Genomic DNA, 288,358 nt, shown 5'->3' with positions numbered 1-288,358 from the left:
CACTGAGACGTGTTAGCTAGAGTCTTTGAAGAGGCAATAAGGGTGGACAATTAGCTTAGGGAGCGAAGCATGAGGAACACCAGTCGGGACAGTACAAGTCAGAGAGCTCCAGAGCGGTCAACAGTTTCAAGAGAGAGAGAGAACTCTAGCATACAGGATAAGGGAAAGAGTGTTGACCAAGGCCAGGAGCTGGCTGAGGTGAGAATGGAGCTTGTACGATTGCAAGACCAAATGAGAAAACCTGTGCGGTCGCATGTGAAGTGTATACACTGTGGCGGTAACCACCTCCCAGCAGAGTGCCAAGATCCTAGATCTAGGCCGTGCTCGAACTGCGGTAGGTTCGATCATGATGCATTACATTGAAGACTGCCAAGGAGATTCCCATATGTGCAGTAATACAACCCTCCATACTTAGGCAACATGCCATCTAACCTCTTTGGCAGGGGAGCCCAGTTGGCGCTTCCAGCACCAAATGATGCAAGACCGGCCATTCCTAGGCTAGAGATGAACCCAATAGGCATACCTAGACCACTAGGGCCCTATGTAACCCGTCCACCGAGTGACGCTCCTATTCACTATGTGGAAGAACCTAGTGAAGAGGAGACCTACGTGAACCCATACATATCCTATGATGAGGAAGGCAATCCAGTCCTGATGGACTACCGACCAGTATCGGTGATGGCGCTAGGTAGAGGAAGAGGCAGAGGCTTTGAAGGACCAAGCCAAGATCCAATCTCATGCTGGAATTGTGGTCATCCAGGCCATATTTCATCACACTGCCCAGAAAGGGAACATGCAAACAAGGACAAAGCTGACCTTCGATGCATGGAGTGTGGAATCACACACCTATTTTCTGACTGTCCTAGATGGAAGCCATCAACTAGTTATGCCAACGTGCCCTCAGTACCCTTGGGGATGTTGCGTGTGGAGACCTTTGACAGTGAGGATACACCCATCCCACTACATGTCATGACGCGAGCATAGACAAAACAGGCAAGCATCTCATTGCCTGGGCCAAGTAACCTGGATGCAGCCTCGTTGGGAAAGAAAAGCCGGAGGAGAAGGAGAAAGAGAACAGACTCAAAGATTATCCTTAAGACTGAGAAAGCTACAACGCTAGTGACAGGAAAGAGGGTCACTAATGAAGAGGCAGAGACCTCAGCTCCTAAGACAGTAGAACTAGGGAGTTTCAAGGTAGGGGAATACCCCCACCCCAAATGACAACTCGAGGCTATAGCCAAAGTCAAGGAGTGGGTCAAGGATGCCCAAGTGTTGAGTGTTGAAATGACTTGTTTTTTGGCTGATTTTTGTTGTTTTTGAGAGCTGAATGGTTGATTTTATGAGATGATTGATTGGTTTGGAAGTGGTTTGAGAGTGTTTTGGATGATATTGATTGTGTTTTGGAAGTTCATGATGTTTATTAGTAGAGATATGAGGTTTTGTGATGTTTTGATAGGTTCTGATTGGTTCTGTATACCTTCTGTTTTGTTCTGTTTTGTTCTAATTGTCTTCTGTAAGGAGGGATGGAGTATTGATTGATGAAGATTGAGATCTTGTGAAAGCTTATTGAATGGTTTGTGAGAAGTTTGGTGCCAGAACCCCTGAGCATTGGTTAGCAATATTCCCCGCCACTTTCAAGGGCGCGGCGTTTCAATGGTATGAGAGACAAGCAGCAGGAACTTTTGGCACATGGGATGACCTGAAGTTGGCCTTCCTCACTAAATTCAGGCGTGAAGGTTTTGAAGAGCAGATGCGAGAGAAATTTATGAATTTAAGTCAGTCCTTTGGCGAAAGAGTAGAAGCTTATGTCTCATGAATGGAATCCATCCTGAAGAGATGGACTAACCATAATCTAGTTGATGGCATTCAGAAGGGGGTGTTTCTCAGAGGATTACAACCAGAAGTCCGTAAGTTTGTGGAGCTGCAAAGACCAGCCACACTGCAAGCGGCAACAGAAGGTGCAAGACTGTACAATGAAGTGGAAGCTAGATTGGCGATGAATCCAGGAAGAGGAGTCCTACCTCCTCTGATGCCAAGAATGATGTACCCACCAAATGCAGTCCCAGGGACAGTCCCCTACCCTACCAACAGATGCCCCTAGTATCACAGTACAGTGCACCAAATCCATAGTGGCCACAATCAATGCCTCAAATGATGGTTCAACCACAACAACAATGGTCCCAACCAATTTTCCCAATGCCAAATCAGCAGCAACAGTGGAACCCTACCAACTGGAGCCAACAGCAGCCAACAGTTCAAACAGGAGCTCTGAATCAGAATCAGAACAGAGACCCTTCTGCACCAGCCCAACCTGTTTATGCAATGATTACAGAGACTCCTCAAAACCCTACTGCCAGTACCTCAGGAGGAGAAAGCTTAAAGGATTATTTATCCAACTCAGTTGTAAATATCAAAAAGGAGTTGATGGATGTGATTACAGAGCAGCTACAGACGCTGAAAGTGAATACCGCTAGCATATCCAACATTGCAAGAGCAAGAAGAGATGTGATGCGGTCGAATACTTGGTGTGGTAAGTGTCACCAAGCAGGCCATTTAGCCACTGAATGTACACAAAAACCAACCATCCTTGGAGCTTTCTGTTCCTACTGTTTGTGGAAGAACCATACAGAGGATATTTGCTCTTTGAAGGAGATGCATGATAGGAGAAGGAAGGAAGAAGATGCAAGATTCAACTTGCTGGAATCCAAAATGACAACACAGGATATTGGACCCAACCTAGAGAGTTTGGTCCTAATTTCGGACCCAGAAGATTTCCATCCCAAAGTTACAGAGGAAGACAGTCTGGCGATGGTCAGAGATCGGAAGTGGAGTGTTACAGATGTGGAGAAAAGGGACACATTTCACCAAATTGTCAAAATCCCAGAAGGTCAGTGGATTACAAGCCCTTATGCAGTCGATGCAAAGGAGAAGGCCACACTGCAAAAGACTGTCCAAGCTTAGCCCCAGTGAAAAACAGTGCTACTAATAGTCCGGCCAAGGCCCAAGAGCCTACCTCCAATTTAGTGGAATTGGAAGTTGTTGCCATCACGCGTGCAAAGAAGAAGGAACCACCTATCCAGAAAGAAAACAATCCTCCTGCCAGAACAGTGACGTTCGATCTTCCACCAGAAAAATAGAACAGAACAGAGCCTGACAGTGCCATATAGAGCACTACAGTGCCACAGAGAGTTACAGAGATAGTTCCAGAGACAGGACCAGAGGTCCAGGAGATAGAAGAGGAGGAAGTGCTACAAGGGACAGAAGAAGTTCCCATGATTCCTATGTTGGAAGAAACAAGGAAAATGAAAATGGGTGTTGCCCCATTCCCTAACCAATTAGAGAAGCCGATGGATCCTATTCAGGAATACGATCTGGTCAGAGATCTAGATACCTTTAAACCAAACCTCACATTTCGACAATTATTGATGTTGTCTCCCAGTTGTCGAAAAATGTTCAAAAGTATACTGACAAGACGATGTGGCTTAAGGATTGCTCCCTCAACAGCAACAAAGTCTGACAAAGCTTCAGCGTTTGTAAAAGACGTGGATGTGGCTAACGCCTTCCTAGATCCGAGTACCCCAGAGACTGGCGTGTGGATAGAAGGCTGCTTCATTGCAAATGCAATGATTGATGGTGGTTCATCAGTGAACATTATGACGGATGTGACAATGAAGGATCTAGGCCTACAAGGTGTGCTACCCACCCAATGGCTCATCAGATTGGCGGATCAGAGCAGAATTAAGCCTTTCGGCATTCTCCCATATGTGAAGACTACAGTGGCTGGAAAAGATTATTGGCTAACCTATCTAGTAGTGAAGCCAAACTCTTATGGTACATCCTACCCTCTGTTACTGGGCAGACCATGGCTTTTTGAAGCCAGAGCAAGGACGGATTGGTTCAAAGGTACCTTGACCTTGAGTAGAGAACCCAACAAAGTGGTGCTGAAGCTATATGGTGCTAAAAAGGGACATGGATCCACCTCCTTGGAATTATCTTCTGACTCCCCTAATGAGGCTACAGATGGAACATCAGCAGACGAAGATGCTGTCAAACAGATCCTTCCCAAGAAAACAGTGGTACGTTCCTTAACAGTGGATACTGTAAGCCAACTCCTAAAAGATGCAAAGCCATTGTCAATGGGTGAATACTTCCTGCCTGAACCAGGAACGATTTTCGAAATCACTTCTGACAGTGAGATAGAAGCATGGATGTACTGCTCTCCCTGTTACATGGCCATAGCAGAGCCAGAGACAGAGGCAGAAGATGAAACAGAGAACATGTTCTTCTCTTACAGAGCTCCCACAGAGACAGAGACAGAAACAGAGACAAAAGCAGAGACAGAGACAGAGACAGAGACAGAGGCAGAGACAGAGTCAGAGACAGAGTCAGAGACAGAAGAGGATGGATATGATATGGACGAAGAAGGTTATGAAAGTGAGCCAGAAGAATCTATCCCACCTACAGAGGATACATATGAAGAAGTTCTAGAAGCATCAGAAGCAGACGAGCTCATGCTATGGGACAGAATGGTGATGGTACCATTTGGTCTGGTAAATGGATCTTCTCATATGCAAAATCTTTAAAAGAAATGGGTTAAGAAGAATAAGCCGTCTTTCAGCAGTGGCTCATGCTGCCCTCACCCATCCTTGCCAAAGAAAGATGATGATGATGCACCGTGCCAACAAGTACCAGTCCCACAAACCCAACAGGCATCAGAGGGTCCCTGTTATGTGACGTTCCTGGACGTGTCATCAGAAGACGAGTCTTCAAGCCAAGAGGTAACTAATCGTGAAACCAAACCCGAAACGGCTCTAATCCCATTCCAACATCTCAAGGAGCAAATTAAGTCTCCATCAAAAGAAGAAGTTGGTTCTAGTGGGACATCAGAAGAGGATATCACTCCCTTGAAGGAGTCGGATCTGTATCCAGAAGCAGTCCGTGGGACCTTCATCCGTGAAGTAGAAGGTGAAAGGCAGTTAACCTTTGTGGATGCAGATGGCACTGAATGCCATTTGAAGGTGGGTAGCAGTCTCCCAGAAGAGGAGTTGTCAACCTTGTATAACTGGTTGAAAGAAAATTTGGATGTGTTTGTGTGGTCCTACAAAGACCTAAAGGGGATTGATCCCACAATATGTCAGCATCATATTGACTTGGAGCCTGATGCTAAGCCAGTACGGCAACGACAGAGGCGAATGAACCCGAATTATTCCACGTTGGTAAAAGCAGAGCTGCTGAAGCTTCTGGAAGCCGAGTTCATCTATCCAGTGGCAAATAGTGAATGGGTTTCACCCATCGTAGTTGTACCCAAGAAGAATGGCAAGCTTCAAATATGTGTTGATTTCCGCAAGCTCAATTCCAAAACGAAGAAGGATCACTTTCCTATCCCTTTCATAGACCAACTGTTGGACACAGTGGCAGGACATGAGCTTTATTCCCTTCTAGATGGATTCAGCGGATACAACCAAGTCCAAATCGCAGAAGAAGACCAATCCAAAACAACCTTTATCACAGAATGGGGGACCTAGCTTACCGAATGATGCCGTTTGGGCTCTGCAATGCCCATGCTACCTTCCAGCGAGTCATGATGGCCGCATTCCAAAATCATCTGCACGACTTTATTGAGGTATATTTGGATGACTTCTGTGTCTATAGTTTGATCCGTGAACACTGGGGACACCTAGAACAATGCTTTGACCGATGCCGAGAGTATGGGATTTCCCTCAACCCCGACAAATGTATATTTGGGGTCTCTTCTGGAGTTCTGTTGGGCCACATTGTCTCTGCACAAGGGATATCAACAGACCCTGTAAAGATCGAAAAGATCGTAGCTTTGACAGCACCCACCAACCTCAAATAGCTGAGGGGATTCCTAGGCCATGTGGGTTACTACAGAAGGTTCATAGCTCATTTTGCAACAAAGGCAACCTCCTTGCACAAGCTTCTGAGGAAAGATGCAGAGTTTACTTAGATGGAAAAATATGACAAAGCCTTCAACACTCTGAAGCAGTGTCTAATTGAGGCACCCATTCTGCAACCTCCTGATTAGACAAAGGAGTTTCATGTACACACTGATGCATCCATTGAAGGCTTAGACACAGTTCTTTGCCAGAAGGGTTCCTCGAAGTTGGATCAACCCATCTATTACGCAAGCCAAAAAGTCACTGATCGGGAACGGAACTATATAGTGACCGAGCTTGAGTGCTTGGCAATGGTGTTTGCCCTAGAGAAGTTCCGCCACTACCTCCTATCTAACCACTTTAAATTTTATGTGGATCATGAGGCCCTGTCCTTCCTGATGAACAAAGCAAATGTGAAAGGACAAATGATGAGATTGCTCCTTCTATTCCAGGAGTTTGACTTTGAGGTGATTACCAAACCTGGTCGTTCCCATGTTCTGGCTGATCATCTGTCGCATATCCCACAGACTGCAGACAAGGAGCAGGATGATCCAGACCTCCCTGATGCCTCCCTCTTCCTGGTAGAAACTGTAACCCCCCTGGTATGCAGACATTGCCAATCTGCTGGCAATCCAACAGTATCCTCCTGGCATTTCTAGTCGAGAGAGGAAGAAGCTTATGCTAGAATCAGCCCCCTACACCCTGTTAGGCAGTGCATTGTACAAGAAAGGCAAAGATGAAGTGCTCCAAAGATGTGTTGCAGGAGACGAGATTGGGATTGTTCTGAAGGCTTGCCATGACGAGCCATGTGGAGGCCACTTTGCAGGAGAAGCTACAGCCAGGAAGGCTCTGCTAGCAGGATACTGGTGGCCTACCCTTCATAAGGATGCCTATGATTACTGTAAAAGATGTGATGCTTGTCAGAGAATGGAGAAACCTACCAAGACAAGTGCCATGCCACTGCAGCCTATTCTTCCTTTGAAGCCGTTTGAGAAGTGGGGCATCGACTTCGTAGGCCCGATCTATCCTCCTACCAGAAGGAAGCAGAACCGATACATCCTCGTATGTACGGATTATGTCACAAAGTGGTGTGAAGCTAAAGCCCTAAAGCGGGACAATGGTAACAGCGTGGCCCTTTTCATGTACGAGAATATCATCACCCGTTTTGGTAGTCCCTTAGAGCTGGTAAGTGACAGAGGCACTCATTTCATTAATAAATTCATGGAAGAATTGACAGAGTTGTATAAGATCCGCCATCGCAAGTCCACTCCTTATTACCCCAGAGCCAACGGCCAAGTTGAAGTCACGAATCACATCCTCTGCTCAATTCTGACAAGAACGATTGCCGCACATCGTCATGATTGGGACGATCGACTTACAGAGGCCCTCTGGGCGTACAGAACCTCCCATAAAGTAGCAACATGACAGACACCCTTCCAGCTGGTGTATGGTACAGAAGTTGTTTTTCCTGTTGAATTGGAATTACCCTCTTTGAGAGTGGCTATCAAAGAGCGTCTAGGGGACGATGATTCACTGCAACGCCATCTCCTGCACCTGGAATGTTTGGACGAAATCCGCAGGATGGCTCTACAGTGCATGGAAGCCACGCAAGCTCGACGCAAGGCTTACCATGACAGCTTCATCAAGCACAAGGAGTTCAAAGAAGAGGATTCGGTCCTAGCCTATGATTCACGATTTGGCAAGTTTCCTGGCAAGCTTCAACAATGGTGGATGGGCCCATATAAGGTACTTGCTGTCAAACCTAATGGCTCTGTCCAAGTGCAAACCGTTGATGCCTCTGATGATCCCTTCCTGATCAATGGATATCGCCTGAAGAAGTACTTCCCTCCTTGGGGATCCTGACAATCATGGTCACTTGATCCTTTCCCCCGTTGGCGTGGCACTGTACTTCTTATGATGCTACTTCTGATAGCCGTTCTTCAACCACTTCTAATGAGGTGGACGCAACCCTCTGTCCCCTCAGCCCCACCTTCCAGCTCTAATCTCTTATCCTCTATTTTCCACCAGCGGCAGTGGTGAGGTTGGTCCTGACAAATGGTATTTCGACCATTCCCTTGCTTAAATTCGAAAAAAAAAAATACATATCGGTCATGGGAGAAAAGGACTTAGGTCCCTGTCATGCCGACCTATTCTTCGAGAAAAGGTGGAAACACCCTCGGGAATAGGGGAAAACAAAGAAAAAAAAGAAGAAAAAAAAACAAGATAAGAAAAACAAATTTGTTATGGGAGAAAAGGAACCTCGTTCCAAGAAAAGGTGGCAACACCCAACAGTCCAGAAAGTGGAATCATCAATTGATATCCCCAGGATCCAATTCCGAAGCTACCTCCCTTGGTACACTGTGTCCTAGGTCTCTCTGCAGAGCGTCTAACTGTCCTCTAGTAGATGCCATGTTCCTATCCAACACAACGTTTGATTTGATGGCTACCTCCCTGGGTACGACAATTGACGACGTGATCTTCATCGACAAATAATCGAGTGACATGAGCTTTCATCCTAACCGTATGGGGACGTGAGTATGGGTCGCCCTTTGTATCTATCAACAACGAGTGAGACAGAGGGTGGGGTGAGTGACCAGTCTTTTTCCTTCAAATCAAATGAGAGGTGAGTAGTGTGAATGAAGTGTTGCACGTACGGGATGGGTCTCTCAATGCACAAAGCACAATTTGTTTCTGTGCACTGTATTATAAGGCTCCTTGGCCTTCCTTCTCGCACCGTATGCTGGCACAGGGCGGGATGCACAGTTATACCATCCAATGTGCACAAGGCATACAATCTTTGCACAAGTGACCGTGAGGATTACATCAATGGGTTTCAGGATATGGTTGCCCTCCTGTATCTATCAGCAGAGCGTGAGACAGAGGGTGAGCTGAGTGTGACTGGAATTTCTTCAATCAATTACCGAGAGGTGAGATTGAGGGACGTTACGGCACTTGGAGTAAGGTATGTTTCCGTTTCCCTATGCACCCACGGGATGGGTCTTTACCATCATCATAGGACACGTCACCCTGTTTTGTACACTGCACTGTAAGGCTCCCTTGCTTTCCTCCTTGCACTTATGCCAGATGGGTGGGACGCACTAATGCACCATCAACTGTGTACCCTGGCATACTCCTTCTGCACCATCCCCTTGTTGATTCCTAAACCGGATACGAGATATGGGTTTCAATCATTCTTCCTCGAGTGATATTAGTCCTGGGGCGAGTGACAGTTCTTTCATTCCATTTGAGTGACTGTGAGTTGAGTGCAACATCCCTCATCGTCGACAAATTTCATGTGATTCCTTCAACCAACTATCTCCCTGGGGTCTGTTGCATGGTCCCTGCCATGACGGATGTGTGATGTGAAGATGCCTTGGTACCTTTTGCAGCCGACAAAGACAGTGGAAGTGCCATCGACAATCAACCTTGATTCTCTACAATATGGGCCAAGTTTTTCTAACCCTACACCTTTTGTTTCTCAGTGACGGTCATGTTTTAAGTGTGGGGATGTTAGTGGATAGTCTGTGGCGTGGTCATAGGTCCCTGTTGCTTGGTTCACCTTATCCGTTAAGGTCTTAAGTGTGGGGACGCGTCCCTGCGCATCTACATTGCATACTCTTCTGCATATGCCTCAACCTGCTAATGCCTCTATGCCATGCCTTGTTTTTACCTTGATGGGGTACCTTCCCACCTATCGTTCATTTTCCACCCACCCTTGGGGCTGTTCCCTTGCCGTTCTCCTTCATTCCCTGATTTTAAGGTCCTGCCATGTGAACGCATCTTACATTCATCGAAGTCCAAATCTAGCCTTATAGCCATGTTCCTCCCTCTGAACTGACCATTTTTCCTTTTTACCTACTCCTGTTCCGATGCACGGTTTTCGAGTTATTAATTTTTGAAGCATTTTGCATAAATTAGCCGGTTTTCCATATGAATGCGCTTTGCTTGCTTCGAAACCGTGATCTGACATCATAGCCTTGACAACCACTTTCTCCCTAACATTTCTCCTTTTTACTCCGAGTCATTCCGATGCACAGTTTGTCCAATATTAATTTTCCGGTTTTTTAAGACTTTTTCGTGCGTCTTTTTGACATTTTTCCACGTGAACCTACCCGGTTTGCATCGGAATTCCAATTTGATTTGACAGCCGTGTCTCCTGTGCCTTCCCCTACCTTTTTCCTTTTTCCTCCATCCTCTTTCGTCTTCTGTATTTTTAATTATTAATTTTTAAATGTGTTTTTGGGCGTATTTTTGGTATTTTTTGCATGTGAACCCCTCTTATTTCCACCGGAACTGCGTTTTAACATGACAACCCTATACCCCCCCTTCCTGCGGACATTTTTCCTTCTTATTGCATGTCATTCCGGTGAACGGTTCGTCTAATATTAATTTCCGATTCCATTTTTGGGTTTATTTTTTGGGTTTTTTCCACGTGAACGCGTCTTATCTCAGTCGGAACTATGTTTTGATGTGATAGGATTGTTGGGCTTGTCTTTTTGCACATTTTTTCTTTTTCTTGCACCTCGTTCCGATGCACGGATCTTTTGATATTAATTTTTAATTACGTTTTTTGATCCGTTTTTTATGTTTTTTGCACGTGACCGTCCTTTACCCCCCGGAACCCTTGTTGCACATTTTCCCTATCTTCCCCCTGTCGTCCTGACCACTTTTTGTTTTTACGTCATTTCGTTTTGACATCTGGATTGGGAGATATTAATTTTTCTTTATTTTTCTGTGTTTTCGCGCGCCCCGTCCCGCGCGTGAACACACCCGTTTTCGATTTTACGCGTCTTAACACGCCCCGATCGCATCCGCGTGCCTCGTCCCAGCATCCGGGCGCCCTTTTAATCCCGTCACGGTAAATTTTTTTACCCCGCCCCGCGCACGTGCGTAGGACGGGGGTACGCCTCCTTCTTGGGCCATTCCCCCTAACCTACCCCCACCCTACCCCTACCCTTTCCCAAGCACCCCCAACCCCTACCCCTACCCTACCCATTGCCCCTACCCACACATAACCCTAACCCACCCTACCCCTACCCTTTCCCGGGCACCCCCAACCCCTATCCCTACCCTTTCCCGGGCACCCCCAACCCCTACCCATACCCTGCCCATTGCCCCTTTCCACCCCCACCTTTCCCTATCCCCCCTCCCCTCTCACGACCCATTCCCCCCCAATCGCCTCCCATTCTCCCTCTCCCTTCTCCCTGTCGTGCTCCTCCCCTCCCTCTCCTCCATCTTCTTCTCCCTCCCTGCCTACTCCTCTCCTCCCTCCTCTCCTTCGTGAAGCTGCTGCTCCCGCCTCTGCCGCCTGTGGCCTCCTCCCAAGCCCCTTCGTGGCCCTGCTTGGCGTCCTGCAGTCGCTGCTCCCGCCTCTGCCGTCTGAGGCGACTTGCGCCCCCGCCGGTTGCCTGCACCGCCGTGTGCCCTCTGACACCCGCCCTCGCAAGCGCCGGAGTCTACCGTCGCCAGCCCCGTCACCTCTTCGCCAGGCCGCCAGCCCCGTCACCAGTGCCCTCGCCCGCCAGTCCGCCGCCGCGACGTCCACCTTGTCCCGTCGGCGTCTGCCCTTGCTGCCACGTGGACCTGCACACCTCCCCCTTCTAAACCCCCATTCCCCCCTTCCCACACCCACTAACACACTTACCCCCCTTCTAAACCCTCATTCCCCCCCATCACCTATCTTTCCCCCACTAACACACACCCCCCCTTCTAAACCCTCATTCCCCCCCCCATCACCTACCTTTCCCCCACTAGCACACACCCCCCCCCTTCTAAACCCCCATTTCCCCCCCATTACACAACTTCCCCTCCATTCCACAAATTCCCCCCCTTTACACACCTGCACACCCCCTACCTTCTGCAAACCCTTCCCCCCCTGCAACCAAACACCTCCCACACCCCTCCGCACAAGCCCCCTTTTCCACCACATATAACCCACCGCCTATTTCTGGGTATTTTCCCAAATTTTTTAATTCAAACACCCGCAACCTTTAAACATATAAAAAAAAACAAAACCATTGAAATTTATAAAAAACAAAAAAAAAACCATTAAACACCCCTTAAAATTCTGACAAAATTCCAACAAAATCTAGCAAAATTCCTTCTATTTCTGCAACACATTGCCTTTTTTTAAAACCTATAAATTTCAAGAAAGAAAAAACTTCCAACCATTTTAAAATTCACACTTCTTTTAAACATCCTTTAAAAAAAAGTAAAAAAAAAATCATTAAAAATGCTAAAAATTTCTAAATTAATTTTCAAAAAATTCCTAACACTTCCATTAACATTTTTACTTATTTTTAGCATATTTTTCTCAGCTGTCACAATATTTCATTTCACACCTAAATTTATTAAAAATACCAAAAAAATTCTTTTTCATCAAAACACCAACTAACCATCTAGAAAAAAAAATCCAAATATTTCTGGATTGAGGAGAGCGCATTCTTTGCATTTACATATAACCACTACCAGGTATTTTCCTTTTTTTTAAATTATTTTTTTTCCAGCTACCCTAAACATCACGATTAATTTCTTTAAAAAACACCCAACAAAATGAGGAACCCTACCCACCACCATGGCATGCGCATTCGCGCTAAACGCACAATTTTTTTAAAAAAATAAAAATAAATCCGCCATTCACTTAGCACGCGCTAAGTGCGCTAAAGAGACACTTTAATATTTTTAATTAAACTGAACCAGCCGTCACAAGAGTACGCGCTGACAAAAAAATGCTCCACATCACCTTAATTTGTAATCAATGAACTTGCATTTAGAGACCCATTCTAGGTATCGAAGTCCGGGATTCGAATTAAAGCACCGCTTTCACCTAATAATTGGTAATTAAATTTATAAGAAGGAACCGCCGTTTTCTTGCTAAGGTTTATCACTTAATAAAACTTCACCCATTTCTTAATAATTTATTAAAATGAACCTTTCATTAAATTAATTCCCCCTCACTGCACTTAAATTCCCCTTTTTAACGAACCCGTTTCGTGGGATGGGTATGCGCAGTCTTTGGAGTTATTTCCATGGTCAAACACCGATTTATCAACGATGTGGTCTTGATATGTGTAGGTTGTGGTGATGTTTTGGTTCAGTTTCTTACGGTTAAGGGTACGGTGTATAGTTTTTTTTCTTTATTGCCTGATACGGGGATTTTGGGTGTTTGCATGTTGCATAGCATGAAGCTTTCGGTCGCATATGTCTAGAGGTCATGTCGAATTTTTTCTAGGCTGTGGTTTGCTTGGGGATAGTTGGTCAAGTCACGTTTTATTGTTTTGGTTGTTCTCTTACCCTTGGTTTTTTGTCTGTTGCTTTGCAGGCATTCTCCTTGATTGTCTGTGTTTGTGGTGTGTGTATAGCCATCTGAATGGCGCCTTCTCATGCTCCTCCCCCTATCCTGTATGTCCCACTAGTCAGTAGGGATTACTCTTCCCTACTCACTTTTGAGCCTCTCACGAAGGGGGGACTCGCTGCTTTTGTGGCTACCTCCTTTCCATTACTTCCAGAGGATCCATCGATGTGTGATGAGTTTTGGCCTCCTATAGCAAGAAGTCGAGACTGGTCCAGGGTATTTCTATGACTTTGACACCTCGAGGCCTAGGGAAGGCTATGTCTCTTCCCTCCAAAGGTAAACATTTTGTTACCACTCGCCAGCTTTTCTCTAATGAAGAGATTTTGAAGCTGTTACAAAAGCAGACAAGGGAATTGCTGGATGTTAAGAATGTGATCAACTCTTCAGGAGTTTCCTTTTCCATGATCACTGATCCTGTGTGGAAGATGGTCTGTCAGTTTCTCCAGGACAGGTTTATGCTTGCCAAAACGCCATCCCAGTACTTATCCAAAGAGCTTTTCACAGCTTCAAGGATGGTATTGAAAGGAGTCGCTATTGATTGGAGCACTTACCTCCTCACTAAAATGGATCAACATTTCGTCAAAGTCACCAGGGGTAATGTTACCAATGTCACTTATGGATCGTACTTGTCTGCCTTCTTGACCTACTCAGGTTTACAGAAGAGTGTGCCTCCCCCGCCTCCCTCTGATCCAGTATCTCTTCCTCCACCTTCAGATGAGTCAAACCCCATTGATATATAGAGGATGATGATTCTCTGCCTCCCCTGGTCATACAGCACAAACGCTTGAAGCGGGTAGCAGATAAAGCTCCTTCAGTTCTTCCTTCAGTGCCCATTCCTGCTACCTCTGGCAGTGATCTCCGTGGGTATCTCACATATAATAACCTGTTCAGAGCACATCAAGAAGGTTCGTTGGATATATCAGTCCCCTCACTGAACAGTCTAGTCTCGGGAGATGCAATTCCTTTCCTATGTAAAGACATTCAGAGTTCTATTGAATTATCAGTGACAGCCTGTGTTCAACAGCTGTACGCATCCTTTTATGAAGAGCTGATGCAGTCTAAGGACCAGTTGCATAAGGCAACATCCGAGTTAGCCTCTGCTAAGGATACCCTAGCAAATTTGTTTAAGCAAATGGAGCAACAAACCCAACTGGTTGCAACCCAAAGAGATGAGATATCTTCTTTGAAGATTCAATTAACCGAGGCTCAATTAGAGGTTACTAGCCTTTCAGAGGAGAAGGAGAGGATGTCTAGACAAGCACAGGAGTTCCAAACTCTCTTAGATGCCAAACTTTCAGCCTTACAGACTGCTAATGACACAGTGGAATCGCAAGCTTCCCAAATCAAGCAGTTGCAAGATCAACTGGCAAAGTCACGGTCTGTTCCTCCAAGCCCTAATGTTTCCTTGATTCCTTCTCTCTCACAGCAGGACTTGGCTGCTCTTCAGAGATAGGCTACCTTGTGTCCTCTATTCCAAGATAAAGTGAAAAGATTGCAATCCAGAATGGACTTGTTATGGTCTACATTTAAACAGTTTCAGGAATATGTTCCTCCAGACCATTCTTTCTTTGTCCACTACCAATTACAGAAGTTGGCCTTCTACATGAAGCTTTTCACGATGGATTTACCTCTTCCTGAGGATGGATGGAGTGGGGCTTGGTCTGCTGAGTTGCTAACAGAGGTGGTCAGGATGGTGTTTGAAGATTCTGTCACGACAGATACCATGTTAATGTCCTACATGTATCTACGAGGAGACTTGTTGATTCCAGATGAAGTGGATATGGCTTGGTATGTGCGAGACGTGGTTCTACAAGCTGTTTTGTATGTCAACCATTTGGAGTTGTGAATAGATGACATGTTCCAGAGTTACTCTTCCAAAGTGGCTAATTGTCCTGATAATTCCTGGCATAGCATGATTGATTCTGTGGTCCTGAATCAAAGACAGAACACAGCCCCTACCTATGCCAAGAGTACTAATCAACTGAGGGTGGATCTCTTAGCTTATCTTTCCAAACATAATCCGTTTGATTCTACCTTTTTTGATGCCTATCATAGAAGATCTATCTTAGGACCTTCTGTTCCTACACTCCTGTATTACCAACAAATGGCTCATCGATATGATCTATATTTTTCCCTTTGTCAATCTAATTCCACAACCATTTTACCCCTTCTTTTCCAACCTTCATCTTTTTCTCAAATTCCCATTTTTACATACTGCTCCTTTATTGAGGATAGAGTATTTTCCCCTTCTCCACCATGTCCTTCTCCATCCATTCATGTACCTTCCACCTTTCCTATTTATCAGTTAACACCCTTTTTAACTGATTCCCTACAAAATTCAGATACTCCTTCTTTAAACTATTTTTCCTTTTATGATTTTGCCTACCCCTTACTTCATCCACTTTTCCTTATTCCACTTCCCTCTCCTAACACTTCTATATTTCAACCACCTCAGTTGGTTAGTGACTATGACGGGTTTGATCATCAGATTTCCAGAAGAAGGGAATGGAGCTCGAATGATTCCCTTACAGGACCTCAGATAAACTGGCCAGTAATTCCAGGAGAATGGACAGCTGCCAGTCAAGCATATCAGAACTATGTTCATTTTGCTCAGCAGTATTCACAGTCTGTAGATCCTTCAGTGAGATTAACTGCTCACTTTGCTTGGTACTTGGCGTATATGCATAGGCACTCTCATAATGATTCCAAGCCTATTCCAAAGTTGTGCATGAATGTCAATGTGAGCATTGATTCCCAACAGCTGGATATATTGTATTTTCATGCCCTTTGTTTGCCTTGCAGATACCTTGTCCTGTTGGAAAGATGTGCTGTCTTCAGTTTTTTCAGAATCCTCCCAAAACATTTGTAGATGAATCCTTGTCTATGGATCATTTCCGAAATCATCAATCTTTCAAGAGGGATCATCTTCATTGATACCTTTTCCAATGTATGGTGGATGATTTTTAATGAAAATCTCTCTTTTTGGAGGAGTCATTCAGATGGTTGTATTGTATGTAGTGTTTGTGTTGTGAGTTTATTTATGTAAAAAGAACGTTGTGATTGCCTATTGAATTGGATTTCATGCGAGCTACATTTTGGAGAATTGTGGTGATGGGACCGTGGTTGGAGAGTTAAAGATGCTGATGACGAAGAAGAAGAAAACTCTTATATCCTTTACAAGTTTGTTGTGATTTCTAGTTTGCTAAGAAGTGTTAATGTATAAAGGGTTTTCCTTTCGTTGTATTTTTATATTAGATACAGGTTATAAGTTGGGGTCGTGGTTGGATGGATTGTTTTTGAAGAGATATTGAAGATCAAAGTTGAGCTTTTAGCTGAACTTGTATTCCCTTTTTCCTAGGTTGCAAGGACGCTTCCTTATTAAGTGTGGGGATATGTTGAGTGTTGAAATGACATGTTTTTTGGCTGATTTTTGTTGTTTTTGAGAGCTAAATGGTTGATTTTATGAGATGATTGATTGGTTTGGAAGTGGTTTGAGAGTGTTTTGGATGATATTGATTGTGTTTTGGAAGTTCATGATGTTTATTAGTAGAGATATGAGGTTTTGTGATGTTCTGATAGGTTCTGATTGGTTCTGTATACCTTCTGTATACCTTTTGTTTTGTTCTGTTTTGTTCTGATTTTCTTCTGTAAGGAGGGATGGAGTATTGATTGATGAAGATTGAGATCTTGTGACAGCTTATTGAATGGTTTGTGAGAAGTTTGGAATGGTTTGAGTATGAATTATGTGGTTTTGATGACCTTCTGTAACCTTCTGTAGGTCTTCTGTAGAGCTTCTATCTCTGTTCTGTTCTGTACTATAGCTATTCTGGTACTATTCTGTGACTATTCTATATGCTTCTGTATGTGTTCTGATGGATGAGAGTGTAGCTTGGGAAAGTTTTCTAGCCTTGGAAAGAGGTAAATACAAGTGCAAAAGAGCTGAAAGAAGTGAAAGAAGTAGCTGCTGAAGACTCAAGTGAAGACTGGAGTGAAGTGACAGTAGTGAGCTATGAAAGGACACTGTAGTGGCTCTGGTGACTCTTCATATCAGACATACCTCTTGGGAGGGGTATTCAGGACCTAAGAAGGATTATTGTGAGTGATTTTGAGAGATTGTAGAGAGAATATGATGTATTATTGATAGAGAGAGAGAGAGAGAGAGAGAGAGAGAGAGAGAGAGAGAGAGAGTCAGAGATAGCCAATTCTACTAAAACAGAGTGATTGTATGTGAGAGATTGAGAGAGAAGACTATGAAGATATTGAAGATGAATACTATGTGATGTATTTCCATTCAAAGATGGTGTATTCCTTTGCTTTCTTTGTTATATTGATGGATTTTGTGAAGATATTGAAGAATATGGTTGATTCTATCAAATCCGTGGGAGATCTACATGATGCTGCATGAAGATTTGTTGTGCTTGGTGTTCTTTTCTTCATTGTGATAATATAAAACATAATAAACAAGCTTGTTGATGTTACAATATAGATTTTCTTGCAAGAGAATTCCCTTTTCCTTGGTGTTCCTCTCGGGGCTCCACCAAGAACACCTTAAGGACGTAGAGCCCATATTGGAAGACCAAATTAAAGACCTCTCTAGTGTGAGTACACCCGTTTCACCATCGTGATCTTAATCGGGGAACGCACCCACACCACATGAGATGCCATAGAGGCAAGACCAGGAAGAAGCATGTCAGTAAGCTAACAAAGACATATGGCCAAAGAGTGCTAACCAAGGAGGAAGGCAACCACCCAGCAACCTTCTCACCACTTTAGTAACCACACTAGTAACCTTGAGAGCCTAGGAGATATGCTTCGGAAACACCCTTCCTTATGGCAAGAATTAAAGCACTGGGTGGAGGGAAAAGAGGAGCACACTACCGTTGACTTGCAAGAGCAGGACGCAGTCACGCAGATTCCAAGCCTAACGCTACACTCAGTTCCAAGGTCACTGCATGTCAATGCTTTCTGGGAAGGCACTGAGATGCATGCAGTCTTACCTATCTTAGCCTTGGGGGATGTAACACGAAAAGGAATCGTAGACACAGGCGCCGGTGTCAGTGTCTTGAGCCACATAGTTCTACAGGCCTCGGGAAACCCACCCATGGAAACGGCTAGGTTCAATGTCACATTGGCCAACGGAATGAAGATCGGACCATTCGGGGTCCTAAAGAGCTGGCCAGTGAAGGTCACAGGGGTGCAGTTTTTCGTGAACTTCATTGTAATGAAGGGAGTGGACTACGACATACTGTTAGGCCGACCCTGGATGAGGAACGCTCGAGTTATTGAAGATTGGGGTAACAATCTCATCTTCTTGGGGAATAGAACAGAAGCGGTAAGGATTGAGATGGATACTTGGAAGACTACCCCATCCAACCTTGATGCTATCTCAACCATGCTAAAAGGTGATGCACAAGCAAGCAAACCCTATGGGTCATTGACCAAGTACATCCCTTGCCCTGAGGACGAGCGGGATTGGATGCACGTCTTGGCAACCATTGACCTACCATTCTCAAATGACGAAGAGCTATATAGGCAAGTTGCTAAATCCCCAAGCATGCCAGCAAGGGAGCCCATCGTGCCACTTTGCATGATGGCAGGAAGCTCATGTAACCTAGGGAAACCAGTCTCATTCCATATCCCCACCAACAAGCTCGAGCTTCAAGAAATCATAGAGTACCTAACCGATAAATTGAAGGGCAATATGGCTGCCAATCTAAAACCCCTAAGTGAACTTTTGGCTAAACCTGAGTGGAAATGGACCAAAATTCACGATCTTGACCTATTATACAATTGGGTTTTAGTCACTGACGAAAAGGAGATTGGAGAGGAAAGCCTGGGGGATGACGAGCAGTTAGAGGGGCAAGACTCTAATGATGAGTACGAGGAGTACCTCTCTATTGGAGACGAGAGTGAAGAAGAGTTAGACACGGTAGAATATGACACTGAAGGGAGAACGATCGAATAGGTCAAGGCAAACTCTAGGCCTAGAAGGGAAAGGACAGGGTGGAATGAAAGGGGAGTCATGCGGATGGAGTGCGATAGATCCTGGTTGGAGCACATAGGAGCCATGGATTACGAGCAGGTAGGAGTGGCGCAACCATTGGTAGTTCTAGTGCTTAAGATGGATACACCTACTGAATTACGACCCCCTGGCGAAACTCCTTCCTCAAGCAAGGGATGTGAGTTTAACTCGGAGTCAGAAGTCAGTACAGAGAGTGATCTCGAAATACCCCAACCCTCTAAGGTCAAACGCACCAAAGGGGACTTGCTAGTCCACCTAAGGCGCAGACGGCTAAAGGAGGAGGCCAGGAAGCGAACTAAGGACTCAGAAGCAGAGAGGCAAAAGAAGCCACAGGATCCCCCCAAACGCTTCACAAATTTTAAGAAGGGTGATAGAGTGGTGATTCTGCTAGGAGCAAAGAGACAAGGGCAAACCAGTGAGCCAATTGAGGGACCCGCCAAGGTCAAGGAAGTCAACTTGGCAGGGAAAGGCGAGAAGCCTTGATCTATGTTCATTGTGCTGACGACTTGACCAAGGATGAGGAGGCCAAACTTGTTGCTCTTCTACGAGAGTATGTCGATGTGTTTGCCTAGCCTTTGGAGGAACTTAAAGGAGTCGATCCTAGGGTTGTGACCCATAATATCCCAATGGTTCCAGATGCGGTGCCAACAAAGCAACGACCTTACCCTATGAATCCCAAACACGCCTATGTAGTGAAGGAGGAAATCGATAAGCTCCTGAAGGCAGGATTTATATATGAGATTGAGCATACGGATTGGGTATCACCTATAGTGATCGTTATGAAAAAGAATGGTAAAATTTGAGTGTGCGTGAATTACAAGAAAGTTAATGCCGCTACGAAGGGGGACAACTACCCCTTACCGTATACCGAGCACATGCTGGAGAGGGTAGCAGGCAAAGAAGCCTACAGCTTCTTGGATGGCTTCCTTGGCTATAATCAAGTGTAAGTGCACCCTGATGACAAGCACAAGACTGCCTTCACCACGAAGTGGGGTGTATTCGCCTACATCATTATGCCCTTTGGGCTAATGAATGCGCCTGCGACCTTTCAACGATTAATGTGCACCATCTTCAAGGATATGCTTAGACGCGAGCTAGAGGTGTTTGTAGACGACTTATGCATACACTCTAGTTGGGCCGAACACTTAGAAAATTTGAGAGATGTCTTTGAACGGTGTTGGTTATACAACCTCTTGTTGAACCCCTTAAAGTGCCAATTCTGGGTGAAGTACGGATGTATCCTAGGGCACGTAGTGTCAAGGAACAGCATTGCCACTGACTTCTCAAAAGTCAAGGTCATTATCAACCTACCACAACCCATTAACTACAAGGGCATTCAGTGTTTCTTAGGCCATACGGGATACTATCGATGCTTTGTATTGAACTACGCATTGATTACAAGCTGCTGATCGTATGCGAGTGGACTGAGGAATGCCACTATGCATATGAAGAGTTGAAGAAGGCTCTCACCATTGCACCAATCTTACGAGCCCCAGACTAGAGCATAATGTTTCATGTACACATAGATGCCTCTAAGTTTGCTATTGGAGCTGTTCTATGCCAGCCTGGTGAGCATAACCTAGATTACCTCGTGAGTTTTGCTAGCAGCAGGCAACTCACTGATACAGAGATGAACTATTCCACTACAGAAAGTGAAGGGTTAGCCATGGTGTTTGCTGTAAAGAAATTTAGGCATTATTTGTTGGCCACCCCCTTTGTCTTTTTCGTTGACCATCAAGCCTTGCTTTATCTCGTGAACAAGCCATGCGCTACAGGTCGCATAGCTAGATGGTTACTTCTCTTGTTGGAATTCGATTTCTCTGTGGTTGTCCATAAGGAAAAGCAGCATACCCACAGGAGAAGTTATTGGACAAGGCATACCTGACAACCTATCGGACACTCATCTCTTTGGCTTGTCTAGCAAAAGAGACTTGTTTAGAGCCGATCTGACGCCATATTGGGCCGATGATATAATTCAAGTGCTAGAGAATGGTCTACCTGAGAGACCTATTGAGAAAGCCAGGCTAAGGAGACTTATCTTAAAGATACAGCCATACCAACTGATTGCCGGCCAACTCTATAGGCTATGATAAGACAGTTTGTTGGGTAGACGTGTGTGTGAGCATGAGATGCATGATGTATTGAGAGAAGCGCATGGTGGAATAGTTGGAGGACACTTTAGTGGGGATACAACAGCCCATAAGGTGCTACAATCCCAACTATGGTGGGCCACCCTATTCCGTGATGCTACTAAATTTGTAAAACACTGCGATAAGTGCCAGAGGACTAAGGTGCCTGTGCGCAAGGATAAGATGGAGTTGACCCCCATAATAGCACGACAACCCTTCGAAAAATGGGGCATTGACTTCATTGGACCTATCAAACCTGTGGCACAGTACTCCCAGGCACGCTACATCATTGTGGCAACAACTGATTACCTAACGAAGTGGGCAGAGGCAAGAGCCACTAGAAATAACAATGTTAGAACCATTATGAAGTTCTTGTGGGAGCAGGTCCTTTCACGTTTTGGTTGTCCAATTGAACTAGTAAGTGATCATAGAATGCACTTCATTAATGAAGTGATATCTCACCTGCTCTCGACCTTCCTAATCATTCATAGAAGGTCCTCGCCCTACTACCCTCAAGAAAATGGCCAAGCAGAATCCACGAATAAAATCCTAGTCAACATGCTTATGAAGGTGGTATCCACATCATGAAGTGACTGGGATAACAAATTAATGGCGGCCTTGTGGGCCTATCGTACAGCTTATAAGACAGTTGTAGGACAGACACCCTTTAGGCTGACTTATGGAATGGAGGCCATTCTACCCTTAGAGTTCTTTGTCCCTAGCTTAAGGATAGCAACCCAGGAGCGTTGAAAGAGAGGCTTGGACCAACCACTTACTGGAGTTAGAGTGTCTCACGGAGACTCGACTCTTAGCCACCCATGCTCTAATTTATGAGAATGCACAAAGAAAGATGTGGTTTGACAAGCATGTCAAACAGTGCAACTTTGATCAGGGGGATCTCGTTCTACTATACTTTGTGAAGGGTCACAAACAGAAAATGAAATTTCGAGGACTAGGACCTTTCCAAGTACATACAATTAGTAGAACAGGTAATGTTGAACTGGAGACGTTCGGAAGGTGAAGGAATAGGCTTTTTCAATGGCGATCGCATGAAAAAGTACTATCCTCCTTCCCATCCGTTGCACAAGCCACTTATGCTTGAAGCCCCCTGTCAATGTCTGCGTGGCCACTATTACTGAACTGACAGACCAAGATGAAGAAGCAGTGGCACCCACCTACCTACAAATCACGGTCACTGCAGAATGGACGTATTCTTTTGATGCCTTGATCGACGAAGGTGCCGACTATAATATTTTGACGCATGACCATTGGACACGCATTGGTCAATCTAAATTACAGCCCACAAACGCTAAACTCAACCCATTTGGAGGCAACACTTACTCACTCTTAGGAAAATGCAAAGTGGCTGTCTCTATCGAGTCTGAAAGTATACCAGTCTTCTTTTATGTGTTTCCAAACACTAAAGGGACCAGTAATAAGTCACTACTAGGTCACACTTTTAAAAAGCAGACAAACTGTAATGTGGACTATAACCTAGATCGCATCCATCTTGCTATAGGCAATGTGTGCATAGTGACTACTTTCAGCAAGGGTTATCTTGATCCTTCTACAATTGCAAAGCCACCGATAGAGACCCCTACAACCACTCCTATGAGCAAGCCTAGGGAGAAGGGCTGTGATATCTCACCCCACGCTCAAACTGCTAGAACCAAGCCCACCAAGGCCATTCACAAGGCCAAGGAGTCCACACTCATATGGATGCCAAAATGACCAGGGCCACCTCCTTGTAAACCGCATAAATGTGCTTCTAAATGCAAAAACTATCAGTCACAGCCTAAGAGGCAGCTCAGACGCTATCGATGTAGGCGCATGACCATACCGCGATGGATCCCCAAAGATCTCTTGCGAGCACAAGGATATTATGAGGGCAACCCCTGGATATGGGTGCCTAAGAGTGGACATTCAAGAGGCTCAACTCTAAGCAACCTCACTCGAGCTAGAGAGGCTTGCACATACGGAGCCCAGGCTGCAAAGCAAGCTGGACCAACACCAATTGTGATTAATGAATCCCAACACATTTACCGTCCAAAGCTAGATGCCCCAGAATTATCCAAGTCAGAGGAGTTGAGCACCCCCATGCCAGCTCAAATAGAATGCAGCACACCTCCCATGCCACTGGAGCCCCCTGCAGCATCTCAAAGTGCTTCTGAGTGCAAAGTCCCATTTGTGACACCATCAATGGAGTCACCAGTGTCCAGCCCAATTACACCATCACCACCAGCAGGTGTTAGGGCATTTGTATGAAAGACAATCTTTCCTTTCAGTGGCCAAGGATCTTGCTGAGACCTCGGGAGATGACGTAGTGACATGCATCAAGGTGTTAGATAACATCTTCACCACATTCACTAGGAGCTATGAGAGGCTTGACCTAGGACTTCTTGATGAACCCCTTGCTTCTGATGTTCGTGAGTTGCCATGCACTTGGGAAGACTACAAATTTATGACCGTCAAATTCCCTAAATTGCCACCGAATTAATCACTAATGGAGAAATCTCAAAGGAGCAAGCCATTCTCAGAAGACTAATTACCTCGTACCGCACGCCTGCTCGCTCTGCACCTGAAGAAGAACTGGAGGAGCTCATGCAGCTTGCCAGCTTTGATTCTTCGTTCTTATAACTATGGTATGTCTTGCGACTCTAATGGGAGAAAAAAGGATGCCGCATCATGACCAATGCCGAGCAAAGAAGGGCAATCTAAACAATTGAACACGACCCTACTTATGTGGCACTTCTTTTGTTTAGATTTTTGGCCATTACACGTAACATACACTTAGATGACCATGTGTTAGCCCACCCTTGCATTAACCGATTCCTTACGGAAGAGGAACTACACGTTGCTAGCCACCTCAACTCCGAGGACATCTTTCATGATGTCTTGACCTATATCACCCAAGCTTCCATACGACCATGTGAACTTGATCGTCATGCCCAACTTGAATATAACCCTAACCTCTATACTTGGCTGTTGGCCAAGTAACTCGCCCCACAAAGTCCATGTGAGTCCTCCTTCTTTCCTTGCTAATCCTAGGAACGATTCCTTTAAAACTAAAGGAAGGGGGGGGGAGTAAAGTGAGAGCCAAGTGATGTAGCAAGGTGTAGTGACGGATGAAAATGATCAACTAAATTTAAATAGGAAAGAATGCAAGGAGGAAATAGATGTTGCTTTTGAATTATTTCCAAGTTTTATACCTCTGAAGTAGCACGGAAAATTGTCTCACGCATTCTTTCTTGGGTTTTTGTTAGTAATGAGTCAATTCATAATGCTAATATTGGCATGGTGTAATGACAGGCACCTACCATGGTAGGACAAGAAAAGGGGGGTAAGCTTCCATTCACTAAGGAGGAGCTGACAAAGTATGGGATCGGTGTTGAGACACGTGGATTTAGCGAGTTCACGTTCAAACATACCCTGAATTTAGATGATGCCATCCTGGTAGAGCCGGCAGTGAAGGAGTTGGTGGATAAATGCAACCTCTGAAAGCATGTGGAAAAGGTTGGACAGGCTGTAGATTACAACATGTGTGCTGACTTTTTAAAGAGCTTTGATGAAGGTAGGAGTTGTGGCATGGTCGAAGCTCCTAAGGACTGGTGACCAGGAAAGAAGGTTGCAAGTGCCCCTTAATGCAGCTATTGTCGAGAAAGCCCTGGGGCTTGTGTCCAAGAAGGAGACTGCCCAAGAAGAGATGTATATACCATGATGGGAGTCAAAAAAGATGACATGTACACAGTGGATGGAATCAGTTTGGCTGATATTCCAGACCCTGCAACAAAGATGCAAGCTAAAATTGTCCACGCCCTTTTCTCAGGACAGAGATACAATGCTTTAATGAACAGAATCAGTGTGCCATTACTAGATAGCATCGCTGCAGGAGTTCCAGAGGAGGCTATCAAGAGTTCAGTCGTGCTCCTGACTCCAGGCGCAGCACCAGCTTGGTGGGGAGCCTCCTACTTGTACTGTACGATCTGCAAGGAAAAAGCCTACCTTGAAAGCCTCCACAATCAGATATGGCGGTGTCCTGACGGCAATCATCCATGAGGTTATCAAGGATGCTAGTGTAGATGAAGAGCAAGCTATGCATCAAAGCTCACCTCATCGCGAGGAAGAAGGCTCCAGTGAAAGGACAATAAGCGACAAAGGAGAGCCGAAGGTACCACCTACTCAAACAGCTAAACCACGGGAGCAAAAGAAGAGTGACAAGAGCCAGAAAGAGAAGAAAGAAAGACTAAGCAAAGAAGAGCGAGCCGAGATGAAGAGGGCTCAAAGAGAGTCAAGAAGGGTGGAGGACAAACGAAGGAACTCGAAAAAATTAGAGAAGAATCAAAGAGGGCAGTAGAAGAGAGGCAAAGAAGGGCAAAGGAGGGAGCCGAAGAGCTAAGAATGAAAGAACTTGCTGAATTGGCAGAGGCCACTCATAGATCTGTCGAAGAAACCCACGGGGGAGGAGAGATCGATCCTTTGAGTCCTCGCCATGAAGCTGAAGCAAGTGGCAGTGTGGAAACGGCCCTAGTAGTTGTAGGCAAGGGCAAGTCCCTGCTGCACCCCCTGCCTTCCTCCTTTGTGCCAATACCAACCGACATCACAACCACAACCACCCCGCAACCCATGCCCTCTTTAGACACGGTCCAATTGATGAATATGATGCAGCTACTTGTCAGTAAAGTGGCTGAAATCGTACCAAAAGTCGGAGCAAAAAGGCTCGCTGCCGCAAATGCCGAGTCTAGGCAAGATCCAAAACGACAGAAGCTAGAGGCATCAACCACTACAACCCCTACTCCCATGCCATCTGGTGCCGACTATGATGCTTATGTGGCTGAGCTTCTAGCACAATTGGACAATGCAAAAGAGGAAAAGAAGATAGCCCTGGTGGAGTTAGAGAAAGAAAAGGAAACTTCGGCAGCCTTAAGGCTAGAAGTTTCAAAGCAAGGATCCGACCGAAGAAGGGAAGTGAAAACTCTACAAGATCAGCCAGCTGGAAGCAAAGACCAAGGAAGCCCAAGACAATGAGAGTTGCCTAAGACAAAGGCTGGAAGATGAAGAGCAAAACCTAGTGGCAGAACAACGAAGCTTGAAGTTACTAGTGCAGCAATATGCTAACTTGCAACAGAGAATTGCCGAACTGGAAAGGTACAGACAGATAGAAGCTCAGGAGGGCGAGCCAAGTGAGCAACAAGAAGATGCCATAGCTTTCCGGCTATGGTATGAACTTGAAGAACAAGACAGATTGGAGAGGGAAATAGAGTTCCTAAAACATGAAAGGTCGGGAGTTCCCGCAGCAGAAGCACAAAGGCTGCAGAATGAGGCACAACGACTGCAAGATGCATTAGAGATTACCAAGGGAGACATAGAGGCCCTCATGGCCATGGCCTTCACCCAAAGAAGATTGCACTTCGCAGAGATCCAAAGTCACGAGCAGCTTGTGTAAGAAAAGTTAGAGCTATTTGTTGAGGCAGAAAAAAGATTCAGCATTGCAAATCATGTAAAAGAAATTGATGCAGAACAGCTGACTCAAAAATCTAGGGAAAGAAACCAACTCTAGTTCTTAACGAATGAGCAGCAGAAGCAGGTTGTGACAACCTTGGCAAGTGAGCTAGAGGAGGGAAGAAATAAGATGGACAAGAGAGCCAGTGAGTGGGAAAGAAACAATTTTGAAAGAGTTAGGGATTTAACAGAACGCTTGGCGGTGCTGAGTGCGAGAGAGTGCTTACGGAGTGTAGGGCAGAAGCTGCTGATGTACGTGCCAACACACAAAGGCAAGCCTTTCTCAGCACAGTACTACACGTCATGTAGGCGGAGGGCAATGATTCAGTGGAGAAGGTAAGAAGGAAGCTAGAACTGACCACCCGAGCACTAAAGTATGGCCTTCAAGAACGGGAGCTTCCAACAAGCACATGAATCACAAAAGAGCAGCAATTTCACTATCTACGCCGTGCCGGCCTCTCCATTGTTGAGCTTAAGGAACTTGGGTTTGAAGAGCATGAGCAGCCACCACCACCACCACAAGAGGTTCCATCAGTTGTCGAGCAGAATGTCAAAGAGGGTGTGAACTTTGAGCAGGATGTTGAAGAAGAGCAACAAAGAAGGCCCAATCTGCCTCTACCAGACCTCCCGCCTAAATAGCCCAAAGATGCCCATATGCCTGAGCACATTGTGGCAGCCAGAAGAAGAAGACAAGAACTAGCAGAGAAAGCCCAACGTAGAGCACGATCACTACCAAAACAATCCCCTGAAGAGCGTGTGCCACTACGGGGGGATCCCCACCCTATCGATTGGCCTCAGGAATTGTTCATATGGCATCAACAAGAGTTCAAGACAAGGCCGTTTGAACTTTCATTTGCTTATCCACGCTCTTTGTACCATGCTTTGCCTCTAGGTATTCTAGCCAAGATCAAGGATCTGGCTAATGATCTTGCAAACATGTGGATAGAGGAAAGAAGCCTCATAATAACCATATGGAGGCAAGAGCCTAAAGACTCTGGCAAGACAAGGTAAACAGGGTTCCCAAAACCGTCCAAGGCTACAAGGCACAACCGAAGTGGTGGAGGATTTGGGATACCAATTTTGACACCTGGACCACCTTCTCAGCTCCCTCACTGAAGAACGCAACGACCCCATCTACATGCCCTACCCCTGTAGGCATGGAGTTGACTATGATCGAAATATTCATGGGGATTTTGACTTTCCTAAGATATATAATGTTAATGCCCGGAGCCCCGAGGAATGCCTAGTCTTTAGGCTAGAGGATCTCCTCCCATCTATCAATCGCTTCCTCGCAGATTTTTCTTCTTACCCAGATCCAGCCTTCTTAACTACCTATAATTATCTTAGGCTTATCAAGTTCCTACTAATGCAGAGACCCACAACTGAGGAAGCCCACCTCCCTCCACTCTTTTTTGACATTAGCCTAGGGATAGATAATAGAGCCATGACTAGACTAATGATGAGGGCAACCCTGCTTTCCTCCTTTTGCCTAGAAATCTTAGAGGATATGAGTGATACCCGCTTCACGAGGTGCAATCATCCTTTCTTGTCATCCACACCTCTGAAGGCCGGGGCCGGTATTAAAGAATATCTACAAAGTTGTGCATTCCTATCCCAATGCTTGCGACCACCTCGTAATCCAGCTGAAGGTGATAGGCATTAGCTAGGACATCTTCCTTGTATGCAATTCTTAAAAAAAAGAGAGAGAAGAAAAAGAAAAAGAGAAAAGAAAAAAGCACGAGGGCTCACTTCACTCACTACACCTAGGGTTTACACCTAGCCCCTCCCCCACTTCACGCATAGGGCACATCAAGGGCAGGACTTCCAGACATGTCACCCTAAGTTTTGCATTGCATCTCCAACAACACACGAACTAGGTCCTCAAGTGTAGGACATTACCAAGGGCTTACCCAAGGTTAGACCCATCTCCTAGTTCCACTACACATGCACTTACACCACACCATGAGACAAACACACCCCTTAGGGAGTGCACAACTTTCTCTTGCAGGCTATGATAGTGACTCAGTGAATGGCTACCCAGCTAAAGAAGATCATCCATGACATCTGCTAATGACCAGGAATTTTTCCCTGAGTCAGAAGGGCACCACTACAACAGCTTTAGGAGCTTTTGCATACTCCGATGGTTGGATGGACCAACATGCTTGATGTAGCCGACCATCTATCTATTGATGGCTACCATGACTGAACCAAATCAAGCAGAAGGAAAACTCAGTGATGGACCCACTATTGGCATAGATTTTGGAACCTCATATTCTCCAAATATATGTTCAAACCCCTAGACATGCGGATTGCTTATTGATTAAGTGCTTTCGGATTAGCACGGGATGCACGGATACATGGTTCTCAACAGCCGATTGGTAATGAACAGGATTAGAGATGCCCATGCAAAACCTTTATTAGCCGTCGCAGAATGGGAGCTACAACTATATGAGAAATGTCGAGCATCTTCATGAAGTCTAAAGCACGCCGGAATCTCTCCCGGTCATCGTTAATCAAACTCCATCACCTCTCATTCACAATAGCACCTTTTGCTTGTGATCATCTACCCACCAGTTCCACTTAGCAACAATCCCAACTACCCGGGTACACTACTCCCTACCACAGCACCATGGGACTAGCACTCGGCTATAGGAGGGGGGTAATGTTTACCGCAGCACAAAGGAGCGGGAAAATGGAGCAGAGGAGCGGGAAAATGAAAAAATGAGATAACCAAAAGGGCACAAGACAAAGGAAGGAAAAGGTGCTCCAGATTGAAGTCAGACCCTGAAAAATTTGAATGATGACCTCTCCAAAAGGCCTCAATGTCGCCTCGAGAAAAGAAAAGAGTAAAAGCGTACCATTAATTGTGAAAGCGCTCCCAAATCCTTGTAAAAGAGTGCCAGGCTCACTCCTGTGCAAATTGTATGCACTAATTGGGAATGGGATAAGTTAGAACAGTGGGAAATAGGAAAAGAGGGCCTAGGCTAATGGCTAGGCTAATGGCCAGCCATGTAAAAAGTGGGGATGACCGCCCAAAAAGTAGGGCATGTATATAAAGTTCAAAAATGAAAGAGAAGATCATTCTTGTGTATGGCCAAAGCTTCTTCTTCTTCTTCTCTTGTTTCTTGCCTTCTTGCTTGTGCTTGAGTGAGGGATTGGGGAAGTGTGAGGGAGTGAGGGAGTGAGTGTGCGAGAGTGAGGGATCATGGAGAAGAAGCTCCCCATATTCTCTCTTCATCTTCTCTTCTTCTCTTCTCTTCTCTTTTCTTGCGCGGCTATGGAGGATGGAGCTTGACGGAGAGGGCTTGAGCTTGCCCAAGGATCATGGAGCTACCAGAGTGCAAAAGAGAGGAGGGAACTCGATCAAGCATCAAGGTAAGCTCACTACACCCATAAGGTAGGCATTGTGTGCCAGCTATGTGAGAGGTAGCCATGGCCGCTCGGCTTGAAATGCTTGATCAATAAGCGGTCCGTAGGTCTTGGGGTAGAGCTCTGTAGCTCCCCTTCACTTCTTGTGATGCCTACTCTCTACCGATGACTTTGCCCTTCAAGAGGGAGCTCTTGGGGGTCCTTGACTACTCCCCCAGCCTTGCCTTGTGACCTTGCCCAGCCCTTCTATAGGCCCCAAATCAGTTTGGACCAGCTTGGAGACCTACCAAAAAAAAATTCACTTTTTACTTCAATCCTCCCTTGGCACTCATTGGCAACTTGAAAACACTTCATTCGACACTTGGGAACACCCCTTGATGCTCGACATTAGTGGTTATCATTGGCATTGATTCGTGGACTGATTTACCTCAATCCAGGCCTGTTTTCCATAGTTCACAGGCAGCCACAAATGGTGTTACATCAACACTTTATGTATATGCTTGCTTTGGCTTGATTGCCTGAAGCTTACTTTGGCTATTTCTCAGCTTGCACAGAGTTATAGTTTGAATGTACTTGATGTCTATGGATGCTGTGTACGGATGCTACACAACCTATATGCTCATGAGGTTTTATTGATGCTTGATCTTGGATCTTCTGGCACTGGTGCTATTTTTTGCCCTTGTTGAGATTCTTTGCTTGATATTTATGGCTTTTGTGCCAGTGGAAGCATCTTAATATGCTTGATAGACATTGAGCAGGTGGTTTATGCTACTTGATATTCAGATACTTGAGACTAGGATCTTCACTTGGATGTTGCATGGTTGATATGCGGTGGTCCTCACATATGTACTTAGGCTCATTTGGACTTTGCACTCCCTAAGCATACACCTCTTTGTGTCAAGTCTTGCTAGTATTATGTGCACTTTGCCCTATTACACAGGGGTGTGCCAACTTACTTAGGATTCATTTGACATGCTTGGGTGTTTGCTCGATGTATGTATGACTATCACATGTTAATTTATGCCCGATGCTGTTTATGCTTTGACAATCAATGGTTGACTTGATGCATTCATTTTGCCTACAATTTGCTCTCATTGTACCTAGCTATAATTTATTATAGCAAGCAACTATGCATGGACTGATGTGGAATTTTCATGCTGAATCATCCTGATTTTATGTACTTTTGATGGTACTTGATGGGCAGCATCATTAGCCATTAGTTCCTGGTCATTTTGCCTTGCTTTTGGAAGTATTTTGGTTGTTTACAATAGAAAACAGCAAGCAATTTTGAGCTCTCTGCACCATTTTGGAATGCAGTATGGCATCTTCTTCCACTAACAGTGCTATCTTCAACATCATTAAGCTTGATGGTACGAATTATGCCTATTTAAAGAGCTAAGTTTGGTAGGTATTGGTGCAGAAATCTCAGATCAAGCCACTAAGGATGCATGGCGAGTAGCCTAAAACTATGACTGATGACGAATGGGATGAGCTTGATGAGTTATGCAAGTCCACCCTCATCTTATCTCTCACTGAATAGGTACATTACAATGTGGTTCGGGAAGTACAGAGTGCTTGGCAGCTTTGGAATAAAATTAAGAACCTCTATGACAAGAAAAGTCCAACAAGCCAGATGTATTGACTGAAGCAGCTTATGGACTTGCACATGAAGAAGAATATAACAACATCTGCTCATTTGAGCCAGTTCCATGCTATTCTCAAAAACTTGGCTTCACAAGGCATTACCTTTAATAATGAGGTTACTCCATTGTTTTTGCTTGGGACTCTGAGTGAGTCATGGGATGTATTCCGCACTGCCTTATATACTCCTACTACTATTTTGAACTTGCCTGATGTAGAGAGTGCTCTTCTACAAGAAGATATCAACTATAAGAACTTGGATGCCTCTCGTGTGTCACATGCTTTGACTGTTAGAGACAAACATTGGTAATGGACAAAATGACCATGGGAATGGTCATGGCAGAAACTCGCAGAAGTCTAGGTCTAAGTCGCGTGGTAAGTCACACAGCAAGTCTCGTGGAAGAAATGCTAATGTGACACGTCATCATTGCGGCAAGAAGGGTCACATATGCCCACAGTATCATGAATTGTGCAATGAGAAGCACAAAGAGAAGGGAAAGACAAAGTACAGGAAAAGTCCTCTGATCACAACATTATGCCTGCAAAATCCAGTGTGAAAATCAAGGAGATAAATGTCATGTAGATTGATGACTCTGATGGGGAGTACATAATTAAAGCTAGTTCTTGTGATGCTATACCGTTGACCAAGGTTCACTCTATGTATGCACAGTGCTCGCTTTTGGATTCTGGTGCTTCATTTCATGTTACACCTTGCCATGAGTGGTTCCATTCCTACCGCACTGTCTCTAGTTAAGTTTGCTTGGGTGATGACAGGTCACTTGCTATTGCTCGCATTGGGGATGTATGATTGCAGTTCTCTACTAGAATATTTTTCTGTAACAGGATGTACGTCATGTACTTGTGCTTACATGCAATCTTATATCTACACAACAACTTGATGATGCTAGGTTTCATATTTCATTTGGGAATTCTGGTGCACAAATCGGATGCCGTATGCATACGTAGCGAGTCCCGGAAGGTTCCCAAGAACAAAGAACTCTACTTTTTGCTCAAACACCAAGTGAAAAGACTTGCATGACATGAAGCAAGAAGACCAATTGGGTATAATCTCCCCCCATGCCTTGTGTGAGTGCTCCACAAAGCATGTATTTAATATATTATTCATCTCCAAGCTCAAAAATAGCCCAAATTTACAATTAGCACGCTTTAGCTTTTATGTTTGCTTTTGTCCAAATAAAGAATAAAGTAGTTGGGCGCTCCGAGTCGGGTTGTGCCCAAATACAATGACCAATAATAAATATTTAAATCGTGCTCCCATGCGCATACAAAATAATAAATATATGTCAAGTGCTTTAATAAATAGATGCGTCAAAATAAATATTGGGGCCACGCCTAAGACGCGCGCCCATCAAAAATGATAATTTCTTCTAAATAACTTGAATACACACTATTGCCCAGTGCTTCCTAGCACCACCGCCACCTGCTCTACACATCAACTGAAGCATTCACAATTGTTAGAAAATAATAAAATTAAACCGATAAAAGTGAATACCTAGCAGTCTTCAGCTACAAAATAAATAAATAGGTTGGAACTTTGTCATAACCTTAATTTAATACGAGTGCGCACTCTAATCTCCTAAATGTCCATTAATTTAAATATGTATTTTGCGGAAACACCCGCTATGGAATCACCCACTTGCACATTAAATTAACGAGACGCTTGAAAAGGACAGGCGTCCCCATCAACTTTTTGCACAAGGAATCCACCTTGTGTACAAGCCCCGGCAAACAAATATAATTTTATGGAACCCACCGCAAAACCTCACGGAATCCACCGTGGAATATGCCTCCTGGCATCATACCCCCGAGGTGGGATAGCAATTGTCCTCAATTGCTATTAGCTCAATGTGGAGCGAGCAGTGAGGGGTAAGACTTAGGTCACAAGTGTGTATCCATTGGGTCTCTTCAATAGGATGATTTTTAAATTTCACCAAATATCTAGAATATCTACCACCGGTTCTAGTGGTCATAAAGTTGGTATCTAGAATAGTCTTAGGTTCAAGGATTTCAGTTTCTTCTTCTAACAAAGGAGGATTTTCATAAACAAGATGGACATGTAATTGGTCTTTGAAAGGTTGTAATAAACAGATATGAAAAGTGTTGTGGATTTTCCATTGTTGGGATAGTTCTAATTTAAAGGCATTGTCATTAATTTTGTAAATGATTTTGAAAGGTCCATAAAATATAGGAGCTAACTTTACAACAGAGTGTTTCTCAACACTTTGTAGTCTTCGCTTTTCAATTTGTAACCAGACATAATCATCAACTATGAAATTCATAGCTTTTCTTTTCTTGTTTGCTTGTTTAGTATATGATTGCTAGGCTTTCACAATCATATCTTTAACTTCATCGAAAATAGTAGCATGCATGTGGGCAATGTCATCAACAAATTTAACTTTGTTTAACAATGAAGTAAGAGGTGTAAGCAATCTATATCCATAAATGATTTCAAAAGGTGCTTTTCGTGTAGCTATATGTGGTGTGTTATTGTATGCAAACTAAAGTAAATGCAAGTGTGTATCCTAGGTCTGTGGTTTTGAAATTGTGTATGCACATAAAAGATCTAAGATTGTGCTGTTTGTAGCTTCTGTTTGTTCATTTGTTTCAGGATGAAATGCAGATGAAAAATCAATCTTTGTTCCTAAGTTAGCAAACAAAGTAGTCCAAAAATTATTGCAGAATCTAGAATCGTGATAAAAAATAATAACTTTTGGTAAACCATGGCTAGTGAAAACAGTTTTCAGAAACAATTGAGCAACTTGAGATGCAGTTAATGTTTTCTTGCATGGAATGAAATATGCATGTTTGCTAAATTGATCTATAATAGTCCATATCATATCATGATTAGCTTGAGTGTTAGACAAACAAATAACAAAATTCATTGAAATATGCTCCCATGGTCTTTCAGGGATTGGTAAGGGCATTAACAAACCATACTACTTACCATGGTGTCACTTAACTCTTTGACAAATTAAACACTCAGATACAAAGTTAGAAACATCGGATTCCATTTGTGGCCAATAAAAATCTTCATCAAAGTACGTAAAGTGGAAATAATACCTTTATGGCCTTGATATGGGGGACAATGAATTTCTTGCAACACAAATGATCTAAATAGAACAATTACACATAATCTTTTCTCATAAAACATAAATCCATCAACATAAGATAATGAATCAATTGGAATCCAATTATTGGCAATTAATTTATTCCAATTAGCTTGAAAATTGGGGCCTTGATCATAGGTATTTTTCATAGGGATAAGAGAATCAAAAGATATCGCAGAGATATTATGAATAGTTGGTCTTTACTCAATGCATCGACAATAACATTTTCTTTTTCGAGTTGATATTGGATAAGTGGATGAAAACTTTGAATAAAAGCAGCCATTTAATGTTTCAGTCAGATATTTGTGGCTGACTAAGGAGATGTTTAATACTTTGTTGGTCAGTTTTAATCATGAATTCAAATTCCATTAAATAGTGTTTTCATTGACGTAAAGCTTATACTATAGCTAGCAATTCTTTATCATAGGTAGAATACTTAAGTTCAGAGGATTTAAGCTTGCAGCTGGAGTAAGCTATGGGATGGGAATCTTACATAAGGACAGCTCTTATTCCAGATCCACTAGCATTAGTGACTACTAGGAAAAATGGTCTAGTAAAGTCAGGAAGTTGCAATATAGGAGCATGAGTTAAAGCATGTTTTAGTAAATCAAAGGACTTTTGCTGATTTTCGGACCAATGATACATAATACCTTTCTTTAATAATTTTGTTAAAGATAATGCAAGCAATGAAAAATTTCTCACAAATTTTTTGTAAAAGCTAGCAAGACCTAAGAAAGAACGTAATTCATGCGCATTTTTAGGTATCGGCCAATTCAAATTTGCTTCTATCTTTTTAGAATCAACTTTAATACCTTCATATGAAACAATATGTCCTAAGTATTCAATTTGTGTTTGGAAAAATTCACTATTTTCAAGATTAGCATATAATTGATTCTATTTCAGTAATTTGAAAACCAAAGATAAATGTTCATAACACTCATTCTCATTCTTATTGAAAACCAATATGTCATCAAAGAAAACAATGACACAATGCTGATGCTTCAAAAATATGTGATTATGACTGAATGTAATTGGTGCATTAGTTAATCCAAAAGGGGTAAAAGGAATTCATAATGTCCAAATCGAGTTTTAAATGCAGTTTTGAAAATGTCAGATGTGTCCAGTCGTACTTGATGGTATCCAGATTTAAGATCTATTTTGCTAAATATTGCAGTCCCTTGTAGTTTGTCCATAAGATCATCTACCCTAGGGATCGGATATTTATTTTTGACACTGATTTTATTTAGGGCACGATAATCAATGCACATTCTATAAGTGTTTTTTTTTCTTTTTAACTAATAGGACAGGTGCACCAAATGGAGAACTACTGGGTCTAATGAGTCCTTGGGTTAACAATTCTTCAACTTGAGTTTGAATTTCTTTCTGATCAATTTGATTATGTCGATAAGGTGCTTTACATGGTGGTTGAGAACCTGGAATTAAGTCTATTTTATGATCTTCAGGACGTGTGGGTAGTAAACCAGGTGATAAGTCAACAGCAAAACAGTCTTTAAATTATAAAAGAAATTATGTGTGCCTAGGATGCATATTATTTTCCTTAACTTTAATTTCATTCACTTAGATTAATATAGGATTTGCTACCTTTTCTTAATGTTTGTTTAGTCTATGTATGACTAAGCAATGGAAAATTATCAAAAGTGTGCATACCATGCAATGTGATTTGTTTCCCATGAGAATGAATCTTCATTGAATGCGTGGAATAATCTATATCGAGATTATACTGATGACACCAATGCATTCCTAAAATAATGTCAATAGATTGCAGAGGCATAACTAGAAAATTTCTAAGTTCAACATAATTACCAAATTTAATTTCTAAGTCATGCACTTCTTGTGTTCCATTGTATCTAGTGCCTAAGAATACAGCCTTGATGTGATAATGAGTGGACAAATGAAGTCATATGTACTCCCATCATCATGTAAAATAGTCTTTTCTTTACCATGCACAAGACATTTCATCGTTAATAAAGAATGGGGATTTGGTATACATGGTAAAGTATCTGAAGTAGTGCCGTTATCGTCATCGTCTTCCGTTAAATCTAGCATTTCTTTATGGTCTTCATCTTCAGTCGCTCCCAAATAGTTGATGTGAATAGTTGGCTTTTTGGATTGACAATTCGCCGCTAGATGTCCAGGTTGATGGCATTTATAACAGATTATGGATTTGGCTTTAGACACATTATTGGTAATAGCATGAAGTTTAGGAATGTTGGGATTTGGTTGAAGAGATGGCTTAGGATTTGGATTTGTGTTTGATGGTAAAGCAGGGGGTCGTGTCCAAGATTTATGGAATGAAGATGGAAGGAAACAGTTTTGATTGAATCTTCAAAAATTAGAATTGAATTATTTTGTACCATAGTTACCATTGTTTGAGAATTATTGTGGACGCTTCTCTCATCCTCGAATTTTGTGTTCAGCATCATGGGCCAAGGAAATTGCATATTTGAGAGTCATTGGCTTGAACATGTTCACTTCCGCATAGAAGTGACCAAGTAACCCAGACATAAACTTGCGGTTATGGGTCACCTCAGGTACATCTTCGAGCGTTCGAAGTTGCAATAAAGCATTCCGAAAATGCTCAGTATATTGGGAAATAGGCTCGCGATCACTTTGTTACAAAAGATCCCACTATTTGATTGTTTTTTTGTGGAATTGGGTTGGAAGAAAATTCTTCAAAAAAATCTTTTGGAAAGTCTCCCAAGTAATAGGACAATCAATGCTTTTGCGGACAACAGTCCACCATAAGGATGCTCTGTCCACTAAATGATTAGTGGCACACTTAATTTTGTCTTTTTCAGCATACTGTTCTTCATGGAAATAATCATCAAATTGACAGATAAAAGCAAGTACTGTCTTTACATCACCTGACCCATTGAAAGTACAAAATTTAAAATTTCTTTTACTTATCTTGGTTTCTTTCCGAATAGATTGTGCTTCAAGTGTCGCATTGATCATACGTCGTATAATATCTTCGGGTTGCGGTCCATCTTGATCTGCAGTAGTTCGTTGAAGACTGGCCAATTGAGCTTGCAAAGTTTGATGTGCTCTTCGCTCCTCTTGAAGTTGCATTATAATTAAGTCCAGTTTTTGTTCCATCGTTGGTTCTGGTAGATCACATTCGGTCATAAAATCTTCCATATTTTGATCGATCATCCTGCAAAATTTCAAACAACCTTACACGCTCGAAATCCTGTTAGCGGGATGAGCGTAGCTCAAGTTCAGGATTACAAGGCTTGCTTTTATTTTTTTAATAGTGGATTTTTATGATCTTTCTTCTTCACGGCTATGGAAATTGAAGAGGATACTTCGTCCATGTAGACTGCATATAGCAATCTGTGTGCTGGAATTTGGCTCTGTCAGAGAGCAAGTGCAAATAGGGGCTTGCAGAGAGGCTGAAACGAGTTCGGAAGTGATTCAAAGAAGAGCTCAGTGTGAACTTCCTCTATGCAGGAGATTAAAGATTAAATCTTTAAGCTTTAGTGAGACTTAAAGAATTTAAGCTTTAAGTTTTAAGCTTAATATAAATCGTTTTTTCCCCAGGAGAATATCAGGACGTGTTAAGCCTTAGTGAGACTTAAAGAATTTATTGAAATTCCAAGTCTTAAGATTTTTTTTAAAATCTTAAGTATTAGGCTTAAATACTAAACTAAACTGGAATTCTCTGAGAAGAAGTAGACTTAGCAATGGAACTTCTCGGGTGGTCCTCCGCCTGTAGAGGTTGATCCTTCGTGATCCGATTGCGTAGCAGAGGGTTCTTCATTGCCAGGAACGCATTGGTATTGACGGATTGTCGCGAGACTGACTATAGAGCCCATTCGTTCCATGAGCTTCGCCTTCGCACGAGATGGTAAGCAATTGAAAGCCCACGATCTCAGCTTCGCTATGATACCATTGGTGCGCAAATCGGATGTCGTATCCATACCTAGCAAGCACCGGAAGGTCCCCAAGAACAAAGAACTCTACTTTTTGCTCAAAAACCAAGAGACAAGACTTGCATGACATGAAGCAACAAGACCAATTGGGTACAATCTTCCCCCATGCCTTGTGTGAGCGCTCAACAAAGAATGTATTTAATATATTATTCATCTCAAAGCTAAAAAATAGCCCAAATTTACAATTAGCACGCTTTAGCTTTTGTGTTTGCTTTTGTCCAAATAAAGAATAAAGCGGTTGGACGCCCCAAGAGTTAGGATGTTGTGCCCAAATACAATGACCAATAATGAATATTTAAATCATGCACCCATGCGCATATAAAATAATAAATATATATCAAGCGCTTTAATAAATAGGTGCGTTAAAATAAATATTGGTGCCACACCTCTAATATGCGCGCCCATCAAAAATGATAATTTCTTCTAAATAACTTGAATACATGCTATCGTAGTGCTTCCCAATGCCACCGCCACTTGCTCTACACATCAACTGAAGCATTTACAATCGTTAGAAAATAATAAAATTAAACCGACAAAAGTGAATACTTAGCAGTCTTCAGCTATAAAATAAATAAATAGGTTGAAACTTTGTCATAACCTTAATTTAATACGAGTGCGCACTATAAACTCATAAACGTCCATTAATTAAAATATGTATTTTGCGGAATCAACCACTTGCACATTAAATTAATGAGACGCTTGAAAAGGACAAGCGTTCCCATCAACTTTTTGCACAAGGAATCCACCTTGTGTATGAGCCCCTACAAATAAATATAATTTTATAGAATCCACCGCAAAACCTCATGGAATCCACCGTGGAATATGCCTCCTAGTATCAGATTCTGCCTGAAAGATCACCCGTGGCAGACTTGTGCTTGTTAGAGGTGCCAAGGCTAGGAGTCTCTATCCTCTTGTAGTTGATGAGTTTTTTGTTGACCATGTTTTGTCTGTCAGTTCCATCCCACATGTATCTCTTTGGCATGCCTGTTTGGGCCATATGTCCTTGAAGAAAATGAAAATGCTTTCGAGTTCGCAGTACTTACCGCCCCTTGACTATGCATGTTTTGATTCATGTGAGCATTGTCTTTATGGCCAGACAAACTAGGAATACACATAAGAAGTCTGGTAGGACACGCATGAGTGAGCCCCTACCATTGGTACATCTGGATGTCTATGTGCCCATGTCCTATCAGTATATGGGTGGTGCAAAGTATTTTGTGACGTTCATTGATGATTTTTCGCGTAAAGTTTGGGATTATCCCATTAAGCTTAAGTCAAATGTATTGCCTGTATTTCAGCGATGGCTTTCATTGGTTGAGAACCAGACTGAGCATAGACTGAAATGCCTTAGGAGTAACAATGGGGGAGAATATGTGTCACATGCGTTTGAGGAGCTATGTGACGAGAGGGGTATTAAGCATTAGTTGACCGCCCCCTATAACCCACCCCAAAATGGTTTGGTTGAGCGGATGAATAGAACCATCCAGGAGCATGTATGCAGTATGCTTAGCCATCCAAGCCCACAGAGCTTTTGGGCTGAGCCAATTAGTACAACTGTGCATGTCATCAATAGATCACCTTCTAGTGGTTTGGATTTCCAAGTTGTAGAGGAGGTATGGACAGGGAAACCTCTGTCTTATGCGCATCTACGTATCTGGATGTGAGGCATTCTGCCATGTGTCCAAGGACAAACAGAGTAAGTTGGATCCTAAGAGTGTCAAATGCATTTTCCTTGGCTATGGATATGCATGCGAGATGGGTTACCGCCTCTGGGATCCACATGCGCGGAAAGTCATCCATAGCCATGATGTAGTCTTCCATGAAGACATGATACATAGGCAGCCTGAGAAGGTGGTAGAGATACGCAGGGTTATATTCTAGGAGGAGCCATGTGCTTCTGCATAGCCAGTTGGACAGCCTGCATCAGCAGTTGATACACATGGCCAGGGTGTTGGACAGGATGCTAGACATGTAGCATTCTACCATGTGCACAAGGACAAGCGGAGTAAGTTGGATCCTAAGAATGTCAAATGCATTTTCCTTGGCTATGGAGATGCAGGCAAGATGGATTACCGCCTCTAGGATCCGCAAGTGCAGAAAGTCATCCATAGCCATGATGTAGTCTTCCATGAAGACAAGATGCATAGGCAACCTAAGAAGGTGGTAGAGATACGTAGGGTTATATTCCAAGAGGAGCCATGTACTCCTGCACATCTAGTTGGACATCTTGCAACAACAGTTAGTACACATGGCCAAGGTATTGGACAAGATGCTAGATATGTAGCAGAGCCTATCTACTAGAGCTAAACATCCACCTGATTGATTTGAGTCATCGATGCATTATGTCTTGGTTACAGATGCAGGAGAGCCTCTCACCTATGATGAGGCTATGCATAGGGGTGATAGTCACTCCTGAGAGAGGGCTATGCAGTCCGAGGTGGACTCCCTACATAAGAATATGACTTGGAATTCGGTTGCATTGCCTAACGGCAAGAAGGCTTTGCCATGCAAATGGGTGTACAAGTTGAAAAGTACCCTTGGGCACCCCAAGTCGGCTTAAAAGGCAAGACTTATTACTAAGGGTTTTAAACATGAGCATGGAGTTGACTTTGATAAAGTCTTTTCTCCTGTGGTCAAGATGACCACCCTTCACTTAGTTTTGGCCTTAGTCACATAGCTTGACTTGGACATGTATCGGATGGATGTCAAGACTACATTCTTGCATGGGGATTTACATCATGAGATTTACATGGAGCAGCCTAAGGGCTTTGCAGAACCTGGCAGGGAGCACCTAGTGTGCAAGTTGAAGAAAAGTCTTAATAACTTGAAGCAGGCACCTAGGGAGTGGTATCATAAGTTTGATGCCTTTATGCAGTCACAGGGCTACATTAGGAGTGCTATGGATCCGTGTCTTTACACGAAGAAAGCCCGTGATGGCTCATTGCTTATTTTGGTACTTTATAAGTATGATATGCTCATGATGAGCTGGATGCTCTTAAATCTGAGCTGAAGAAGAGCTTTGAGATGAAGGATTTGGGACATGCCTCTCACATTGTTGGCAAGTGCATGCACTTGAGATGTGGTCTTGAGCTTCTATCTCTAATGACAAGTAGAGACTCCAGTCCTAGTAGGCCAATCGATGTCAATAACCCTCTTGTTCACCACTAATAAACTAGGTTGTTGAACTAGTTAATCTAGAGACCGTGGACACCATATCTAGGGGACAATGAATAGAGTTGAAAACTCAAGAGGATCAATAGATGACCTTCATGCTATGATTAACACTTTCTAGCATGCTACTGACTTCGATGTCTTGAATATGACCTTGAAGCTAGAGAGTGAAAGCTTCTAGAGTTGCAAGACCAAGGCATACGCATTCTAATCGGTTGATGGACATCAACAATGACACAAGATAACATCTTCCAAACATCCAATAAAAAATGGATAGCATCCACTATGGGAGTTTGGCCTTGTCAATGCTATCAATCTATCTTTCATGGTTTCTTGTTCATGTTAATGTATTTTCTTCATTACAAACATTATAAGCAATGGTTATTGTTTATTGGCTTATATGGGTTCTTGGCGTATTTCTATGGTTCCTTGTTGTTTGTGTTATTCTATTTTGTGCCATAAGGTAACCTTCATTTTCCTAGAATACTCAAAGAAAAAGAGTAGATTATATCTATAAAGTATCCTTAAGGGCTAAGATCACAACAACCTTTTAAGGTAAACATGGGTAGTTATTATAGGGAAAAAAACATCTTGACAAGTATGAGTAAAAGTAATATACACTAGTCTAAGGTACATGTAAGCAATTAATGTACATTAAAGCACATTGGAGCATCTTAAAGGGAATAATTAACTTGTTTCTAAACAAAGTATCTTACGCCTTGGAGCCAGATTGTGAACTAAATGTCACTTGTGTACTAGCTAAGCTAAAAGTGGAACAAATGGAAAAAGAAGGCCACAAAAAGATGAAGAATGGTAAAGGAAGAAGATGGTTTCCAAAAATAATAGGTGAACTGTCACAAGCAAAAGCTAGGAAATAGCCTTAAAAAATTTTGGAAAATATTTTAGGCTTTGCTTGGAAATTTTTAAAAACTAGCATATTTATTTTTCACAAAGAAAAATATCCAAGAAATGTAAGTTGAGAGTCAAACTCTATCTTATGTACATTGTAAGAACTTATGGGCATGCTACAAAGGCCTACACACATTATAAGTGGATAGGAAAGAATAAGTACATTCTTTAATCTCAATAATGTCCCTCTAGAGGGTCTAAAAAATCCTTTAAGATGCCATATAATACAATCTCACAATTGTTTCTTTGATAGATTTCCTATTCTAAGAGAAAATATAAGCAATTTTTGTTCATTGAATAAATTCTAGGGACTACTATCAAGATCTAAGGTTACTTGAGAATTTCTTAATTCCCCTTTTCATATCACTAGCTTACATTATCAAGTGGCCCTTTTTTTCCCCTTATACACCATGTATAAAGTTAGGTTCTAGTACACAACTACTTAGAGTATATAGCTTACCATGGATGTGGTGTTTGATGGAGTTGCCTCAGATGTGGGCCTTGAAAATAGTACATGTCTCTTTGGTGTCATTACCTTTTCTCACATATTGGGTAAGATTCCCTTATTGTTTTGACAATGGCCTTGAAGGCTAAGTAGCTATGATACTTTGTATATTTATTTCTTGATAGTATGTCGATGATGATGGCATGATAATACTATAAGGTAAAAGATAATGATAGGTTGAAAGCATATGAAGGTGGTACAAGATGTAGTGTCTTTGAAACTACATTGGAAAAAGTAGTGCATGAAACTTTTACCTTTAATTTTGTGACCTTGAATTACTTATTCCTAATTGCCAAACTTTGTTATTCCTTTCTTGGTCCCTTGTGTGTATGCATGCATACACTTACCAGGTTCATCCTATCTAGAGCCACATTCAAAGTTGGAGTAGTGGAATCCGTTGATCAAATTTGTAGAGGAAATGCATATGAATCTAGTTGTACTAAAGCAAGAAGATAGTCTAATATGTGCCTTTTAACTAGTATTTTCTTGCTATTTCATGAAAGAACTAGAGATGTATGTCAATTTTTAATGTAGATACTCAAAATTATGTTTGCAAATAGGTGTGTGAGTCTAGGAGGAAAATTTAGGCAACTAGATACATTGAGTATAGTACAGGTAATCATCAATTGGCTGGAAATTCAAAGGGCCCAATAGAGCTTCCTCAAAGCATTTCTCATTTTTGCCTTGGATTGGATTCTTGGAGGACTACTTCTTTGGCTACAAATAATAGTTCTAACATGCCATTTTTGCATTCTATGATGAATTTTCAAAGCTAGCAAATAGAATGATCAAAATGATCCATGGTCTTTTACTAACAGAGACTTGGAGCTTAAGTGCAATATGCATATAGGTGCAATACACATATAAGTGAATATTGTGATGTTACTCTGGATGTTCATCACTTTCTAAGAAATTTAGTCTCATGAATAGTGAAAAAAAGAATGTATGCAAAACCATTTAAGCAATGACTTTGTGGGAAGTGAAACTTGTAGAGTCATGGTTATAGACAACATAAATGGTCACTAGAAAGTCACACAAGGAATATCGGAATATTGGGCTTCAAAAGACACAAGAAACACAAAGAATAACAACAAAATCTTGGTTGAAAGCAACCCAAGGAATGGATATTAGTGCTAAAAATGAGATATTTCAACAACTTCTCCATCATTCATAGAAAGATGGCTTTAGCATCTCGAATCTCATGATGATCTTGCAATCTTGATCTCATTCTCTAAATTTTGAAAAATTTCAACTTGTAATATTTGAAAATCATACCAATTATTATACCATAAGAGTAGCTCACTAGCATCTCTACTGAGCCAACTAGAATGCCAACTAGCTTACTAGTGGTGTCATCAAGCAATATTCATGAACCCAAACTATATATATTATCCTCTGCAATATGCTAACTAGCCCATTGGAGCATTCAAACTAGTAGTTCTATTTCGTTATTCACGATAATTATTATTTAACATAGTTATATTAATTCATGAGCATATTCACTTTATAATTTGTCGTAATCATTATACTACAGCATATCCAATAGCTATTTAATGTTATCAAAATGCTAACTAAATCTAGATTGCTAACCAATATTTTGTAGCATCATTAATATCATATCTAGTATTCCATACTCAATTTGCTAGCTAATATTTCTAGCATGCTGACAAGCATACCCAATAGAAAGATTAGTAATTCTAGTATGTTAATTGGCATCTCTAGCATGCTATGCAACATATATAGTTACTACCAAGCATACTCAACATGGTAGATAGCATATCCAATATGCCAGGAAGCCAACAAGCATATATAGTATGCTAGCTAGTATTTCCAATATGATAACTAGCTATCCAATATACTAGCTAGCATTCTAAGCATGCTAACTAGCACAACTAGTATGTGAACTAGCATATGTAGTATGCTAACTAGAATTTCTAGCATGCTAATGAGCATATCTAATTCCTATCAAGTATGCTATCAAGCATAGCCAATAGGTTATCAATTGTTTCCTAATATGTCCATAGCTAGTATGCTAAATAACAAATCTAGCATGATCCAATGTGCTAGCTACTAGTTATAGTAGGCTAACTAACTTATTCAGCATGGTACACTAGCATATATCTAATGCTATGTGGTATATCTAGTAGACTAACTAGGATTTTCAATATGATAGTTAGATTGTTTATTCAATTAAATTGCAAAATCTCTATGTTGGGAAGCTTTCTATAAACTAGAAAAATGTATTTATTGAAAATAAGGAGAAACAAAAAAAGCACAAACTTGAAATGCATTCTATTGAGGACCTAGTAATGGTACATGGACTAGTAGATGCAAAATGCTAATCAGAATTAAATTTGGAATAAGAGGGAATTCTCCTAGATACTTTTAGTTGTGTCTATTGGTCAGACTTCTTGCTCATGCTTATTGTAATGAAATCCTACTAGTATGCATATTGATGAAGACTATGAAAGGGGCATACTCTCAACTATTTGTAACATTCTTTCTTTTTAAAGACATTATAATTTAAATAATATGAATTAATATTTTTGAAGAATCTTTCTTTTTAGTAGAAATAGAAAAGAAAGAAAGTGCTAAAAATTTAGATCTACATATTACCTTGAATTATAATAGTCCCCAAAAATATATATTCTTTCTTTTTCATATGGGTAGGTTCTTTTTCATATGAGTTTGTTCATCAACAATATTCCCTCACTAGTGCATGTTTACCTAATAAAGATTGCCTATGTGAGGCATGTACACAAGATTTCTTAAGGCTTCCCCTCAAACCTAATGTTGGTGATATGGCAAACATATGATTTTCTTCTTAAGAGAAAAGTTTCCAAGTGGATTAAGACACTTCTTTTTGTGTGTTTGTGTGTGTGTGTGTTTCTCTCACTTTATGTGCAAGTTTCTTTGGAGTTTAATACCAATCAATGTTGGTAAGCACTCTTTTGCATTCTTATGAAAAGTTTGAACATCATGAGAATGATGAATAACCTTTCCTTTTGAGAAAAATTACAACTCAAGAATAACACTTAGGTAGTGGGGATACTAGCAAAACCTTTAAGAAATGCACAATGATATGCCAACAACAAGAATTGTGAAGCAATTTGTTTGTTTATGTGGCCAACAAAGAATCTTGGATAAGAAAGACATGTGGCACAAGTGGCGTGGCTAGCACCTTTACCTTTAGGCAAGGTTTTTGGCCCAAGTGCAAGTAGTCAGGGTCTCAACAAGCTTTGGGAGGTGATCAATCTCCACATTGCCAATCCAACAACAATGATAGGGGAGGGTCTCATCCTAGGGGGGAAGGAACCCATAGATGTAAAAAGAAAGTACTAAGTTTTAGTACAGTCCATGCAAAAATGCAAGCTACAATATCTATAAAAGAAAAACTATGGCTAGAAAGTTGTTACTCCTCTACAACATGCCTCTTCAAATAAATGTTGGGTATTGCCTTGTTGCAAACTACTAAGGCTGAGCTCTCCCATTTATTTGAGACTTTGAGTTATTTCTTGGTGATATTAGTACCCTTTCATGGGTGGCCATGCTTGTGGAACTATTTGTTGGAGAGAATTAAAAGCCTTGATGGGCATGAAGCTTGGTCATTGGAGGGAGGATCCAACAAATACGATTGCTAATTTGGACCAGCTCCTTATTAGTGAATGATGGGGCACTAAAAGGTATGATTCAAGGGTGCCTTTCAAGCAACAATAGGGCTACAGAAGTTGGAGATAGCAAAGCAATGTAAGACTATTCTTGTGAAAGTATTTGCATATGCAGAATTAGTAGATAAGCATAGAAGTAGGAAAAAAAAGAAAAGATTTATTACACAAGGAAATGTAGTGTTGTCAGTTTCTATAACTATAAAAGGCCAAGTTGAAGGGTTTCATCATGCATAACTATGTTGCTTGTTGGTAAGGCAATAATTGAAGGATTGTCTACTTAGATTCCCTAGTGAAATAATTGTTTTACTTGTAGATTAGAGAATTATACCTTTAAGAAGCTCAAGGAAGGGGAGTCACTTGTATGAATAGCCAAGCTAGAAGTAGACTAGTGCCATTGTTGGTTCAATGAGAGTGAGAAATCTCGACCCTTCTACCCATAGAGTATAGTCTCACATCATCTGCTAAAAGGGCGCTAAGTCATGGACCCTAGGATGGAGCCCAATTAATCCTATTCCCCCAACTCTTGGGAGACGAGCTAGCCATAGGATAGATTCATCAGGAATCTACTCTCTTGCTTCCCAGTAAGATGGGGTTTGCTTAATTTTCTAATTGTCTACCACATAAGTGCGACACATATAATCTTCTTTAATTAGATATATTAGAATAGGTTCCTTCATGTACGTTAAGAATACTAACATAAATATAAGAGAAAATAATCTTTTGAAAGCAATATTTTCACACATAAGAATCTTATACAATAACTTTGGTCTATTTGCCCATATTTTGCTCCAAAATCAATCTATGAAGAGGGTATTCTACTTGTGAACTTGAAGGGGTACTTCAAAAATTTGTACTTTTTCTTGATCGTTTATATTTTTGCTCTTTGCTTTAGCTTCTTCCTCTTTTGCTTTTGCAAGCCTCATGGCTTTGTTCACTCTCTCTTCCTCTGTCATTGTCTCTTAGCTTTCTCTCCTTCTCTCTTTCTCTATCTTAGTCTTTTCTCTTCTTCTTACCCTCTCCTTCCTGTTAGTAGCATGTTGATTCTTTTTTTCTCTTCCCTCCTTTGTCCCTCCTAGGGAAAAGAAGGAAATAGTTTTATAATGGGGAGGGTGAATATCTATTGTTGCCAGAGGGGGGGGGGGGGGGTTTGATTTTAATATGGGGGGATGCATTGGAGGAGAGTAATTAGGTCATGCCATAGAGGGAGGGGACTAAAGTCAATGTGGCCCCCTTTTTCCTCATTTGCAACGATTAGTTTTGGGGGGGGGGGGGGGGTTTAGGAGTGGGAGGATGATTATGTTTTGATGGGGAAGGAGTGTATAGCATCAAATGGTCCCCAAATCATTTGGGGGGGCCCATTAATAAGGGGGGTGGTTTTCAATCATGCCGCGGGGGGGGGGGGGGGGGGGGCATTTTCTTGCGAGCTATTTTTGCCCCCTCCTAAGTTCGACATAAGGTTAAAACATTAGAACCTTTAAGAAAAGAAAGAAAGAAAGAAATTACTTATTTAAGGCTTAGTTCATATGCTTAATAATATTTTACCTTCCAAATGAGTCATGTGGTTGAAGATTAACTGTATGGTTTATGCATTACAAGAATCACAAGGCTTAGATAATTTTCTCATTAATATCGCTTATATATTTGGTTTGCAAAAGCGTTGCGAGATTTGAGGATTCTTTTCAAAAGGATATTGATAAGAAGAAGTATATTAACATATCCAATGTGTAAATTAACTTTTAAAACTCGTACATTATATTCTCCTTCCCTTAAGGAAATCAAGATGTCCTCATCTTAAGAGAAACTTGAGGTGATATTTAAGAGAATGTACTTCTAAATCTAGGTTTCATCTATCTCTATAAAATCTTTTTATCATAGAAGATATTCACATAGAAGGGGTTTCTCTCTACTTTCCAGTATTCTCTCAGGTTGTACCTCAAGGATACCTTGACTTGATATTACAAAAATTTCCATTAGCAAGGGTATGATTAAGGTTAGAGATATAGAGTTTAAGAAGACTAACATGAAATACATTGTGAACTTTAAGATGAGGCGAATTCCAAAAGTGCCACATCAGCAACTCAAAATTATTTTTGCCCCAAAAAATATATATTTATAAAATTTTACAAAATATAGATTTCTTTTTCTCCAAAGGCAACCCAATCATATTGCAAGTTGAAATACTCATTTTCTATACATTTTTTTGCATTGAAGGGCCTCAAAATCAACTCATATTTTTTAATACCCATACATGTGATACCTAGGACCTTATAGATGTAGTTATATACCTAGTTTATGCTCCACTACCACTCCTAATTGCCACATTAGAAGCGCAGGATAATTTTGACTCCAAAAAGTGACTTTTTCCCTCCCTTCTCAAAACATGGTCTTTTCCATCTCTAGTGGTGCTTAACCATATTGTGTATGCATCAAAGCATTTTTACCCTATAGCCCTTCCAAATTAACATTATCCTATGAAAACTTAATCTACTCTATTTCCTATCTTGCTCTAATAGAACCACTTAGGGGCATAAGCAATCATAAGAGAAATGTGTATTTGTATGTTTGTGTAGATGAAGAGTATGTTATTACAAAGCCCCCTTATAGAAAGCATGGGCTAGATGCAACAATTACTTTCCAATATTGTTTAGAGGAAAAGAAAAATATTGACCTTTGGGTGGATGGTTCCTTGTATCCTAATGATCCTAGCACTAGACTAAATCCACCTTTCAATTCCAGTTCTTCGTTGCTTACATTGGTTGGGGATGGTCCAAATGGTCTGCTAGGTTATTGCAAATGCTTAGATGGAAATATCATATGCATAAATATTATCAATCAATGTTATATAACACTCATAAATCTTTGTTACAATCTTGGGGCTCTTTAAATGTGTTGCAAAAAGTCCTACAAGATCAGCAAATCAAAGTGCAGAAGCCTAAAGAAGAATTGAAGCAATATAAACACAAGGGACAAGACATGGCAACGGATACACAAAAAAATTCAACCTTGGAGGAGGAGAATGCTTCATTAAAATTGCATTTGGAGCAAATGGAGAAGGATAAGAACATTGCAGAAGCAAAGTTACAAAGGTGCAAGCAAACTCCCATGGATTATAAGGATGCAGTCGATTACTTCCAGTGCTATCACTATCCTTGAATAGTGGAGTGCAGAAAAAAGACGTGTGCAAGCATTACGATTTGTCATTTTCTATTGAATGACAATCTGAATCTACTTGATTTCCTAAAAATGTCTATTTTTTTACATGAACTTTTTTAATGATGCTGGAGGCCAAGTTGAGGGTCAACAAATGGAGCTTCTAAAGGCATTCTTAAAATGCAAGCATGTGATTGGAATCTTGAGAGACCCTCGACATCGAGGCCTCTGGCTTACTACTTTGAATGAGGTTCTTATAGATCTTCTTAATAGTGTTGGGGGTAAAGGTGCCATCTGCCATAGCTTTCACCGCCAAGCTTCTTCCTCTTGGGTTCCACTTCCCTTTCAACTGGTATCAGAGCAAAGGCATTGGAGCTTGCCCGGCATTCTCTTCAGCCTAGATTTGAAGAGCTTCAACTCGAGCTTCAATGGCAGCCATGGCGCCTTCATTTGCATGCATGTTTTGATCTCCTGCCTCCTCCCCGAGGAGCTTCCGGACCTTCATTGGCTTCTTCCCGGGCTGCATTGGAATCTGCTTGACATTGCCAAGTGCCCCCGGGGGCTGAAGAAGATCCCCCAATTCCCAAGAACAACCAGTGCAATTTTTGGCACATTTTTAGGAGGCTGGGCTGATCTTCTCCCCGGCATTTGCCTGCTCCTTCTCGGCTTCCCGACACTCTTAGCAACCTTCCTGAGCATTGCTTGACTCCCCGGCATTGGTGCTTGACTCCCGGTGATCATTTTGAGTGCTTTCCCTTCAGCCCTTTGCTGTATACACAATCCCAGGACTATCAAAACAAGGCAGCACTTGACATTTACTGTTTGGCATTGCCCGTTTGATACCTATTGATGCCCGGTGACACCCGGATGTTATGGGATGCTATGTCTATGCTTTGGGACTGATTTGGAGAAGATTTGAGCACTGTTTGAGCTTCATATAACAATAAATTGCTTGTTGTAATACAGTGGGCTGAAGCTCATTTACTTGGTGTATGCATTGGTTCATGAATACGGGGTGCTTCCTGGAGGTTTGAATGATTATACCGATGTATTTGGAGGTTGTCAAATGCTTCTTCTTGGTTCCAGAATGCTTTTGAGCTTGGATTAAGCTTTGACTTGGTCGTTCTTCACTGGCATTTGGTTTCAGTTGGCATATTTTGGACAAGTTTATGCCTATTGTCACACTGCTTGACATTTAGGCTTCTTGCATCTATGCTTTGGTCAAATATGGATGCCACTTGGTTTGCCCATGCTTGACAGTTACTTGGAGCTTCATCTTCAGATATATTTGAGCATTTTGGATCTACTGGGGTCTGTAGTGGGCTGATTTGATACGCCTATTGGGGGCAAGCACCTATCTCTGTCACAGGTTTGTTAGTTTTGTATGCATCTTGGATGGTTATGTATTGAGCTACTTGCTCTATCAGTTGTGCTTGTGCTTGGTTTCTTCTCTTACCCCGAGACCCATTACATGCATGACTTCTAAACCTATGAGATGTCTCTTGCCTAACAAGTGATTGGTTTAACAGTTCTTGGTACCTTCTTGCCCCTGGAAACTCATTGTTGGATGTATCTTGCTACCTGACAATTGCAATGACATATGTATAAGTGATTGGTTCATTTTGGGACAGTTTTACATACTACTGTTATTTATTACAACAAGCTGAAATCTGCAGATTTTGAGCACTTCTATGAGGGTAATGCTTACTATTTGATGTTATCTTGGTCATATTTGGTGGACAAGTGCTTCTCTTGGTGAAATCCACCCTTTCGACCACTTTTAGCAGTGGTTTTAGTGCATTTTCTGCTAATTACAACAACCTACAATTTTACTTTTTTATTTTGATTTGGGACAGTATGGCTCGTCATCTGAAAGATACAACTCTCTCTAACATTGCCAAGTTGGATGGTACCAACTATAGGTATTGGAAGTCCCGAATATGGTAGGTTTTGGTGCAAAAGTTGCATATTAAACCCTTACGTTTAAAGGGTGTTAAACCTGAGGATATGGATGATGATGTTTGGATGGAAGTTGATGAGCTATGTAAGTCTACCATTATTTTGTCACTCTCAGAAGAGGTCCATCATAATGTTGTTGAAGATGAAAATCAGAGTGCATGGGATTTATGGGAGAAGATTCAGGAGCTTTATGAACAGCAGAGTTCTGCGTCACAGATGTATTGGCTGAAGCAGTTAATGGACCTTTGCATGAAGGAGAGGACCTCCCTTTCATCTCATTTCAATCAGCTTCATGCTATGATGAAGAGTATGTTGTCACAGGGTATCGAGTTTAAAGACAACTTGCACTCATTGTTTCTGCTTGGCACCTTCCCTGAATCATGGAATGTCTTCCATACTACCATATGAAAGGAAAAGCTTGATGGGCTGAAAATTAAAGATGTTGAGAGTGCTTTATTAAGTGAGGAAATCAACAGGAGAAACAATGATGCTTTCCACTCTTCACATGCATTGACCGTTAGAGGTGGCAGAAAAGGCATGCATGATAATGATCATAAGGGCAGGGATTCTCAAAAGTCCAGGTCCAAATCACGTGGTTGCAGTAAGTCCCGTGGATGGAAGTCTCATCTTACCTGTCATTATTGTGGGAAAGCAAGACATATTAGGCCGTAGTGCCATAAAATGGACGATGATAAGCACAAGGAAAAGGGAAAAGAAAAAGTGCAGGAAAAGTCTTATGAGCACAGTATTGTACCTCCAAAGTCCAGTGTGAAGATAGAAGAGGTTAATGTCATGCAGGCCACTGATTTAGATGATGATTACATACTTGCAGCTTCTTCGTGTGATGCCCTATAGGCTTCTGAGATACATTCTATGTATGAGCAGTGCTGGCTCTTGGATTCGGGGGCGTCCTTTCATGTGACACCCCGTAGAGATTGGTTTCATACCTATTGTACCATGTCTGGTTCTGTGCGTCTTGGTGATGACATGTCTCTTGACATTGTGGGCATTGGAGATGTTAGGCTACAGTTTCCTTCTAACAGTTCTTTTGTTTTGCATGATGTACGCCATGTACTTGTGTTGAATCACAGCTTTATGTTAGCTGGATAGCTTGATGATGCAAGATATTTTGTGTCTTTTGGAGACTCTACATGGAAGATTACTCGTGGGCAGGCTTGTACTTGCAAGAGGTGCCAAGTCTAGCAGCCTCTATCCCTTGTATCTGGAGCTATATTGGATCATGTTTTGTCCATGGGTTCTATTCCCCATGTATCCCTTTGGCATGCTCATTTGGGGCATATGTCTCTTAAAGGAATGAAAATGTTCCGTGCTTTGCAGTATCTTCTGCCTTTTGACTCTTCGCATTTTGATTCTTACGATCATTGTTTGTATGGCAAGCAGACTAGAAATATGCATAAAAAGTCTGGTAAGAAACACATGGGTGAGCCCTTGGCTCTTGTGCACTCAAATGTATGTGGGCCCATGCTGTGTCAGTCACCTTGGTGGGGCAAAGTACTTTGTTACTTTCATAGATGATTACTCACGTAAGGTTTGGGCTTATCCCATAAAGAGAAATCGGATGTTTTAGACACATTTCAGCGTTGGCTTGCATTGGTAGAGAACCAGTCTGGGAAAAGGCTAAAATGCCTAAGGTCAAATAATGGGATAAGTATGTATCATGTGCTTTTGAGCAGTTTTGTGATGAGCGGGGCATTAAGTGTCAGTTGACTGCCCCTTACACCCCTCCCGAGAATGGTATGGCTGAATGCATGAATATGACCATTTAGGAAAGGGTCTGTAGTATGCTTAGCCAGGCTGGCTTACCGCAACACTTTTGGACTGAGGCAGTTACTATTGCAGTGCATCTCATTAACAGGTCGCCTAGTAGTGGCATTAACTTTCAGGTTGTAGAGGAGGTATGGGCAGGCAAGCCCCCCTCTTATGATCGTTTGCGCGTCTTTGGATGTGAGGCATTCTGCCATGTGCCAACGACAAACGCAATAAGATGGATCCTAAAAGTGTCAAATGCATTTTCATTGGCTATGGAGATGCAAGAGAGATGGGTTACCGTCTATGGGATCCGCAGGTGTGGAAAGTGATCCGCAGCTATGATGTCATCTTTCATGAGGAAAAAATGCATATGTAGCCTGAGAAAGTGGTTAATGTATGCAGAGTTATCTTTCAGGAGGAGCCACTTGCTCCCATTCAGCCCATTACACGACTAGCTAAACATCAGCAAAGCCTAAATTGAGGTGTTCTACTAAAGATAGACGACCTCCTGACCGTTTTGCACCCTCTATGGATTATGTACTGGTTACAGATGCAAGAGAGCCTCTCACTTATGATGAGGCTATGCGCAGGGGTGTGTCACTCTTGGGAGAGGGCTATGCAGTCTGAGCTTGACTCATTGCATAAGAATCAGACTTGGGATTTGGTTTCCTTGCCTCTCAGGGTAAGAAGGCTTTGCCATGCAAGTGGGTGTACAAGTTGAAAAGTACCCCTAGACATCCCAAGCCGGCATACAAGGCTCGATTGGTTGCTAAGGGTTTTAAGTAGGAGCATGGTGTTGACTTTGATGAAGTCTTTTTTCATGTGGTCAAGATGACCACGCTATTCTTAGTCTTGGCCTTGGTTGCACAGCTTGACCTGGACTTATACTAGATGGATGTCAAGACAGCTTTTTTACATGGGGACTTGCATAATGAGATTTACATGGAGCAACCTAAGGGCTTTGCAGACCCTGGCAGGGAACACCTAGTGTGCAAGCTAAAGAAGAGTCTATATGTCTTGAAGCAGGCACCTAGGGAGTGGTACCATAAGTTTGATGCATTCATGCAGTCAGAGGGCTACAGCCGCAGTGCTATGGATCTGTGCTTGTACACGAAGAAAGCCCGTGATAGTTCTTTACTGATTTTGGTACTCTATGTGGATGACATGCTTTTAGCAGGGACAACTCATGAGGAGCTAGATGCTCTTAAGGCTCAGCTCAAGAAGAGCTTTGAGATGAAAGATCTAGGACATGCCTCTCATATACTTGATATGCGCATTACGCACGATCGATCTCAGGGACTACTCTATCTATCACAGAGGGAGTATATTCAAAATGTCGTTGAGAGCTTCCGCATATAGGATGTTAAGCCTATTGGTTATCCATTACCTTCTCATGTGAAGGTTTCAGAGGCCGATTGTCCGCATAGATGAGCAGAGGGCTGAGATGGCCAAGATTCCCTATGCATCAACTGTGGGCAGTCTTATGTATGCCATGATAGCCACCCATCCAGACATTGCTTTTGCAGTTGGGGTTGTGGCACGTTATATGGCTACACTTGGCAACAAACATTGGGATGCCGTGAAGGGTATTATGAGGTACCTGAAGGGCATAGCAGATATGTGTCTTTGTTATGGTAGCCAGGATACAGGAGTCATGGGGTACACTGACTCTGATTATGCAGTACATGCAAATAGTAGAAAGTCCACCTCTGGCTATATGTTCATTATGCTGGAGGGGCTATCTCTTGGATGTCCAGGGCGCAGAAGTGTATGGCCCTTTCTACTACACAGGCCAAGTATATTGCAACCATAGAGACTTGCAAGGAGGCTATCTAGTTAGGTCGTTTGATTGCGGACCTTGGTATGACAGATGCTATGCCTACACTGGATTTGGATTCTATGAGTGCCATTCAGTTGGCCAAGAATCCAGTCTTCCATGCGAAGACGAAACATATTGAGGTGAGGTATCACTTCATTCGTGAGGTCGTTGAGGACAGGTCTGTTGACCTTGTCAAGATTCCGACTGAGCAGAATCCTGCAGACTTGCTCACGAAGAGCCTCACTACTGAGCGCTTTGCCTTCCTCAAGAGATTGATGGGCATTGGATGAGATGACATCTTTTTCCTCATCATGTTGTACATGTGTACATGTTGTACGGTCTTTTCTTTTTCTCTCTCTCACTGGGGCAGATTCACCTTTAAGTGGGAGGTAGAAAAATAAAGCACGTGATTTTGCCTTATCCATTTCGCCTAAGACCTGTCAGAGGAGCATGAAATATATCCATTACTGATTCAATAGGAAAGTACTTTTTTATCACCAGCAAAAAAGAAGTGGAGGGAACTAAAGCTAGAAAGATTTCTTATGAGTATGATAGCTTCGAAAGTATTTTTATTGACCTGGTTGAGTTACAATGTGCCATGACTCACTTTTGCAAGATGTAATGCTCGAAAGGTATTGACTTGTCCTAATCTAACATTATGGATTTAATATAGTACACTTTTTTCTTTTAAGTTTGTACCAACTATGATTGCCAAGTTTTGATTCAACCTTGGAGTTCGTTATCAAGCTTAACGAATGCTAAATCATAAAGGGATGCAAGTCAAAGTGGGTGGGCCTTACATTGATAAATTACACCATAACCTAAGCAAAAGATAGCATGCTTATCTAATTGGTTAATGTGCAATCAGAAAAGGAGATTTGGTAGCTAGCAGCAATGGAAGTGCCTAAGGAGACCCATAATGTTCTTTCTTGGATCTTTCAATGTACTCCATCTTTGGATAGAATTTCCAAGGAAACAAGTGGGGAGAAGCTCTACGTGGAAGGAGTCAAAGAATTCAACATTAATTGGTACTTGGGTGACGATCTCAATACTAAAGTGTATGTTCAAGGAGACCCATAATGTTCTTTCTTGGATCTTTCAATGTACTCCATCTTTGGATAGAATTTCCAAGGAAACAAGTGGGGAGAAGCTCTACGTGGAAGGAGTCAAAGAATTCAACATTAATTGGTACTTGGGTGACGATCTCAATACTAAAGTGTACGCTCAATTGTGACACTAAGGAATTAGCATAATTTCCTTGTCCATTTTGCATGAAAACAAATAATTGTTCTGAGATTGTAGATGATGTTGCATGGACAGGAGGATCACTAGCATGCAATAAAAAGGCACCACCAAATAGGTCATGTCTTGACAAGAATTGGAAAGCCGGATTTTCAATTAACATTGAGGATATTCATTTTTGCACTTTGCATTGTCTCATGTGCATATTTGACAAGTTATTGAAGTTGTATATCAATTATGTATATGCAATGAAGCCTCCCTCTAGACTTGAAGTAGCTACTAAGAAAGTTGAGGAGCTATTAAAATCATTAGGTGTACATGGAGGCAAGGTAAATATTAAAAAGGACCAGTCCTAACTTATGATGTAGCATAGAAAATATCAATGAGTGGAATGAAGGTGAAGAGATTACTAAAGCAATATGATTGGCAAGCCATCAAAGTTAAAGTGGGAGATGTGGAAAGATTTATGCAAATGCATTACTTGATTTGGAGAGATACCCTAGTTTTAAGAATGCCTCATGGCATTCTTTTGATAAGCTAGTGTGTATAATACTATAACCATCAACAACAAATCGTTCCACTCATGTTTAGTTTTATATAGTGGTCAATGATTTTACAAAGCTAGTTGTCAATGCCTCCCCCAATCAGCCTTGGAGTCTTTGAAAAGAGCTCGTGAGCAAGAAGATTCTACTAAAGAGGAAGAAGCAAGTGAGGATGTGGAAGGATGTGGAAGCTAATAACAACAAGCCAGAGAACAATTGAGGGTGATGCCTCTACGGATGAGAAAGGTGGAGATAATAATGATGAGGATAACATTGATGATAACATCAATAGGCCCCATGATAGGATAGAATGGCCAAAGGCTAGTGGATATGCAACCGAGGGGCATTCAACAAGTGGTAAGGGCCCCACCCAATGCTCGAATCTAAAAACAAAGCGAGCCCACTCCTCCTCTTTCGGTACCCCTCCTCCCTCCTCCACCAACCCTACAAAGCAATCCCCGTTTAAGTCGCAACCCCAAGCCCAATAAGCACAAGGATGGCAACCATAGTGAGGCTGAGCAAGATGTGTCCTAGGACAAAGGCTAAAGCAGAGGAAAAACTATGACCTAGTGACCCTTAGGGAGATCCGCAAGTACCAAAAGAGCACGAATCTACTGATCAAGAAAGTACCTTGGCACGCTTAGTAAAGGAAATCCTTCACTCTTATGGATATCAATTTTGCATGCAAGGGATTGCAATGGAGGCTATCCACCCACGAAGTTGCAGAAGCATACCTTATTGCCCTATTTGAGGACACATATCTTTGCACATTTCATGCTAAGCAGGTGACTATCATATAGAGAGACATGCAATTAGCTAGATGAATAATAGGGAAGAGAGATTAGAGCTACCAAGGGTTTATATTTTTAGTAACACATTGCAATGTAATGTACTTTGTGAACTTCAATATGTAATGAAAAACCTTTGCTTTTTATTTTGCCTTGAATGTCTCATATTGTATTTTTTCATGACGATGTAATGATTAAATTTGCAACGTCGATTGAAAACTCGACAATTAAGTACAATGAAAAATCGATTATTGAGCCAATGATCTAGTTAACCTTTCTGCTTTGCCAAATGATAAGTTAGCATGTGTCATACAAGTGACAAAGTATAGGAATTTTTTAAAAATTTTGTGATTTGACATGCCAATCAACTTAATTTTGGCCCAAAATGCCCAAAAATGCCATCAGAATTTGATTTGCATTGTTCAGGAAGCCTTGATGACGGTACATTGCATGAATGGGCAACTGGATGGTACGACGCATAAATGGGTAGGATGTCATTTTTGGGCATTTTGGGCCAAAACTAAACCGATTGGCTTGTCAAACCAGAAATTTTTTACTGATAAAATTTTAATTGTATTTTGTGCATTTGTCGTACTCTAAAAATATGCACATCCATATCACATTAAAATCCTTCAATCTTATCGCAGTTGAATGCTAAAAAATAAACAATATGCTTGAGAAATAGATTGTAACTAAAATATATTTGTATTAGAGTGCAAAGTACAAAGGGCTTTTCCTTTACAGGACTATGCCTAGAATCCTAAAGCTCAATAAAAGTTTCAAGCCATTTTTAGGCACTTGATTTTCTCATGGGCTTGCTTTCGTCTCTTCTTGGTCTCTAGCAACAACCCTAAATTGACGCTCTCTTGCATGTCGACTTGGTTGGCTCCTATGGCTTTCCCAATCCTGATGGCTTGCAGTATCTTTCTGCATAGACATGTACCAAATATGTGCTTCATCAACTTCTTCTTAACAAGAATGATCTTGTATGCATTCGAGGTGATAGTAGATGCACACAACACTTTTAACGGGGTGTTCAAGATAGAGAGCTAAGCTCGTCTCTAGGTGGCACGAATAATGGCTATGTTAGCAATGGAGATCCTACCAATATAGTGCCCTATGGAGGCATCCTTCTCGAATGCTCCCTAACCCTTTTGGCGACTTGCAAAATCATTGATGTCAAGTATAGCCTACATTGATATGAAATCGGCTCAAAATAGTATATATATTAAAATAAAGTGTCTAAACAAACTATTGATACACTTACTTCTTGCTCGACATCAGCGACAACCTTCGACGATTTGGTCAAGTCCACACTTGACTTGGACTCCGTTGATTGGGGGGACTCACAACTCTTCCAACGTCACATGTCTTGCCGCCAAGCTAGCCTGCATTGCCTCAAACTCTTGGGTGCCAACTGTGGCATGCTTTGCCAAGTCCATGGCATCTCCAAGAGCTATGAGTATGTCATCTATGTCTTCTATCTTTGGGTTATTGTACACAAGAGGTAGATCATCTGATTGGAGGGGAAAGTCATTGGAAATTGTTAGCATTGACAATGACTCATCCTCCCTCACTCCAAAAAAATTATCGACGTCATGGAGAAACATGAATTCTTTGTCATTAATGAAGACTTTGCTCATGCTATCTATGCGATAGTTTGCATCGATGGTAGAGGGGGCAACCGCCTACTCACCTGAGATACCACCTGAGGTGTTATCCACATCAATTATAACTCTATTTACCATAAGATTTAGAGCTTTTTCCTCTTCTATAGCCTCTATTCCTCTTTAGCATTGTCTATTGGTGAAGGCTTTGGATCAGGGACATCCTTCAATAAGCCTCCCACATGCTCTTCAACATCCACTCTATGACTGCAGGTGGGTCCTCACCTTCATTGAGAAACAAAACAAAAGTGGTAGTCCATGAGAGATAGTTAGTACCATATTGATCAAAGCCATATTCCCTAGCTTGTCGAGGAGTGAGCTGCTTGACGTAGACAAGGGTGAGATTTGCATAAAATCAACCTAGTTGCTTTTGGAATGCCTCCATGCCATTAATGTACTTCAAGAGATTGTATGGCACCCATTCCTCATTAGAATCCTGAAACGCGATGGTATATTCTCGTAAGTATGTGTTCATGTACTCAATAGGGCATTGCAAGCTTGGACTATGTCACAATACCATATTATAGTACTTGATATTGGGACAAAAGATCTTGTAAATATCAAATTTTCTGGTGAATTTCATGCCCTGAAGGAATTACATTAAGCTATTAAGAGTGTGATCCATTGTGGAAGAAGGGGTGAAGGCAAGTGCAAGAGTGTTTGGGAGAGGAGAAATGGTCAGAGAGTTGGAAAATGAAAATGAGACCGAGTGAATGGTTTTTATAGGCCATAGACCTAGAGTTTTACTTTTTAAAAATCCATTAAATTTTATTAATACAATTTTAAAAAGTAACAAAAAATCTAAAATATAGGATGCTAGAGAATCTAAAATATGTATAAAGCATTAAAAAATAAAATCCCATGATCTCTTCACTGTTAATTTCTAATATATCAATTTGTACATAGATTTTGATTTGTTGCAAAGCACTCGATAGCATATAATTCTTCTCCATTCTTTTGTCCATCTAAAAGAAAAAACATCAAATAAGATTTGAACTACTATGTCCCAACCAAAAAAAAAAAGAATTCTAATATTAAACAAGCTCACCTTTCTACCACCAATACAAAAGTTGAAGCTTTCCATATGAGTGCTTTCCATCAAAACTAGATGCTCCCATAGATTTAGGAGACTCCAACAATCGCTCACTGTGATTAACTTGATCATTCCACTTGGCATACGAATTTGAATATCAAATGCTTGTCCCACGTCATTGGTGGATTCCAAGGGAATCCATTGGCATGCTTTCTTCATCCAATGTTGGTAATAGAAGCACACGTACAATGATGAACATGCAATCAAGTAACGAAATATAACACTAGAGACCACCACTCTACATAAAAAGATGTCACCTTTGTGCACCCCATCCACCTCATTCCATCCTTCTTCAAATTTGGAATTAAGAAAGTCCTCTATTATGTTCTTACAAATGAGCATGGAGGGACATTGATGCACGTTAGTGCCTTTGAAGATATATGCAAAAACATGAATTGGTACAAACCATGAAAGACCCAATGACCTTGAAGCTCTCCCAATTCTCAACAAGCTATGAATGTCATGTATGATCTTCATATTTAATGTCTAAAGGGTCCACTCATCGAGAATGGGCCATTCCAAAGAATTGAGAAGTGGACAAGGAAGTAATTCAAGAGAACCATACAAATCAACAGATGTAGGTACTATATACATGAACTTATAGAAAAAATCTTGTGATGTAAAAGATATTGTGATGACTTTCCAATCATCATTGTCTCACCCACATCCAGATGTAGAGCTTTGTATGTCCTAGACAAGCTTCCTAAAGGCTGGTTCTCAACAAGATTCAAAGAGAAAATGTGTGGTAGGAGAGAAGAAGTAAAAACCTGAAAAACATATAAGAAGTTAAGAATATAAAAGCAGTGACTTACAATCTGAGAGGAAAACTTGCTGAGTAGTCCTAGGAGGTAGCTTCAAGTCCTTCACACTCTACACATATTGAACTGATGCAACAAGACCACCATCTCGAGCCTCCCGAAACCCAAGTACTCTGCCCTTCTAATGATTTTGTAGTACACCACGATGATGAACTCAATGAGGCTCTATTGTTGAAGGTTGCATGTAGACCCATGAATCCTTCTTGAATAATGCTCCTTCCCATTTGTTATGTTCATAATTTGTATTGTGTACATAGACAACAAATATAGAATCATAGGGTCACCTTTGTTAACATGTAGATGCCATTGGAATGGTAATGAAAGCAAGGAGGGTTATGTGGCTATGGATGTGTGAGCATAGAAAGATGAGAAATTTTGTGAAATGGAAGAAATAAAATTACAATGGAAGAAAGAGAATAAGTTGGGTGCTAGGTGACTATGGTTGGAGAATATGGGGGCTTTATGGCTATGGCTATGCTTAAAAGAAAGAGAGAGGTTGGGTGCTATGTGTCTATGGCTGGTTGGGAGAAGTTAGGGGCTATGTGACCATGGCTATGTGAGGATACAAAGATGAGAAGATTTGTGGAATGGAAGTAAGTGAATGACCATGGAAGAAGAAGAGAAGCTGGGTATTGTGTGGCTATGGTTGAGAGAAGCTGCTTAGAGGAGGATGGCTATAGTGGGTCCACCATTTTACCCTTGTCTACTTTTGATGGCTCAACAGGGGGGGATTCCAGTTATTTCTTGCCAAAGTCATCCTTTGATGATTGAGCTAATTCTTGATTGTTATCCAGTTGAGAGGGGTCCACAACATTGCCCTTGTTAGGGCACTCACGAGCAAAGTGGCCAGAAGTGTGGCAATGATAACACAAATTAGAGAACGGGGAGAAACGGATGAAGAGAAGGACTTCCAAGCCTATGGGATCATTAAGGTGAAGCACTTTAGGGGGCTCATTTCTTTGGTCCCACAAGATGCATGTATACCGCTCACTTTTGAGAAGTCCCCCATAGAGTGGCAACAAAAGAAACATACAAAAATTTTCCAAGTGAAGCAGTAATACTAGGCACCTTGTTGTCCAGTCATGGAGAAAGATAGACCATAGATATCCAAATTGGACATTCTTGTAGCATCACAACATCATGAGAAATGAGGAACTTTGTTGGGGGTAAAGGCGCCTCCGCCTAGCCACCCATGTATTACTACACTGACAGTCACCGCCACTGCACACTGCAGGTGGTGGGTGCCCGCCAGTCACTTTATTCTTGATTCTTTTAGTGACAGTTTGAATAAAGGAAGGCCCGGTCACACATTGTGACTGTTGGAGTTCCCAATTCTTATCTCTCTCTTTCTTGCTCTTGCTCCCCCGCCATAGCTCTCGCGTGCAAGCTTCGATCCTTCTCACCTTTCAACTGGTATCAGCGCTTGGCTTCCCGACTCTTGAGCTTGGCTCATGGCATTCTTAGCTTCCCATTGAGTCCCCACTCGCATTGGGTCTCCTTCCCGACAGCCATAGCTCATTCTCTTAAGCTCCCGTCACTCCCCGGCTTCCCGAGCTTCTTCCCGACGACCTATTGAGACACCATCAGGGCATTGACATTGAGGTATTGCTTCACTATTTCGGAGATTTATTTCAGTCCATAGGTCTAGGTAAACAGGGCAGCCACCATTGAAGCTTCCAACCTTCATATCTCTTTGCCACTGGTTGTGGGCTGCTAGAGGCTTGTTCCAAGGCCTCTTTGGCTCATGTTTGAGCCCTCCAACCTCTCCAGACCTGCCATGTGGACCAGCAAGAGAAGTAGCATCATCACGCAAAGATTCTGGACAGATTGCATTCAGCCACTTCAACTCCAGCTCCAGCTTGGCATTAAGCACTTTTTCGGGCTCCATTTCAGGTTTTTGGCACATGTCTTGATACTTGGCATTGATCCTTTGAGATTAGGCATTGGTTTGGTGGCTGAAAATAGTGTTTCACGACTGTTATAAACAGTCTATAGACATTTAACGCTAGTGATACATTCACAATTTATGCCTATGCTTGTTTGGGCATGACTACATAACCGGTTTGATGCTTATTGCATCTCGATTGATTGGGGGATTGAACCTACATGTCATGCTATGATTTAGGCCTGATTATGGGGCTGGAAATACACAGTTTATAACAGTAAATGCATGCTGAATACTCTTGGGCTGAAGCTATCTTTCATGCTTTGACATATGCCTATTGGTTCCAGGTGTATGTCTTGGGTTGTGCTATGATGTATTGATCATCGAGGGACAACTTCGAGCTTGTCATTGGATCCGAATGCTTTTGGAACCTTGAGCTTATTTCAGCCCGCACTTATTGACATCAGTCTATGCTTGACAGTGGTCAGTGCTTCGATAATTATATGCTCTTTAGGTACATGCTTACTCGACACCTACAGCTTGATGCATTTGTCTTGGCACAATGTACCATGTACTTGTTGAACTTTAGTGCTCTCTGAAGACTTGGCTTGGATTCTCATTTGCTATTCCGAAATTTTGTATTGGATGTCATTTTGATTGTCATAGATCTTTATTGGGATGCATGTCTTGCTCATGGATGCTACCTACAGTTGCTTTGTAGCCGTCATGCTCTTGGGATGTTATTGAGACATTGTCTTGGTTACCTGTCTTTGGTACTTTGACTTGGTTTGATTGAGTTGTTGAGCTCATTTATCCGCCTTTTGTGCCAGTGGGAGCATATTGTATGCTTGACCGACATTGAGCAGGAGGTTTATGCTATTTGAGCATTTTGCAGATACATGAGACTTTGGGATCTCTTACACTTAAATGTTGCATGGTTCATGCAGTGATATCTTGGAGTTGCTTTTGACCTGAGCTTGGGCTTTGCACTCTTGTGAGCATACACCTCTACTGGTGTCAGGTCTTGCAAGTGTTATGTATACTTTGCCCTACTGTCCAGGGGGTATGCCTACTCACTGGGACGGATGCTTTGGTGACATGTTTGGGTGTTTGCTCAGAGTCTTAATAACTATTTGGTGCTAATTTATGCTCGTTTATGGCTAGTCGTGTCTTGGTTGTCATTTATTGACTTGGTGCAGTGATTTGGTCATCAATTGACTCTCATAGTACCCTGTTGTCATTTATTATAGCAAGCATATAACTCCAAATTGACATAGATTTTTCATGTTGAAATGTTCTAAAATGATGTACTTTCATTAGTACTTGGTGGGTAGAAGCTTTGGTTACACTTTTCTCACCATTTTCTCTCGATTTTGGTGATTTTTTGGTCATTTTCTGTAGTAAACAACAAGCAGTTTTGAACTGTCTGCAGTCTTCCAGCCTGCATTGGCGAGTTTGTCCACTGATCATGCTATTTTCAACATCACTAAGCTTGATGGTACGAATTACTCTTATTGGAAGAGCCAGATTTGACAGGTGTTGGTGCGGAAATCGCAAATCAAACCATTGAGGTTCAGCGAGCAGCCGCTTGCAACTATGCCAGATTAGGAATGGTTTGAGCTTGATGAGTTATGCAAGTCCACTATTGTATTATCTCTCACTGAACAAGTTCATTACAATGTATTTGAGGAAGAACAGAGTGCATGGCAGTTGTGGGATAAAATCAAGAATCTCTATGACAAGAAAAGTCAAGCGAGTCAGATGTATTGGCTGAAGCAGCTTATGGATCTATGCATGAAGGAGAATGTGACTATGTCTACTCACTTGAGCCAGTTCCATGCTATACTCAAGAACTTGACTTCGCAGGACATCACTTTTGCAGAGGATGTCACTCCTCTTTTCTTGCTTGGTACTCTTAATGAGTCATGGGATGTATTCTGCACTGCATTATGTGCCTCTGTTGCTATCTTAAAATTATCTGATGTTGAGAGTACTCTTCTGCAGGAAGAGGTTAACCGTAAGAATTTGGATGCCTCTCGTGTGTCGCATGCTATGAATGTATACACAAGATTTCTTGATAGCCGACTGCTAAAGCCAGTACTAGTCCTTTTCAACTTTAGAGCCAAGCAAAACTAGATAGAAGCCCTTAACCACAAATTTGAATTGGACCAAGGTGGCTTTTCCTTAGTAAGTAGCATCAAACCAATGGGCAAATTCATATTCCAGTGGCGAATGGCCTAAGAAGTATTGATAAATGGTAGCATTGAGAAAGCTAGCATACCTTTGCTTAATCTTATTAAGCAAGAAAGAGAATGCTACCCTGTGAGTGTGTGCTCCTTCAACCATTTGGGCTCTGCATTTTTCATTGTTCTTCTTTTGATCCTAGCACAGAGACCTCTCAACCTACACCATGTCCACCTCATTGGCCTTCAGAGCTTACTTGTAATCCAATACTAGCATCTCTAGGTCTAGGTTCATCTCGTCTCACTAGTGCATTGTCTCTTTCCTAATGGTCCCAGTGTGCATGGCGGAGCGCCACATGTAGTGTCAGAGGCACATAAGTATGCCTCCGCCACTTTAGTTGGGAGTAAATGCATGTCAAAATGTAGTGGCGCATTAAGGGACCTCCAGTTTACTCCTTAGTTGCCCCTTTTACTTGGGTGTTCACTCATTTTCTTGATATTTACATAATGCATGATATTGTTGATCTATTTTGAGATCCAAAAGATAATGATTTAGTCTCTCTATAATGGTGTCTAATAAACAAATAATTTTTTGACTAAACATTTGATCTAAATAGGAATGATACTTTTAAAATGATACCATATCAATGTGATAAATCCAAGCCACTTTTAGTATTTTCACACTCTAATGTTACAGTAATGGTTCTCTTTACATTTCAATCATCATGAATCATCTATTACCATTTATAATAATATACATATGAACCATCTATTATCATTTACAATAAACACATTTAAGACTAAGTTCTAGGACAACATCAAACATGTGCAATCTAACATAAATTAACATAATTCTACCTCATATAATTTAATTCAAATAAAGGTAGGACCATCTTCATTACATGATGAACTTGCTTTTGTAGTGTTCTTATATGTTGTCATATTGCTTGAGCAACCCAGATTTGCATCTGCTATAAAAAGAATCTCTTTAATCCCAAAGACCGGCCCTTTGACACCAATACTAATAAAATTTATTGATATTCATATTAGGTATAAATAGAGTCTCTTGGATCTCAAACACAAGCTACCTTTGAGAGTGAAACTATTAAAATTTTCTCCCAAATTGTAATGTTTTTGCTCTATAGGAAATATTGAAGCTAGTGGTAATCATGGTGCAAAGTGTGAAGATTTCTTGGGAGAAATAGTTATAAGAATGGGGCACCTAATATAAAGATACTTGTAGTGCAATCTATTTTTTAATAGTGTTAAAGCTCAAAGAAACTATTCACATCAAAGACTTGGAATTCCATCTGGACACTCGGGTACACCATTTGCCTTGATTCAGAAACTTCTCTTCATGCTAGCCTATGAGACACACACACACACACACACACACACACACACACACTCTCTCTCTCTCTCTCTCTCTCTCTCTCTCTCTCTCTCTCTCTCTCTCTAAAATTGAAATGATCCTTTCCTCTAAAAACTTCCTCTACTTGATGATTAGTCTCATTCCAATCTTATAGATGCTTAAGTGCGTTGATGAAGATTAAAAATTCATCTTTTGGATGCCCTTGCTTTTATTCTATTTGATGATGCTCCTCTCCACTCTACTCATTTTCATTTCAATAGGATTTTTAGATTGTGAGTATTTCATTCTAATTGACTTACTCAACACTACAGTTGACACAAAATGAAGTTATAAGATTTGCCACCTCAATAAGAAAGACATTTCACATTCTCGGGGACCCACATCATAACCTCTAAAGAATTATGCAAAAAAATGTTGAACACATTAAAAAGGTTAGAATATCAGACATATAAGCAAAAGTGCATACACCATCAACCTTACAAAACTCTAAAGACTTAAAAGAGGGAAAAACATGCTCAACATAGACACAAGGTCACAATATCCATTATAGCCAACGAGATCTTTTATTGTCTAATAATAAAGTCCGCACATATTCTTAGCTTTCCATGCTTCTTGGGAAGCACCACTATTGGAAATAACCATCAATAAAACATGCGAGGGCAAGTCCATCAACTCTTGTGACTTTGTGAGAACTCATCCAATGTGCCCTTGGTGCATGCCTAGTAAAAAAAAAAAGGTTGAGTGGACACTACAAATTTGGAGGCATGAGAAAAGAGAATTGGAGATAAAAAGCAAAAAGGTCCCCATGTAAGGCTAAGAACTGCTACTAGCTCAAGAGATAGCAAGATGGTGTGTTATGCACGGTCATGAGTTTCCATTCTCACAAAGGCCTTGTGTAGTGTCACGTGCACAACGTGGTCAAGGGTTTACCTATGCGAACTCCGATATTGAATCGAGACCAAACCACATTTTGTCTCAAACGATAAAAAAGCACGACGCCGGGACCCACGTTATATAGAATCCCAACTCCCAAGGCTAGCGAGAGAGAGAGAGAGAGAGAGAGGCTCTCAGAGAGGGAGTAGAGACGGACAGAGCGCGAGAGAGGAGGGAGGAAGCTGTCGCTCTTGATTAGGCCGATTGGTTGCTATATCATCAACCGTGGCTATGGTGCGTCTTGTTCTTCACCCTGTCTCAACGATACTTTTGCGCAACCAACTGTTGTGTTATAATCATCAGCAGATTTTGCTTTTGTCTGATGCATTTGAATGAATCAAGAAATTATGCGCGATCTCTTTCCTGTGAATTAGACACACAATGAATTCTGATCTGTAGCATGGTACTTGAGCACAATAATGGACTGATTTTGCCACATGAAAGCCCATCATGATAGGGATGCGATCGGGTCTCTGCCAATTTTAATGCCCGTAACTACAATCGCACCTTATTTTTTCATTGCTTAGTCGGAGAGCTGCAATGGCACATCGATACGCAGTCATTAATATTATACATCTCAAAAAAATTTCTGTACCTCAACGAGTATGAACGTCTACACGGGGCCAATGACACATTCTTCTACGGTCCTTGTGCAAAGCTATTGTTTGGGACCCTCAGCAATTTTATTCTGTATACTGTTAAGTTTTGTTGTTTATAGAAGTTTTTGTTCGTGTTAATGCCAATGACGGAATCACAAGCAAGATATTGTTTGTGTTTGTGTATGACGGCCTATATTAATGAACGTGTAACTAGAGATGTACGGCACCTGCAGAAGATCACATGTAAGATTATTATATCATTGATGTGTGTTTTTGAAAAGCTCATTGACTTGTGGTTGTTCTAATTAAGCACAAAAACTGTTGTTTTTCTTGTTTCAAAGCCAGTAGCTTGGTATAGCAAGGTTGCTCACTCACCATCAGTAGAGTGATGGAAGAGGTAGGAGAGTGTTGGAAGAGGTAACAGAGTTTGGCTGTCCCTCTTTCTTGTGCTAACTAGTTATCCATGGTTGCTTGACATTTTGTGGATGGACTTGAGCAATCTTTGAGAGAGTCACGTCTATTGCACCTTAGAGGTGGCTCTAGAGGTAGGCTCAACTTGAAGAGGGTTGATTGTTTTGCCAATGCTCTATTTGTTAGTAAGGATTTGTCATCATTGTAGATTCAAACTTTCTCCTCTCTAGAAGAACCTGGAGGACTTTGAGGGCTCAAAAGGTACCATCTATTGCAATTAGGAGTTTGTTGGAGCAGCATCAAAAAAGATGGCACATGTTTGGATTCAAGAGGAGACACAAAAGGAGAGATTATGATTTTCTTCAGTTCTTCACGAAGAAAGTCTGAATTTTCTCTCTTCTCACCATTCTCTCTTAAGTGGAGGGACCAGCAAATAATTGAATTTGGGGCATTTTCCATCTTTTAAAGCGGGTGAATGCCAATTGATTGCCCGAATCAAGGGGTGAATCGGATTAAAAACTTGCTGGTCATTTTGAACAGCAAGGGGTGTTGGAATACTGAAAGGGATTGGGAGAATCCCATTATACATCAATTTTTTCTTTGATTAAGTTAAATAAATACCGAAAGGGGCGCCGGTTTTGGGGCCAACAGGGTGTCCAAAGTCCAAGATTATATGGTAAAGTGTGCATTTCAGTTTTGTGAATTTGTTAATTGCTGTAAATAGTGCTTAGACAGGTTATTTACCACCCTATCCGAGAAGGAAGGCTGGTTACACCTTCTCAGATCCTAGATGTGACAAAAGCCCAAAGAAGAGATGGAATTGAGGGTGGCAAGAAGAGTGCCAATGTTGATGAAGTTTGTTAACAAAGAATGCTAGCCAAAGCGCAAGATCCCCTCTCAAGATAAAGACGTGGTCAAATGGAAGGCCGTGAAAAGCCAATAGATACGGAGAGGCCTTGAATGGATCACTCTTGATGCTCTAGTGGGGAATAGATGATCCAAGCTCAGATCCAATTGTGAGACAATAACGAGGAACTATCGAAAGTGTAAATAGTGCTTAATCATGTTATTTACCACTCTATTCGAGAAGAAAGACTGGTAACACATTCTCAGATCTTAGACGTGGCAAAATGCCAAAGAAGAGATGAAACTGAGGATGGCAAGAAGAGTGCCAATGTTGATGAAGTTTGTCAACGAAGAATGCTAGCCAAAGAGCAAGACTCCCTCTCAAGATAAAGACCTGGTCAAATGGAAGGCCATGAGAAGCCAATAGATACAAAGAGGCCTTGAATGGATCACTCTTGAACTCTCTAGTGGGGAATGGATGATCCAAGCTCTGATCCAATTGTGAGACAATAGCGAGGAACTATTGAAGGTGCTATAACCTAGATAGAAACAACATAGACCAAGGGATAAGTGATAGGGGATGGTGGCTTGATGACGAAGGAAAGAGGATACTGCATGAAAGAAAGGCTCGAAGTAGATTGTAATCCTTGAAGAAGCTCCTAAAGTTTTTAGGGATCCCCCTTTGAAAAAAAAAGGGCCAAGGAATCCACAATCGTATCACCAATATTCTCCCCCTGTGAAAGGGATGGGAGGTACAAGGGAACCACCAGAGAAGATGGTAGATAGGATGGAACGTGTGGGATAGATGGTGTATAATTGGGAATGAGCAATGGAAATTTGCCTCAGAGGGTTTTCTACAATGGAAAGAGAATGGAGTATATATAGCCCCCTCTCTTGCCAATTTGTCACAAAAGCAGTTATTGTGGAAGAATCCTCAACAAAGATGGCTTGCTTGGTGAAGACAATAAGAGTCTCGAGTCTAGTAATGCCATAACTGAGAGGAGTGAAAAACCAAGTCTGGAACATGTAGGACTTCGAAATGAAGCTCAATGGATGGTCAGGCAATAATGGCAAAATGCCAATACCATGAATACGCACTGACGAAATGTCACCAAGAGTGACTATACCCTTTAATGGACAAAGATCTTGCAACAAATCTTCTCGAGGAGTCATATGACTCAATTGAAGATGGCTCACAAACTTAATGGTAATAGTTGGTGTTAGAGTAGAGATAGACAAAGGCTTTGATGGAGATCCATGCTTCACTTTCGGATAAAGGTGAGTGTATTTCTTCCAACACTTCTCTTCGGGGTGCGAGGTCTTCCCACAATGAGGACACTTGGGATATCCTCTATGCTTTCCCACAAAATCTATATTAGAGTTTGAAGATGACTTCAACTTCTTTCTTTTTCTTGTCTTTTGCTTGGCTTGTCTTGTACCTATAGATTATGCCACAAAAGCACAGCTATGTGCACAGGCTTTGCCAGAATCTGTCTATCTATAATGCACATCTTGCTCAAGCACCAATGGGACTAGCTCCTTTGAAGAGAGGTGAGAAGACTAGTGTAGAACACATCATAAGTCAGTGAAGGAAGATGTGAAAGAAGTGCCACAACTAGGTTCTCTAAAGAAATGTCATGACCAAGGAATGCAACCCCATTGTGTATCTCCTTTGTCTTGTGGGTGTGATCCGTCGTCGTAGGGGAATTGGTGGATAGAGAGTTGTTCTATAACTTCAACTTGAGAGATAGACATTGCCCAGATCTCTAGATCTAGTAGAGAGTTACCAATCTCTTTTAAACCAATAAGGCGGTGCAAATATGTCTTGCATAGAATTTGAACAACTCAAGAAGAGAAAAGAGCGGGCTTTGGTATTCAACCGATCCCATAAAACTATTGAGTCCGAGTTCGCTCCATCACAGGGAACCCTGGTAGGTCAGGGTATAGGAATTGCAACAAGATCTTGAAGGTCATAGGTGTCGAGGATGCACTAGACTCTGCAGTACCATAGGGGATGGTTCATTCCATCCAGCTTCTCGAATGTGGGTAGAGAGGGTAGGATAGGCACCTGCATAGGGGGTGCCATCTCCGCCAATCATCAGGAGCTGGAAGGCTTGGAAGGATATGAAGGGAGAGAGTGATAGGATGGTGGTTAGTCTAGATTGTCCCAGACCACGCCATCCCCTAAAGCATACATGCTGGCCATAGGTGTTCTTTAAGAAGTACTTGCTATAAAAACGAAAGAAGATGTTGCAACTGGGATGAAAAGGCAAGCAACAAGAGCTAGAAAATTAGAAAATCAAGGAGATTCTAAGGGAAAGAAGCCCAAAACGTTAGTGGGATTGGTGCCCCATGTTGTTAATGATCAGCCCAATGATGATGCTACTGAGTTATGCAGAGTATGAGGCAAAATCAGAGATTGGCATTCATTGATACTCTTTGATAATGGTGCATGAGCCAATTTCATCTCTATAGACATGGTAGCCTGTCTAGGATAAGAGAGGATGAGATGGACCCATGGGAGAAATTGGAATGGCATGTAAGGACCATGTAGATCTGGAACACTGCTCATTGGAAAGCTTCGGTTGCATACTCAAGGATATATGGACAACAAAGAGTTCTTCATTGCTCCCCTTGAGGGTTGTGATATTGCTTGGTATGCCATGGTGTCACCATATGGATTTAGTAATTGATTCACATGTACAAGAGTCCTTGTTGTATTTGCTGCTACCATTTCTAAAGTAATGAAATATCACCTTTCAGTGTACTTTGTTTTTACTAAGGATAATGCTGGTAATGATAATGTTAGGAGCATGTCAAAGTTAGACAAGGGTCACATCTCATTTTTGAAAATGTATGCTGATTGCTTCTCTCAGTCACTTCTAGGATAGCTACTGCTTGAAAGGCTTGAAGATCATGGCATAGATCTTATTCTTGGAAGTAGGCCATCTAAGAATCCACTCTACAGAATCTTCTCCTATTGGAAGTAGCCCAATAGGAGAAGATTACGAGTCAAGTGAATGAGCTACTAGAAAAAGGGTTGATTCATCCTAGCTCTTCACCATTTTGCTCTCCAGCGCTTTTGGTGTAGAAAAAGAATGGGTCATGGCGTATGTGCATTGACTATTGTGCTTTGAATAAAATCACGATAAAGAATCGATTTTCCAATTCCTCGGATTGATGATGTTATGGATATATTGTAGGGGGTAGTCATATTCAGCCATATAGATTTGAAAAGTGGGTATCATCAGATATGCATTAGATTGGAGAATGTACCTAAGACAGCTTTCAGGAGTTTGTTGTCATGCCTTTTGGACTTATGGATGTTACTGCTACTTTTAATCGGATCATGGATCACATCTTTAGGCCACATAGAGGATTTGTGGACACTTTCTTTGATGATACGATTGTCTTTTCCAAGAATGAGACAAAGCATAGAAAGCATTTAGACATTGTATTCAATGAGTTGTGTAAGCATAGTATGGCCATTAATGACAAAAAAAGTGAATTCTTTTTGTATGAAGTCTACTTTTTAGGGCATATTGTATCGGTTGATGGTATTTGTATGGACCTTGCAAAGGTTGAGGCAATACGCTCATGGCCACCTTTGAAGAATGTATATGAGATTTGTAGCTTCTTGGATCTATGTGCTAGCTACAGGAAGTATGTACGTGGTTTGTTGAAATTGCATCTCCATTGCATACTTTGCAGAATAAGAATGTGCCATTTAGATGGACAACAATAGAAATTTCAGCATTTTAAAATTTAAAGGAAAAGATGACTTGAGATCCTGTGCTTGTGCTGCCTGATCTAAAGAAGTCAATTGGTATTTAGTGTGATGCATGTGAAACAACATTGGGGTGGTTCTAATGCAGGATAAGCCGAGTTGTGGCCTATGAGAGTAGTCTTCTCCACAGTGCAGAGATAAATTTGCAGGTTTATGAGAAAGATCTATTGCTGTAAATCATGCACTGTCTACATAGAAGCATTACGTGTTAGGGGTTGATTTTACAGTGTAGATAGATCATCAGACCTTGAGTACTTTTTGATGCAGACAAAGTTGTCAGACAAACATATGAGATAGGAAAATTTTCTCTCTATGTTTCTTTTTCAAATTGTATACATTGTAAAAAGAATTTTGTGGCTAATGCATTGTCATGAAAGCCACACATTTCAGCCGCCGTCAACATGGTTTACGACACTGAGATGGATGCCATGAAGGAGCAATATGTTGTTGATTTGGACAAAGCTAATATTTATGATCAACTTTGCAATGGTGAGAGGCATGGGCACTTTGTGCTTAGAGATGACTTTTGATGATGCATGAACGATTGTGTGTCACAAAGCAGTTGAGGCCTAGAGTGATCACTGGAAGTCATGCTCATCCGTATGCATGATATAGAGGTATTGATGCCATAGTCAAAGCAGTGGAGCATTTCTTTTATTGGCCACCTTTAAGGCATGACATAGAGTAGTTTATCAGGATATATATTGTATGTCAGAAGGTAAAGTATGATAGGAAAAAGATGTGGGCTCGTTGCAGCCCTTGCCTAATCTAGGCAGTCCTTGGCAGAGCATTCCAATGGATTTTATTTTTGAGCTTCCTAGGACACCTATAGGGAATGATGGGATATGAACTGAAAATGATGTGATACGGCATATTGTTGCAACATTTGCATTTCTAAAATTCCTAGTAAAAAAGAAAATTTCGTGTATAGCATAGATGCAGTCCAATCTAGATCACGTGGCCAAGTATACGGTGGAGTGAAATGTAAACCTCAAAACCAATGGAGACTGCCATGATTGAAAATCGTGTTTGAGAATGTCCATTGCAAAAGCATTCCAAGTAGCTTTCACAAGGCATGAAGATGGAACGAGACTTGGAAGGGTCAATGCACATGTTAAAATTGCACCTAAGAAAACTGGGTCTACCTAGAGATAGACAATCATGAAGCCAGTTTCACAAGGCTGACGATGCAACGAGACATTAGGCACATAAAGGCCAACCAACCATTAAACCTTAGCTTCAAAAACAATTTCAGCCACTAGAAAGTGGCCATGGACATCATTCTTAATAAGTGACAATTGAAGTTTCTCATGCTTTACCATAAGGACTCCCGAGTAGTGCATTCCCTTACTACCAACATAAAAAAGACAGAAACTATGACAATCCAAGACACATTCCAATTGTTCTCATGCACAATATGCCACACGTCATGAAGTGATAGTTGAAATTTCTCATGCACCACCATAAGGACACCCAAGTAATGCATTCCTTTCCTACCAACATAAAAAAAACGGGACCCATGACAATCCAAAACACATTCCAAGTGTTCTTATGCAAAATGTGCCACACGTTATGTTGCTTACTACAGGAACAAATCCAAAGAACATTCCAAGTGGCAATTTGTGTAATTGAGACCAAAAAAATGAGGGATGAGGCTCCTCATGCCTTGCTTGAACTTTCTCTGCCAATACCTTAAGGATCCCATCAAGGAAATCATGCTTGGCTTGAACTTTCTCTGGCAATATCTCAAGAATCTTGACATGAGGGAAATATGCTATAACTGTAAAAGCTTTCTACCTCGGGTGAGTAGACTTCAAAGAAGAAGGGTTAATTCCATTCCTCGAGGTGAAATGAGGGTATCTACAATCCCATAGGGTGATTAGCTTGCCTTTATGATCAAAAGCGAGGTGTGTCGGTAGGTCCCCAGGACGATCAATAGTTATAGTAGCAACTCCCGCTCTCCTCAAAGGAGAGGGAGGAACATTTTGCTAGCCTCAATCGTTTCACCCTTTTTTGAACAAATCTATGTTCAAGCAAGTATTGGTTGATCATATGAGTGCATGGGTTGTTTATCCTTGTCCATAGCCCTTTGTGGATGGTTTCACCATTCTTCAACTCCTCATCTAAGATGTTTGCATCCACCTTAGGGGCAGATTCTTTATCCACTTTATCAGGACACTCAAACATAAAGTGACCCAAGTGCCCACAAGAAAAGAAATGGCTTGCAGAGGTGCCCCATTTGAGCTGAAAAAGCAATGGTTACATGCTAGAGCAGTTTATACATAGGCAATTAGGTCTCTTGCAGGCAGTGTCCCATAACATACACAAATGGTTCCGATTAGTAGCATGCAATGTAGGTGGCATGAAAAAAGTGCTGATGGCAACCATGGCATCCTTTAAGAAAGACCAATATATTATTGGGCAATCTTTAATTTCCACCGAGATGGCACATTCATATTGAAGCAGACATTGAAAATCTGCTAGAGGCCTCCAAGGCACAACATGAACTAAGCGACGGTCAAAGAAGAAGGGCAACTTTGCCAATAGAGCATCTGCATCTGAGGAGAATGCAACAACATTTCATAAAAGCCCATAGGGCCTACAAAGATTTCATCAACATAGTCTGCCTTCATCAACCAATGCAAAACTACCTTGGTATCCATATTAGTATCCATGACCTCATTCTCAACCTTGTCAGAAGTGCGCGAGAGGTTTTGGTGTACATAATCACCTAAGAGTGTGTTCACAAACTCAAGTAGGTGATCCCAATCTAACTCTTGGGATTCATAAGAAAGAATGGCCGCTTGTGCATTAGAGGGAACGGGAGTAAGTGCCGGAGTAGGAGCCTTCGAGCAATCTATAACTTCTTCCAAAGTGTGCTTGGGATGCTTGCCAAATGGCTGGTTATCAGAATGTGTGTGAGCAATCATTTCCTCTTCTTCATTAGCCTCGGAGTCCAAACCAAGAGCTGCCACCGTTTGATCAATTAATATAATATCAAGGTGTCTCTGCCTCCCTTGCTGCTGTTCTGTTGCAGAGTATATCATAGTCTCTCTCTCTCTCTCTCTCAATGGATGTGTGGAGGACTTTTTGTGGACTTGATTGTAAAGTCTCGCGTAACACAAGAATTGCCATTCACACTCGTAGAAGGTTGGCAATCTAGGTAGTGAGATAATATGAGGGATTAAATGGAAGTATTTGTCAGGCAACTTGTTCAAGAAGAACGTGACTTGATTATCGTCTGAGCCAATAGTGGCAAACTCGGCTAGTAAACACCGATATTTGGCTTGCAGGTTCAGCAAACATGCCCGTTTTATTTAATTGAGAAAGTAAATAAAGGCCTATCATATGGCACACTTGTTTTTACAACACATCTTTAAGTATCATGGTATGCTAGAGTTGATTGTCAGAAATCGAGATCCTTGGATGACCAATTTATTTTGGAAGGGGTTGTTTGAGAATATGGGTACCATATTGAAATTCTCATCATCCTTCCATTTGCAAATAGATGGTTAGTCCGAAGAAGCCAATTTCATAGTGTTGGATTTTTTGAGGAGCTATGTATTAGACTATAAAACATAGTTGGAACACTACTTGCCATTGGTTGAGCTTGCGTACAACAATACGGTGCATAGTTTCATTAGCAAAGCTCCATTTGAGGTGGTTTAGGTTGGCAAGAAGGTACCATCTATCTTGCATACTAAGGATAAGATCTTTGAGGTTGATGGCTATGTGGAAAACTTAGATGCAGCCTATGTAAAGATAAAGTATGCACTTTAAAGATCACAGGAAAAGCAAAAGAAAGTAGCTGATTGCCATAGACGTGCTTTGTAGTTTGCAGAGTCTGACTATATATTGCTGCGTTTTGAAAAGGCAAGGTTGAAAAGATGAAAGGAAGGGAGAGATTGTCTCCGAAGTTAAGTATGAGATACTATGGACCCTTTTTGGAGAACATCAATGATGTTACATATCGGTTGAAATTGCCTCCATAGTGGTGGATACACAATGCCTTTCATGTTAGTTTGTTTAGGCCTTTTTGTGGTGAATTGTGATATGCAAAGGCATTAATTAATTAACTAATGTCAATCTAAGGGTCAACTCAAGTTGGGACCACTCTAGGTTGCAAATGGCCTAGCCAATTTAATTATGGATGGGCACATTTAATTTTGGACAGTGTCGGAAGGGTTGAAATTAATTTTCAGAATTAATTAATTCTAAAAATTAATTTAATGATTAAAAATGGTTTTAAAATGGAATTAGAAGACTGTTACTTGGCAAAATTATCTATGCAAGTGAGCAGAACGTTTTTGGGATCGGTGGAGAGCCATTTAGTGTATGCAATCACCTCACTTACATGTGGATTAATTTTTAATCACATGATTAAGTAAATGTTGCACATGTGAGGTGCAACTGGGGTTAAAGTAAATTTATGAGCCCGCGACGCGAAGAAATCACAGGATGTCAAAGTCAAAAGTTGCTTTAAGTTATGTCGCACAGGTACTTGGTGGTATTTGGTGCCAGTCGTTGGTCTAGGTTATCCATTTGGCCATAAGTGTCAGTTGGTGACACTAGAGAAGTGGCGTTTAATGGTACCTAACGCCAAATTGATGGTCAAAGATGACACAGAGATACTCGGGAATGGAAGTTGCCTAGCCAATTTAATTATTGGCGAGTTAGATTATTTTTCAGGGCACCGAAATAATTATTAGATTAATTTTGAGTATTTAAAGGCTGAAAATTAATATTTAATTATGAAAAATGTTGGAAAAACATTGTCAAAAATGCCCATGCAAGAGGGAAAAACGTCTTTAGAGGTTGGAGAGAGGCATTTTTATAAATTTAGTCTACAAGCGAGAGGGATGGGAGGCTGCTGGTCTGATTTGCAGCCATTGGAGGACCTTCAATCAACAGTAGGAGAGAGCATCTACAGGCTGTTGAGGCAGGGTAGCAATAGTAAATGATTGATTTTCTTCAGTTCTTTGAACCTACATTGTTGTTGTGGCGGCAGGGTAGCAGCTGCACTTGACTGATTTTCAGTCATTCTTTGCGACAAAACTCTTAAATTTTCTCTCTACAGCTTTCTCTCTCATCTCCCAGCCATTTCATAGCCTTGCTCCGAAGATCTCAGCATTTGGACCCTTGGAGGCTGCAAATTTCTCTGCTGTAAACCCTAACTTACAGCACAAATTAGGGTTTAGCAGCAGCCTCGGGAAGCATGCCAGAAGTTGGAAGCTCCAAGACTTGGATTCAGCAGGGCTGAAGCTGTTTTTAGCCTGTTCAAGTGGAGGGACTAGCAAATAATTGAATTTGGGGCATTTTCCATCTCCATCAAAGCGGGTGGAGGCCAATTGATTGCCTGAATGAAGGGGCAAATCAATTTAAAGACTTGCTTGTGATTCATCACAACAAGGGGAGTTGGAATACCGAAAGGGATTGGGAGAATCCCATTGTAAATCAACTTCTTTTCAATAAAGCTAAAGAAATACCGAAAGGGGCGCCAATTTTGGGGCCAATCGGGTGTGCATTGTCCAAGATCAGTAGGTAAATTTGTATTTTCAGATTTGCATTTATTGTTTGTTGCTGTAATTAAGTTGTAATCAGGGATTTACCACCCTATCCGAGGAGGAAGGTTGGTTTCATGGTTCCATTATCACTCAATCCCTTGATTTGGTGGGCCAAAGGAACCTGATTGCAAGCCAAAGCTTTGTGCTAGTGCTGATTTTTACTCTCAGCTGAGAAATTACAGCAATATGTCTTCATACAGTGAGATGGACTCAAGCAATGAGGATGCCTCTCAGTATGAATGTTCGCATGGGAATGAAGGAAATGCAATGCTTGACCTTGGACAAGGCTAAGATTATGGACAGCAAGCTGAAAATGTTGTTGTTGGGCAAGATGCACGGTCTTCCGAGCATAAGGAGACTGATGACCAGCAAAGTGAAGAGGAATTTGATGACCAATTCAAGAATCGGATGAGGACATCAGCAAATCTCTTTGCTGAATTGGCAAAGGATTCTCAATTTACTCGATTTTTGAATGCTTCAAAGAAGGACAACAAAGGCAAGAAGAAGAAGATGTCTTTTACACCTTCGGGACAGCAAGATGCGCCGAAGATAATGCCAAACCCTTCATTTGAAGCTCCCAAAGATGGTAATAAAATAAAATAGTTGGTACTTATGGGGCAAGGAATGCAAATGCAAGGCCATCATGGAAGTGCCTATCCAATGGATTTTGGACAGCTAGGTGTAAATGCTATGATGGGGTAACAAGGATATTTTGTTGGAAGTACGATTTTTCATGCTATGGTTGGACAAGAATCGCATATGGGAATGTATGGCACAAATCCCTATGGTATGCAACAACCGATACATGGAGTGCGAGGCCCAATGTACTCGGGTATGGTTGGAAATATGCAAAACCTTATGTATGGCAGCATTGGCTAGATGCCTGGGTCAACAAATAGCATTTTTGGTGCTGCATTTGCACCCCCGAATGCTTATGGGGCTCAAGGAGTGAATGTTGGTAATGCAAATGCTCCGTTTGGTGTTGGTTTCGATGTAAATTCAGCAAATGCACCCTTTTTGCAGCAGCCGGTGTATGACAATTTGACCTTTGAAGGGGCAGCAAAAGACTATGATGAGGGTGGAAAAGGAGTGAAGTTTTGAGTCCTTCAGCGGTGTACAAGATAGGCTGAAAGCTTTGACTTTCATTCAGCAGTTTGATGTAGCTTATTCAAGGGGGAACTTCATGAAGTCCTCAAAGATTCGAAAGGCAGCCACTTTTTTGAAAGGGAATGCATTACAGTGGTGGTCTACTCTTTTGATGCAAGGTAGAGCATTGTCAACGTGGGTACAATTCAAGCAAATGTTTGCATCGAATTGGTTGACAAGTACCTTTGAGGTGGACATCATGATAGCTTGGAATAAGCTGGATGCTAAGGAATGTAAGAACTTGGAGCAATAATATAATAAGTTTTGGGATGCATTGCTGCTTGTTACTTCTTATCGTCCTGTACCCCTTCATGAGCAAGTGGAAAAATATATTTGTGGACTGCCCAAAGGAATCAAGGATTTTTGCATTAAATCCACCGTGTCTAGCATGTCTCAGCTTATAGAGGCTGCTGCTACAGCCGATGCTTTGCTGTGTGGAAAGGATTCGGGTTTCCTAGAGAGTGGGGAGAAGCCAAATAAAAGGTTGATTAAGGTTGAGAAAAGGGGCAGATCTGAAAATCAGCTTGAAAAGAGGTTAAAACAACAAATAAAGGGCTCAAAAACATTGGCACAACGTAGGGAATTGATGGTTGCAAATAAATGTTTTATTTGTGAATAGGAGGGTTACATTGCAAGGGACTGTCTCAATAGGCAGCAAGCTGGAAATTCAGAAAATGAGGGAGATTCTAAAGGAAAGAAGCCCAAAACATCAGTGGGATTGGTGCCCGATGTTGTTAGTGATCAGCCCAATGATGATGCTACTGAGTTGTGCAGAGCATGGGGCAAAATTAGAGATCAACATGCATTGATTTTCTTTGATAATGGTGCACGAGCCAACTTCATCTCTGTTGACATGGTCGTCCGTCTAGGCATCAGAGAGGATGAGATGGGACCCATGGGGAAAGTTGGAATGGCATGTAAAGGCCATGCAGAGCCTATCACACCGCTCATTGGAAAGCTTCGGTTGTACATACAAGGATATGTGGATAGTGAAAAGTTCTTCATTGCTCCACTTGAGGGTTGTAATGTATTGCTTGGTATGCCATGGTGCCACGGTATGCATGCAATGATTGATTCTCGTGCAAAAAAGATCACTATTCGGCATAAGGGAAAGGTACTCACACTTGATGTAAAGTTGAAAGGTGAATCTGTCCTTGTTGTATCTGCAACTGCCATTTCTAAAGTAATGAAAAATCGTCTTTCAACTAAGGATAAAGATGATAGTTGGGAACATGTCTAAGTTAGAGAAAGATCGCATGTCATTGTGAAAATGTATGTTGATTGCTTCTCTCAGTCACTTCCAGGGCCGCTTGAAAGGCCAGAAAATCATGACATAGATCTTATCCTTGGAAGTAGCCCGCCTAATAAGCCACCCTACAGAGTCAGTGCAGCAACAGGAGGAGATTATGATTCAGGTAAATGAGCTCTTAGAAAAAGCCACCCTACAGGGTCAGTGCAGCAATAGGAGATTATCCTTGGAAGTAGCCCAACAGGAGGAGATTATAAGTCAGATAAACGAGCTCTTAGAAAAAGGGTTAATTCAACCGATATCTCCTTTTTATTCTCCAGTGCTTTTGGTGCAAAAAAAGGATGGTTCATGGCGTATGTGCATTGATTATCGTGCTTTGAACAAGATCACAATAAAGAATTGCTTTCCGATTCCTTGGATCGATGATATTATGGATAGATTGCAAGGGGCAGCCATATTTAGCCGTATAGATTTGAAAAGTGGGTATCATCAGATACGCATTAGACCAGAAGATGTGTCTAAGACAACTTTTAGGACATCTTTTGGATTGTATGAGTTTCTTGTTATACCTTTTGGACTTACGAATGCTCTTCTGCCACTTTTAATCGGATGATGGATCGTATCTTCAGGCCATATAGAGGATTTGTGGGCACTTTCTTTGATGACATGATTTTCTACTCAAAGAACAAGGCGGAGCATAGAAAACACTTGGCTATTGTGTTCAATGAATTGCGTGACCATAGGCTGGTTATCAATGACAAGAAAAGTGAATTCTTCTTGCATGAAATCCACTTTTTGGGGAATATTGTATCGGCTGATGGTATTCGCATGGACCCTACAAAGATTGAAGTAATACAATCGTGGCTATCTTTGAGAAATGTGCATGAGATCCGAAGCTTCTTAGGTTTATGTTCTTACTACAGGAAGTATGTACGTAGGTTTGCTAAAATTGCATCTCCATTGCATGCCTTGTAGAAGAAGGATGTGCAATTTAGATGGACAACAATGAAAATTTCAGCATTTGAAAAGTTGAAGAAAAAGATGACTTCAGATCTTGTGCTTGTGTTGCCCGATCTAAGGAAGTCATTCATAGTTCAATGTAATGCATGTGGTAACATCATTGGGGCTATTCTTATGCAGGACGACCGAGTTGTGGCTTATGAGAGCCGAATTCTCCACGGTGTAGAAAATAATTTGCAGGTCTATGAGAAAGAGCTCTTGGCTGTAATTCATGCACCGTCTACGTGGAAACATTATTTGTTGGGGGTTGATTTTACAGTGTAGACAGGCCATCAAACTTTGAGGTACTTTCTAATGCTGACAAAGTTGACAGAGAAGCATATGAGATGGGTAAATTTTCTCTCTATGTTTCATTTTCAGATTGTACATATTGATGGAAAAAAGAATGCTGTGGTTGATGTACTGTCACGCAAGCCATAACTTTCAGCCGTCAGCATGGTTTATCACATTGAGTTGGATGCCATGAAAGAGCAATATGTTGCTGATTCGGACTTTGCTAATGTTTACGATTAGCTTTGCAATGACCAAAGGCATGAACACTTTGTGCTAAGAGATGGATTTTTGATGATGCATGGACGACTATGTGCCACAAAGCAGTTAAGACCTAGAGTTATCACTAAAAGTCATGTTTCTCCATATGCAGGACACAGAGGTATTGATGCCACGGTCAAGGCAGTGGAGCATTTCTTTTATTGGCTAGCTTTGAGGCATGATGTGGAACAGTTTGTTAAGACATGCATAGCATGCCAAAAGGTAAAGCATGATAGGCAAAATGTGCCGGGTTTATTGCAGCCCTTACCTATTCCAAATATGCCTTGGAAAAGCATTGCAATGGACTTTATTTTTGAGCTTCCTAAGACACCTACAGGGAATGATGGGATATGGACTATCATTTGTAGGTTTAGCAAACAAGCCCATTTCATTTTGGTGAGGAAGAAAATAAAGGTTGATCATATGGCGCGATTGTTTTATGGACTATCATTTGCAGGTTTAGCAAACAAGCCCATTTCATTTCGGTGAGGAAGAAAATAAAGGTTGATCATATGGCACGATTGTTTTTGCAACACATCTTTAAGTATCATGGTATGCCAGAGTCAATCATTAGTGATCGAGACCCACGGATCACCAGTTTATTTTGGAAGGGCTTATTTGAGAATATGGGTACCATGCTAAAATTCTCATCATTCTTTCATCCGTAAACAGATGATCAAAGTGAGCAAGCAAATTCCACAGTGTTAGATCTTTTGAGGTGCTATGTTTCAGACCACAAGATACAGTGGAGCAGTATTTGCCCTTGGTTGAGTTTGCTTACAACAACACAGTGCATAGTTCTACGGGTAAAGCTCCATTTGAGGTGGTTGAGGGTGACAAAAAGGTACCACCTATTTTGCACAGTGCAAACAAAGAATAAGATCTTTGAGGCTAATCGTTATGTGAAAAACTTGGATGTAGCCTATGTAAAGATAAAATATGCACTTCAGAGATAGTAAAAAAAGCAAAAGAGAACAACGATTGCCACAGACGTGCTTTGTAGTTTGCAGAGGGTGATCATGTATTGTTGCGTTTTGAAAAGGCAAGGCTGAAAAAGATGAAAGGAAGAGAAAGATTGTATTCGAAATTGAGTATGAGATACTATGGGCCCTTCCAAGTATTGGAGAAGATCAACGATGTGACATATCTGTTGAAATTACTTCATCATTGGCGGATACACAAATGCCTTTTATGTCAGTTTGTTGAGGCCTTTTTCATGGTGATGTGCTAGAGAATATGTCTGTTGAAATTCAACTTGAGGTTGAGGAGCTAGATGATATTTTGGTACTTGAGCAGATTTTGGCACATAAGGAAAGAAAAGTCAAAGGTAAAGTTTTCAGGAGATACTTGGTGAAACTTCAGATTTATTTACCAATGGATGGAAGAGGATGACTTGGTAGACCATCCTCAGTTGTTGCAGCTTTATCTAGATGCCTTTCAGTTAGAGACGACTTTAGTTCGGGCTCCATCAGGTTCAGCAAAGCAAGGGTTCGGAGTATTGCCTGATGCTCAAAGGGGAGGTAGCACTTCGCCTCCTCCAGTTATGGACAACTTTCGTATATAGTGGATCTAGATTGTATTCAGCATGCATCCAAGGTATTGTGTTGATAGTATGTTTGCCATGAGATCACTACTTAGTGTACTAGTCACTGTGAGATGTATGCAAATGAGTATGAGTTTCATCCGGGCATTGGAACTATACTTTTGCATTAGCTTATGATCAATTTAGCATGAATTTTGCCTCAATTTTGAGACAAAAATTCTATTAAGTTTCAACTCAGTTTTTGATCAGCTTGAGAACGGTTTATGGTCACTTTTTGGTTCAGTTGTGCATCAGTGTTTGCACCGATTGCTGGTCAGATTTTGCAATGAGTTTGTGATCAGTTTTGGGTCACATTTGCAGCAGTTTGTGATCAATTCTCAGATCAGCAAGTGATCAGTTTATGATCTGGTTACTCAGTTTTCAATGGTTTACATCTAGTTCCATGGAAAACAATATATGTTATGATGCCATTGATGTTTTAGCCATGGTTTATGCTTGGTTATGCTATGCTATGGTTGGTTTTGCCAGATGAGTTGAGCTCATGATAAATGGACATGTCACATGATAATCTAGCAATGTTTTTGAGATTCTTTGTGAGGATTATGTTATGTTACGTTGGCTGGTAATTTTCAGCATATGTTGGGTATATGGAATGGTTGAAAAGTAGCGCGCAATGTTGTGTTGACCATAATGCCCTATGGAAATTTCAGTGTAGTACTTTGCTTTTGATGCATTTGACAGTGTAATCGAGGACGATAGCAAGGATTTCAAGGGGGAGGGCTGTTATAAGGATATGTATTTTGAAACCTCACTTAACATGTGGATTAATTTTTAATCACATGATTAAGTAAATGTTGCACATGTGAGATGCAATTGGGATTAAAGTAAATTTATGAGCCTGGGACCGGAAGAAATCACGTGATGTCAAAGGCAAAAGTTGCTATAAGTTATGTCGCACAGGTACTTGGTGGTATTTGGTGCCAGTTGTTGGCCTAGGTCATCCATTTGGCCATAAGTGTCAGTTGATTGACACTAGAGAAGTGGCGTTTAATGGTACCTAACGCCAAATTGATGGTCAAAGATGGCGTAGAGATACTCGGGAATAGAAGTTGCCTAGCCAATTTAATTATTGACGAGTCAGATTATTTTTTAGGGCACCGAAATAATTATTAGATTAATTTTGAGTATTTAAAGGCTGAAAAATTAATATTTAATTATGGAAAATGTTGAAAAAACCATTTGGGAAGGTTGCCACTTATCAAAAATGCCCATGCAAGAGGAAAAAACGTCTTTAGAGGTTAGAGAGAGGTATTTTTATAAATTCAGCTTGCAAGCGAGAGGGATGGAGGGCTGCTAGTCTGATTTGCAGCCATTGGAGGACCTTCAATCAACAGTAGGAGAGAGCATTTACAGGCTGTTGAGGCAAGGCAGCAATAGTAAATGATTGATTTTCTTCAGTTCTTTGAACCTACATGCTATTGTGGCGGCAGGGTAGCAGCTGCACTTGACTGATTTTCAGTCATTCCTTGCGACAAAACTCTAAATTTTCTCTCTCTACAGCTTTCTCTCTCATCTCCCTGCCATTTCATAGCCTTGCTTCGAAGATCTCAGCATTTGGACCCTTGGAGGCTGAGAAATTGCAAATTTCTCTGCTGTAAACCCTAACTTACAGCAAAAACTAGGGTTTAGTAGCAGCCTCGAGAAGTGTGCTAGAAATTGGAAGCTCTAAGGCTTGGATTCAACAGGGCTGAAGCTGTTTTTAGCCTATTCAAGTGGAGGAACCAGCAAATAATTGAATTTGGGGTATTTTCCATCTCCTTCAAAGCGGGTGAAGGCCAATTGATTGCCTAAATGAAGGTGCAAATTAGATTAAAGACTTGCTGGTGATTCATCACAGCAAGGGGAGTTGGAATACTAAAAGGGATTGGGAGAATTTCATTGTAAATCAGCTTCATCTTCAATAAAGCTAAAGAAATACCGAAAGGGGCGCCAATTTTGGGGCCTATCGGGTGTGCATTATCCAAGATCAGTAAGTAAATTTGTATTTTCAGATTTGTATTTATTATTTGTTGCTGTAATTAAGTTATAATCAGGGATTTACCACCCTATCCAAGGAGGAAGGTTGGTTTCACTTCCTGTGTAGAAATCAGGATTTGTTGCAGGCAACAACCATCTAGGGCCTTGGGAGGTTGGCGATAGCAAGGAAACACCTTCTAAGGGCTTTCAATAGCATTGTTGATCAGGCATTAACATCTATGAGGGCTCAGGACAGTAGACAACTGCATTAATTGCAGAATTGATAGGCTAGCAATTAGTTGTGGGCATTTCATTGTGAGGAATCTTTGAATTCTCTCTCATCTCAGCATTCTCTCACCTTCTCTAGCTTCTGCTCAGCCATTCTCAGTAATTCTCAGCCATTTGGAGGAAATCTCAACCAAAGTTGGTGGACAGTTGCGAGAAATTTTGCTGTTAACCTTAACTTTCTATAGAAATTAGCATTTAACAGTCACCTTGGGACACCTGCCATTAGTCAAGGGCATTGTACATTGAAATCAGCACCTGCAATTCAAGGAATTTACAAGGATTTCAGATGTCAACTCATCCATCGTGAATTGGGGTAGCATTTGGCCAAGTTGGGATTCCATTTGTGCAAGTCTTGGGTGAAAATTAAGGGACAATCGGCTGGAATTTCTTGCTGATCAGTATTACAGCAAGGGGCTTTTGGATCAGGTGAGGAGATTGTGGAATCTCAACTTATACTCAATCCATTAGCAATTCAAGTCAAAGAAATACCACAAGGGGCACTAGTTTTGGGGCCAATAGGATGCCCAATGATCAAGATTGTTAGGGTAAAGTGTGCATTTCAGTTTATGTGCAATTGCTGTAATAAGTGCTTGATTAGGTTTTACCACCCTCCTTGTGAGCATGAGGCAAAATGTGGATGACCACCTAGCGGACTAAATTGGTTTGACCTAAAAACATGACGTGTTGCAAAACTAGACGCCCAAGATCTGGTGCTGAATCTCAACATGAATTGCTAGTTATTCATCAAAAGTGGCACTCCAATGTCTATTTTCCAGATGCATGAGTTGCCCTCTACAGATGACCTACTAGACGGTTGAATGCAAACGTCTCCTGGTTTTGATTTCACATTAGTACACTTGGCTCCCAACATAATTGACCAAGGTTGATTTTGAGCAAGAAAACCACCCAATAAAGTTACTTTACTTCTGAATATTTAACATGTTGGGACCCCCAAGCAGCTTCGTTGAATAAATCAGCTCAGCCTTGAATAATTGGAATGTGATTTTCAAAAGAGTTCCATTACCTTAGATACATTTATCAATATGTTCTTACTTCCAAATTAAGAGAGGTAGGTGAAATTGAACAAGGCCATGATGATGGACTGCACTATTTTGAGCCCTGCGTGATACAAAGGCCATGTGGAATATTCCAGTTTTTGCTTCAATTTCTGTAATAACCAACTTACTATACAAGGATATCATCAGTGTTTGACGGTCTAATCCTGCTGTAAAAATTTTACCTAGCCAAAATAATCTATGGCAACCACACGACTTCAAAGGTAGGAGCCTTATTTGCATGAGAGTGTGTGTATATGCGCACACACACAGCTATGTTACTAAAATTGTCAGATATTGAATTTAACTAGATGCCAGTCTGAGAGACTACTTTCTACCTTTGGTACCAGCCTTCACCATGGCTGAGTCTATCCTTGACCTCTAAAGAAGTGATAGAAGCTCAGCTCATCGGCCTACTTCTAAATAAGTATTCATACTGCATTTAGATGTTTGGGCTGCACCTACTTTTGGGTATTGATGACATGAGTGATAGTCTAACTAACAGTCCAAGTGATACATGGTGAAGTTGATGATTTTATCTTGTTTGAGGCATCAAAATGGTTATGATTGTACCAGTTATTTTTTATTCTCTTTTATTATAGATGTTTTGCTTATTCTAAGATTTTTGATGACTTGTTAGGTGTTCTGGTTTTCAGTTTGATTATGCAGTAGCAAAAGGGTTTTGTCTAGGTCATTTAATATACTATAACTCATAGGTGGATCTCTTAACGATAACCTAAAACCCTGTTGGCATCTTCTATATTTCATTAGATCTGTAGTGTCTAGAAATGTTGCATGAGAATGGTTTTATTTCTTCTAGTTGGAGGTCTTTGAACTTGCCAAATGTTTGGCACCCTTTGACATAATCATGCTCTCCAAATGTAGTTATGAATTTTAGTTCTGCTTTGAATTTGGTATGAGATATTTTACCAGTGTTGGTTTGTCCAGAATTTTATTCGAGGAGCATTGGCACCACCGTGTACGGTCACAATCGACTTTGCTGATGCTGACACTCGGCAGCAAGTACCTTTGTTAATTCTGCTGTGTTTGTAGGTTTAGTTTAATAATTCTAAGGTTCATGAAACACACTGCAGATCACTGTTCATCTTAAATTTCAAAGCTTGTGCTAACAACGTAGACAATCAGATGCCTGAAATCTGCTGACCACTTGGTTCAGTTTTTGGCACTTGCATTAAAAAAATTTAGGATTCTGCATGTTTTTACGAGGATACATACTTTTTAGCTTTGATAATGTTGCAGGTTAATGTGAGGAAGGAGAATGGACAGACGGTTGTGGTGCCTCTTTTTCACAGCCTTGAAAGTTTAGTGGGACAGGTAAACAATTGATGAAGTCATCCGAGTTTTTTCAGTTTAAGAGATGTATTGCCTTATTGCCTTACTGATTACCGATCTTCAAGAACGTTTCAAAGAGAGATTTTTAACATTGTTAAGAATGCCTTTAGAGAGCATAGTAGTGTTGTCTGAGAGCATTCTAGCACCGTTAAAGATATTTTAATTTCAAGATTTGGACAAGAGAGGTGTTAGTGGTAATGGCCATCTCATGGTTTTGAGCCCTGCACCAAGTTATTGAGGGACATTGGGAGCTTTGTTCAGTTGTGGTCCTTCAGGTCATTTTGGTCTACCTTTGTCCATTTTGTAGTACATTGTCCTTCTTTTGGGCCTGCCCATGTTGTTTGGGCCCAGGACAGGTTCTGTGCTTCTGTTTCAGGTTGTGTGAGACTTTTTGGTCACGAGCTTGTATTAGGAGAGCCCTGGCTGTGTGACTTCCTAATACACAGCTCTTATGTTCAGTTTTCTCATTCCCAGCACTCTCACTATAGTCACCCAGTGTGATGCATATAGGGGCTCTTGTTATATTGACCTTCTTCATCGCCAGTGCTGATTTTCCTTATCGCCTTCATCTTGCCTTCAGTTTTCTGTTTTCTGTTCTCGAATTTCCGCTTCTGCTTCCATTCTGACATGGTACCATCACCATGCTTCGTGGCAGCTGCTGATTTATGCGTGCTGGGTGATGCATTATCTGCAGAGTATCTGTGTTGTCAGCCTGCATCAGCCATCACTGAGCCCAGGCGGACACTACCAGCCCTGCAGCCTAGGCAATCTTAGTTTTGGATGTGGTAGTGATCATACTTACACACCTTCCTTCCAAAGGTATGATTTCTTTTGTTTGAGTTTGCTTACTACCTCAAGGGTTGTGAGACTTAAACATGGGAGGAATTGTTGAGCTAAAAATTCATTCCATACTAATTAGCTCTTTAAAATAGCCCCCAAACATGCAAATTACCAAAAGTGCCATTAAGCAGGGCATGGTTCTAGAGAATTTATGTATCCCACATGAAAAACCCTAATTTGGGAGGATCCTCCTACATCTATAAATAGATGGGCTGTTCACCATTCAGTCCTATCATTGTGTGCAGGTTTCTCACACATACGTGCAGATTTCAGCCGCCCACCAGCCACCTTCTTTCTGCTGTCCAGCCCCTGTCTACTGCAGCTCAACATCTTCTAGCTCTAGGTGCCAAGTCTACTGCTGCTGTCTGCTGCTAGGAGGTTCCACACAGCTGCTTTTTAGCTCAGCTGCCGTTGCCAGTTATTTCCTCATCTTTGACACCTTTCCTGCCTGCATTTGCATAATCTACTGTCAGGTGACAGGCTGCCAACCATCTGGGGACAGCTGGAACAGCTGCATTTTGCTGTTCTGCTGCTTTCCTGCATTATCACACCCCTTCTCTGTTGTCGCCTTGCTGTCTACAGCCTGTAGTGACCTGTTTTCAGCCTTCCTTTGCATTCCTATAGCTGTGATTGGTGGTTACAACACTCGGGATCCTTCTCCGGTGGACATCACCCTTCGATATCATTCACTACTTTGCCCTTGAGCATTTTGTACACTTACATTCATTTACTGCATTAATTCATTCACTTCAAAGTTCTCTTTTCTCTCTGTTTGTGTTGTGTTTTGAGTTTTGAGTTTGAGTTTTGCGTTTATTGTGCCATTGTTTGAGTTATTGTATTCTAGTCGTGTTCATATATTTTGTGTTACCTTTGTGCAAATCCTAGCATATCTTCACATGGTATCAAAGCTAGTGCTATTGTTGCGAGTGCAATAACTACAAATGCGGGTGATGATACAATTTGCATGGGAGTGAGCCCGCCACCTTTGACAAATAATTCAATCATAATAATGTGATGTCCATGAAGCACATAATAATAGAAGTGTCCAAATCCACCATCAAATAGATTGGACACTTATGCTTTTTGACCTTCTTTGACTTGCTTTGATCTTCTTTGACTTTAGCCTTCACAAAATAATGTTAACATAATCTCCCTCCAAGATGAGTGCGAGTCCCATGGTACTCACACCAAAAGTAGATGTGGAAGGTTGAGAATAGCCGATGAAGAAAGGGTCCTAATAAAGAGAAATAAATGCTGTTGATTAGTGTCTCCCTCCCTCCTCCCAGTTTTTCTACTACATCTAGAGTAGTTGGTAAGGCTGGCCATCTCTTTGATTAAGGAGGATATATGGCATTTGGGATGACTAGTGAACTATCTTTCTCATCGTAGTCAAGCCTAGTGTTAGGTTCATATAACCCTTTCGAGTCTTATGAATCAAAACCCTCCCTTGTTTCTTCTTTTGGTGTGTAGGATTCGGATAATTTTCAGTATGTCAATATCAATTGAGGGGGCTCTAGACGTAGATATACATCTATAGGTATACGTGGAACTGTATGTTCTATTTTTTTTGAGTATGGAGTTGACACTTCTCTATATACTTGCCTCTTGTCTCACCACGTCTCTTGAATTTTTTTCTTTTGCATTTAATAATCTAGGAGTGTACTTTACTTCTGCATCTAGCACTCTGGGAGTTGGGTCTTCCATCTTTGCTCCTAGTTCATTCTCTTTCTCTATACCCCATGTCACTTGTCCTCAGGTGAGTGTCACCTTGCACCCTGGTACATCGTTAGGGGGAATGCCACCCTTTGACATAGTGCCCCACCCACGCCTGTAAGTGAGCACATCTGTTTACCCTAGGATGGCAGTGATGGGTATCCCCCTCACTTTCCCAGGACACTACCTTGTTATCTATTGGCCTCTTAGATGCAGGGATTTTCATCCTTTGCTTATGGTGTGCCATCACATACTCCATGGTTCACTCCTGTGCAAGGATTCCCATCCTTTGCTCCACTTGTCCTTGTCCCTCCTTCATGGGCTACTCATGCGGTCACTATGCCCATGCCTAGTTAGTTCTCTCCTACTTTTGGATCCACAATGCATACTTTACATATGCATGGTGGGTGCTCTGGGATTCATTCCCAAGTATATTTCACTCCTTTACCCTATCCACCCTACCCACCTTTCCTATCCTACAACACTACCACTCTTGTTGCTACGGCCAAGAATGCCTTCACGGATAAGACTTGTTTTAATGGGTTGAGTTTCACCACTTAGTCAAACTTTATGCAACAAGTGCTTGAATCTTAGGGCCTTTGGGACCTAGTTGTTGGTCTAGAGTCTATGCTTGGATCCTCGACTAGCTCTTCTTAATCACATCTGTCAATGGAGATCTCGCAATACCATAGCCAATGTTGAGCTAATGTAGGGGTTGCTTCCTAAGTTCCACTCTTAGTTAGAGCATTTTTCCCTCACATTTGAGCATTGGAGTTATCTCATTGATTGCTATGCAGTGCAAGATTGCACTTGATGTACCTGTCTCGACTTCGAGCTTCAAGAGTTTTTCATTAAGGAAGGGGATGATTTGAAAGTCAAGTTGGTTGAATATTGGCGGTTTCTTGCTGAGTTTGCCACTACTAGCCCACCGAAGTGAGATGATGATGAGGTTACGTTCTTTTTGAATAAGCTGCTTGAAAAGTATTTCCACTTCATCCAACGTATCATCTCGTTTCCCCAATTGCCAACCTTCTATGACTTTGAATGTTAGTTCTTGCACTATGTGAGGTTGCATGATCAAGTCCACAAGAAGTCCTCCTCACCTTCTTATTCAAAGAGGGGTCTGGTTGGCTCTTCTTTGCAAGGGAAAACTAGAGGTGGCATGAACTCGTGGATTCGAAAGCAACTCAAAACAAGGGTCACATCTGTTTCTTAGGTGGAAGCAAAGAAATTAAACCTATCTGGAAGCGACTCCCTAAAAAGAGTAGGTTTTGCACACACTGCCATGAGCAAACTAATCTAGGAAGAATCACAAAATCCGAGACTAATAAAAAATACATGAGGCCATGGTAGCACAAATTCTTCCAAGTGGATATAGCAACCCATGACAATATAGAGTATGATAGATCATGGAACAAATGGTATCAAGTTCAATACCTGCTGAAAAGCTTGGAACTTGGGTTGAGGAAGAGCCTTTGTGAAGAGATTTACCAAGTTGTCTTCAGTGGGTATGTAAGACAATTCTATATCTCCATTTGACATCCACTCACGAATATAATGGTAAGGAACTTTGATATGCTTTGTGCAAGCATGGAACATTGGGTTCCGCACAATGACCAAAGCAATTTGGTTGCTAGTGTAGAGGTGTTCGATCAAGGAGATGAGTTGTCAAGTTTAATATGAAAAGTGAGGGTGCGACATTGCTAACACCTAGCAAGCTTGTAACCAAAGTAAAAACTACCACAACAATTTTGAAAATATAGAAATCAAAGCTCTAAAATCTACAAGACAATGTGTCTGCCAATGACCGGGTGTAGCTATAGCTCATCATGGCCAAAACTGGCTGACTATTGCAAAAGAATGGCGAATAATTGGCCAGCCTGCATCTGGCAAAGCATTTAGTGCTGGAAATGCTGATTGCCAGCAAATAACTAGTTGGGTTAGTGTGAATGCAGCCTCCGGTCAACTGAAAAAGAAACACATTGTGCTGGTTCTTGAATCCTAACACAGCCAGTGTGAACACACTAAAACTGACTGAGAAAGAAACACACTGAAGTGCATGCTCTAAAACGAGCTGCCTCCATTAAAATGCATGAAATGATTGACAGACAAAATGCTAGAGCTCCTAATGTACCTGTCTGACTTAGACTAAGGCTTAGAGGTAGAAGATGACTATACATCACACAAATGACTGCTAAAACAGAATAGTGCTGTTCTTCATTGATAAGGCAATTAAGGCATGTGCTCTGGCAGTGCGACTGTCCCATCGGATTTGCTCCTACCTTTGTTTGTGGAAGGTGGTGCTGGTGTTTGAGAAGCTGGCCTTGCTCAATGTCGATTATAATATTCCATAGATTCTTTGTGATAAGCACATGTTGCATACTGTAACCCCACATAAGTTGATTGGTGCCAAGGCACCAAGCATGGCCAATAAATTGTTATTGTTGCTGGCCATTGAAGGAATTCAGCAAGATATTATGCCTGAAATAAATGGAGAGAGAGAATATGAACCCTTGAGTGAGGGGTGCCGGACCATTGACAATATAACTCGCTGTCTGCTTATTGAAGTTGGATAAGATAGAAGCAGTAACTAATCTCTTGCTGATTGAAGGTAAGAGACAGAGAAACCATTGCTGAAATAATAGATTCAAATGGATATAATATTCCTTAATGTTGGCCATGAGCAATGTTGAAGTCAGTAATGGATGACTGGAATTTCCCTGAAAAGAGTGGACAGCAGCATATATAGATCAAAATTGCCCAATAATATGCCGAAGAGATGCAATTTGTCTTCAATGTTGAGGGAAATCAGCATGAACAGGCCCAAAAAGATGTCAATGCAAGCAGCCAAAGAAGATGATTTGAGCCAAAGGCCCAAATTTTGGCAGCCGGAAGGCGAAGAAGTGTGAAGATAGTGTCGGGAGGGCCGGTTTGGGTGCCGGGGAAATGAAATTGGGCAAAAGACCCAAAATTTTTTGACTCATTGAAGGTGAAATTGCAAAGAATATGAATAATTTTTATCCAAATGTTGCTTGATTTTTACTGAATGTTGAATTGAGCATCGAATGTGATGAATTCAAGCAAAATTTGCAAAAGCCCCAAACATTGTTGGGAAATTAAACAGAAATTTGAAGAATTGTTGTGAAATTTTTACCTAGATGATGCTCGATGCCATGACAAATGCCAAATTAGGCCTCAAATTAGATGATTCACCCGAAAGTGACAGAAGCCCCAAAATTTTTGGCAAAATTGGAAGTGTATGGTGAAGAACCCTAAAATCGATGATCATCAGCCACAAATTTCTGCATTTCGGTGAATGGATTCTTGAAACTTAATAGAAAGGCCAAAATTTCTTGGAAAGTGGGGCCTCGAGGAAAACCACCAATTTTACTTCAAATTGTGCTTAGGTGGAGTAGTTAGTGGGAATAGGGGTGGGCTGGTTAAGAGAAGAAAATGTTTGGGATGATACCTAGTGTTGAGGCTGATTGGGACAAAGGGTTGCTGATGTGGCAAGTCATGGCAGTGTTTGAGGTGGCAATAAGTTGACATGTATGGCGGTTGTTAGATGTGAGGCATGTGGATGTTGCAACCAAGGTGGTGGGTAGATTGCCAATGGGGATGTGAGCACGAAGAAGAAGAAGAAGAAGAAGAAGAGGAGGAAGAGGAAGAGGAAGAGGAAGAAGAAAAAGAAGAAGAAGAGGAAGATGAGGACGAGGAGCAGCAGCAGCAGCAGAAGAAGAAGGAGAAGAAGAAGAAGAAGAAGAAGAAGTAGTAGTAGTAGTAGTAGTAGTAGTAGTAGTAGTAGTAGTAGTAGTAGTAGTAGTAGTAGTAGTAGTAGTAGTAGTAGTAGTAGTAGTAGTAGTAGTAGTAGTAGTAGTAGTAGTAGTAGTAGTAGTAGTAGTAGTAGTAGTAGTAGTAGTAGTAGTAGTAGTAGTAGTAGTAGTAGTAGTAGTAGTAGTAGTAGTAGTAGTAGTAGTAGTAGTAGTAGTAGTAGTAGTAGTAGTAGTAGTAGTAGTAGTAGTAGTAGTAGTAGTAGTAGTAGTAGAAGAAGAAGAAGAAGAAGAAGAAGAAGAAGAAGAAGAAGAAGAAGAAGAAGAAGAAGAAGGGCCTATGAGACAAAGAATGACCATGTCATTTTGAATGGAGAACAACAATGAAATGAAAACGATGACTACTACAAATAATGACCATGTCATTTTGAATGGAGAACAACAATGAAATGAAAACGATGACTACTACAAATATAGGCTACAATCATGTACAAATTGATCTCTCAATGATCAATATGACTCTCTCTCTCTCTCTCTCTCTCTCTCTCTTCCCCCCAAAAAAATAAATAAATTTATATTTAGAGAGAGAGAGAGAGAGAGAGAGAGAGAGAGAGAGAGAGAGCTTTTAAGAGAGAGAGAGAGAGAGAGAGAGAGAGAGAGAGAGAGAGAGAGAGAGAGAGAGAATACACATGATAATCACAAATGAAAGTACAACGCTTGGAAGACTGCAATGAGCAATGCCAACACACTATTAACTTCAAAACATGAAATAAAGGGCATCAATATGGAGTCAATGGAATGCCCTACACGATATACATACAGAATGTCAATTGAGCAATTTTAGCAACTTGCCACATGTATGCATAACTAGCATAGGTGGTTGCAGAAACCAACCTTTCTTTTCAGAGAGGGTGGTAAAATGAAACCAGCCTTCCTTTCGTGGAGGGGTGGTAATTCCCTAATTACAACTTAGTTACAACAGTAACATTTATTACAATTGAAGAAGTTGATGTACAATGGGATTCTCTCAATCCCTTTCGGTATTCCAACTCCCCTTGCTGTCCAAAATGACCAGCAAGTCTTCAATCTGATTTGCCCTTTGATTTGGGATGTCAATTGGCCTTCATCTGCTTTGATGGATATGGAAAATGCCCCAAGTTTATTGATTTGCTGGTCCCTCTAGTTGAATTTGACAAAAAATAGCTTCAATCCTGTTGAATCCAAGTCTTCGAGCTTTCAATTTTTGGCACGCTTTTGGAGGTTGCTGTTAAACCCTAATTTTTGCTGTAGATTAGGGTTTACAGCAAAGAAATTTGAAATTTCTCAGCATTTCGTGATCACAATGCTGTAATCTTTCAAAGCAAAGCTGTAGAAAGGTTGGAGATGAGAGAGAATTCTGAGGAGAGAGAAAATTCAGAGTTTCTTCGCGAAGAATTGAAGAAAATCTGTCATTTACTGTTGCTGCCTTGTCTCAATAGCTTGTAGATGAGAACTGAAGAAAATCAGTGATTTACTATTGCTGCCCTGTCTCAACAGCTTGCAGATGCTGTCACCTAGTGTTGATTGGTCTTCTCCTGCCCTTGGCTGTCTCAGAAGGTCCTCCAATGATTGCAAATTAGACCAACAACATCTCCTCCCTCTCTCTTGCAAGTTGAATATACTAAAAATGCCTCTTTCCAGTCCCTAAAGACGTTTTTCAGTCTTGCATGGGCATTTTTGATAAGTGGCAACCTTCCCAAATGGTTTTTCTAGCATTATCCATAATTAAATATCAATTTTCAGTCTTTAAATACTGAAAATTAATCTAATAATTATTTCGATGCCTTGAAAAATAATCTAATTCCCCAATAATTAAATTAGCTAGGCAACTTCCATTCTCGAGTATCTTTGCGCCATCTTTGACCATCAATTTGGCATTAGGTACCATTAAACACTACTTCTCTAGTGTGTGCAACTGACACTTATGGCCAAATGAATGACCTAGGTCAACAATTGGCACTAGATACAACCAAGTATCTGTGCGGCATAACTTATAGCAACTTTTATCTCGGTCTGGATATGTGTTAGACACAGTTGATGCAAATTTTTGAGCAAATTTATCAGAAATTTTGGGGCTTTGATTTTTTTGAGGACATTGGCATATGTATTGCAGTCTCAGCCAATGATAGACTGTTTTGGTAAATTTGGGGCTAGAAATTTTGTGGATTTTGCTAATACAGTGTTGCTGAATATTAAATGCACCTTGGATTGCATGCATTAAAGACAATTTTGACAAAGTGCACCTGAGTGTACTAATTGCAGCAAGTTATCTGCTGAAATGTCCGGAAATTTTGAGATTTCCAGTTTGGTCCAGCTTGGACATTGCTCTTTTGCTTCTTTTGGTAATTGGTTATCATGGCAAATCAAGGAGGAGATGTCGTTACCTATGTATCCAAGGGGGATAGATTGGATGGAGACAACTACTCACTTTGGTCCTTCATGATGAAGAATGTGCTTGTGGCGAATAATCTTGGGATTATGTCAATGGAGAAGAAGTTAGGCCCAGAGTTGTGGCTCCAGCTACTCCTCCTCCAGGAGGACGTGGACAACGGGCACCTTAGCTTGCTCCACTTTAGCCACTTCTCCAAAGATCAGCATCTCAAAAAGCATGGGATATACGGGATGCACAGGCTTTGTCGCTAATAGCATTGGCAGTTCAATGGTCCATCATCCCCCATATTCGTTCAACACCTTCTTCATGAGAAGCTTGGCTAACTTTGGAGCAGATGTTTGCAAGTAAGAATGAGACTTGCATCTCTTTCTTAAAGAAAGAGCTAGAGATATTGAAAATGAATGAGGGTGATTCTATTCAGGATCACTTGAATAAAATTCAGGACTTGCGTGAGCAACTCATGAATGTTGATGGGTACTATTCACATGCACAGATGATATCTACTACATTGAACTCATTACCTCCTTTATACTTGGCTTTTCATACGGCCTTAAACCTCACCATGAGGATTGCCGCACAGTCAATCACTTTTCTTCAGTTAGTCAATTTGCTTCTAGAAGAGCAGTAAACAAGAAGACAGAAGGGCAAAGGCAACCAAGTAAAGAATGCTCCGTAAAGCTCTGGGACTTCTGGCACTTCACAAGCAAGTAAAAAACAAGGGGGCACGCAAGCCAAAAAGGGCAAATGCCATTATTGCAAGAAGCGAGGCCACTACATCACTGAGTGTAGAAAGCGCATCACCGAGGAGGAGGAGTCAAGAATGTCTGTTTCTGATGCTCCTTCCACTGCTATTAAGTCCGTGTCCTTTGTTGCAGACAGGGATTATTGCTTTTACACATGTAGTTATGACACTTCTTAGGCTGATTGAGCATTTAGCTCTACTGAGGATGCAAGCACTTGGTTTTTTGACAGTGGTGCTTCTAGGCATATTACATCTCGCAGAGATTTATTTGCTTTTGTTGGTGTAGCTCTAGTTGGCAAGTCTGTACAGTGTGCTAACAATGCATCATACCTTGTTAGAGGTATTGGGGAGATTATGCTCACAGCCATTGATGGCTCTATTCTCCGCTTACAAAATGCTTTGTTTGTGCCAGACATAAAGAAGAATTTGCTCTCTATTTTTTCTTTGGTATGTTGTGGATTGCAGGTCACATTTGATGATGACAGATGCATGGTGACAGACGAAGAACACATGACTTTGGTCTTGATTGGCACTTTATGTCATGGGTTATATGAGTTGGATGCTTTCTCAGTTGATAAATTAGCGTACTTGGCATCTACTCTTACTCGTTCTATGATATAGGTAGAGTTATGGCATGCTCGGATGGGGCACGTCAACTTTGGTAGCTTGATGCTCTTACAGCATACACAAATGCTAGATGGATTACCTCTTATGGAGAGACCTCCTGAGCACTTGTACGAAGGATGTATTTTGGGGAAAATGCATCGTTTTTTGTTTTCCCGTGATGTTGCTTTTAGAGCAACAGCCAGGTTGCAGTTAGTTCATTCGGATGTCTGTGGCCCTATGCAGACAAAGTCATTGGGAGGATGTTACTATTTTGTGACTTTTATTGATGACTTTACATGATTCTGCTGGGTCTATTCTTTGGTAGAAAAAAGTCAGAAGTGTATGATGCATTCTTGGCTTTTGTTGCACTTGTTGAGAACCAATCTTGTTGTAAAATAGAGACTCTTCGTTTGGATTGAGTGGGGGCATACATGTCCTCTATGCTGAATTCCTTTTTGAAGCAGAAGGGCATTGTCCATTAGTACCCTACTGCTTATACTCCACAGCAGAATGGGGTTGCAGAGAGGAAGAATCGGTCACTCATGGAGATGGCCAGATGTGTGCTGAAAGCAAAGAGCTTGCCATACAGTTTTTGGATGGAAGTTGTCATGTGTGCTTGCCATGTTTTGAACAGATGCCCCACCAAAGCATTAAAGAAAATTACACCTTTTGAGGCTTGGAACAGCCGGAAACCTTCTGTTGGACACTTTTGTACCTTTGGGTGTGTTGCATATGCACATATTCCACATGTACTCAGAAAAAAGTTGAATAACAAGGCTGTCAAATGCATTTTTGTGGAATATAGTAGTGAAAGCAAAGGCTACAGACTATATGATCCTGTCTCTAAAAAGGCGTTTGTAAGTAGGGATGTACTATTTGATGAAAAATCAGAATTGTCCCTTGTTGCTTTAGACATATATTAGGCTGCTTGTAATGTATTTGAAGGGCTGCTGCCCATTACATTTGGTGATTCAGCTGGAGTTTCAGCAAGTGAACTCAATGTTCATCCAGTTGCTCCTTTGGAAAATGCAGAAAATCAGCCATTGGCTGATCTGAATATTCAGCAAAGTGCTGAAACTGAAATTCAACAAGAGCTTATGCATAGTCAGGAGGCAAGAAAAATGCCTAGATGGTATTTATAGACTATGAAAGATAGTCATCTGGATGCAGCCATGGCTGGTCGTACTAGAAGGCAAGCTCGTATGCATGATATTGCACGTACCATGGAGTTTGTTATAGTAGCAAGCACAGTTGATGATGAGGAGCTTGAATGTTTCGAGGATGCACAACAGAGTGTGCATTGGATGGCAGCAATGCAAGCTGAATTGGATTCTATTACTAAGAATCAAACATGGAATTTAGTATCTTTGCCCTTTGGGAAGAAAGCCATTGGAACAAAATGGGTCTACAAGCTGAAACGGAATGCAGATGGATCCATTGACAAATATAAGGCAAGGCTTGTAGCTAAAGGCTATGCACAGAAGAAAGGCATTGACTATGAGAAGACAATTGCTCTTACTTCCCACATGACAACCATCATGTCTATGGTTGCTTTGGCTGTCCATTATGGATGGACTGTGCATCAGTTGGATATTAAAACTGCATTTTTGCATGGGGAACTTCATGAGGAAGTATATATACAGCAGCCCATTGGTTTTGCAGTTGAGAGATCGGAACACTTGGTTTGCAAGGTGAAAAAAACTTTATATGGTTTGAAACAAGCTCCTAGAGCTTGGTATGCAAAGATAGATGCTTTCTTGCTTAGCCAAGGGTTCATAAACAGCTCATCTGAGTCTATATGTAAAGAGGGGGGATCCATGCTTACATATGTGTATATGTAAAGAGGGGGGATCCATGCTGATCATTTGTCTATATGTTGATGACCTCTTGCTTACAGGGACACATGCTGATCAGATTTCAGCATTCAAACAAAATTTGCAGCAAACTTTTGACATGTCAGACTTGGGGTCTTTGCATTATTACTTGGGCATTCGGTTCATACATGATGCTAGAGGTATTGGTTTATCATAGTCAAGATACATTGGTAAACTTCTTGAGAAGTTTGGCTTACAGGATTGCAAGCCAGTCTGCACACCAATGGAACGTGGACTAAAGCTGTCATTACATGATGACAGTGATTTGTTTGATATATATACATATGCTCCAGCAGTTGGATGCCTTATTTACCTATGCAACACTAGGCTGGACATATAGTTTGCAGTTTTAGCCCTGAGCAGATATATGCATGAGCCACGCATGTCACATTGGCAAGCTATTAAGTGTGTCTTTCGTTACTTGTAGGGTACTAGATCTCTTGGATTGCTTTATGCCAAGGGGGGACCATTGCAATTACATGCTTACAGTGATTCTGATTGGGCTGGTGATTATGATTCATGTCACTCCACTAGCCACAATTATTTCTTTCTTGGATCATCTTGCATATCTTGGCTTAGTAAGAAACAATCCACTATTTTCACATCGTCATGTGAAGCTGAATACAAGGTAGCTTTCACTACCACAATTGAATGTGTATGGATTAGACGCTTGCTAGCTGATCTAGATGTATTTGTTATAGAAGTTACTCCTTTGTTCACTGACACTCAGAATGCCATTGCAATGGCATGGAACCCAGTGTTTCATGCACACACGAAACACATTGAGATACATTATCACTTTGTCAAAGAGAGGCTACATGCAGGTGATATCAGCCTTGTCTATTGTCCTGCCACCAGTAATGTGGCAGATATCTTCACCAAAGCTTTTTCTCGTGACAAATTTGAAGCATTTCGCAATGCTTTAAATTTGATCTCATTTGGTGGCGGATGATCATTGTACTCTTGATCACTCTTCACTCCAAGGGGATTTGTGGGTATTTCACTTACGCCTCACTTACGCCTATGCTCACATATGAGTATCGGTGATCAGTAGGATACTGGGGCACTTTTTACTCTCGGTATGAGAGGTTTTTTCCTGCAAACTTAGTCTTATTTCGTATGTGCTTATGTCACACACTTACGTGTGCTTATCGTTTTCGGGTGTGAACACCTGCTACAACCCTAAGGTTTAAGGGTTATACATTGTACTTTCTGTCAACACTCTTTTAGTCTATTGCATTGGCCGTCGTGCTTTACTCTCACACTATCTACTGCATTCTGTACTGAGCTTTGATCCTCTCTCCATCTCACAATAGTGACTAGTACATTGAATAGTGACCTCATGGCAAACATACTATTAGTGTAGTACCTTGGATGCATGCTGAATAGATCCGAGATCCAGTACATTCGAGAGCTGTTCATAACTGAAGGAGTGGAAGTGCTACCTCCCCCTTGAGCATTAGGCAACACTCTGGACCCTTGCTCTGCTGAACTTGATGGAGCCCGGCGGCTCTAACTGAAAGGCATGGCCATATGTGCTGAATTTGAATTTGCCTTCAATTCCGTTTGGAGTCTCTCTTGTATGGGTTCCTTCTTTGCTGTCTGTTGATCACCTTGTGTGGCTTTCATTTGCTCCTGTAGCTCCACATCCTGCTCTTTTTTTGGTCATTTCTTGCTTCATGGCTGCCATCTCTCCATGTTGTTTCCTTTGTTCTTGTAACAAATAGGACTCCCATGTTGACACTTTACCAATCGGAGGGAGGATTGAGGGTGACTAGTTTGACAGCTGCAGCAAAAGACTTTCTCCTCTCCATACTGCTATTGCTAGACCTAGAGGGGAGGCTGGTGAATCATGCCAGCAAGGGGTCCCATCTCTCCCCTGTTGAGAAACCCTTCACATGCAGTTTGCGTTCTGCGTTTTGCGTTTAGGGTTTCGCGTTTGGGTTTAGCGTTTTGCGTTTTGCGTTTTGCATTTAGGGTTTCATAGTGGACAGCCCCAAAAACGGACTTGGCGCCCACAGTGGGGTGCCACCCTAGACAGTTGACGCCCTCCCTTCGGGCGCCACCCTAGACAGTCTCTTGCCTATCTTTAGGTTGCCTTTGCCACTCATTCTTTATGGCTGATTCATTCAGTCTGTCACCTCTTCTCTTGAGCTTCTCCACTGCCCTCACACCCATTTAGGAGGACATTGCGGTTTGTGGTTCGTGGCTGTCTTCATCATCTTCCTTGTGCTATGGCACCCTTGTTCCCTTGTATCACATTCACTCCATGATTCAGATCTTCATCATTCCATTCATCAAATTTTCTTATTTCTTCTCTTCTCTTCTCAATGTTTATCGAGTTTACTGCGTGCTCCTCCCCGCAAACCCTATTGTCTCACTGGTACGTTGTCTTTTGACATCCCCTTAGGATGTTGTTCGTGGAGGTTTATAGAGCCCGGTTAGACTCTACTGTTGCGGCTGAAGGAGAAAAGAGGAGAGGGCTGCAATGAAAAGAAGACTGGGGGCTGGTATTAGGGCTTTGGAGAGAGAGAGAGAGGTGCCAATAGATTTGGGCATTGGGCAACATGCCTTTATTGTGGAAAGGACTGATCAAGTTTATTCCCAAAGTCCCCTTTCCTTTCAAACTTACTTGGTGGAGATCCATTTCATTGATGGGCTCAATGTATAAGATCTTCACGAAGGTGTTGGCAAACTGTCTCCATAAACACTTGCTTGATCTTGTCCATCCTTGCCAATATGGTTTTATCAAGGGCAGAAATATTCTTCATAATATCCTTAATGCACAAACGGCCATAGACTATGCGTGGCACTCACAACAAGATGTGGTTCTGGTGCAACTAGACTTGGAAAAGGCCTTTGACTTCTTGGAATGGTCTTTTATTGTAGATCTCATGGAAGCTATGGGTTTTGGACCTCGCATGTCAAGGTTGATCTACACCATCAGTATGGGTGCCACCTCCCGTGTCAGTATCGATTCGACAGGGTTATCCTCTCAGTCCACACTTCTTTGCACTTTCTACTCACCTTTTTTTTTCCATGCTATCACATCTTGTGGGTATGGGGCAATTAGTTGGTCTTTCTCTACCTCTATAGCAATAGTTTGTTGGTTAGGCATTGGCTGATGATACTTTCATGATTTTGAAAGCTGATGCTTCTAATCTTCGGTCAGCCGTGGATGTATGGGAGTTATTTGGACATGTGTTAGGCCTACGAATCAGCCCTGCCAAATCTTCCCTTATTAATTGCGCAGCCTCCAGTCTATGAGATTTAGGATGGTAGGGTAAGATTGTACATTACGGTGACATTGTTAGGCAGCTTGGTTACCCCTTGGGGGTTGATGTGCAGCCAAAAGTCTTGCTGAAATGGATATTGCAAAAATTGGAAGCCAACATCTTCTATTGGAAATCTCAAGCTTTGCCATTCCATGCGTCTCAAAGTAGCCCCCAGACTATTATGCTTCCTATGCTCACCTACTCCTTGCCGTTGCTGCCTTGGAATATTTAATCCTGGTGGAATTCATTCAAAAGGCTGGAATGCTTTGGCACTTACAAAGGGACCCTTTGCAAGCGTTGTAGCTAGGGTTTGGAGTCAATCCTCAACTTTTATAGGGATGGGTAAGCTTTGTGTTGATTTTTCTCAGTTTAGAACTGTGTGCTGGTTATAGCACTTTGGACCTTGCTCGCCTTTTAGGTTTCTTGGTTTTCTAGTACTAGGGTTTTCACTTTTTCTACTTAGTGTCAATACACATGATCATTACACTATATGCCTATCAATCCACCTATAAATCAGAACAACTACTTATGGACTTCCAGAATTTCACAAGAACAGGATAGCCATTACACTTTATTATCATACATGAACACATGCACAGGATTACTACTCCTTGTCATTGACACATTTTTGACAGAAAATTCATAGCACATTGGGAGTGACTTGGGAATTCATGCTGTTATCTTGGTGCAAGTATACCAAATAAATTTTCATTATCATAATAGAATATGTCTTTTTTAATTGAAGAGTGTGTACCCTTCTCTTGTAGAAGTGGAACACCCCAGAAAAATGTTTATAACAGCTCTGTGCTACACCTTAGCCTCAAATAGGACATTAGTTTCCTCTCCTCTTTGGAAGTGTCAACTCAGGTTAGGCTGCCAGTCTTGCAAGAACTCGAAGACTCTACCCCAGAGATCACTGTAGTCACATAGTACCCAAAAGATTCTTCTAATGATGCGAAAGGAGTCCAGACATCAAGGTACCACGGGGCAATAGGGTGGCTTCAGCCACCAAGGTCAATCCACAGTGTGCCATGCGATCAAATTAGGTCTCTCCTCTAATTCGCCTTCCCATGAAAGAATAGGAGAGACTACTAGAATTTCCATCGGCAATGAATTAGTTGCCTGTGTGTCCTCTACCAGATGCCAATGGGCCTTGGAAAGGACGATTTTCCATGAAGACACCAAATGGTTAAGAAGACCCGAGGCAAATGTAGAAAAGTGAGCCTCAACATTAAGCATGTGCAACCAAGAGCCTTGAATCCTTGTATTGCCATGCAAAAGACCTTGTTCTTTGAGGAAAGCAAGAGCAATAAGAGTCCAGGGTTGTTGACCAATACACAAGGCATGAAACAATGGCCAACGGAGAGCTGCCATATGGGTCCCTACATCCAAAACAGCCCCACCTCCCATGCGCTTGTTCTGGATTCTGATTGCCCTTGGTAGGACTGGGATCTTGTGGGATGTTTGACCCTTTAGTCCTCTTTAGTTAATCAGATCTATCACCTCATGATTAGAGACTGTGCATGGATTGCCAACAAAGCCAATTCTCTTTGAGGATTGCACAAATCTAAAGCTTGGTGGAAAATGATAATAATGGAGGGATGGATCAACAAGACGCCATTCAAATGCAATGTATTCATTTGGAGAATGTTGAGTCTTCTTGTCACAGATTCATTTCCTGTCCTTTTGCGCAGAAGATTTGGACCCTTCTCTTGGACATTTGGCTTGTGGTGGTGGGCACAAGGATGCGTCCACTTGACTAGGTTTTTGGAAAAGCTAAATACAATGGTTTGCCACAAGCTCCCATGAAGATTTTGTTTCACTTTTTCAGATTTTGAGGTTGCTGCCATTTTTGGGTCAATCACAATGCATTCATTTTTGATGCTGCCTCAAGCATTCAACGTCATGTTGCGAAGCTATGCTGATATCTTGGTTAGAGAGGATTTAGTTCCTTGGCATATGGTAATCTTCTATGTTCCTTTGCTATGACTTTGTATCTTTTATGCACAATGGACTAGAGCCATCCTGCATCTTGTACTTTTTTTTTTTTTGGGGGGGGGGGGGGGGTTAATTCATACAATTACCTATTACAAAAAAGGAAGAGATGATATCCCACTCTTGCGCAACCACATATGAAGATATTGTTTCATTTTTCTTAGATTTGGGGGCTGTTGGCACAATTGGGTTACTTGGAATGCTTGCATCTTTGATTCCATCTCTGGGGTCCAAAGTCATGTTACTAGGCTGAGGGATCATCTCCACTGGCAGCTGGATCTTGTTCAACACGGTGACCATCTCCCTCGGGAGGATTTTTTTGTTGGCAGGCTGTTCGCTGCTTTAGATCAGAGAATGAGGTAGATGTGAGTGGGTTATCATCTTTTCAAAGTGTATGCAGCAGCTTCAATTCCTTAGATAACTTCCCGGCTTTACCTCCTTTTTAACCAGCTTCTCAACTTTAACTGCCTTGGATCACTTCATCAACTTTAACCACATTTGAATGCCTACTTGCCTTGCAGTCCAAGTGCTTTGGGTATGCATTATAGGCTGTCAAACCCAGCACCATTTCAGGTTACCCATTTGAGTAGGGAGCTACCCTAACCTTGGCTATCTTTCTGGTCAACTAGCCATGCTATGTATTTTGTCTTCGAGATCTTGTTAAAAATCAAGAGGTGGCAGATATTTAAGGGGGACTGATGTGGGAGACTCCAATTGTTCACTTATCAGAAAAGAAGAATATCTTTATTATCATGAGGAGATATAAGAGCTTAACAATGTATCTCTTCAAGTTCTCTAGTTATAAAAGAAGGCGGACTAGTTCCAGTCTCCAGAAATTGATAATGCTTTGGGGGATCAAGGTAGTCAAGGAGTTCATAGTTCTTTGAGTTTAGATGTGCGATAAGAGAAATCCTATCAGGAGAAATAACTTTCATATATTGATCATACACCCACTTATTTGTTTGTTCAAACTTTCTCTCTATACATTTCGCATTGTCCCTTCGGAAGAGTGTTGCATAAGTAGAGTCCTATCAGCTTGGGATCCTCAAGCCACTTCAATAACTTGAGATGGGCTTTTACATCTTCATACAAACTCAAAACAAAGTAAAAGTATGGATCACCCCATCCCTAAGTTGGTCTCCGATTATAGCCTCTTTGCAAACTCAAACAAGTGCCCATAAGGGCAGGCTATTGTAATAGTTGAAATGCCCCAATGGTTCTCGAGTAGATTACTTCATTTTAATTAGGAGTTTTGAAAGAAGAGAAGCCATTAACTTTTTGATGATTTTTTCCTCTTTCTTTTCCATTATGCATGTCATGTTCCTTCTCTTTGGGTGGCTGTCTGAAAGGCCATGGTCCTTGTAAGAAACCTAGCATAACTGCACCTAGGTGCACCTTTCTTATTTTTACAATGGCCAGGAGTAGCCAGCCAACTCTTGGCCATTTTAAAACTCTTGACAAGAAAGCTGTAACCTGACTACTCTTTTGAAAAAGTGGATGTTTGTTTTACTTTCAATTTTCAACCCTTTCCTTGCGATGGGATGAGGGTTTTATGGCTCTTATTATCTTATTTCATGGTGGGTTTTAACCCCTTTTGGTACATTCCTTACAATATACACTGATGCCCTTGGAAAAAAGAGTTGTGCACACTCATGTTCACGAGCTTGAAAGAGCAAGTGAGTGAGCATATGTGGGCTTGTGTGATGAGACCACCTTTTGTCAAAATTAGGACCAAACCTAACATTGGACTTGTTTCAGGATTTCGATTCTTATTTAACCTTTAATGAATTGATTTGCTTGTTGGAATTCGTGTAAAGTGCTTGTCAATACTTCTGCCCAACTATTTATGATTTGTAGGTGTGTGTTGTTCCACATCATGAATTGACACAACTGTTTATGATTTGTAGGTGCGTGTTGTTCCACATCCAGGAAAGAAAATTGAGCATCAAGGGATCAAGTTGGAGCTTCTCGGTCAAATAGGTTTGCAACTTTACAACTTGTGTTTTTGTTAGCTTCTTATCCTCTTGCTTGCATTCCATTGAAATAGTGTCTTTTGCTTTCAGCCCTGTGGTTCTTTCCTTCTTGATTTATTATTTGTTATTTGCACTTTGTGTCACACTAAAATAGTGCCTATTTAGTCGTTTCATGGCTAGTGGATTGGAACATGGTAAAACGTGTTCTTGTCAGTTCAACCCAGTAGAGCTGCACAAGCATTGAATATTTTTCAACTTGTTGTAGTGGTGGTTCTAGCTTGATTTCTCACATGCCATTACTTTGTAAAGTAGTAAAGCATGCAACATATAAGCAAGGATCATAGTTATGGGAAACGTGGAGACAGAAACAGGAATGGAAACAGGAACGGCAAAAAATTGGAGTTTCAAGGAGTTTCCAGTAATTGAAGCGATGAGAAAGGCAAAAGAGGCATGCCTCAGGAGGAAATATAAGTGGCTTTGTTGACTAGGGAAGCACTGACTAAGAACTGAGATATGCTTGGTTTAGCACGCTAAATGTTATGATGCACCTTTAGTTTGAAGCAATGCCTTTCATCATCTCTTTGTCCATTATGCAATCAAAAGATGATTCTCCATTTCAAATAGGCATGCCTTGATGATAGAGTGAATGTCAGTCCCAAAAAAGTCACTGCTGGGGGTATCTACCATCAACCATGCGGGCAGTTGATCATTCACATAGTTATGGTGTTGGAAGATACTTGGGCTGCATATGACCTTCTAAGTTCTAGTACATGATTCAACTGGGTTAGACAAATTTACCACTCTTATTGCCTACTCTGAAACCTGCTCCCCATCTTTGCTTCCATAGCTCTATATGTGACACCTCACCCCCTCACTACTATAATCGTCTTAGGGAGCAACATGAGTATGAATCAAGGGAGGATGCTGGCACATCCAATTAAAGAACAAGAGTACAATTTCAAAGGCAGCTGTGCCACCATCCACCTTGGCTATAGTTGAAACCGGTGTTTTTTGAACCAAAAGGGTAAGCCTAAATTTGTGTTGGAAATGAGGAGGTGCGAATGCTAAGAGAAGGTGAGACTCAAAGAGGGTGAAATCCTCAAGAGAGTGATTCTATGACTTCATGCCAAGTCGTAGGAACCCGATTTGAGGTACATATATATATATATATATATATATATATATATATATATATATATATATATATATATATAGAGAGAGAGAGAGAGAGAGAGAGAGAGAGAGAGAGAGAGAGAGAGAGAGAGAGAGAGACCAAGGATAAACGTCCCGGTTGGGATGGTCTCACCAATGAATTCCTTGAGGTTTTTGCTACCCAACTGGTGAAACCATTGACGACTATGTTTCAGCAGGTTTGGGAAATGAGGTTCATGCCTTCCTCATGGAAAGAAGGTCTTATCAAACTGCTTCCAAAAGTTCCTTCGCCGTCAATGTTGAAACATTGGAGACTAATTTCTTTGATGGGTTCGATGTATAAAATCTTTTCCAAAGTGATGGTGAATCGGCTCCACAAGCATCTTCCGGCCATTGTGCATCCTCTTCAATATGGTTTCATTAAGGGCCGAAACATTCTGCATAATATCTTAAATGTGCAAATGGCTATTGACTATGCAAGGCACTCTAATCAAGAAGTGGTATTGATTCAATTGATTATTTAGACTGGTCTTTCATTTCAGAACTTACGTCTACTATGGGCTTTGGTACTCGGATGCCCCCCTTGATCTACACCATTAGTGCTGCGGCTTCTTCGCGAGCTATGCTAAATGGTGGTGTTACCGAGCCATTTGTCGTTGCACGCTCTGTGCGACAGGGTTATCCTTTGAGTCCTCTTTTCTGTGCCCTTGCGACTCATCCGATTCTTTCGATGTTATCTTATATGGCAGCTTCTACTCAGTTGGCTGGATTGTCTCTTTCTTTTGGACAGCACTTCATTAGTCAATCTTTGGCTGATGACAGCTTTATGATTTTGCGTGCGGACAAGGACAATCTTTGCAAAGCATTAGATGTTTGGACGCTCTTTGGTCATGCTTCCGGTCTTCATATCAATGCTTTCAAATCAGCCATTCTTAGTTGCACGGAGTTAGATTTACAGTCATTGGGCTGGCAGGGACAGGTTGTTCCTCGTGGTTCCATTGTCAGGCATCTTGGGTACCCTTTGGGTGTTGATGTTCGGCCAAAGCAACTACTAGAGTGGATTTCACAGAAACTGGCAGCTAAGTTTCTGTATTGGAAGTCGCAGGCTTGGCCCTTCCATGTTCGCCTCAAAGTGGCTCAGACAATTATGTTGCCAATGCTCACATATTTCTTGCCATTGCTGCCTTGGACTACTACTACTTTGAATGCTCTTACTCAGCACATTCATTTCATGTTATGGAAGAAGGATTCCTTGCATGCAGGCATTTCATGGATTTCTTGGTCGCATACATGCACCCCCAAATGCATGGGTGGTGGAGCTATTTTGGATGCCGAAACTCATATGTTGGCACTTTGTTGGTCTCTTTTTCGTGCCATGTGCATGGATCATCACCCGTGGGTCGTTATAGCCCGTTATTTTCTTGAGGATCATGGACTTGTGCATGGTAATACACAAATTCGGAGCTCCTGGTGGCATGTTCTTAATGCAGACTCTCGGTTTTCTAGTCCTTCCTCATCCCTGCTTGCTCATTTGGTCTGCTCCTGGAAATTGGTTCTCTAGAAGGCGCGTTGGCATCCATCGGAGGACTGCTTACATACTAACTCTTTTGAACTGGAATTGTTGGCAGCCTCGCGATTACTTTCTTGGGAAGGCAAACATGAGCTCAGACCAAAATTTAACCGCATGGAATGTTTGGGCTTGACTCCAGTTGTAGATGCCACCCTTGCCAGTCGCAATGTATTGATTTCGTTTTGTACAGCCAGGAGGCTTTTCAGAATCCCTCGTGGATACCGTGATTTATGGGAACAACTTTTGTTAGTGCTCCAGAGCAGGCAACCCTTTCTTGCCCTTGCTTTGGATCGTCCTTGGCAGGACTGGGGCCTTGCAGGTCGGTTGAATTTGGAAAATGCCTCAGCTAGCCAAGTGTATCATCTTCTGATTAAAGATCATCAATAGCTGGTTACTAAAGCTAATACTGTATGGGGATTGTGGAAATCTTAGTCATGGTGGAAGGCAACTGTGATGGAGGGCTGGTTGAACAAGACACCTTTCAAATGCAAGGTCTTTCTTTGGAGGGTGATGATTGGTGGTCTTCCTCTTGCTTCGGCCCTTCCCAAGCGTCGAATCTCTAACGGCAATTGTTTCTTTTGCACCACTATTGTGGAATCGGTGCGTCATCGATTTATTTCTTGCCCTCTTGCTAAGAATATTTGGTTGCTCTTGTCAGCGGTTTGGTGAGCAATGGTTGGTTTCTCGCTAAGCCCTTTTGATTGGGTTTTTGTAGGGCCCAAATACCCAACACCGGCACAGTCGCATATGAAGATCTTGTTTCACTTTCTTAGATACTGGGGCTGCTGGCACAATTGGGCCACTCGGAATGCCTTTCTTTTTGATTCGGCCTCTAATGTTTCGGGACATATTGCGAGGCTTAAAGGTCTCTTGCATTGGCAGATGCATCTCATTCACCACTTTGACTTACTCCCTTGGGAGGACTTCCCTGGCATATGGCAATTTTCTCTGCGTCTTTGCCCTGACTTTTGTAACTCTTTGCTATTTAGTACCGAGATTTTACACACGATGGCTCAGAGCCATCGTGTATCTTGTAATCGTGTAAACTTGTACCTTTTTTTCGTAATTAATACGAGAATGTTAAGCTGATGGTCTAATGTAAATATTCACTTTCTAATTCAATTATGTTAGAGAGAGAGAGAGAGAGAGAGAGAGAGAGAGGGGGGGGGGTTTGGAGAGAGAGAGAGAGAGAGTGATGGCTGATCGTGGAGACATGCACCCGCCGCCTGATTGAGTCGTCTGGCCTTGCCATCATCAGGGTCCTGTGCCCGTCGCGTGCCCTTGCCTGGGCCTGCGCTGCGGGGCCCTCTGCCCGTCACGTGCCATTCACTGGCTCTGTGATTGTCCCTGGCGTCGCCCCTTGCCGCCTGCACCTGCTGCGCGTCCTTGCTGTCGCGTGGACGTGCGCACATCCCATCGACTTGGTCCTTCCCTCCTGCGCACGTTGGCCGCCGTGCTGCCCTGCCGCCTTGCCGCCCTGCTGATCGTCTTCGTCCTACCCAATTTTGGCCCCGCACAGTTGCTCGCCCTGATTTGACCGTTTTTTGCCACCAAGGGAAAGCGGCTTGTCACACCCAGGTTGCCACACAGCAAGCGCGAGAGCGTGAGCTAGCAAGGGAACCAGGCCTCCTGTTCCCTGCCTGTGGACGTGCCCTCTCTGCACAGTGGGCGTCTGTTTCTGCTCGTGCGCTCTCTAAGCCCCTTCGTTTGTCCAATGCAGGGTCCGTTCTGCCCGAGAGAGAGAGAGAGAGGCCTGCGCGGTTTTTGCCTCCTGTGAGCTCTTGGCTTGGCCTCTGACCGCTAACATACGTAGTGATACAATATGGCTGGTTTGGATTTGGCTTTTATAGACCAAACGGTGGCAGCTCTTTGTCCGGATTCTGATACAGAGGAACTAGAGGATATGGTTCTGTGCACAGAGGAGATGCCCCCTGGTCTTGACTTCCAGGCTGCGGGTAAATGCACCAAGCATACTTCGGAAGAGACAATGGATCATCAGGATCATTCCTATGCTCAGGTTGCTTCTGATTCTGTGGACTCTCAGGATGTTGACTGGGAGCATTTGCTAGAGTTTGCCAACACTCTGCTTGGCGATTATGTTCAACATAATCACGAAGTCTTTTCTGACTCTGCAAACTGAAGATGTTCTGGAGCCACTGTGGACCCGAAAAATTTATTGCCCTCATTTTCAGTGTTTTATGAACATGTTGTGATACTCTTCTTCATTGGTAGGATCCCAGTGCTTTCCCATATTCGCCAGTGGTTGCACAGTCTGCTACAAGGGGAATGTGTTGAAGAGATTTTTGTTGGGCCCCAAGGCTTTTTTGAGGTGCTGTTGAAATCTGAGACGCACCGTGTTGCTCTCCTGTCTAAACTGCCATTGTTCTTTGATCGCCGCTTGGTCCATGTTGTGCCATAGCGCCCAATGGGCAGATTTTCAGCGCCTGCTTCAAGGTGAATGCCTTGTGTGGGTTGAAGTGGAAAACTGTCCGGCTGTCTATTGGCCATTGTTAAAGGATGCCATGGCCGCTGTGGGCACTGTTCTGGTCCCCTCGAGCCTAAGGGCCATGAATCGTAACCGTTTGTGTATGTTATGGGACACTGCTAGGAAAAGGCCTGCTTGGTTACGTCTTAATTGCTCTGGCATGCATCCTTTACACTTTCGTTTGAAATGGGGCAACTTTGCAGGACATTTCTTTTCGTGTGGAAAATTGGGGCATGTTATGACCGAATGCGTAGAGAAGCAACAGACTTCAGATGCCGAGCATGTTGCGCTGCCCATGGATGATATGGTGTGCGATGCTCCATCGCAGGATGCTACCTAGCCACCTAAAGTTTTGGATAAAGGTAAACAACAGGTTTCGGGTTTGGATTCCCGTGGCAATGACTGGGTAGATGTACGCGCAAAAAAAGGCAACAGGCTTGTTTCTGGCATGGCGGATACTGTGCCTACTGCTTCACAAGATTCCATGCACACTTATATGCGCAGGAAAGAAATGTTGTCTTCAGAGCACACTGCTCCTGCTATGGTTTCCTTTGCTCCCCGTCATCAGCCCACTAGGAGAGTGTATACGGATGGTCGAGTCCACTTGCTAAGCTGGCTTTTGATACTAGAGGTAACGTCATTACCCCATGGGATCATCGTTATCCTCGTTCCATCCCCAAGACAGCGGATATGCCGTCTACCTCCAAATCTGGTCGTCAGAACTCTTTTGCCGTGTTAGCTGATTTTTTGGATGAGGGTGTGAGAGTGCGCAGCGAAAGAAGAACACGAACACAGAGGAGAGGAGAGAGGAAGCAGAGAATGAAGGAAGAAAGTCTGCACTGACTGAGATGAATGCTGAATACACTGGAATGGACAGAACAGTCCCTGCACGCAGCCCGGAGCGTCAGTGAGGGAACCAGGACAGACTGGAAGCAGAGGCAGCACCAATGCCGGAGACGGAGACGGAGGGAGCAGTGCTGTACCTGCAGAGCATGAATACTGGACTGACTGGGGGGCAGCTATAAATAGCCCCCAGCCAGAAAACTGGCCGACCAGCTAAACTGGCCGACCTGGCCAGATCTGGTCCGACTGACCAGAACTGGTCCGACTGACCAGAACTGGTCCGACTGCCCAAAATAATGGGCAGTCACCCCAAAAACAGCCCAGATCTGGGCTGTAAAATGCCCAAGGCTGCATGCTGACTAAAGCATCCTAAAAACACACTGACAGAGCTCCTTTGTCTCTTGTCAGACTCTGACAGGAGCTCACAACCAGGAGATGACAGACTGAGACTGAATAAGAGCAGGCTAACACCCCCTCTCAACTCCTGGGAGAGTCTGAAGACCCAAGAACCGCATGTGATGAAGCAAAGAAGCCTGAGGCAACGGCTTCGTAAAGAGATCAGCTGCATTGGCCGCCGTAGGACAATAGACCACCACCAGCTCCGAATCCACGATCCGCTCTCGAACATAGTGATACTGAACCTCAATGTGCTTCGTACGAGCATGAAACACCGGGTTCTTGGCCAGAGCAAGAGCACTCTGGTTATCCACGCGCAGCTCCGTAGGTCCGGTCTGGGAAAAGCCAATCTCCGCGAGTATGCGAAGGAGCCAAACTGCCTCCATAGCGGTCGAACATAGGGCCCGATACTCAGCCTCTGTAGAAGAAAGTTCCACAGTAGGCTGCTTCTTGCTGCTCCAAGAGACAGCACCAGATCCAAGGGTGAAAGCATAACCTGTAGTGGATCGTCGCGAATCCACATCACCTGCCCAATCAGAATCACTCCATCTAGAAAGGGTAATCCCATCTCCATACATGATCCCAAAGGATCGAGTCCCCTGCAAATAGCGAAGAACTCGCAAGGCCGCCTGCCAGTGATCCTGGGTAGGAGTCTGCATAAAGGAAGACAATAAAGCCACCACAAAGGAGATATCCGGCCGAGTGTGAAGCAGCCAGATAAGAGAGCCGACAAGGCACCTGTAACGGGTGGGATCGTTAAGAGGAACTCCAGCTGTCAAAAGCTTGGACTCAGGGTCCATAGGGCATGAGATAGGCCGACACTCAGCCATATCAAACTCCGAAAGAAGCTCGGAGATATACCTGTGCTGCGTGATAAAAATGCCTTGTGCCATCTGATAGATCTCCAGACCTAGAAAGAAGTGAAGGATCCCTAGATCCGTCATGTCAAACTCCTGCTGTAGAATGGACCGTGTATGCTCCACCTGCTGAGTGTCGCTCCCTGTAATGATAAGATCATCCACATACAAGATGAGGAACACCGAAAGAGAATCCACAACCCGTAAGTAGAGGTTGGGATCATAAGCGGAGTGCTCAAAACCACTCTGTAGAAAGAAGCGGTCAATCCGCTGGTACCAAGCACGAGGAGTCTGCTTTAGGCCATAAAGAGCCTTCGGCAGCCTGTAGACATGATCCTCCTTCCCCTGCACAAGAAAACCAGGAGGCTGTGAAACATAAATCTCCTCCTCAAGAACGCCATTCAGCAAAGCAGACTTGACGTCCATGTGATAGACAGGCCAACGGTGATGAGCAGCAAGAGCCAAAAGCACTCGGATGGTGGACATCCTAGCTGTAGGAGCAAAAGTCTCAAAGTAATCCAACCCTGCACGCTGGGCAAAACCCTTGGCAACAAGCCTAGCTTTATGCTTGTCCAAGGAGCCATCTGCAAGATATTTGGTCTTAAAGACCCATTTCACACCAATCACCTTCCGTTTCGCGGGACGCGGTACAAGCTCCCACGTATGGTTTCGCTCGATGGAGTCGAGCTCGGCCTGCATAGCCTGTCTCCAAATATCCTGTGCAAGAGCCTCCTCCACAGTGGAAGGCTCGGAATCCTGAAGAATCTGTGACATAAGAGCATAGTTCACACATAGTGAACTGTCCCGCTGGGCCTGTAAACGTGCTGATCGACGTGGACCTGAAGAAGAAGCAGGAAAGTGAGTAACACCTGAATCTTGCATGAGCCGGCGATACCATAAAGGAATCCTGAGAGACTCCTTCTGTGAGGGAGACTGGGGGGTCTTCGGAACCTGTAAAGCACCCAAATCGGAGAGGGACTCCCCCTCACCGAGTGAAGGTACATCCTCCGCATCTGAAGAAGGCTGTATATCCCAAGAAGATCCCGAAGTGGCGGTAGAAGAGCTCGTAGAAGACGAAGGCACATCCACCAAAGGGGAAAGGGAAGCCGAAGGAGGAGGTATAGGGGGGGTGCTAAGGGTGATCCTGGAAGGAAGTGAAGGGAGAGAAGGTGGGGGGGGGGGGGTCCGTCGATGATGAAGAAACATCTGTAATAGAACCATCAATCGGATCCTCAGAGGCCGAAGCCTCATCAAAGATCACATCCCTGCTCACCTCAACCTGCCGAGTCGTCGGGTCGTAGAGCCGATATCCCTTCGTGGTCGTACTATAACCAACGAAGATAAGCTTTCTCGACTTAGAGTCGAACTTCGTCTTCCTCTTCTTCTTGTCCACATGGACAAAAGTATCGCACCCAAAGATGCGAAAATGGGACACGGAAGGCTTCTTTCCAAAGAAAGCCTCATATGGAGTCATGTCCTGTAACGCCGAAGTCGGAGAGCGGTTGCGTATATGCACTGCTGTAGCCACCGCCTCACCCCAAAGGAAATGAGGAAGACTCCTATGCTCCAGCATAGATCGGGCCATCTCAATCATGGTCCGATTCGCACGCTCCACCATACCATTCTCTGATGGTGTGTTCGGATGGGAATACTCCACCCGAATACCATGATCCCTGCAAAACTGAGAGAAAAGGTGAGAAGTGAACTCTCCACCGTGATCAGCTCGAACACCACGGACCTTGGAAGTTGTTTGGGTCTCCACAAACACTTGCTACTCACAGAAACGGGAGTACGCCTCGCTCTTGTACTCCAAGAAATAAGGCCACACATAACGACTAAAGTCGTCCACAATCAGCATCAAATACTTGGCCTTCCCAAGGGAGGCCGTGCCCATAGGTCCGCAAAGGTTGGTATGAACCAACTCAAGCGGAGAAGTAGCCCTCCTAGAAGCAACCTGCGGGTGAGGCTGCCGGTGCTGCTTGCCCCGCAAGCAGCTAGGGCACAAAGTGTGAAGGGGAGGGAAATCAGGAAGTCCCTCCACCATCTTCCTCCTAGAAGCCCGGCGAAGAGAATCGAGGTTCAAATGACCATACCGAGCATGCCAGAGCAGCCCAAGCTCATGGGAAGTCCGCGCAGCCAAGGCTGTGAGCGTATAAAGCCCACCCTCCTGTGTACCTGTCCAAAGAGCATCACCTGTAGAAGCATCCTCCACTGTGACTGCATCCTGAGTAAAAATGACTCGGGTACCTAACTGAGTAAGACCATGCACAGATAATAGGTTAAAGCCCAAATCAGGCACATAGAGAACTTTGGCGGAGGAAGACCGCCTGTCAGAAAACATAGGTAAAGTCCCCACTCCATGAACAGGAACTGTAGAATTGTCACCAATGGTGACTGTACCCCCTCTGGAACGAAGATCCTGAAGCCAATCCTGACGGAAGGTCATATGTGAAGATGCTCCACTGTCGACGAGCCAAGGCTTCTCCTGTGTGGTAGAAGCTAGGGCAGTGTCTTCCTCGACAAAGAGATGCACAAACGCAGATTCTGTTGTGGCTGGGGCCGCCTTCGAGTCCTTCTCCTTAGGCTTCAAATGGGGATACTTCCGCCAACACTTCTCCTCGGGATGAGTGCCCTTCCCACAATGGGGACACTTGGGCTTCTTCTCCTTCGCATCCTTCTTATCTTCCTCCTGCTTGTCCTTGGACTTCTCCTTCTTTTGTTTCTTCTTCTTGCCACCACCTGTGGCAGCCGTAAATGCCTTGGTGGAGCCACTGGCTCCCACCTCTTTGAGTCGCTCGTCATGCTCCAAGACAAGCGGGGAAAGCTCCTCCCATTGGAGAGTCTCACGGGTTCTCGTAGTGATGAGGCTGGTGTAGAAGACATCATAACGGGGTGATGGCAGCTGAGTCAATAGAATCATCGCCATATCCTCAGACGATATCGGACGACCAAGAGAGGCTAGCTCGCCTCGCATATCCTCCATCTTCGTGATGTGCTCCTTCATGGAAGAAGAACCATCAAGACTGAGCATCCGCAACTTCTTCTCCAGGGAAATCTTGTGGGCAAATGTCTTGTGCTGATACAAAGACGCAAGCTTTGTCCATACTTCCGCCGCGGTCTTTAACCTGTGAACATGTACAAGAACAGAATCATGGAGACTCATAAAAAGAAAGGAACGGGCTCGTGAGTTGAGCCTATCCCATAAGGCTGCACGGTCCATAGAGGTGCCATCGGACGAATCCACGGGTGGTCGGTCGATGGGCGAAGAAACAAGCTCCCACAGATCAAAGGTATCAAGGATGCAAGCCACCTCGCATGACCATAGGGAATAGTTGGAACCATCCAATTTGTCTTCCTTCGGAAAGGAAGGGAGAATCGGCACCTGGATAGAGGGAATCAAGGAAGGCATCCGCACAGTTGATGCAGTCTTCACTGAAGAAACCTTCGCAGTAGATGGAACCCTTTGAGATGCATGGACTGAAGAAGGACGAGTGCGAGGAGGGTCTTTCCGATGTCGAACTTCACGATAGTCCTGCCTCCGCTCAGAGGAATGATGAGAAAGAAGCTCATCCTCTGAGTCTTCAAAGCCTGAAAACTGGTAAGACATCTTCCAATCTGCAAAATACCAAAGAAAGTTGTGCCGCTGACGAAATAGGACCAACAATGTGGTCACCAACCACCAAGATGCAGGCAGAGAGTGCCTACAAACACCTGGATCTGCAAAACGCAAATAGATCTGATGTCGAACACCAGAATCGAGACCACCAGCACCGGGAATAAGCCCAGACAGAGGTCGGCTGCAGGATAGGAGCAGCCGGGGAAGAAGCGACCTGCAAAACAGCAAAACGCAAGCTGTAGGAGGGTCACCCTGCAGCAGAAGAGGTTGCCAGGCAGCAAACGCAGGGTTGCTGCGTCACTGGATGACGTGGCAGCCCCTGTGCACAGCAAACGCAGGCTGTACAGCCTTCTGATGCAGTCGCCTGGCTGGGATGGACCTGTTGGCAGCCGCCTGAAGGAATCGCCTGGCTGTTGTGGAACTGTGGGCAGCAGCAGTAAGGTATTTCTCTCGTCCTCCGTGCTCTCAATCAGGCGATGATACCATGTGAGAGTGCGCAGCGAAAGAAGAACACGAACACAGAGGAGAGGAGAGAGGAAGCAGAGAATGAAGGAAGAAAGTCTGCACTGACTGAGATGAATGCTGAATACACTGGAATGGACAGAACAGTCCCTGCACGCAGCCCGGAGTGTCAGTGAGGGAACCAGGACAGACTGGAAGCAGAGGCAGCACCAATGCCGGAGACGGAGACGGAGGGAGCAGTGCTGTACCTGCAGAGCATGAATACTGGACTGACTGGGGGGGCAGCTATAAATAGCCCCCAGCCAGAAAACTGGCCGACCAGCTAAACTGGCCGACCTGGCAAGATCTGGCCGACTATGGCCAGAACTGGTCCGACTGACCAGAACTGGTCCGACTGCCCAAAATAATGGGCAGTCACCCCAAAAACAGCCCAGATCTGGGCTGTAAAATGCCCAAGGCTGCATGCTGACTAAAGCATCCTAAAAACACACTGACAGAGCTCCTCCTCTGTCTCCTCTCAGACTCTGACAGGAGCTCACAACCAGGAGATGACAGACTGAGACTGAATAAGAGCAGGCTAACAGAGGGAGTCTTGGACATTCTAGTAGAAAAGGTTAAATCGAGGCAAGCTGTGCCTCGTACCTGATTTTCTTTTGAATACACATGAAGATAGCCATGTGGAATGTGCGAGGAATTTGTTCTCGCCACAAGCAACATGCCATGTGGACTGTATTGTATGAGAATCAGTGGGATGTCTTGTGTGCTGTTGAGCACAAGAGTCATGGTGAAGCAGGAAAAGTTGTGGATTGCCATGGCTTTCTTTTGTTCTATGCAGGGACACATGCCATGCATTATTCTGGTGTGCTCATGATTGTACATGAAAAATATCAGCCTGTTCTTATTAAAAATGATGTACATGGCCGCTTTGTGGTGATTGAAGTTTTATTTGAAGGAGAGATCTTATGGTTACTTGGCCTCTATGCTCCGAATGATCCTTTCTCTCGTTGGGATCTTTGGCATACTTTGCAGACCTCCTTGTCACTTGGCAGACTGGGTTTTTTAATGGGGGATTTCAATATGTGTGTTGATTCTTCACAGTCCACATCAGAGCATTCGGTAATGGACGCGCCGGAAAGTGGTGTGTGGCATGAGTTGGCTCTTGCCGTTCTTAAGCAAGATCTCTGGTCTTAGCTACACCCTTCTTCTACAAGGTTTACTTTCCATTCTGCCCAGTATGCAACGACATGGTCGCGGTTGGGCCGCATATACATCATGAAGAATGATGATTTTCTTCCTGAGATGCTGGAAATGAAAGTGTTGCAGCAATATGCCTTGTCGGACCATTTCCCTCTACAACTTGAGATGCTTGCACAACCCATTGCACCTTTTAAGCAATTTCTGGATAGACTCCCTTTGCGTTTCAACTCGTCTTATTTGAAGCATGCAATCTTTCAGGGCTATATGCAGCAATTGATGGATAGATTCTTATTGGACTTCTCCTCTCAAGGCACTGCTTCGTTTGAACGATTGCTCTCTAATGTGCAGCGGGTTGATCGGCAGTATGGGATCCGTCATGCCTCTCTTTGTCGGCTGTATTGACAAGCAGCGGAGGACCTGCTGGCTTTGGTTCGTTCTCTGCTGGTGGACACTCTAGATGATGTATTTATGCTGTCATTGGCAATGCGTTTGGCTGATCTTATTAAAGAGTTTCAGTTGAAATCTTATTAGCAGGCCAAATTGCAACATCTGACAGAGACTTTGCAAGATAGTGCTTGTCAGACTCATAAGTTCTTTCGAGCTCTCCATGCCTCTCCTACTCGAGAGAATATGACTAGACTCCAGGATGCAGAAGGTCAAATGGTCCTTGATCTGCAGACTATTGTGAATATGTGTAGGAATTATTTTCTCGACCTTGTTGGTTCCACTTCTCCACCTTCAGGCCAAATTACTCATGCCCGTTCAGTTTTTTATGATCTGGTCCGCAATCAGGTTCCGCAGGACATGCAAGCTACTTTGGAGACATATTTGTGAGGCGGAGGTTATGGGTGTTTTGTTACACTTACCCAAGGATAAAAGCCTTGGTTGGGATGGTCTCACCAATGAGGTCTTTGAGGTTTTTGCTACCCAACTGGCGAAACCATTGACGGCTTTGTTTCAGCAGGTGTGGGAAACGGGGATCATGCCTTCCTCATGGAAATGACTTATTAAACTGCTTCCAAAAGTTCCTTCGCCATCTATATTGAAACATTGGTGCCCAATTTCTTTGATGGGTTCTATGTATAAAATCATTCCCAAAGTAATGGCGAATCGGCTCCATAAGCATCTTCCTGCCATTGTGCATCCTCTCCAATATGGTTTCATTAAGGGCCGAAACATTTTGCACAATGTGTTAAATGCGCAATTGGCGATTGATTATGCAAGGCATTCTAATCAGGAGGTCGTACTGATTCAATTGGACCTGGAAAAGGCTTTTGATTATTTGGACTGGTCTTTCATTGCAAGAATTATGTCTACTATGGGCTTTGGTGCTCGGATGTCTCGTCTGATCTACACCATCAGTGCTGCGGCTTCTTCGCGAGTCATGCTGAATGGAGGTGTTACCGAGCCATTTGTCCTCGCCTGCTCTGTCAGACAGGGGTGCCCTTTGAGTCCTCTCTTCTTTGCCCTTGTGACTCATCCAGTTCTTTCGATGTTATCTCATATGGCAGCTTCTACTCAGTTGGCTGGATTGTCGCTTCCTTCTGGACAGCACTTCATTAGTCAATCCTTGGCTGATGACAGCTTTATGATTCTGCGTGCGGACAAGGATAACCTTCACAAAGCATTAGATGTTTGGGCTCTCTTTGGTCAGGCTTCCGGTCTTCGCATCAATGCTTTGAAATCAGCGATTCTCAGCTGCACGGAGTCGGATTTGCAGTCATTGGACTGGCAGGGAATGGTTGTTCCCCGTGATTTCATTGTCGGGCATCTTGGGTACCCTTTGGGTGTTGATGTTCCGCCAAAGCAGCTACTACAGTGGATTTCACAAAAACTGGTGGCTAAGTTTCTGTATTGGAAGTCACAGGCTTGGCCCTTCCATGTTCGTCTCAAAGTAGCCCAGACAATTATGTTGCCAATGCTCACATATTTCTTGCCATTGTTGCCCTGGACTACTACTACACTGAATGCTCTTACTCAGTCTATTTGTTTCATGTTATAGAAGAAGGAATCCTTGCATGCAGGCATTTCCTGGATTTCTTGGTCGCATGCGTGCACCCCCAAACGCATGGGGTGAGTGGCTATTTTAGATGCCCAAACTCATATGCTAGCACTCCATTGGTCTCTTTTTTGCGCCATGTGCTTGGATCATCACCCGTGGGTCGTTATAGCCCGTTATTTCTTGAGGATCACGGGCTTCTGCATGGTAATACCCAAATCCAGAGTTCTTGTTGGCATGTTCTTAATGCCGATTCTCGGCTTTCCAGTGCCTCATCATCTCTGCTTGCCCATTTTGTATGTTCCTGGAGACTGGTCCTCCGGAAGGCTCAGTGGCATCCAGCGGAGGATCGCTTAGCTACTAATTCTTTTCAATTGGAATTGTTGGCAGTCTCGCGGTTACTTTCGTGGGAAGGTAAACATGAGCTTCGACCAAAATTTAACTGTTTGGCACGTTTGGGCTTGACTTTAGTCGCGTAGATGCCACCCTTGCCAGTCGCAATGTGTTGATTTCGTTTCGTACAGCCAGGAGGCTTTTCAGGATCCCTCGTGGATACAGGCATTTATGGGGACAGCTTTTGATGGTGCTCCAGAGCAAACAACCCTTTCCTACCCTTACTTCGGATTGTCCGTGGCAGGACTGGGACTTTGCAGGCCGGCTGAATTTAGAAAAGGCTTCAGCTAACGAGGTGTATCGTCTTCTGATTAAAGATCATCAATGGCTGGTTACTAAAGCTAATACTCTATGGGGATTGTGTAAATCCCGGTCATGGTGGAGGGTAACTGTGATGGAGGGCTGGTTGAACAAGACACCCTTCAAATATAAGGTCTTTCTTTGGAGGGTGATGATTGGTGGTCTTCCGCTTGCTTCAGCTCTTTCCAAGCGTCGAGTCTCCAATGACAACTGTTTCTTTTGCACCACCAGTGTGGAATCCGCCCGTCATTGATTTATTTCTTGCCCCCTCGCTGATTGGTGGTCTTCCGCTTGCTTTAGCTCTTTCCAAGCGTCGAATCTCCAACGGCAACTGTTTCTTTTGCACCACCAATGTGGAATCCACCCGTCATCGATTTATTTCTTGCCCCCTCGCTAAGAAAATCTGGTCATTCTTGTCAGCCGTTTGGCGAGCGGTGGTTGGTTTCTCGCTATGCCCGTTTGATTGGGTTTTTGTGCAGCCGAAATACCCCACACTGACACAGCCACATATGAAGATCTTGTTTCACTTTCTTCGATATTGGGGCTGTTGGTATAACTGGACCATTCGGAATGCTTTTCTTTTTGATTCCGCCGATAATGTTCAGCGGCATATTGCTAGGCTTAAAGGTCTCTTGCATTGGCAGATAGATCTTCTCCGGCACTTTGACATGCTCCATCGGGAGGACTTACGTCCCTAGCATATGGCAATTTCCTCTACGTCTTTGCCATGACTTTGTAACTCTTTGGTCGTTTGGTTCTTGTAGAGAGAGTGTGTTTTTACACACGATGGGGTAGAGCCATCGTGTATCTTGTAATCATGTTAACTTGTACCTTTTTCGTAATTAATACAATTACCTTTTACACAGAGAGAGAGAGAGAGAGAGAGAGAGAGAGAGAGAGAGAGAGAGAGAGAGAGAGAGAGAGAGAGAGAGAGAGAGAGAGAGAGAATGTTAACCTGATTTTACGAAAAAAAAAGAATGTTAACTTGATGGTCTGATGTAAATATTCACTATCTAATTCAATTATCTTCATGAGAGAGAGAGAGAGAGAGAGAGAGAGAGAGAGAGAGAGAGAGAGAGAGAGAGAGATTGCAATCCATTGTTCAAGGGCATCAACAAATGTTCTCTTTCTTGGTTTCACACTATCAACCTTTTTTGGGTTTTCTTTTTACTAGTGGTGAATATGATTTTTGCATGCTGGCTAGATGGCCTCTTCGATATGTGATTTTTCTTGAATTTCAGCAACCTCTAGAGAGAGAGAGAGAGAGAGAGAGAGAGAGAGAGAGAGAGAGAGAGAGAGAGAGAGAGAGAAGAGCACTAGAGAGAGGAAAGAAGGCGATGGCGGATCTGCTGCGCCCCTGACCACGCGACGCAATTCCGGCGTTTTGGGCGTCCTCTGACTTGCGCGCGATATAGCTTGTCTCGTTGTCCACATCGTGCCTGTGATCCATCGACCCGCTGATGCGCCTATTGTCCTGTTTGTCTCCGCCTGCCTGTCGCGAGCGAAACAGACGTCTTCTGCTCGCCGCCCGCAGGCTTGTCGCCTGATGCCCTGTCCACTGTCGTTGAGTCCCCCGCCTTGTTGTCGGACGGCCCATCGCGTGCGTCACTCATCCGCCTGTACTGCGACCGGTGCGCCTGCTTCTCGCCCCTTCGCCCTGTCCGTTAGGGTTTCGGCAGACGACGGACCCCTGCCCTGCTCCCCAGACCGTCCCGCTCTTTTGTTGACTGCCAGGCTTTTGTTCCGCCCTCCTGCTCCTGCACTGTTAGGGTTGTGCCTTGCCACAAGGGTTCTTGGGATAGGCCAGGACTGAGGCTAACAGGTAAAGCTCCGCTTTCATCGGCTGTGCGTGCAGAATACGCCACTAGACAGCGACTCTGTACAGAAAAGAGGGAGAGAGAGAGAGAGGGAGAGAGAGAGAGAGAGGCTTGCGTGTCTCTGCCCCCCGCGACTTTTTCACTCGGCCTCTGACCAACATACATACTGATTCAATATGGCTGGCCTAGATCTGGCTTTCATAGACCAAACGGTGGCAGCTCTTGGTCCGGATTCTGACACCGAGGAACCAGAGGACATGGTTCCGTGCACAGAGGAGATGTCCCCTGCTCCTGACCTCTAGCCAGCGGGCAAACGCACCAAGCATACTTCGGCCGAGATAATGGATCACCAGGATCGTTCCTATGCTCAGGTTGCTTCTGATTCTGTGGACTCCTAGGAGGTTGATTGGGAGCACTTGCTGGAGTTTGCCAACACTTTGCTGGGCGATTATGTACAACATAATCAGGAAGTCTTTTTGGACTCTGCAACGGAAGATGTTCTGGAAGCCATTGTGGATCCGAAACAGGTATTGCGTTCCTTTTCAGTGTTTTATGAACGTGCGGTGATACTTTTCTTCACTGGTAGGATCCCACTGCTTTCCCGTATTTGCCAGTGGCTGCACAGTCTGCTTCAAGGGGAATGTGTTGAAGAGATTTTTGTTGGCCCCCGGGGTTTTTTTGAGGTGCTGTTGAAATCAGAGACACATCATGCTGCTCTCCTGTCTAAACTGCCATTGTTCGTTGATCGCCGTCTGGTCCATGTGGTGCCATGGCGGCCAATGGCAGATTTTCAGCGTTTGCTGCAACGTGAATGCCCCGTGTGGGTTGAAGTGGAAAACTGTCTGGCTGTTTATTGGCCACTGTTAAAAGACGCCATGGCTGCTGTGGTGGGCACTGTTCTGGTCCCCCCAAGCCTAAGGGCCATGAATCGCAATCGCGTGTGTATGTTATGGGACACTGCTTGAAAAAGGCCTGCTTGGTTACGTATTAACTGCTCTGGCATGCATCCTTTACATTTTCGTTTGAAATGGGGCAACTTTGCAGGACATTGCTTTTCCTGCATCGGTCCTCATGGCTCCATTACAGTTCCACATTGTGAACATCAAATGTGTCTTATAGGCCGAACCCTATCATTGTTACCTATTTGTGATAAAGATGTGCTTGTGGGTGCAGGGCATGTCCATGTGAGGGGAGACAAGTGTGTCCAAGGTAGGTTGGGTGTAGGGCGTGCCTAGATGTTGTAGAAGGCGGGGCAGTCTAGGTGGGTCCAGGGCAGGGTAGGTGGGGCAGGCAAGTGTATGAGAGAGAGAGAGCCTCTATTAAATGTCACACAAACTTTTCAATGCAGGGGTAGTCGTCTTGTGTGCCTATAGTTGGAGTAGTTGGTAGAGGTGCTTTTAATTTTTCTTTGAGGTTTGATGCTCGTTGGGAGGTTGTTGCCCTCTTGACATGTTGTTGGATTGCAAAGGGCGGATCTTGTGGATGCGATCCATAGTGAAATCGAGAGATTTCAGGCATCGAGAACAATGTAGTATAAGTTGTGGAGGATTGTTTTTGTTAGTAATTGGGATGTTTTGTGTGCGGTGGAGCATAAGCAATACTCGTTGGCTGGTTTGATCTATATTAATAAGGACTATATGGTGATCTTTGGTGGCCAGGTTTCTCATAAATTTGGAGTAATGTTGCTCTTTGATCTTCATTGCAGCTATCATTGGTTCATTAGGATGTTCAGGGTAAATTCATGGCGGTGGAGATCATGTATGAGAATGAGGTTCCGTGGTTGGTGGGTGTATATGCTCCTAACATAGCTTGAGACCGTCATCAGCTTTGGAAATGCAGTCCCTTTCCATGGCCCGTTAGGGGCTTGTTATGGGTGATTTTAATGTTTATATATTTTTTGGATTAGGTGACTTTGCCCCACTGTGTTAGGGATGGTCGTGAGCATAAAGCATGGGATGCTATGGTAGGCTTATCATTGAAATAGGAGGTGGTCCATGGCTACATCCTTTTGAGTTTCGATTTACATACCAAACTCTTCAACATTTGGATACTTAGGCGAGAGTGGATAGGATATAAATTTGCCAAAGTGATTTCTTTTTTCTAGTAGTGATTGACATGTGGGTGGAGAGACAACATGTTCTTTTTGATTGTTACCCATTGGTTTTGGAAATGACTCATTGGCCGATGTTTGTGATTAGCATGCATGTTCTGTCCTAGGGTATCAATGCATGGCTTGTTTTTAGGGATAATGGACATGCTTTATCTTGACAATATGATATTTATTATTGAGCATGCATCTGCTTTTGATGCTGAATAGTAGTATTTATACTTTGTTGGAACATTCAATCTCTATGCAATAGGTTGGGGATACCTTTGATGAGGTTGTCATAGGTTGTGAATAGTTGAAATAGAGAGTCCAATATCTTCAAGAGGAGAACAATACAAAATATAAATGTTGGATCATGTAGATGCTTTGCATGATAGTAAATCAGACTTATTCATTTCTTCGATCATCTAGGCCAAAAATATGCTCGAGAGAATATTTTGCGTTTGATGAATGAGCAAGGTGATATAGTTATTGAGCTTGCATTGATTAATCATGTGTCTCAAATACTATAAATCTTTGTTGGGTCCATAGAAAGTTCTTTTGGATGCTATTCATTTTGCCCATCAATACATTTGTCTTGGTTCGAAATCAAGTTAAGCTTGAATGGGTGGATTCGATGGAAGTAGATATTAGAGAGGTTGAAGCGGAGGAGGTGCTATCCCATTTACCAAGTAGAAAAGCCCTGGTTGGGATGGCCTCTCTGATGAGCTGTTTTTAGCCAATGTGGAACAATTTAAGGACCAATTGACTCGCCTTTGCTAGCATGTGTGGAGATCCAGTTCAATGCCTTTGGATTAGAAGGTTGTGGTTATTCGTTTATTGCCTAAGGTTTCTTTCCCATGTGCTTTAAAAGAGTGAAGATCCATTTTTGTTATGGGTTCCTTGTACAAAATCTTTTCCAAAGTCATTGCTAGTAGATTGGAGAAAGTATTTTCATTGTTGATTCATCCACATCAGTATAGTTTCATTAAGGGATGGAACATCATGCATAATATTTTGAATATTTAGATGGGGATTTATTATGCCAAAGCCTTTGGCCAATAGGTTGTTACAATCTAGTTGGATATTGAAAAGGCTTTTGATCATGTTAGCTGGTCTCTCTTGTGGTAATTGTGTCTATCATGAGTTTGCTTTTCCGATGAGTTCTCTTAATAATACTTTGGGATGTAATGGTACATGTTGTGCTTAATTTTGGGGGGCGGGAGATCACAAATGAGATTGCCTCCTCTCATCCTGCTCATCAAGGATGCTCTCTCAGTTCTTTATTGTTTGCATTGGTTACTCACCTGATATTGTCTTTGCTGCATAGGCCCAGTGACAATGGGGAGATCGTTGGTTTGTCTCTTCCTAGTGGTCCTCAACTTTTGGGTCAATGTCATGTGGACATGAAATTTTTGAGACACTTTAATCTTGCTGGTAACATTTGATTAAGTTAATAATCAAATTTGCAAGGTTGTAAAGCACACGTGATGCATATGTCAATTATTTCATGGTAACAAGCTAAGGACCCTGAGGATGCAGTGGGTGTCAAAGGCAAAAGTTGTGACAAGTTACGTCAGTTGGGATTTGGTTGTTGGTTTACAATTGGTTAGCCATTTAAGTGTTAGTGGTGGTGACACTAGGGATTGTGCATTAATTAAATAATTTATACTAGTCTAAGGGTCAATAGAGGTTGGGGACCACTTCAAGTTGCAAAAGGTCTAGCCAATTTATTTATGGATGGGTATATTTAATATTGGGCAAGGTTAGAAGGGCTGACAAATGGTTATAGGAGGACCTTTTGGGACAACCAAGAGTAGAAGAAGACCATTTAGGAGTAGACGACAGCAGTTCCAACCCTCCCAAGGTGCAAGCGATAGCAGCCAAGGGTTGCTGACAGCATTTATTGCCCTCCTAGGCCTTGGTAGTAGGCGATTGCAGTAAATGCAGTCTGGTACAGGCAACAATCAGATTTGAGCTCTTTCTTGAATGGAAAATCAAGGAATTCTCTCTCTCTAGCTTTCTCTCAGCTTCTCTTAGAAGATCTCAACATTTTTTTTGAAATAGAAAGTAAGAAATAGGCTTCATATGAGTTTTAGGAAACATTAGAAACAAGTTTAATTCAAGATGGAAGAAAACTGTCACGAGACTTTATACGTATAGGCTATAATTCATGTAATTTATCATAATTCATAATCCTATACGATACAAATGGAGATTTAACATAGCATCAACATATACATGCATCATGGTTCATTGTCCATGACAATATTAGCTTTAATTATAGAAGATACATGTATCATAGACAACAACTCATTCTTGCAAACAATGTTAATGTCCATGTGAGTGTGTCAAATGAATCTGTTACAAATGTTGATTATGAAAGCTTAAACACATTTGTTAGTGTAGAGCTATTTTGGAAATTTAAAATAGGTGTTTTATAGGTCTTTGAAATGCCCAAGTATGAAACGAGTTGTCTATTGTCCAAGATTATTAAAGTAAGCGTGCATTTTAGTTTATGCTTATTTATTGATTCTTATAATTAAGTGCTTAATTAGGTATTACCACCCTATTTGAGAAGGAAGGTTGGTTTCATGGTTCATTTACCGGGATACCACTCAATCCTTTGATTTCGTGGGCTTGAGGCACTTGATTGCAAAGCAAAGCTTTGTGCAAGTGCTAATTTTTGTGCTCAGCTGAGTAATTACAGCAAGATGTCTTCATATTGTGAGATGGAATAAGGCATTGATGACACCTCTCAATATGAACATTCACATGGGGAAGAAGGAAATGCAATGCTTAATCTTGGACAAGGCACACATGATGGAGAGCAAGCTGAAAATATTGCTGTTGGAGAGGATGCAAGGCCTGCAAGGCCTGCAAGGCCAAATGAGGTTGATGACCAACAAGAATAAGAGGAATTTGAGGACTAGTTGAAGAATCGGATGAGGATAGCAGCAAATGTCTTTGCTAAATTGACAAAGGATCGTCAATTTGTTCGATTCAAGTACTCCAAAGAAGGACAGTAAGGGCAAGAAAAAGAGGTCATCTTCTACACCTTTGGCACAACAAGGTGCACTAAAGGTAGTGCCAAAGGCTTCACTTGAAGCACCCAAAGAAGCCAATGAAGCAAAGCAGTTAGTTAGAGCCAACTTTAGTTTGGGCTCAGTTAGGTTTAGTAGAGCAAGGGTCCAAAGTAGTGCCTGATACTCAAGGGGGAGGTAGCACTTCCACTCCTCGAGGTTTGGACAACCCTCGTATGTAGTGGATCTTGGATTTATTCAGCATGCATCCAAGGTACTATGCTGATAGTATATCTTCCATGAGATCACTATTCAATGTACTCGTCATTGTGAGATGTATGTAGACGCGTATAAGTTTCACTCGGGCATTGAAACAATACATTTGCGTCAGTTTGACATGAGTTTTGCATCAGTTTGAGGTCAGTTTCTGATTACTTTCAGCGCAGTTTATGATCAGCTGCCGATGAGGTTATGGTCACTTTTGCATTTTCGATCAGTTTTTGCACTCAGTTTGTGATCAGATTTGGATCACATTTGTAGTAGTTCATGACCAGTTTTCTGATCAGTTTATGATTAATTTATGGCAGTTTTTTAATGGTTTACAGTTGGTTCCATGGACAACAACATTTTAGTGAATGCCATGTACAGTTTCAACCATAGCGGTTTTTAAGTTACAACAGTTGAGAAACATGAGTTATGGATGCATCCAATGGGTTTCTTCTGAACTGATTTTCAGTTTTAGGTCATGTTTATGTTGACTAGAAATTTTCAGTAAGTTTTGGGCATATGGCATGATTAGACAGCAATGGCCAATGTTGTGACTGTGATGCCTTATGGAAATTCTAGTGCAGTACACTTTTGCTTTGGCACAATGCATTGCAATCAAGGATGATTGTAGAGATTTCAAGGGGGAGATTTTTCATGGGGACTTGAAATTTTTGAGATGCTTTAATCTTGCTAGTAACATTTGATTAAGTTAATAATCAAATGTGCAAGGTTCTAAAGCACACGTGATGCATATGGTAGTTATTTCATGGTAACAGGCTAAGGATCTTGAGGATGCAATGGGTATCAAAGGCAACAGTTGTGACAAGTTATTCCAGTAGGGCTTTGGTTGTTAGTTGCTATCAATTTTGACCTTGAGACCATTGTTTGGCTATTAAGTGTTAGTGGTGAGACTAGGGACTGGGCATTAATGAATGAATTAATTAAGTAATGCTAGTTTGAGGATCAGTGAAAGGTTGGGGACCACTCTAGGTTACAAACGGCCTAGCCAATTTATTTATGGATGAGTACATTTAATTTTGGGCAGGGTCAGAAGGATTGCAATTAATTTTTATGATTAATTAATTTTGAAAATTAATTTAATGGCTAGATGATGTTGAAAAATGAGTTTAGAAGATTGTTTCTTAGCACAAATACCCATGCAACTGAGAAATACGTTTTTTATGCATGGTTTGAGTAATTTAGTGCATTCAGCCTGTAAGATAGAGGAAGGAGATGTTGATGGTTAGGAGAAGACCATTCAAGAGCAAGCGACAATAGTTCCAACTCTCCTAGGCGTGGGCGACAGCAGCTAAGGGCTGGTGATAGCATTTATTGCCTTCTTGGCAGCTCTTTCCCATGTGGAAAATCAAGGAATGCTTGCTCCAGCTTTCTCTCACCTTCTCTCAGAAGATCTTCACATTTTCCATTCTGAGCAAATCTCAACAAAATTTGGTGGACAGTAGGGAGAATTTTGTTCTAAACCTTAAATGTTTGTAGAAATTAGGATTTACCAGCCACCTTAGGACTTGTGTGATCAATCAAGGGCATTATACATTGAAATCAGTACTTGAAATTCAAGGAATTGTTAGGGATTTATAGATGCCACCTCATTTGTTGTGAATTTGGGATAGGATTTGGCCAATTGCGGTTTCATTAGAGCAAGTCATGGGTGAAATTCAAGGTGCAATTTTCCCAATTGGTTTGTTGATTGCTTGTACAGCAAGGGGCTTTTGGATTAGCAAAGGAGATAGTGAAATGTCAATTTGCATGTAATCCATTAGTAATATAAGTTAAAGAAATATCGAAAAGGATGCAAGTTTTGGGACCAACAGGGTGTTTACCATCCAAGATTATTAAGGTAAAGTGTGCATTTTAATTTATGCTTATTTATTGATTGTTGCAATTAAGTTCTTAATCAAGTATTACCACCCTATGTGAGGAGGAAAGTTGGTTTCAGTTAGTCTTTGGCAAATGATTCCTTCATTTTTCTTAAGGCTAACCAAACCAATGTGGACTGGGCCTTCATATAAATGGTCACAAATCTAGCGTTTTCTTATGCGGAGATTGATTTGCAAGTATTGGGCTGGTAAGGAGCTGTTTCTAAAGGTGAAATTACCCGATACTTGGGATATCCAATTGGTGTGGATGTGGCTCCTCGGGCCTTGCTTGATTATCTTGAGTGCATGATAAGTTTATGTAATGGAAATCTCAAGGCTGGCCTCTTTATGTGTGACCAAAAGTGGCTCAATCTATCATGATTAGTATGGTCTCTCATTTCTACCCTTGCTTCCCTAGACCAAGAAGCCTCTCTTGGAATTGGTGCAATCTATCTAGTTTATGTTGTGGAAAAAGAAAGGGAATCATTTGGGTCAAGTGTGGATATCTTGACAACATGTTACTACTTCATGCTATTGTAGGCCCTATGTGAGCAACGTCATCCTTGGACTGATGTTGCAAAATTTTTTATGGAGGAGATTGGTTTCTCCCATGGTCACACCATTATCGACGCGTCTTGGTGGCATGTGTTGAATTGTACATGGTCTCTTAAAATTTCACAATCCTTTCTCCTTACTCGTTTGATTGGCTCTTGGAAAGAGATTCTCCACTTTATGGTTTGGTATGCTCTTGATCTTTGAAAGGAGGGTAATTTGTTACATGTAGAAGTGTTGGGCACTTCTAGGCTACTAGATTGGTTAGATAAAGACTTACAACATGATAAATTTAATGGAATGGCTAGATTGGGGTTATAGACAATATGTGATGTTGTCATTACTAGGCAATCTCGTCTATACTCTTTTTGTCTATATGATAGTACTTTTCGGTGCCTAGAGGCTATAGCCAAATTTGGTCAGTGTGTTATGTTTGGATGGCCTTTTGGTCCCACTTTGTGATCCTCTTCTTTTGTTCCTGTAGCAGCATGTTCTTATAACCTTCGGGCTTTATGAGTGTTTGTTGCTGGTCTTTGATCATGCTTGGCTGGCTAGAAGGCCTAATCAAGATCACGACCACCACCACCACTTGAGAGAGAGAGAGAGAGAGAGAGAGAGAGAGAGAGAGTGTGTGTGTGTGCGCGCGCGCGCGCGCACGCGCACATGTGCATGCACACGTGCTGCATTTTGTAATCTTGCAATCTTGTACTTGTACGTCTTTGTAATTAATGCAATTACCTATTACCTACACAGAGAGAGAGAGAGAGAGAGAGAGAGAGAGAGAGAGAGAGAGAGAGAGAGAGAGAGAGAGAGAGAGAGAGAGAGAGAGAATGTTTCGGGTAATTAATAGGATTACCCTTTACGAGAGAGAGAGAGAGAGAGAGAGAGAGAGAGAGAGAGAGAGAGAGAGAGAGAGAGAGGAGAGAGAGAGAGACCTTAGGAGAGAGAGGTGTTACAAAGAACGGGCTCGCCAGGTCTTGACAGTCCGCCATCTCTGAACCCTAACATTTTTCGTCCTGCTCTGTCGCCAACCTCTTTCCATGGCTGAAGACGCGGAAGAGCGCGGCGTCGATCGTGTCGTCTATGGATCTTCTTCCCCCACGCTAGCTGCCAGACGCTGAACCTATCGTTCGTCGCTGCGCCCGTTTTGTCCTTGCGCCTGTCTGTACCTGTCCTGCGTACACCTGTCGCAGCAGTCGTCGCCTGTCTTACCTGCGCCTGTCACGCTTGCCACGACGTCTGTACCTGCCCTCGCCTTCGTCCACACCTAGCGTCTGCCCGCCTTCGTCAGACGCTGACGTCCGCCACGCCTGTCGAACGCTCCCCGTTGCCTCTACCTGTTGCACCTGACGTCTGATGTCTGATGCCTGACGTCTGCCCGCCTCACGCCTGACGTCTGCCCCGCCTGTCCAACGCTGCCCGTCACCGGTACCTGCAGCGCCCTGCAACTCTGCACCGCCTGTGCCTGACCCCTTGACACCGCGTGTGAAGTCAGCAGTATGGCTGGCCTGGACTTGGATTTTCTTGACCGGACGGTGGCAGCCCTTGGCCCTGATTCCGATGCAGAGGAGCCGGAAGATATGGTGCCATGCACGGAGGAGTTGCCGCCGAGTTCTGAACTGCCGCCTGCCGGCAAACGCTCCAAGCATACGCCTGATGAGCCAATGAGTCCTCCGGACCGCTCCTATGCGCAAGTGGCCTCGGATCCTGTGGATTCGCAGGAAATTGACTGGGAGCATTTGCTGGACTTCGCCAATACTCTGCTCGGCGATTATGTCCAGCATAATACCGAATCTTTTTCTGTTGCGGGCACGGATGATGTGCTGGAAGCCACGGTGGATCCCAAATCAGTCTTGCGATCCTTCTCGGTGTTCTATGACCGTGCAGTTATACTTTTCTTCACTGGCAGGATCCCAGTGATTTCGCATATTCGCCAGTGGTTGCACCATCTATTGCAAGGGGAGTCTGTTGAGGAGATCTTCCTTGGACCTCGCGGCTTTTATGAGGTCCTGCTGAAATCGGAAACGCATCGCGCTGATCTCCTGTCCAAGTTGCCGCTATTCTTTGATCGCCGCTTGGTCCATGTTGTGCCATGGCGCCCCATGGCCGACTTCCAGCGTCTGCTTCAACGCGAATGCCCGGTGTGGGTGGAGGTGGAAAACTGTCCGGCGGTCTATTGGCCCATGTTGAAGGATGCGATGGCAGTTGTGGGAACAGTGCTGGTTCCCCCAAGCCTCAGGGCGATGAACCGCAACCGTTTATGCATGCTATGGGACACGGCCAGGAAAAGGCCCGCGTGGCTTCGCCTCAATTGTTCGGGCATGCATCCTTTGTATTTTCGCTTAAAATGGGGCAACTTTGCGGGCCAGTGCTTTTCATGTGGTAAATTGGGGCATTTCATGGCCGAATGCCTTGAAAAGCAATCGCTCTTCGGAAGATGCGCAGGTTGTGCTGCCCAAGGACGACATGGTGCTTGATGCCACGCCCCAGGAAGCCCTTCAGTCTCCTCATGTCATGGATAAAGGTAAACAACAGGTCCTGAGTGAGGATTCCCGTCGCACTGACTGGATTGAGGCACGTCCCAAAAAAGGTAAAAAGTTGGATGCAGGCCTGGCGGATCCTGGGCCTCCCGCTTCCCAGGATTCCGTGCGCACGTATACGCGCCGGAAAGAAATGGCCACTTCACAGCAGGCTACGCGTCCTACGGCCCCGTCTGCCCCCCGTAATCAGTCTCCAAGGAGAGCCTATACCGACGGCCCCAAAGGCCCACCTGCCAAGCTGGCGTTCGATGCCAAAGGGAATGTTATTACACCCTGGGATCGGCGTTATCCCCGCCCCTCTCCCAAGGCAGTGGATTTCCCTTCTACCTCCAAAGCAGGTCGCCAAAATTCTTTTGCAGTATTGGCTGATTTTCTGGATGAGGGTGTCCTGGAATGTGCGAGGCATTTGCTCTCCCCATAAGCAACATGCCATGTGGACCGTCTTGCATGAGAACGAGTGGGATGTATTGTGTGCAGTTGAGCACAAAAGTCACGGTGAAGCAGGAAAAGTGATGGATTGTCATGGATTCTGTCTATTTTATGCAGGAACCCCTGCTACGCACTATTCGGGCGTGCTGATGATTGTCCATGAGAAATATCAGCCTGTCCTTGTCAAAAATGATGTGCAGGGCCGCTTTCTGGTGATCGAAGTCTTATTTGAAGGAGAGATTTTCTGGCTGTTGGGCCTCTATGCTCCGAATGATCCCGCATCCCGACGGGATCTTTGGTCCACTTTGCAGGGCTCCATGTCACTCGGTCGAAGGGGGTTTTTGATGGGAGATTTCAATATGTGTGTTGACTCTTCTCAGTCCACTTCAGGGCATTCGGTAATGGATACGCCGGAAAGCCGGGTGTGGAGTTCCTTTGCTTTGCACGTACTCAAGCAAGATCTTTGGTCGTGGCTTCACCCTTCTTTTTCAGGGTTTACTTTTCATTCCGCACAATATGCAACTACCTGGTCGCGACTGGACAGAATGTATATCATGCAGGGCGATGATTTTCTTCCCGAGATGCTGGAAATGAAGGTCTTACAGCAATATGCGTTGTCGGATCATTTCCCCCTCCAGCTTGAGATGCGGGCACATTCTATTGCACCTTTTGTGCAATTGCTGGATAGGCTCCCTTTACGTTTCAACTCCTCTTTTTTGAAGCATTCAATTTTCCAGGGCTATATGCAGCAGCTGATTGAGAGGTTCTTATTGGACTTCGCCTCTGAGGGCTTGCCTTCATTTGCACGGCTGCTCTCTAATGTGCAGCGGGTTGCTCGCCAGTATGGGATCCATCATGCCTCGCTTTGCCGCCGACGTCGACATGCAGCAGAAGACTTACTGGCTCTAGTCCGTTCCTTGCTTCTGGATTCCCCTGATGATGATTTTCTGCTGTCTCTGGAGAGGCGGTTGGCCCATCTTATTCAAGTGTTTCAGTTGAAATCTTATTAACAGGCCAAGCTGCACAACTTGACGGACACATTGCAAGATAGCGCTTGCCAGTCTCATAAGTTCTTTCGCGCCTTGCATGCGTCTCCGGCTCGCAAAAATATGACCAGACTCCAGGATTCGGAAGGTCGCATGGTCACGGATCCGCAGACCATTGTCACTATGTGCAGAAACTATTTTATGGAACTTCTTGGTTCTTCTTCCTCGCCTTCTAGCCAGGTTACGCAGGCCCGCTCGGTCTTCTATCATCTGGTCCGCCAGCAGGTTCCAGTTGATATGCAAGCCACGTTGGAGACGGATATTTGCGAGGAAGAGGTTATGGACGTCTTGTTGCATCTGCCGAAGGATAAAAGTCCTGGCTGGGATGGCCTCACTAATGAATTCTTTCAGACCTCCGCCACGCAGTTGGTGAAGCCATTGGTGGCCATGTTTCAGCAGGTGTGGGAAACGGGGGTCATGCCCTCCTCATGGAAAGAAGGCCTTATCAAACTAATTCCAAAGGTCCCTTCGCCGTCAAAGTTGCAACATTGGAGACCAATCTCTTTGATGAGCTCCATGTATAAAATCTACTCCAAAGTGCTGGCGAATCGGCTTCACAAGCACCTTCCAGCTATTGTGCATCCTCTCCAATATGGTTTCATTAAGGGCCGCAACATTCTGCATAATATCTTAAATGTGCAAATGGCTATTGATTATGCGCGGCACTCCGGTCAGGAAGTGGTATTGATTCAATTGGACTTGGAAAAGGCGTTTGATTATGTGGACTGGTCTTTCATTGCAGACCTCATGTCGGCTATGGGCTTTGGTACCCGAATGTCCCGATTGATCTACACCATTAGTGCTGAGGCTTCCTCCAGAGTTATGCTTAATGGTGGGGTTACAGAGCCATTTGTCCTTGCACGCTCGGTCAGACAGGGTTGTCCTTTGAGCCCTCTCTTCTTTGCCCTGGCGACTCACCCGGTCCTTTCAATGTTATCCTCCATGGCAGCCTCTGCTCAGCTGGCCGGGCTGTCTCTTCCGTTGGGTCAACACTTCGTTAGCCAATCTTTGGCTGATGACACCTTTATGATTTTGCAGGCGGACAGGGACAACATTCGAAGGGCATTAGATGTTTGGACACTCTTTGGTCAGGCCTCTGGGCTTCGCATCAATGCCCTTAAGTCAGCCATTCTCAGTTGTACGGAGACTGATTTACAGTCCCTAGGCTGGCAAGGACAGGTGGTTTCCCGTGGCTCCATTGTCAGGCATCTTGGATACCCATTGGGGGTGGATGTACGGCCAAAAGACCTGCTGGAGTGGATTTCACAAAAACTGGCGGCGAAGTTTATGTACTGGAAGTCGCAAGCGTGGCCATTCCATGTCCGCCTCAAAGAGGCCCAAACAATCATGCTACCAATGCTAACGTATTTCCTGCCTTTGTTGCCATGGACGCCTACTACTTTGAAGGCCCTCACTCGTCCCATCCGTTTCATGCTGTGGAAGAAGGATTCACTGCAGGCCGGCATTTCGTGGATTTCATGGTCACATGCATGTACCCCTAAGCGCATGGGTGGTGGAGCTATTTTGGATGCACACACTCATATGTTAGCTCTCCGTTGGTCCCTTTTCCGTGCCATGTGTGTGGATCATCACCCATGGACCATCATAGCCCGTTATTTTCTTGAGGACAGCGGCCTCCTCCATGGCAACACACGGCTTCGGACCTCCTGGTGGCATGTCCTTAATGCTGACTCTCGTGTTTCCAGTCCCTCTTCCTCTTTGTTACTGCACTTGGTCGGCTCTTGGAAAGTGGTGCTCCAAAAGGCCCGTTGGCACCCAGCAGGGGACCGCTTGCAGACTAATTCCTTTCAGCTGGAATTGTTGGCAGTATCGAGACTCCTTTCATGGGAAGATAAACATGAGCTCAGACCAAGATTTAATCTCATGGCCCGTTTAGGTGTGACGTCGGTTGCGGATGCTACCCTTGCCACTCGCAATGTCCTCGTATCGTTTCGGACTGCTCGGCGACTCTTCAAGATCCCGCGTGGATACCGTGATTTATGGGACCAGCTTTCGTCGGAGCTTCAGGGTAGGCAACCCTTTCCTGCCTTGGCTGTGGATCGCCCTTGGCAGGATTGGGACCTTGCAGGCCGCCTGAATCTGGAAAAGGCCTCTACTAATCAGGTGTATCATCTTCTTGTTCAAGATCACCAATGGCTGGGAGAGAAAGCTAATAGTGTTTGGGGACTGCGGAAATCGCTGTCATGGTGGCAGAAAACGCTGATGGAGGGCTGGCTAAATAAGACACCTTTCAAATGCAAGGTTTTTCTTTGGCGGGTCATGATTGCTGGTCTTCCTCTGGCCTCGGCCCTTGCCAAGCGTCGCATCTGGAATGGCAATTGTTTCTTCTGTACCACACCGGCGGAATCGGCTCGACATCGTTTTCTCTCTTGCCCGCTCGCCAAGAATATCTGGTCACTCTTGTCGCACATTTGGCGCGCGGTGGTGGGGTCCTCGCTAACTCCTTTCGACTGGGTTTTTGTGCGCCCGAAGTATCCCGCACCGCCACAGTCGCATGAGAAGATCTTATTTCACTTTTTTAGATATTGGGGATGCTGGCACATTTGGACCACGTGCAATGCTTTTCTCTTTGATTCGGCCTCTAATGTACCGCGACATATTGCCAGGCTTAAAGGGCTCTTGCATTGGCAGCTAGATCTCATCCGACACTCCGACTTGCTCCCTCGGGAGGATTTGCATCCGTGGCATATGGCAATTGCCTCTGGGTCGTTGCCATGATTGGTGTAACCTTTTCAGTACATTACTACGGGGCTTCCCCACACGTTGGCCTAGGGCCCTCGTGTATCTTGTAATCAGAAAAAAGACAAAGAGAAAGAAAGAGAAAACCTCTTCACATGATGGCTTTGTGTCATCATGTATCTTGTAATCTTGTAATCCAGTAATCTTGTATATTTTTTTTTTTGTAATTAATACAATTACCTTTTACGAAAAAAAAAGAGAGAGAGAGAGAGAGTGTGTGTTTTACGAAAAAAAAAGAGAGAGAGAGAGAGTGTGTGTGTGTGTGTGTGTGAATGCTAGCAATAATAATGAGTGGAAGTGAAGCTACACTATCTGTAAGGTCCTAAAGTAGCATGACCAAGAGAGTAGTCACATGGGGGAAAAAACGTTTTAATATGAAGATAAATAGTGTGTGTGTAAAATACTGTTCACACGAAACGACCAAGAGGAACACAATAAGTGTAACAAACTCCATTAGAGTGAATGATGTGTATCTATACAAGGTGTAGCAGATTGATCCCCAAAAAGTTGTAAGCTTAAAGCCTTCTAAAAGACTCCAAAATATTCTCTTGGAAGAGCTTGGGTAAACACATCTATCACGTTTTCTTGTGTAGGCACATAAATCAAGTTGACCTTTTCATCACGGAGGCTTTCCTTGATGTAATGATAATGCACTTCATTATCCTTTTTGCGAGCATGAATTACAAGATTCCTCACCATTGCCATAGTGCTCTGACTATGAGCGTAGGAGTGGGTCCCACACATAGCTTGGTTGATGGGCGTTTACTCCATTCAAATTCCAATGTATTTGTCAAAGCCACCCTACATTCAACTTCATAGTTGGAGGTAGCCACTGTTGCTTGTTTTTTGCCAAGCCAAGAAATACAAGAATTTCCAAGCACTTGCCTCTTAAGATGGATGGAGACACTGGGCTTATTAGAGGAGGCTCCTTTCACAGAAAACGCTAACCTGTCACTAGGATCCTTGAGCACTAGGGGTAACAACTATTGAAATAACAATTTAAATACTTAGCAAGCTCGAAACATGGATCAAAGGCCATCAATGTGAAGTTCATGAGATGGCCTACAAACTTCCCTTCATGGAATGGTTTGACTAATCTAGGAATAATAACGATATTGCAGAAAATATTAATGAGATATAAGGTCATGGTTGCACATGTTCATCCAAGTAGATATAGCAACCTATGACAGTAGACAGTATGACAGATCATGAAACAGAAAAATTCAAGTTCATGGCTTGTTGAAAAGATTGGAACTGTGGTTGAGGATATTAGCCTGCCATTTTATTCTGTCAGTCTATCACCTCTTGATTGTGAGCTCCATCAGAGTTTGACGGCGAGATAGGAGCTTTGACTGTGTTTGCCACACATTTTAGTGTGCATTTCCTATTTTTTCAGGCACATATCAGCCTACTGAGCCTGATCTAGCTGCGATCAGTCCTGATTAGTGTCACATAAGCATTTGTGTTGCCACCTCAGCAAGTTGGCCACATCAACATGAGGTTAGCCAGCATCAGTCTGCTAGATTTGGTGATTTCCTGCTATTTTTAGCAGATTGGCTGGTCGGGTAGATTGTCCTTTTTTGTCTTTTGTAGGTGCTCTCACAGATTGCCACATTCTTCTCCGTCTTGTGTAAGGACTGCTGGCTGCACACTCTCTCTCCATCAGTGTCACTGTCTCCATCACCGTCTCTGGTGCTGTCATCATTTTCCAACCTGATCCAGTGCCCTTAGTAATGCTTTGGTCTTTGTGCAGGGACTGATCAGTCCGCTATTGTATTCAGCGTTCATTTCAGATTTAGTGAAGTTTCTCTTCTCTTTTTGCTGTCTTCTCTCCCCTCCTTTTCTCTCCATGTTTGTGTTCCTCTTCCCTTGCGTACTCACATGGTATCATCACATAAGTGAGGACACAATGATTTCCTTTAGACAAGACCACCCTACTGTAGAAAATACAAAATTTCAGCCTGCTGTTTGTTGCGAAAAACATAGGTTTCTTGCATTTTACAGGTGCTTTTGACAAAGATAGGGCATCTACAACTGTCTCCTTGTAGGTGTAGCTGATTATTCTCTCCGTTTGGGCCCTTTTGCAGCCAAACACAACAGATTTAGTATTTTTGCACACTTAGAGACCTTGAATAGTTCCAAGGTTTTGATGACACAGATGAGGAGTCTATTCTTATCCCTTTGAGAGAAGCGCAATCGTTGCAAATATTAGAGGTCCAAGCCCTGTTCTGAATGGGAACTCTCTTATTAGCCATCTCCTCCTTCCTGTCTTCATGTCTCCTATAAGGCTCATTCTTCTGGCCCTAGGATGCCCACGATGGCACCTTCTGTAGAGGTGCTCGTTCTTCCTACTCTACCTAAAGAAGATCGTTTAGACAGATCAAACTACTCCCTTTGGCCTTGCAAAGTGGAGTGTATTCTTGATACGTTCGATCTATGGGGTTTTGCTATTACCCCTATTCCTTCGCCCGTAGAGGATATTGCTATTGGCTCATCTATGGATTGTGTTGTAGTTCTTTGGGATAGGCTTAATTCTTGAGCCAGGTTTTTTCTTTTTGTGAGCCTTCAGAACTTTGTCCTTGTTCATGTGCGTAGGTTAAGATGGCGGTAGAAGTATGGATAAAGCTTTCTTTTCTATATCATCAGAAGACATTTGCCCACCAAGGTATTACCTTGGAGAAGAAACTTCGCATACTCTCCGTTGATGACTCTGCTTCCATGAAGGACCACATCAACGAAATGGAGGATATGAGGGATGAGCTTGCATTCCTTAGTTGGACGATATCTTCGGAGGATGGTCATGGTCTTTCTTACCCAATTGCTATCTCCTAAATACAATGTCTTCTACACCAAATTTTTTAACATTGCGAGTATGTGAGACTTTTCTTTGGGAGGAGTTAGCCCTACTTATCTTGGTGAATGAGGAGTGACTTAAATAGATTGAAGCCAGTGGAGCTGGCTCCACTAAAGCTTTAACCACAGGTACAAGAGGGAAACAAGAAGGCCAATAACAACAATAAACATGATGAAAAAAAGGATGAGAAGAAGTCTAAGCCCAAGTACCCACACTATGGGAAGGGCACTTATCTTGAGGAGAAATGTTGACAGAAGTACTCTCACTTGAAGCCAAAGGATAGTTCGAAGTACTGGAAGGCTACCTGTGCTACTATAGAGTCTACTTTTGTGTATCTATTTTGAGGTGGAGGATGCCGCTCTTGCCCACTGATGACACGCCATGGCTCGTTGATAGTGGGGCCACTTTCATATGACTTGCCATTAGAATTGGCTTTAGGATGTCCATTCTAGAGGGGATTTGGTCACCATTGGTTGCAACTCCTCTGTGCCAGTGTGTTGAGTGGGGACCATTCTCCTTTTGCTTGTTCAATAGGTTTTAACGGGTCGAAGTCCTTTAGGTTGTAGATTTGGGCTTCAATCTTCTTGCTATCCATGATTTGATGCTGCTAGGTACCTGTGTGGTCTTTACCTAGGATGTTGTGACTATTGAGGAGTCTTCTACAGGTTCTATCCTTTGGACAGGTACTTAGGGAGGTGGGCTTTATAAACTACCCTTGTGTCCTTGTCTCTTTGTTCTTCTTATATGCGATTGACAATTATGTACTTGAAAAGCTTTGCTCTAGATACCAAACATGCTCACTATTGTAACAATCCTTGGGAAACTGTCATATGTTTGAAAAAAAAGAATGTTATTTCAGGGTTATTTTGCGATGCACTACCTTTTGAGTGAAACACTATCTTAAAGTTAAACATCCACATTACCTTTAGAAATTTGTTATCATTAAGATAAATAAACTTAACCAATCTCGTGGCATTTACAATTACCCTCCAACCATAAGAATGACTATCACCTTGGATAATCAATAGTGGGTTGGTTATGGAACAAGGTATAAAGGCTAAGAAGAAGAATCAGCCATGGAACCAATGTTGACAAGTGGTAATAGGCTGTCAAAGTTGTTGGTAGCATGAATAATATTGGTCTTTCAGAGTCCAACAAATGATGTGAAGTATTTCAGCAAAGGTAACATTCATGCTGCCAATAATCTTGCTAGTAGAAAGTTGATATAGCTGGTAACCTTTGTTTTTAGTACTATAGCCAATGAATGTGCATCAAATAGCCTCATCATTCAGCTGGTGCCTTTTTTGAGAAGGCACATGAGCATATGTCTATGAACCAAATGCTATCATGTAAGAGACATAGGGCTTGGAGCCAGTCTTTGCCTCATAAGGAGTGATGGTGCGTAGAGATCCTATGGGACACTTGTTCAAAAAATAAGTAGCACAAAGAATAGAAGTAAATCAAAAGGAATTTGGTAAATAATTACTCTTGATCATGCATCTTGCCATCTCCATTACTGATCAATTCTCTCGTTCCGCTACTCCATTTTGTTGTGGTAAGGGACAATGCATTGATGACGAATGCTGTGAGATGCAAGATACTCTGAACTATTTAGAGAGGCATTCATCTCCTCGTTGGTGCAAAGGGTCCAAATGTGAGAGCCACTTTGGTTCTCCACCATGGCAATGATGGTCTTGAAGCAAGAGAAGACTTTAGACTTAGACTTCAGCCCATATACCCGAGTGAATTGGGATTTGTTATCAATAAACGTAACCAAATAGAGGAGTCCACCAAGAGATTCGGTCCGCATAGTGTTGAGATACCAAAATCATTAAGTTCAGTGTACTACAAAATAGGGCATAGGCATTCATCCATTTACTCCTCACTCTCTCATTCTTTGGTCAATCTCCCTCTTCATCGATTGTTGATCACCTTTACCTCTCCAACGCCTAGTGGATGCTTCCTGTAAGAGTGGCTTGTGTCCCTCCTTTTGGAGTCAATCTGTTGCCTTGATTCAACTGGTTGCTGCCCATCTTTGTGCCTTGTTAGAGGAGTTTCCCAACATGCAATTTGAGCCTAGTGACATGTTCTTCTACATCTCATACCTGCAATTTTGTGTTTTCTTCACTCTTGAAGGGATGCCTAGCAACCACCTATTTGTAGCCACTTACGTGAAGAGATCTTCACCGACATTCTTGTGTTTTCCTCTCCAACTGATTGTTTAGCAATTATCTTGATAGCAGCCATCATCTTTGAGAGATTTAAGTATATCCTTCACGTTGGACAGCTCCTGAGGTCTACATTTCACTCCCTATAATGCTATCCTTCATTTTCTAGTGTCTACTCTGACATTCCATTGCTCGAAAGTCTGTGTTCTGCTCCCTCCATAGAGCAGCTCTTATCCTCATCATTGACAACTTTGCTCAAAGGATTGTGGCTTGCTTCCTTCATAGTGCAGACCCTTTCTAGATACTACCGCATGGTTAGCTAGGATAGTGCAGTCATCTCCAAGTTCCGCTTGATTGTTTCAGCACGACTCATTTAGCATGATTCAATGTTGGACATTCTTCATTCTTCTATGTTTTGAGTTTCTGTTGTCATAGTGTTTTTTGTACACTTCTTGTTTCTGCAAACTCTACATTTCTTGACAAGGTATCAGAGCATACTATTCCATCTCTTGGCATGGTACTAGAGCAGAGGTTCTCTGAGAGCTAAAGTTCCTCTTTGTTAGTGAAGGTGAATAAAGATTATGTGATTGGCAACACTTTGAGATTCACGATTATTTCCTTGCATTATTTGGGAGATACAATTATCTTCTTCTTCCTTTCGCCCTCCCTTTATATGTTTGCCACACGAGTGCTATGGCTTCTCCAAAGCTGGAAGTACGAACCATGGGTGCCCCATCCCTCCTCTATCCCTCCCTCCCTCCCATCCCTCTTCTACTCAATTTTAGGTAGGCCACCTCGGAGAGTTGTTCAATCTCTGTTCCATTGTAGCTTTCTTATATACCTTTTTTCGACGACACCAGTGGTTGTTCCTTCATCATTAGACACTTGAGAGGAGGCCATGATCTATGGCTTTAAATTCCTATCTCCTTTGTTCAATAGACACTTCAGAGGAGGCCATGATCCATGAGTTTTAGATTCTCTATCTCCTTCAAAGGGGAATTCAAAGGGGGTTTGAAAGGGGGATCCTATTCCTTTGGCTTCAGAGGGGGATCTTCTTTCTTTAAAGGGGGATTTAGAAGGGGCTTCAAAGGGGGACCCTATATCTCTGGCTTTAGATGGGGATCTTTTTCTTTGAGTTTCAGAGGGGGCCACTACTCATCGTGGGGTGCTTCCCACACCATGAAGAGCCTTTGCATTCTTTATCTTCCCTTGGATGGGGCAGTGGACATTGAGCTGCCATCTCACCTATTGATACCTAGGATCTATAAGTTCTACCTGGGGCCTTGGATGTTTCGGCCATAAGTTGGTGGCTTTGCCTTCACATTCTTACTAGCATGAAGACACCGAACTAGTAGCTTCTCTATTGAGGTCAAGTTTTGGGCACTATAGGCTCACCCTGTCTACTATTCTTCCTTATAGGTTCCCTTTTATGTGGAGTACTTGGATCATAAGGTGGAGAATGTCTCTTTCACTCCTCCTAGGGCACCTTTTTGGGCGTGAGAGGGGTGTTGAGATACCAAAGTTATTAAGTCCATTGTGTTGCAATAATTCTGCTTTGGCCTCCATTTATAGTCTTGAAAAGGCTTTATTTGTATCATTAATTAGTGTCTGGGTGCCACTTGAGAGTTAGAATGCTGCCCTAGGCAGTTTAGTGACTTATGTGGCTATAAATAGGTTGTGGACATTCATCCCTCACTCATTCTTTAGTCAGTCTCCCTCTTAATTGGATCAAGTCTTGGAACTTGTTCTTCATTATTTCTACTACTGCATTTGCTGCCTTCACTCCTCCATGGACTGGTACAACACATCATCTTCATCATTATTTTCCATTTTTGTATCTTGCTGCCACCCGAACACCTAGATGATAGTTCCCTACCATGAGCTACTTTATGGAGGTTTTGTTTGCAACAGATTTAGGCCATCTATAGTAGGTCACACACTCTTTATCAACCCTACATTACATACTAGCGTTTTTGCGTTTTCTTCACTCTTGAAGGGCTGCCTAGCAATTGCTTGTTTGCAGCCACTTACATGGAGATCTTCATCGATGTTCTTGTGTTTTCTTCTCAAGTTGCTTGCTCAATGGTCATCTTGACAACAACCTGATATCATCTTGGAGAGATTTCAGCATATCCTTAATCTCTTATAGCTTTTTAGGACTGCATTTTTCTCTCTACTACTATCCTTCATCTTTGAGTGTCTACTCTAGTATTCCACTGCTAGAAGGTCTGCGTTTCGCTCCCCCATAGAGCATCTCTTTTCCTCATGTTGATGGCTCTGCACAAAGGATTGCATTTCGCTCCCTTCATTATGTAGACCCTTCAAGGTGGTGTTGTCTGATTAGCCAGGGCAATGTAGTTATCACAGAGCTCTTGTCCAATGTATCAACATGATTCAATGTTCATCATTCATCAATCTTTTTCCATGTTTCGAGTTTTCTTTGTCATAGTGTTTGTTGTACTTTTTGTGTTTTTGCTTGTAACCCTACCGTTTCTTGATATAGAGTTAGAGCATATCATTTCGTCTCTTGACACATAGGACCACAAATGTCAAACATCACTGTGAAGTAGATGCAATATAGATGGAGAATGGTCATGAGAATCCTTGCTTAACGAAAATAGTACATCTTACCAAGTGCCTTCAAATGTGATTCGATGGTAGGTGAACTTTAGGAAGATTGCTAATTGTATCCCCTAATTGGAGCTTCATTAATGCAAGATAGTTGATGCCCAAGCCTTTGGTGCCATAAATGTGTAACTTGCAAAGTATCTTTTGCTGATAAGGCACAATCAATAGGAGTTTTAGTAAGCTGCCGATCTTATGTATCAAGATGATAGAGGCCTTTAGTGGGGGTGCTTGTCAAGTCAATAGAAGAAGAAACTTGATCATCGTACACTCCACATCGGAGCCAACAAAAATGACTCAAAATCCACAAGTCACAATTGCGGAAATAGAAAAAAGATTCTTTTTGGTGTTGGGCATATAGAGAATCTTGCAATGTCATAGGAGTGCCTCAAATGTAGACAATGTGTATATGACCAAATGCCTTTAATTGCATGAGAGACATTGTTTGTGCACACAATTGTGTCCTTGGAGGTACATGAGAAATAGATGAGAATAATGCTCAACAAGAAGTGATGTGCTTAGAAGCATCACTATCGAAATACCAAGTAGAAGCTCCATTAATCATCATGAATAGAAGGATTATATTGACATTAAACAAAAAAAGCATAATCCTTGGATTGAGTATAGTTCACAGTCTCGTGTGAGAGCAAGACCGGTCTCAAGAAGTGTACCATTGAATCTCAGCCGTTCTAAGTTTTGCTCAGTTGTTTAAAGGTAGGCAACATATCGCTCGCAAAACCCTAAATTTGCTCAATTTTTTAAAGGTAGGCAACATGTTGCTGTCAAAACCCTAATTTTCGCTAGAGAAATAAGGGTTTCTCAGCCACCTCGAAGTGCATGCCCATTAAACAAAAGCCCAAAGATCGGAGAAGAATTCAGGCACTACAAGTTAAAGAAATACCACAAGGGATGCCAGTTTTGGGCCCAATCGGGTGTTGACTATCCAATAATTTTGTGGTAAAGTTTTGTTTCAGATTTGTGAATTCATTTGCTTGCTGTAATAAGTGTTAGATCAGGTTAGCCACCACCCTTTTGGAGAAGGACAGCTCGTTTCATCCCATGTCTCTGAAGTACCGGGGAAGAGAGATGAGCTGGAGAGCACGCCGTACTGTAAATAGACCCCAAAATGCAATAGGCAGTGTCTGTAAGCAATCAGTGGTTGCAAGAATTCAGGTTTGTGTATGTGGATCTGGCTGTAATAGGCAACAGCAGCTCAAAGGCTGGAGAAGAGTTGTCTGCAGCAAAATGCAGCTGTCTGATGTCTAGAAGATGATGGCAACTGTTGGAAAACTGCATGGACCAAGCTGTAGAGAGGAGTCACTAGCAACAAATGCAGCAGTCAGGGCAGTGTAGGCAGGTCACTTGGAGCTCGACACAAGCTAGCAGCACCAGAAGCTGAGCTATCCACCAATGGAGGGGTGTAGACAATAGTGGGAGGATGGCGCCAGCTGATGGAGAATCTGCAAGAACAGGATGGGCTGAGTGAAAGGGCAGCCTCCTATTTTAGATGTGGATCTCCCCAAATTAGCATTTTGGCTTATGGGACACAAACACTCTAGGAAATTTTGGTAATTTAATGAAGAGTTTGGTACTGGCATGTTTTGGAGCTGTTTTAAAGAGCCAATTGAATGGTTTAAGTTTGTAATGCATTTTTAAGCTCAATCCCTTATCATATTAGTGTTTTATAGTCTGTTGTTTTTTTCATTTTATATGCGTACTATTCTTGTTGGTCTGACAGATTCATGTTGAGAAGTTCCTTATTGCACTGAGAAATTGAGGACCTATAGGAATAGCAATTCAAATCACTGTTTTGCTTGAAAGTTAAAGCTTGAAGGTGTTTTCCAATCACATGTATAATTGTATAATTGAGCCCAAAAATTCTCTCTTGTTGAAATTTGCTTCAGCTATGTTCTATTTCTTGTTTTGCAGAAATTGGCTTTGATCGTGAGAAGTCATCAGATTTCACCTCCTTGGGTAAGACTTAGGCCTGGTAACTGATTTAATACTGTGAAGCTGAATTTTGGTTATCTAAAGTTCATACCTTAGATAATAAAATTCTCAATTGTCTTTTTACATCTGGAAACTCTTTATTTGAGTGCCTTTTGTCAGCCTCAAAATCAGTAGCTTACAAATGTATATAATATCATCGAACCTTTACAAATGTATGAAGATTGTGAAGTTATCTTTTCTCCGTTTTGCAAATTGAAAAAAAAAAACGCTCCCGACCGACATGCCGCTGTCCATGCCCCCGCCATCACAACCATCGAACCCCCGGCCAGAAGGGACGCACAATGGAGTCAGAGGGCCAGTGCATTCTGCGAGTGCCCCCCAGTCAAACGCCTTGTGCGTAGTTCTCTTTGAGGAACAACTCTTAGTAGTCCATGCCACAGAGCTGGAGCTAAAAGAAACATGATATTTGGCCAGGTCGTAGGACACTCCCTGTCCAGGGCTCCGCTTTGGGACTGACTTCACTCCATGCCGCGCATTGGTACGGCGCAGATCGTGGAGATGATTCTCATGGGACAAGGGATCTTCATGGTATGACTCACCTCGATAGATGCAGCCCAGGAGTTAGTAGCCAGTTCACCCTATGCCTCCACGAAGGGGGTCATTTACATGGTCCCTTGGTATAGTGATTTCACAGTGGAGGCATTCGCGCTCCATAACAGTTTCCTTAGACACCTGGTCACCCTACTGTTTCCTGGATTGGTGATAGAGTATCGTCAGCTTGTGGAAGACTTTGGACGGCTCTTCGGCACTGTCCTTCCCGCCTCTTTTGCGGACACAGTGACAGTTGCAGGAGTCCCAAAGATACAGGTGGAAGTAAAAGAGACAAAGAACATACCACAGTTTCTAGAGATTGAGGCAGACACACACTCCTTTAGGCAGCAGGTTATTGTGATGGGGCAGTCCAGGTAGTGCCTGTGTTGCCATGACTTTGGGCATTTGGCAGCAGAGTGCATGCGGTTTGGAGCCAAGGCGGCTTCGCTGACAGGTCCACAGGTGGATGCGGACGGCTTCACACGAGTCCAGAGATGATAGAGAGAGAGACGGCAAGGGGATCGCAGCCAATCCCTTAGACACAGCCATGATAGCAGGAGGGTGAGTGTCTCCCCCCTGGCGGAACACCACAAGGGTCCTCCCCTCCTCCCCCCACCCGGCAGAACCACAAGCCTACACATCCACCCCCCACAGAGGCGTCACAGGCGACCTCACCCGAGGGCCCACCAAAACCACCACCACCACCACCACCACCCCCATCCACCCCCCCCCCTCCCCCCCCCCCCCCCCCAAAACACCTTCCCTGCCCCGCCCCAACAACCACCAGCTCTTCTGTCCATGCCGCTCGTCACACTTTCCTGAGACAGGCGCAGTTGCTACCATAGGAGTTCTTTCGCAGTGGGCCGTGGTCTTACCTAAGAGTTGTGGAGCACGGAGAGTTCCCACTATCCGTGGATGTGGGACTTTTCGTGGTACGCAAGTCAAGGAGCTGCAAGGTTCATCTACTGGCACCATCGAATGGACCAAACTACGCCTTCTTCCTTTAGATGTCTCACACAGGAGAGTGGACGTCGACCCAAATAGAGGAGGAGGTGAAGCGCCAGGTGGCTGATCACATCTCCCAGTGGATGGGAGAAGGTGGATGGGCGCTCTTCTCCTAGCAGTGGCCAGGTTGCATAATGGACATTAACTGGTGGACTGGGGATGAGTTCCCACATTTGAGCATTATCTTTCAAGCCCCTCCACAGTGGAGAACCCCGATGGATGTGATCGAGTGGCCCCTAGCATAGGCGGCCCGTTTCCACCAGTGCATAGAGTCTTGCCTCTCAGCTTGGCTTATAGATGTCTTGGTGGTACTAGGCATATCTATCACCCCCATGGTCCGCCCGAGGGCTACCATGGGGGAATAGAGCTCACCATCCAGGCCGACATCGAAGCATATCCGCATGCCTCATAGCTCCTCTTCCTCGTCAATAGCTTCCACATCGAATAGATGTCTGTTCGGTCAGTCCCATGTATCCCCATGAGTTTACATCTTGCATCCTGAAATGTGAACGGTCTCCACTATAGTGGAGCACGTGGTTCCAGGAAGTTGATTGTTCGGTAGGAGCTGCAGCTTGCCCTTGTTGGACGGATTGACATCTTACTTATATAGGAGCACAAGCTCACTCTTGCCCAAGCCCAACTAGCGGGTAGGGAAGGTTCTCCCCGGCAGGTCACACACTTAGTGGGAGCACGCCATCGGTGCCCACGTCAGGAGTGGAGGCGTATGCACCTCTATTGGCCCGAGCCTCATCGCTTGTGTATGACACTACGGGACGATCGTGGCATGTAGGGTTCTATGGATCAGATTGGATATTGGGGACTCGTGCCTTGGAGTCCTCAATGTCTATGCCCCTACTGAGGTTAGGGCATGTAGCAAGTTCTGGGTGGAGATTGTAGCAAGGCTTCCAGAGGTGGACTCTTGGATTGTTGGAGGAGCTTGAACAACTTGGAGGCCTTAGAGGATCAGTAGGGCAGAGGCAGAAACTACCAGGGTATGGCTGGGGAGGAGCAAGAGGCATGGGAGGTCTTCCTACTCGCAATAGGAGCATGCTGCTTGGAGAGACCCAGCTTTCCAGAGGAGAGAGAGATCACTAGAATTTGTTGGGAATACAGGCGGCTAGGCGGAGTCCTGCTCGAGCGGCTGGACAGGTTCTATGTGGGAGAGTGAGGATGCTCTCGCGGAGGCCAAGTAGGGCAATTGGCGGGCATCACTTTGTCCGATCACTTCCCGGTTCTCTTGACACTTGACCCCCCACCATCTGCCCTAGATACACGATCTTGTCGGACCCTTGACTCGATCTATAGGAGGGAGGAGGTGAAGAGACAGATTGAGTAGATTTGGACTAGGAAGTGGGGCAGGAGGGACCGGATCGCAGAGAAAGTTGTAGAGGTCCTAACCGAGTCGAGCAGTATTTGCTAAGAGGCAGCCTTACAGGCTAGGCAGCAGAGCTGGGAGGAGGAGAGAGCACTCTGACGGGACCTAGTAGCCATGCAGAGATTACTACAGGAGGTACTAGGGTATCCTATCCTCCACGCATAGGAGGTGCGCGCATGAGCAGCCATTGCCGGCCTAGAGGATAGGCGCTCGGAGTTCTCATTCCGTACCTTAGCAGCCTTTTGGGTGTGGAAAGGAGACACGATGTGCAGGGAATTTTTCGAGGTGCATCAGCCCCGCAGTTCAGGAGAGCAGATACACAATCTTCAGGATCAGTATGGAAGGACTCGTTCTAGCCGAGACGAGGTGATGGAGATTGCCACCGACTACTACAGGCGCCTTTTCCAGCAGGAGACAGCTTTAGCTAGAGGACAACGATGTAGACAACAGGTCTGGGATCACATCTTGTCCCTCGTCATAGAGGAGATGGGACGTTCCCTCCTAGCCCACTTCACAGAGAAGGAACTAGAGGAGGCTTTCCATACACAGGATGTGCAGAAATGCCCGAGAGAGGATGGCCTCTTTAAGGCCTTTTTCACTACCTATTGGGAGGTGGTGAAGGACCCCTTACTGCTGGCCTTCCAGGAGATTTTCACCTCTGGACTGGATGCCAGGGAATCTTTCGGCAAGTCCAAGTCTTATCAGTCTCCTCCCCAAAGAGGGAGATCTGTTGGAGCTATCCCAGTGGAGACCGATCACCTTGTTGTTAGTGGCCTATAAGGCATTGGCAAAGATGATTGGTAGGTGACTCCGCCGTGTGCTTCTAGATATCATTCATGACACACAGACAGGCTTTGTCCAGGACAGGAGCATCCTTGACAATGTCTTCACTTTCTTTGAGGTGACAGAGTGGGCCCAGCATAGTGGTCAAGGACTGGCTGTAGTACTCCTGGATTTCGAGAAAGCCTATGACAGGGTGGAGTGGGACTTCTTAGAGGGCACTATTGGAGGTTGGGCTTCCCCCAGGCATGGATTCGTGGGGTCTCAACACTTTACAAATCGGCCACCAAGAGGGTTCTCATAGGTGGTAGGCGAGGGGAGGAGTTTTGACTGGAGAGATCGGTCCGGTAGGGCTGCCCCTTGGCCCCGTACTTGTTCCTATTCTTTGCAGAGGCGATGTCTCACTTCCTGAGGTCACGTGTGAGTGGGTTATGCGGCCTTCGATTCCTAGTGAGAGAGGAGACGGAGCTGTTAGACTTAGAGTATGCAGATGATACAACACTACGTAGAGGATGATGAGTTGATGCTGGAGAGAGTGAGGCTGGCTCTCAAGGTGTTTTGTACTGCAGTGGGAGTGAAAATCAACTGGCAAAAGTCGGTTGGTTTCCTTACAGACCCGGACTCTAGCACGGAGTAGGGCGTTCACTTGGGATTTAGATGGGTGTGCAGAGAGCAGACCGTCCGTTACCTAGGGTTCTAGGTGGGACTCGACATCACTCCCGCCTAGCAGTTTCTTCCAGTCCTTGGCTCTATTCGAAGGAAGCTGACCTACTGGAGTACCACTCACCTTTCCCTAGCATGCCAAGCCTTGGTGGTTAACCAGGTCCTCCTAGGGATAGCTTGGTACATTGCCTCGCGTTGGTGCTTCGCCTTGTCCTGTGTAGTACAGCTTCGCTGCCATCCCCCCTAGACTGCCCTGAGAGGCTTGTATTCTTGATATATCTGTGACTCTGATCAGCTCCAGCTAGTCTGATAAGCATGAGCACTTCCTTGTACTCAGGGTTTTTTCTGAAGTAATATAATTAGCCACACTTTATTTGAAAAAAAATATGAAGATTGTAACAAAATGTCAAGATAATTTTGAGAGCAGATTTGGTGAAAGTCTTTTACCACGAAAGATAAGAACATATTCCTTCAGTCTGGTAGAATGTCTGCCAATTAGTCAACTGGCACAAGATAGGATCTATACCACAGGAAGCTCATAGCTGAAAACTTACCTAATGGCAATACAACAGTGCCTAAGAGGATTTACATGACAATTATCAGAGGTAGAGGGGTCCGAATCCTCTACAACGCAAACCACTTCTAATTGTATGTACTTCGATTCTTGCAATTAGTGCTCTGTGTTCCACCTGAAGGTCACAATCAAGAAATTATTTGCACATGTACAGAGTCCACAAGAGAGTATGTCTGGTATTCATACACTATTAGGGAATGTCTCTTGAGTGCCTGCTGTCAGTCCAGTATCTCAGTCAGGTGCATACACTCACTCTGTTGTCTTGATGCCTGCTGTCAGTCGAAGATCATAGTCAGGAAATCGTTCCAAGATGTATACTTGCACATGGACTAAAAGGGCTGTTTCTTAGTGTCAGTGCCTTGAGAATGGAGGGTCCTCAGACTATCATCATCACAATATTGTGAGAAGTTAGCTATCTTGACAATACCTTTGGTTGTTGAACTTCCACAAAGGTAATTGATGGCATTTTTTTTGTATCCTTGCTGGATTTTCAGTTTAGTGATATCTCTGTACCACTTTTTGGGGGGAACATCGCAAAGCCCATGAGTAGCATTTGTGTCCATCCCCGCTGGGTATCCCAAACAACAAACCAGCTCTATAGATGAAATACTGGTCTAGTATTTTTTCTACATCTGTCTGTTTAGGAGGAACATCTCACATTTCTGAAGATTGATATGGAGGCTTGCTGCCTCCCCAAAAAGCCTGAGTGACATCCATTAGTTTTTGTAGATTATCTCTGTTGTTTCTTGGGAGAGGAGTGGTGGTTAATGCACATTAAAGGAAGATGATGCAGCAAATCCTTGCCAAACCTATGTGCCAAGGTCTATGGAGCTAACAGCTTCAAAAAATTGGCTGCTGAGTTCCCTTCATCCCCCAACAGTGTGTGGCCTGCCTCCTGTCACCATTGCAGTGCCCATTGCAACCCAGGGCTGCCTACTCAGCTTCATATCATGACCGCCTCTTGCCCCTGCTCTCGCTTGCACCTCCTAGCCCTGTGTGCACTTTCCAGCCTTGACTTCCTCTTTTCCATCCTTTGTCCCTTCAGTTCCTGCCGTCACCTCCCTATTTCCAGCCTTTGCATTTGGAATTTCTCGCTCTCCTTATGCATTGAAATCAGCTCAGCAGGTATTTGTTACACAATTCAGGAGGCACAAGCCTAACAAACCAAAGGAGTGAATGAAACTTGGAAGACAGTAGCCGGTCCTTTTAAATGAGACTTGCATGATAGTAGCTGGTCCTCTGCCCTCACAAGCGAACTCCAATGCAGCCCCTTGTGCAACCTTGGTTAATACTTTCCCACTAATCCTCTTTGCTTCTAATGCAGAGCTTTCCCTTAGGAAGAGAGTGGTGACCCTTGAGGCATCATCTTTGGCTTATTTCCTGGTTGTAGATTATCCATCACTCCACACTTTTCAAGGACTCCATGTAGGCAGCTCTCACCAGCACTCTAGCCAAGGTTATTTGATGGGTACCTTGGGAAGAGGGTAGTTTAGGGTCCAATTTAGCTCACCCAGGCATTTGGAGGCAATGCTTGTCACCAGCCCACTCAACATATGATCATTAGCAGCTTATTTTGGGAGATCAGTCAAGGGCCTTGACCACTCCACACTTGGGGATGGCACCACCATCACCATCCATTTGTAGACCTGGAAGAGTCTTTATCCACACAAGATACCTTGTATAGCTAATGTTACATCCTTGGACATTTGGATGGGCACCAGTAGCATTGGTCATAAAGTGACCTAGTGCGAATGCACTATGGGCATTATAGGGATAGGGCAGCTCAGTCCTATTCATAGGGCTGAAGGCCCTATTGTGCACAACATTGTGTGATCACCATGCTTGGACTCTTGGGCTGTAGGTTGGCACGTTCATACACTAGGATGGTGTAAAGTGGTGGTATGGGATGCCAGCTCTTGGAATCTTGTGGCAACCTTGTTTGCTACTAGCTCTTGGGCTTGGGGGTTGGACTTTTGGGCTGGTACGCAAACATGTTGGTAAACTTGGATGGTGTGAGTTGGCGATATGGAATGGCAACTCTTGGGATGTAGTTGTGACTCAGTCTGTTGCTAGCACCCAAGATCGAGGGTGAGCCCATTTGGCTCTATGGTTGGGAGGTGAGTCTGATATTTATTCCTTTTACGTTCCTTTGTGTTGTTGCTTGTACAAGTTGGATCCTAGGGGGATTTTTCAAGTGGGTAGTGTCTAATCTATAGGATGATGGATAATATCGCAACAAAGTGCTTTATGACAAAACATTGACAAATCCTCTTTTAAGATGAGGAAGGCCACAGAATTTAGCATTGCATGATTAGGAGAGTGCTCGAGATGGCACAATGCTAAATGTAGAGAGAGAGAGAGAGAGAGAGAGAGAGAGAGAGAGAGAGAGAGAGAGAGATGGCTTAGTGTCATCATGTATCTTGTAATCAAGTAAACTAGTGCTTTTTTTCGTACTTAATACAATTACCTTTTACGAAAAAACGAGATCTCATTCGGCACTCTGACTTACTTCCTTGGGAGGACTTACTTCCCTGGCATATGGCAATTTCCTCTGCGTCGTTGCCATGACTTTTTGTAATTCTGTTGGAGTTTAGTGCTTTCGAGAGCCACAGAGATTACACGCGATGGCGTAGAGCCATCATGTATCTTGTAACCATGTAAACTTGTACCTTTTTTTCGCAATTAATACAATTGCCTTTTACGGAGAGAGAGAGAGAGAGAGAGAGAGAGAGAGAGAGAGAGAGAGGATCGTCGATGGCGCCTTGTCATGACCTGCCGCCTGCTCCGTTTCGTCATCCTTCGGTTGGTTCCACCTGCGTATAGACGGAATAAGCCGTTGCCCGTCCGTCGTCAGTCTTGGGGCCAGGGTCCCTGCCGTCGCCCTTCAGCCCCGTCAGGTCTCGTTTCTCGCGTCCTGGTTCTGAGCGCTGTTTTGGTTCGTCGCGGGTTTTGCTGCGTCTTTCTACTGCCCAGTCGCGCTGCCACACTTGTAGACGCCCATCTTGCTTCGACTGTTCTGCTGTTCGCGGGTCTGCCTGCTCATATTTGTTCTTTTCTGTAGAGGCGCCCAGCTGCTGTAAACCCTGAGCCCGACAGTCGTCAGAGAGGCAACGTCTCGACCAGAGTGCCCACTGATCTGTAGAGCGAGAGAGAGAGAGAGAGAGAGAGAGAGAGAGAGAGAGAGAGAGAGAGAGAGGCCTATGTTTGTTTCTAGTGCCCGTGAGCTCCTCGCTCTGCATTGACCTGCACAAGTGGTGATACGACATGGCTGGTCTGGATATGGCTTTTATCCAGCAAACGGTGGCAATCCTTGGTCCGGATTCTGATACAGAGGAACTAGAGGATATGGTTCCTTGCACAGAGGAGATGTCTCCTGGTTCTGACTTCCAGCCTGCGGGCAAACGTACCAAGCATACTTCGGAAGAGACAATGGATCATTAGGAACGTTCTTATGCTCAGGTTGCCTCTGATTCTGTGGATTCTCAAGATGTTGACTGGGAGCATTTGCTGGAGTTTGCCAACACTTTGCTTGGCGATTATGTCCAACATAATCATGAAGCTTTTTCTGACTCTGGAATTGAAGATGTTCTAGAAGCCACGGTGGATCCAAAAAACGTCTTGTATTCATTTTCGGTGTTTTATGACCGTGTTGTTATACTCTTCTTCACTGGCAGGATCCCAGTGCTTTCCCATATTCGCCAGTGGCTGCACAATCTACTACAAGGGGAGCGTGTTGAGGAGATTTTTGTTGGGCCCCGAGGCTTCTATGAGGTGCTGTTGAAATCTGAGAAGCACCGTGTTGATCTCTTGTCTAAACTTTCATTGTTCTTTGATCGCTGTTTGGTCCATGTTGTGCCATGGCGCCCAATGGCAGATTTTCAGCACCTACTTCAACATGAATGCCCGGTGTGGGTTGAAGTGGAAAATTGTCTGGCTGTCTATTGGCCACTATTACAGGATGCCATGGCCGTTGTGGGCACTGTTCTGGTCCCCCCTGGTCTAAGGGCCATGAATCGTAACCGTTTGTGTATGTTATGGGACATTGCTAGGAAAAGGTCTGCTTGGTTACGTCTTAATTGCTCTGGCATGTATCCTTTGCACTTTCGTTTGAAATGGGACAACTGTGCAGGGCATTGCTTTTCGTGTGGAAAATTGGGGCATTTTATGGCCGAATGCCCAAAGAAGCAACCGACTTCAGATGCTGAGCATGTTGTGCTGCCCATGGAAGATATGGTGCTTGAGACTCCGTCGCAGAATGCAACCCAGTCACCTAAAGTTTTGGATAAAGGTAAAAAACATATTCGGGTTTGGATTCCCGTGGCAATGACTGGGTAGATGTACGGGCAAAAAAAAGTAAAAGGTTTGATGTTGGCATGGCGGATACCGGGCCTGATGCTTCACAAGATTCCATGCACACTTATATGCGCAGGAAAGAAATGTTGTCTTCAGAGCACACTGTTCATACTATGGTTACTTCTGCTCCCCATAATCAGTCTACTAGTAAAGTATATACGGGCGGTCCAAAGGGCCCACGTGCAAAGTTGGCTTTTGATACTAGAGGTAATGTGATTAACCCATGGGATCGTCGTTATCCCTGTTCATCTCCAAGACAGTGGATATTTCGTCTACCTCTAAAGCTGGCCGTCAGAACTCTTTTGCCGTGTTAGCTGATTTTTTGGATGAGGGAGTCCTTGATATTCTAGCAGAAAAGGTTAAATTGAGGCAAGCTGTGCTTCGTTCTTGATTTCCTTTTTGAATACACATGAAGATAGGCTATAGCCACGCGGAATGTGCGAGGCATTTGTTCTTGCCATAAGCAACATGTCATGTGGACTGTATTGCATGAGAATCAATGGGATGTCTTGTGTGCTGTTGAGCACAAGAGTCACGGTGAAGCAGGAAAAGTTGTGGATTGCCATGGGTTTCGCTTGTTTTATGTAGGGACACATGCCATGCATTATTCTGGTGTGCTTATGATTGTACATGAGAAATATCAGCCTGTTCTTATTAAAAATGACGTACATGGCCGTTTTGTGGTGATTGAAGTTTTATTTGAAGAAGAGATCTTATGGTTGCTGGGTCTTTATGCTCCGAATGACCCTTTATCCCGTCGGGATCATTGGAATACTTTGCAAACCTCCTTGTCACTTGGCACACCGGGTTTTTTGATGGGGGATTTTAATATGTGTGCTGATTCTTTACAGTCCACATTAGAGCATTCGGTGATGGACGCTCCGGAAAGTCGTATGTGGACTGCGTTTGCTCTTGCTGTACTTAAGCAAGATCTTTGGTCTTGGCTACACCCTTCTTCTTCAGGGTTTACTTTCCATTTTGCGCAGTATGCAACTACATGGTCGCGGTTGGACTGCATGTACATCATGCAGAATGATGATTTTCTTCCTGAGATGCTGGAAATGAAAGTGTTGCAGCAATATGCCTTGTCAGATCATTTTCCTCTACAGCTTGAGATACTTGCACAACCCATTGCACCTTTTAAGCAATTTCAGAATAGACTCCCTTTGCGTTTCAACTCGTCCTATTTGAAGCATTCCATCTTTCAGGACTATATGCAGCAATTGATTGATAGATTTTTATTGGACTTTGCCTCTGAGGGCAATGTTGCTTTTGAACGATTGCTCTCTAATGTGCAACGGATTGCTTGGTAGTATGGGATCCATTATGCCTCTCTTTGTCCATGTAACGTGTCCAATTGTTATCTTTAGGACACGTCTTAGGAGTCCATCAGAAAGTATTTCTAGAAAGCTGCACCCGGCACTCCCATGGAATGTTACGGAGATTGCGATCTAGGACTTTCCGCGTCTGCCACGTAGCGGAAGTATTCCGGCCGTTCCCACTTAGGACCGATTGGTTATTTCCTAACGGCAACTAGCGTCGAACCCGAGCGAACTACTTTACGCAGAAACGCTCGGTCCGAAGCGGATTCATGCTGCACTTGGTTTAAGGAGAATGGGAAACGAGAGGGATGCGAAGCTCAACCTCTCTGCCATAAGGTATAGTCCCATTCCGTTCCCCTAAAACAGCGTAAATCGGGATCATTTATAACTTAGACTCTAGGTCAACGCTCTTGCTGTTCATGTTCTTTGAACGATCTTTTCGCTATCCATCATGATTGAGAAAAGTTCCCGGCCAACCGGGACCACCCATCCGTAGGACGGACCTATGGCCACATCCTCCGCACTTTCCTCAGGTTGTTTTAGTTATTTAATTACCTAACACATTTAGTTGTACATGTAACAATCAACTTCCTTAATTAGCCCGTTAAGCACTGGTTCCTTTACGTAATAATGGCACTTGACATAGAAAGGCAATGTCAAACAAGTTCCTTTTCAACAGGTTATCATATTTATCTTTGAAATACATAAACTCCAGCCCGTAGGCTTATCTATAATCCGCTCGAAGGCTGTCCAGCAATCCACAGGGATTACTAATCCAAGATTCGGTGCGTAAACTAGTATGCGGGCCTCGAGATCCAATTCCGAGTCATGTTGGCCTCTTGTGCAGGGCCCGGAAGGCGAGGGATTTACGGCCAGAGCCCCCCCTGGCACCCAAGCACCTCCTGCTTCAAGTAGCGCTCAACGGAGAGACCTCTCGCGGCGGGTTCAGTCCAACTTCCCGACGCGGTTAACAACCCCCTTGGTTAGAGTCAGGCAGGCAGTCAGGGGTAACTGAAGCTGCCTCTCCCTTTAGGCCTTCAACCTGAAGCATTAGATATCCATTTATCCTTTAGTTCTTTGATCAAACAAAGCAAAACAATGCTTTTAAAATTGTTACAAGCACAATCATTTCCATTGGTCGTTATTTTTGGCCAACTGCTAAGGAGTGAATCCTTCTTTCCGAATGCATCCAGCACTTGATCCGGGATCAATTGCGACTTGGCAAGATCCCCTATATCCTGGGCTAGGGTGTATCCTATTAACCCGACTTGATCAATACCTTAAGTTCATATGTTATTCCAATTTATTGGTTGGTCTTTTGCTTCCAAGCAATTATCTTTACACAAGAAAGATACTATATTAGGACGATTATTCATCCTCTTGCAAGATAACTTGCGTAAGAATCTGCCAACCTCATTCCGAGGAATTGGCCATTTCCTTGTGATCCCATCACAAGATCATGCGACTCTGCAACTTGTTGCACAAGTGTCACATCAAACTATGGGACTATTCTATCCATCAACGGTGTCTTCTAATCACGGTGTCATGATTAGATATGACAATCCGTTCCTGATTGCCTTAGGCCGACATTGTCGGTCCTAGGGTTTCGAGTTTCATATTTTTAGCAAGAGATTCTTAGGAAAAAACCCTAGATCTTTTCTCGTAAGTATGTCCTACCATCCTTACATTCCGTGAATGTGGGTAAGTATTTAGGATATAGGAGTTTCAGTTTTGGAAATACGTGTGACTAGGTAAATGTCTTCAACATGCTAACCCTAGTCAGTTCCTTGGGACACGTTGCATTGAATTAACCCTTTTCTAAACGAGTACTCCGCGGTTTTAGGTGTTTAGGTTTAAACCAATTTAACTTGTCTGGTCTTGAACATGATTCATTGTCTACGTATAAGTTGATTTACAAACTCTAATTTTTCGGGTTAAGATCAAAGCCTAATTCCAATTGATCATCCTATAACATGCAAACAAGATTTATGCTTAAAACATGCAGCCTCTTTTACTTTCTTTTCCGAATGAATTTGTCGTATGTTGAACTTACACTCTCTTTCGTTGATTTAAGTTTTTAGGCCACTTGCCTAGAGTTAAATCTTCTTCGTGCAATCCTAGCAATTTCCTACGGTTTCTAGCAACTTTCTTTAGGAATCATTTCGAAAAAGATGTTCAATAATGCAATATGCGGTTTATTTCTTCCATGCTTAATTGACGTGTACCATCATAATTCCGTTATGTAAAAATGGACATTAATCTAATTTCAATTCATCGCAATGCATAAACTACTTGCTAGAAATGCATATCAATCTTTTGCTCACTTTATTTTGTTCGTTTTATTGAAAATACTAATGACCGAACTATTCCGTCGTGAGCTAATTCTTTTAAATTAACCAAAGTATTTAAGACGAAAAATGCATCCTATCTCCAAAAATCATCTACGCACGATTGAATTATAACGACGTAAAATAAAAATTAGGAAGAAAAACCTGGACTTGTGGTGAGATGTCCACGTGAATGTTAGGAGACGATCCTCCTGCGGCTGTGCCTTGTGCTTTCTTAGGAGCCATTGCGAATGCGGCCTTTCCGTCTTGGATGCAGATTTATGACCTTGGCCGTCTCCTTTGCACACGTAGCTCCCTTTTGTGACAGCTTGCACCATCTTTCGGAAACGGTTTTTAGAAGGTTTCCTCCTTGAAGTAGGGATTTTCACGATTAGGACCTTACAACTGTCAAGAATGACGTTGTGGAAATGCTAAGGGGAAGTTCTCAATTTCCGAGGATATAAGAGACTACTTGAGAAGGGCAATAGGAAGGGCTTTTAAGAGCCCGCAAGTATATATGAATTTGAGTGGGGATTTCCCACGGAAAGGGTCTTTAAACTCAGGCCTAAAGTGGGCAAAAGGGCTTGATTTCAACGGGGTAACTGGGCTTCTAAACCCCACTTGAGAGGGCAATAAGAGGCTCACGAAAAGGGGCTTTAGATCCCGGGGGGGAAAAAACTCTTGATGGAAAAGAAAGGAGGGAAAAAGGGTGTATAAGATCTTCAAGAGGGTTATTTTGTGTAGGGGGGGAAAAGGGGCTTAAGGAGCCCTCCCCTTAGAAGCTTCTAAAGCTTCTAAAAAGAAGCATGTGGCGTCTGGTATTTGGAGACGGCGCAGGCGAACTGACAAACGGCAGCGCGGCTTCACGCCCTTCTTGTTCTCCACGGTAGCGACCAGCAGACGACTCCTCCCTCCACTCTTTGTGGCAATGTCAGCAGCCTCACGGCCCCCCCTCTGGATGGCAGCTACGGCCGGAATCCCCTCAACCTCTACGGCAGTGACGGCAGTGTCTCCATGGCAGGGACGACACCAATTATTGCTTTCTCCTCTCTGTCAGTCGTTGACAGTATGGCGGCTCCCCTATCCTCCTTGATCCCTCACGATTTACAGCATGAACCCCCTATACCCTCTCCCAGCTCACGGCACAGACTTAAATAGGTGAGGGGAGGGGATCCTCCCTCCCCCACGCGTCATTACGCATGGGTTCTTTCCCCTTGTAAGCTCCATCAAGGAGCTTATTCATACATGCTATTCCCCTCCCCTCCAGCACGACAGTCAGCTGGGGGGGGTAAGGGGAATAATAATAATTTTTTTTTGCCATTATCCAATTCAAATATTATCCCCATGACCTCTTCCCAAGAGGGGATTCATGCGACATATGCGGTTTCATAGTCCCGGTTTTTGCCAAAGGAGATAATGATACATCGTATCTAAGTTCGTACCGTCCGAGACCCAATGCCGGCATTGTCTTTTGCCGAGAATTCACATGGCCTCAATATATATTTTCGGTAGAAATATTACATTCTCTCCCCCTTGGAGGATTCGAGATGTCCTCATCTCGAGATAAACTGGGGATATTGATGGTTGAGAGTGCTTTCATTAATCCAAGTGGCATCCTCCTCAGGATAATCTTTCCACTGGACGAGGCATTCTCTCAAGATTCTGGATCTCAGTTGTCTCTCCCTAACATCTAAGATCCTGTCAGGCCTTAGTTCAAGGACTCCTTGACTAGGCATTACAAGTTGTTGATCATCAAGTACATGGTTAGGATTAGGTACATACTTCTTCAATAGGTTGATATGGAATACATTATGAACCTTTAGGTTCTCAGGGAGTTGCAGTCTATAAGCATTAGATCCTAGGCACTTGAGGATCTTGTACAGTCCACAATACCTTGGATTTAGCTTCTTGCAATCTCCTAAGGATAGGGAACTCTTCTTTGGGCGTACACGAATGAAGACCATGTCTCCTCCTTCGAAGACTCTATCTTGATGCTTCAAATCCGCGTATGCCTTTTGTCTATCCTTGGCAGCTTGGATGTTCTGTCTTTTTGACTTTATTTGGTCATCCATCTCTTCCAACATCTGCCTTGAAGCTTCAACCCTTAAGGTTGGATTTGAGAAGTTTAGGAAACTTCAACAGTCATGATCGTACAATGCTTGGAAAGGGGTCATCTGAATGCTTTGTTGGTAAGAAGCATTGTAGGCAAATTCAACCAAAGGCAAGTATTGAATCCACCTTTTTGGTTCACGACTCTAGTTGTTTTTTCTGTGTGATTTATTAGTACTATTCATGTAATAGGTTGTTTGGAGAGCTAGCAGGCGTCATGTAAATATTTCCGGTGCGAGAGAGTTTATGTTTGTTAGCTCTTTGCTAACCTGTTGGTCTATTGTAAATATTTACTTCTTAATACAATTATCTTCAGGGAAGAGAGAGAGAGAGAGAGAGAGAGAGAGAGAGAGAGAGAGATCCTTGAAGACCATGGGCTTCTGCATGGCAATACCCAAATCCAGAGTTCTTGGTGGCATGTTCTTAATGCTGATTCGCGGTTCTTCAGTTCTTCTTCATCGCTGCTTACTCATTTGGTATGTTCCTGGAAACTGGTCCTCCAGAAGGCTCAGTGGCATCCAGCAGAGGATCGCTTAGCTACTAACTCTTTTCAATTGGAATTGTTGGCAGTCTCGCGTTTACTTTCATGGGAACGTAAACATGAGCTTAGACCACAATTCAACCGGATGGCACGTTTGGGCTTGTCTTCAGTTGCGGATGCCACCCTTGCCAGTCGCAATGTTCTTATATCGTTTCGTACAGATAGGAGGCTTTTCAGGATCCCTCGTGGATATAGGGCTTTATGGGAACAGCTGTTGAGGGTGCTCCAGAGCAGACAACCCTTTCCTGCCCTTGCTTCGGATCATCCTTGGCAGGATTGGGACTTGCAAGGCCGGCTGAATTTAAGCAAAGCTTCTGTTAACCAAGTGTATCATCTTTTGATTAAGGATCATCAATGGCTAGTTACTAAAGCGAAGGCTTTATGGGGATTGCATAAATCCAGGTCATGGTGGAGGGCAACTGTGATGGAGGGCTGGTTGAACAAGACACCCTTTAAATATAAAGTTTTTCTTTGGAGAGTGATGATTGGTGGTCTTCCGCTTGCTTCAGCTCTTTCCAAGCAACGAATCTCCAATGGCAACTGTTTCTTTTGCACCACTACTGTGGAATCCGCCCGCCACCGATTTATTTCTTGCCCCATTGCTAAGAAAGTCTGGTTGTTTTTGTCGGCTGTTTGGCAAGGGGTGGTTGGTTTCACCCTGCGCCCCTTTGATTGGGTTTTTGGGCAGCCCAAATACCCCACTCCGGCACAGCCACATATGAAGCTCATGTATCACTTTCTTCGATATTGGGGCTGTTGGCATAACTGGACCATTCGGAATGCTTTTCTTTTTGACTCCGCCTATAATGTTCAGCGGTATATTGCGAGGCTTAAGGGCCTCTTGTATTAGCAGGTAGATCTTCTCCAACACTCTGATTTGCTCTCTAGAGAGGACTTACGTCCCTGGCATATGGCAATTTCCTCCGCGTCTTTGCCATGACCTTGTAACTTGTAGTACTTAGAACCTCTTCACATGATGGCTTAGATTGTCATCACGTATCTTGTAATCAAGTAATCTTGTATTTTTTTCGTAATTAATACAATTACCTTTTACGAAAGAGAGAGAGAGAGAGAGAGAGAGAGAGAGAGAGAGAGAGAGAGAGAGAGAGGACGGGAGAGAGCGTGGGCGATGGCAGATTTGGTGCCCCCCTGACCTTGCGACGCGATTCCGGTTTTGTGGGCGACCTCTAACCTGCGCGCGCTTCCGTTTGCTTCGTCGTCCACATTGCGCCCGTCTTCTTTCGACCTGCTGCCTTGTCTGCAGGCGCCGCCTGCAGTCTGCTTTACTTTCGCCTGTATTTCGCGACCACTGGGGCTCAGCACAGGGAGCGACGGATTGTTCCGTCCACAGAGCGGACGGGGTCCACAGGTTCGTCTGACAGGCCACGGCGTTTGCAGAAACAGATACATTTCGTTTGCTGCCCTGTCAGTCATCTGCCCGCTGTCTACCCGCGGGTGGCTGCCCTGTGCATCTTGCTAGGCCGTGACAGAGACAGGGTGCCCTAACCTAACAGCACGTGTTTGCAACTCTGTGCAGATCAGAGATCTGATCTGCTCCTGTACACACACACACACACACACACACACACACACACACACACACACACACAGAGAGAGAGAGAGAGAGGACAGAAGCATGGCGGGGCTGGATATGGCTTTTATTGACCAGACGGTAGCAGCCCTTGGTCCGGATTCTGATACAAAGGAACCGAAGGATATGGTTCCTTGTATAGAGAAGATGCCTCCTGGTTCTGACTTTTTGCCTGTGGGCAAACGCTCCAAGCATACTTCCGAAGAGACAATGGGTCATCAGGAACGTTCCTATGCGCAGGTTGCCTCTGATTCTGTGGATTCGCAGGAGATTGACTGGGAGCACTTGCTGGAGTTTGCCAATACTCTTCTTGGCGATTATGTCTAGTATAATCATGAAGCTTTTTCTGACTTGGGAATTGAAGAAGTTCTGGAAGCCATGGTGGACCCGAAAACCGTCTTGTGCTCTTTTTTGGTGTTTTATGACCGTGCGGTTATTATATTCTTCACTGGCAGGATCCGAGTGTTTTCCGATATTCGCCAGTGGCTGCACCATTTACTACAAGGGGAGTGTGTTGAGGAGATTTTTGTTGGGCCCCGAGGCTTCTATGAGGTGCTGCTAAAATCGGAGAAGCATCGGACGGAGCTCCTGTCCAAACTGCCATTGTTCTTTGATTGCCGCTTGGTCCATGTTGTGCCATGGCGCCCTATGGCAGACTTTCAGTGCTTGCTTCAACGTGAATGCCCGGTGTGGGTTGAAGTGGAAAATTGTCCGACTGTCTATTGGCCATTGTTAAAGGATGCCATGGCCGTTGTGGGAACGGTGCTGGTTCCCCCAAGCCTAAGGGCCATGAATCGAAACCGTTTGTGTATGTTATGGGACACTGCCAAGAAAAGGCCTGCGTGGCTTCGCCTTAATTGCTTTGGCATGCATCCTTTGCACTTTTTCTTGAAATGGGGCAACTTTGCAGGACACTGCTTTTCGTGTGGAAAATTGGGGCATTTTATGGCCGAATGCCCAAAGAGGCGACCGTCTTCAGATGATGCGCCTGTTGTGCTGCCTATGGAGGACATGGTGCTTGATGCGCCGTCACAGGAGGCCATCCAGCCACCTAATATTTTGGATAAAGGTAAACAACAGGTCCTGGGTTGGATTCCCGTAGCAACGACTGGTTAGAGGCACGTCCCAGAAAAGGTAAAAAGTTGGATGCTGGCCTGGCAGATTCTGGGCCTCATGTTTCACAGGATTCCGTGGGCATGTATATGCGCAGGAAAGAAATGGTCTCTTCACAGCATGCTGCGCGTATTATGGTTTCTTCTGCTCCTTGTAATCAGTCTACGAGGAAAGTATATACAAACGGTCCAAAGGGCCCACCTGCTAAGTTGGCATTTGATACTAGAGGTAATGTGATTACACCTTGGGATTGTTGTTATCCCCGTTCCACTCCCAAGGCAGTGGATATTCCATCTACCTCTAAAGCGGGCCGTTAGAATTCTTTTGCAGTGTTAGCTGATTTTCTGGATGAAGGTGTCCTTGACATTCTAGCAGAAAAAGTTAAATTGAGGCAAGCGGTGCCTCGTTCTTGATTTCCTTTTTGAAGATATATGAAGATAGCCACGTGGAATGTGCGAGGTATTTGCTCTCGCCATAAGCAACATGCCATGTGGACTGTCTTGGATGAGAATCAGTGGGATGTCTTGTGTGTGGTTGAGCACAATAGCCACGGTGAAGTAGGAAAAGTTGTGGATTGCCATGTGATTCTTTTGTTTTATGCAGGGACACATGCTATGCACTATTCTGGTATGCTTATGATTGTCCATGAGAAATACCAGCCTGTTCTTATTAAAAATGATGTATAGGGCCGCTTTGTGGTAATCGAAGTTTTATTTGAAGGAGAGATCTTATGGTTGTTGGGCCTCTATGCTTCGAATGACCCTTCATCCCGATGGGATCTTTGGAAGACTTTGTAGACCTCCATGGCCCTTTTGGCAGAAGGGGTTTTTTGATGGGGGATTTCAATATGTGTGTTGACTCTTCTCAGTCCACTTTAGGGCATCCAGTGATGGATGCTCTGGAAAGCCGGGTGTGGAATGCCTTTGCTCTTGAGGTACTTAAGTAAGATCTGTGGTCTTGGCTCCACCCTTCTTCTACAGGGTTTACTTTTCATTCCGCACAATATGCAACTACATGGTCACGGCTGGACCGAATGTATATCATGCAGGATGATGATTTTCTTCCTGAGATGCTGGAAATGACAGTCTTGCAGCAATATGCCTTGTCGGACCATTTCCCTCTCCAGCTTGAGATTCTTGCCCAACCCATTGCACCTTTTATGCAGTTGCTGGATAGACTCCCTTTATGTTTCAACTCGTCTTATTTGAAGCATCCAATCTTTCAGGGCTATATGCAGCAATTGATTGAGAGGTTTTTATTGGACTTCACCTCTGAGGGCTCGGCTTCCTTTGAAAGACTGCTCTCTAATGTGCAGCGGGTTGCTCGGCAGTATGGGATCCATCATGCCTCTATTTGTTGGAGGTGTCAGCATGCAGTGGAGGACTTGCTGGCTTTGGTTCGTTTGCTGCTGGTGGACACCCCAGATGATGAATTTTTGCCGTTACTGGCGATGCGTGTGGCTGATCTTATTAAAGAATTTCAGTTGAAATCTTATCAGCAGGCAAAACTGCACTTGACTGACAATTTGCAAGATAGTGCTTGTGAGACTCATAAGTTCTTTCGCACCTTGCATGTTTCTCCGGCTCGAGAAAATATGACTAGACTCCAGGATTCAGAAGGTCTCATGATTACTGATCCGCAGACCATTGTCAATATGTGCAGGAATTATTTTCTGGATCTTCTTGGTTCTTCTCTGTTGCCTTCTGACCAGGTTACGCATGCATGCTCTGTCTTCTATGATTTGGTCCGCCATTAGGTTCCACTTGATATGCGAACTACTTTGGAGGCCGATATTTCTGAGGAGGAGGTTATGGATGTTTTGTTACACCTGCCTAAGGATAAAAGTCCTGGTTGGGATGGTCTCACCAATGAATTCTTTGAGAGCTCGGCTACTCAACTGGTGAAGCCATTGGTGGCTATGTTTCAGCAGGTTTGGGAAACAGGGGTCATGCCCTCCTCATGGAAAGAAGGCCTTATTAAATTGCTTCCAAAGGTTCCTTCACCGTCAATGTTGCAACATTGGAGACCAATTTCTTTGATGGGTTCGATGTATAAAATCTTTTCCAAAGTGCTGGCGAATCGGCTCCACAAGCACCTTCCAACTATTGTGCATCCTCTTCAATATGCTTTCATTAAGGGCCGCAACAATCTGCATAATATCTTAAATGTGCAAATGGCTATTGACTATGCAAGGCATTCTTGTCAGGGAGTGGTAATGATTCAATTGGATCTGGAAAAGGCTTTTGTTTATTTAGACTGGTCTTTCATTGCAGAACTTATGTCTGCTATGGGTTTTGGTGATCGGATGTCCCGCTTGATCTGCACCATTAGTGCTGCAGCTTCTTCGCGAGTTATGCTTAATGGTGGGGTTACAGGGCCATTTGTTCTTACACGTTCGGTCAGACAGGGTTGCCCTTTGAGTCCTCTCTTCTTTGCCCTGGCGACCCACCCGGTTCTTTCAATGTTATCTTCAATGGCAGCTTCTACTTAGCTGGCCGGCTTGTCTCTTCCTTTGGGACAGCACATCTTTGGTTGATGATAGCTTTATGATTTTGCGTGCGGACAAGGACAACATTCGCAAGGCATTAGATGCTTGGATGCTCTTTGGTCATGCTTTTGGTCCTCGTATCAATGTCTTCAAATCAGCCATTCTCAGTTGCACGGAGTCTGATTTATAGTCATTGGGCTGGTAGGGTCAGGTGGTTCCCCGTGGTTCCATTGTCAGGCATCTTGGGTACCCGTTGGGTGTTGATGTTCGGCCAAAGTAGCTCCTGGAGTGGATCTCACAGAAACTGGCAGTTAAGTTTATGTATTGGAAGTCGCAAGTGTGGCCCTTCCATGTCGGCCTCAAAGTGGCTCAGACAATTATGTTGCCAATGCTCACATATTTCTTGCCATTGCTGCCGTGGACTCCTACTACTTTGAAGGCTCTCACTCGCCCCATTCGTTTCATGTTATGGAAGAAGGATTCATCGCACTCAGGTATTTCGTGGATTTCGTAGTCACATACATGTATCCCCAAACGCTTGGGTGGTGGAGCTATTTTGGATGCTGAAACTCATATGCTGGCACTTCGTTGTGGTCTCTCTTTCGCGCCATGTGTGTGGATCATCACCCGTGGGCCATTATAGCCCGTTATTTTCTTGAAGACAGTGGGCTTCGGCATGGCAATACCCAACTTCGGAGCTCCTGGTGGCATGTCCTTAATGCAGACTCTCGGTTTTCTAGTCCGTCCTTCTCTCTGTTGCTGCATTTGGTTGGCTCTTGGAAAGTGGTGCTCCAAAAAGCGCGTTGGCATCCAGCGGAGGACCGCTTGCATACTAACTCTTTTCAACTGGAATTGTTGGTAGTTTCGAGATTACTTTCATGGGAAGACAAACATGAGCTCAGACCAAAATTCAACCGCATGGCCCATTTGGGTGTGACTTCAGTTGCGGACGCCACCCTTGCAAGTCGTAATGTCCTCACATCATTTCGTACTGCTAGGAGACTTTTCAGAATCCCGCGTGGATACCGTGATTTATGGGAACAACTTTTGTTAGTGCTTGAGAGCAGGCAACCCTTTCCTGCCCTTGCTGTGGATCGTCCTTGGCAGGACTGGGCCGTTGCAGGTCGGTTGAGTCCGGAAAAGGCCTCTGCTAATCAGGTGTATCATCTTCTGATTAAAGATCATCAATGGCTGGGTGTTAAAGCTAATACTGTATGGGGATTGAGGAAATCTCAGTCATGGTGGAAGGCAACTGTGATGGAGGGCTGGTTGAATAAGACACCTTTCAAATGTAAGGTCTTTCTTTGGCGGGTGATGATTGGTGGTCTTCCTCTTGCCTCGGCCCTTTCCAAGCGTCGAATCTCGAACGGCAATTGTTTCTTCTGCACCACTACTGTGGAATCGACCCGACATTGATTTATTTCTTGCCCGCTCGCTAAGAATATCTGGTTGCTCTTGTCACAGGTTTGGCGCGCGGTGGTGGGGTTCTCACTAACCCCTTTCGATTGGGTTTTTGTGCACCCAAAATACCCCACACCACCACAGTTGCATATGAAGATCTTATTCCACTTACTTCGATATTGGGGATGCTGGCATAATTGGACCACTCGGAGTGCCTTTCTTTTTGATTCGGCCTCTGATATACCGAGACACATTGCGGCTAAAGGTTTCTTGCATTGGCAGATAGATCTCATTCGGCACTCGGACTTGCTCCCTCAGGAGGACTTACTTCCCTAGCATATGGCAATTTCTTCTGCGTCTTTGCCATGACTTGTGTAACTTTTTCGTGGCTTCGTACTGGGATTTTCCACACGTTGGCTTAGAGCCCTCGTGTATCTTGTAATCATGTAAACTTGTACGTTTTTTTTCGTAATTAATACAATTACCTTTTACGAAAAAAAAAAGGAGAGAGAGAGAGGCACAATGGCAAGATTGACTTGTGATATCTCATGGACTGGCATGACATACTAGAATTGAGGTGCCAAGCCAAAGGCAGGCACATTAAGTTAGGGTTGAGGTATCAAAGCTTAGGAAAGAAAGGAGAACTGTGATGTGGACTAGCAATAGGTTAAGATCTTTGCACTTGAGTGACTACTTGGCAAAGAGTCTTGCTTGATTTTGTGGATGCATGACTGCAGTCTGTGTGGTTTGAGAGAGAGAGAGAGAGAGAGAGAGAGAGAGAGAGAGAGAGTATTAGCCTTGGTGTGTTCATTGGTTCTTCAGTCCCCAAATAATACATTCTTGTCCTCACTGGGTATGTAATTGGTTTATCTTATCAACTAGTTCCAATTGAGATCTTGTTAGCAAGCTAAACTGAAATCTTTGAATGAAAATTTGCAAGATGCCTCCCACTAGTCTCATAAATTCTTTCAAGGTTTGCATCCTTCCCTTGCCTGTGAGAATATGGTCAGATTATAGCATCTAGATGGGAACATGGTTATAGATCAGCAATCCATTGTTTGCACATGTCATGACTATTTTTTGGAGCTTCTTGGAATGGCCCATGGGCATATTTCTGCAGCTAGTTCAGCTTTTTATGATTTGGTTCGGGACTAGGTCTCATCTGACATACAAGTTGCAGTGGAAAGTGACATTCATGAGGATGAGGTCATGGATGTCTTATTGGACTTACCCATGTAGTCGGGATGGCCTCACTACTAAATTTTTTGAGGCCTATGCCACTCACTTGGCAAAACTTTTGGGTGTGATGTGTGAACAAGTTGGGAGATAGGAGCTATGCCAGTATCATGGAAGGAGGGAGTTATTAAATTGATCCCGAAGGTGCCATTGCCATTGATGTTGAAACATGGGAGACCCAAATCCTTAATGGTCTTGATGTATAAAAATTTCTCTAAAGTACTCGCTAACCACCTCCTTACCATTGTGCACCCCAATCAGTATGGCTTCATTAAGGGTAGAAACATTTTGCATAATGTGCTGATGGGAATTGCATAGTGACGTGGAATGGCCATTTTCTAGCTTCCTGTCCTAGTTCCAACCTATCCTCAAAGAGCCCCAATCCACGTCGTTTGAGCCCCCCCTAATGGTGACAAGGAATGGCAGTTCTAGTCCCTATTCCCATTCCCATTCCCATTGTCCAAACCTATCCCATGTCACTATGGGGAATTGACTATGCCAAGCACTCTAACGAGGAGGTGGTATTAGTGCAATTGGATTTGGAGAAAACTTTTGATTATTTGGACTGGTTCTTTCTTGCAGAAGTGATGTATACTATGGGTTTTAGGTCGCATATATTCCAGTTGATCTATACTATCAATGCTGATGCTTCTTCTAGGGTTATGTTAAATGGTGGTGTTACTATCCCCTTCCCCCTTGCACGCTCGGTTCGATAGGGCTTTCCATTGAGCCCTTTGTTTTTTGCCTTGGGAACGCATTTAGTGCTCATCATGTTATCCCACATGGTGAGCTTTGGGTAGTTGGTAGGTTTATCTCTTCCTTTTGGACAACATAGTTGCTAGCAGGTAACAAATCCATCATGCATACAAGCCTCTCAAGGCAGTTTGGGGGGGATGGGGGCAAGAAGCCATGAAGTGGGGGGTGTATCACCATTTGGGGCTACCCACGTGCTTCATGAAGAACAGATCATGGCCTCCCCAAGTGCGTAAAAAGTGAAGACGGAGTTCTTGACAAGATTGAGTCTCGCCCTGTACCTGGTTCCACTGGCCGCAGAGGGAGTGGATGATAGAGGTCCAAAGCTCTGCCAAAGTCGCATATACTGAAAGGCACTCCCCGCCAAAAACCACCTGACAGCGTGCCTTCCAAATGTGCCATCCTGTAAGACTTTCTATGATCTCCCATACCTTTGAGCGCTTTGCTGTGGGCTCCAATACGTGGTGGATGGGTAAAGCCTCCAAGCCGACCATTGCACAAGACCCAACCTGGATGAGAAAAATTGTGTCTTGCATCCCGGCCTCATACAAAAGGTGATGGCCTTGGCTGCTTGCCTGCTAGCAAAAAGCCCTCCACGAGATACATCCAAGGTTGGGTGCCACACAGTGGAGAATACGGCAGACTCCTCTCCACATGAGCTGTGCCGCCTCGCAAGACTTAAGGTAGTGCTTTGGAGTTTATTGTTTAGGAATCATTGGAGAGGTTTTTGATGCTACAAATGCATAGTTGATGTCAAAAATGAATATGATGAAAAGTTACTTTAATTGGACACAGAAATTACTAATGACAAGTTTATTGATGCAAGGGATACCCTTTCTCTTTGTTTCAACAAGACAAAGGATGTTGAGAAAGGTATGAGGAATCAAAGTCTTTGATATGCTGTTAGGACCTAAAACAGGCTCGACACTGGCTCTGAGCGCTAGCCGAGCCTCTCTATACCCAAAGAACACACCCTCTTGGCCTCACGGCTAGGAGCGTCTAAGGGACACACTGTCCTAACTTCTATCCTAAATTTTGCGTTTGCGCAACTGTGTCAACCAACTCCCAACAGCCAAACCCCCATGCGCCAAAGGCCAAAGGAAATACGACACCCTCCTCGGCCTGTAGCTGTCCCACAGGCGACGCCAGAATGCCCGATGGAAGGCATTTGTGATACTATGCTTTGCCAGTATCTGCTGTGCGAAGGCACCCAATCCATGTCTTCCTGCATCAGTACATGTCTACCAATCCTGGCTATGTACTCCAAGAACTTTAGAGGCTTCTTGGCAACTGCAGTGGCCGGCCATAGCCACTCTCCAGGGTCCCACTTCAACTCATCAAGTGGCCTACTCTCCCATATCCAAAGGCACCACTCTTGAAACTCCTCCCAGGGCACATAAGGGTCCAGTTGCCAGGTCTTTCCTTGGAGTTCGACCACACGAATCCTCCTTTAGGAAAGGACATCAATCTCCTCATCTTGCTGTCCTCTGTCAAGAGCCAGACGCCCCCCATCATGCACGGTAAAGAAGGTCGTGCAGGGGACACCGCCCACTCTGCCTGCCCCCTGTAAGGGGATACTTGCCGGTGAGAATCTAGCAGCCCACGCCTCCCCAAGCTCCATTGGCTCTCGGATCGCGGGATTTAGCCACTCTTGAGGAATCGGCTCCTGAGGAATCGCTAAGTCAATCTCCCTCCTCCTTAGCTCAGCTCCTCGTTGACCTCCTGATGCCTGTTGCAACACCTCCTGATCCTCCATCTTGTACACCTTCCTCCACGTCTTGATAGTGCAAGTAGGGCGCTGGCCTCCCAGCCAGCCCACTAGATGTGGGATCGCTCACCTATTTGTATCCCGTTCCTATCTTTGACCTGGGGGTTCGAGGCCATCGGCTGGCGGTCTATCTCGTCCTGGCATCCTGGGGGCCTTTAAACTAGGGCCTTGTGAAGGCCTTGCCGCACTCGAAGTAAACTATAGAGGAAGGAAGATCTGGGTGGCGTGATCTGGGCATTCGTGAAAATCCATCTCAAGGATGGCCTCCAACCCCCACCAAACCTCAGTCTGCACTCTTGGAGACTCTCCTGCAAAAGGACCTTCCAGGTCTGCCCCTGCTTGGTGTGAGACCATGGACCACTAGCTTGCCCAAAAGGGCCAAGCTTTGGAACTCTGCGTTGATGATCTGAAGCCCTCCCTCAGACCGATGCCGGATGATGGTTGCCCACGCCACCTTGGCTTGGGGGTCCTTGGAACCTCTAAGCCAGCCCAGAGCAAATTTGGCACTAGGCGGCGAAGCTGAACCACACAAGATGAGGAGAAACACCAACAAGAGGCGATGTACCAAGCCGTCGCTAGGAGGACTCGGTTGACCAGGGGTCGGCCTGTAAAGAAAGGCAGACAATGCTCCAGTAGGTCAGCTTCCGCCTAATAGAGTCAAGAATTGGAAGAAATTACTGGGTAGGAGTGATGTCGAGCTCCACTTGGAACCCTAGATATCGGATTGTTTGTCCCCTGCGCACCCATCTGAACCCCAGGTGGATTCCCCACTCCGTGCTGGAGTCCAGATCTGTAAGAAAACCAACCGACTTTCGCCAGTTGATTTTCGCTCCAGATGCAGTGCAAAATACCTCTAGAGCTAGTCTCACTGTCTCCAGCATCAGATCATCATCCTCTACATAAAGAGCGGCATTATCTGCATACTCTGAGTCTAGTAGCTCCATATTTGTGGCATCATCTGCATACTCTGAGTCTAGTAGCTCCATATTTGTATACAACAAAAAGTAGGAACAAATATGGGGCAATAGGGCAGCCTTGTTGGACAAATCTCACTAGTTGAAACTCCTCCCCCCTTCTCCCACCAATGAGAACCTGGCTAGTAGCTGATTTGTGAAGTGCCGAAACCCCGTAGATTGATGCTTGGGGGAAACCCAGTCTCATGATGGTGCCCTCTAAGAAGCCCCAGTCAACCCTGTCATAGGCCTTCTTGAAGTCTAAAAGGAGTACTGCCAATCCTTGATCACTTTGTTGAGCCCACTCGGTCGTCTCGAAAAAAGTGAAGACATTGTCTAGGATGCTTGTATCCTGGACAAAACCTGTCTATGTGTCATGAATGATGTTTGGAAGCACGGGGCGGAGTTGACTCCGGATCATCTTGGCCAGGGCCTTATAGGCCGCTAACAACAAGGTGATTGGTCTCCACTGGGACAGCTCCAACCGATCTCCCCCTTTGGGGAGGAGACTAACAAGGTCTGCTAATAAACTCCTTGGCATCCGTTGTGAGCCAAAAATCTCCTGAAAGGCTAGTAGTAGGGGGTCCTTTACAACCTCCCAATAGGTAGTGAAGAAGGCCTTAGAAAGACCATCCTCTCTTGGGCATTTCTGCCCATCTTGTGCATTGAAGGCCTTAGCTACTCCTTCTCTGTGAAGGGGTCTAGGAGGGAGCATTCCATCTCCTCTGTGACCAGGGACGGAATGCAATCCAGTCTTGTTGTCTATATCGTTGTACTCTCGTTGAGGCTGTCTCTTGTTGAAAAAGTTGTCTGTAGAAGCTAGTGGCAATCTCTAACACCTCATCTGGTCTGGAGAAAATCCTCCTGTATTGATCATGGAGGTTGTGAATTTGGTCTCGTGAGGTGTAAGGCTGATGCACCTAAAAAAATTCCCTGCACATTGTGTCCCCCTTTTGCGTCCAAAAAGCTGTTGAGGTATGGAAGGAGAACTTAGAGTGCTTGTTCTCAAGGCCGCCCATGCGCACACCTCCTCCGTGTGGAGAGTGGGATCCTGTGGTGCCTCTTGGAGTGGTCTCTGCGTGGCAGCTAGGTCTCGCCGAAGTGCTCTCTCCTTCTCCCAACTTTGTTGCCTAGATTGTAGTGTTACTTCCTGGCAGATCCTACTCGACTCAGCTAAGGCCTCTGCAACCTCCTCCTTTGCAATCCGGTCCCCCCTAGCCCACTCCCTAGCCCAGAGTTGCTCAATTTTCCTCCTCACCTCCTCCCTCTTGTAGATCGAGTCTGGGATCCAATAGGATCGCATGCCATGTGCTAAAGTGGGAGCATCAAGAGTGAGGAGAACCGGGAAGTGATCAGACAAAGTGGTACCAGCCAACTGCTCTACCTGGCCTCCGTGAGAGCACCCCCACTCTCCCACATAAAACCAGTCCAGTCGCTCCAGAAGAGCTCCGCTCAACCGCTTGTATTCCCAAGAGAAGTCCAGTGACCTCTCTGTTAAGAAATGCCCTAACACAGAAACAAAAACAGAAACCGTACGACAAAGCACAGACTGATAAAAGAACACAGTTAGGGTTAGGGTAACTCAGAGATAATGAACACAGTGAATAAATGAAGTGATATAACTATTGAATAATACGATGCCCATGCAGCAAACACACTATGCAGTGAATGAATACTGAGCCTCAAACTCCTATATCTCAAGGATTAGGGCAGGAGTAATGAGCTGGAGAGTGTGTCGTATTCCGAACGAATACCGAATCGTAGCAAGGCAGCCTCCGGATGCCAAACACCAGCAAACACAACAGTGGGAAGCTGGATCTCATGCAGACAACAGTGAGGAGAGAGAGAGATAAAAAACGCACGCAGCAGGTGAGAGAAAGACTAAAAACGCGGGCAGGACAGCCTCCAGGAGTGAAAGACTAAAAACGTAGGTAGCAGGACTGTGATGACGTGGCAGGCTGTATGGTAGCAGGTCTGCATAGGAACAGCAATCGCCTGTCTGAAATCAGCTCCAAACTGCGTGAAGAGGGCTGGAAATCAGGCGCCAACTGATGGAGACAACAATGGGCAGCTTCGGTTGAGATGTCCTCCGCGAACGGGGTGTGGGCAGCAAGGTGAAACACCTGAAATCTACAAAAACGAGATTGAGGGAAGAGTGGAGGGCTGACTGCCAATTTATAGAAAATTAGGGTTCTAGATCCTCTCCCACTTAACTCTCTCGATCCACTTCCCATTTTAGGGTTTTGGCTAAAATAAACCTAAAATAAGCATATTTTGGGGCTGTTCAAGTGACTAAGTGCATTTCTTAGCACAACACCCCCTCTTAGGCCCAAAATAGGGCTAGAAAAGTAGGCCAGCCTAAATTTTGATTTACCCTAAGGCGTCCTATCCCAAAGTAGCCAGGGCATCAGCCAAAGGGTGCGTGTCGGCTGCCCAGTGGCCTACCAAGACTATAGAGGCGATGGTTATCTTACCAAGGGAGCCCTAGTGATCACCCCAGAGAGGCGAGGGCATTAGACCAAGGGTGCATGTCGGCTGCCCAAGGGCCTACCAAGTCCTACAAAGGTGGATGGATACAACAATGGACTGTGTTGGTGGTGTTTTGGTTTTTTTTTTTTTTTTTTTTTTGGTGGTTGAAAAAGTGTTTTGAAAATACATAAGGAATATAGGGGAAGTGGTCGATTAAGTGACAGATAGGATATGATAAAGAGAGTTTTAAACCCAAGTCATTCACAAAACTAGCAAGACAATCCCTCACACTAACTAGGATAAGTGCCTAAGGATGATAAAAGTGTATGTGGGCCAATCATGTGGTGAATATATATAGAGGCAAAAAAGATGATGGTGGGCTTAACAAGACAAGCAAAGCAAGCAAGGAAGCAAGGGTAGGGAAATTGCCTTTTAGGAGAACTGCCATGTGTTATTCCACGAATATGGTGGATCCTAGAGTCGACCACTCCAAAAGACCGAAGAGCACGAACAGAATGCCAATGCATGGGGTAATGCAAAGGGAGATGTAAGATGAGATGCTCATGCAATATGCTATGCAACGGTGTCACTTGGACAGTGCCCTCGCAGGCGAATTGTTCACTTGTCCAAGTGCCCTTTTGCAATCATGTCATCCTGACAGTGCGGATGAAGTTACAAATGTCTATAATACAATACAAAAGAATAAATGAATATAATGTCTAAAAAATATAAGCATCATCACTGTCACTATCAAGAGTAGAAGCCGCTCCCTCTCAAAACTGGAAGGGAAAGCAAGAGGGAAGTACCCTCTCCCCATGAAGTTGAAGTAGGGGAGGGTGTACCCAAGCCGATCTTGGGTAGCAGAGTGAAAGTGGACTCCCACATGCCGTGTCCGTGGTGTGATGATCGGATTGCCCGCAAGGGCAATGGCACTCTGGTTGTCGCAGTAGACAATTTTGGGAGAGTCACATGGTAAATGAAGTGCCACCAGTAGACTCCTTAGATAGATGGCCTCGGTGGTGCCATCAAATAGAGCCCGATACTCAGCCTTAGTCGTGGAAGCCACCACCGTCTCCTGCTTATAGCTAGACCAAGAAATGGGAGCCGTACCCAAGGCAAAGAGGTAGTCTCCATGGGAACGCTGGGTGTCAGGATTTCTTGCCCAATCAGAATCATTGTACCCTTGCAAATATAAACTAGAACCATATGTCAGGCCATAAGAAAAAGTACACTGCAAATAACACAACACACGAAGACATGCAATCCAATGTGACATCCTAGGTACTGTGAAATATTGACTGAGTAAGATAAATCTGGCCTAGTGTGAATTAACCAAAGAAGTTTTCCTACAATAGAGCGATAGGTATGGTCATTGAATTGCTGTCCTAGGGTATCCTTCGACAAGTGGACAGTAGGATCAAGAGGTGTGGTCACTGGCCGTGTCTGATCCGTAGTTTACTGGTCCACGAGCTGAAGTGCGTACTTCTGTTGTGACACAAAAATATAGCCCCCAGAACGAACTACCTCCATCCCCAAAAAATAGGACAACAAACCAAGGTCTGTCATTTCAAATGTAGCTTGAAGCTTAGCCTTAATTTTTGCTATGGCAGCAGAATTTGAACCTGTGATGAGTAAGTCATTAACGTATAGCAGCAGCACCATGGCATTTCTCGCCAGCTCACCTCTTCCGACTCCTCTTCTCAGAATGGAGTTGTAGAGCGTAGGAACCGGACAGTCATGGAAATGGCATGTTCTATGCTGTTCTCAGCAGGGCTTCTTGAGCACCTTTGGGTCGAGGCTATTAACACTTCAGTATACATCCTTAACCGGTACCGGACTGCGACTCTTCCTCACAAGACCTCGTATGAGGCATTCTTTGGCTCTCGGTCTGTTATTTCCCACTTCAGAGTCTTCGGGTGTCGTGCATACACACACACGTGTGACGACAAGATAGGAAAGCTCACTCCTCGAGCTGATCTTATTTTTGTGGGATATTCCTCTGAGGCGAAAGCCTATCATTTGTTCGATCCTCGGACAAACAAGGTGGTCGTTAGGCGGGATGTCGTCATTGATGAGAGGAATATTGTGCAATCTTTTGCACCGGATTCTGATCCGATTCCTTCTTTCACATCATCAGAGATCATGCCTACTGAAGCCTGATCTACTTCCCGCTCCCAACCTTCCCGCAAATTCTTCAGTGTTTAGGCCCCCTTTCCGAGACCCATTACCTCAGTGGTACCAGCAGACCTTGCAGGATTCGAGGATCCTACCACCAGATTCCACTACAGAGGGACCTAGAAGATCTGCCCGGCTTACTCCTCGAGCATCATTTGCGCTATTTATAGCTGATTATATAGCGCATTCTGAGCCGAATACATGGTAGGAGGCTCTTCAGCACTCTCAATGGTAAGCGGCCATGGAAAAGAAGCTCGAGAGTATTGACCGAAATGCGACTTGGACATTGGAAGATCGTATGAGCCACAAGAAAGTCATCGAGACAAAGTGGATTTTTGGGACTATGCTAAAAGCTTATGGGACTTTAGACAAGTACAAGGCTCGCCTTCCAGTGCAAGGGTTTCGACAAAAGCATGGCATTGATTATGAAGAGACCTTTGCCCCTACTACACGGTTGACTTCCTTTCGGTTGCTACTCACGCTAGCCGCTTACCACGGTTGGCCGATACATCAGATGGATGTCAAGAGTGCCTTCCTAAATGGTTTTCTCGAGGAGGTCTATGTGGAGCAGCCACCAGACTTTCCTTCTAGCAACCCGAGGAATAAGATATTCCGCTTGCATAAAGCTCTTTATGGGCTGAAGCAAGCGCCGCAGTCTTGGTTCCATAGGATGGATGAGTTCTTACAGACTCATACCCCTTATGACCCTAGCTGCAGAAACTCGGAGAACTCGTGGGAGATAAACTTACCACTACTATCACTCCTCATGCAACCGACACGACGACTAGTCTGGTTGTGAACCAGCAACACCCAAGCAAAAAAGTGTGAAAGCATCGGATTTATGCTTGAGGAAGTACACCCATAAGTATCTAGAATGATCATCCACTATCAAAAAGAAGTACAATGCACCATTTAAGGCAGCAGTGGATGTCGGCCCACAAAGATCAACATGAATCAATCTAAGAGGCGCCTTAGCTCTATGAGAGGACTGTTGAGGAAATGGGGTACGGTGCTGCTTCCCGAGTTGACAAGTTTATAGACATCTCGAGCGAGCTTCAGGCGTGGAAGGCCCTCAACCAGCTCACGGTGTGACAACTCATAAAGTGAGTCATAACCAAGATACCCTAAGCGAAAATGCCAAAGACGCTCATTGTTCGTAGGCTCCCGAGAGATGGCTAAGGTCTGGAAACTATGGAACACGGAGCCCTCGGTTGTCGGCTCGGTCAGAAAGTGTGTCATGTGGTATAGGCCATTAGGTTGTGCCTCACCGCGAGCAATCACTAAACCAGTCAGAGAGTCAAGCATCTCGACTGTGGTCGCTGTAAAGAAAACTGCTCGCCCCAACCGGCAAAGCTGTTGAATAGATAACAAGTTCACCCCAAGCTGAGGGACATGATATACATTGTCCAGCGTAGCCAGATCCGGACCCTTATCAGTGGCAAAATTGACGCAACCTTGTGCTTGAATCTTGATTGAGGAGTTGTTTCGTATGCAGATCCGCCTGGTTGCAAGGGCTCGGGTAGGGAAGATGTTCTCTATAGGAGTCATGTGATGTGTAGCTCCATTGTCCACAATCCAAACATGAGCTGAAGTGCTTGCCTGTGTCGAGTGGGCTTCTGCGGTAACCGCGTCGGGAGGCAACTCACAGATATGGACGAGACTCGCATCTGATGTCTCTATGGAGACGATGTGGGCCTCTGCAGACTAGTCAGACAAGCCCTCTGGAGTTGAGAACCTTGTCGAATGAAATGGCTGTGCAGTGGCAGTGTGAGTCCGACCTTTAAACTGCCCCTTGCCATCACCCTACCTCTCCTGTAGGGGTTGTCGGACTGAGGAGCGGGGGTTTTAGACTTAGGTTTTGGTGCTGTGTCTCTTACCTTTGATCACTTGTCGTTAAAATGGCCAGCCTTTTGACAATGTTGACAATACCTATTCTTTTTAGGTATATTTTGCCACCCAGGTTTGAGAGATTGGGATGTTCCTTGTGATTCCCTGGATTGATTTTGCTTTTGATTTTGATTTTGATTTTGAGTTTGAGTGGAGGTTTGGTTTTGTTTTCCCTTCCCTTGTTGCCCTTTTTGAGAATGAGCAAGAAGAGCCCCCTCTGAAGAGGAATTTATATGAAACTTATCGAACAATGGTGCCTAAGGCAATAGCTGATACTCAAATTCATGGTAGGTTTTGAAATTATGCCTTCTACAAAATTGAAGTATTTCTTAGGGAGTTTGTTTAGGAACAATGTGACCTGATTGTTAGAGGACTTAGGAGTCCCTATAGTGGAGAATTCAGCGAGGAGACGCCGAAACTCAGCCAACTTGACTTTCAAGTCATCCCGGTTAGTGATTTTGAAAAGTTGAAGCTCACGATCAAGATTAATACGACAGGCCCTATCCCGAGCTGCATAGCGGTCAGTCAAGTGTGCCCATCGCTTTGACGCTAAGTCAAAATGCTGAAGCTGAGAATGAAACTTAGGCATTAAGCCCTGTATCAGCTCGACAATAGCGGAGGCATTCCTAGCCTTCCATGAGCGGACAACCTCGTATGGAATAAGTGCGAGGTCGGGTTGGGGTTTCAACCCTTGCACAAGATCCCATAGGTGTTGGGAGTCAAGGACATGTCTCATTAAGTTCGACCAAGTAGTAAAGTTTGACCTGTTAAAATGAGTCTTATCATTAAATGCATGCTTGACGAGCTAGAACCATGAGGTGTCGAGTAGGTAGGGTAAAATGGATGTGGGGGATAAGATTGTGAAGGGTAAGATGGTGGAGGTGGATGTGTTTGATAAGAAGGAGAGGGAAAAGATAGGTAGACAGAAGTAGGTTGTGAGTGTTCAATGAGTACCGATTGAGGTGGAGACACTGGAACATGAATGTTTCCATAAGGTGCCGGTGTATGTGAAGGCATTGGGACACGGAAGCCTTGTGCAAAGTGAGGGTGGGGCACAACAGTATGACCAAAAGGTCCACTAGGGAACGCCATGGAGGCAAACTGTGGAGTCAATTGATCCGCACTCCGGAGAGGTTGGGGGGGTTACCCAGGCTGCAATGATCCCGAAAGTGTGTGTGAAGTAGGTGGAACACCACCCGACAGAGGTAAGGATGAGGTCCTAAAGGATCTGCGTATGTTTCCATAACCCCTCGGTGTGATGTGCGGTGCGACATAAGGTGTCTAAAATGGAAAAGTGAATGAAAGTAGAGAAGCAGCAGATGAATGTGATGGGATGGGTGGGTTTTGAAAATGAGGTGTATGAGGTGCGGATGCATTTTGTTCATTTTTATCATTTAATGATTGAAAATGAAAATGTAAAGATGATGATGCACCATGCAATGAAGAAAAAGGAACACCAAATTCATTCTGATTTTGTGAAGTAGACTGAAAAGAAGAAAGGTTAGAAGAAGAGGTACCTGGCTTTTTCTTATAATCCCCATGACGTGTGTTAACATATAAGAATTGGTCCTCAAGAGGACCTTTTCCGTAGTCAACAGATTGTACTCTTTCTTGCACGTGATCTTTACCAGAATATTGCAAAGCAGAAGTAAAAGAAGGCGGCACAAAAGATGAATCTAATGTACCTTGCATCGGAGTGGATGGAAGTGGATGAAATAAATGAACATACTCTGGGTCTTGTTTTCCAACAGGGGGCCCCATCGCTGATGGAGGTCTCGACAACCTTGCAAGATCATCAGACTTACGCGCAAAATCTAAAGAGAGAAATTCATGCATACCTTCATTTAGGAGATTTTCTTGAAGGGCAATCCTTAGATCGAGCTTCTCAATCTTCTTTCGTCTATGAGCTATGATCAGTCTATATTCTTCAGCGGTCAGCTTGCCTAGCTATTCTTCCACGTAATCAAAAGTGTCATCCACCATGTCGAAACTTTGTGGAGCAAGCTGATCAGCCCACTCTTGCTTGGTTCTCGGCATAGTTGGTCTTCGAGACTGAATTGGTGTTGTTGTGTTTGAAGTCATTTGAACCTACTGTCATTCTTGCTACTTGTATAGAGCTTTCAGATCAAAGGTCTAGGTTTCTCAGAGAATACCAGGCTCTCATAGCATGTTAAGAAATACCCTAACATAGAAACATAAAGAGAAACTGTATGCAAAGCACAGACTGATAAGAGAACATAGTTAGGGTTAGGGTAACTCAGAGACAATGAACACAGGGAATAAATGAAGTGATATAACTACTGAATAATACGATGCTCATGCAACAAACACACTATGGAGTGAATGAATACTGAACCTCGAACTCCTGTGTCTCGATTCTCAAGGATCAAGGTAGGGGTAATGAGCTGTAGAGTGTGTCGTACTCCACAGCAAGGCAGCCTCCGGATGTCGAACACTAGCAAACACAACAGTGAGAAGATGGATCTGATGCAGACAGCAGTGAGGAGAGAGAAAGACAAAACGTAGCTAGCAAGTGAGAGAAAGACTAAAAACGTAGGCAACAGGTGAGAGAAATACTAAAAACGCAGGTAGGACAGCCTGCAGGAGGACTAAAAACGTAGGTAGCAGGACTGTGATGACGTGATAGGCTGTACAGCAGTAGGTCTGCACATGAACAATAGTTGCTCAACTGAAATCAGCTCCAAACTGCGTGAAGAGGGTTGGAAATCAGGTGCCAACTAATGGAGATAGCAATGGAAAGCTTCGGCTGAGATGTCCTCCATGAACGGGGTGTGGGCAGCAAGTTGAAACACCTGAAATCTACAAAAACGAGATTGAGGGAAGAGTGGAGGGCTGGCTGCCAATTTATAGAAAATTATGGTTCTAGATCCTCTCCCACTTAACTCTCTTGATCCGCTCCTCATTTTAGGGTTTTGGCTAGAATAAGCCTAAAATAAGCATGCTTTGGGGCTGTTTAAGTGACTAAGTGCATTTCTTAGCACAACACTCTTCCTCCTGTGGAAAGCTAGGTCCTGCCAAGCATCACGTGTTCCTGTTGTTGCGAGGAGGAAGATCTCCCATGCCTCTTACTCCTCCCTTGCTATATTGTGGTAATCTCTGCCTCTGCCTTGGTGGTCCTTTAAGGCCTCCTGGTTGTTGAAGTCTCCTCTAACAATCCAAGAGTCCACCTCTGGAAGTGCTGCTATGATCTCCGCCCAGAACCTATTGCGTGCTCTAACCTTAGTAGGAGCATAAACATTGAGGACTCCAAGGAACGAGTGGAAGTCTTGCTGTGATCTCCACCCAGAACTTGTTGTGTGCCCTAACCTCAGTAGGAGTATAAACATTGAGGACTCCAAGGCACGAGTCCCCTATATCATGTCTGATCCATAGGATCCTTGTTGCCAAAATCGTATTGTGGTCTCGTACATAGGTGGTGAGGCTCGGGCCAATAGAGGTGCATATGCCTCCACTGCCGTGGGCACCAATGGAGTACTCCCAGTAGGTGTGTGAGCTGCTTGGAAGTACCTTTCCTACCCAATGGGCGTGGGAGGGGGTGAGCTTGTGCTCCTGAAGTAGTAAGATATTGATCCGTCCAGCAAGAGTAGGTTGTAGCTCTTGCCAAACAATCAATTTCCTAGAACCATGTGTCCCATTGTAGTGGAGGCTGTTCACGTTCTAGGATGCTCGGTGTAGACTCATGGGGAAACTTGTGATTGGCCGAACAAGCATCTGTTCAGTGTGGAAGTTGTTGATGAAGACGAAGAGCTATGGGGCATGTGAATGCGCTTAGCCGCAGGCTTGGAGGGTGAACTCCATTTTCCCATGGTGGCTCTCAGGTGGGCCATGGGGATGATAGATGCTCCAAGCAGTACCACCAGGGCATCCATCAGCTAGGTTGAGAGGTGTGACTCTGTGCATTGGTAGAAACGGGTAGCCTATGCAAGGGGCCACTCGATCACATCCATCAGTACTCTCCATTGTGGAGGGGCTCGAAAACAAATGCTCAGATGTGGGACCTTGGCTCCAGCCCACCTATCACGAGAATGTGAAAATTTGATGCTTTGCTTATGTTTAATTGACATTTGATTAAAGGATTAATCAAATGTGCAATTAAAAGATGCACATGTGTTGCATATGTGAGGTGCAAGCTACTTTTTTTTTACAGTTGAAGGCCCAAGGACCTTGTGAAAAAGATGGGTGTCAAAGGCAAAAGTTGTAACAAGTTATACTTGTTAGGTTCTTAGGTGAACTATGGTGTTAGTTTGCCCCTAGGACCATTATTGGCCATCAAGTGTCAGTGGTGACACTAGGGCCTAGGCATTAATTAATGGATTAATGCATGTCTAAGGGTCAATTAATGCATGGGACTACTTTGGGTTGCAAATGGCCTAGCCAATTAATTTTTGGATGGGCAAGGTCAATTTTTTGGGCATGGATTAAGGGCTGAATTAATTTTCAGAATTAATTAATTTTGAAAATTAATTAAATGGCTGGAAATTGCTAAAAATGGATTAAGAAAGCTGCCACTTGGCAAAACTTTCCCATGCAAGTGGGGGAAAGGCTAAATAGGGCTGAAGGGAGAGGGAAATCTCATTTTTTCATTTTGGAGCTGTTGGAAAGAAGTGTTGGACTATGGCTGCCAGCTTTTGGGGCCATTTCCCAGCTATTGGAGACCATTTTGGTAATGAAGATTGCATATTCTTGACCTTGGGAAGCGGACAATTGCTGTTGATGCACTTTCTCCTGAAGATCACAGTCTCTGATGCTCCTATTGTTGTTGGTGCAGCCGGTGGGGGCTGGCACAGCAGGGCAGCAGTTGATTTTGATCAGTTCTTTGCGACAAATCTCAAAATTTTTTCTCTTTTTACAGCATTCTCTCATCTTCTTCAGCCTATGCTCAGCCATTCTCAGTAATTCTCAACCATTTTTGGTGGGCTGATCTGTAATTTTCTGCAGTAAGACCTAATTTACAGCAGAAATTAGGGTTTAGCAGCCACCTTGGGATCCGTACCAGAGATTGAAGGCTCAAGGGACTGAAATCAGCAGCTGATAATTGAAGATTATTAAGGGATTTTAGGAGCCAGCCCATCCCGCATTGATTTGGGGCAGCATTTCGCCAACCAAGGGTCAAATTGGAGAAGAAGTCCTGGGTGAATCAAGGTGCAAATGACCCAAAAGGTTTGCTGGTCATTTATGACAGCAAGAGCAATTGGTTAGCAGGAGGAGATTGAAGAGTCTCGAGTTGTACTCCTTCCAATTGAATGAAAGCTAAAGAAATAACGCAAGGGGTGCCAATTTTGGGGCCAACAGGGTGTCTACTGTCTAAGAATGTTATGGTAAAGTGTGTATTTCATTTTATGTGCATTTATTATTTATTGCTGTGATTAAGTGCTTAATCAGGTTATCACTACCCATTCCAAGAAGGTAGGTTGGTTTCACCACGAGTTAATGTCCATCATGCAACTTGGCCACTATTGGGAAAAGAGTGCTAGTCCTTCTTCTCCCATCCACTGGGAGATGTGGTCTGTAACCTGGCCCTTCACCTTCTCCTCTATCTGTGTCATCGTATAGTCTCCTAAATGAGAGGTTTGAAGGAAGAAAGTATAGTTTGGTCCATCCGATGGTGCTAGTAAATGGACCTTGCCGCTCCTTGACTTGCGGACCATGAAGATCCCCACCTCCAAGGTAGTGGAAACTCTTTGCGCTCCGTAACTCTCAAATAAGACCACGGACCACTGCGGAAAAACTCCTGGGGGAGCAATTGCGCCTGTCGAGGGAAGGTGTGATGGGCGGATGGACCAGATGAGCTAGTGGCTGTGTGGGGAAGGGGGGGGGGGGTTGGCTCTCTTCTACGGTGGCTGTGTGTGAGGGGCTGGCTAAGCCCTTCCCCCCTTGCCGTCTCCCTCTTTGTGGTCGTTGGACCCGTATGAAACCGTTAGCATCCACCTGTGGTTCTGCTGGCTGAGCCACCTTGGCTTCGAAACATGTGTAGTCTGTTGCCTGATGCCCAAAGTCATGGCATCGTAGGCAGTGGCCAGGCTGCCCTATTACAATAACGAGTTGCCTGAAAGAGTGTCTACTTGCCTCAATCTCAAGAAACTTGGGTATGTTCTTTATATCTTTTACAGCCACCCATATCTTCGGGACTCTCGCGGCTGTCACTGCATCCGTTAAGGAGGGAGGAAGAACTGTGCCGAAAAGCCGTTCAAAGTCCTCCACTAATTGACGATACTCTATCGCCTGAGCCCGGGGAATAGAAGGGTGACCGGGTGTCTAGGAAACCTGTTGTGGAGTGCGAACTCCTCCACTGTGAAGCCACTATACCAGGGAACCATGTAAATGACCCCCTTTGTGGAGGCATAAGGTGAGCTATCCATGAGCTTGCTGGTTGCATCCATGGAGGTGAGCCAAACCCTGAAGATCCAATTGCCTCCGCAATCTGCACTGTGCCAATGCGTAGAGTGGAGTGAAGCCAATCCCGAAGCTGGGCCTTGGATGGAGTGTGTCCTACGACCTGTCCATAGATTGTTGTTTCTTTCAGTTCCAGTTCTGTGGCACGGACGGAAAGGAGCTGTTCCTTCAGAGAGGACGACGTGCAAGGTGTTTGACCGGGGGGCACTCGTAGAATGCTCCGGCATCTGACTAGAGGTTTCCATTGTGCATTATTGCTGGGGGCTACCAATCTAGCTGCTGTGATATTGGGGGGAATGTTGTTGCAGATGGAGGGAGCAACGAATGCTAGTGGTATGAACGTGCAGCATAGGATGGAGGCACCAGAGCAGGTCGACTGGGGAGGTCTTTCGTGCGTGAGGCAGAGGGCGGAACCCCCACAGCAGGTCTATGGTCAAGGGGTGTCTGTCTCTTCCTATGCCCTGCAGGGGTTCCAGGACACAGCAGACAGGCGTGCTCTGCAGGGGCTGCAGAACAGGGGGCTGCAGATCTGGGTTGCAGTTTCCACGCTCTCACTCTTTCTGTCTGTTTGGCCCAGATGCTGCCTACTGCTACACACAGCAGGCCTAGGGCAGCAGCAGCGGGACGTGTCAGGGAACTTCTGGGCAGGAAGACGCAGAGAAAGGGGTGCCCAAGCAGGGTGCAGATCAGGTCGGTGGAGTCAGAGACCAGCGCACAGACCTGTAGGCACAGTGGCAAGGAACATGTGCTCCCTCTCTCTATGATTCTGTGGCACACTGCGAGAGGATTACTGCAGGGCAGTGCATGTGCAGGTCAGGCATAGTGGCAACGACCAGGCAGTGCCTCTCTCCCTGATTCTGGTGGAGGTGATGGTGGGTTTGGTCGCTGGTGGCACAGCTGTCAAGTGGCGGAGTAGGGGTTAGCACAGCCCAAGTAGCACAGGCGGCACTGTAGGACCGGGGGTGGCGCTGCGACAGGGGATGGAGGTGGACGAGCGGGGCGTTGGAAGGAGCTGCTACTCTACCTCAATAAATAATGGACACCTGGGATGTCCTTTGGGTATTGATGTTTAGTCAAAATAGTTGTTGGAATGGATCTCATGAAAGATGGAGGCAAAATTTATCTATTGGAAAACATAGGTGTGGCCCTTTCATGTATGTCTCAAAGTAGCCTAGACCATCATGCTAACCACGCTTACCTACTTTTTTCCACTTCTGCTTTGGAACATCGCTTCTTCGAATGCACTCACCAAATATATCCAGTTTATGTTGTGGAAAAAGGACTCCTTGGATGCAAGTATCTCTTGGATTTCTTGGAGCCATGTCTGCACCTCGAAAATTATGGATGGTGGGGTTATTTTGGATGTGCAGACCTATATGGTGGCCCTTTGTTGGTCACTCTTTAGAGCAATGTGTACTGATCATCATCCTTGGGTCTTTATAGTCCACCTTGTTCTGGAAGACCGAGGTATTGTACATGGTAGCACCAACATACATGTATCATGGTGGCACGTTCTTAATTTGGATACTCACTTTTCCACACCCTCCTCCATTTTGGTAAATGATTTAGTTTCTTCTTGGAGGCTCGTTCTTTAGAAGGCCTGTTGGCATCTTGCATTGTTTCGAGGCAAATTCCTTTCATTTGGAATTGTTGGTGGTGTTGCAGCTACTTTCTTGGGATGGGAAATAGGAGGACAGGCAATCGTATGGCACGTTTGGGTTTGTCATCTGTTGCGGATGCCACTTTGATGAGCCATGGGGGGCTGATGTCTTTCCGTACCGTGAGGAGACTTTTCGGGATCCCTCGTGGATACCATGACTTATAGGGCTAGATTGAAAGGTTGATGTAGCCTATGTAGCCTTTTCATGCACTTGATTGGGATTGCCCCTTGTAAGATTGGAATCTTGCTAGTTATCTTTGTCTTCAAAAGGCTTCAACTAACTAGGTGTATCATCTCTTGATTAAGGACAAGCATTGGCTGGTTACTAAAGCCAATGCGATTTGGGGCATGCATAAATCCAAGGCTTGGTGGAAAATGGCAGTGATGGAAGGATGGTTGAACAAGCCCACGTTCAAATGCAAGTTCTTTCTTTGGAGAGTGATCATTGGTGGGCTTTCTCTTGCTTTGGCCCTTTCTAAGTATGGTATCTCAAATGGCAATTGCTTTTATTGTAGAACTAGTTTGGAACCTTCACAACATAGATTTATTTCGTGCCCTTTGGCTAGGAAAATTTAGGCTCTTCTGATAGATATTTGGCAAGTGGTTGTTGGTCTATCATTGTGTTGTTTGATTGGATTTTTGCCAAGGCAAAATATCCCACCTCGGTGCAGCCACATATGAAGGACTTGTTGCATTTTTTTTCAGATTTTGGGGCCATTGGCATAATTGGTTCACTCTGAATGCTTTCGTCTTTGACTGTGCCATGGGTGTCCAGGGACACATAGCCAAACTCAAGGGTCCTACATTGGTAGTTAGATCTTGTGTAGCATGCTGATCTTCTCCCTAGGGAGGATTTAGCTCCTTGGCATACAAACATCTCTATTGCGCCTTTGCCTTGACTTTTGTACTCTTTTAGTTATTTGATCTTCTGTAAAGCGAGTTTATGCATGATGGCCTAGAGCTATGTTGCATCTTGTAATCATGTAATCTTGTACTTTTTTTGTAATTTATACAACTACCTATTACGAGAGAGAGAGAGAGAGAGAGAGAGAGAGAGAGAGAGAGAGAGAGAGAGAGATTCACGATGGCTCAAGGAAGGAGGATGATGGTGGCCTATGGCGTTGCAACGTGACACCAACGTGCCACTTATATCCCATATTCAAATGATAAAAACCCCAACCAAAAAACGATTTTGTTTTGATGGCATGAGTTTCAATTTCTTGTAAAATTTTAAGCAGTGATGTATTCCTTGAAGTAGGATGATGTAGTTTCAAAGCTTAATCTTGCATCCTTGTGTATATGTCAAGCAATTATTCACACCTGTCAAATGTCATCCTTATAGGGATCAAGTCTAGGGAATTGAGAGAAGTATGGGCCCGACAATAGTAGCAGGGGACTTGGCCAACTTGTTCTCTAGGCCATGCATTGGCCACATGAAGTGTTTTATGAGGAATTTCTTAAGGTCAAGAGGAGGGGGGAGCCTATCCTAGGGCAAGGTTAGCTTGGGATGCTCTCATTCAATCTAGATCTAAAGGTCATATAGGATCATTGATTCATATGAAAAAGAGTCTTATTGGTTAAGCTCATTTATTAAGGGTCTTATTCTAGTTGAGGAGTCCTGAAAGAAGCTACTACTATGGAGATAAGAGTCCAGTGCTCTTGCCCTTGGAGGACTATGGAAGCCATAGTATTCATTGGAATTTTAAGGAGATCAAGGCTGAGGAGTTTTGAGGTCGAAGTTGCACTTCTTAGAGTGAGACCTCTAAGACTTGCATAGGTTTCTTCTCTAGATGGGACATCTTATGGGGGGTGATAGGCTTTTCAATTTTACAGTGGGGTTATTTTAATGTGCTAGTATTGATAGGGGTCTAAATTCTACTATGGTTGAGTCTCGCTTGGACACCCACGACAAAGATCTTTAAATGCCTTTTCTCTTCTGGAATGGTAGATTTCTCGAAGATTTTAATAGCATTTGGTAATCAACTCAAGAAACCCTTGGATATTTTGAATTAGATGAATTAAATGCAAGATTTTCTCTTTTGTATTTCTACATTTTGATATTTCTCTATTCTTGGAGAAATCACGAGCAGATAGTTCTAAGAGAAGAAAGAGGAAATGGATACTCCAAGCCTTTAATCGAATGGAAACTTGCTTTCGTAAACTCATGTCACATTGGAGTGTCTTAGTGAACTAAAAAAGAATCGCAGAGTTTGAATTGATTGGTAAACATTTATTTGATTGAATCATGCAGGGACAAAAGTCACTCACTTATCTAATTCTTTATCAGGTGATGACGCAAATTCAGCAACAAGCAAATGGAAATCCATTGTCTATTCTACGATAAGCCATGTCATAGGGATGTGAATTTTGATACTTTACTTAGCATTTGATTACATTGTCAATCAAATATATGAGGTGCACGTGTTGTGCAAGTTATTTCACAATGACAGACCAAGGGTTGTAAGATATCAGTTGGTTTCAAGGGCAAAGTTTTAATAAGTTATACTAGATAGGTACTAGGCGGTGCTTGGTGTCAATTTTAGCCTAGGGCATTTATTTGACCAATAAGTGCTAGTGGCATTAATGAATAAATTAATGCTAGTTCAAGGATCAAGTAATGTAGAGACAATTTGGAGGTCAAAATGGCCAACCAATTTAATTGTGGATAGGCACAATCAATTTTGAGGACAGGGAGAAAGGGTTGAATTAATTTGTTGTATTAATCCATTCTGAAAATTCAATTAAGTGGCTGAAAATTGTCTACTAAGGCTATCACTTGGCAAAACTTTCCCATGCAAATGAAGGGAAAGTTATGAGAGGCTGATAGAGGTTCATTTCAGCAGTGTGGAGGTTGAGAGAGAGAGAGAGAGAGAGAGAGAGAGAGAGAACAGGCTGTACCTGCAGTTTAGAGGATCGAGCAGCCATTACAAGTCCTTGGAGCAGCAAGTGACTCTCTCTCTCTCTTTCTAGCATTCTCTCTGATTCTCCAACCTTTCATCAAGATATCTCAACAAATCTCAGCCATTTGTAGCAGAAATCAGCCAAAATTGGTAGACAGCAGGAGTGTTTACTGCTGTAAACCCTAATTTAGAGCATTAATTAGGGTGTAGCAGCCAGTACACTGAAATCAGTAGCCGGAGTCCAAGGAATTGCTAGGGATTTTAGCAACCAGCCATCCCAATTGGATTTGGGGCTAGGTTTGACCAGCCAAGGGTCAATTGGAGGCCAATCCCCAAGTAATCTAAGGGGAAAATTGGTTTTGAAGTCTATGTATTGAAGATTGAAGGAGATCAGGTAGGATCTCAATGCACTTCAAGCTTTAGCAATACAAGTTAAAGAAACATAGTAGGCCGTGCGAATCTTAGGGCCAATAGGGTATTCAATAAACCTTAACTCCCCTAGCATAGTCACATGGAATGGCCATTTTTGGGTGCCTCGTTCTTGTCCTTGTTCTTGTTTTTTGTTTCATGCTTGTTGCATATGGATATATAGCCACATGGAATAGCAATTTGTGGGCATCCTCATTCTCGTTTCCATTTCCCATTCCATGTGACTATGTCCCCTATTGCTGGACAACTTGGTTTTGTAGTGAATCTTGGAAAGTTGGATGTACTTGATTTGCAACTAGGGTACTGTATCTCGATTGTCATGAGGACATGTACTTTTGAAACCTCACGTAACGTGTGGATTAATTTTTAATCACATGGTTAAGTAAATGTTGCACATGTGAGGTGTAACTAGGATTAGAGTAAATTTATGAGCCTGGGATCCGAGGAAATCACGGGATGTCAAAGGAAAAAGTTGATATAAGTTACGTCGCATAGATACCTAGTGGTATGTGGTGCCATTTGTTGGCCTAGGTCATTCATTTGGCCATAAGTGTCAGTTAGTGACATTAGAGAAGTAGCGTTCAATGGTATCAAACACCAATCTGATGTTCAAAGATGATATAGAGACACTCAGGAATGAAAGTTGCCTAGCCAGTTTAATTATTGGCCAGTCAGATTATTTTTCAGGGCACCAAAATAATTATTAGATTAATTTTTTAGTATTTAAAGACGGAAAATTAAAATTACCATTTGGGAAGGCTGTCACTTGTCGAAAATGCCCATGCAAGACATAAAAACGTCTTTAGAGGCTGGAGAGGCATTTTTAGTGTATTTAACCTCTAAGAGAGAGGGAGGAGATGCTGCTCGTCTGATTTGCAGCCATTGGAGAACCTTTTGAGGCAGCCAGGGGCAAGATAAGACCAAACAGCAGGTGGCAGCATCTACAGGCTGTTGAGATAGAGCAATAGCAGTAAATGACTGATTTTCTTCAGTTCTTTGCATCTGCAGGCTGTTGTGGCAGGGCAGCAGCTGCATTTGACTAATTTTCAGTCATTTTTTGCGACCAAACTTTGAATTTTCTCTGTCTACAGCTTTCTCTCTCATCTCCCAGCCATTTCACAACCTTGCCTGTACATTCGCAAGTCATGCAAGAAAAGTACATTTACTTAAGTTCCATGTGGTTTGTAGTTGATGTATGCTTTACGTGAGTATCATGTGGTACATCATTGCTATGAGGCATTGAATATGCTTAGTTTATGCATTATTTTGACTTCATGGTCAGATGGTCTTGGAATTTGGCATGTAGACGAACCCCTTATGGTTCTGACAATGGTTGTGATTCATGTGTGTGGATCATAGCTAGTTTAAGTAATTGGAATCAGGGATGCAAAGGGCATCAGCATGGTTAAGTAATAGAAGCACATGTTTTTTTTTTTTGGCAAATAAAATGTGGCTGATTATATTACTAAAAAAAAACTGATTACAACGGAGTGCTCATGCTTAACAGACTAGCTGGAGCTGATGAAAGTCACAAATACATCATGTATACAAGTCTCTCAAGGCGGTCTGGGGGGGATGGGGGCAAGAAGCCATTGAGGGGGGGTGTATCGCAATTTGGGGCTGCCTGCATGCATCACGAAAAACAAGTCTTGGTTTCCCCACGTGTGCATGAAATGACATTACAGAAGGTGATGGCCCTCGTTGACCGCTTGCTAGCAGAAAGCTCCCCATGAGATACATCCGAGGCTGAGTGCTATATGGTGAAAGATGCGACATGCTCCTCTCCACATGAATTGCGCTGCCTCACACGACCAGAGGCAGTGCTTTGTGGTTTCCAGAGGCTGCTGTGTGCATCGCTTACAACCTCTCTCCTTTTGCATGTGGGCAAGCCAACTTCCCACCACCAAGCCTCCATGTGCCACCAACCATAAGAAATAGGATACCCTCCTCGGCCTCCAACTATCCCATAGGCGGCGCTAGAAGGTCGGTTGGAAAGGCTTCGTGATGCTGTGCTTCGCCCAGTGCCTGCTATGTAACGACGCCTAATCCATGTCCTCCTGCATCAGTATGTGTCTGCCAATCCTGGCTGTGTACTCCAGGAATCGCGGTGGCTTCTTGGCGACCGCAGTGGCCGGCCATAGCCACTCTCCCGGATTCCACTCTAGCTCGTCAAGTGGCCTGCTCTCCCAGATCCAGAGGCGCCACTACCTAAGCTCCTGCAAAAAGACAAAAGGGTCCAGACGCCATGTCTTCCCTTGAAGGCCAATCACCTTGATTCTTTTCCATGAAAGGACAACCATCCCCTCATCCTGCTGTCCTTTGTGAAGAGCTAGAAGCCCCCCCTCCTATATGGTGAAGAAGGTCCCAGGTGGAGCGCCGCCCACTCTATCTGCCACCTACAGGGGGATCCCTCCTGGTGAAAACCTGGTGGCCCATACCTCCTCGGGCTCTATCGGCTCTCGTATGGGAGGAGCAAGCCACTCCTGAGGTATTGTTGCGTCTATCTTCCTTCTCCTTAACTCCACCCCTCTCTAGCAGCTTGATACTCGCTGCAGCACCTCCTCGTCCACCCTCCTGTACACCTCCCGCCATGTCTTGATGGTACGAGCTGGGCCAGCCTCCCAATAAGCCCACTGGATGTGGAGGCGTTTGCCAGTCTCTGCCCCTTCCTGATTCGTGACCTGGGGGTTCCATATCACCGGTTGATAGTCTATCTTCTCCTGGTAGCCTGGGGGGCTCTAGATTAGGGCCTTACGAAGGCTCTGCCACATACGGAGCAAGTTGTGTAGGAAAGGTGATCTTGGGGGGGTCATCTATGCTGTTGTGACAATCCATCTCAGGGACGGCCTCCACTCCCCACCAAGCCTCGGTCTACAATCCTGAAGACCCTTCTGTAATAGAACCTTCCAGGTGTGCCCTCCTGGTGTGAGGCCATGGACAACTAGCTTGCCCAAGAGGGCCATACTTTGATACTCCGGGTCTATGATCCCAAGCCCTCCCTCTGAACAATGCCGTACGATAGTCGCCCACGCCACCTTGGCCCTGGAATCCCTGGAGCCATCTGACCCGGACCAAAGGAAGTTCCGAACTAGGCGGCGAAGCTGTACTACGCATGCTAAGGAGAAGCACCAACATGAGGCGATGTACCAGGCTGTCGCTAGGAGGACCTGCTTAACCACCAAGGCTTGGCCGGCTAGTGAGAGGCGAGCTGTGCTCTAGTAGGTCAGCTTCCTTTGAATAGAATCGAGGACTGGAAGAAACTGCTGGGCGGGAGTGATGTTGAGTCCCACATGGAACCCTAGGTACTAGATGGTCTGCCCTCTACTCACCCATCTAATCCCAGGTGGACACCCCACTCTGTGCTAGAGTCCGTGTCTGTGAGGAAACCAACTGACTTTTGCCAGTTCATTTTCGCTCCCACTGCAAAACAAAACACCTCTAGAGCCAGCCTCACTCTCTCCAGCATGAGCTCATTGTCCTCAATGTAAAGTGATGTGCCATCTGCATACTCTGAGTCTAACAACTCTGTCTCCTCTCTCACTGGAAGTTGGAGGCTGTGTAATCCGCTCATACGTGACCTGAGGAAGTGGGACATCGCCTCTGCAAAGAGTAAGAATAGGTACGGGGCAAGGGGGCAACCCTGCCGAACCAATCTCTCTAGCCGGAACTCCTCCCCATGCCTACCGCCTATGAGAACCCTGTTGGTGGCCGATCTGTAAAGTGTTGAGACCCCGCGAATCCAAGCCTAGGGGAAACTCAACCTGACCATGGTGCCCTCAAGGAAGTCCCAATCCACCCTGTCATAGGCTTTCTCAAAATCCAAGAGTAGTACGGCCAGCAAAGAAGGTGAATACATTGTCGAGAATGCTCCTATCCTTGACAAAGCCTGTTTGTGTGTCATGGATGATGTCTGGAAGCACACGGCGTAGATGCCTACCTATCATCTTTGCCAGTGCCTTATAGGCCACTGACAATAAGGTGATCGATCTCCACTAGAAAAGCTCCAAGCGGTCTCTCTCTTTGGGGAGAAGACTGATAAGGCCTGCCGAAAGAACTCCTTGGCATCTGTCCTAAAGTGAAAATCTCTTGAAAGGCCATGAGTAGGGGGTCCTTCACCACTTCCCAGTAGGTAGTGAAGAAGGCCCTAGAGAGGCCATCCTCTCCTGGGCATTTTTGCTCGTCCTATGGATGGAAAGCCTCCTCGAGTTCCTTCTCTCTGAAGGGGGACTAGGAGGGAGCGTCCCATCTCCTCTGAGACGAGGGACGGCATGTGATCCCAGACTTGGTGTCTACAACGCAGTCCTTTAGCTGGGGCTGTCTCCTGCCGGAAGAGGCGACTGTAGTAGTCGGTGGCAATCTCCATTACCTCATCTGGGCTAGAATGAGTCCTCCCATACTGATCTCAAAGGCTGCGTATATGCTCTCCTGAGGTACGAGGCTGGTACACCTAGAAAAACTCTTTGCACATTGTGTCTTCCTTCCACGCCCAGAAAGCCACTGAGGTGTGGAAAGTGAACTTAGAGCGCTGTCCTCTAGGCCAGCAATTGTTGCTCGTGCGCGCATCTCCCGTGCTTGGAGGGTGGGATCCCTTGGTGTCTCCTGTAATAATCTTTACGTGGCTGCAAGGTTCCTCCGGAGTGCTCTCTCCTCCTTCCAACTCTGCTGTTTGGCTTGTATGGCTGCCTCTTGGCAGATTCTGCTCGACTCGGCTAGGACCTCTACAACCTCCTCTGCAATCTGCTCCCTCTTGCCCCACGCCTTGGTCCAAATTTACTCTATCTATCTCGTCACCTCCTCCCTCCTATATTTCGAGTCCGGGATCCGACAGGATCGTGCGTCTAGGGCAGATGCTGGGGGATCTAGTGTCAAGAGAACTGGGCAGTGATCGGACAACGTGGTGCCTGCCAACTGCCCAATCTGGCCCCCATGAGAGCCTCCCCACTCTCCCACATAGAACTTGTCTAACTGCTCCAACGGGGCTCCACCTAGCCGCCTGTATCCCCAAGAGAAGTCCAGCGATCTCTTCCTATTGTGGAAGCAGGGTCTCTCCAGGCATCGCATGCTCCTATTGCCAATAGAGAGACCTCCCATGCCTCCTGCTCCTCCTCGGCCATACCTTGGTAGTTTCTGTCTCTATCCTACTAGTTCTCCAAAGCCTCCAGGTTGTTAAAGTCTCCTCCAACGATCCAGGAATCCACCTCTGGGTGTCCCTCAGCGATCTCCACCTAGAATGTGCTGCGTGCCCTAATCTCTATAGGGTATAGACATTGAGGACTCCAAGGCACGAGTCCCCAATATCTAATCTAATCTGTAGAACCCTCCCTACCACTATCCTCCCATGGTCTCATACACAAGTGGTGAGACTCGGGCCAATAGAGGTGCACATGCCTCCACTCCTACCGTGGGCACCTAGTGAGTGGAGGGAGCCTGAGAGGTTGGGGGGGTGGGTGTGGGGGTTGTGGGATCTTAGGTGGGGTAGTCTGTGGCATGGGTGGTGGCTGTGGGGGACTGCGGTCCTGTGGGTGGAGTGGGCAGGGGGGCTGCGGAGTGCTTTGTCGAGAGTGCATCGCTCGCCCTCCTGCTCCTTGTTGTCAAGGCTGCGTTTGAGGAGCTGGGTGCGGGCCCCCCTGTCATCTCCCTCTCTGTTGTCTCTGGATCCATGTGTAGCCGTCAGCGTCCACCTATCGGCTAGTCTGCAGAGCCACCTTGGCTCCGAAACGCGTGCAATCTGCTGCTTGATGCCCAAAGTCGTGGCAGCGCAGGCATTGCCTTGGTTGCCTAGTCACAATGACCTGCTGCCTAAAGGAGTTATCTCCTACCTCAATCTCTAGGAACTTTGGTATACTCTTTGTGTCTTTCACGGCCACTCGTACCTCTGGGACACCTGCAGCTGTTATTGCATCTGAGCGAAGGAGGCAGGGAGAACTGTGCCGAAGAGTCGTCCAAAGTCCTCCACTAACTGGCGGTGCTCTTTTTCCAGTCTGAGGAAAAGTAAAGTGACTGGATGTTTGAGAAATCTGTTGTGGAGTGCAAATGACTCCACAATGAAGCCGCTATACCGGGGAAGCATGTAAATGACCCCCTTCGTGGAGGCATAGGGCGAGCTCTCCACTAACTCACAAGTTGCATCCGTAGAGGTGAGTTGAACCATGAAGATCCCTTAGCCCATGAGGATTGCCTCCACGATCTGTGCTGTGCCAATGTGCAGCATGGAGTGGAGCCAATCCCGTAGCTGGGGCCTCGATGGGGAATGTCCAATAACCTGACCAAAGATCGCTGTTTCTTTCAACTCCAGCACTGTGGCACGGACAGCTAAGAGTTGTTCCTCAGAGAGGATGATGTGCAAGGTGTTTGATTGGGGGGCACTCGCAGAATGTGCCGGCGTTTGACCAGAGGTTTCCATTGCGTGTCCCTGCTGGGAACCTACCTATCATGCTGCTGTGCTACCGCGGGGGGGAAGTTGCTATAGAGGGGAGGGAGCAATTGGAGGTTTGGGGGGGGAGGGGGAGTCAATGGTGAGGAGGGGGATGGGGGAGGGGGAATTCTGTTTTCAAACGGTGATGTGACCTCACAATGGAGGAGGCGGGGGAGCACACGCGGGGGGGGGGGGGGGGAACAGGCGGCTAGGGAGGAAGGCGGAACACAGGCGGGCAGGCGTGTGTGTGTGGGGGGGGGGGGGGGGAAGGGCGGAGCACAAGCGGGCCTAGGGCCGGTGGGAGGGGTGCAAGGCAGGTGGCCGCAGGGAGGGTGGCGGCCGTAGGGCCCGGGGGGGGGGGGGGGGGGGAGGAGAGGCTTGTTGAGTGGGAGGGGGGAAGGACTGGCAAAAGGGCGTAGGGCGAGGGGGAGGAGGTCTGGCGCAAGGGGGATTGGCGCAGGTGGGGGGAAGGGAGGACTGGCGCGGATTGACCGTTCAGTCGAGATGGGGGGGCAGTGCCGCGTCGTGATGGTGGGAGGTCTCTTTTCAGGAGCACATGTTGTTTGACTAAAAGGCCAACATGTATTTCCAGTAATGGTAGTGGATGCTTTTTGAAAAAATGCAGTGCAATTGAGGATGGCGTCAAGGATTTGGACATCGCATTATCAGTGCAAGACATGGGTAGGATCTTGAATTGTTAATCGCCAAAGGTCACAAGGGAAACTCCTTATTTAGGATCCAAGAATAGTGGTTAGAAAACTGAACTAAAAGTTAGGGAAGGATATTGAACGCTAAATTTTGAGCACTCAATTAAAATTGAATGCTTGAGTAGGCCATTTTAGAGTTTGGGTAGCTGAAAGATTATTTGAAAGCTGGCTGGTTAGAATGACAAGATATTCAGCATGGGATTTTGCACTCAAAAGGGGAAAGCGGAAATTGCCATGTTCATTTGTTTCTTCTCTCATGTTGCTATAGGCGAACTGGAAAGCCATTTTGGGCTGCATGCAAGCTAAGAGAGAGTGTTTTAAGCAGGGAAGGGCAATCGCAGGTGTATAGAGCTGAGGATCAACAACAAAGGTTGGCTGGAACAGTACTTGGACCTTCAAGGCAACATTGTGAATAGTAGAGAAAGCATCATGACACCTGGGACAAGATCCTGTTGCTGGTCTTGATCAGCATTGGCTGTGAGCTATCTGCTTTGTGATATCAAATTGCTGTTTGGATTATGTCAGGGCTGAATACCATCTTCTTCCTTCTTTCTGGGCAACATTTTCACTGAATAGAGGTGATTTGAATCCATTCTGCTGTAAATGACCCTGTATGCAGGTAGACTTCGGTATTGGAAGGAAATATCTTAGTTTGCTGATGTGTGGTTCCTTTAGAGCTGGAATATGGTGATGTATGGTTTGTGAGAGAAACAGTTAGCAAGGTGAAGGGGCAAAGTTGGACTGACTTGGAAGAGCATACATTGAGGATTCAGAGCAAAACAAGGACTGATTTGCCACCATATATTATGGTTTAGATGGTGATTTGTCTAGTGCAATGACTATGATTGTTAAAAATGGTATTTGAGCATATAGGCAATGACAAATTTAAGCCTGAATACTATCCAAGCTAAGCATCATCATTTTTTACTCACATTGAGAGCTTTTCAGTACTATAAAACAAAGGCTACAATGGGCATCAACATTTGGGCCATTAGTTGTCATCTTTTCAGTGTGAGAGCCTTCTGGCTCCACAGTTTGTCAGTTAACTGTTTTGCTAAATTACATTTATTGTGCTTGCTAGTTTATGTTATTACTACCTGCTGTTAGTGCACCTAAAGAGCGGTTTCAAAAGGGAATAATAGACTGTAGAAATTTGTTGAAGGAGATAAAAGAAGCTCCAAGAAAGTAGAAGGTTATAGAAAAGGCTAATAAGGTGTGGCCATATAGAGATGGATGTACAAAATGGTAGGATGGAATTTTACAGCTATGGAAGTCCAAGGTTCCTTGCATCAAGGCAAGGTTTTGGTTTGGAGAGTTCTTTTTGGTCCCTACTGGTGAGATGGTGTGGGGATAGAGATTGCTTGTGGCCATTGTGCTCTTTGTACTCCATTTGTGGAATACTTTATCTTTGATTTTTGGCCTCTAGAATTCATGATCACAATGGTCAATGGATTTTTTGCGATTATGGAAGTTGAAGATTCCCTGTTTCAAGGCATGGTTCTTGTTTGGAGAGCTCTTAGAGGTCCCTACTGGTGAGATGGTTGGGGATAAAGATCGCTAGTGGCCATTGTGCTTTTGTACCACATTTTTGAAGACTGCATCTCATCTTTTTGTCTCCTACGTGGTTGCTAGAAAGTTCTTGGATTTCATTTCAGGGTTAGTGATAAGAGCTAGATAAAACATATTTTTGATGTCTCCTATAAATGTTGCAAAGAACTCCTAATCAATTATAGGACTTGGCAAGATTGCCTCAAACTTACATATTGAAAACTGCAACGTTACCATTTGTTTCATTCTTCGGTTGGTTTGGCCTTTGAAAATTGATGCATATGGTGTACTAGAAATATTTTAAATTTGACTCAGCCTCTAGACTTCATGGTCATATCTGTCTCATTACAATCTTAGTATGGTGTTGTGTGGCTTCTTATTATATTGGGGGTGGGGTTATTATCCATGTTGATGGTCTGTGACTAGAGGTTATGCACATGACTTTTGCCACTCTTTGTGTATGATGCTACTAGCTTTAGCAAGTTTCAACTTTTAGTCACTAGCAATTGTGACTGTGTTCAATGGAAGAGCAAACACAAACATGGAGAGAGAAGGGAAGAGAAAGTCTGCAATGAAAGAAGAGAATGGAAGGAGAAAATCTGCACTGAACTCAAAAGAAAGCTGAATACAAGAAGAACTGATTGGTCCTGCATGCAGCCCAAGGAGGCTGATGCATCAGAAGATAGAGAAGAGTCCCTGTATGCCATTGTGCTAAAATCTGCAAGAATGAACTTGTGAATGGATAGCCAAGTGTGGAGGACAGCTATAACTAGCTAAAATATGCCAAATCTGGCCAACTTGCTCAGTAGGGGCCAGAAATGCTGGCCGACTGATTAATGCGAATAAAATAATCAAGGAAATGCAGATTGCCATCAAAAATGCTGGTTGCCCCATTGTGGCCAGTGTGAACACAGTCCAGACCCATTGAAAAAGAAATTCATTGAGCTGGAAAATAACCAGCCAGTGTCAACACACCTAAATCTGACTGAAAAAGAAATGCACGCTCTAGAAAGAGTGCCTTGTCTGCCAAAACACTTGACATATTGAGTGTCAGAGCTCCTAATGTCCCTGTCTGACTCAGACTGAGGCTCACAGCAAAAGATAACTGTGCATGCTATACATGACTGCCAACTGCAATATGGATTTTTCTTGTTTTCTGTTTTCAGTTATGCATATGGCTTCTGCATGTGGGCCAAATAATCTCTTGTATATTTGATCACACACACACACACACACACACACACACACACACAGAGAGAGAGAGAGAGAGAGAGAGAGAGAGAGAGAGAGAGAGAGAGAGAGAGAGAGATGATGTCTCTTGTTTACAGTAAAGGAGCTTGATATACCGGGAGAACTTCTTAGTGTGAAGACTTACTCCTTCGAGTTTCCAAACGTAGAAATGCAATATGAGTCATATGTTGGTCTCAATGTAGTACTAAGGTATGTTTTCTTTGTTCCCCCAAAACAGCACATGGAAGCATGTTTGCCATGTGAATATGCAAGGTTTTAAATCCATGGTAGTGACATAATGTATTGTGAAGATCTTTGTCGCAAGCGGCCTTTCGAAAAGAATGATGCGTCGAATCAGATTTTTAAAGCAATTTTTGGAATGAAGAAATTCTCTTGAACAATGGTGAAATTTTAGGACTATTATCCCAAGCCAACTATGATAGATACACACTTGATAGGGCTTGTAAATGCTGTATGTCTCCCTATTGTTGTTGTGTCATCATTGAGTTCATCTATTATATAGCGATAGATTATGGACAACATGTTATCCTAAAACAGATTGGACATTTCCTTTCATAAACTTTTGCTTAAACTGGCAGCCAACACTATGCTTGGTTATTAAAGAATCAAGAGCCATAGAGCTGGAAGATAAGGAGTGCGGAATTTGAAGAGGTTAAAATTTTTACTCACAAACAATTACTGAAGTTTCTACTAATTTCACTATGTAACACCTAAAGCTAGAAACATTTCTTCAATACTGGCCTCAATCTTGTGGTGTATTTAGATCGACCTAGGAAATGCCTTTTGGTGCTGAAACTGGATGTGCTTTTGCAACTATTTGAATCAAAGTGACATGGTCTAGCTGTCCCTTGACATGTTGAGAACACCAACTTCAAAGCCTTTGACTGACTTAGGAACAAGTCCTGGTGATAGAAGCACGTGCTAGATTAAAATACCTAGCAGCATGAGCTCCCATAGATTAATGCTCCAGAGTTTTGTAACCTATTCTTATATTGTTTAAGACAATCTATGACTAAAGCTGATTCAAAGAGAAGCAATTGTATTATAGCTTGTGGTGTGGCAAGGAGCAAATTCGTTCAATGCAACCATGAAACCAGCCTTTGGAAGTAATTTAAAGGGCAGTGAACAGGAAAGCTATAATGCTCTTGCAGAGTAGATAATACATGATTAACCCCAAAGCCCCTTAGGGTATTTCTTTGTTATTATTCAAATCTTCCATGAATCAAAAGTGTATTGTTGTCACAAACCAACACTCTTAATGCGAGTGATTCCCATGAGCCATGCTCTTGAATGAGTCCATATTTATCTCCAGTGCGACATCTTTAGTTGCTCTCATCAACTTTGATTAAATGTGTGATAAATCTATCCATTCACATCTAACAAGTGTAATGCTCATGAATACATGTTCTTCTCAGTCCAATCAACTTGTGAAGGTGATATTGAAGGTGGAAAGTTGGTCCCACACTATTGCACATTGTAAACAATGTGTAATATATGATATATTCGTGTGTATTGCAAACAATGTGTAATACATGCAAATTGCAGTATGAAGCCTAAGCCCTATTCGTGCATCAATACTAGTGCTTTGCCCTAACCTTTGCACATCTGATTCAATATTAAATTGAGTAAATTTATACATGTATTGCTACCGGAGCAAAGCAATATTTGTTTTGTGCCCGAAACCAATGGGCTATCGCTCTAACCCTGTTATATGCACTTTATTAGGTACTGCCTTGGATTTCCCTAATTTTCCCAAACATTTCTCACAATAAAAAGAATTGTAATCTCCCATACCTTGGAAAAATTAATCACAAATGGCTGCACTTGTAGCAATTTCATGCGACAACTGATACAGAGGTGCTCAACGGCCTTCTCATCTTTAATATTGGTCTCCAACCAACTTTAAAGTTTTAAAAAATACACATAAATACTTTACCTTACCAAACCTTGAAAACGATTGCTAGCAAGCTTAAGTTCACGGAGCATTTGCTTTGTCAACTGTGATGCATAGTCCCCATACAACCTGACATTGTTTCTCTCACAAATAGAGTAATTTCTCGTGATTAAATTGTGAGAGAATCAAATTCTTTGCGATGACTAAGTTGTCTAGAAGGTGCATAAGGCTCGAGATCTCAAAGAAGAAGAGAGTATCTCAGTCCATTGTGCTATAATAACATCTTTGGATGATGTTTAAATTAAGAAATAGTAGCATACCCTATTGTAAATGGAGTTATAGAGCTGCTCAATGGATTTCCCATGTAGAGAGGAGAAGATTGGTTGTTGTCCTAACTCCATACACGCTAATTACTCATGCTCTATAGCTGAAACTTGTAATTTGTGTAGGAGAAAAGAGAAAAATAGTTATCCAAACTTGTGCTACTTGAGAGAGAGAGAGAGAGAGAGAGAGAGAGAGAGAGAGAGAGAGAGATCCCAAATAGCCAAGATTAACATTCTAAAGGGGTTACTAGCTATTTCTTAATGAAACTTTGAATTTGATTAAGGACTAATTAATTGATAGTTGATTAATCATAGGTGGGCTTTGCTCATTGGGCTAAACTTAAGCATTGGGCTTGCTTTGTAACTTAAGTGAGCTACTTATGTACTAGGTGAAAAGGTTTAAACTTTCAATTTAATGAATGTTTCACATTGCACTTTGTTTCTTTTGCCTTGTCCTTATACCACATAGTTATATACATGTCTTGTGTATGCTTTGTGTCAATTTCTTCATTGCCTGTGCAATGGTTGCCATGCTAAGAGCTAGGGGTATTGAAATTAGAGTTCATTCTAATCAAATCATTGAGTTCGTTTTTCATTTTGGTGATGTATCCCGCCCTTGAAGCATCTCAAGCAACCCCGATTGCATGTAGTTAAGATCCAATACAACACATGAAATGACCAATGTACGTTTCCAAGTAACCAAGCTCATTGTTGTTACTCCATGTGTTGTCAATATATAAGCGTTTGTATATGTGTTGAAGTAACCAAGTTCACTATTTTTACTTCATGTATTATCGATATGCAATTGTCCATACATGTGTCCGAGTAACCAAGCATACAACTGCTACTCCATGTACTTGCAATGTATAGTTTTCCATACACGTTTCCAAGTAGCCGAGCACATTGGTCTTACTCCATGCCATAGCAATTTACAATTGTCCATATACATTTCCAAGTAACCAAGCAAACGGTTGTTATTCGATGTACTACCAAAGTACAATTATCCATGTATGTTTTCAAGTAACTAAGCACACTACCATTATGCCATTTACTTTTAATGTGCAGTTGTCCAAGATGGTAGTCATTGCAATAGTATGCAACTAATCACAACTACACAAATCAATGGCTATCAAAGTGGTACTGATTGGACAAGTAACCAAGTGTAATTGTATTAATACAAGTGTCTTTGAAGCTAGCCTTCCTCCTTGGAGAGGGTGGTAACAACATAATTTAACAATAAGTATAATTAAATAAAACTAACAAAGTGAAATGCACATTTACCACTTTAATCTTGGACAATGGATATGTTGTTGGGCCTAAAAATGGTGCTCCTTGTGCAGAATTTCTTTATCTTCAATTGCAAATGAATGGAGTATAACTTAGATTCTCTAATTTCCTTTGCTAATCCAAGTGCCACTTGCTATCATAAACGACGAACAAGCCTTCAATCCAATTCATAGAGAGCACAAAAACCACTACCTTTCATGGCTTGAAAATCACCACCTTTCGATAAATTCTCTCAACGGAGAGACTTATCTCAACATCGACTCATGTTGCCATGTCTCGATAATCTTTGCTCCTACTAAAAATCCACTACCTCCAACATTTTACTTAATCTAATCCATTGGTAATCTCTGTCCAAGTTTAACTTAGCCTAACTCATTGGTAATCTTTGCTCCTCGAAAATCACTATTATAACAACTCATGTTAGCTGTTTGCTGCCTCCCAAGTACCATATGCTTATACATAAACACCATTGCAAGGCGATATAATAGAGCTAAGATAGGGCCTATTAGAATTAGAGATTTTGCAAGACTCTCTCCCTTTCACAAGAACCTCTTGTGTGAGTATAAAGAGGCTGGTCTCTACCCATTAGAGAAGAGTAGTAGCAATAGCATCATCAACAACCACTGGTTGTGAGGCTCCTTAACACACCTCTTTCAGTGCTCCCGAAGTATTGCCAAGAATGTTCTCAAGCTTCAAACAATGAAGCATTAATGAGTGGGGTTAGTATATCTCAACTGTTTTGATCAAACAGCCATAGCAAAGTATAAAGTGAGCATAAATCATGGCTGAACTATCAATGGCATTCATAAAGTAATTTAATGTCCACAAAACGAGCTGAGTACTAGTGAGAACTGATAACCATCCATTGAAACCAAGCAATTGATAATCAATCTCTGATGATATATGTTGATACAAACTTATGCATACTAATGCACATGTATAGTTTTAGAGCTGCAGGTGAAAAACCATACCATATGCGTATCAATTGCAATGACTAGTACACTGAATAGTGACCTCATAGGAGACATATTGTTAGCACAATACCCTAGATGCATGTTGAATACATTCACTATGTCCAAGAGTTGTCCATCACTAGAGTGGAAGTTCTACCTCCCCCTTGAGGATCAAGCAATGCTTTAGATCTCTACTCTGCTGAACTTGACTGAGTCTGATTCAAAGTTGGCTCCAACTAAAAAGCCTGGAGGAAAAGCTACAACAAGTGAGGATAGTTTGCCAAGTCATTCTCTTCCATCCACTTAGCATTCATTGGTGAATAGTTTGGAAACTTCACCAAATCCTTCTAGAAACTTTATCTTTAATCTTTCTCTCTTTATGTGCCAAAATCTTCTTGGGTACCAAAATCTCATTGAGCTCCTCAACCTCTGGTTGAATTTCAGTAGAAACATCCTCAGCATATCACTATGAAAAGGCCTCAAGAAGCTCACATGAAAGGCATTGTGTATTCTGTCTGACCTATCTATGCAAAATACATAACAGGACAGAGAATGCTTCATGAGATAAATACTCGATATCGCATCCAGAAACCATGGAAACTCAAAACTAACCATATAGAAGCATAGACATACTATATTCAACACTACAGATTAGAAAATGAGAAGTGCAACACACAAAACATGTTGCAAATGAGACAAAGATACCATAGATGATGGCGCCAACTACCAGATTCTCTTCATAATGAGATAAATTCATCATACATGAGGTGTAGACATCACATATGACCAGATCGATGAGAAGAATACACAAAATGCCTCATCAAGTCACGTTTTTGCAACTGCCCAAAAACTGCACTTCATGAGGTAGTGAACTTCATGAGATAAATAGAGGTTGCCTCACACATAAGATTAACATAACTAAGGTCCAACCATGCTAAGGACATAATACATGATCCATAAAGTGTGACACCATGACCATGGTTAACACTTGGCACAACCCGGTGGATGGTTGGCACAGCCATGACTCGAACCCTTGGATGATCTATGAAGTCAAAATGCCTCTCCAAAACTAGACATATCTAGTGAGAAAAATTATGCCTTACAGCCTTGCACCATGAAGTAGACATATCTAGTGAGAAAAATTATGCCTTACAGCCTTGCACCATGAAGTAAGCCACAAAGAGTAACCATAAGTAGAGTCACTCCTGTAGGATGCTTATAGCCCCCTATTGCAATTGCATAATTCCCTTAAAAGAAAGTCAAAACAAAACATGAAGGCATAATCCTAGAGGCATAGATATCAAATATGAAGTAAGTATGAGGGACAAAGAAAGAAATAGATCTGACAGTGGTACATCAAAGTAACTCATGAACTACGAGGCTTATGAGCATCATGGCAATCCGTACTGCTCCTGAACACGATGCTCCTATAATCCAATAGGTGAAATATCATGAATCTTCTCAACTGTGAGTTTTTTAATTTTAACTTGCTGGTTAAGATCCTGCAAAACATCACTAATGCTAGCCCTAACCACATCAACAACATCTGCAGGTTGATTTTCAGCACCTTGAATTTACTTAGCACTTTGCAATCAAGCAACCACATACACAAGCCTATGGTACTCAGCTTGTACAGCATCCAACTTCTCTTTCAACATGTCTTTCTCATGTATCAATACCTCCATGTTCTCGGATATAAATGCCTGCTGTAAAACTGCATATGGTCTAGATATAACCTAGGACATCCTGGTAGCAATATGAACCCATTGATCATGCATTAAACTAGTCAATGTAGCCCTCATTGATGCCAAATCCTGGTGCATAAAAACAAACCCATCTAGATCAACCTCCATATCACTTAAGAGTTGCTTTTCCACTTTAAGAAGAGGTTGCAAACGGGCATCCAATAATACTCTATCAGCCTTTAACTTAGCATTTTCCTTGGCCAACAAATCAAGCTCACTATTGAACTTATCCTGCATATGAGCTGTCCACTCTTTAAAAGCAACTGAAGACAATTTACACTTAGCTAGCATATCAGCATACTCATCAATCTACCTCCTTAAAGCACCAACCTCATTATCATGCAATTCCCTCATATTTTCCATTTCAATATGCATGGTGTTCTTTTTAGTCTTCATGGATGCCAATTGCTCTTGCAAAGATTGCACTACATCCAACTTCACTGCACCATCAGTATGCATTTCAGTCATAAATCGAGACAAACCTGCAGCAAAAGAGCAAGCCTTCTCAAGATTTTGAGGAACATATCCATCATGAACCACTTTCTTGTCATAAGACAAAGCAACACCTTGCTACATAGAATTAGTGTGTCTAGGCATAGGTATATTCTCCATCTTGACCTTGGAGAATCTTATCTATTTCTTTACACCTATAATCACCACATCTTCCTGAACACTGTCATTTCTGATATTATCATTCAACCACTCTGATATATCCAAAGGTCTAGAACATCCCAAAGTATTAACATGTGACACTTCATGAGAAGAAAAACTCATGAACAAAGGATCCACAAACTCTTTTTCCTTGTCATTTTCCGCATCACCCGAAGCATGAGTATGAGACAAATCTTTGTCATAAAGGTCAACAAGTATCCCATCCACCAATTTTTACCTCTTAAATGCACTAACCTTGTCCATCTTTGGAGACTCCCAAAGGGACGGATGCAATGTCGGACACACAACTTGCAAATGAGCATACAACCTAGTCAGCATAGGTCCAATCGTGCTTTTTTGCTGCTGCTTCCGAATGGTTGGTACATGAACTTCCTGCATCAATTTATCATTTAGAGTTCCTGGCCAATTTGGAACCCCAACATTTTCAGCATACCGTAAAATACCGAATGTATCCTTTGTGATGACATCTGCCTTAATGAACAACAAAAACCTTTGCATGAACCACTTTATAAAAAACCACCTCTTTGGATCAGCATGTCTCAAGACATACTGATTTTTGACACTAGTAGCAGCTCTAAATTCCTATTGCATGGCCTCATTGGTACACCTCCAATGCTTTGGTCTATCATTGAGTTCCAGAGAAAACACTTGAGCTAAAAGAGATGTAGTAAACTCCAGTTTGCCACCAATCTTTCCACCCTCTCTAATCATTAACAACTGCTGTTGAGTATGCACATTGTTGCCCCAAGCATTCCATGGCAACTCAGCAAAACTAAGCAGACCAATCTGTTTTAACCAGCCCATGATATTGGGCTCATCGGTATCCATAAGAATAGAGAAATCAAGCATTGGAGTAGCCAACTCACCTTCATCCTCACTGGACATAGTAGAAGATGCTTTTGACATGTTATCCTTGACTTTTGATGGAGTTGTATCAGGCGGATTGTCACTCCAGCCCTCATCATGCTCATGAACAGCCCTTAGCTGTTGTTGCCCTCTCTTCACAGGAAGTTTTGAAATCTTTTTTTACCTTCTCTTCACCATGGTAGCATCACCCATGACTTGGTGAGAATTTGAGATGAAAAGAGATGAAGAAAACGATGGAGAATGATGGTGTGGAATTACAGGAAGGTGATGTTGTTGTATGGGCGCAGACATCAACACACAATCCTTCTTTCCCATAATTTGTCCTTTTTCCTCTTGCCTTACTTGACAATGAGTTAAACTCCTTGAAAAGAGAGAGAAGATAACATATTGATGACCACTTGTACTCACTGTGAGTTTGACATGTGAAGTTGTCCCTTCAAATAGACCTCATGCAACTGATACTTTATGGCTTCACATAGTTTAAATACCAAAGGAACTGAGGTTAAAGTCTGTTGGTCTTCTATACCATCACACACAAATCCAAAGTTAAAAGGTAAAAGTCCTTTCAATGCACAATCTCCCATGACCATGATACCATTTTGCCAAGTCATAATATCATGAGAGAAAGCTTTAGAAATAAAATCCCCACAAGGCAAATTCCAATAACCAACTTTTAATGTCATATAGTACCACCACTTCATGAAGCTCTTTTGCACTTCTATCATGACATAAAACAACTCCAAAATATTTTGCACTTCATAGAGCACTATTGAAGTTTGCATGGCTTCTTTATGAACACCATAAATAATATGTAAGATAATATCATTTGCCAATATCTGACAATAAAATAAGGGTTCTTTGTGTAAAGAATCAAGCCAAGAAACCCTAAAGACAATCATGAGATTCAGAGAATCAAAAGCTGCTCTATGGGGTAAAATCCTATTACTCGCTCCATGAGATAACAATGCTGAAATTTGAATCAAATTCACTGCAATTGTGGATTCCTCCTAAACTTCATGGGGTAAATCATCATAGTCTGGTTGCACTAACCTTCTTAATCTAAATCCATTCACTGTGGGCTTAACTATTTCACCCTTCAAGGTAGCTAACACAAACGTACCTTGACCAACATCTTTTACAACTTCATAAGGACCAGTATACTTGAGCTTTTGTGCGATGGAGAGAGGATCAAAGCTCAGCTCAGAGTGCAATAGATAATGTGGAGAGTGAAGCACGACACCCAATGCAATAGACTTAAAGAGTGTAATCTGAAAGTACAAAGTACAACCCTTAAACCTTAGGGTTGTAGGGGGTGTTTACACCCAAACACGATAAGTACCCGTAAGTGTGTGATATAAGTACATACGAAAAAAGACTTAAGTCTGAGAGAAAAAATCTCTCGTACTGAGAGTAAAAAGTGCTCGAGTGTCCTATTGATCACCGATACTCCTTTGTAAGTGTAGGCGTGAGTGAAAACCCAATAAACCCCCTTGGAATGAAGAGTGATCAAAAGTACAAGAATCATCTGCCACCAAAGGAGATCAAATTTAAAGCATTGCGAAATGCTTCAAATTTGTCACGAGGAAGAGCTTTGGTGAAGATGTTAGCCACATTACTGGTGGTAGGACAATAGACAAGGCTGATATCACCTGCATGTAGCCTCTCTCTGACAAAGTGATAATGTATCTCAATGTGTTTCATGTATGCATGAAACATTGGGTTCCGTGCCACTGCAATGGCACTCTGACTATCAGTGAACAAAGGAGTAGGCTCCGTAACAGATACATCTAGATTAGCTAATAAGCGTCTAATCCATATGCATTCAACTGTGATAGTGAAAACTGCCTTGTATTCAGCTTCACATGACAATGTGGCAACAATGGATTGTTTCTTGCTAAGCCAAGATATACAAGATGAGCCAAGAAAGAAACAATTGCCACTAGTAGAGTGACGTAAATCATAATCACCAGCCCAATCAGAATCATTGTAAGCATGTAACTGCAGTGGTCCCCCCCTTGGCATAAAGCAATCCAAGAGATCTAGTACCTTGCAAGTAACGAAACACATGCTTAATAGCTTGCCAATGTGACATGCGTGGCTGATGGATATATCTTCTTAGGGCTGAAACTGCAAACTATATGTCTGGCCTAGTGTTGCATAGGTAAATAAGACATCCAACTACTGGAGCATATGTGTGTTTATCAAACAAATCACTGTCATCATGTAATGACAGATTTAGTTCAAGTTCCATTGGTGTACAGACTGGCTTGCAATCCTGTAAGCCAAACTTCTCAAGAAGTTTACCAATGTATCTTGATTGTGATAAACCAATACCTCTAGCATCATGTATGAACCAAATGCCCAAGTAATAATGCAAAGACCCGAAGTCTGACATGTCAAAAGTTTGCTGCAAATTTTGTTTGAATGCTGAAATCTGATCAGCATGTGTCCGTGTAAGTAAGAGATCATCAACATATAGACAAATGATCAGCATGGATCCCCCCTCTTTACATACGTAAAGGGTAGACTCAGATGAGCTGTTTATGAACCCTTGGCTAAGCAAGAAAGCATCTATCTTTGCATATCAAGCTCTAGGAGCTTGTTTCAAACCATATAAAGATTTTTTCAGCTTGCAAACCAAGTGTTCCAATCCCTCAACTACAAAACCAATGGACTGTTGTATATATACTTTCTCATGAAGTTCCCCATGTAAAAATGTAGTTTTAATATCCAACTGATGCACAGTCCATCCATAATGGACAGCCAAAGCAACCATAGACGTGATGGTTGTCATGTGGGAAGTAGGAGCAGTTGTCTCCTTATAGTCAATGCCTTTCTTCTGTGCATAGCCTTTAGCTACAAGCCTTGCCTTATATTTGTCAATGGATCCATCTGCATTCTGTTTCAGCTTGTAGACCCATTTTGTTCCAATGGCTTTCTTCCCAAAGGGCAAAGACACTAAATCGCATGTTTGATTCTTAGTGATAGAATCCAATTCAGCTTGCATTGCTGCCATCCAATGCACACTCTGTTGTCTATCCTCCAAACATTCAAGCTCCTCAACATCAACTGTGCTTGCTGCCATAACAAACTCCATGGTATGTGTAATATCATGCATATGAGCTTGCCTTATAGTACAACCAGCCATGGGTGCATCCAGATGACTACCTTTCATAGTCTATAAATACCATCTAGGCATTTGTCTTGCCTCTGGACGATGCATAAGCTCTTACTTAATTTCAGTTTCAGCACTTTGCTGAATATTCAGATCAGCCAATGGCTGATTTTCTGCATTTTCCAATGGACCAGCTGGTTGAGCATTAAGTTCAGTTGCTGGAACTCCAGCTGAATCACCAAATGTAATGGGTAGCAGCCCTTCAAATACATCACGGGCAGCCTGATATATATCTGAACCAGCAGGGGATAGTTCTGATTTTTCATCAAAGAGTACATCCCTATTGACAAACACCTTTTTAGAGACATGATCATATGGTTTGTAGCCTTTGCTCTCACTCTTTTATCGCACAAAAATGCATTTGACAGCCTTGTTATCCAACTTTTTTCTGAGTACCTGTGGAATGTGTGCATATGCAAGACACCCAAAGGTACGAAAGTGTCCAACAGAAGTTTTCCGGTTGTTCCAAGCCTCATGAGGTGCAATTTTCTTTAATGCTTTGGTGGGGCATGTGTTCAAAACATGGCAAGCACACATAACGGCTTCCATTCAAAAACTATTTGGCAAGCTCTTCACTTTCAGCATATATTTGGCCATCTCCATGAGTGACCGATTCTTCCTCTCTGCAACCCCATTTTGCTGTGGAGTATAAGTTGTAGTGAATCGATAAACAATGCCCTTCTACTTCAAAAAGGAATTCAGTATAGAGGACATGTATTCCCCCCCTCGGTCCGAATGGAGAGTCTTTACGTTATAGCCATATTGGTTCTCAACAAGTTCAGCAAAAGCCAAGAATGCATCATACACTTCTGACCACCAAAGAGTAGATCCAGTAGAATCGAGTGAAATTTTCAATAAAAGTCAAAATAGTAACATCCTCCCAATGACTTTGTCTACATAGGCCCACATACATCTAAATGCACTAACTGTAACCTAGCTGTGACTCTAAAAGCAACATCATGGGGAAACGAAAAGGGATGCATTTTCCCCAAAATACATCATTCGCACAAGTACTCAGGAGGTCTCTCCAGAAGAGGTAATCCATGTAGCATCTGTGTACGCTATAAGAGCATCGAGCTACCAAAGTTCACATACCCTATGCGAGCATGCCATAACTCTGCCTGTATCATAGTATGAGTAAGAGTGGATGCCAAGTACGCTGATTGATCAATTGAAAGAGCATCCAACTCATATAACCCATGACATAAAGTGCCAGTCAAGACCAAAGTCATGCGTTCCTTGTCTCTCACCATGCATGTGTCATCATCAAATGTGGCTTGCAATCCATTACGTGTCAAAGAAGAAATAGAGAGCAGATTCTTCTTTATACCGGGCACAAATAAAGCATCCTGTAGGCGGAGAATAGAGCCATCAATAGTTGTGAGCACAATCTCCCCGATACCTCTAACAGGGTATGATGCATTGTTGGCACACTGTATAGACTTGCCAACTGGAGTTGCACCAGTAGAAGCAAATAAATCTCTGCAAGATGTGATGTGCCTAGAAGCACCAATGCTCGATCAGCCCGAGAAGTGTCATAACTGCATGTGTAAAAGCAATAGTTCGTGTCTGCAACAAAGGACGTGAATTGAATAGCAATGGAAGGAGCATCAGAAACAGACGTTCTTGACGACTCCTCCTTGGCGATGCGCTTTGTACACTCAGTGATGTAGTGGTGTGGCTTGCATGCCCCCTTGTTTTTTACTTCCCTGTGAGGTGCCTAAAGTCCCAGAGCTCTATGGAGCGTTCTTTACTTGGCTGCCTTTGCTCTTTTGTCCAGCCATAAAAGCTTGCTTAGAGGCTATGACATCCACACCACTATTTCTTCTTGTTTGCTCCTCTAGAAGCAAACTGACTAAGTGAAGAAAGGAAATAGACTGTGGGGCTATCCTCGTTGTGAGGTTTAGGGCAGTGTGGAAAGCCAAGTACGAAGGAGGTAATGAGTTCAATGTAGTAGATATCAGTTGTGCATGTGAATAGTACTCATCAACATTCATAAGTTGCTTACGCAAGTCCTGAATTTTATTCAAGTGATCTTGCATAGAATCACCCTCATCCATCCTCAATGTCTCTAGCTCTTTCTTTAAGAAAGAGATTCGAGTCTCATTCTTACCAGCAAACATCTGCTCCAAAGTTAGCCAAGCTTCTCATGAAGAAGATCTAGAACGAATGTGAGGGATGATGGACCACTGAACTGCCAATGCAATCAGCATGACAAAGCTTGTGCATCCCATGTATCCCATGCTCTTTGAGCTGCTGATCTTTGGGGAAGTGGTTGAAGTGGGGCAGGCTAAATAGACTGAGATACCCATTGTCCATGTCCTCCTGGAGGAGTAGCTGGAGCCACAACTCTAGGCCTAACTTCTTCTCACTTACATAGTTCCAATGATTTTTCGCAACAAGCACATTTTTCATCATGAAGGACCAAAGTGAGTAGTTGTTACCATCCAATCTGTCCTCCTTGGATACATAGGTAAAGACATTTTCTCCTTGATTTGCCATGATAATCAATACCAAGAGAAGCAAAAGAGCAATGTCAAAGCTGGAACAACCTTGAAATCTCAAAATTTCCCGAAATTACAGCAAATAGCTTGCTGCAATTAGTACACTGAGATACATTCTGTCAAAATTGTTTGTAATGCACGCAGTCCAAGGTGCATTCAGTGTTCAGCAACACTGTATGAGCAAAAAACCTGAAAATTTCTTGCCCCAAAATTGTCCAAAATAGTCTATCCTTGACTGAGACTGCAATACATGTGCCAATGTCTTCAAAAACCTTAAAAGTCCCAAAATTTCACAATGTCTCTGCATGAAATGTGTCCTAGACACTTGCAAGTCCAAAGATGTGCTGCCCAGGCACAATGCTTTCATGCGAAAAATATTTGAAATAAAAAATATTTTTAAAAAATGTCTTTTTACCTCGAACTTGACAGTCAGGAGCTGTCATAGTTGTTGGTGGCAGGCGTGTCGAGCTGGTGCGTTGTTGGTGGGCACGAATGGCGGCTTTCAGGTTGCAGGGGGTGTGAGGGCACGGCGGACCAGGGCGGGGTATAGGCGCTGGGGCAGCACAGGGCTAGAGGGGTGTTGGAAGACAGGTGAGGGCGCAGTAGACTAGTGAGGGCGCAGGACAATCAGGCGGGCTCCCAGGCGGATAGGCAGCGCAGGACCACTGCACATACGGGCAAGTTGGCAGGTGGGCCTCCTGGCTGATTGGTGACACAGGCAGTCTAGGTGGGCGGAGTGGGTAGGACTACTAGTGTTGGCTAGGAGGCTCCAAAAAGAGCACCACAAGGTGGCACTTTGTAGGTGCTAAGAGCCGAGCGGGTGGAGTTGTAGACCTCTAGAGCTCGCGGGTACTTTCAAACGCTGAATAGAGTTGAACTGAGCAGCGCTGAACTTAGCTCTTATACCAAATGTGTGATGGAGAGAGGATTGAAGCTCAGCTCAGTAAGTCTGGGGGAGAAAACCTCTCGTTCTAAGAGTAAAAAGTGCCCAGTGTCCTACTGATCACCGACACTCCTCTGTGAGTGTAGGCGTGAGTGAAAACCTAGCAGCTTTAGCTTTTTCGGATGCTTTCTAAGCCGTGAATTATACACCATAACCAGATCTCCTTCTTTAATTATCTTCTTTTTGATGTGTCTATTAACCCATGCCTGTCTTCTTGACTACACCACTCCTTGAAGGTAATGGGCTATAATCCGGTCTTCCTCTAACTGCATCAACTTTTGCAGCCTATCATGAACTGATTCTTCAGGGCACAACGTATAAGTAACTGCTACTCTCAAACTAGGAACCAAAAACTCCATGGGGACAACCGCCTCAAGACCATAAACCAGCTTGAAAGGAGTCAAACCTGTTGAAACCTTATATGCTGTACGCAAGGACCATAATACTGAATCCAACTTTGTGTCCCAACCATTACGGTTATTAGCAACTATCTTCTTAAGAATTCGTAGCAAAATCTTATTAGAACTTTCAGGTTGCCCATTTGTCTGAGGGTGGTAAGGGATAGATTTCTTATGCAGAATCATATGCTTAGAAGTCAACTCCCTAATCATTTCATTCAAAAAATGTTTTTCCCGATCACTTACCAACTCTATGGGACATTCAAAGCAAGTCATGATGTTAGAATACAAAAACTGAGCCACACTTGCTACTTTGTTATCCCGCAAGGCTTTGTCTTCAATCCACTTAGTACAATAGTCAGTACAAACCAAAATATATTGATTCTTACTCTAACGAGTAGTTGGCTTGATGGGGCCCACAAAATCAATAACCCACTTTTGAAATTGTTCCAAAGGTAAAACTGGATGATCTTGCATTTAATCCCTAGATTGAGGTTGATCTTCCCTCATACAGGTAATGCATTCCTCGGCATACTGATGAGCGTCTTTAGGTACAATTAGCCACCACAATCCTGCTTGAAGAATCTTCCTAGCTCTAATCTCACCAAAGAAATGTCCTCCAGTGAGTCCTGCATGTGCCTCATGCTGAACAACATGTTGTTCTTGAATAGTTACACATCTTCTTAGCACGTTATCAATACCCCTCATATAAAGGACTCCCAAAATAACGTGATAATTCTTGCTCTGCAATGCCAATCTTCTACAGTGGTCTCTAGACAAATTCGTAGGCATCACTCTATGAAGCAAAAAATGTAACATTTGATCATAGAAGGAATTGAATTGACTTACTTGAACATTGAATAGCTCTCCATGAGGCAACTGATCATTTACCCCCAATGTAGGATCCACTGACTCAAGTCTACTCAGAAATCCAGCTACCACATGCTCTTTGCCTGGTGTATGTACTATTTTATAGTCAAACACTTGCAAAAGTAGCATCCACCTTGCCAATCTTCTTGTAAGCTGCAGTTTGTTAATGAGATATAAGAAGGCATGATGATCCACATGAAAAATAACTTGGTTCCCTAACAAGTACTGTCTGAATTTTTGCAATTCAGATATCATTCCGAGAGCTTCCTGTTCAGTGACAGTATAGTTTTTCTCAGTTGTTGTAAGCCTTCTAGTTGCATAGTAGACAGGTCTTAACCAACCTGCAACCCTCTTCTGCATCAAAACTGCACCCACCGCAATTTGAGATGCATCAGCAAATACATGGAATGGAATATTCCATTGTGGCGGTCGTAGAATTGGTGCTACTACCAACATCTTCTTCAATATAGCAAAAGCTTTATCTTGATCATACCTCCAGACAAACTGAACTCCCTTCTTAGTAAGTAATGTAAGTGGAGCATAAATATGGGCTAGATACCTCAAATACCTGCTATGCCATTTGACCTGCCCCACAAAGTGCATCACTTCTTGAACTGTTATAGGTACAACAACCTTTTGGACTGCTCGACTTTCCTCAGATCAATAGCCAAACCATATTTTGAAATGATATGTCCCAAAAGAACTCCTCTTTTGGCAGCAAAAACATATTTGAAAGGATTAAGTGACATGCCAAATTGAGGGCATCTTTCAAAACAAAGTCTAAGATGCTGCAAATGATCCGCTTTCTTGCCAAATACACAAAAATCATCTATGAAAACCCTCATAAAAGATGTAAGATAGGGATCAAAGGTTTTATGAGCTGCACCTTGAAATTTTGGAGATCCATTCTTTAATTCAAAATTCATTACAGTACTTACAAAAGCTTCCCATTCCGTTATAAATGCTGACTTATCCATATCATCCGGATCTGATTATAGCCAAAGAAACCATCTTGAAAGCTATATATCTCATGGCCTGCTACATCATCCAATAAAGAATTTGTGAACAAAAAAGGAAATGGATCAGTGATTGTTGCTGCATTCAATTTCCTAGTCCACACAAACCCGTATCTTGCCATTCTTTTTAGGCACCATCACAATCAGTGACAACCAAGTCACTTCATTAATAGGTTTTATAAAACCAACTCGAAGGAGTTTGTCAATCTCTTCCTTCACCTGCTTAGCATGATTGGGATTCATACGGTACCGTTTCTGTGTAATGGGCTTTGCATCTGCCTTTAAGTTAATTCTATGCTGACACACCCTTGGATCAAATCCCTTCATGTCAGTATATTCCCAAGCAAAGATATCCTGAAAGTCCTTGCACAAATTAATTAATTGCTGCTTGAAGTCTTCCTCAACAAAAACACTCACCTTTATCGGTTTGCTTCCAGTACACCTCCTAGACATCATCCTCAAAGACTCTAGTTGACTTGTTCATGGTATGCTCATATTTTAGCTCTGCATCTATAATAGCTTGCTGGCTTGCTTTGTTTAGATCCTCTGCCTGTAAAGAAAACTTCTTTTGATCTTTAAGGGTTTCCAGATCAATGTCTTTACTTCCCTCAAGAGTAACATTGCTTCCCACAACCAAATTACTACTTTGCTGTATGAAATCACTACTTTGCTATATAGAGCCACTGTTTTGCTTCATGGGGCAATTGTTTTGCTGAATAAAATTACTCTGTTGTTGCATGGGGGTAACTGTGCTGTTCTGTGGGTAAAACCACTTCTGATGATGATATTATTGGAAATACACTATACTGGGACAAAATCTTTTCGATATCGGATTGGTACAATTGTAGGATTAGCTTGTAGAAAAAGTTCATCCTCATCATCTTAAATATGAGGTGCAACATTAATTGTCTGAGCAACTAACGGACGGTACTTCGTCTTCAAAACCACTTGATTAATTGTAGAAAACTTGACCTCCTTAGTTCCATAAGGAATGATTGCTGTATCTGAACCCCAATCTTGCTTCAACTTAGCTAATCTAAACCAAGGTCTCCCCAACAACATATTATATGAATCCCCTAAACCTTCCATGTGGAGAACAACAGAATTGACCTTGAACTTCAGCCTGACTACCCGAATAATCTAATTCTATAATATTTCCAATGGCTGAAGTCTGCTTTGATCTGCCATTTTAACTTGAAACGGTGCTGCTACAAGTCCTTGCAATTTATGTGCCAAATACATTTCTTCAAGCAAAATGTTAACTCTTGAACCTCCATCCAGAAGAACATAATCAAACTTGCTACCCAAGTATTCAACTTGAATAGTCGGAACCTTGTAATCTACCACCTCCATCTGTATGGGAATCACTGCTTGACATTCTGAGGCTTGCTTTCTGTAACACTTCTTGACCTTGCTGGTTCAGCTGATGGCTTACTGCCTGGCTCCCCATGACTTTTGCAGGTAACTCCACAAGTACTACTGCGGCGGGTGCCGGCGGTTGCTATCTATGGGGTAGTCTTACCAGTTGCATTTCTTGTTGCTCCTCGGTCTACATTTCCCTTTCAGCCCTATGGCATACCCATAATTCACATAGGCCTTGACATATGTCCCTGCCTGCCACAGTAGTAGCAAGGCCCTTGTTGCCTCTGCTGAACATTATTCCACTGCCGTGGTTGGTCTTTACCCCATTGCTTAGGTGACTGACCTTTTCTTTCAAAGCCTCTAAATCCTCTTTGCTGTAACATTTCTGGTACAATTTGATTTATCGGTGCCATTGGGGGTGTTGTATGTTGTCTTGTATTCCGCACTGTTGGGGTGTACTAGCATTCTCTAGCTTCATGGCCAACTTTCTGACATATACTACATGACTTCACGTTCTTGAAAGCGGTCATTACTCCCCTCTCCAACAGATAATTCTTGATTTTCTTTTCCAATCTTTTTTTCAAGGTTGTTTTGTTCTCTCTCTTTCCCCTTGTGCTTACCCTCAGAAGAACTCTTATCCTTCTTAGATTTCTTTTTATGCCATCTTTGCCTTCTTTTACTCCTTTCATCATCCGAATCACTTGATTCAGAATTTGTCTCAAAACCTGATGAGATATCCTCATCATTAGTACTATCATCTGAATCAAAATCTTCTGCATCAGAATTTGAAGAATCCCGATTACTCTTCTTCTTAGATTTACTCGTACCAAGCCTTTTTTCCACTCTTTGTACTGCTTCAGCCAATGCATCAATGGTATTATTATTTCCCACTTCTACATTAGCAATGACTCTTGCAATATCCTTATCCAACCCCTTAACAAAGTATGAGTACTGTAAATCCAATGAAGGTCTATCCTGTTGATTCCACCTATTCACTAGGTTCTTGAAATTTTGGGCATAATCCTAAATCCCTGCTGTTAACTCCCTTAATTCTCTGGATTTGCTTCGGGTTAGAATGACATTTGATGGGTATGGGTAATTCTCTGATGTATATGCAAAAATGCAAAGTTAAACCTTTAATCTGCATCATGTTGCTTCAAGCAGTCTACCACTGCTCCAAGAAGCAACTAGATTTTCAGGTATATATCTTCAAAGAAAAATATTTTGACTATGCTTTAACATCCAGAAATAGAGAGCAGCATAAGGAGAGTTGAATTATCTTGGCTTTGATTTTGCATTACTGCTTCCAACAAAATTCTGCTTCATACAGAAACAACTTCATGCAGGAAACTACTTCATGCAGCAACCTTTGCTTTATGCAGAAATATCAAATTTCTGGCCTCAAACAGAGTCGCTTTTGATCGGGTCTTTCACCACATGATCAGGAAAAGAATGACACGATCTGTATGCAGAAAACCCTTTGAACTGCATACATGATATTGGTTTTCTTCCATAAAACAAGGTCGTTTTTGATAGATCTTCAAACCAAAGGTTCAAAATGACAATGGTAGGATCGCCAAAGTGTTGTTGCCCTATCTATGGAGAATACATAACGGGATAGAGAATGCTTCATGGGGTAAATACTCGATACCGTATCCAGAAACCATGGAAACTCAGAACTAACCATATAAAAGCATAGACATACTATATTCAGCACTACAGATCAGAAAATGAGAAGTGCAACACACAGAACATGCTGTGAATGAGACAAAGACACCATAGATGATGGTGCCAACTGCCAAATTCTCTTCATAATCAGATAAATCCATCATACATCACGTGTAGACATCACATATGACTAGATCGATGAGAAGAATACACAAAATGCCTCATCAAGTCGCGTTTTTGCAACTGCTCTAAAACTGCACTTCATGAGGCAGTGAACTTCCTGAGACAAATAGAGGCTGCCTTACACATAAGACTAACATAACTAAGGTCCAACTATGCTAAGGGCATAATACATGATCCATAAGGTGTGAGACCATGACCATGGCTAACATATTCACTAGTGTGGAGTCAATTTCAGGCCGATTTCAGAGTGTGAATGAACCATCAGGCATCGCGCTATTTCTCAACTCAGACTAAGTTGTCAAAGAAGCACATGAGATTGTGCACATAGATGGGAAAAGAACTTGGTGGTTGATGCATTGTAATATAAGCCTTATATTTTAGTTGGTATATCATGCTAAATTGGATGCTATGAAAGATCAATACCGTTGTTGATTTGAACTTTTCAAATGTATAATATCAGCTTTGCAACAGCCACAAGCATAAGCACTTTGTGCTTAGAGATGGTTTCTTCATGATGCATAGATGACTATGTGTCACAAAGTAATTGAGGCCTAAGGTGATCACTAAGAGTCATGCTTCTCCTTATGCAAGTGGAGCCCCAAGAGAAACACCAAGAAAATGGGGAATCTACTATGAGAAAATCTATCTTGTATTATCAACAAACATGTTCTTTATATTTGAATCAACCACAATAAGAAAAACAACACCAATCTTCTCAAATCTTCACACAGCTTCATATAACCATTCTCCCACGGATTTATCAGAACAAAACTTCAACACATTCTTCATATTCTTCATCAGAAGAATAAGAGAACACAAAGAAATTCTCCACTTTGAAAGGAAATCATCACATTACATTTATCTTCAACAGTTACATAATCTTTATAGTCTCTCTTTCACAATCTCTCACTCATAGATATATTATTTTGCATAGATTTGGCTATCCATCACACTCTCTCTTTTCTATATATGCTTTCTCTCAATATAGTACATTGGAATAATTAAGAATAATCATCTATATCTCCTCTTTGGTCGTGGATACCCCTCCCAAGAGGTATGTTTGATATGAAGGGTCACCAGAGCCACTACAGTGACTTTTCATAGCTCAACAGTGTCATTGTCACTTTAGTCTTTACTTGAGTCTTCAGCAGGTACTTATTCCACTTCTTTGAGCTATTTTAAACTTGTATTCATCTCTTTCCAAGGTTAGAGAACTTCCCTAAGCTACATATTTATTCCACAAAACACTTACAGAGGCATATAGAAAACAAACAGAACAGAGATAGAGGCTCTACGGAAAGGAAGCTCAACAGAGGGTCTATAGTACCATACAGAAGGTGATCAAAAAGCCTTTAGCTCAACTAAAACCATTCAAAATCATCAAGAATCAATCAATAAGATTTGAAACACTCTTGAACTCCATCAATTAATATTCCAACCTCTCATATAGAAAGAAAACAGATCAAAACAGAAGCTAAACAATCCCAATCAAACACTATCAAAACATCAACAGAACATGTCAGAACATTATATCTCCTCTAAAAACTATCATGAGCTTCTTAAACCTATTTAACCGTATCTAAAACTCTCTCAAACACTTCTAAAATAACTAATCAACATACAAAATCAATCAAAAATCAACCATTCAATCCACAAAAGCAACAAAAATTAGCCAAAAAATCTTGTCATTTAAGCAATCAACATACTCCCACACTTAATCAGAGAGCATCCTCGTGACCTTAGAAAAATAGAATAGAAATTCAAAATATAGCTCAGCTTGATTTTCCACATCATCTTTAAAAAACACCATCCAAATATGACCCCTACTCATAACTTGCATCCATAGTTGCCTTGGTAATCATACGAATAGATTTGTACGGTACGTGTTTAGGCCATGTTGCCTACGCATCTTGCATCCTGCGTCACACATTTCCTGCGCCCCCGCTTTTACTCCGCCTGCTTGTGTGGCCCTTTCTGGAGGGTGGGAAGCCTTGGATACTACATCCCACCCCCTTTTCCAGCCATGCACTCCCCTCCCCAACCCTCTTTGGATTCCTTCTAGCTGGCAGCCCTCTCTTTGACCGTTGACCGCTCTTTGACTGTTTGAAGTTTGACCCTTCTCTCGTCTAAAAAAGGCGCTTCTCTCCTCCATGCTTCTACACCAATTCAACAAGCACTTACCATTCTCATCTTCCTCTCTTGGATCTTGATTCTTGAATGGACTCGTGATTTGTCATTCTCGAATCTCACCTTCCATCCCCTCTTTCCCGCACCCTATCGAAGCATTTGCCATTCTTAAATCCCATCTTCCATCCTCTCTATCCAGCACTCTATCAAAGCATTTGCCATTCTCATCTCCCATCCCCTCTCTCTCACTCTTGCTCTTTCAACTTTACCCCAACTCTCCAGCCTCTTGAGTCTCCCTCTCAACTTTCAAGACTCAACTTTCAAGTTTCAAGAGTCAAGACTCAAGCATCTCTCTCTCTCTCTCTCTCTCTCTCTCTCTCTCTCTCTGGCCTCTTTATCCGTCGTCGGCACCATGACTCGTAAGAAGCATGAGGCCTTCAATTTGCATGCGATTCATGTGGAGAGGGACACAAAGAAGTCAAACTCCCACCATTAGACATGCAAGTATTGTGGGAAGTACTATACAAGTGGTGCAACTCGACTTCTCCAACATCTTTCCAAGACGGGGGAGCAAGTTGCTCCATGCAAGGAGATCCCTCAAAACATTGTGGAGGAGATTCTCGCCAAGATGAAAGGGGGATCCACAAGAGGAGGAGGAAGTGGCTTATCGGCACCAACTCCTATGCCTACTAATGAGGAAGCATCCAATGTGGGCGTATCTTCAACTGATGTGGGAGAGGCCTCTACCATTGGTGGTGGGGGCTCCACATTCGTATCCGGCTCTAGTAAAAGACAAAGAGTGGAGCTCATTCAGTGTCGGAGAGACAATCTCTCTCTATGAAGCAGGCATTTGACTGATTTTCTTTAGTTCTTTGCATCTACAAGCTATTGTGGCAGGGCAATAGCTGCATTTGACGGATTTTCAGTCATTTTTTGCGACCAAACTCTGAATTTTCTCTCTCTACAGTTTTCTCTCTCATCTCCTAGCCATTTCACAACCTTGCTTCGAAGATCTCAGCATTTGGACCCTTGGAGTCTGAGAAATTGCAAATTTCTTTGATGTAAACCCTAATTCACAGGAAAAATTAGGGCTTAGCAACAACCTTGGGAAGCGTGCAAGAAATTGGAAGCTCCAAGACTTGGATTCAACAAGTCTGAAGGTGAATTTCAACTAAATTCAGGTGGAGAACTAGCCAGCCATTGAATTTGGGGCGTTTCCATCGTCTATGAAGTGGGTGAAGGTGTCTTGCCTCACACGTTTCTTGCGCCCCCGCTTTTACTCCGCTTGCTTGTGTGGCACTTTTTGGAGGGTGGGAAGCCTTGGATACCGCATTCCACCCCCTTTTCCAGCCATGCACTCCCCTCCCCATCCCTCTTTGGATTCCTTCTAGCTTGCAGGTCTCTCTTTGACCATTGACCTCTCTTTGACTGCTTGAACTTTGACCCTTCTCTCGTCTACAAAAGGTGCTCCTCTCCTGCTTCTACACCAATTCAGCAAGCACTTACCATTCTCATCTTCCTCTCTTGGATCTTGATTCTTGAATGGACTTGTGATTTGACATTCTCGAATCTCACCTCCCATCCCCTCTTTCCGGCACCCTATCGAATCATTTATCATTCTCAAATCTCATCTTCCATCCCCTCTATCCCGCACCTTATCAAAGCATTTGCCATTCTTATCTCCCATCCCCTCTCTCTCACTCTTGCTCTTTCAACTTTACTCCAACCCTCCGGCCTCTCGAGTCTCCCTCTCAACTTTTAAGTTTCAAGAGTCGAGACTCAAGCATCTTTTTTTTTTTTTTCCGTAAAAGGTTATTGTATTAATTACGAAAAAAAGGTACAAGTTTGCATGATTACAAGATACACGATGGCTCTACCCCATCATGTGTACACACTGACTCTCTACAAAAACCAGACAACCAAAGAGTTACAAAGTCATGCCAAAGACTCAGAGGAAATTGCCATATGCCAGGGATGTAAGTCCTCCTGAGGGAGCATGTCAGAGTGCCGGAGAAGATCTATCTGCCAATACAAGAGACCTTTAAGCCGTGCAATATGCCATTGAACATTAAAGGCGGAATAAAAAAGAAAAGCATTCCGAATGGTCCAGTTATGCCAACAGCCCCAATATCGAAGAAAGTGAAACAAGATCTTCATATGAGGCTGTGTCGGTGTGGGATATTTGGGCCGCGCAAAAACCCAATCAAACGGGCATAGCGAGAAACCAACCACCGCTCGCCAAACGGCCGACAAGAATGACCAGATTTTATGAGAGATGGGGCAAGAAATAAAACGATGACGGGCAGATTCCACAGTGGTGGTGCAAAAGAAACAGTTGCCGTTGGAGATTCGACGCTTGGAAAGGGGTGAAGCAAGCGGAAGACCACCAATCATCACCCTCCAAAGAAAGACCTTATATTTGAAGGGTGTCTTGTTTAACCAGCCCTCCATCACAGTTGCCCTCCACCATGACCTGCATTTATGCAATCCCCATAGAGTATTAGCTTTAGTAACCAGCCATTGATGATCTTTAATCAAAAGATGATACATCTGGTTAGCTGAAGCCTTTTCTAAATTCAGCCGGCCTGCAAAGTCCCAGTCCTGCCAGGGACGATCCGTAGCAAGGGCAGGAAAGAGTTGTCTTCTCTGGAGCACCATCAAAAGCTGCTCCCATAAATACCTGTATCCACGAGGGATCCTGAAAAGCCTCCTGGCTGAACAAAACAATATCAATACATTGCGACTGGCGAGGGTGGCATCCGCTACCGAAGTTAAGCCCAAACGTGCCATGCGGTTGAATTTTGGTCAAAGCTCATGTTTACCTTCCCACGAAATCAACGGCGAGACTGCCAAAAGTTCCAATTGAAAAGAATTAGTAGCTAAGCAATCCTCCGCTGGATGCCACTGTGCCTTCTGGAGGACCTGTCTCCAGGAACACACCAAATGGGCAAGCAGAGACGAAGAAGAACTGGAGAAGCGAGAATCGGCATTAAGAACATGCCATCAAGAGCTCCGGATTTGGGTATTACCATGCAGAAGCCTGTGATCCTCAATAAAATAAAGGGCTATAACGACCCATGGATGATGATCCAAGCACATGGCGCGAAAAAGAGACCAACGGAGTGCTAGCATATGAGTTTGGGCATCTAAAATAGCCCCTCCACCCATGCGTTTGGGGGTGCACGCATGGGACCAAGAAATCTAGGAAATGCCTGCATGCAAAGAATCCTTCTTCCATAACATGAAATGAATAGACTGAGTAAGAGCATTCAGTGTAGTAGTAGTCCAGGGCAGCAATGGCAAGAAATATGTGAGTATTGGCAACATAATTGTCTGGGCTACTTTGAGGCGAACAGGGAAGGGCCAGGCCTGAGACTTCCAATACATAAACTTCGCCTCCAGTTTCTGCGAAATCCACTGTAGTAGCTGCTTTGGGGGAACATCAACACCCAAAGGGTACCCAAGATGCTTGACAATGGAGCCACAGGGAAAAACCATTCCCTGCCAATCCAATGACTACAAATTCGACTCCGTGCAGCTGAGAATGGCTGATTTCAAAGCGTTGATGCGAAGACCGGAAGCCTGACCAAAGAGAGCCCAAACATCTAATGCTTTGCGAAGGTTATCCTTGTCCACACGTAGAATCATAAAGCTGTCATCAGCCAAGGATTGACTAATGAAGTGCTGTCCAGAGGGAAGTGACAATCCAGCCAACTGAGAAGAAGCTGCCATGTGAGATAACATCAAGAGAACTGGATGAGTCGCAAGGGCAAAGAAGAGGGGACTCAAAGGGCACCCCTGTCTGACAGAATGGGCAAGGACAATTGGCTTGGTAACGCCTCCATTCAGCATGACGCGCGAAGACGCTGCATCACTGATAGTGTAGATCAGACGAGACATCCGAGCACCAAAGCCCATAGCAGACAAGTTCTGCAATGAAAGACCAGTCCAGATAATCAAAAGCCTTTTCCAGGTCCAATTGAACCAGTACGACCTCCTGATTAGAATGCCTTGCATAATCAATCACCAGTTGCGCATTTAATACATTGTGCAAAATGTTTCTGCCCTTAATAAAACCATATTGGAGAGGATGCACAATGGCAGGAAGATGCTTATGGAGCCGGTTCGCCGTTACTTTGGAAAAGATTTTATACATAGAACCCATCAAAGAAATTGGACGCCACTGTTTCAACATGGACGGCGAAGGAACTTGTGGAAGTAGTTTAATAAGACCTTCTTTCCATGAGGATGGCATGATCCCCATTTCCCACACCCGCTGAAACAAAGCCATCAATGGTTTCGCGAGCTGGGTGGCAAAAAATTGAAAGAACTCATTGGTGGGACCATCCCAGCCAGGACTTTTATCCTTGGGCAAGTGTAACAGAACGTCCATAACCTCCGCCTCACAAATATCTGTCTCCAAAATAGATTGCATGTCCTGCGGAACCTGATTGCGGACCAGATCATAAAAGACTGAATGAGCATGAGCAATTTGGCCTGAAGGAGGAGAAGTGGAACCAAGAAGGTCGAGGAAATAATTCCTACACATATCCACAATAGTCTGCGGATCAAGGACCATTTGCCCGTTGGCATCCTGGAGTCTAGTCATATTCTCACGAGCAGGAGAGGCATGGAGAGCTCGAAAGAACTTATGAGTCTGACAAGCACTATCTTGCAAAGTGTCCGTCAGATGTTGCAATTTGACCTGTTGATAAGATTTTAACTGAAACTCTTTACTAAGATCAGCCAGACGCATTGCCAATGATTGCAGAAATACATCATCTGGAGTGTCCACCAGCAAAGAATGAACCAAAGCCAAGAGGTCCTCCGTTGCTTGTCGACGCCGCCGAGAAAGAGAGGCATGATGAATCCCATACTGCCGAGCAACCCGCTGCACATTAGAGAGCAATCTTTCAAACGAAGCAGTGCCCTGAGATGAGAAATCCAATAGGAATCGATCAATCAATTGCTGCATATAGCCCTGAAAGATTGCATGCTTCAAATAAGACTAGTTAAAATGCAAAGGGAGTCTATCCAAAAATTGCTTGAAAGGTGCAATGGGTTGTGCAAGGAGCTCAAGCTGGAGAGGGAAATGATCTGACAAGGCATATTGTTGCAACACTTTCATTTCGAGCATCTCAGGAAGGAAATCATCATTCTGCATGATGTAAATGCGGTCTAACCGCAACCATGTTGTAGTATACTGGGCAGAATGGAAAGTAAACCCCGTAGAAGATGGGTGCAGCCAGGACCAGAGATCTTGCTTAAGAACGGCAAGAGCCAACTCCTGCCATGTACGACGTTCCGGCGCATCCATTACCGAATGCTCTGATGTGGACTACGAAGAATCTACACACATATTAAAATCCCCCATCAAAAAACCCCGTCTGCCAAGAGACAAGGAAGTCTGCAAAGTATGCCAAAGCTACCGGCGAGATAAAGGATCATTCGGAGCATAGAGGCCGAGTAACCATAAGATCTCTCCTTCGAATAAAACTTCAATGACCACAAAGCGGCCATGTACATCATTCTTAATAAGAACCGGCTGATATTTTTCATGTATAATCATAAGCACCCCAGAATACTGCCTGGCATGTGTCCCTGCATAGAACAAACGAAAGCCATGGCAATCCACAACTTTTCCTACTTCACCGTGACTCTTGTGCTCAACAGCACACAAGACATCCCACTGATTCTCATGCAATACAGTCCACATGGCATGTTGCTTGTGGCGAGAGCAAATCCCTCGCACATTCCACGTGGCGATCTTCATGTGTATTCCAAAGAAAATCAGGTACAAGGCACAGCTTGCCTCAATTTGACCTTTTCTACGAGAATGTCCAGGACTCCCTCATCCAAAAAGTCGGCTAACACAACAAAAGAGTTTTGACGACCAGCTTTGGAGGTAGATGGCATATCCACTGACTTGGAGTTGGGACGGGGATAACGACGATCCCATGGGGTAATGACGTTACCTTTAGTATCAAAAGCCAGCTTAGCAGGTGGACCCTTTGGGCCATCCAAATACACTCTCCTAGGTGGCTGTTGACGGGGAGCAGAAGAAACCATAGTAGGAGCAGAGTGCTCTGAAGGCAACATTTCTTTCGTGCGCATATACGTACGCATGGGATCTGGTGAGGCAGTAGGCACAGTATCCACCATGCCAGCAACAAGCTTGTTGCCTTTTTTCGTGCGTACATCCACCCAGTCATTGCCACGGGAATCCAAACCCGAGACCTGTTGTTTCCCTTTGTCCAAGACGTGAGGTGGCTGGGTGGCATCCTGCGACGGAGCATCACACACCATGTCTTCCATAGGCAGCGCAACATGCTCAGCATCTGAAGTGTGGTGCTTCTCTGGGCATTCAGCCATGAAATGCCCCAATTTTCCACACAAAAAGCAATGTCCTGCAAAGTTGCCCCATTTCAAACGAAAATGTAAAGGATGCATGCCAGAGCAATTGATACGTAACCACATAGGTCTTTTCCTAGGAGTGTCCCATAACATGCACAGACGGTTGCGATTCATGGCCCTTAGGCTTGGGGGGACCGGAACAGTGCCCACAGCGGCCATGGCGTTCTTTAACAGTGGCCAATAAACAGCCGGACAGTTTTCCACTTCAACCCACATAGGGCATTCACGTTGCAGTAGGCGCTGAAAATCTGCCATTGGGCGCCATGGCACAACATGGACCAGACGGCGATCAACGAACAATGGCAGTTTAGACAGGAGAGCAACACGGTGCGTCTCAGATTTCAACAGCACCTCAAAAAACCCCCGGGGCCCAATAAAAATCTCTTCAACACATTCCCCTTGTAGCAGACTGTGCAGCCACTGGCGAATACGGGAAAGGAGTGGGATCCGACCAGTGAAGAAGAGTATCACAACACGTTCATAAAACATTGAAAAGGAGCGCAAGACATGTTTCGGGTCCACAGTGGCTTCGAGAACATCTTCCGTTGTTGCAGAGTCAGAAAAGACTTCCTGATTATGATGAACATAATCGCCAAGTAGAGTGTTGGCAAATTCCAGCAAATGCTCCCAGTCAACATCCTGAGAGTCCACAGAATCCGAAGCAACCTGATCATAGGAACGATCCTGATGATCCATTGTGTCGGCCGAGGTATGCTTGGTATGTTTGCCCGCAGGTTGGAGGTAAGAAGCAGGGGGCAGCTCCTCTGTGCACGGAACCATATCCTCTGGTTCCTCCGTATCAGAATCCGAACCAAGAGCTGCCACCGTTCGGTCTATAAAATCCAGATCCAAGCCTGCCATCTTGTATCAGTACGTATGCCGGTCAGAGGCCGATTGAAGAGCATGGGAGGCAGATACACGCAGGCCTCTCTCTCTCTCTCTCCCTCTCCCCCCCCCCCCCCCCCCCCTCTCCCTCTGTACAGGAGCAGATTAGTTCTCTGATCTGCGCAGGGATGCAGTCACATGCTGCCAGGTTAGGGTTCCCTGACTCTGTCACGGCCCAACAAGGTGCACAGGGCAGGCACCCGCAGGCAGACGCCATGCAGATGACTGACAGGGCAGCAAACGAGAGGTACCTGTTTCTGCAAACGGAAGGCGTTCAGTCTTCGAGCGTCGACGGGGCCACAGGGCGCTGCACGCTGACGCAGGGGAAACGAACACAGGCGGCTCAGGCGGGCAGTCGTCAGGCGAGCAGGTTCCGGCTGGCACAAGCAAACAGGGGCGGGACAGGCGGGCTAGCTCGAGGCGTCAACGGCATGCTCTGTCAGAACGTGCAGGTCCAGACGACAGCAGGGGCAGGGTTAGGAGGTCTGGCGACGTGGGGACGGGGTAGCCTGGCGCGTGGACGGCGGAACGCACAACCGACAGGCTGCAAGGCGACAGGGCGCACAGTGTTGCAGGCAATGTGGGTGACGGGACACACAGACGGCAGGCGACGTGGGCGATAGGCGCCGAACGACCCCCGCTCAGGACACTCTAAGTGTTCCCCATCTCTCTCTCTCTCTCACTCAAGCATCTCTCTCTCTCTCTCTCTCTCTCTCTCTCTCTCTCTCTCTCTCTCTTGGGCCTCTTTATCCGTCATCGGCACCATGACACGTAAAAAGCACGAGGCCTTCAATTTGCATGCGATCCATGTGGAGAGGGACACAAAGAAGTCAAACTCCCACCATTAGGCATGTAAGTATTGTGGAAAGTGCTATACAAGTGGTACAACTCGGCTTCTCCAATATCTCTCCAAGACCGGGGGGGCAAGTTGCTCCATGCAAGGAGATCCCTCAAAACATTGTGGAGGATATTCTCGCCAAGATGAGAGGGGGATCCACAAGAGGAGGAGGAAGTGGCTTATCGGCACCAACTCCTATGCCTACTAACGAGGAAGCATCCAATGTGGGTGTATCTTCAATCGATGCGGGAGAGGCCTCTACCATTAGTCGTGGGGGCTCCACATCCACATCCGACTCCGGTAAAAGACAGAGTGGAGGCTCATTCGGTGCCGGAGAGACAATCCTCTCTCTCTCAAGCTCTCTGTCATGTGCGTGGATCGGTTGCCTTTCTTAGAGAAAGGCCGACTTGCGGACATTGAAATTGCACACACGGTGATTGAGTGCAATCTTGCATTCAATGTCCTAAAGCAAGAGCAATGGAAAAAGATGGTAAAAGCCATTGCTAATGTGGGTCCATGTGAAGGATGGACCGGTATTACATATAATGACATGAGGACGAAAAAGATTGATGAAGAGAAAGAGAGGATTGATAGAGCCCTTGATTCTATTTGGGTCGCATGGATAAAATATGGTTGCCCCATTCTCACCAATGGATGGAGTGATCATAAGAAATGTGGCATCATCAACATACTCGTCTTATGTCCACTCGGCAATTACTTTTTGTAGGCCGTAGATACCGGCAAGAGGGGGAGAAAAACAACGAGCGCATTCATCTACTGCTACATTCGACAAGCTATCATTAAGGTATACATTGCAATTTGCCTTTTCAAATTTGTTTCATTTTATTTCAGTATGATAATATCATGATTCATAATTGAAATTTGATTTATGGATAATGACATATGCATAACTATCTATCTCTCTATTCTAATAATTAATTTTTCTCTAGTATCTATCATCTATCTTGATTCTCTCTTTTCCCCCAAGCTATAAGGCTCAAGTTTCAACTCGCTCTAGACTCTCTCTCTCTCCAACCTCCAATTTCCAAGTATTGTTAGTATTAAGTAATAAGTATACTTGTAATTTGTAAATTGTGGTTGTAGGTGGGCTCCTCAAATGTGGTGCAAGTTGTTACCGACAATGTATCCAATTGTCGGCACATGAGCCGTTTGCTTGAGTCCGAGTTCCTATGATTCTGTGGACTCCATATGCAAGTCATTGTTTGGACTTGCTCATGGAGGACATTGGGAAGCTCAAGTGGATGAAGAGGCTAGTCCGCAAAGCTAGATCAATTGTCACATTCTTCATGGTAAAGGTAAAGGTGCTTGCGATGTATCGTGAGCATTGCACACTGGAGTTGAAGAAGCCTTCTTCAACTCGCTTTGCTTATACATGGTTATTGCTGAAGCACCTTTATGAGGTGCGGTTCGCAGATAGTGGTGTCCACTCTATGGAATGAGTGGGATGAGCATGAGACAGAGGAGGCCAAAGCCATGCAGTACTTGTGCCTTAATAAGTAGTTTTGGCAAAAATTCTGTGCCGTTGTCATTGCTGTGACTCCCTTCTATAGGATGTAACGTATGAGTGATTGCGAGGGGTCCACCATGGGCCTTCTCGTTCACTTTGTTAGAGCGGTATTGGTGGAGGCATGTGCTTGTACAGTGATCACAGAGACACAACGTGCACATGTTTTAGAGATAGCAGAGAGTAGATGGGCGTGGATGCATAAGCCCATCCATGCTTTTGCTACATTGGTACATCCGGCCTGCAAGTCAGTTGCGGTCATGGATGATAGAGAGTTTTGTTCGGACTAGCTTGCTTATTTGACTCATGTGGTCCCTGTGGATGACCACAATGCAGTGTTGGAGGGGCTAGGATGCTACGCAGATCAGAGAGGGCATGTGGCTTTTGCTTCTCCCACTTGTTGGAGGAGAGAGTCACTTGTGAAGCCTTTATTTTGGTGGCAAAACTTTGGATATGCACCGGAGACCCTTCAGCCCTTAGCCATGAGGGTCCTTGCCTAAGGTTACTCTTCGCGTACAAGTGAGCGAAACTGGAGTGCCTATTCTCTCATTCACATAAAGATTCACAATCGGCTTAGCACACGATAGTTAGAGCAGCTAGTCTATTGCCACACTAACTTACGCACTATGAGAGCTATGATGAGCATGGGTAGTCCGAAGTAGATAAAGTTTAAACACTTAACCATAACATTTAAATTTTAAAAATTTTTGTTTTAACTTTTAAACTTTGAACTTTGAAGTTTATACTTTAGCATTTACAATGATAGGATCTTGCTTCAAACTACGTACTACCAAACATGTTGATTGCGAGCTCACGCCCGTCACGTCGCCAGTTGCCCCCGCTTCGTCTGTTCGCCCGCCCCAAATCGATCATGCTCGTTCGTCAGCGTTGTTCGTGAGCTCCCCCTTCCCCCCCCGGCCCTGCTGCCCCCGCCATATCCACCCTGCGCCCTGCTGTCCCTCCCACCCCCGGCGCGTTGCCTCCGTCCGCGATGTTCAATAACCCCCCTGTCATAAACAACAGCTTCCCTCCCCCCCCCCCCAGGCCATTGTTCCCCTCTACCCTCTAGTTGTTCCCTCTATATGCAGCAACTTCCCCCCCTCAAGTAGCACCGCGGCGTGATTAGTAGTTTTCTCAGAAGGGATGCGCAATGGAAACCTTTGGTCAGATGCCGGTGCACTCAGCGAGTGCCCCCCAGTCAAACACCTTGTGTGTCATCCTCTCTGAGGAGCAGCTCTTAGCCGTCTGAGCTAAGGAGCTGGAGCTAAAGGAAATAACAATTTATGGTCAGGTAGTAGGACAGTCCACAGCTAGGGCCCAGCTTCGGGATTAGCTTTACTCCACACTGCACATTGACACAACGCAGATTGTTGAGGCAGTCCTAATGGGCCAAGGGATCTTCATGGTCAGGCTCAGCTCGGTAGACGCAGCTCGCGAGTTGCTTGCCAGTTCACCATATGCGTCCACGAAGGGGGTCATATACATTGTCCCTTGGTATAGTGGCTTTACTGTGGAGGCATTTGCACTCCACAACAGGCTTCTTCGGCACCCGGTCATTCTTTTTTTCCTCGGCCTGGCGATAGAGTATGGCCAGTTGGTGGAAGACTTTGGACGGCTCTTGGGCACTATCCTTCGTGCGTCCTTCGCGGATGCAGTGACAGCTGCAAGAGTCCCAAAGGTACAGGTGGCAGTGAAAGAGGTCAAGAATATCCCACAACTCCTAGAGATTGAGGTGGGCAGGCACTCCTTTAGGCAGCAGGTCATTGTGACGAGGCAGCCATGGCAGTGCCTGCGCTGCCACGACTTTGGGCATCATGCAGCAGGTTGCACGCGTTTCGGAGCCAAGGTGGCTCTCCCGACAGGCCTGCAAGTGGACATTGATGGCTTACACGAGTCCAAAGACGACAAAGAGGGAGACGGCAGGGGGGCGTAGCCAGCGTCTCAGACCCAGCTTCAGCAGCAGGGAGTAGGTGGGCGAGCGACGCCCCCTCGGCAGAGCACTCCACAGCACCATCCCCCCCCCCCCAAAGGACCACAGCCCTCCACATCCACCACCCGTGCCACAGACTACCTCTCCTGAGTCCCCACAACTCCCACACCCATCTCCCCGCACATCCCCTGCCCCCCCTTCTCCATTGACCCTGGTCCACAGCTCCCCATTTTCAGGACCACCAGGCGCCCCCCCCCCCCCCCCCCCCAACACCCGCCATGTATCTCCGTCCATCCCACTGTCCCTCGATCATCCTTCCCCCCACCATCCCCCTTACCAAGCATCCCCCTAATCCGCACTTGGTTCAGGTGATCCCCCCCTCCTCCCATAGGACGTGATGAGCCACACACGCCTACATCCTCCTCGTACCAACAATCTTCCCCCTCCCACACAACCACCAGCTCATCCACCCTCGCCACCCGTCACACTTTTCCGAGACAGACACACCTGTTGCCACAGGAGTTTTTCCGCAGTGACCCATGGTCCTACTTGAGAGTTGCGGAGTGCGGAGAGTTTCCACTACCTCTAGAGGTGACAATCTTCGTGGTTCGTAAGTCAAGGAGGGGCAAGGTCCATCTACTAGCAACACCGGATGGACCAAACTACGTCTTTTTTTTTCAGCCCTCTCACTCGAGGGAGTGGATGATGACACAGATAGAGGAAGAGTTGAAGAGTCAGGTGGCAGACCATACCTCCCAGTGGATGGGAGAGGAAGGTCCAGCATTGTTTGCACAACAGTGGCCTGGTTGCATGATGGATATTAACTGGTGGGCCGGTGCCGAGATCCCTCACCTGAACATTATTTTTCGAGGCCCTCCACCGTGCAAAGCTCCGAGGGATGTGATCGAGTGGCCCCTAGCACATGCGACCCATTTCTACCAGTGCACAGAGTCCGGACTCTCAGCATGGCTGATTGATGCATTGATAGTACCACCTGGAACATCTATCACACCTATGGTCCGGCCAAGGGCCACCATGAGGGATTGGAGTTCGTCGTCCAGACTGGTGGCTAAGCTACTTCCATGCCTCATAGCTTGTTCTCTTTATCAGCAGCCTCCACACCGAACAGATTTCTATTCGGTCAGTCATAGGTTTCCCCATGAGCTTAGACCATACATCCTAGAATATGAATAGCCTCCACTACAGTGGAGCACATGATTCCAGGAAATTGATTGTTCGGCAGGAGCTGCAGCCTTCCCTTGCCAAACGGATCGAGATCTTACTTGTAGAGGAGCATAAGCTCACCCTCACCCGGGCCCAGCAGGTAGGGAAGGTACTTCGAGGCAGCTCACACACTTATTGGGAGCACGCCATAGGTGCCCACGGCAAGCGTATGCACCTCTATTGATCCGAGTCTTACCGCTTGTGTACGAGACCAAGGGACGATAGTGGCAGGGAGGGTGCTATGGATCAGATTGGATATTGGGGACTCGTGCCTTGGAGTCCTTAATATCTATGCTGCTACGGAGGTTAGGGCACGCAGCAAGTTCTGGGTGGAGATCGCGGAAGGACTCCCAAAGGTGGACTCTTGGATTGTTGGAGGAGACTTCAACAGCCTAGAGGCTTTGAAGGACCAGCAGGGCAGAGGGAGAAACTACCAGGGCATGACCGGGGAGGACCAGGAGGCATGGGAGGTCTTTCTACTGGCAGTAGGAGCACGCGATGCTTGGAGAGACCCTGCCTTCCACAGGAGGGAGAGGTCACTGGACTTCTCTTGGGGATACAGGCGGCTAGGTGGAGTCCTGCTGGAGGCTTTGAAGGACCAACAGGGTAGAGGGAGAAACTACCAGGGCATGACCGGGGAGGACCAGGAGGCATGGGAGGTCTTTCTACTGGCAGTAGGAGCACGCGATGCCTGGAGAGACCCTACCTTCCACAGGAGGGAGAGGTCACTAGACTTCTCTTGGGGATATAGGCAGCTAGATGGAGTCCTGCTGAAGCGGTTGGATAGGTTTTATGTGGGAGAGTGGGGATGCTCTCAAGGAGGCCAGATTGGGCAGTTGGGGGGCACCACGTTGTCGATCATTGCCCGGTTCTCCTGACACTAGATCCCCCAACGTCTGCTCTAGATACACGATCTTGTCGGATCCTTGACTCGATCTATAGGAGGAAGCAGGTGACGAGGTAGATAGAGCAGATTTGGACGAGAGAGTAGGGTAGGAGGAACCAGATCACAAAGAAGGTTGTAGAGATTCTAGCTAAGTCGAGCAGAATCTGCCAAGAGGCAGCCATACAGGCCATGCAACAAAGCTTGGAGGAGGAGAGAGCACTCCGGCGGGACCTTGCAGCCACGCAAAGATCATTACAGGAGGCACCACGAGATCCCACTCTCCATGCACAGGAGGTGCGCGCGCGAGCAGCCATTGTTGGCCTAGAGGACAGGGGCTGAGACTTCTCTTTTTGCAGCTCAGCAGCTTTCTTGGTGCGGAAGGGGGACAGGATGTGCAGGGAGTTTTTCCAAGTGCACCAGCCTCGCACCTCAGAAGAGGAGATACACAGCCTCCGAGATCTGTATGGGAGGACCCGTTCAAGCCTAGACGAGGTGATGGAGATTGCCATCGACTACTATAGTCGCCTCTTCCAGCAGGAGACAACCTCAGCTAGAGGAGAGCGATGTAGACAGCAGGTTTGGGATAACATCCCCTCCCTTGTCACAGAGGAGATGGGACGCTCCCTCCTAGCCCCCTGCACAGAGAAGGAACTAAAGGAGGCTTTCCATACACAGGACGGGCAAAAAATGCCGGAGAGAGAATGGCCTCTCTAAGGCTTTCTTCACTACCTTCTGGGAAGTGGTGAAGGACCCCATACTGATGGCCTTTCAGGAGATTTTCACTTCAGGACAGATGTCAGGGAGTCTATCGGCAGGGCTTATCAGTCTTCTCTCCAAAGGGGGAGACCAGCTGGAGCTTTCCTAGTGGAGACCGATCATCTTATTGTCTGTGGCCAATAAGGTGCTGACAAGGATGATTGGTAGGTGATTACGCTGCGTGCTTTCACATATCATCCATAACACACAGACAGACTTCGTCCAGGATAGGAGTATCGTGGACAATGTATTCACCTTCTTTGAGGCGACAGAGTGGGCCCAGCACAGTGGGCAGAGGTTGGCCGTACTACTCTTGGATTTTGAGAAAGCCTATGACAGGGTGGATTGGGATTTCCTAGAGGGCACCATGGTGAGGTTGGGTTTCCCCCAGGCTTGGATTTGTAGACTCTCCGCACTTTACAGATCGGCTACCAACAGGGTTCTCATAAGAGGTAGGCAAGGGGAGGAGTTTCAGCTAGAGAGATCGGTTCGACAAGGCTGCCTCCTGGCCCCGTACCTGTTCCTTCTCTTTGCAGAGGCGATGTCTCACTTCCTCAGGTCACGTGTGAGTGGTTTACATGGCCTCCAACTTTCAGTAAGAGAGGAGACCGAGTTGTTAGACTCAGTATGCAGATGATACAACGCTCTACATAGAGGATGACTAGTTGATGCTAGAGAGAGTGAGGCTAGCTCGTGAGGTGTTTTGTTCTACAGCGGAAGCAAAAATCAACTGGCGAAAGTCGGTTGGTTTCCTGACAGATCCGGACTCTAGCACGGAGTGGGGCGTCCACCTGGGATTTAGATGGGTGAGCAGAGGACAGACCGTCCGGTACCTAGGGTTCCAGGTGGGACTCGACATCACTCCCACCCAGCAGTTTCTTCCAGTCCTCGATTCTATTCGGAGGAAGCGGAACTACTGGAGCACAGCTCGCCTCTCACTCGCTAGCCGAGCCCTGTTGATTAACCAAGTCCTCCTAGCAACGGCCTGGTACATCGCCTCGTGTTGGTGCTTCTCTTCTTGCATAATGCGGCTTCGCCGCATAGTGCGGAATTTCCTTTGGTCCGGGTCAGACGGATTCAGGGATTCCAGGGCCAAGGTGGCGTGGGCGACTATCATACAACATCAGTCAGAGGCAGGGCTTGGGATCATAGACCTAGAGTATCGGAGTATGGCCCTCTTGGGCAAGCTAGTTATCCGCGGCCTCACACTAGGAGGGCAGACCTGGAAGGTCCTATTGTAGGAGGGTCTTCAGGACTGTAGACCGAGGCTTGGCAGCGAGTGGAGGCCATCCTTAAGATGGATCTTCACCTCAACCCAGGTCACCCCCCCCCCCCCCCCCTAGATCACCCTTCCTACGCAGCTTGCTCCGCACGTGGCAGGGCCTCCACAAGGCCCTAATCCAGAGCCCCCCAGGCTGCTAGGAGGAGATGGACCGCCAGCCGGCGATTTGGAACCCCGAAGTCACGGACCGGGAAGGGGCACAGATTGGCGAGCGCCCCCACATCCAATGGGCTAGTTGAGAGGCTAGGCCGGCTTGTACCATCAGGACATGGCGGGAAGTGTACAGGATGGCGGACGAGGAGGTGTTGCAGCAAGTATCAGGCTGCCAGCGAGGAGTGGAGCTAAGGAGAAGGGAGATTGACGCAGCGATACCTTAGGAGTGGCTTGCTCCCGCGATCCGAGAGCCGATAGAGTCCGGGGAGGTATGGGCTGCTAGGTTTTTACCAGCTGGCATCCCCCTACAGGTGGCAGGAAGAGTGGGTGGTGCTCCACCTAGGACCTTTTTCACAGTGCAAGAGGGGGGGCGTCTGGCTCTTGACAGAGGGCAGCACAAGGGGATAGCTGTCATTTCATGGAAGAGGATCGCATGGTTGGCCGTCAGGGGAAGACATGGCGGCTGGACCTTTTGGTCTTTTGGCAGAAGCTCAAGGTGTGGCAGCTCTGAATCTGGGAAGGAAGGCCACTTGATGAGCTAGAGTGGGATCCGGGAGTGGCTTTGGCTGGCCTCTGTGGTCGCCAAGAAGCCACCGAGATTCCTAGTGTACACCACCAAGATTGGCAGACACGTATTGATGTAGGAGGATATGGATTGGGCGCCGTCACGTAGCAGGCGCTAGGCAGAGCACAGTATCACGGAGCCATTCCGACGGACCTTCTGGCACCGCCTATGGGATAGCTAGAGGCCGAGGGTTTCATATTTTTAATGGTTGGTGGCACATGGAGGCTTGACGGTGGGAAGATGGCTTGCCTAGATGCAGGAGGAGGGAGTTTGTAAGTGTTGCACACAGTAGTCTATGGAAACCCTAAAGCATTGCCTATGGTCGTGTGAGTCGGCACAGCTCGTGTGGAGAGGAGTATGCCGCATCCTTCGCCGCATAGCACCCAACCTTGGATGTATGTGTTGGGGAGCTTTCTAGTGGCAAGCGGTCAGCCAGGGCCGTCACCTTCTGTACGAGGCCGGGACCCAGGATACGATATTCATTATCGAGGCAGGGTCGTGCGCAATGGTGGGTTCAGAGGCTCTACCCATCCACCAGGTACTGGAGCCCACAACAGACTGCTCTAAGGTATGGGAAATCATAGGGAGTCTTATTGGTTGGCATATCTGGAAGGCGTGGTGTCACATCGCTTTCGGTGGAGAGAGACTTTCTGTTACAGGCGACCTTAGCAGAGCTCTGAACCTCCATCATCCACTCCCTTCAAAGCCGATGGGATCTGGTGCAGGGCTACGAGTCCAACGCTTGTCAGGAGCTCTGATGTCATTTCATGCGCACTTGGGGCAGCCAGGACGTGTTCTTCGTGATGCAAGTGGGCAGCCCCAGATAGCGATACACCCCCCCCCCCCCCCCCCCCCTCCTCCATGGCTTCTTGCCCCCATCCCTCCAAGACCGCCTTGAGAGGTTTGTATATATGATGTATCTGTGACTTTCGTCAGCTCCAGCTTGTCTGTTCAGCATGAGTATTCCGTTGTAATCAGTTTTTTTGAGTAATATAATCAGCCACGTTTTACTTGCAAAAAAAAGCATTTACAATGATCAATCTTACGTGCATCACTGCATTGTGTAGGTGAATGTTGATACATTTAAGTTGACAGGTGACACTCTTCCGAGTATATGTAAGGAGGTGGACGAGGAGGAGGAGATGATTTTTGTAGATATCTATAGGGAGCTTATAGCAGCAAATACTTGTGACACTCGCAGTCAGTGTGCTCGTGGATGAGGAGTTCAAGTAGGTGGTAGCAGGGGCATGGTCATTTGACGCCCTCCATCATCGAGGAGGGGTCGTTTGAGTCCCTTGCAGACATATGTAAGGCGGGGCTCTAATAGCTCACATCTTGTGCCTCATGAGGACATCCCCTCTTTGCCTACACAGCCACCACCTAGGGAGCCATCATTTGATGATGATGGTAACCTCATCAGTGAGGATGAGTATAAGTGTGTCTCATCATTGGATGTCGAGGAGTCATCTTTAGACTCTCTTGATGAGCACTCAGATGGTTCTGATGATGATGATGATGATAGTGATGTCTCACCATAGATTCATGTGACATAGGTCTCTCTTTTTTTGTATCAAATATACTAGACTGTAGTTGTATCGCATGTTTTGTGCAGCCCATGCGACCGCGATGGGCACTCCATGTATTCATCTTATCCCGTAATGAAATGGCTATTTCCACTTTAAACATGTATTCTATGATCTAGATTCTATCATTTAATGATTTATGGTTTTTGTTATTTTAAAAATCATCTTTTTTTTTTCGTGCTAATATTGTATCGTACCTTATAAAATCATAAGGTACCATTTAGTATCGTATTTTATCGTACTGTACCGTATCGTACCTTTTGTACTTGACAACTATGCTTGCATCTAGTAAAGGATGCAATGAAAGAAAAGCACCTTTATCCATCCATCATTATCTTCACCACAAATCTTCAAAAATATATCTTCTTTAACATGTTGAATATCCAACCACCACGGCCCCATCAGAGAACAAAATAACCATCACACACAGACACTTAACACAAAACACCCATTTGAATGGCACCTCCAAAAGAGAGAGATCATTATGAATCATCAAAAATACATCCATGGGTATCAATGAAGATGATCCCGCTTAAAAGATTAGTAAATATGGAAATGATCCATAGATAGAGATTCATCTACAAAAGCCTTGGGAGAATTTTGGAAAAACTACAGGTAACATCTTTTTTCCACCAAGACAAGATATCGGCTAGGTAAACAAAGGGCATGAAAGTACAATATATCCAGATATTGGGGATCAATATTCACATTTGCATTCATTAACAACTTTGGGATTGACTTCTGATCATCATGCAAATGCCAGTGTTGCATGTACGCAAAATGGTGGGACACAAGGCCCCCAGTTGTCATCCCGGCCTGATCGTGGCCCCTCCCAGATCGCTTGCCTCCTCGTCTTAACGTTTGTCCCCCCTCCCCCCCCCCCCCCTCCCCCCCTCTGTCCACCCGCCAGGCCTTCCATTCTACCTGCCCACACGACTATCCCCCCTTGCCCGCCTAGCCGCTTTCACCTAGGCATGATTGCCCATCCCTCCCCGATATTTCGTGTCCCCCCCCCCCCCCCCAAGCACGCTTCCCCCATCCGTAACCTCAGACCCATCCGTAGCAAACACAGCAGTGTCTTCCCTCCCCCCCCCCCCGGCACTAATTCCCCCACCCTCCAGTTACTCCCTCCATCTACAACAACTCCCCCCCTCAGGTAGCACCGCAACGTGATTGGTAGTTCTCTCAGAAGGGATGCGCAATGGAAACCTCTGGTCAGACGCCGGCGCACTCAGCGAGTGTCCCCGAGTCAAACACCTTGCACGTAGTCCTCTCTAAGAAGCAGCTCTTAGTCGTCCGAGCTAAGGGGCTGGAGCTAATAAAAACAGCGATTCATGGTCAGGTAGTAGGAAATTCCCCAGCCAGGGCCGAGCTTCGAGACTGGCTACACTCCACGCTGCGCATCGGCACAGCGCAAATCGAGGAGGTGGTCCTATTGGGCTAAGGGATCTTCAAGGTCCGGCTCAGCTCGGTGGACGCAGCTCGCGAGTTACTCGTCAGTTTACCATATGCGTCCACGAGGGGGGTCATACACATGGTCCCCTGGTACAGGGGCTTTACTGTGGAGGCGTTTGCACTCCACAACACGTTTCTTCGGCACCCGGTCATCCTTCTTTTCCCCAGCCTGGCGATTGAGTATCGCCAGTTGGTGGAAGACTTTGGACGGCTCTTCGGTACTATGCTTCTCGCGTCCTTCGCGGATGCAGTGACAGCTGCAGGAGTCCCAAAGGTACGGGTGGCAGTAAAAGAGGTCAAGAATATCCCACAGTTCCTAGAGATTGAGACGGGCGGGCACTCCTTTAGGCAGCAGGTCATTGTGACAGGGCAGCCAGGGCAGTGCCCGCGCTGCCACGACTTTGAGCATTAGGCAACATGTTGCACACGTTTTGGAGCCAAGGTGGCTCTACCAACAAGCCCGCAGGTGGATGCTGATGGCTTCACATGGGTCCAGAGACGACAGAGAGGGGGAAGGCAAGGGGGGCGCAACTAGCGTCTCAGACCCAGCCTCGGCAATAGGGAGCAGGTCGGCGTGCGACGCCCCCTCGGTAGAGCACTCCACAGCCCCCTTGCCCGCCCCACCCGGCAAGACCGCACCCCCCCTGTGACATTAATGTGACATTAAAAGTGATATTTAATGTCACATTAAGGTCATAAGTGTGGAATGTGACATTAAAAGGAATATTTAATGTTACATTAAGGTAAATTTAGGGGAACATGCACGAGAAGGACCGTCCGGGCTCTTGGGCGCCCGAACGGGGTCAAGGGGAGCCTAGAGAGTAAGGGAGTCCAGAAATAGTAGGACTCCAGCTAGTTGACGGCTGGCAAAGAGATAAGCTTGAAGGCCAGCACTTATCTAGGCATGGCTGGGAGGTGAAGAACACTCGTGCTTCCATCAGTCTCAAGAAATCTGTTCCCGTAATCTAACATTGGTATCAGAGCAAGTAGCCGTAAGGATTCCTGAAGGTCTCAACAGAAGAGTAGTGACGAATGTGAATGGAAGTCAGTCGTGAAGAAGGACGGAAGCCAGAAGCGTCCCGTCCCGTCGCGTCTTCACGGCACTTAATTCCAGATGGTCACGCGATCTGACGTAGTACTTCCGCCCTGCCCCGTCACATAAGAAAACGGGCCGTCACTTCTGTCCAGTCCGTCGCGTGAGAAAACAGGCCGTGAAGAAAAAAATTAAAAAGGAGAAGCCACGTCACGTCACATTAATGTGACCATTTCGTTGCGAGCAGAGAAGGATACGTCACATTAAGGGTGACCCGTTTCGTGACGGGCAAGGAAAAGAAAAGAAATAAAAAACGTGGGTCACAAGGACCAGGAGTGGAGTCGCCAGCATTTGCGAGGACCAACCAGCTCAGATGTGAAGCTGCCAGCAGCCGCGAGAACTAGATCAGAAGTGGAGCCGTCAGTATCAGATTGCTGTTCACGAATAGGACTGCTCCTGAGGCGGATAAGACTGCGACTGCTGTGAGACAGGCAGAAAACTTCATATACAACTGAAGCTACAGCCTTCATACAACTGAAGTCACAGTCTGCCATTAAAATCAGGGAAGTATTTTATCTTGTATGCAAATTTCTTATTTTTGCTTTCCAATTCCAGTATATTAATGGCAGAAAAAGGGAAAGAAAGGGTAATGGAAAGTTCTAGTTCCGGGGATCAACCTATGGCAAATTCCCATGAACCAGACATACAAGAAGAACAATGGGAAGAATTTTTTGCCACGAGAGAGCAATTTGATGATCTTTCTGCTCGTGTGCAAACTCAGGGGGTTCAAATGGAGTTTTTAACTCAAACACTTACTGAAATAAAATCTCAGCTAACTTTATTATTGGAAAAAGATAAAAATAAGATAGAAATCTTAGATGTCCCATCTTCATCGAAAGATTTAGATGCGACCATTCGAGATTCTAAAGAACCCCAAACCTATCATAAATTGAGGGATAATTTGGTTTTAAAAGATATGAAACCACCTCAATTTTACGGGGAGGAAAAAGACATGAATAAAGATACAATCTTTAATTTCCTCCAAAAATGGGAAGATTTACATAAATTAAAAAATACACCACCACATCTCCAAGCACTGGAGGCCAGTTTAACTTTGGGGCCCAAAGCATATAAGTGGTGGCGAACCTTAAAGGAGGCGAATAAAATACCTGAAACTTGGGCTCAATTTGAATCCGTATTTTTAAAAGAATTTCTTCCTGAAAATGAAATGGAAAGAAATTGGGAAGATTGGGATTATGTCAGACAAAAGGGACAACCCCTACTGACATATCTGGAGGAATATCGTGAGATAATCCTCAAACTAGAAGGAATTGATGAATTCCAAAAAACAAGAGGATTCATTAGGGGACTGGATAAAGCCTGTAAAAAGGAAGTAAAACGGAGTTTACCTAAGACGCTTGAAGAGGCAATTAAATTTGCATTAATTTATGAAGATAGTACGCGTCCAGGTACACTCACCAGTCTCACTGATATGGAGCCCAAGTCTAAGGAATTAGAAACCTCAAAATTTGTGGGCAAATTTAAAAGAAAAATGCCATTTTTCAAGGGTAAAAAACAACCTTTTGAAAAGAAACCATATATGAGGCCAAAGCTAAGTCCTGATGACTTTGATAAAGCCAAAAAACAAAAATTGTATTTTAATTGCCTATCCCCTAACCATGCTGCTTGGAATTGCCCTCAAAAGAAAAAGGGGGAAGACAAAGAAAAGGACAAGGGCAAGGGAAAAGAAAAACAAATCCATGTAGTGCAGACCTTAGAATTAAAGGGCCATGAAAAATATAAATCTTTAAAGGTCTTGCACATGGATGTACAACATAAGTGTTGTATGTCAACTTCTTTGTGGCAGCCTACTTTTGGGCCACATGATTTACTTAGAGTACATGGATTGATAGCTGGAAAACGGGTTAGAGTCATGATTGATGACTCTGCCACACATAATTTTATAAATTATGCACTTGTCAAAAAATTGAAACTTCCCCAACAAAACAGTGAGCATCAATACCTTGTGCGTATGATGCAAGGCCAAGACAATAAAATATGGAATACAATGGTATCCAATTTGGAAATCGAGATTCAAGGATATAAAGATAAGCTTGATTTCCAAATAATGAACATGGAAAGAGCTGATATTGCTCTAGGGAGGGAGTGGCTATGGGGATTGGAACCATCCTTAAAACGTAGCTATCACCATAATACACTGGAATTTGAAAGGGATGGTAAGACTTTTGTTATTCAAGGTGAACATAAAGTATCTGATAATCCTTTGCTGTGTTCTACTGAAGTTCAGAAGCTGATAAAGAAGGAAGTTTGTGAGGTATATATGCTATGGTCTCTTCCTGTACAAAATACTTTTACTTCCTGTAATATAAAGCAACAATTTTCTTATGTTTGCGAATTGAATGTAAATAATGAATTGAACAGTTTGTTAGATGATTTTAAAGATGTGTTTCCTTCTGATTTACCTAGTGGCCTTCCACCAGATAGGGGTGAAATAAATCACCCAATTGATATAAATAAGGATACACACCCAATCTCAAAACCACCATATAGGTTAAGTGAAACACAGCATCAAGAAGTTGAGAGACAAATTAAGGATTACCTGGATAAAGGGTTTATTCAACCCAGTAATTCACCTTGGGCTTCACCAATTTTATTGGTAAAGAAAAAAGATGGTTCTATGCGACTTTGTGTTGACTATAGAGCACTTAATAAAATAACGGTGAAGAATAAATTTCCTATGCCCAGAATGGAAGATCTTTTTGATCAATTACAAGGGGCAAAATTCTTCACAAAGATAGACTTAAGATCAGGTTATCACCAAATAAGAATTAAGGCACAAGATATTTCCAAAACGGCATTTCGTACTAGATACGGGCATTATGATTTTTTAGTGATGCCTTTTGGTCTCACTAATGCACCAGCTACTTTTATGAAGCTGATGAATAGTGTTTTATGGCCCTATCTAGGACATTTTGTAGTAGTCTTTTTGGATGATATCTTGATCTTTAGTAAATCAAGAAAAGAACATTTGGAACACTTATTATTAGTATTCCAACTGTTAAGAACACATTCCCTTTATGCGAAGAAAACTAAATGTGAATTCTTTGCACAAGAGGTCAAATATCTAGGGCATATAATCTCGAAAGAGGGAATCAACATGGATCCAGAAAAAGTAAGGGCAATTATTGAATGGCCACCTCCACGGAACCTGGAAGAGCTGCAGATCTTCCTAGGTTTATCTGGATTTTATCGTAGATTCATTCGAGATTATGCCAAAATAGCTGTTCCAATGACAGACCAACTTAAAGGGAAAGGGAAAAGTTTTAATTGGGGAACAGACCAAAATGAAAGTTTTCAAAAACTTAAGGTAGCTATTGCTACAGCTCCAGTATTATTAATAGTGGATCCCAATAAACCATTTGTGGTTGAAGCTGATGCCAGCGACAAGGCAATAGGCGCGGTCTTATTACAAGAAGGTTGACCAGTTGCTTTTGAAAGCAAGAAATTAGATCGTGCAAAACAGAATTATTCTGTTTATGAGAGGGAGCTGTATGCAATAGTACATGCAATGAAGAAATGGAGGCATTATTTGTATGGTGCCAAACTTTTGATTTTATCGGATCATGAAAGCATTAAGTGGCTTAATGATCAACCAGATTTACATGGGCGTAAAGCCAGATGGGCCGAACTCCTCCAAGAGTTCGACTATGAAATAAGATATAGAAAAGGAAAGTATAATATAGTAGCTGATGCACTCAGGAGAATGCCCATCATTAATGAATTGAGTTTTACTCAGTTCACTTCCAGCTTGCTTGAATCTTTAAAAGGGAAATGCCAGGTTGATCCGGCATATTCCAACATATGGGAAGCAATAAAAAATGGGGATCCAAATGAAAGTGCTTCTACTGAGGAAGGAATATCTGAGGATGTTCAACTAGGAAATGGAGCATCAGGGGTTGCTCAAACTGGATTCAAGTGGAAGAATTTTACCATTGATAATGGTTATTTACTCTACAAGGGTAGGGTATGTGTTCCGAAAGATATAGAAATAAGGCGCCAGATACTCTTTGAGTGTCATGATACCCCTAGTGCGGGACATCCAGGAGTTAATAAGACTTATAGTCTTATTAAAAGGCAGTTCTATTGGCCTGGAATGAATAAGGACGTCCTTGACTATGTGGTCAAATGTAATAAATGCCAGGTTAATAAAGCTGAAAAATTAAAAATGGGAGGACTTCTTCATCCATTAGAAATTCCTTCGGGAAAATGGGAGAGTATCTCCATGGATTTTATTGTTGCTTTACCTAAAACACAGAGGGGGCACGACTCTGTGTGGGTAATTGTGGATAGGTTAACCAAAATGGCTAGGTTTATTCCAACTTCAACTGATGTTAAAACACCAGAATTGGCTAGATTGTTCGTAGAGAACATATACCGATTGTATGGCCTTCCGGCAAATATAATTTCTGATCGGGATAGAAAATTTGATAGCCATTTTTGGCGTGCGGTATTTAGGAAATTGGATACTAAACTTAGCATGAGTACGGCGGATCATCCGCAATGGGCAAACTGAAAGGGTTAACCAAATTCTTGAAGATATGCTTAGGGCATATGTAAGCAAAAGGCAAACTAATTGGGAAGAGTATTTACCGATAGCAGAGTTTGCATATAACAGTGCCAAACACTCTTCCACTGGATATAGTCCATTTATGTTGATGTATGGGTTTCAGCCCAGAGCTCCTTTTGCAGTAGGACTGCATAAGGAAAAGGTTCAGGCAGCTAAAGACTTTTTGGAGGATATGAATAGTATGTTAAAATTTGCTCAAGAAAATATTAAAAAGGCTCAAAGTCAAGCTAGAGCATATGCAGATCCTCACCGAAGAGACATCTCCTTTGAATAAGGAGAATTGGTCTATCTTAAGGTGCCTGAACAAACTAAAACTATGAAAAAGGGACATTGTCCAAAGCTTTCACCAAGGTATTGTGGTCCTTTCATAATACTTAAAAGGGTGGGAGAATTGGCTTACAAGCTCCAACTACCTGCTGGTAGTAAAATACATCCAGTTTTTCATGTAAGCAAATTAAGGAAGAAGCTAGGTGATTTGGATAATCTAATCTTAAATGATGATATTGAGGAGTTATTCTATGACCAATCTAATCCACATGAACCAGAAAAAATATTAAATGTTCGTAATAGACGAACGAGGAATACTATTTATCAAGAATGTTTGGTTAAGTGGAAAGATTGTTCAGAAGAAAGCTCAACATGGGAGCGAGTAAGTATTTTAAAGAAAAGGTTTCCCGATTTATAGTTAGACCTTCCAAGTATCGTTTTCGAGGACGAAACCGATTCTTAAGGGGAAGGAAATATGACATTAATGTGACATTAAAAGTGATATTTAATGTCACATTAAGGTCATAAGTGTGGAATGTGACATTAAAAGGAATATTTAATGTTACATTAAGGTAAATTTAGGGGAACATGCACGAGAAGGACCGTCCGGGCTCTTGGGCGCCCGAACGGGGTCAAGGGGAGCCTAGAGAGTAAGGGAGTCCAGAAATAGTAGGACTCCAGCTAGTTGACGGTTGGCAAAGAGATAAGCTTGAAGGCCAGCACTTATCTAGGCGTGGCTGGGAGGTGAAGAACACTCGTGCTTCCATCAGTCTCAAGAAATCTGTTCCCGTAATCTAACACCCCCCCCCCCCCCCCCCACATCCACCGCCCGCGCCACAAACTACCTCTCTTGAGTCCCCACAGCCCCCACACCCACCTCCCTCCACATCCCATGCCCTTCCCCCCCCCCCCCCCCCCCAATTGACCGTCGCCCACAGCCCCCTATTTCCAGAACCACCAGCCCTCCCTTCACACGCGCCATCTACTTCCGTCCATCCCTCGATCATCCTCCTCCCCACCACCCCCCAAACCGAGCACCCCCCCAATCCGCACCTGGTTCAGGTGATCCCCCCCAAAACCACCCCCCCTCCTCCCACAGCAGGTGATGAGCCACACACGCCTACATCCTCTTCGCACCAGCAGTCCTTCCCCTCCCATACAGCCACCAACTCATCCACCCCTGTCGCCTGTCACACTTTCCTGAGATAGGCACACGTGTTACCACAGGAGTTCTTCCGCAGTGGCCCATGGTCCTACTTGAGAGTTGCAGAGCGCGGAGAGTTTCCACTACCTTTAGAGGTAGGGATCTTTGTGGTTCATAAGTCAAGGAGGGGCAAGGTCCAACTACTAGCACCACCGGATGGACCAAACTACGCCTTTTTTCTTCAGTCCTCTCACTCAAGGGAGTGGACGACGACACAGATAAAGGAAGAGTTAAAGAGTCAGGTGGCGGACCACACCTCCCAGTGGATGGGAGGAGAGGGACTAACATTGTTTGCACAGCAATGGCCTGGTTGCATGATGGATATTAACTCGTGGGCTGGTGCCGAGGTCCCTCACCTGAGCATTATCTTTCGAGCCCCTCAACAGTGGAGAGCTCCGAGGGATGTGATCAAGTGGCCCTTGGCACAGACGGCCCGTTTCTACCAGTGCACATAGTCTCGACTCTTAGCATGGTTGATAGATGCATTGATAGTACCACCTGGAACATCTATCACCCCTATGGTCCCCGATCGAGGGCCACCATGGGGGAATGGAGCTCGCCATCGAGACCGGCAGCAAAGCGTACCTGCTTGCCTCATAGCTCCTCTTCTTCATCAGCAGCCTCCACACCAAACAGATGCCTCTTCGGGCAGTCACAGGTTTTCCCATGAGCTTACACCTTGCATCCTGGAATGTTAATAGCCTCCACTATGGTGGGGCACATGGTTCCAGGAAATTGATTGTTCGGCAGGAGCTGCAGCTTCCCCTTGCCGGACAGATCGACATCTTACTTCTACAGGAGCACAAGCACACCCCCACCTAGGCCCAACGGATTGGGAATGTACTCCCAGGCAGCTCGCACACTTACTAGGAGCACGCCATAATTGCCCACGGTAGGAGTGGAGGTGTATACACCTCTATTGGTCCCGAGTCTTACCGCTTGCGTACGAGACCACGTGACGATAGTGGCAAGGAGGGTGCTATGGATCAGATTGGATTTTGGGGACTCGTGCCTTGGAGTCCTTAATATCTATGCCCCTACAGAGGTTAGGGCACGTAGCAGGTTCTGGGTGGAGATCGCGGAAGAACTCCTAGAGGTGGACTCCTAGATTGTTGGAGACTTCAACAACCTGGAGGCTTTAGAGGACAAGGAAGGCAGAGGGAGAAACTTCTCTTGGGGATAGAGGCGGCTAGGTGGAGTCCTACTAGAGCGGTTGGACAGGTTTTATGTGGGAGAGTGGGGAGGCTCTCGTGGAGGCCAGATTGGACAGTTGGCGGGCACCACGTTGTTCGATCATTGCCCAGTTCTCCTACCACTAGATCCCTCAGCATCTGCCCTAGATACACGATCTTGTCGGATCCCTGACTCGATCTATAAGAGGGAGGAGGTGATGAGACAGATAGAGCAGATTTGGACCAGAGAGTGGGGCAGGAGGGGCTAGATCGCAGAGGAGGTTGTAGAGGCCCTAGCTGAGTCAAGTAGAATCTGCCAAGAGGCAGCCATACAGTCCAAGCAGCAGAGCTGGGAGGAGGAGAGAGCACTCTGGCGGGACCTTGCAGCCACGCAGAGATTATTACAGGAGGCACCAGGGGATCCCACTCTCCACGCACAGGACGTGCATGCGCGAGGAGCCATTGCTGGCCTAGAGGAGAGGCACTCTGAGTTCTCTTTCCACACCTCAGCAGCTTTCTGGGCGCAGAAGGGGGACACGATGTGCAGAGAGTTTTCCAAGTGCACCAGCCTCGCACCTCAGGAGAGCAGATACACAGCCTCCGAGATCAGTATGGGAGGATCCGTTCTAGCCGGGATGAGGTGATTACCACTTCCCAGAAGGTAGTGAAGAAAGCCTTAGAGAGGCCATGCTCTCTCAGGCATTTCTGCATGTCCTGTGTATGGAAAGCCTCCTCTAGTTCCTTCTCTGTAAAGGGGGCTAGGAGGGAGCGTCCCATCTCCTTTGTGACAAGGGACGGGATGTTATCCCAGACCTGTTGTCTACATCGTTGTCCTTTAGCAGAGGCTGTCTCCTACTGGAAGAGGCGACTATAGTGGTCGGTGACCCCCTAAAGATGGCCTTTCAGGAGATTTTCATTTCAGGACAAATGCTAGGGAGTCTATCAGCAGGCCTTATCAGTCTTCTCCCCAAAGAGGGAGACCGGTTGGAGCTTTCCTAGTGGAGACCGATCACCTTATTGTCAGTGGCCTATAAGGCAATGGCAAAGATTATTAGTAGACGACTACGCCCCTTGCTTCTAGACATCATCCATGACACATAGACAGGCTTTGTCTAGGATAGGAGCATCCTGGACAATTTATTCACCTTCTTTGAGGCAACAGAGTGGGCCCAGCACAGTGGGCAGAGACTGGCCGTACTACTCTTGGATTTTGAGAAAGCCTATGATAGGGTGGACTGGGATTTTCTAGAGGGCACCGTGGTGAGGTTGGGTTTTTTCCAAGCTTGGATTTCCGGGTTCTCCGCACTTTACAAACCGGCAACCAACAGGGTTCTCATAGGATGGAGGCGAGAGGAGGAGTTTCGGCTCGAGAGATCGGTCCAACAGGGCTGCCCCCTTCCCCCGTACCTGTTCCTTCTCTTTGCCGAGGCGATGTCTCACTTCCTCCAGTCACGTGTGAGCGGATTACGTGGCCTCAAACTTCCAATAAGAGAGGAGACCAAGTTGTTAGACTCAGACTATGCAGATGATACAACGCTCTACATAGAGGACTATGAGTTGATGCTGGAGAGAGTGAGGTTGGCTCTTGAGGTATTGTGTTCTGTAGCAGGAGCAAAAATCAACTGGCGAAAGTCGGTTGGTTTCCTCACAGACCTGGACTCTACCACGGAGGGGGGCATCCACCTTGGATTTATATGGGTGAGCAGAGGATAGACCATCCGATACCTAGGGTTCCATGTGGGACCCGACATCACTCGCGTCCAGCAGTTTCTTCCAGTCCTCGATTCTATTCGGAGAAAGCTGACCTACTGGAGCACGGCTCGCCTCTCACTAGCCGGCTGAGCCCTGGTAGTTAACCATGTCCTCCTAGTGATGGCCTGGTACATCGCCTCGTGTTGGTGCTTCTCCTCCTCCTGCGTAATGCAGCTTCACCGCCTAGTGCAGAATTTCCTTTGGTCCGGGTCAGACGGCTTCAGGGATTCTAGGGCCAAGGTGGCGTGGGCGACCATTATACGACATCGGTCAGAGGGAGGGCTTGGGATCATAGACCCAAAGTATCAGAGTATGGCCCTCCTGGGCAAGCTAGTTGTTTGCGGCCTCACACCGGGAGGGCAGACCTGGAAGGTCCTATTGCAGGAGGGTCTTCAGGACTGTAGACCGAGGCTTGGCGGTGAGTGGAGACCATCCTTGAGATGGATCTTCACGTCAGCCCAGATCACCCCCGGCAGCTAGGACCTGTTCTTCATGATGCAAGCAGGCAGCCCCAGATGGTGATACACCCCCCCTCCATGGCTTCTTGCCCCTATCCCCCCCAGACCGTCGTGAGAGGCTTGTATATATGATGTATCTGTGACTTTCACCAGCTCCAGCTTGGTCTATTGAGCATGAGTACTCCATTGTAATCAGCTTTTTTGAGTAATATAATCAGCCACATTTTACAAGAAGCATGTATGCAAAATGCCAAGCAAAGTGAGCGGTCAACTCATTGAAGAATCTGAAGACTGAGAATAATGTTGAGCAAAATACAAATAATTTTGAAAAGCTTGGCTAGCAGTCGTCCATTCCCTTGGAATCAACGGCCAATTTATTTGAGGCCATGTAAGAGAATCTACTGAACTACATCCCCATCGTTTAGTAACCTTTTGATCAAAGGCTGTATAATCACTAATCAACTGAGGGGAGAGGAATAGAAGTGGTAGAAGAGGGAAGAAAAACAAGTAAGAGGGAATGAAGGGATAGGTAAGAAAAATCATAAAATGAAGAATGACCTAAAGAGGGATTAGTTGAGAATCTAGGGGAATTAGTTAATAAGGGTGTTAAACAAGTATGCTAGAAAAGTGGAAAGAACGGCTGTGGATGGGAAAGGACGAGGGGAAAAACATGATCCTTAATAAAAGAACAATGAGTGAAAATAGAAATCTAAGGAGCACCTTGGGGTTGAAATAAAAGGGGTAAAATAACTTGTGGATTAGATTGGTAAAGTGAAAGATAGGTTTCATTTCTATGGGTCATCCGCTTATAATAAGATAAACAAGGCATTGATGGACCTAAGACAGATCTACGATGATAAGCATCAAAGAAAGATGAATCAAAAGGAGGTTGTTTGGAAAGATAAACAAGGCATTGATGGATCCAAGACAGATCTATGATGATAAGCATCAAATAAAGATGAATCAAAAGGAGGTTGTTTGGAAAGGTGGGCTAAGAGGTCCACCCTGAGTTGGTTAGTATTTTGTACATAAGCAGAAGCTTTGTTTTGGCACTAATTCAAAATCACAGAATCAATCATTGTATTTCAAGAAGTCTCAGGACAATCAACCACTTTGGAGAAATATACCTGGAACATTTAATCTATCTACAACTCCAAATGTTTGACATACAAAACAGCTTGTAATACTACATCCCCCGCATACCAAGCTAAGTTTTCATCATTTGGGATCAACAAGTCACCTTGCAAGTATATGCAATACATAAGCATGTTATCTATAGTCACAAAATCCTCAAAAACTATTCTGACCACTTCAGTGAACAAATGAGAAAACCAAGCTCCACTCCAAGCATCTTCTAGAAGAGGCAAATCCATCGTGCAAAGCTTAACATAGAAGGCCAACTTATGTTGCTGATAGAGCACAAAGGAGTGATCGGGAGGAACAAACTCTTGGAACTGCTCAAATGAAGACCACAAGAAGTCCAAGCCTTTCCACCTTGGCTTGAAATAAAGGGCATAACGTGGCATTTCTTTGAAGAACAACTAAATCTGCAAGGGATAAGGAAGGAACTGGCCGCACAGGACTTTGCGAAGTAGAACGAGATTGAGCCAATTGTTCCTTGAGCTGTTGAATTTGAGTATTGCTCTGGTCTAGGATAGTATTAGCTGATTTGAGCTCTTTTGTCTAGGCAGCTATCAAAGCTTATAGTTCTTGAGCCTCTCTCAACAACCTATCTCTCTCCTCAGTCATAGTAACAACTTGGGATTTAGTCTTTACCAAATGAGCTTGCAAAGTAGAGATCTCCTCTTTCTGGGCATCAATGACCTTAGTCTGTTGCTCCATCTGTGTACAGAGGTCAGAAAAATTTTCTTGGGCAGAGGCTAGCTCATTATTAGCTTTATTTAACTCCTCCTTGGACTATTGAACCTCTTCATAACAAGAAAAATAACTAAGAGTTCAATAGAGCTCTGGATGTCTTCGCACAAAAAGGGAATTGCATCTCTAGTCACCAGTCGTTGTGCAGAGGGAATGGAAATTTGCAGAGTACTATCTCTATGTGCTCTGAAAAGATTTGGCATTGTAAGGAAAGCATGTAGTTGACTGTAAGATTGAACAGGAATTAAAACTAGAGGAGTGGGAACTGGTAGATTCAGCCACTTGCTTAAGATGCTTCCTCTAAATGACCATAGAAGGGGGAGAATCAACATCCTCAATGATAACATCATCATCTTCAGTAGGAAGAGGAGGAACCTCTGGAGGATCAACTGGTAGTGTGGGAATTTCCTTCATAGGGACAACATATGTCAAGAAAACATAAAGGTAAGAACCAAATGTGACATTAGTCACATTATCCCTCGTGGCTTTGATAAAATGTTGATCCATTTTAGCCAGGAGATACGAACTCCAATCAATGGTGATTTCTTTCAGTACCATGCGAGAAGCTGTAAATAACTCCTTCGAAAGATAATTAGAACGGGTTTTGGTAGGCATAAACCAGTCTTGAAAAAACTGACATGGTTGCTTCCAAACAAGATTTGAAATCATGGATACACTAACTCTTGAAGTAGTGATAACCCGTTTAGGATCCAAGACATCCCAGGTTTGCTTTTGTAACAGCTTGAGAGTATCCTCATTAGAAAACAACTGATGGGCAATAGGAAAAGATTCCCCACGATATGGTAAAGAAAGAGCTTTGTCGAGACTCTTAGGTGTCATGTGGATAACTATACCACGAATAGGGCCAGACCTCTTATTGTAAGAGGCTAAAAATTGATCACATATTAGAATCATCTGGGATAAGTGGTAGTGAAAGTGTCACAAATTTGGATAGTCCAACCTTAACAATAAGGTTTGAATACAGCAACAGTGAATAATCATGCGACACCAAGGGAACATACTGGATCGAGAGAGGAGTAGGAGGGGCCATTCAGATGGTTCACACACACGACACTCACACAGATAATCACAAGGAATGCTTGCAAAACAACAAAATAGCAATAGATAAGATATCGACAACAAAAACTCACACAAACATGATTGAGTGACTGGCCACCCTAAGCAATCCACATCCTAGAAAAATTTCGGCATGACCTCTGCACTTATGTGACTAAAAGCTTCATGCTATGTATACAAATAAGCATGCAATATCCTTGTATCAAGCAATCCAAATAAAATATAATCAAATCACACCGTATCCCTAACTCCAATCAAATGATCAACAAAAATACTGGACTAAACCAAACCAAAATTGACTGATAATCAAGTCTCAATTGACTAAGACAATTAATAGGGACTAAGACTGACAACCACATCACCTATCCCATTGAGCACTTCATTGAAAATGGAATGGTGTAATGTGAGGGGAAATAGAAAATTTAATAAAATGTTTATTTTACAAATTAATTAACAAGGAGTGAACTTTTATTAGGTGATAAATCTTAATAAGAAAACAACGGTTCATTTTATCCATTGAAAAAAACTTATTAAGTTTTACGGTGCTTATTAACATTCTCGGACTAGGTCCCGACTCAGGGTCTCTAAATGCAAGTTCATTTTTTTACAAATTAATATGTATGTACAGCATTTTTTTTAGTGCACTTACTTATGATGGCAGGTTCATTTTATTATAAATTAAAAAGGTGTGTTTGACACACGAAGTGAGTGCTACATGAATGGCTAGTTTATTTTAATTAATTAAAATCTATGTTCAGCACAAATGCACGTGAAAAATGTGGTCAACTTGTTTCTTTTTAAATAATTAATCATGATGTTTGGTACAAAAAGGAAAATAAGGAGAGGAACCGGCTACCTGGAGGAGGGTGTGAATGCCCAATGAATCTAAATGCGCGCAAAAATCAATTGATAGGAGGAGAAAGGAGAACGATCACAATTGAGTCCAAAATACACTTTGGCTAATTGAAATTTTTTTGATATAAGTGAAAATACCACAACCCATATGTACTTTGTTTGATTTATTTTGATGTTTTTAAAATAAAAAGTAAGTTTTTTAAATTAAGAATTTTATTTGGATGTGTTTAGTTTGGTTTTTGTTGTTTTTTTTTTATTGTTTGTTTGTGTTTATATTTATATATATATGATTATTCTTATTTTCTTTTGTCCCCTCTTTTCCCTAAAAACTCGCAATGCTTTTAAGCTTTGTAAAATCATTTGTGGGTGAAGATTCTAACCCCTTATTATTATTGCTATTATTATTATTATTATTATTATGAAGAGGACTAAGCAAGCTTATGCAAAATAGCTTGAGAATTCTTCAAATTAAGTGGACTTATATACAAGGGTGCGAGGATGTTGTATTGGCATTGGTCTTACTATAGTACTATTCGTAAAAGTGAGGGAATAACATGCGTGAGGGCATTGGAATCGTTTCTAATTGAAACATAGAGGGTTGTGAGGAGCTTGTCTAGTGGGCATTAGAGTGAGGACTTGATATCTTCTATTTCTCTTGATGAGCTTTGCTAGGGGAATTGGGTGGAGTGTAGATTATGCTCATATTAAGAGAGGTTGAGAAGAAAGTCCATAAGTGTGGGGGGTACCTAGGTAACCTAGGGCTCCCTGTGCTTATGTAATATTTACATATAATTTTTCATTTTGTGGATATATATTGTCTGTAGTGGGGCCTATTGTTAAGGATAGTGGTAAGTAACCATGTTACAAGTAAGATGACTATTAGTGCAATCATAAGCAAACAACTACAATGGCAGTAATGAGAATATTGTAGCTAGCTACAAGCTATAAAAGGAAAAGCCTCGCCTAAGAAAGAGATTCATTCACAAGTTTCTTTGAGTATTGTCTTTTGAGTATTTTTGCAATCGGATGGTTCGATGGTTCACAATCCACCTCTTCATTGACTTGTATCCTAGATGCTAAGACGACAATAGACTTGTCTTTAGTGCAAGCTTTGAGTCATGATCATTAGCAGTAGTATTGGTTTCCCTTTGTATTTGATGAGACTATTGCATTGGATATGGATATCAATGCACTTGGGAGTTTTGTATGAGTATATCATCTATGTCTCCATTATTTTTGCAATGTCAGTCTTCTTACCTCAAATGTTGACTGTATGTTAAGATGTCTGTGTCTACCTGTGTCAAGTATGTAACACTGTGAGGCTGATGCTCGAACCAAAATACACCTACTAAATGCATAATATGGATGGTGGATGCATGGTAGTGCTTGAATGGTGTGAGGGCAATTGTTTACTTGTATTATCTATTAGTTGGTGGAATAGGCTACATATACATATTAAGTTTATAGGCCAAACATAGAATATAAAGTTATCCACCGTGTGAAGAGAAGCTTGTGGAAGAAGGGAGAAGTAAACGATAAGAGGGCATGTTTGGATGATTAGGGGAGTTTCACACACAATAAGATAAAGGAGACAACCATGAGTCATTCACACACACACACACACAATCAAAAATACAAAGTTGAAAAAGCAATCATGGAAATTAACTAGATTTTTTTAAAAAAATTGGGTAAATTTTCTACTAATTTTGTGATTTTTAATGGATTTTTTAGGTTTTTATAAGATTTTTAATTTTTATTTTATAATCAAAACTTTCAAACAATTACCAATTTGGTTTGCTATTTTTTTGTAAATTTTTATGATTTATTTTGAATTTTTATGAGTTTTGTTTAAAAAAATTAACTTTAAATATTTTTTACAGTTTAAAAATAGAAAAATGTGTATACTTGGGTTTGGACTGCGGGTGAACGGTTGCAAGCTCACCACTACACGGAGAAAACCACACATGCGTCCTTGTGCATGAAGGACTACTAACATCACGAACACACTCACAAGGATGGGGGGTAGAGCGGTTTTGGGGCAAGGAGGACAGGGTGGGGACGGTAGGGGAGTAGAGCGGGGAGGGAGGGGACGGGTGGCGGGGAGGAGGAGAGGAAGACAAGGGATGGGAGAGAGGCGGCCGAAAGAATGACCACAAGCAGCGGCAGGGGGATGAAGCCGTTGCACGTGCAGGGCATTGGGTGCACAATGGTGGCGGCATAGTCATAAACGGCAGCGGCCACGACCAACTTTGTGTGATGGCGGAGTAGGAATCCGGCAACGACGACATCAGCAAGGGCGAGGAGGGAGGAGAAGGGAGGAAGAAGGGAGGAGGTTGGAGGTAGGAAGGAGGGAAGAGGGGGTAGGGGAAGGGCAGGAGGAGGGAGAGAAGAAGGGCGAGAGGGGAGGGGATGGAGGATCGAGGATGCACGGGTACGAGAGAGAGAGAGAGATAGATAGATAGAGAGAGAGAGAGAGAGAGAGAAAGAGAGAGAGAGAGAGAGAGAGAGGGGGAGGGAGGGAGGGTCGAGGTGACAGTTGGGGTGGGAATTTAAAAAATAAATAAATTATTATTATTATTATTGTTGTTTTAAAAAAGTGGAAAGTGTGTCCCCCCTTGAACCGTGTATGAATGCGGGCAGGGGGTAAAACAATTTGCGTCGACAAAAACGGTCAGGGGCCGAGGGCTGAGGGCTCGGCTGGACACACGTATTGAGGCAAAAACCGGTCGTTTACACGACATGCAGAGGAGCAAAAATGAAAAAATCGAATGGAAAAATTAATTCGGAGAGATCCCCGCATCGGATGAAGATACTATAAAAAGAAAAACTGGGCAAGGTGACTGGGGAAATGGCATGGACAACGCATCGAGCGTGTTTGTCAACAAAGAGGGGGGTTCACGTGGAAAAATATGAGAAATCGACCACGAAAAATCACACAAAAATTAATTTCGCAAAATTCGTCAATGAGAACGAAATGCAGAAAAAAGGAAAATTGTCCATAATGAGGAGTCGAACATGCCTATGACGTGAGAATGGAATTCAACGAGAATAAGACGTGTTCATATGGAAAAAACGATAAAATGAAACCCAAAAACGGAATTGGCAATTAATAACTAAAAATCAAAAAGTCGGAATGGATGTAGAAGAAAGAAAAATGTGGGGAGGAACAAATGGGAGAGGGCTATCAAGTTGGAATAGGGTTCCCATGGCAAAGGTGGGGACTCGTATGGAAAAAATTTAGTAAAAACCCACTCGAAAATCCGAACAAAAATTAATTCCCAACAATCTTGAAGTCAGAACATGGAGCAACAAAAAGGAAAAATGTCCTAGGAATAGTGAATGATAGGGTTGTCAAGTCAGAACATGATTCCAGTGCAAGAAAGGTGCGTTCACATGGAAAAAGGGCAACAACATGCAAGGAAATACAATAAAAATTTTAATAACCAAAAATCCTGTGGTTGGAACGAGGAGGAGGAAAAAAGAAACATGTTCAAGGGGAACGAAGAGCTCAAGGCTACCCACACAGATTGGCATTGATTGGCATTCTGACAAGAAAAGAGCATGTTCACATGGGAAAAGGGAAAAAGTGGCATAAAAATAAGCCCGCAATTATGTAAAAATAAATAACAGTTAATCCGTGTATCAGAAAGAGGGGCTGAAAAAAGGAAAAATGTTCGAGAAAAGGGAAAGATTAGGGTTATTACATCAAATTATAGTTCTGGCCCAAAAAGGGTACGCTCGCATGGAAACACGTCTAATTTACAAAAAATTCTTCAAAAAGTAATAACTCAAAAACCAATGGTTGAAACTGGAGGCTGTAAAAATGAAAAATGGCCTATTCGGAGGGAGGAACAGGGTTGTAGGATCAAATTGTAATGTCGGTGAATGTAGGTTGTGTTCACACGGAGAATCAACAAAATGATAAAACCACCAAAAGGATTAGAGACGACTGCAGAAATGCGGTAAAATAGGGCTGGTGGGTGAGAAAGGGACCTCAACAGGATAGAAAGAAAACAGGATATCGTGTAAGGATTGATTAACAGGATGCTCATAAATGTATGCAACCAAGGCACGTAGGGACATGTTCCCACACTTAAGATGTAAATAGATCAGGTTGACTAATCAATAAGGGCCCAACATTTGACCACGACCTAGAGCTATACGTTCCCACACTTAAAAGATATCATATACATAATGAACGTAAAAGGTAGGGTTAGAAATACTTGGCCCATTCAATTGGTTGATGTAAATCGTTGTTGACACACGCGCTGGGGAGGCGAAGTCACCCATAGGAGATACCGAAGCTTACCACAGCACACTTTAAACATGGTGGGGACCATGCAACAGCACCCAGGGAGGTAGCGTTGATGAAGAGCTAGTTAAGTTGTCGATGGCAAAATATTCATAACTCAATCTCGATAGTCACTCATGTGGAAATGATAGATCAGTGGCTTGCTCCATAGCTTATGTCACTCCATGGATAATAATTGAAACCCATATCTCACACTTGGTTTAGAAATGAACAAGAGGAATGGTTCAGAAGGAGTATGCTAGCGTGCAGAGTTGATGGTGTATCAATGCGTCCCAACTAATTTGGCATAGGTGCAAGACGGAAGGTCAGAGAGCCTTGTATTATAGTACACTAAATAGAGTAAGGTGTGTAGTGAAAACATACCTAATGCCAATCGTCGTAACGTCCTTCAAACCTCACCTCTCCATAATTGATTGAAGAGAACACCAGTCACACTGAGCCTCCCTTTTGTCTCATGCTCTGTTGATAAATACAAAGGGCAACACATTCCTAAATCCCATTGATGTAATCCTCATTGTCACTTGTGCAAAGGTTATATGCCTTGTGGGCAATTGATGGTGCAACAGTGCATCCCGCCTTGTGCCGGCATATGATGTGAGAAGGAAGGCTAGGGAGCCTTATAGTGCAGTGCATAAGAACAGATTATGCTTTGTCCATTGAGAGGCCCATCCCATGCGTGCAATACTCCATTCACACATATCATCTCTCATTTGAATATAAAGAGCAAGGACTGGTCACTTTCCCACCCTCTATCTCACACTATTCTGATAAATACAAAGGGTAGTCTATACTCACATCCCTATCTGGTTAGGATGAAAGCTCACATCACTCAAGGGATTGTCAATGAAAATCACTCGTTACTAACATCAAGATGTTGAGGATAAGGCATATCCAGGGAGCTAGCCAACAAGTTTGATACTTGGGATTGCATATTGAAAATGTCGTTTGTTGTAGGAGTGCGATGCACTCATGAACTTGCAGGAGACAGTGCACCAAGGAAGGCAGCTTTGGAACTACTTCTTGGAAGATCGACTAATGATTTAGCTATCCTGGACTGTAGAGTGTTGCCACCTTTTCCACAACCAGCTTTCCATTTAAGGGTGTGTGCCAAACAAGGCGTGTATAATGGGGAATTTCTTCATTTTCTCCCATAACAGTTTTGATTTTTTCTTTTTTCTTTTTTCTTTTTTCCTACTCCCAAGGATGTTTTCACCTTTTCTCGAAGAATAGGTCAGCATGACAAAGACCAAAGTCCTTTTCTCTCATGACCGTTATATATTATATTTTTTTCTTTTCAAAGAGAAGAATGACAAGAACACCATGTATCAGAACCATCCTCGCCACCTCTGTTGGATTAGACGAAAAGGAAGTAAAGTAGGGGTGGGAGGTAATTGTGAGGGGCTAAAAGAACTAGGCTACCTTGTCAAGATAAGCAGCAGGACTAGCAAGAGCATAGGCAAAGCCTTACTAATTGACGAGCAAGGGATGAACTGGCTATCGATGGTGATTGTCAAGGTCCCCAGGGAGAGTAATACTTCTTTAGGTGATAGCCATTAATTAATAAGGAATCATTAGAGGCATTAATTGTCCGCACTTGGATAAAGCCATTAGGGTTGATAGCATAGTTTTTCCATACGTGAATCAAACGTCAAACGCAAACACGTATGAAAGTATGAAACGAGTATGATTCAGACCCTAACCTGAATCATACGTGACCCTAATTTTTTAACATATTCTTAACAAAATATGAGAAAAATACACAACTTTAAGATATGATAAACATGTGCTAATTTCAAAATAAAAGAACAATGCACAACTCTTGAACTTTGAAGATTGAGACTCGAGAGTTTGAGTCAATATAGAAGGATTCATGATTCATCATTTAACTTTCAAGGAATTGACATGATACATGATACATGATACATCTGTCATCAAGATTCAAGCCAAGTTGCCCAATTCCAACTGGATAGTAGACCGTTTCACACCGTGATGCATTTTTTTCTCATCTCTTGCATTTCACACCGTGATGCATTCTTTTCTCATCTCTTGCAAGTGGCCGAGAAAATGCACATGATTCCGACTTGTACATGTCAAGCTCATCACATAGAACACCCTGCATATCCACATCATATTTTGTGTACCTCTCTATCACTGTCATCCATCCTTCATGCACCTCCTTATCGCTATCAGGATTCTTGGCTCTCCAAACAGGATGCAAAACAAAGGCTGCAGTATGTAAGGGTGAGTGCATCATATCCCATCTGTCAACACAAAGGCCTTTGATTTCTTGCACCCTAGACTCAGTCACTCCTTCCAAGGAATCCATTTTCTCTATCATCTGATCTGTCATCTCATACAAAAGCCCCATCGTGGCCCCTTCTCTATCAGCAAGACGGAGGATTTTAAGAATGGGTGCACAAATCTTAACGATCATCTTGGCATCATTCCAAAAACATGCACCCAAAACAATCTCAGCTACTTCCATTCCCGTTACTGTACATGAACCTTTCTTCCTTACCCAGGCATCACTAACAACCATACGCTGTAAACCATTGTAGCATCTCTCATCCAACAAGTTCACTAACATGATAAACATGTAAGCAAACCATGTGGTCGATGGCTTCAATAGTTCTTTTTGACTGAATTGGCGATATAATGCCAATATTGTATGCTTGCGTGTAACAAATGTGACAAATTTATTTGCTTTAGTCAACACACGGGCAATCCAAGCAAGCTTCCCAATATCTTCTAACAGAAGATCCAAGCAATGGCATGTACATCTAGTAAAAAAAATATTAGGCCACTCCTGCTCAATCAAATCACCTGCTCTCACGCAGTTAGCTGCATTGTCCATACATACCTGCACCACATAATCTGGGCCAATATCAAGGATCACATCTTTCAAGATGCCAAAGATAAACTCCCCAGACTTGTATTCACCACTAATATCAACAGTTTTTAAAAACACTGAACCATAAATAGATGTAGCCATTGTCAAGATTGTGGGAGAGAAGGAAGGAGTCTCACTTGTAGCTTTCTTGCTTGCACAATGGGGGAATACACACAAGGGTGGAGGCTGAAAACAGTTTTCCTCTTCTTAGTTGTGTAAGCCAAAAGAACTCTCTTACAAAGAAATAGAAGAACCCTATATATGGGTCTCAAACCAAACTCAACTAACTAAGGTGGTATACTAACTGAGCCACGAACTACAGTAGATAAGGATAGCTGTCATCTAGCTATTATTCATGGGCGGTGTACCAACCGCATCTACAACTGACAAGTCGGTGACATAAATGCACAACGGTCACCTTGGCATATCACGAGTGGAGCTCGATATCTCAACACTCCCCCTCGAGCTCAATCCCAATTCCTGCACACCAAGCAAGTCTCTGAACTTGCGCAGCTTCTCTGCGCCCAATGCCTTCGTAAATATGTCAGCTACCTGATCCTCTGTGCTGACATAAACTAGATCAATAAGACCTAGTAAAACCTTCTTCCGCACATAGTGATAATGCATCTCAATGTGCTTCGTTCTAGCATGATAGACTGGGTTATTTGCCAAGTGTATACTGCTCATGTTGGCACAATAAATGACAACTGGTCCATCTGTAGACTGATGCATATCATAAAGTAGCTTATGCAACCAAGCTACCTCACATGCAGCCATTGTTGCACCCCTGTACTCGGCCTCTATGCTCGACAAGGCAGCTGTAGGCTGTTTCTTGCTGCTCCAAGTGACTGCAGCACTCCCAAAACAGAACGCATATCCACTGGTAGATCATCTATCAGAAATACTACGAGCCCAATCAGCATCAGTGTATCCATGCAACTGTATCTGAACCCCAGTCTCATAAAATAGTCCATACTGCAATGTGGACTTCACATACCTGAGTATGCGTCTAGCCGCATCTAAATGCGGTTTCCTTGGAGCCTGCATAAACTGACTTACCAATCCAACAGCATAGCTCAAATCTGGCCTGGTAATAGTCATATAAATCAAACTTCCTACTATGCGTCTGTACATAGTAGGGTCTTCCAGAAGCTCACTTGCATCTGGGCTCAGCTTCACATTCTGCTCCAAAGGAACTGAAATAGGCTTACAGCCTGTCATCCCATATTTGGACAGCATGTCCAATCCATACTGCCTCTGCAAGAGCTATATCCCACTTGGTGATCTAATCACCTCAATGCCCAAGAAATAACACAGCTCTCCCAAATCCTTCATCTCAAACTTTTGCTTCAATAGCATTTTCACATGAAGGATATCTTCATCACTGTTACCTATCATAATCAAATCATCAACATAAATGACAAGTAGCATAATACATTTCTCTGTTTTTCTCACATAAAGTGAGAAATCTGCCTTGGAAATCTCAAAGCCAATAGTGACAAGATACTGTCCTATCTTGTCAGACCATGCTCTAGGTGCTTGCTTCAAGCCATACAAGGCTTTCTTCAACCTGCAAACAAACTCAGGATGAACAGCATGCACATAACCTGGTGGCTGCTTCATATAGACCTCTTCTTGCAAATCACCATGCAAGAAGGCATTCTTTACATCCATCTGATGTAAAGACCATCCCTTTGATGCAGCCATAGCAATGATTGCTCTTACGGTTGCCATCCTTGCAACCGGACTGAATGTTTCTTCATAGTTAATGCCATATGTCTGTGCATACCCCTTGACTACTAATCTTGCCTTGTATCTGTACACAGAACCATCTGCATTGTGCTTCACCTTATAAACCCACTTACAGCCAATTGCATTCTTACCTTTAGGCAAAGGTACCAATTCCCATGTAGCATTTGCTTCCAAGGCATCCATTTCTTCATCCATGGCTTTCTCCCATTTTTCTTTTCCCATGGCTTGCTCAAAAGAAGTGGGTTCTGGTTCCTGTATCACTTTGACCATATATGCATAGTGAATGGCTGTAAATCCATCATATTTCAGCCTATCCACAGGATACCTAGCTCTCGTAGACCTGCGCAAAGTAGGTTCACTCCCAGGTGCTCTCAAAACATCCTTGGTCTTCCTTACTCTAGGTGTAACAATAGAAGGAATACCCAACTCATCATCAATGCTCTGTTCTGAGCCACTGGATTCACCATCCACATAAGAGTGACCTGCATTCACATCAAACATGGGCTGATCAACCTTCTCTTTTCCTTTTCGTAATACCTGCATACCACTATCTGCATTGCTTTGAGAAGATTCTCCTGATCTCAATCTGCCTGTCCATGGCGAAGAATGTGAACCACTGCTAGAGGACGCTCCAGGTCCACTAATATTTTGTGACTACTGCTGTGAATTCTGTGTAGCATTACCATTTTGTGCATCTACATCATCAATCACATTTACTGGTTTATACCAGCTACTCATCTCATCAAAAACATCTCTGCTCACTGTAAACTTACGAGTAGAAGGGTTATAGCATCTATACCCTTTTTGCTGCAGAGAGTAACCAATAAAGATGCACTTCTCAGCTTTTGGATCCAACTTGGATCTCAACTGATCTGGCACATGTACATAGGCAATGCAGCCAAAAATTTTCAAATGAGAAATATCTAGTTTCCTACCAGTATACCTCTCCTCTGGAGTCATTCCATGTATTGCTGTAGTGGGAGTCCTGTTCATTATGTAGACTGCTATAGCAACTGCTTCAGCCCAATAAAAATCTGGCAAGTCTTTTTCATTAAGCATGGCACGAGATACCTCTCTAATATGCCTGTTTTTTCTTTCTGTAATTCCATTTTGCTGTGGGGTATGACTGCATGAATATTACTGCTTTATGCCATGTTCCTGTAAGAATCTTGCAAACTCATTTAAGAGGTACTCTCCCCCTCCATCTGACCTTAGGCGTTTTATTTGCAGACCTGTTTCTTTTTCAACCATAGCTTTAAGAGTTTTAAAATGCCCAAACACTTCACTTTTCTTTTTCATAAAATACACCTAAACTTTTCTACTATAGTCATCAATAAAAGTGATAAAATAATGACAGCCTCCAAGAGATGCAGCTTTAGTAGTCCACACATCAGAGTGGATTAATTTCAATGGCTTCTTACTCTCTTGAACATGTCTAGGAAATGGTTTCCTTGCTTGTTTTCCAAACTGACAGGCTTCACATATCTTATGCATTTCTGCAACCTTGAATTTTTGCAATCCTGTAACAATATTTTGGGCCTGCATTGATTTAAGTCGCTGTACATTAACATGACCAATGCGTTTATGCCAAATATCAATATCTGCAACTACACCGGTCCCATGTGCAAACATTGTTGCACTCAATTCAGACATGTCTGCATCCAACGTAAACATTCTGCCCTTCTTCTTTCCTTTTGCTATCAAGCGATCTTTATTTTTCATATCCTCAACAAAGCATCCATGAGGATTAAATCTGACCTGCAAGCCTTATTCAACCATTTGACCAATAGAAACTAGATTCTTGGTGATATTCGGGACATAAAATACATCGGACAGGTATTTTTTTTTCCCATCCTGCATAGACAAATGAATTTTTCCAATCTGTACAATAGGATGTGCAGTATCATCACCAGTCTCCACAAATCCTGGTTTTTCCATTTTCCTTGCATTCTCCATCCATTCTGCATGACCTGTCATGTGGTTTGATGCACCTGAGTCAACATACCATACATCATTCATTTCTTCTGCACTTGTCACAGAATTGTTCATGTGCTGCACCATGAACAAATGCTCATTTTTGTCATCACCCTGTCTACTAGAAGATGCATAATTCCCTTGTTGCAGTTTTCCATTCATGATGTCATTCTGCTTTTTATAGCAGTCTTTAGCCATATGACCCATTTTACCACAGTAGTAGCATTCAACATTACTGTTTGCATTTTGACCTCTTTGTCATGCTTTAAATGCCTGCATTTGCTGTTGATTGGGAACATTAGGAAGAACTGGTTCTTCTTCATTTCCTGCAACAAATTTCCAATATCCTTTTCCCATAAGGAAATTCGTCATTCTAAACTTCCATGCTTGGAAGTTGTTATTGTCAAGCTTTTCAGTGACAATCTGTGAGAGAGAATCAGACGCCATTACAGAACACTGCAAAAAATTCTGTCACTGCAAAGAACACAGCTTCAGCCTCACAAAGGCAAATCTGCAAAACTGACGAAAGTGGTATTTGACCACACAGTCACTTCCTAGTGACGATTTTGCATCAACAGGCAACAGGGATGATTCTGTAACTCCCAATGTCTCTGCGCACAAGCATACGATGCAATTTCTACAGTAACTTTTCACCGACCTGTAGAACAGTGGCTGCACAGCATAAAACTGGGCCTTTTCCTGAGTGCGTGCAGAAAACTTCCGCATCCAAAACAGGCCCCGAAATGGCCTCAAATCAAAAAAACAAGGGCGTCTCAACCTGAGACAATGCACTCTTGCTTCACCGCGAAGGGCGTCTCAACCTGAGACAATGCACTCCTGCACTTTCCGGCTGTGCTACCTGCAGAGATCTGCTTACAAAACAGAAAATGAAAGCAACACTACTCCTCTTACCAGAACACCGCGAGCTTGGCTTGCTTTCTTGAGCTCCTTACCACGAACAAGGCTCTGATACCATGTCAAGATTGTGGGAGAGAAGGAGGGAGTCTCACTTGTAGCTTTCTTGCTTGCACAATGGGGGAATACACACAAGGGTGGAGGTTGAAAACAGTTTTCCTCTTCTTAGTTGTGTAAGCCAAAAGAACTCTCTTACAAAGAAATAGAAGAACCCTATATATGGGTCTCAAACCAAACTCAACTAACTAAGGTGGCATACTAACTGAGCCACGAACTACAGTAGATAAGGATAGCTGTCATCTAGCTATTATTCATGGGCGGTGTACCAACCACATCTACAACTGACAAGTTGGTGACATAAATACACAACGGTCATCCTGGCATATCACAAGTGGATCTCGATATCTCAACAGCCATAACATTTATAATAGTCCTGCGCCTTGCATCTGATCATCCATCACAGACAATGCTGCATCCATATCTCTTCCACTTCTCCCTAATGTCAAGCAATTCACGGTCAATGCATTTGACCTCCTCCACAAGGTCGTTCGTGCGTAGACTGTTATACGAAGGTGTTTTGTAGCTCTGACCCACTTGCCCAACTGCCTTTAGCATGCCAAGAAAATATGGGCTCTTTGCTTTCCAAAATGGAATATCCTCTGCATAGAAGAAGCGACGAACAGCAATATCTGCCTCCTTTCTTGCTTGCAAATCCCATGCTTTTGCTAAAGCACCCTGTGATTTGGCCACTTTCTTTTTTTTGCTCACATGCTCTTGAGAGCTTGATTGTCCAGGCTGCCCAACAGTAACACTTTCATCTACATTGCTAGAGCCACACCCACTGACATGAGAAGCATCTCCCAAATCAGATACAGCTGCATCAATGTTTGTTGTGGACCCTTGCCCTCCAACATCCACATGCAATCTACGACATATGGTAACTCAAAAAACTGAGCTTCCTATGGAAGGAGTCAAGGCATTAAAGGCATTAGGAAAAACTAGAGAGCTGTAGTCTTATCAAGGCCAACCCAAAAGCCCAGATTGGGAAGCTGAAGACCATTTCTGTCACTTGATGGAGCACTTAATAGGATGCTCTTTGTGCCTGCCAATTTTTAGCTAATCATAACCAGGATCTTTGGAGGATGCTTGAATGGATTTGTGTGGATATTCTTTAACGAGTTCACCTTCAATGGGCTAAAAGGCCTGTCAAGTGTTAACTGGTTCATGCATTACGTACTGCTAATGACCATGGTTTCCTGCAACACATATGGCATGAGGATTTTAGACTCCAATGTGTACAACATACTTCATAACTCAATGCTGGACATTTCAGAGGACATGTCATAGCCTTGTACTTTCCTTCAAGGTCTAAAGCTCCACTTGTATTTTGGTCTCACTACCCTAGCTGGCAGCAGGCCTTCTATAAATTTTTAATAACTTCATTCTTTTGTGTTAGGGATCAGCACTATGCTTTAACGGCATGTTCTTATCTGTAACATATCCTGCTTTATTAAACAGCTTATCGGTGTTTTCAGCATTATAATCATGCAAAGGTAGTCACATTGCTTTCTAGTTTTAAGTTCATGTGATGTGGAAGGAAGTTGCTGGTCCACTCTGCATATCAAATTATGTGATTACTCAGGTACTTCAGATTGGAAGGAGAGAATATTTCCTGCAAATCAAACAATTCTAGTTTGTGCATTCTAGCTTTCTCTTTCTATCCTTTTCTGTGAATGGGATATTTGTTCTGTGCATCCTCACTTCGTCTTTTCTTTCTTAAAAGAATATCCATTTCAGATCTCTTTAATAAACACAAATTTATCCTCTGCCATCATTATATTGCAGCCACACATCGATTTAAATAACAAATCCTTTCTCACACTCGCAATTTTACAAATTCTCCATTGAATCTTGGGTTGAGCTCGTATGTTTAGCTCATTAGTGTACTGACATTTGCTGCAGGTATGTTTTGAAGTTGACTATCACCCGGAGTTTTGGGTTAACAATTACTCAGTACAAGGATTTCTGGGTATGTACCATAATGCGAAAGATGTGGGGTTCTGGCAATAGCAGTTTTTGGTTTTCTACATGGCACTCTCTTCTTTTGTTCATAATACTCTCTCAATATGTTCCTTACATCTGATTTGCACTTTCATATCAGGTAAGAAATCCTTCCCCAGTCCCTGAGATTAATAATAGTATTAAGGTGAGCCAATTATGTGACAGCTGATGAATGCAAGTTGTTTTGTCTTGACAAAGATATAGCTTGGAAATCTGCATGAAAGCACACTTTGCACTGTTTCAGATGGAAGTCGGAATCGAGGACTGCTTACACATAGAGTTTGAGTTCAGTAAGAGCAAGTAAGGAAAATACAAACACAAGCATATATATTATCATGCATTGAGAGCATTGAAAAATTGAGGCTGGTACAACACATGTAGGTTCATGAATACAAGAGTGGCTCGCTTGTAATGTAAGCATAATATAGCAGCGCATTCATATGAACTGCCAGTGGTGGTATTCCTGTGCAATCCTAGTATACTGTAGCTGAGAGGTCAAGTTGTCAGCAATGCAAAGTTTTTAGGAAACGCCCTCTCATTTATGGAACTTACTGAAGTGTTTTATTTCCAGATACCATTTGAAGGATGTGATAATTGGCAAAATTTACTTCCTCCTTGTTCGCATAAAAATTAAACACATGGAACTTGAGATCAGGCGTCGAGAATCCACAGGTTCAGGGGCCAACACATTTCATCAAAGTGAGACACTTGCCAAATATGAGATTATGGATGGGGCTCCTGTCAGAGGTGAGAATATAACTTGCTAATTCAATATCAGACTTCTTCATTGAACTGCAGCTGCAGCCTGCAACTTAATACTGATCATGTCTGCAGGAGAATCCATCCCTATCCGTCTGTTTTTGAGTCCATACGACTTGACCCCCACCTACAAAACAGTAAACAACAAATTTAGCGTCCACTATTTTTTGAACCTGGTACTTATAGACGAAGAAGGCAGGAGATATTTTAAGCAACATGAAATCACCATGTATCGGTCAGATGACAGCTAGCTTGGCCCTCAACTGGTCTGAGGGCACCTGGCTAATTTGAAAAGGCAGAAAGCACAATCTTTGAGTAGACGGAACTAATGAACATAGAGGGCCTGCAAGTTGGATAACTTGTCTGGAAAATGATGACCATTGAGTTCTGATTATCAACAAAAAGCAACTTCCAGACATTTCCTCGATGTTTGGGATATAGAAGAAGTAAGACAAGACATGGTTTCCATTTTGCTGGCATATTAAGTTTGGATTTTTGCTTATTACTAAGAGCCTACCCAGTGAACCTACTAAATTATTTTAGGTATCCTCAATTCTGTGTAAACTTTTTCTGAAGAGCTTTGAAGTATACCTCCTCAAGAACACTCAACAACTGAAATGTACCAAATTTTCCATTATTGTGGATAAGAGTGAATTTACAATGACATTGCAAAGCAGCACAAATCTAGAGTTGAAAAAATTGTGTACATTAGCACTTGTTTATGTAAGCCATAGTGGTGGTTCTCAACTTGTCTGCTTTCCTTATGACACCAAAGAAACTGAAAATCAAAAGTAGACTTGTGAATATTGGTGTATTAAAATGTTGGGTGGCTCTCTCTCTCTCTCTCAAGATTGTTAATTTTAAAAATATTTAAATGTACAATGTTCGAGCAAACCAACTAAAGCCAGCTAGAAACAACACACGTGGGGGCACACACCCACTTGCACACATGCACACCCCCCTTTTGTGAAACCATTTCATTATGTTGTCAATATACAATATATGCAAGAAGAATAGACTATAGCAAGGCCTTTTGAAATGGAAAATGAAAATTTATATAGAAAGACATCTATGCACAAGATATCCAAATCACTAGCATGGTAGCTACCTGTAATGAAGGAGACAAGGAGCTTATCTAACTAAGAGAGAGGAGAGAGAAAGATTGCAGAAGAAAAGTGGGAGGAGAGAGAAAGGGAGAAGAGAGAGAAAGAAGAAGCCATGAAAGCTTGTGAAGGTGAAAAGAGAGATTCTTAATAATTCCTTGATACCTCAGAATACCCTCTTACACCTTATATATCGTCTGTGTGACTAGTATGTTCTCATACCATATTCCCGTGTCCCTCACTCATTACAAACCATCCCGTCTTATAGAGTTTTTGTCCTCAAAAACAAGGGACGAACAGGAAAAGAAAAAGTGGGAGCTACATGATATTACTCTGCGCATGATACAACGGCAATAAGCAAGGGCGGTTAGACAGACAAGAGAAATGGGGTGCCAGGGGCGTGAGGTATGGGAGACCATATGAGAGAGGCCCGTCCGCATTATAATCTACCATTTCATGATAGACAAGACCCTGGATGGGGTGGACAGCATGCTGTCCCATAGGGGTCTGCTGTAGGAAATCAGTCATAACTTTGTGTAAAAGACTTCGAACGAGACAAGTGAGGTGTCATTACGGAGCCCACAAGGTGAGATGTATTTTCATCCCATGTGCATGATATTGCTCTGCGTATGATACAACGGCAATAAGTAAGGGTGGCTGGACAAACAAGAGAAATGGGGCGCCAGGGGTGTGAGGTATGGGAGACCATATGGAAGGGGCTCGTCTGCATTATAATCCACCATTTCATAATAGACAAGACCTTGGATGGGATGGACAGTATGCTGTCCTGTAGGGGTCTGATGTAGGAAATCAGCCATAACTTTGTGTAAAAGACTTTGAACGAGACAAGTGAGGTGTCGTTACAAAGCCCACGAGGTGAGATGTACTTTCATCCCATGTGGGTGAAGGGGAGCTGAAAATAATTCAAGACCAAGACTGTTGCAGAATAGATGGCCGTCCAGAAGTAACTAGTGTGTTGTCCAAGACAGGATGACTGGAGAAAAACAGCATAACTTCCTCTAGGAAACTTCGATTGGGGTAAGTGAGGTGTTGCAAAGCTCTTGAGGTGTATTTTTAGCCCATGTATAGGAATTAGGACTGAAAATGTGTCAGGATCAAAACTGTTGCAAAACAGTTGGTTGTCCAGAAGTAGACTGCAGCTCAAAACAAGAGGCAAGTGAGGTGTTGCAAAGCTCTTGAGGTGTGGAAACTCATCCAAGATAGAGGCCGGGCGCCAAGAAGCTTACTCTATTGGTAGGCCTTGCCATTTGATCAAGTATTTATGAATAGAACGGATACGGAGTTACTTTTCACGTTGCCTAATGACCGCTTCGGAAATATATTGAATAAGACCCTCCTCATCCATGGGAGGTAGCTCTTCTACATAATCTTTGGGAGTGCGAATGAAGAGTTTCAATTGACTCACATGGAAGACATTATGGATCTTAGTAGTAGGAGGGAGTTGGAGACGGTAGGCCAATTCCCCAACCTTCTTAATGATTGTATAGGGCCCATAGAAGCGGTGTGCCAACTTGTTGCAAGAACCATCCTTGAGTGTAGCGTAACGGGACTTGGGGACCTTAAGGAGTACCAATTCACCCTCTTGAAAGTCAAGGGGACTCCTTTTTGCATCAACATGGGGCTTCATGTACTCTTGAGCCCTTTTGAGATTTGTCTTGCATTGTTGAAGTAAAGCTTGCATGCGGTCCAACTCTTCTTTTCCAAGGGGGTTGAGCTTTTCATTGAAGATCACGATGGGGAGGGGCACCCAATAACCATACAATGCTTTCGAAGGGGGAGACTCCAATGCTCGAATGAGTGGAGGTGTAAGAAAATTCAGCCAAATGCAGTCATACATCCCAAGAATTTTGCACATCATGATAAAAATGTCACAAATAAGTCTCAAGCCACTTGTTGCCTCACTCGGTTTGCCCATCCGTTTGGGGATGATAGGCTGTAGATGGAGCTAATTTAGTCTCCATGGAGCTAAAAACTATCTATTAAAACTGACTCATAAATTTGGTGTCCCGATCATGTGCAGGGTAAGCCATGCAACTTAAATACATGCTCCATAAACTAAGTGGCAACTTGAGATGCTGTAAACTGAGATTTTGTAGAGATGAAATGGGTTGCTTTAGTGAGTCGGTCAACTACCACATAAATACTATTCCAACCCTTCTTGGTTGTAGATAAACCAATGATGAAATCCATGGTAATGTGGGTTCATTTGCCTTCGGGAATAGCCAAAGATTGCAATAATCCATCCGGTTTAAAAGTGCTATCCTTATTTTGTTGACAATGTACACATCTAGACACGAAGTCTTTAACATCTTGCCATAGGCTTTTCCAATGAAAGCTTTTTAAAATGCGGTCATGTGTTTTGAATACCCCTAAGTGGCCAGTAATCCGTGAAAAATGTATCTCTTCAAGTATCCTTTGGGTAAAAGGAGAGGCATGGGAAATAAGGCCATTGTGGAGCTGATATTGAGAGTTATCATCCATAATACCTTGTTGTAATTTCTAAAAAAGAGGACTAAATTCAACATCAAGCAAATAAGCCTCTTGGAGCTCTTCAATCCAATCATGGTGGAGTTCAGTGATAGATGAAACCTCGCATGCCCACATGTGAGAGTGCATCAGCCACTATATTGTCCTTGCCAACATCTCATGATCATAGACATGCAACTCTCTCTTTATCATCTAATTTTCGGCTCTCAAAGGCTATTTCACCATGTTCTTGTAGCAAGACTGCACCAATACCCCGTCCACTAGCATTACACTGAATGGTAAATTTCTTTGAAAAGTCGAGGCATACGAGGATGGGGGCTGAAGTGAGCAATTCTTTCAGTTGCTGAAAACTGCGATCAACCAAAGCATCCCAAAAGGCGACCTCTTTTTTTAGCCTGTCAGTTAATGGTACTGCAATTGTGGCATAATGGCGAATAAATCTCTGATAAAAAGAGGAGAGGCCAAGAAAACCACGCAATGAGGTAGTGGTAGTGGGTGCGGGTCAATCTCGAACACATTGCACTTTCTTAGGGTCAGCTTGGATGCCTTTCTCACTGACAATGTGTCCCAAGTACTCAACCTCTGTTTGCATGAAGACACACTTGCTTTCCTTTGCAAATAACCAGTGCTCTTTTAGTATATCAAAAATTTGTCAGACATGCTTTAAATGCTCATGTAGTGACTTGTTGTAAACCAACACATACTGGAAAAGCCATGGCTGCAATATTTTGTTCATTAGGCTCTGAAACGTGGCGGGGGCATCAATGAGCCCAAATGGCATGACAAGGAAATGGTACAAGCCATGGTCAGTTCAGAAGGCTGTCTTAACTTCATCACCCACTCTCATTCTGATTTGGTGGTAGCTTGAGTGCAAATCAATCTTGGTGAAGTAGCGTGCTCCCTTGAGCTCATCAAGCAAGTCATCGATTCAAGGGATGGGGTATCTATTTTTTACGATGATCTTATTGAGATCACGGTAGTCAATGCACAATCGGAAGAATCCATCCTTCTTCTTAACCAATAGAACCAGGGAGGCATAAGGGAAAGAGCTAGGCTCTATTAATCCCATTTCAGTGAGCTCCTTGACTTGCTTAGCTACTTCCTCTCGCTCACATTTAGAGAGCCGATATGGGGGTTTATTAATGGGATTGGCATGGGGCTCCAAGTCAATCCGGTGATCCGCTGATCTCTGAGGTGGGGGAGTGGTGGGGGGTTGAAATAGGTCCTCATATTCAGCCAAAAGTGCTTTTACTACTGCATTTTGCTTCCCTAAAGTGTGTTGGTCATCAATATTCTTATGCAAATGCAAGACAAAAATCTGTGAGCGTTTCTTGAATTCCTTTTTGAGTTGTTTTGTTATTATAAGCTGAAAATCTGCAATTTCTTTGATGCCTTCCAAATGTACAAGCTGCCCATGCATTACAAACTCCATATACATGTGAGAGAAGTCCATAGAGATTTTTCCCAACTGTTGCAGTCAATCACAACCTAAAACAACATCCACGGGGCCCATATCAAGGGTAATTAAGTCCACCTTTGCTGCATAATTTTCAGCCAACCTAAGAAACAATTGTGCGCATATATGGGTGCTTATTTTCTCACTTCCATTGGCCACTTGAACCTTAAGAGGTTGTTGTAATTCAGTAGGAATACATGTCAAACGGGCAAGAGTCTATTTATTCACAAAATTGTGTACTCTACCACTATCTATAAGAATATATGCATTCTTGTTATCAATGTTACCATTTACCCGTAGGGCGTTCGGTCTCCTAGAGCCGGTTCATGCATCCATGGAGATTGAGCAAGCTGATATAGTGGTAAGTGTGGGCTGCAAAGGGTCATTCCCAACCATGCCATCTATGGGGCAACCACCGAGGTCAAAAGGGAACCCATCCGGTGAGTCATAAAACTGATCGGGTCCAAGATCCTCTTCGTATTCAGCATTTTCAACATGTGTCATCATGGGAGAGGTATCATGTGAGTCCTCTTCCAACTTGTCACTATCTTCTAACACATACATGCTATTAAACTTGACAATGGCATTCTTAAATGGGCATTTGGATGCATGATCAGCCATGTACTTATCCCCACATTTAAAGCACAAGCCCTTAGCCTTGTGATCCTTGACAACCTCGGGAGGGATGAATTTTTTACCGTTAGAACTGAAGCCATTCCATGTCTTATTTTCAGCATACTTTGGGTCACTTTTGGAAGGGGGTGTTGTCCCAAAACTGCCATATTTTCTTTCAGCATTAAAAGTGCGATAGGTGGGGATTTTGGGACTGCCATTCCCTGCATTATTACTGCGGTAATTACCAGCATATGGGGGCTGTCTAGTAGGGTATCTTTGTTGTCCTGACCATTCGGCCAATTCTATGGCTACAAACAAAGTGGCTAGCTTTTGAGCCATTACATCAGTTGAAAGATGCGCATCTAGCCCATAAATGTATTTATGCAATTTTGATCACTGACGGCCTCTACATACATGGATAGGTTCATAAACTAGTTGGTATGCTCCCTCACAGTGAGATTTCACTGATCAAACTGATACCATTGCCTAGCTAAACATTCTTTCTCTACCAAGGAGACAAAAACTTGGACCATATGCATCTTGTAATCTTTCCAATCATGAAACTGCTGGTTTTCTCTTTGAATATTTCTCCACCATGTGTGGGCAAGACCCTCCAGGTGAAGGGAGGCAAAAATAATCTTTGCCTTGTCGGTACGGGGATAAATGAGAAAATAAGCTTCCAATTTAGAGGTTCATTACTCTAATTCAGCCGAGGATGAGGATTGCCCATTAAACTTAGTAAACACAATCTTGTCACGCAGCTCATTTGGGTCTTGCTACCCATGTATGCCATGTGCTACATGCTATCCATGTATGTTGTGCTACCTATACATGCCTTGCTGTCCAAACCTTGGTTGTCCAAAATTTCCATGTGGGCCATATTGCCCATGCATTACATGAGGACCAAATTGCACATTAGGACCTTGCTATCCGAAATGACCATGCTACCCATGCATTAAATGCGAACCGAGCTGAACATTGGGGCCTTGCTGCCCAAAACTACCATGCACATGCTGCCCATTGCCATGTGCATGCTGCCTATGTACACCTTGCATTCCATGCTGCCCAAAATTTGCATTAGGTCCTTGCTGGCCATTCCCATGAGTATGCATATAGCTTCCATTACGGGGGAGCTATTGTCCCAAGGATGGGCTTGAAGGATTTGTAATGGGGGAGAGAAGGATGGCTTCATCATGTCGAGTGGAGGGCTTGCCCGTTTCATAAGTGCTATGGGGAAAGCCATGGGTGCCACCAAAACCTTGTGGGCTACGCCCAGTCTCCAAGGGAGGAGGGCAGTTGGCCTCACGGGGAGGAACATGCTCCTTGGGTTGAGCCAAGGAGGGTCCGATGGCACGGATGAGGACACCCATGCGCTCAATGAGTAAGTCCATCTTGGCCATCATCTCAGAATGATGCTGATCTTGGCGGGTTTCCATCTCCCTATGTCGTTCCAACTCTCGATGTCGGTCGGCATGATGGGTCTCATGTTGGCATAGAGTATGGTTAAGCATAGCCAAGCGATCCATCTTGAGAGCACCATCTTCAAACATGTCTTCACGATCCTCTTGGGCTGAGCTAGGATCATTCATTGAGGCACGGAAATCCCTTATTTCACGCTAGAAGTCCTCTTGGGCCTTTGCTTTTTCCTTGTGGCCTACCATCCTAAGTGCAGTCCACTAGATCCCCTGTTACAGAAATGGCATTATCTCTGACAGTAAATGATCAGGGCTTTAATGTAATTGACTTTTGTGGGCTGACTGTGTAGGGCTGTTGTTTGTTCCACAGTACCTCTGAGCACAAAATTGGGCGTATCTCCCAAACCGTAGGGTGGAATGGGGAGATTTTTGGCTCAGATCGAAGGAGGCAATGCCCTTTTCGAATCAAGCTATGGGCTCCACACTCAGTCACACAAGAAGGCTTTGCTGTAATTGACTTTTGCGGGCTAACTGTGTGGGACTGGCTATCTGCAACACCCTACAAGAACTCCTTCAATGAGCATGCATACCATCAACCAACACTAGCTTGTACATAGACCCCATGAGACTATAAACTCCCATGGGATTGGAACAACTCTAGGAGGGGGAAATTTTAACCCCTTGTAGGAAGGTACAACAAAGAAAGCACACAAAAGAATGATAGTTTTTTTTTAAAAACATATAGAAGAACAAGAGAAGTGAAATATATAGTGTGATAGTCTAGTTTTTGATAATAATATTATTTGGAATTATTTTTGTAAAAGAGAGCCATGCTCACTCTTGTGCAAAATGCAAAATCCAATGAGACAAAAGCTCAATGAATTTTTTCCTAACAAGTTGAAAAATAATTGTGAGAAATGTAAAATAGTGTGTGTAAGATGAGAGAAGGCTGTGGTTTAAGCTAAGGCAATGGGAGGGTACCCAAGAAAACTAAGACCATGTGTAAAACCTTTTTAAAGTGAGTGGATAAGCTCATTCTTGTGGCGTGCAATCTTAAGAGCTCTCTTCTAGATTTTTGCTTGTTTCTTCTTGAGAGAGAGAGAGAGAGAGAGAGAGAGAGAGAGAGAGAGAGAGAGAGAGAGAGAGAGAGAGAGAGAGAGAGAGAGAGAGAGAGAGAGGTGGAGAAGCTCTTGATTCATCATTGTCTTCTTCTTTATAGAGCTTGCATAGTGATTAAGATAAAAGAGGTGAAGCTTGCTTGAGGTGCAGTGCAAGAATTGTGGAGCCATATTGACCTTTTGCAAATAGACTACAATGAGAGGATAAGTCAATGAGTTCACTACCTTTTTTTGGAGAGTTTGCAAAAAGGAATGGTTATATAAGAGGTAGCCACAACTATGTTGCTCAAAACACTTTAAATATTAGGTTTTTCATTAATTTCAGCATGCATAGCTTGTGAAAGTGACAACAATTGCATGCACTTTAAGGCCTATCCCCAAGCTATTTCCATTGAGCCTTTTGGAGGAAAGGAGAGGTGTATCCAACACATGTTCATCCCCAAAATTGCATTATTTACATCTTTGCAAAAAATACTTACTTGTAAATTATAAATTTATCGATAAAATGGGGGATATGCAATGGTTAGGGCAATCAAAGTGCTTGTGCTCCAAAATAGTAAGGAAGATGCTTGAAATAAACATGGACATTGATTTAAGTAGTTCAAGCAATGAAATGATATTTATTTCTTGATTAATGGATTGTTAATCTAAGCAATGAAATACATGCTATATAGGAGTTCATTGTTCAAATAACTAATGAACTTTCATCGATTAACTAAGAAATTGAGCTATTAGTGTGTAAGCGAGAAACAAGGCATCACTTTAAGTAGTGATGCAATTGTTGAGGAAATAATTGTTATTCTAGGTGATGAAAAAACATGTTAAAGCAATTAATTGATTATATAGACAATGTAATGTCACCACTTAAGTAAGAAACAAATATTAACTTGGAAGCCATATTGTTTAAGGAATGATATATCAATTAAGCAATGAAATATAGATTGAATTGTCACTACTTATGCACAGAACAACAATTAATTTTAAGCAATCAAATTTTTAAAGATCCCATAAATAATATAAAAGGTGAGTGTAGGAGAGAAGCATTAGCTTCTTGCTTTGGGTAATTATACAAATGAATCCCTTAATGATGTGTCTTTCAATGATTTGATGATCAATTATGACTACTTATAATAGAGAAACACGGGTGCACTATTGTGTGCAAGAGCATTACCCTTGTGTTCTTTTTTTTGTGTGTGCTTTAAAGAGAGCTTGGAGCAAGTTTATCTTATCATCTCTAAAAAGCTAGGATGGTGCCTATTGAGACAACCGAAGTGAGTACTTTTGACCCTCATCTAACCATGTTATCTTTACTCGAGAATAATAAAGAAAATGAAATGAAACAAATTATGATATTGATGCTCATATTTCTAGGAACTTCCAATCTAGGCTAATATTACGTACCAAGAAAATGATAAATAGCCCTCTTTGAAAATGTTGTACTCTCCTCATGATGAGAATATCTATCGTGGTTTTGATCCAAATAGAGTACACTACATGCGGTTGCATGAATGAGAGAGAGAGAGAGAGAGAGAGAGAGAGAGAGAGATTACTTGTGACTTTTTTTACTTCTCTAGTAATTAGTAAAATTTAATACAATTTCCTTTTACTTAAGAATAAGAGAGAAACTAAAAAATGAAGAATATTGAAGATTAAAATCTAGAATAATAGAAGACATACAAGATCTAAGCATTTAGAGCTAGTTGTGGTATTAGATATGCACAATATTGCATGTGGTAAAAGGTATGTTGCCTTACTAGGCAAGGAGAGGCATTTTGTTGGGGGAGGAGCGTAGAGGTAGGCTTGGCCATGGAGTCAATTCGGATGTGGTATATCCATAATTAGCAAAAACACTAGCAAATACTAATATTGAGCATGTTACTTGTGATGAATATCACATAGGTGTAGTGATACTTAATGACGATCTATATACATGAGGAGATGGTACACAAATATTAGGACTTCTAGGTCAAGGAAATGAGTCCATTGGGTGCCTTGGAGGGTTCATCTTTTAGATGGTATCATGAAAGGAAATATAAAAATTAGAATGCAACTTGATCCTGGTATCTTTAAGTGCGATAGGCTAGAGATAAGGCTATTGTAGGTAGCAGTGTTGGGTTGGTAGCCCGTGATAGTCATGGTTTTGAGAGACTTGGGGCTTCCTTATTATTCCCTCATTCAAAAGCCAATGTGACAATTTACTAAACATGTACGCATTGGGAATACAACATTGTCCATCATCTAACTGAATGTGGAAAGGGCCAACATACCTTTGCCTGCCTTGAAGAGGCCAAAGATAAGGCTTTGTAGGTAATAGTGTTTGGGCTAGTAGCCCATAGTACACATGGTTTCAAAGAGACTCAAGACTTTCTCTGCTTTCCCCTCATTCAAAAGACAATGCAATAGACTACTAAATATCTAAACATTGGGAGTGCATCTATTGTCCATAATTCGAGCAAATGTGAAAAGACCCAAGGTACCTTTGCTTGCCTTCAAAAGGTGAGATATAAAGTTGTTGTAAGGTCATAGCATTTTGTTGGTAGCCCAAAGTAGTCATGGTTTCCAAGGATTCCTCCAATTTTCCTTCCTTAACATTGAACATGTGAGTGTCCAGAGGGCATTTGTTGTCTATCGTGCGAGAGAATGTGGAATGGGCCAAGGTGAGTTTTCCTACACTAATAAGGCCAAACATAAAAATGTTGTAAGTTATTGTGTTTGGAAGTAATGCACATCATTGATGCTCGAACAGTTTGGGAGATTTCTTGCAGCCTTGACCAATATGCCAATGACAACGTTAAAAGTTTGAGTATTGTGGGAAATCCACATGTAGATCCACTGTGCATCATGATGTCCAAAAAGGGAAAAGCATCAAACATTGCACCTGCTTTCAAAAGGCTAGTAATGAGTGAATTGCAGGTGTTGATGTTGGGATTGTAGCCCACATTTGTTAGGATGATATGGACAGCCTCATTGAACTTGCCCGTGTCCACTTGCACATGCACAAAAGGGTGTGATGTTGAGACCATGTACCTCAAATTCACACATGATGGTGATCATGAAATGAAGCACATTGACAGCTTTTTTGGGCATACGAGCCTCTATGTACCATCCGATCATCGTATATAATTATCCTAAGGTCTTTATGGAAGCCATGGGAATGGGAAACCCTGCTCCTAGCCCTTTAGATTTTAAGGTTGCTTGACTACGCATAAATCACATGAATGATGTAAGAGCCTCGTTGGCCCTAAATCACATATGTGAGATTGGATTCTAGCATCGAGAGAAACCTTTGCCTCTGAGAGGGTGAAAACTTCCCCCTATAGATTTGCCCCTTGAAACTTGAAACAAGGCCACACTATCACTTTTATTTTCTAAAGTAATCTCTTTTTTCCTCAAAGAGCAAGTTATCCACACATTTTAAGGGTAAGTGGACCACTTAATTGAAGTTCATAATGGGCAATTTTTTAAGAACATGCATCACCTTGTCATTGCACCCTTGTATAAGCATATGCCCTAAAGGGAAATGCTAATAAAATGTAACTCCAAGCTACACAAATACAAATAGGTTGGGAAGAAAAATAACAACATGCAAGATGTTTGGATGAAATATTCAAAGAAAAGAAAAAGGCAGACTTGTAGAGAGGAGATGATTATCAACAATTCCACCTTCAATGCAAGAACTTTAAAACATCCACATTGTTTGTCAACATGTAGAGCTTCCAAAAATCTTGCCAAATGATGTGCATGCAAATCTAGTGGATCAAAAGATGAGAGACATCACAACAATGTACATAATGAATTAAACGATAAGAAATTGCATCGATTGCGCTCTTTTGCTACAAAAACAACATTTTTTTGTGAGCATGCGGAGGTTTCTTATGGCAAACAACTAGATGCAAGATGTTTGCGAAAAAGAAAAGAGAAGAAATCAAAGATTATTGACCTAATTATGTTGTGATAAAAGTGTATGTCATAGAAGGGGCCATTCAAATTGTTTTCTATGCAAGAAACAAAAGAGTGTTGGTCGGATCTAGTAGTGCATGCATGTTGGGTTACATGCAACAAATGCATGCACAAATTTCTATTAAAAAAGGGACACTTGTTGAGTATCATGCAGATTGCTAGCTTGACCATGTTGTGTGACAAAGTGTGTATGCAACAAAAGAAGTCGGATGGAGTTTTTCTTTTCAACACAATATACTTTTCTAGCTCGATCTAATAATGTATGTAGGTGAATTGCATGCATGAATATCAATTACAAGATGACCTACTAAGTATCATACTTGCAAGATGAACTACTGGGTATCACTCTCACTTTTCAATACAACCTTGAGATAATTCTTCTTGAGATAATGTCTTCATCTTAGAATAACTAGTTCTTGACTACAACCCTATAGGGGGAAGACATTCAAAAAGCTTTGTATGCTTGTAGAAGGGGATGAGAACTAATGCCTAGAAAATAATCTAGAAGGCATCTTAAATACTAGTCAAGCCTTTTTATGTC

At 43.6% G+C, this 288,358-nt stretch overlaps 1 protein-coding gene and 1 pseudogene across 2 annotated transcripts; one reads left to right on the top strand and one right to left on the bottom strand.

Annotated features, from left to right (window-relative positions):
* Window positions 1–68,542: 68,542 nt before the first annotated feature.
* LOC148037847 (vacuolar protein sorting-associated protein 26B-like) lies at window positions 68,543–276,397 on the top strand. Of its 2 annotated transcripts, XM_087676807.1 has the most exons (11): window positions 68,543–68,700; window positions 89,470–89,544; window positions 89,782–89,856; window positions 109,028–109,100; window positions 150,337–150,381; window positions 205,233–205,344; window positions 274,785–274,851; window positions 274,984–275,028; window positions 275,128–275,183; window positions 275,455–275,630; window positions 275,718–276,395. In XM_087676807.1, the coding sequence occupies exons 1-11, from the start codon at window positions 68,698–68,700 to the stop codon at window positions 275,891–275,893; spliced, it is 903 nt and encodes a 300-aa protein (XP_087532933.1). In that variant the 5' UTR covers window positions 68,543–68,697; the 3' UTR covers window positions 275,894–276,395. The 2 variants fall into 2 exon arrangements, with proteins under 2 accessions (XP_087532933.1, XP_087532934.1); XM_087676808.1 differs by lacking the exon at window positions 274,984–275,028 and having other exon boundaries at window positions 275,718–276,397.
* Window positions 267,294–274,072, bottom strand: LOC148037848 (uncharacterized; annotated as a pseudogene).
* Window positions 276,398–288,358: the final 11,961 nt, after the last annotated feature.

This window comes from Lygodium microphyllum, chromosome 4 (genome assembly GCF_053477565.2).
Source record: "Lygodium microphyllum isolate KBCC chromosome 4, Lygodium_microphyllum_v1.1.10, whole genome shotgun sequence".
Taxonomy (NCBI): Eukaryota; Viridiplantae; Streptophyta; class Polypodiopsida; order Schizaeales; family Lygodiaceae; genus Lygodium; species Lygodium microphyllum.
This window is presented reverse-complemented; position numbering and strand designations above follow the sequence as displayed.

What these genes read in the sequence shown, in the direction of transcription:
- LOC148037847 (XM_087676807.1), top strand. An exon ending in GGTCTCAATGTAGTACTAAG is followed by an intron (nt 205,345 to 274,784) that starts GTATGTTTTCTT and finishes CATTTGCTGCAG; the next exon opens with GTATGTTTTGAAGTTGACTA. An exon ending in AGATTAATAATAGTATTAAG is followed by an intron (nt 275,029 to 275,127) that starts GTGAGCCAATTA and finishes GCACTGTTTCAG; the next exon opens with ATGGAAGTCGGAATCGAGGA.